Source organism: Giraffa tippelskirchi, chromosome 13, assembly GCF_054371585.1.
Source record: "Giraffa tippelskirchi isolate mGirTip1 chromosome 13, T2T-mGirTip1v1.2.pri, whole genome shotgun sequence".
Taxonomy (NCBI): domain Eukaryota; kingdom Metazoa; phylum Chordata; class Mammalia; order Artiodactyla; family Giraffidae; genus Giraffa; species Giraffa tippelskirchi.
In genome coordinates, this window is record NC_137287.1 from 105,627,923 (window position 1) to 105,875,302 (window position 247,380).

General features: G+C 40.9%; 4 protein-coding genes, 5 long non-coding RNA genes, 1 other non-coding gene and 1 pseudogene across 23 annotated transcripts; 7 read left to right on the forward strand and 4 right to left on the reverse strand.

The window, feature by feature from the left end:
- Positions 1 to 2,177: 2,177 nt before the first annotated feature.
- ITCH (itchy E3 ubiquitin protein ligase) lies at positions 2,178 to 104,478 on the forward strand. Of its 10 annotated transcripts, none has more exons than XM_081559827.1 (26): positions 2,178 to 2,334; positions 6,346 to 6,423; positions 10,950 to 11,093; positions 33,756 to 33,846; positions 45,596 to 45,737; positions 49,298 to 49,422; positions 50,437 to 50,574; positions 53,479 to 53,524; positions 58,918 to 59,075; positions 59,758 to 59,947; positions 61,147 to 61,242; positions 63,851 to 64,025; positions 68,311 to 68,380; positions 75,721 to 75,805; positions 79,402 to 79,530; positions 82,281 to 82,353; positions 83,163 to 83,234; positions 86,154 to 86,242; positions 87,982 to 88,141; positions 88,402 to 88,535; positions 89,215 to 89,355; positions 93,550 to 93,670; positions 94,103 to 94,207; positions 96,142 to 96,238; positions 99,496 to 99,568; positions 101,872 to 104,478. In XM_081559827.1, the coding sequence occupies exons 4-26, from the start codon at positions 33,777 to 33,779 to the stop codon at positions 101,969 to 101,971; spliced, it is 2,589 nt and encodes an 862-aa protein (XP_081415953.1). In that variant the 5' UTR covers positions 2,178 to 2,334; positions 6,346 to 6,423; positions 10,950 to 11,093; positions 33,756 to 33,776; the 3' UTR covers positions 101,972 to 104,478. The 10 variants fall into 10 exon arrangements, with proteins under 10 accessions (XP_081415953.1, XP_081415950.1, XP_081415949.1 ...); XM_081559824.1 differs by having other exon boundaries at positions 2,178 to 2,255; XM_081559826.1 differs by lacking the exon at positions 2,178 to 2,334 and adding an exon at positions 2,543 to 3,078.
- Positions 104,479 to 108,448: 3,970 nt separating this feature from the next.
- On the forward strand, positions 108,449 to 126,139 carry DYNLRB1 (dynein light chain roadblock-type 1). Its single transcript, XM_081559835.1, has 4 exons — positions 108,449 to 108,516; positions 117,050 to 117,125; positions 122,208 to 122,375; positions 125,782 to 126,139. The coding sequence occupies exons 1-4, from the start codon at positions 108,514 to 108,516 to the stop codon at positions 125,823 to 125,825; spliced, it is 291 nt and encodes a 96-aa protein (XP_081415961.1). The 5' UTR covers positions 108,449 to 108,513; the 3' UTR covers positions 125,826 to 126,139.
- Positions 119,718 to 122,567, reverse strand: LOC145533126 (uncharacterized). The gene is made up of 3 exons (XR_014073879.1): positions 122,329 to 122,567; positions 120,926 to 121,086; positions 119,718 to 120,489 (listed from the first exon to the last, which is right to left on the reverse strand). It is a non-coding gene; the product is annotated as an uncharacterized LOC145533126 (long non-coding RNA).
- Positions 126,140 to 127,946: 1,807 nt separating the features above from the next.
- On the forward strand, positions 127,947 to 136,377 carry LOC145533130 (uncharacterized). Its single transcript, XR_014073883.1, has 2 exons — positions 127,947 to 128,105; positions 134,385 to 136,377. It is a non-coding gene; the product is annotated as an uncharacterized LOC145533130 (long non-coding RNA).
- On the reverse strand, positions 136,149 to 138,240 carry LOC145533128 (uncharacterized). The gene is made up of 2 exons (XR_014073881.1): positions 137,434 to 138,240; positions 136,149 to 136,967 (listed from the first exon to the last, which is right to left on the reverse strand). It is a non-coding gene; the product is annotated as an uncharacterized LOC145533128 (long non-coding RNA).
- Positions 138,241 to 138,487: 247 nt separating this feature from the next.
- MAP1LC3A (microtubule associated protein 1 light chain 3 alpha) lies at positions 138,488 to 140,156 on the forward strand. Of its 2 annotated transcripts, none has more exons than XM_081559834.1 (5): positions 138,488 to 138,668; positions 138,980 to 139,035; positions 139,120 to 139,226; positions 139,544 to 139,713; positions 139,990 to 140,156. In XM_081559834.1, the coding sequence occupies exons 1-4, from the start codon at positions 138,629 to 138,631 to the stop codon at positions 139,704 to 139,706; spliced, it is 366 nt and encodes a 121-aa protein (XP_081415960.1). In that variant the 5' UTR covers positions 138,488 to 138,628; the 3' UTR covers positions 139,707 to 139,713; positions 139,990 to 140,156. The 2 variants fall into 2 exon arrangements, with proteins under 2 accessions (XP_081415960.1, XP_081415959.1); XM_081559833.1 differs by having other exon boundaries at positions 139,544 to 139,673.
- A 215-nt stretch (positions 140,157 to 140,371) lies between these two features.
- Positions 140,372 to 232,041, reverse strand: PIGU (phosphatidylinositol glycan anchor biosynthesis class U). 4 transcript variants are annotated; one of them, XM_081559830.1, is made up of 12 exons: positions 231,894 to 232,041; positions 228,903 to 228,967; positions 219,310 to 219,369; positions 218,398 to 218,460; positions 211,879 to 211,988; positions 209,541 to 209,641; positions 189,096 to 189,157; positions 170,949 to 171,103; positions 167,201 to 167,344; positions 163,482 to 163,606; positions 155,712 to 155,854; positions 140,372 to 140,811 (listed from the first exon to the last, which is right to left on the reverse strand). In XM_081559830.1, the coding sequence occupies exons 1-12, from the start codon at positions 232,021 to 232,023 to the stop codon at positions 140,698 to 140,700; spliced, it is 1,272 nt and encodes a 423-aa protein (XP_081415956.1). In that variant the 5' UTR covers positions 232,024 to 232,041; the 3' UTR covers positions 140,372 to 140,697. The 4 variants fall into 4 exon arrangements, with proteins under 4 accessions (XP_081415956.1, XP_081415958.1, XP_081415955.1 ...); XM_081559832.1 differs by having other exon boundaries at positions 163,482 to 163,575; positions 189,096 to 189,193; XM_081559829.1 differs by having other exon boundaries at positions 189,096 to 189,193.
- Positions 142,143 to 145,202, forward strand: LOC145533129 (uncharacterized). Its single transcript, XR_014073882.1, has 2 exons — positions 142,143 to 143,461; positions 144,527 to 145,202. It is a non-coding gene; the product is annotated as an uncharacterized LOC145533129 (long non-coding RNA).
- LOC145533644 (U6 spliceosomal RNA) lies at positions 179,218 to 179,324 on the forward strand. Its single transcript, XR_014074224.1, has one exon. It is a non-coding gene; the product is annotated as a U6 spliceosomal RNA (small nuclear RNA).
- A 188-nt stretch (positions 232,042 to 232,229) lies between the features above and the next one.
- On the forward strand, positions 232,230 to 233,292 carry LOC145533127 (uncharacterized). Its single transcript, XR_014073880.1, has 2 exons — positions 232,230 to 232,306; positions 232,413 to 233,292. It is a non-coding gene; the product is annotated as an uncharacterized LOC145533127 (long non-coding RNA).
- Positions 233,293 to 245,137: 11,845 nt separating this feature from the next.
- LOC145531469 (proteasome subunit beta type-6 pseudogene) lies at positions 245,138 to 245,855 on the reverse strand (annotated as a pseudogene).
- Positions 245,856 to 247,380: the final 1,525 nt, after the last annotated feature.

The window sequence follows — 247,380 nt, forward strand, 5'->3', positions numbered from 1 at the left end:
TCTAAGCTACGGTTCAGTTCAGTTCAGTTCAGTTGCTCAGTCGTGTCTGACTTTTCACGACCCCATGAACCGCAGCACACCAGGCCTCCCTGTCCATCACCAACTCCCAGAGTTTACCCAAACTCATGTCCATCGAGTCGGTGATGCCATCCAGCCATCTCATCCTCTGTCATCCTCTTCTCCTCCTGCCCCCAATCCTTCCCAGCATCAGGGTCTTTTCCAATGAGTCAACTCTTCCCATGAGGTGGCCAAAGTATTGGAGTTTCAGCTTCAACATCAGTCCTTCCAATGAACACCCAGGGTTCATCTCCTTTAGGATGGACTGGTTGGATCTCCTTGCAGTCCAAGGGACTCTTAAGAGTCTTCTCCAACACCACAGTTCAAAAGCATCAATTCTTCGGCACTCAGCTTTCTTCACAGTCCAACTCTCACATCCATACATGACTACTGGAAAAACCACAGCCTTGAGTAGACATGTATACATTGTTATACATGTATATACCTTTGTTGGCAAAGTAATGTCTCTGCTTTTTAATATGCTATCTAGGTTGGTCATAACTTTCCTTCCAAGGAATAAGCGTCTTCTAATTTCATGGCTGCAGTCACTATCTGCAGTGATTTTGGAGCTCCCCAAAATAAAGTCTGACACTGTTTCCACTGTTTCCCCATCTATTTCCCATGAAGTGATGGGACCAGATGCCATGATCTTAGTTTCCTGAATGTTCAGCTTTAAGCCAACTTTTTCACTCTCCTTTCTCACTTTCATCAAGAGGCTCTTTAGTTCTTCACTTTCTGCCAAAAGGGTGGTGTCATCTGCATGTCTGAGGTTATTGATATTTCTCCCGGCAACCTTGATTCCAGCTTGTGCTTCTTCCAGCCCAGCATTTCTCATGATGTACTCTGCATATAAGTTAAATAAGCATGGTGACAATATACAGCCTTGACGTACTCCTTTTCCTATTTGGAACCAGTCTGTTGTTCCATGTCCAGTTCTAACTGTTGCTTCCTGACCTGCATACAGGTTTCTCAAGAGGCCGGTCAGGTGGTCTGGTATTCCCATCTCTTTCAGAATTTTTCCACAGTTTATTGTGATCTACACAGTCAAAGGCTTTGGCATAGTCAATAAACCAGAAATAGATGTTTTTCTGAAACTCTCTTGCTTTTTCAATGATCCAGCGGATGTTGGCAATTTGGTCTCTGGTTCCTCTGCCTTTTCTAAAACCAGCTTGAACATCTGGAAGTTCATGGTTCACGAATTGCTGAAGCCTGGCTTGGAGAATTTTGAGCATTACGTTACTAGCATGTGAGATGAGTGCAATTGTGTGGTAGTTTGAGCATTCTTTGGCATTGCCTTTCTTTGGGACGGGAACGAAAACTGACCTTTTCCAGTCCTGTGGCCACTGCTGAGTGCCAAATTTGCTGGCATATCGAGTGCAGCACTTTCACAGCATCACCTTTGAGGATTTGAAATAGCTCAACTGGAATTCCATCACCTCCACTAGCTTTGTTCGTAGTGATGCTTTCTAAGGCCCACTTGACTTCACATTCCAGGATGTCTGACTCTAGGTGAGTGATCAGACCATCGTGATTATCTGGGTCGTGAAGATCTTTTTTGTACAGTTCTTCTGTGTATTCTTGCCACCTCTTCTTAATATCTTCTGCGTCTGTTAGGCCCATACCATTTCTGTCCTTTATTGAGGCCATCTTTGCATAAAATGTTCCCTTGGTATCTCTAATTTTCTCAATTTTCAGTGGTTCTCAAAGTGTGATCTCCTACTAGTAGCACATCAGAGAGCTTGTTAGAAATGCAAATTATTAAAATGATTAGATCCTATCCCAGATCTGCTGAATTAGAAACTCTGGGGGTGGGGCCCAGTAGTCTATGTTTTAACAAGCCCTTCAGGTGATTCTGATGCACACTAGAGTTTTGGATCCGTAGCTATACTGTTGAGAGGTTCTGGTGTGAGACGAGGAGGGTTTTTTAAAAAGCCTAGAGGTCCTGGGAGTAATCCAAGAGTCCCTCCCACCTAGCTAAATGCAAGCTCGGATTTAGCTGTGCTCACCAGCCTCTGCTAGCTCTTCCTGCCGGCAGCTGGTTAGTGTGCAAGGGCTTCTGGGGCTTATAGTCCTGATAGCTCCGGAGCTGGAGGCGCCTGCGCGTTGGCCGCCAACTCGTTCCAGTAGCTGTGGTCCGGGATCGGGACCGGCTGCCATCTTAGTCGAGGGACTGAAGAGTAGCCGCCGCCCCAGTCCCGGTAAAAACCCGCGGGCGGACTGGAGGCAATTTTGGGGAGAGGGAGGGTCCTGGATGAACATGTCGGAGGAGAGCGAGAGGTAGAGGAGTGCGGCGCGTCAGCCGGGACCTCAGAGCCGCGGCTGCTTCCTCTTCCCTCAGAGCTGGTGCCCGTGGGGGGCGCGGGGAGCTCGGGCTAGTGGCAGGGGCCGGGCGGAGGGGTGGCGGGGGTGGGTCGTGTGGAAGCCCCGAGCGGCCACTGTTGGGCTCAGACGTTCGGAGCCCCTCGCCTCGCGGGCGCCAAGTTCTGAGAGAACTGGGCCGCAGCGGGCGCCCCCGGGGTCCAGCCCAGAGCTCGTCAGCCCCGCCCGGGGGCTACGCTCCTGCGGCCCGGCCTACGCGAGGGGCCCCGCGGCCCCGGCCGGGGCGGGCGACGTGGCCCTGCGAGGGGCGGGGGCCGGGCCCACCTGCCACCCGCTCCCCTTTCCCGAGACTTTTTGGAGCCCGCACTAGCGAGAGGGGCCCAGCACAGCGGCTCCCTCTCTTCTCTTTTCCATTCCCCTCTCTTCGTCTATTGTCCCCCAGCGTGGTGGTCCCGGCCCCGGCGTCCTCCTCCGCGCCCGCCGCCGCCGCAGCGGCCCCGCCGGCGCCTCTCGGCGCCGAGTTTTGCAGACGTGGAGCTGTCATTGCCCTTCCTCCTGAAAGTGCCCTTTTCTTTAGCGGAGAGAAGAAAGAAGTAGACGTGATGAGGACAGGACTTAGTGGGGACTAAGTGGGGAACTCAAGTTCTTAGACTTTGCTCCGGGCCGCGACGTAGAGCGAAACACAGGATCTCTGCGCTCCAGGTAGACGTTGGGCCTCAAGTTAGCGACGTAACCTGGTGGATTTGCAAACTACCCGAAATCCACGATTCTCCAGTAACAACTCACCTTGTTTTCTTGCTTATATTTGTATCTTGTTAGATTTTCCGCTATTATTCTACAGCTTCAGTATATTTTTTGGGAGTGAGGGGTGGGGAAGGAAGAGAAATTTCAGGGAATTTTTCTCTGAAATTAAGGAGGCACTTGAGCCAACCATCTATCACTGTACTTAGTTGGAGTCTTGCGTGTATTCCTAATATAATTAGATCTTACGGAAGTACTAGAGGCAGTGTATTTCCACCCTCAAAATGGGCTAAGGACTTGTTTCTCGGCCGAAATAAAGTTCTCAGGGCAGGTCTGGTGAGAGTCTTCATCGTGTATTCATAGCTTTACTCAGGGTACAGTTACTTCATTTTTAAGATTTAGAAATTAAGGTGGAAATTCACCTGCTGTTTTGAACAGTGGATGTAAGTTTTTGGGTGTGAGTCCAACAGGAATTCCTTCATCTTCAGCATGAGTCAAGTCAACAAGGATATGATATGAAATAAGCAAGTGCAGTATACTTCCTCAGTGTATTCTTGAGTAAATCATTTTTCCATTCCTTAAAGAAACATCTTTACACCAACTGGAAGAGACAAACCAGTAGCCCCCAAATTTGATCATTAGAATAATCAGGGCAGCTCTTTTAAAAGTAGAAACTTCAGAGCCTTATTTGCTGAGATTGATTTAATACGTTTGGGTTGGCCTTGAGGATTAAAACTTGCCTCAGGCAATTCTGATGGTTTTGGAAACCATTGAGACAATACTTTGAATAAGCCAAAAGCTTTGAGATGGAGGAGGAAGTAATCAGTTGTGTCTGGTTGATTTGAGGAGGAAGGCTCTGCTTCGAGCTGAAGTTGGTTCTTAGCTGAAGTGTGATTGTGATGGAGAAAGGGAAGGACAGGGCAGACAGAGGAAACACCTCAATACTGTTACTAAACACTGGATTGTGGAAGATAAAAGGGAGCAGGGAGTGGGATGGGGAAGGAGAGCATTACGGATGTGAGGCAAAAAAAAAACTTGTTTTATGTTGTTAGCAATAGATGCAGATTTTTTTTTTTTTGGATGCAGATTTTTAAACAGGAAAATGATATTGAGTACATGTTTGCTTTAGGAAGATTGCTTTGTGACAGGAGTGAAAGGATGGAAGAGTGTCTGTTGCAGTGGTTTAGGTGAGAAGTGAAAGGCTTGTCCTCATTGAGAGGCTGTGGGCATGATCAAGGGATTAAATTTAGTTCTTTACTAGTGCAATATTGTCCTATTTTTGTATGAGGATTTCTTTAGGGCCAGTCTGGGTAAAAGGTTCCTTTTCTGTCAAAAGAACCCATTAGCAAATCAGAATAATATTGTCAGGTTATATATATTAATGGTATCAGAATTTGTTAGCATCCTTGATCAGGTGCAATTTGTAGAATTTAGAGATTAGACTGAGATTTATGGCTATCAATGCTATTGATTTATGAGCTTGTTGGGAAGTGTTTTTTATCCCACCCTCAGAAACTTGGTTTTAGAATTTGAGTTGGGGGACTCCCCTGGTGGTCCAGTGGCCAAGACTCTATGCTCCTAATGCAAGGATCCTGTGTTCAGTCCCAGGTCTGAGAACTGGATCCCACATACTGCATCTGAGACCCAGCACAGCCAAATAAATAAACAATACATATTAAAAGAAAGAGCTGGAAGAGATTGTAGAGATTATCTAGTCCACAGTAGCAGATATATTTTGTTTTATGGGCCAACTTTCACTTGAAGTAGCTGCCAGAAGCCCTGTGTTGAGAAGGATTTTAATCATAAGGGTTCTCTGAGAGTTATGATTGATTAGTGATGACTCCTGTGGACACTAGTTATCTAGTGGTTAGTATCAATATATGTACCAGGTATATGCTATTCTTAGACTAGTCCAACCTTTTCTGTTTTTTTTTTTTTTTTAAAAAGAATCAGAGCTAAAAGTAGAACCAAATTTTGTAACTCTTAGTCTGTTCTCCAGTGTACCAAGATGAATGTGTGCTACTAAAGAGCTTTTGGTATTAGACCAAAAGAATAAAGTATTTCTAGCCTGTGCCTCTTGACTGTTTAGTTAAGAGTGTAACAAGGAACTTTGGCCTAGAAGTGAGTTGTATTCATTCTGGCTTAGGAAATTTGTGTTCATACTCACAGAAAAATAGCCACCTTCTGCCTTCTTTTCTTGTTCCTCACCCTTCTCTGTTTTGGGTTTAGGGGATTGGTTTCTTCTATATGAGTTAAGGCGAAAGTGTATAAAGGTTCCCCCTCCACCTCCGTATTTATAGCACTTAGCCAAATTTTGGGCTTATAATAAGCACTCAGTAAAGGCATGTTGATTTTTGTGGATGTAAATGATACTGGCTTTGAGTCAATATAAATTAGCAAGTGGGGTTGAAGAATTGAATTGCAGCATTCTCTCATTGAGAGGTCTGCTGCTGCTGCTGCTAAGTCACTTCAGTCGTGTCCAACTCTGTGCGACCCCATAGACGGCAGCCCACCAGGCTCCACCGTCCCTGGGATTCTCCAGGCAAGAATACTGGAGTGGGTTGCCATTTTCTTCTCCAGTGCATGAAAGGGAAAAGTGAAAGTGAAGTCACTCAGTTGTATCCGACTCTTAGCGACCCCATGGACTGTAGCCTACCAGGCTCCTTCGTCCATGGGATTTTCCAGGCAAGAGTACTGGAGTGGGATGCCATTGCCTTCTCCGCATTGAGAGGTCAGCCCTCTGCTAAAAATGTTGGGCTGGAAAGTAGCCTCACAACTAGAAGTAGTTAACCAGAAGCTGTTCCTTTTTTCTGTCCTCTTTCAGTCTAGCAGTATACTGTCCTTGGAGAACTGCTGCCAACTCAGCTCTTTGCTTCTTTGCAGAATTGACTATACTCAGATCCTTGGAGTACTTTTTTCTTTTCTCATCCCTAGGAGCTTCCAAGTTTCAGGGATAGTCCTTACTGTGACCTCAAAAGGTGGAGTATGTATTTATATGGCCATCCTCATTTTGCCATGTCGCTATACACAGGTGGGGAGTTACGCTATAGTATGCATGAGTCATTTTCTTCCCAATTTGACCTTTTTATCCTGCCTGCTCCAGCAAAAATTATCTATCCTATGAAACTTTTTAAAGGACATTGTGCTGTCCTGGTCCAAAGGTCATTGGTGATCTGATGTGTTTAACTATAGGAGTAATGTGTTAATGGACCCTTCTTCCTTTCTCAGGTAACATGCATTTAACTGTGGCCTTCTGGAGACAGCGCCTTAATCCAAAGAAGTGACTTTAAACGGTGAAAACTTCAGGTATGGTGGCATGCCTGTGAGAGAGAGTCGGGTCAGAAATGGTGCTGAGGGTGAGCTCTAGTCTTGTTAACAGCTGTGGGAAGTAGGGGGAGAGACCAGTGTTGATGCTGGCTACATCACTTGGTTGAAGACATAGTTTCCATTTGGATATGAAACCCAAAGCTGCATCTACAAGGATTAGCCTGTGAGCTACATTGTATTCTTAATTTGGGTCCTTTGACTTTTCTGTTTTTCTAGCTTCCCTATACAGTCATAGGCTTTTCTCACTTGTGCTGTTTTAGAAACATTTATCTCTGTATACTTGTCCATACATGTGCACGTATATGGTTAAAATGTGTAGGAATTAAAAAGAAAACAATATAGTTCAATGGAAAAAGAATAGAGGACTTGGAAAGAAAAGGTCTGGGTTCTGATTTGATTTTGCTACTGACAAACTTGATTGTTGGCAAAGTATTTAATCTTGGTAAGACTCAATTCATATATCTGTAAAATAGTTGTATTGATTTCTGCCTGCATCCCTGGCATTGTTGTGAGGATCAAATAAAATAATACATATTAAATCTTTATAAAAAAATGAATTCCCATCTTAAGGCATTATCCAGATCTAGGAGCTGGGAGGAGTTGGTAATAATATTGAAAAGGAAAACAGGACAGGACAGATTCATCTTAAAAGATCAGGAGAGAAAAAAAAGACCAGGAGAAAGAAAAGGAAGTCTGCTGATTAAGAGAAAAAGTAGAGCACGGGAAAAGTCAAGCAGTAAGGAATAGGGAGTGAGTGAAGTAGAGCAGGTGAATTGGTTGGTGAGAAAGCTGTATAGGAAAGAGGATCCCTTTCATTTGCTTAACCCTAACCTTGCGACTGTTATTACCACATCTCTTCATGTAAGTGTCCCATCCATACTTAAGCTTCTTGTCCCCATTGTAAAATCATAGTAAAATTGTGTGACCCTTTGTGTTTAGTTTATATTTTTGTTAACAAATTGCCTTATAAATGCCAAGAGACCAAGGCTGTGGCTTGCTTATTACGGTATCCCAGGTCAGTGCTATAATCAAATGTGTGATTAATCGGTGGGTTTGTTTTTTATTTTTCAATAATTACAAAGAGAAAAGGAGATGGTAGGGTGCTTTGTGAGATACTAGAGAAGGAAGTGGATAAGAGGAAAAAGTAGATAAATAAGAGGTGGTGCGAGGAAGAATTCTCAGAGGATAATGAAAGACATGAAAATGAAAATAGTATGTAGAACAACAGGGGAAAAGATGGCGTTATCTGCAGTGAATGGAACAAGGCAAATTTCATATCTTTAGTGGTGGTGTAATACTTCACAAAAAGTTATGTACTGGGGAAGATCATCCTCCATGCCAAATATCTTTAAAATATTTCTAAAAGTATCCATTTCATCCGGAGCTCACAGAGTAGTTCTTTGTGAGAAAGAAAACTGGGCCAGCATTCATGAAATATGTGTTCTGGCCTTGATATTGCTTGTTACTTAATTTCTGTGTTCTTGAGCAATTTGCTTAAATCTCTGGACTGCATTACTTTCTACTGAAGGTATGAACATGATGCTTTCTCCTTCCATCTCTTTGATTATTCTTTGTGCTGCTTATGCCAGCTCACCAGTTTTTCAGGGCTTTGTTGACACAATGTGGGACTGGTCTCAGAAATATCCTATAATAGGACTTCAAAGCATCCATTGCTTTATAAATGAGAAGCTGTTTTAAATTCTACTTTATTTTTTATTTTTAGCTGCGCCATGCAGGTTGTAGGATCTTCATTCCCCCCTGCAGTGGAAACTCGGAGTCCTAACCACTAGACCACCAATGAATTCTCTTTCTGCTTTAAACATTGGTTGAGAGACGTGCAGGAAATCTTAAGTATAGAAATGTTGAGCTTGTAATATTAAGTAAGCGTTTATTGAGCCCTGTTATGCTAGGTCCCAAGGGGTAATCTACCTCAAAGATTGTGTGTTTTTGTGAGGAAAATAAAACTGTTCACTAGTAATTATTGTAAAAAGCAAGATGATAAATGCTATAATAAGGATTTCATTGCATTTCAATTTAAGATGTTTGGATTTCTTGGTTCTTTTATTATAACTGAATATATGCTAACTGCAGGGACTCATGGAAAAAAGCAGTCCCTGCCCTCAAGAAACTTAATTTTTTTCATGTCTGCACACTGTTTACGCTAATAGATATATCCTTCCCAAGAAAGAGAAGAGTTTTGTGCTGTATCATCACTTTGTAGTTTTGAACTAAGGATTCATCTTATTATTGAGCTTACGTTACTCCAGGAATAGTCTGATAACAAATATATAGTTTGATTGGATTCCCTAATATTTCAATTACAGAGAAAGTTTTCTTTTAAGGCGAGGAAAAACATTGAAAAATGCCGTCTGCATTTAGGTGAACTGTGGTTTGCTTCTTAGTCATTTGTGCAAAGAAAGAATAGGCTCTAAAATTTAGTCTCTTGAGTTCCAGGCAGTTAATTCCGCTGGTCACAGAAGAAAGGATGGTAGTCTAAAGAAATCATATTGTAGGGATTAACAGTGTTTCCTGGAGTTAGACTGTCTGATTTTGAATTCTCGCTGTATCTTGAGTACTGGCAGTGTGACCTTGGCTGAGTTGCTTCACTTCTCTGTGCCTTAGTTTTCTCACTTATAAATCGAGAATAATAATAGTGTATATCCATAGGGTTGTTGTGTGGATTAAATGAGATAATGTATTTTTGCTAGAACAATAGTTGGTTCACAATAAAGCAGGAAATGTTAATTGCCAGTGTTGTTGTTATCATTATCACCAACCTTGTCTGTTTAAAAATTATCATCACCAACCTTGTCTGTCTTAAAATTATCATCTCAATTTATTGGTTCATTCAGTAAATTAATATAAGGGGAGCACTGTAAAGTCAGATGCCTACAAGGGCTAGATTTAAATAGTAATGGTAGAGCAGATTGGGACTTAAGTGATTTAGGGAATTCTTGTTACTCCAGTGGGGCAGCTGTTAGGCAGCTTTGGTTTACTTTTTTTAAAAAATTGAGGTGAGATTTATCATTTTAAAATATATAATTCACTGTTGGCTCACTATTGATCTGGCAGGGGGTAGGGCAGAAGGCTTGTAGATAAAGTGTGACCTGAACATCTTTTTTATGAAGAGAAGCTGGAACTTCAGATTTTGTGAGAAATTTTTATTTTTAAATGTTGGCAATGTAGTGAATTCATAAAAATGCTATGAGCCAGACAAATTCACCACCATGGGCAGACTTTGTCTTGTGGGTTGCTGTTCTGTAACCTCTGATCTGGGGCTTGACTTTTTGCAACATAACCCATGTTCACTGCCCTCTGGGAAGAAAGTCCTTACTCACATAGAGATTTTTAAAGTTCAGGTGATACCTTACAGCTATCTAGGGCTGAATGAGGCGTAAAGAGAAAAATTAAGGCAGAGAGGAGGAGGGAGGTTATTTAAAACTGGAATTCAGAATGGGAAAATGGCAGGAATGAACTTAAGATGGTGAAAGAAAGTGCAGTGAATTTAAATTAATCTGAAGAGGGTTTGTGTGGTCCCAGGAAGAATAGAAAGTTTAGAAAAATAAAGAGACCAGTATAGGGGCAAAACAATTTCTCTTCTTCCCTTTCAGGTTCTTTGACTGGTCTAGTAATTCCTATAAGACAGATTAACAAGATAAAAACAAACTTCCTAAATACTGTATGGGAGCCTCATAAAACTGAGACCTAAAAGGCAGCCATAATAGGGGCTTATATAAACATCCTGAGCCTTATAAGGAAAAGGAGTAGGGGCTGGTGATACAAAGGGAAGAAGAGAGGAGATGTTTGGAAAATAAAGGTTGCCCTGTTACTTAGTTAAGTTTCTTTTCTTTCTTTCTTTCTAAAATCATTTATTTGGCTGTGCTGAGTCTTAGTTGCTGCATTCAGAATCTTTTAGTTGTAGCTTGGGAACTCTTAGTTGCAGCATATGGGATCTAGTTTCCTGACCAGGGATCAAACCCAGGCCCCCTGCATTGGGAGTGTGGAGCGTTAGCCACTGGACCACCAGTGAAGTCCCTGCAGTTAAGTTTCTTAGGTAAAAAGGTATTTTCTGGTAATAATTCTCTTCTTGGTACAGGCCTCCTTTCCAGTGTAAATGTAAGCAGTTGTGGGAGGGAGAGAGGTAAAAAGCTTTTGCAGCTGAGTTTTGATTGTCTTTAGCTCAGAATAATTCTTATGCCAAAGTGGCATATTTTGGGGTAATGTACTCTGCTGCCCTTCAGCAGTCATCTTATTTTAGGATAAAATTAAGTCCTGTTGACTGGTAGAATGAAGTGGTATTTTATGAAATTTATTGTGTTAATATTGAGGTCTACAGTATTTATTAGGGTTGGTAGGGTCTGGAGGCAGGGAGACCAGGCTAGGGAGGTTGTAGTGAGAATGGAAAGCGAGGGACAAAAGCTTGTATTTGGGTCACCCTGTGACAGTGGGACGCTGCAGTAAAGAGGCAGATTTTGAAAGCTCTTCCCATATTTGTTCTTTTGTAGTAATTGGGATATGTGAGGATAATACTGAAGAGGCTACCCCTCCGTTTTCATAAGGATCTTCATTACTCTCAGCCCTGGCACTGTCTTCAATGGTGGATCATGTATATAGTCTCATAATTTCCCAGCTTTAAAAGAATAGGAAAGGTAAAATCAAAGTAGTTCAACTGCTTATTACATTTCTAGTTTAGCATTTTTGGTCGTCTTGATTAACGTCTTATGTAGACTTTAAACATGGAATTTTTTTATTTACCAAGGTTTGGAAACAGTGACAAAAGGTTTTCTTATGCAATTTTGTTGCAGAAACTTGACACAGTAATTAATTTATGATTCAGAATGTTTAAAGAAACTGATAAATATAGAAAGGTGAAATGTGTTTATTTTGTATAGCCTGAGAAAGTGATTTTCAGGATTTCATTTTCAGTAGGCCTTCGGTTCTGTTTATACTTTTCTCATGAAACTTTTCTTGACATATACAGGAAAGTTAAATTATTATTCTTGACTAAAATGCAAAATGTAGTTATTGTAAGTAGTCTTTTTAATAAGTAAATCGAATAGTGTGTTAGAGCCTGAATATTCAGAATATTTGAGAGACAGCAACTTTTCCCTCATTGGTGAATAAGAACACTGAACTGAGCCTATGAAAAGTAGACAGAGTTGCAGCCATCATACAAATGCAGCAAAAGGATCAAATGGAGCTAAATCCAAGTCTCATTTAATGCAAAGAGAATTTGTTTTTGAGCTTTTGAAGCATGGTCTAACCTAGATTTTGAAGTTCATTTGTTCTGAAAATTTAAAGAGATTTTTAGGTGGTTCATTTAATTATGGGTCTGCTTTGGAAGGAAAGGAATATCAGAGGGATTAGCTGCATTTGCTTCTGTGGAAAGCTAGTAAAAGGGAAATCCTAGATTATCTTTTACCCTTGAATTTCTGGAAGGAAAGATAATTACTATAGGTCTTAATTAAAAACTGTTAATGTATGTATTGAAATGTATAGAACCTGGCTACTATTGCTTTGTATTGTCCAGAATGTTGCTGACATTGATGTGCAGTCATCTACTCTCCCTTTCTCTTTGCCCTTCAGGATTTAAACTTTTTTCCTTTATTTTTTCTTGTTGGAGTTTTGGGAGAGTATGGAGATGTAGCACAGATGTTCAGTCTCCTCTGCTGATTTTACTGTTTAAATGGATATTTTCATTTATAAGGGGCAAAGAAAATGATAGACTTATTTGTCTTGATTATTTTTTGTCATTGTGGTAAAATATACATAACATGTTGGTAAAATATGCATAAAATTTACAACTTCAACTATGTTTAAGTGTTTAATTCAGTGACATTAAATATATTCCCATGCTGCATACCTATTATCACTATGTATCTCCAGAATTTATCATTCCAAACTGAAACTCTGTACCTGTTTTTAAAATAATGCCATTTCCCTCCCTGATAATCACTGTGTTAATTTTTGTCTCTCTAGAATTTGAGTATTCTTGCTACTTCATATCAATGGAATCATACAATATTTGTCCTTTGTGTCTAGCTTTTTAACTTAGCACAGTGTCTTCAAAGTTCCTGTTGTAACATGTTTGAAAACTTCATTCCTTTCTAAAAAGCTGAATAACATCCCATTTTATGTGTATAATCACATTTTGTTTATCCGTTCATCTGTTTATGGCCTTTTGGATTACTTTTTGGCTATTGTGAATAATGATGCTGTGAATGTGGCTGTATAAATATCTGTTCAAGTCCCTCCTTTCAGTTCTTTAGGTGTATTCCCAGAAGTGGAACTGGTGGATTAAGTAGTAATTCCATGGTGGGTTTTTTTTTAATTTATTTTTTTATTGAAGTATAATTGATTTACAAATATTAATTTCTGCTGTACAGCAAAATGATTCAGTTATGCACGTGTATACATTCTTTTTTATGTTCTTTTCCATTATGGTTTATCCCAGTGCTTCCCAGGAGGCTCAGTGGTAAAGAATCTGGCTGCCATGCAAGAGACTCAGGTTTGATCCCTGGTTCAAGATGATACTCTAGAGAAGGAAGTGGCATTCCACTCCAGTTTTCTTGCCTGGGAAATCCCACGGACAGAGGAACCTGGCAGGCTACAGTCCACAGGGTCACAGAGAGTCAGACATGACTTAACAACTCAATAACAAGATGGTTTATCCCAGGATATTGAGTATAGTTCCCTGTGCTGTATAGTAGGACCTTATTGTTAGTAATTCCATGTTAATTTTTTTAGTATCCACCATAGTGTTTTCCCCAGCCACTGTGCCTTTGTACATTCTCACCAGCAGTTCTCAAGAGTTCCAATTTTCTACACCCATGCCAACATTTCATTTCTTCTCTTTTTTCTTAAAGAATAGTCATCCTAATGATGAGAGAAGTGGTATCTCGTTGAGGTTTTGATTTGCATTTCTCTAGTAATCCCAGGGACGGGGGAGCCTGGTGGGCTGCTGTCTATGGGGTCGCACAGAGTCAGACACGACTGACGCGACTTAGCAGCAGCAGTAATTAGTGGTACTTTCTTTTCCTGTGCTATTTGTATATCTTCTTTGGAGAAATTCTATTCAGTTTCTTTGTCCTTTTTTAAATTGGGTTGTTTGATTTTTTAGTGTCTTAATTACCTTGTAGGCTACTGGCTACATCTACTGGGTCTTATGCTATTCCTCCTTCTTTCCTGTTATTGACAAAGCAGTTAGAACCATTCTGTAATATATAGTCCCTCAGTAAATGAATCGGAGAAGGCAATGGCAACCCACTCTGGTACTCTTGCCTGGAAAATCCCATGGACGGAGAAGCCTGGTAGGTTGCAGTCCATGGGTTCGCTAGGAGTTGGACAAAACTGAGCAACTTCACTTTTCACTTTCCTGCATTGGAGAAGGAAATAGCAACCCACTCCAGTGTTCTTGCCTGGAGAATCCCAGGGACAGCAGAGCCTGGTGGGCTGCCGTCTATGGGGTCGCACAGTCGAACACGACTGAAGCGACTTAGCAGCAACAGCAAATGAATGTTTGATAAAATATTAAAAATAGTGCTTTCTGGAAAGGTAAAGGTTGATTGGGGTAGGATATTCATTACATTTTCTTTGGTTTTATAATTCTGTATTCTCTTTTAACCATTTACTTGGTGGGGTAAACATTTATAAAGGATTAAGCTTTAGGCAAAGAAGTCCCTGTGTCATCCAGATTTTATTTTGGAATAGGAAAATATCTTTTAATATCTTATTAAAAGAAATTTGACTCTTAAAGGACTTGCTGTTGCTACTGCTTGCCTAAGAAAATATGAATCAGCCTGAGGTATCCAGACAAATATTTTACCTTTTGTAATTCTGAAAAGGAAAAAGTCTGTTTTAATCATTTCAGTGATTACTTGATTTTTGTGTGATGATTTTGAGTTTCTTTTTTGTGCTACTTATTAATGACATAGATTTTTTTTTCGATTTGTTTCCCTGTTTTTCTTTTCTTTTTTGGGGGGAGGCTCATTTATGAAACTATGGTTTTAAATCATGAAATTAACATTGAGCAAGGCTAGAGATCTCAGTTTTTGGCTGCATCTTCTGTTCTGACCTTGGACCATTCATTTTGATTGGGTTGTTTGTCTATTATTGAGTTATAAGAGTTCTCTGTGAATTCTGGACATAAGCCTTTTATCAGAGAAGTGTTACATCTTAGGGAGATATTCTCCCAGCTTTTTGCTTGTTTTTTCATTTTCTTAATGGTGTCTTTTGAAGAGTAGAAGTTCCTAATTTTAGTAAGGCTTAATTTCTCAGTTTTATCTTTTGTGGATGGTACTTTTGGTGTCACAGCTAAGAAATCTTTGCCTAATTGGGCACTCCATTTAACTTGCTGGATTTCCATGAGTTTATCTGTAAGAACAAATAAGATGTGTGTGGTATTTTGCTTTCTTTGAAATCATATTTTATTCAGTTCTTTTGGGACTCAAAGTAGAGGAGGTAGTCTTTTTTAATTGGAGTATAATTGCTTTGCAATGTTGTGTTAGTTTCTGCTATACAACAAAGTGAATTAGCTGAACTGTGGTGTTGGAGAAGACTCTTGAGAGTCCCTTGGACTGCAAGGAGATCCAATCAATCCATCCTAAAAGAGATCAATCCTGGGTGTTCATTGGAAGGTCTGATGTTGAAGCTGAAACTCCAATACTTTGGGCACCTCATGTGAAGGGTTGAATCATTGGAAAAGACCCTAATGCTGGGTAGGATTGGGGGCAGGAGGAGAAGGGGACGACAGAGGATGAGATGGTTGGATGGCATCACCGACTCGATGGACATGGGTTTGGGTAGACTCCGGGAGTTGGTGATGGACAGAGAGGCCTGGCGTGCTGCAATTCATGGGGTTGCAAAGAGTCGGACACAACTGAGCGACTGAACTGAACTGATTCATATATCCCCCTCCCTCCTGAGCCTCCTTCCCATCCCCCCATCTCACCCCTTAGGTCATCACAGAACATGAAACTGAGCTCCCTGTGCTGTACAACTTCCCACTAGCTCTCTGTTTTAGGCATGGTAGTGTGTATACGTCAGTGCTCCTCTTTCAGTTCATCCCACTCTCCCCTTTCCCCCGTGTCCACATGTCTGGTCTCTATTCCTGCCCTGCATAAAGTTCATACCTTCCATTTTCTTAGATTCCACATATATACGTTAATATTCAATATTTATTTTTCTCTTTCTGACTTCACTCTGTATGACAGACTCTAGGTTGATCCACATTACTACAAATGACCCAATTTTGTTCCTCTTTAATGGCTAGTATTCCATATATTTATGTACCACATTTTCTTTATCCGTCTGTTTGTCAATGGAGATTTGCTTAGATTTGCTTAGATTGCTTCCACGTTCTGGCCATTGTAAATAGTGCTGCAATGAGCGTTGGGGCACAGGTGTCTTTTTGAGTTATGGTTTTCTCAGGGTATATGCCCAGTAGTGGGATTGCTAAGTCATATGGTAGCTCTATTTTTAGTTTAAGGAACCTCCATACTGTTCTCCATAGTGGCTGTATCAGTTTACATTCCCACCAACAGTGCAAAGAGTTCCGTTTTCTCCACACCCTCTCCAGAATTTATTGTTTATAGATTTTTTTTTTGAGAGGAGGTAGTCTTGGAATAGAATACTAAGGTGAAAATTTGCAGGCCCAAACTGGAGTGTAGAATTGACTCTGCTTTCATAATCCTATTTGTTTCCTAATGGATAAATGGTTATTTGTTCCCCCCTCCCCCCAATGTTTAGGACTCTTGGAAATAAATGATTCTGAATTTTTTTCCTGGATTTTTAATACAATGTTTAAAACTATGCTTTTTAGTTCTTTTAATATAAATGCATAAATTTGTTTATGTAGTGTACATCGACATTACTCATTAGCTCATTATTGACATCTAGTTTCCTTAATAATTCTCTTTTTAAAAAAATGTTTATTTTGGCTTCCCTGTGTCTTTGTTGCTGCTCTCAGGCTTTCTCTAGTTGCCATGAGCAGGAGCTACTCTCTAGTTGCAATGTGCAGACTTCTCATTGCTGTGGCTTCTCTTGCTGTGAAGCACAGGTTCTCGGCACATGGGCTTCAATAGTTGCTCAGTGGCATGTGGAATCTTTCTGGAACAGGGATCAAATCTGTGTCCCTTGTCTTGGCAGGTGGATTGTTAATCACTGGACTACCAGGGAAGACTGATAATTCTTAAACAATGTGTAAAACTGATCTGAGAAAGGTTTGTTGGAAGGATGCTGCTACTGCTAAGTTGCTCAGTCGTGTCCGACTCTGTGCGACCCCATAGACGGCAGCCCACCGGCTCCCCCGTCTCTGGGATTCTCGAGGCAAGAACACTGGAGTGGGTTGCCATTTCCTTCTCCAGTGCATGAAAGTGAAAAGTGAAAGTGAAGTCGCTCAGTCATGTCTGACTCTTTTCAACCCCATGAACTGCAGCCTACCAGGCTCCTCCATCCATGGGATTTTCCAGGCAAGAGTACCGTAGTGGGTTGCCATTGCCTTCTCCGGTTGGAAGGATGGGATGGTGGCTATCCAGGGTGTTATTTTGAGGAGAATTTATGGATTTTAAGAGATAGAAACAAGAGTTCTTGGACACCAGGAAATTCAGCTTTATATTTAATTAAGTTGTATAGTTTCACACAAGACTTCTTTGCAGAAGAGAGCAATATTTAGAGTAGTACAACTGTAGTTATATTTATTGTGGCATGTCAAATCCTTTAAACTCTAGCAGTAAATAGTCAAAGCCAGGACACAGCTTATAATAATAGTTAATATTAAGATGTTTATCAGAAAGCTGTTTGGGAAAACTGGGAGAAAAATTGCCTTCTGTAATACTAGGTGCAAAGTTCAAACCAGCAAATGAATGTTAAAAGTAACAGTTCTGGTGCCAGTTTCCTTCAACTCTTTTAAACTGTTGAACCTTGAAAATTGTACCTTCTTATGTTTCTCTTTGAGTAAGATAATTGTCTCTTTTATGCCTATGCTTTAGAATTCACACTGGATTCCGATTTGGCTGGAAGATGGGGAAGAACTTTGGATGATCTGAAATCATTACATGATGTTCAGAGCCAAAGTGTCACTGTTGTGGGGGATAGGGGATGGTTTACATCCTGCTTCCCTACTAAGGTAACTTTCTCCAGTAAATAGGAAAGCAGTTTTTCCCCATTGTGAGTGGATCTGAGTTAGTTTGTCTCCTTTTGTTGAGAAATTAAGTTATGGGAATTAGTATTTACTTTCTACCCCAACCCAAAGAACTCTTAATCCCTCTGTTGGTATCTTTGTCAACCCATACGCCAAAGTTAGCTTCTTTGCTATCATTAGTGGAGAATGAGATCTGAACATTGCTCTTAAAGTCTTTGCTGCTGTGACCCCAGTGAACAGGAGTTAGTTTTCAGCTCAGCTGGGTAATGTGGCTACTGGTTGCATACACCAGAGCTACTTCAAACCCCCATGTTCCCACTTCCAACTGGGTTGAGGCTGGAGTCCATTCTGCGTTGTAGTGGCTGGTGAATGAGGACAGATTTTTCAAAACGGGTCTTTTGATACGTAGCTCTTTCACTTGAGGAGGGGTTTGGGAGCATGGCTGAGTGGCCCTATCCATGGGCGACTACTCAGTATTTAGTTACCATGTATGCTTTTGTACTTTAGTAAGACTGAGAGTTTAGCTTCATTTGGTTTTAGTTCTCTGAATACCACTGTGTATTTTAGCTCTTTGAACTCTGTACTTTCTGCTTCAGCAAGCAGTTTTTCTCCTTACTGGTTTTGTGTGTTTTCTGAAATGTCTTTTTGGTGGCTTCTTTTAAGAAATTATAGGCCTATATAAAATTATCAAGTTTTGTAGGATAAATTAGACATGGCCTATAAAAATAACTGATTATGTTGGATGTGTTATTTCTGAAAAGGAACCCAAGCAAATTTCATAATGCCCTGGTTATTTAATGATTTCTTTATAAATAGGATACGTATTTTAAAATAAGGCTAGAAATGTAGTTTCTCTGTTTATTGCTTATCGGAGAAGATATTACTGAAATAATCTTGTGAATTGTGTGTCTTTCAACATTTTTTTCCCCCACTGCCTTTCATGAAGATGTTAAGGTTAGTTTTTATTGCTGGCAGTGTTTTGGCACCTTCTTTTTACATTAGACATTCAGTCACATTTTTCTAATGTGATAGTAAACATTACTCAAAATAAATGATAAAAAAGTGTTAAGAATTGGCCCTGTTTTAAGTTTCTTTGTACCTGACAAGACTAATAAATAATGGATTATTTTAATATTGTCCTAGATTTTAGATTCAAATTGTTATCTTCATTGACTCAAATCACAGTGAGTTTACTAGGTGAAGATACAGGCTCTACAGTGTATTTGATTGTGAAAGTGTTTTAAAAAATCATGTGAAAAGTCAGTTTTCCATAGGAAATTCATAGTCATCTATCTTCATTTCTGTGAATTTTAAAGCTGTAAATGGAGGCACAGTTGAAATTGGCTTTAGAAATAATCTTCGGAGGAGGTGAAAGAAGAATAGATTGTAAAATGAAAGAGACATTAAAACAGATAGATTAATCTAGCAGTGAGATACAGAGGTAGAAGAGAGATCTTAGTAAGGGAGAATGAGTCCTGGAGAGATCTCCCCAAGGTACATAAATCTAATGTCAGGTTTTTTTTTTTTGTTGTTGTTGTTGTAGGAACTAGATTAAGAGCATTTTTCAGTCCCCCAGCCCCATTCCTTAGGAAGCACTCATTTTTCTGTCCCAATAGTTTTGCCTTTTCCAGAATGTCACATAAATAGAAATCATAGGCTATGTTAGTTTTCTAGGATTGCTGTAATAAATTACCACAAACTGGGCAGTTTTAAAACAGCACAGCTTCATTTTTTCCCCATGTTCTAGGAGTCTAAAAGGCCTAAATAAGGTATAACTAAAGTTGGAACTTCTCAGGAATAATCTGTCCTATGCCTCTGATTCCTGGCATTCCTTGTCTTGTGTATATATCTCTCCAGTTTGTGTCTTCATCTTTACCTTGATCCAGTGTAACTTTAACTTGATTATATTTGTGAAGATCCTTTGCTACTGCTGCTGCTGCTAAGTCGCTTCAGTCGTGTCCGACTCTTAGCGACCCTAGGGACTGTAGCCTACCAGGCTCCTCCGTCCATGGGATTTTCCAGGCAAGAGTACTGGAGTGGGGTGCCATTGCCTTCTCCGGAAGATCCTTTAAGAACAAGTAAAGTGAAATTCTGATTTCCAAGTGGACATAAATTTGAGGGGAGACACTGTTCAACCCAGTGGTAGCCTTTAAAATTTTTAATTAACGTTTTAAGTGTTTTAAAAATTCATCATACAGTGATTAGGTTTTTTTGGGGTGTTCAGTTTGGTCGCTCAGTCGTGTCTGACTTTTTGCGGACCCAGGACTGAAGCACGCCAGGCTTCCCTGTCTTCCACTATCTCCCGAAACTTGCTCAAACTCACGTCCATTGAGTTGGTGATGCCATCCAACCATCTCATCCTCTGTCGTCCCCTTCTCCCACCTTCAATCCTTCCCAGCATCAGAGTCTTTTCAGATGAGTCAGTTCTTCACATCAGGTGGCCAAAGTATTGAAGTTTCAGCTTCAACATCATTCCTTCCAATGAATATTTTTGGGTGTACAGTTGTATGAATTTTAACACATTTATTGATTCTTGTAACTAATACCACAATCAGGATACAGAACAATTTCATCACACCAAAAACCTCCCTTGTGCTGTATTTTTCAGTCAAACTCACCCTCAGTTCTTAACTCTGGCAGCCACAAATTTGTTCTCCATTTCTTTAGTTTTGTCTTTTGGAGACTGTCACATAAATAGAATAGTAACATATTAAACTTTTTGAGAAGGGGTTTCACTCAGTATGATGCCTTTGAGATTCCCCTGAGTTGTTGTATTTTTATTTATTTTTTTAATTTTTTTTTAATTTTTTTATTTTAGTTGGCTAATTACTTTACAATATTGTAGTGGTTTTTAAAAAGTTATTTACTTTTGGCTGTGCTGGTATTTGTTGCTAGTATGGGTGTTCTCTAGTTGTGGTAAATGGGGCTACTCTTCATTGTGTGTGAGCTTCTCATTGTGGTGGCTTCTCTTGTTGGGTAGCACAGGCTCTAGATTTGCAGGCTTCAATAGTTGCAGCATGCGGGCTCAGTAGTTGCAGCTATCAGAATTAGTTGCTCTGAAGCATGTGAAATCTTCCCGTACCAGGAATTGAACCCGTGTCCCCTGCTTGACAGGTGGGCTCTTATTCACTGTGCCCCTAGGGAAATCCTGTTGCATTTTGTTAAAAAAAATTTATTGCTGAGTAGTATTCCAGTGTGTAAATGTACTACAGTTTATTGATTTACCTGTGGAAGGAGATTGGCTTCCCTGATGGTTCAGGGGTAAAGCATCTGCCTCCAGTGCCGGAGATGTGGATTCGATCCCTGGGTCCGGAAGGTCCCTTGGAGCAGGATATGGTAACCCACTACAGTGTTCTTGCCAGGAAAATCCAATGGACAGAGGAGCCTGGCAGGCTACGGTCCATGGGGTCATAAAGTCAGAGACTACTGAAGTGACTGAGCACGCACGCACGTGGAGGGAGATCACATCATTTCACATATTTTGCAACTGTGAATAGAGCTACTATAAACATTGTTGTACAGATTTTATATGGACATGAATTAGTGACTGAACAACAGCAGCACTTTACAGGTATTATCTCAACCAAAACTACAATTAAGTTATTCCTGTTTTATGGATAAAGAAAGTAATTCAGTAATTTGCTTAAGTTTAAACAGTAAACAATGCATGTGGGTGTGGAGAGATGTGAATCTAGATCTATTTGACTCCAAAGCCTGTACACTTAATTACCATGTTATAGTATCTTTTGGAATGCATGCTATAGAGTAGACTAGAAGAATTGTTTCTGCTTTGGCGTTTAAGGGAGGCTACCAGATGAGATGCTTGAGCAGAGTATTGAAGGTTAAGAGAAGATCAGATGACCAGAAATGTAGGGAAATAGCAGGGCGAAGTTTTACCGGAACAGGATAAGTAAATCACAGAAGTATTAAACAGATGGCATTTTGGAGAATGATGAATAATTTTGTGTGATTGGAGCATAGGGTATCTATGGGAGAATGGCATGTGAAATAAGATAATAGGCAAAGCAGGATCATGGCAGATCATCAGAGGTGTGTAGAAAGTTCATCTTAGAAATCTTTTGATAACACTATGTGGACAGGTTGGGGTAAGGCAAGGAGAAATACTGAAATGAGTATGATAGTACAGGAAGAGCCAAATGAAGGGAGTAGTAATGAGCATAATGAGGAAGATGTAAAGTTTAATTATAAGATATTCCACCCATGTCCAACTGTTTTATTCTAATGTCTTAAGAAATTTTTTTGCCTCTTCCATACTTCCTAGTTTTATGCCATGAGTGTGATGTATGTAGGATGTTACAGGTTTTTCACTTTAATGTTTGAGAGCATGTGTTAGCAAACTATGACCCGTGGGAGGAATCTGGCCCTCTGCCTTTTTTTTTTTTTTATAAATAGTTTTATTGGGATACAGCCCCATTCATTTTATGTGTTCTCTGTCACACTGTCACAGTACAGTGGGAGTTGAGCAATTGTTAGAGAGATCATATGGCCCACAAGTCTAAAATGTTTACTTTCTGGCCCTTTACAGAAAAACTTTGAAGAGCAGCAGATTGAAAGCTTTCTTCCATCTAATAACTGAAATGCATGTGATAGTGCTTACTTAATATTATATATTGTTCTTTGTTAACTAGGTGACTGACTACATAGTCATTCACAATCTACCCATAGTCGATTTGGAAATTTTTTTGAACCTGGGCCGTGGTTCCCTTTTGTTTAATAATTTTTAAGTTATTTTATTTTTCTGAACACAAGATCAGATCATGTTCAAATAAAGGTAGTTTTACTTCTTTGTCTGCAGTCCATATGCCTTTTGTTTGATTTTCTTGCCAAGTTATACTGGCTAGAACCTTTGAATAAAAATGATGAGGGCTGGCATTCTTTTCTTGTTCTTGATTTTAGGGGGAGAGCATTCAATCTTTTACCATTAAGTAGGATGTAAGCAAAGACATTACTTTGCCAACAAAGGTCTGTCTAGTCAAAGCTATGGTTTTTCCAGTAGTCATGTATGAATGTGAGAGTTGGACTATAAAGAAAGCTGAGCGCCGAAGAATTGATGCTTTTGAACTGTAGTGTTGGAGACGACTCTTAAGAGTCCCTTGGACTGCAAGGAGATCCAACCAGTGCATCCTAAAGGAAATCAGTCCTGAATATTCATTGGAAGGACTGATGCTGAAGCTGAAAATCCAATACTTTGGCCACCTGATGCAAAGAACTGACTCATTGGAAAAGATTCTGATGCTGGAAAAGATTGAAGGCAGGAGGAGATGGGGACAACAGAGGATGGGACGGTTGTTTGGCATCACCGACTCGATGGACATGAGTATGAGTAAGCTCCGGGAGATGGTGATGGACAGGGAAGCCTGGCGTGCTGCAGTCCATGGGGTCGCAAAGAGCTGGACACTACTGAGCTACTGAACTGAACTGAAGCTATAGTTTTTTTTGTTTTTTTTTTTTATTAGATGCCCGTTTTCAGGTTGAGGAAGTTCTGTTTTACTTCTGGTTTCTTGAGTGTTTTTACCATGAAAGGGTGAGTTGTGTCAAGTGCCTTTTCTGTGTTGAGATGATGATGTGGTTTTTTGTACTCTGTTCTAATATGTGTATGTAATATATATTACATTAATTGATTTCTGGATATTTATCCAAGCTTGTATTTTTGGTATAAATTCCACTTGGTCATGGAATATTACTTAATTCAATTTGCTTGTATTTTATTGATGATTTTTGCCTCTGTATTCAATATAAGAGATTCACCAACTGTGTACAAGGGATCCAGTTTCTCCACATCCTTGCCAACACTTTTAATCTCTCTCCCTTTTTCTTTATTATTATTGGCTGCACCATGCAGCATGTGGGATCTTAGTTCCCCAACCAGGGATCAAACCTGTGCCCTCTGCATTGAAAGCATGGGCCACCAGGGAATCTCATGTTTGGAACTGTTATAGAGTGTTTGTTTGTTTTTAATAAAATCATGTCATCTGGGGACAGGTAATTTTCCTTCTTTCTTTCCAATTTTTTTCCTTTTTTTTTAATGCCTTAATTGTTTTGGCTAGAATTTCCAGTACTGTGTTGACTAGAAATAGAGTGGGCATCCTGTCTTGTCCTAGTATTAGAAGAAAAGATTTCAGATTTTCACTGTTGAGTGTGATGTTAGTTGTGGGCTTTTTCATATGTAAAACATATTTTATTTTGTTGAGGTAATTTCCTTCTGTTTCTAATCTGACAGTTTTTTTATGAAACAGTATTGAATTTTGTCAAATGCTCTTCTGCATTAGTTGTAATGTTCATGTGGTTTTTATCCTTTATTGTAATCTGGTGTAACACATGGATTTTCTTTATTTTTTAAAAAATACTTTAATTTTATTGGAGTATAGATGATTTACACTGTTGTGTTAGTTTCAGGTATACAGCAAATGATTCAGTTATATATATTTTCATTCTTTTTTAGATTCTTATCTCATGGATTATAACAGAATATTGAGTAGAGTTTCCTGTACTATAGAGTAGGTCCTTGTTGGTGACACTGATTTATTTATTTTTGTATGTTGACCCCATCTTGCATTCCAGGGATTAATCAATCCTATTGGGTCATGATGTATTAATCCTTTTAATGTGCTGTTGAATTCAGTTTGCTGGTATGAAAATGGAACATTTTGAATGTTACAATGTGGTGGCTCTGGAAATAACAGATTCTTCTCCCATCTCATGGTTTCTTGTTGCTGCCTGCTGTGGTTGTCATTTGATTGTTTGTTTCAGACTAATTTTGTATAGTCCGGTTTTCTTTGTCTTGTATGGTCTCTGAAGTTTGTTCTGTAAGATTAGTAGTTTAACAGACAACCTTCTCACTGATTGATTGATATAAAATCGGGTTATAACGTTTAAGATTCAAGCGTACAAAATTATATTTTGACTTCTGTATACACTGCTGCTGCTAAGTCGCGTCAGTCATGTCCGACTCTGTGCGACCCCACAGACGGCAGCCCACCAGGCTCCGCCATCCCTGGGATTCTCCAGGCAAGAATACTGGAGTGGGTTGCCATTTCCTTCTCCAATGCATGAAAGTGAAAAGTGAAAGTTAAGTTGCTCAGTCGTGTCCGACTCTTAGCGACCCCATGGACTGCAGCCTACCAGGCTCCTCCTGCAACATGCTAACTACCAAGAGTTTAGTTTCCATTCATCACCATGCACTTGACTTCTTGTATCCATTTTGCCCTTCCTGCACTTAATTTCTGCTAACCACTATTCTGTTCTCTCTGTGTGCTTATTTTTGTTTGGTTTGTCTACTCCCACCCTACACACATATGGAAGAAATCATATAGTAATTACCTTTTTCTGTCTCATTTCACTAGCATAATACCCTCCAGGTCTATCCATGTTGTTGCAAATGGCAAAATTCGTCTCTTTAAAAAAAAAAAATTTTTTTTTTTAGCTGAGTACTATTCCATTGTTTTAAATATATACTACATCTTTTTTATCCAGTCATTCACGGATGGCAGCTTAGGTTGTTTACATATCTTGGCTCTTGTATATAGTGCTGGATTGAACATCGGTGTGCATATATCTTTTCAAAATAGATGTTTTTGAATTTTTTGGATAAATACCTAGAAGTGGAATAGCTGGATCATATTCTTAATTTTTGAGAGCTCTCCATACTGTTTTCAGTAGTGGCTACAGTAATTTGCACTCCTACAAACTGTACGAGGATTCCCTTTTCTCAGCATCCTCTCTAACGCTTGTTCTTTCTTGCCTTTTTCATAATACTTACTCTAATGGTGTGAGGCGGTATCTCATTTGTGGTTTTGATTTGCATTTACCTAATAACAAGAGAAGACTCTACACATGAACATCACCAGATGGTCAACACCGAAATCAGATTGATTATATTCTTTGCAGCCAAAGATGGAGAAGCTCTATACAGTCAGCAAAAACAAGACCGGGAACTGACTGTGGCTCAGATCATGAACTCCTTATTGCCAAATTCAGACTGAAATTGAAGAAAGTAGGGAAAATCTAGTCCATTCAGGTATGACCTAAATCAAATCCCTTATGATTATACAGTGGAAGTGAGAAATAGATTTAAGGGACTAGATCTGATAGAGTGCCGGATGAACTATGGATGGAGGTTCGTGACATTGTACAGGAGACAGGGATCAAGACCATCCCCATGGAAAAGAAATGCAAAAAAGCAAAATGGCTGTCTGAAGAGGCCTTACAAATAGCTGTGAAAAAAAGAGAAGCGAAAAACAAAGGAGAAAAGGAAATATATTCCCATCTGAATGCAGAGTTCCAAAGAATAGCAAGGAGAGATAGGAAAGCCTTCCTCAGTGATCAATGCAAAGAAATAGAGGTAAACAGCAGAATGGGAAAGACTAGAGATCTCGCAAAGAAAATCAGAGATACCAAGGAAACATTTCATGCAGAGATGGGCTCAATAAAGGACAGAAATGGTAGGGACCTAAAAGAAGCAGAAGATATTAAGAAGAGGTGGCAAGAATACACAGAAGAACTATACAAAAGAGTTCTTCACGCCCCAGATAATCATGATGGTGTGATCACTCACCTAGAGCCAGACATCCTGGAATGTGAAGTCAAGTGGGCCTTAGAAAGCATCACTACGAACAAAGCTAGTGGAGGTGATGGAATTCCAGTTGAGCTATTTCAAATCCTAAAAGATGATGCTGTGAAAGTGCTGCATCAATATGCCAGCACATGTGGAAAACTCAGCAGTGGCCACAGGACTGGAAAAGGTCAGTTTTCATTCCAGTCCCAAAGAAAGGCAATGCCAAAGAATGCTCAAACTACCGCACAATTGCACTTATCTCACACGCTAGTAAAGTAATGCTCAAAATTCTCCAAGCCAGGCTTCAGCAATACGTGAACCGTCAACTTCCAGATGTTCAAGCTGGTTTTAGAAAAGGCAGAGGAACCAGAGATCAAATTGCCAACATCTGCTGGATCATCGAAAAAGCAAGAGAGTTCCAGAAAAACATCTATTTCTGCTTTATTGACTATGCCAAAGCCTTTGACTGTGTGGATCACAATAAACTGCGGAAAATTCTGAAAGAGATGGGAATACCAGACCACCTGACCTGCCTCTTGAGAAACCTGTATGCAGGTCAGGAAGCAACAGTTAGGAGTGGACATGGAACAACAGACTGGTTCCAGATAGGCAAAGGAGTATGTCAAGGCTGTATATTGTCACCGTGCTTATTTAACTTATATGCAGAGTACACCATGAGAAACGCTGGGCTGGAAGAAACACAAGCTGGAATCAAGATTGCCAGGAGAAATATCAATAACCTGAGATATGCAGATGACACCACCCTTATGGCAGAAAGTGAAGAGGAACTAAAAAGCCTCTTGATGAAAGTGAGAGAGGAGAGTGAAAAAGTTGACTTAAAGCTCAACATTCAGAGAACTTAGATCATGGCATCTGATCCCATCACTTCATGGGAAATAGATGGGTAAACAGTGGAAACAGTGGCTGAGTTTATTTTTCTGGGCTGCAAAATCACTGCAGATGGTGATTGCAGCCATGAAATTAAAAGACGCTTACTCCTTGGAAGGAAAGTTATGACCAACCTAGATAGCATATTAAAAAGCAGAGACATTGCTTTGCCAACAAAGGTCCGTCTAGTCAAGGCTATGGTTTTTCCAGTAGTCATACATGAATGTGAGAGTTGGACTGTGAAGAAAGCTGAGCACCAAAGAATTGATGCTTTTGAACTGTGGTGTTGGAGAAGACTCTTGAGAGTCCCTTGGACTGCAAGGAGATCCAACCAGTCCATCCTAAAGGAGATCAGCCCTGGGTGTTCATTGGAAGGACTGATGTTGAAGCTGAAACTCCAGTACTTTGGCCACCTCATGGGAAGAGTTGACTCATTGGAAAAGACCCTGATGCTGGAAAGGATTGGGGGCAGGAGGAGAAGGGGATGACAGAGGATGAGATGGCTGGATGACATCACTGGCTCGTTGGACATGAGTTTGGGTAAACTCTGGGAGTTGTTGATGGACAGGGAGGCCTGGTGTGCTGTGATTCGTGGAGTCGCAAAGAGTCGGACGCGACTGAACTGACCTGAAATGAATAATTAGTGATGTTGACAGCTAGGAGTTTTATGATTTCAGGTATTACATTCAAGTCCTTGATCCATTTTGAGTTGACTTTGTGCATGGTGTAAGCTGGTGATCTAGTTTCATTCTTTTGCATGACCAGTTTTTCCAACATCATTTATTGAAGAGACTATTCTCCATTGTATGTTCTTTTCTCTTGTGTTGTGTATTAATTGTCTATATAATGTTTGTGTTTATTTCTGAACTCTCAATTCTGTTCCTTTGATTTGTGTGCCACTTTGACAATACCATGCTGTTTTGATTTTGTGACTTTGTAACATAATTTGAAATCAGAGTGAATGATACTTCCAGCTTTGTTTCCCCCTACCCCCTTCAGGATTGCTTTGGCTATTTGGGGCCTTTTGTGGTTCCATACAAATTTTAGGATTCTTTTGTTCTTCTGTGTCTGTGAAAAATGTCATTAGGATTTTGATAGGGATTGCATTGACTCTGTAGATTGCTTTAGGTGCCTTAGGTGATATGGACATTTAAAAATGTTAAATTCTTCTAATCCATGAGCCCAAATACCTTTACATTTCTTTGTGTTGTGTTCAGTTTCTTTCAACAGTGTCTTTAGTTTTCAGTGAAAGATGGTCTTTCACCTACCTGGTTAAATTTATTCCTAGATAGTCTTTTTGTTGCAATTGTACATGGGATTGTTTTTCTTAATTGCTTTCTGATGATTTGTTGTTAGTGTATAGAATAGACTTTTGTATATTGATTTTTTTTTTTTGTACCCTTCAACTTTAGTGTATTTTATTTCCAAGAGATTTTTTGGTGAAAAATTTTTTTAATATGTAAAACTATGTCATATTTATTTCCTGTCTGATTTTTATTAAACTGTAGAACACCCAGTTGGCATTGGAGAATTGCTTGTTGGTGCGGGGAACCCATCCACTGCACTCAACTTGAGACGTGGGAATTAGTGACCAGCACCTTTACACTGTTAACAAAATGAAAAGAGAAGCCATAGGCTGGGAGAAAATGTTTGCAAAACACGTAAAGGACTTATATTTAAAATACACAAATAACTCTTAAAATGCAACATTAAGAAAACAAATAATGAGTAATATATCTGAATGGGTAGCTCACCAAACAGTGTACATAGATGGGAAATAATCAAACATATGAAAAGATGCTCAACATCATGTCACATGGGAATTACAAACTAAGCCACTAGTGAAACATCATTGTACACCTATTAGATTGGCTAAATTCCAGAAATACTAAATTCTGACTATCAAATGCTTGTGAGGATATGGAGCAGTAGAAATTTTCCTTCAGTTCTAATAGGAATGCTAAATGGTACACCACTTTGGAAGACGAATTGGCAGTTGCTTACAGAGCTAAAACATCGCTTTACCCTTGTCATCCTGTTATTGTAGTCCTCTTTACCCAATTGAGTAGAAGACTTACATCCACAAAGAACCTGCACGATAGTATTTATAGCAGTTTTATTCATAATTGCCAGAAGCTGGAAGCATCTAACATCCTTCAACAGGCGCGTTGATACACAGTGGAATAAACACATGTGAAATGTTTATTCAGCAAATTAAAAAAAACTGTCAAGCTTTGAAAAGATACGGAGCAAACTTTAATCATAGTACCAGGAAGCCAGGCTGAGGCTCTTAAATTGTGTGATTCCACTGTCTAACATTCTGGGAGAAGCAAAACTGTAGAGACAGTAAAAAGATAAGTGGTTGCCAGAAGTTCTTATTGAGGGAAGAAGAATGTATAGGGGAAGCACGGGATTTTTAGGGTTGTGAGATTATTCTCTGTGATACTGTAGTATTGACTACATGGCAGTTACGTGTTTGTCAACATCCTTAGGACCGTATAAGGTTCATAAAGAATGAACCTTCATATAAATTGTGGACATTAGTTAATTAAAACTGTAGAATATTTCAGGTACTGATTAGCAAGGCAGACAAGGTTGCCTACCTTTGTAGAAATTAATAAAATTAAAAAGTCACAAAAATTTCAGTGATGTGGTGGAAAGTAATAGTATGGCTACATTATACTGGGTAGTCAGGGAAGACCTGAGTATTAACGTGAGGGCTGAATGCAAGATGTTAGCTATTTAAAGATAAGTGGAAAAAACATTCTCAGCAGAGGGAACAGTTAGTGTAAGCCTGTAAGTCCAGAATGAGTTTAGTGTGTTTGAGAAATAGAATCCAGATTTACAGTGGCTAAAGAGGAGAATGTTATGAGGAGAACTCAAGAAAGTAGGTCATGGATGGAATGAAGTGGAGCTTCTGTAAGCCAGAGTGAGGAATTTGGATTCTATTTTAGGTGAGATAGGCAATTATTGGATATTTACGCAGAGTAGAGCAAGATCTAACTCTAAAAGAGTACCCTAACCCATGGAAAATGGCTGAGAGGGAGAAGGAGCAAATGCAGAGGCAGGGAGCCTTATTTAGTGACTTGTAATAGTTTGTTGACAGGGAAGGGGATGGGTGTGGCTTGGGCTAATGTAGTTAAGAGAAAAGTAAGCATATATTTTAGGGTATATAGTAGGGTATATTTTGCAGGTAGAATCTTTACAACTAGATGAGGGAAAGATTTAATGCTCATAGCTTTGGCTTGAGCAACTGGGTGAATGGTGCTGCTGTTGAGCCAGGCAGCGTTTCACCTTAGTCATTTTAATAACGCACACAGTTGTAAAGGTTAGACCTAGGAGTCTGGAGCTCAGGGGAGAAGATGAGATTTGAAGTGTAGATTCTCTTTCTACTTAGTTTTGAGGTACTTTTCAAATTGTACAAGTATGGTATATATATATTTTTTAAACTCAAATAATACATATAAAACCACAAGTTCCCCATGACTTCCTTCTTTAGTACACAGAAGGGTAGCCACTATTACCAGTTTGGGATGGATACTTTTTCTGCCTTTATTTATATTTACCTGTAGGGATATGCATTTTGTTTTTATTTGCAAAAATATTAAATTATATATATTCTGTAACTTAAATGTTCTTGAAATCTTTCCATTTCAGTTACTAGTAAGTTGTTTTAATTGTTGCATAGTTTTCTGTGGTATGAATTTGTGATTATTTAGCTGGTTGCCAATTAATACCAAGGTTTCTGTAATTTGTCTTTACTGTTATACAAGTGGTGTGTTTTGTTTTATTCTTAAAGATTTAAAATAAATAATTTTGATTATATGAAACTAACATGTACCAGAACATACATTATTAAAATTATCAGCATCTTTTTGCAAAGCATCTCACAGTTCTATCACAGTGATTCTCTGTAATAATCTGGAGAGAATCACTGTTTCTAAAAATGTTTGTAGTCTGTACTTTCATTAGTCTTCTCTACATGAAATTGTGTTTTTAAAATACATTTTATTATGATTTTGAATTTATTTTCTTTGCAACTTTATAATGTTAATTTAGAATAATCTATACTATTTAAAAGGGTATTTTTCCAGCAATAAACTGTTGCTATAGATCAGTAACTAGAATAATACTTTATCACACATAAAATCAGCATCCAGATGTTGGACTTTTCTCACTGCCTCTTAATTTCCTTATCTTGATGTCATAATTCTGTGGCAAACAGTCTTTTGGGTATTGAGGAGACGGTAATAACTGTACGTAATGTGGTAATGATGTCTTTGAGGACTCTTTCTGTAACAAGCAGTTTGAATCAGAAGAATATCCTGTGGAATGCTCTGTTGACTTTTATGGTACACCTCAGCGCCTTTATATTCTGGGTGACTACTAGTGGCTTTATTTATGATGTATGCTGTCTGTATTTAAAATAAAATGGCCCTTTTAGTAAATTGTATAAAGCATCCAAAATGGTGCAATTTTTAGACATAGAAAGTGAAGGGAAAAAAATATACAGACCAAGCCAAGGGAATGAGCTAGTCATTTGAGTTAAAGCCACCAGAATTTTAGCTTTGAACATATTCTTTTTCCTTCCTCCCTACATCTGTCCGTCCCTCCCTCCCTGTCTCCTCAGCATTTGGGATGCTGGTTCCCTGATCAGGGATCGAACTCATGCCCCCTGCATTGCAAGTGTTCCTAACCCCTGGACCACCAGGGAATGGAAGCCTAATTTTGTATGAATACTGTAGACATGTTTACAGTTTCAGGTTACTTTGTTTGCCTTATTGTGTTTATGTATTTCTTACATAGGACCTGGCAGGTAGTGAGTGCTTAAGTAAATTTTACTTTAATCTTTGACCCATTCAAAATATTCCTGATATTTTATCAAGTCCCCAAAAGCCTAAGAACATTTTATTTTAAAAACACATTCAGTTAAATTCTAACAATATGAATAATAAACATTCGTAGCATTTTCCCCCCACGTATATAACCATTCAGTCTTTCAACAACCTTGTGAGGTAGAGATGGTGTTATCCTCGTTTCTCTGACAGGAAACTGAGACCTAGAGAGGTTACATAACTCAAATAGTATCATATAGTAAATGTTGTAGCCAGGAATCAAGCCCAAGTGTCCTGATTTTGTTATAAAATCTCTGTTATGTATATCATGCCCTTACCACATGGGGATTAACTCTTCTGAGACTATGGACTGAGGAAGATATGTTAGGGTTGTTCATTTTAGTACAATTCAGGAGCCATCTTAGTTCATTTCACAGATCAGTGCTTGCAATGTGTCAGGTACTGTTGGGATTCTGGGTTTTATCAGTGAACCAAAAAAAAAAAAGATTCCTGCTCACATGGAGTTTATATTCTAGCCCAGAGAGTCAAAACCAATAAACGTAATAACCAAGTCAATTACTTAGTATGTCAAAAGATCACGTTGTCTGTAGAAGAAAAAAAATGATCAGGATAGGTGGAACAGACTGTTAATATTGTGAAGAAAACAAGTAGAACAAAGGTCTTAAGGCAAGAATGTGCTGGCATGTTTGAAAAATAAAAGGTAGGTGCCTGAATAGGGGTGGAAAATAGAGGGGAAATAAGATCAGGAGGTAGGGAGCAGTGGAAGCGTGTATCATATAGGGTCTTTCACTTTTGAGTAAAATGGGAAAATTTGAAGAACTTTTTAACATCTTAGAATCATCCAGGTTGTGTTAAGAATAGATACTGAGGCTGGACAGGATGGAAAAAGGGAGACCTTTTAGGTTAATCTGGGCTACCCTGTGGCTCCAGCTGGTAAAGAATCCACCTGCAATGCGGGAGACCTAGGTTCGATCCCTGGGTTGGGAAGATCCTCTGGAGAAGGGAAAGGCTACCCACTCCAGTGTTCTGGCCTGGAGAATTCCATGGATTGTAGAGTCCATGGGGTCACTTTAGGTTTAGGAGAGGGGCATAATTTAGGAAAAAGGTAGCTGTCAGGTGGCTATGAACAGATTGATGATAGAGGTGGTGAGAAATGGGTGGTTTCTAGGTGTATTTTGCAAATAGAGACATTAGAATTTGTCAGCAGGTGGGAAGGGACATATGAACAAAGGAGTCAAGAATAACTCCATAGTTGTTAGCTTGAGCATCTGAAAGGATGAAATTGCCTTTGACTGAGATAGTTTACAGAGGACATCAGGGGTTCCGTTTTTGATGTGTTAGTTTAGAGTGTCTTTTAGATACCCAAGTGAAGTTGCTGTTTATAATTCAGGAGTGAAATCGGATAGAAGTATAAAGTTGGGACTTGTTGCTATATAGATGATATTTAAAGCCATAGCACTGGATAATGTTCGTGAGGAAATGAATATGAAGGTATGAGAGAAGAGGGAACCAATAACTGAGCCCTAGGACATTCCAGTATTAAGAGGGTAGAGAGACCAGAAGGAATTATCAAAGAAGACTAAGAAGGAATAATCAGTAAGGTAGGACATAAACCTTGAAAATGTGTCTTGAGAACTAAAAGAAGAAAGTAAACCACGGAAGAAAAAAATTTGACCATTTCAGATTTTGCTGATAGTTCAGTGCAGTATGGATACTAGAATTTTAGCAGTGTAAAGGCCACTGGTTATTTTGTGGTCTTCAGTGGGACATGGAAATGGCCTGGTTAGCACTATTTACATATTTTTCAAGTGGGAATTTTTGATGTTTACAGTGTTTCCTTTGCCCTGTTCAGGTTTGCCTCCCTGTTGGTGATATGTCTGACAGTGGATCACAGCTTGGTTCAATGGGTAGTTTGACCATGAAATCACAACTTCAGATCACTGGTAAGTGTTAAAAAGATCTACTGCATTACTTCCCTCATTCTCTTCGCACCCCCTTTCCCCCTCTAACCGCTGCCGTAGGGCATCCCTAGTAGCTCAGCTGGTAAAGAATCTGCCTGCTGTGTGGGAGACCTGGGTTTGATCCCTGGGTTGGGAAGATCCCCTGGAGAAGGGAACGGCTACCCACTCCAGTATTCTGGCCTGGGTCACAAAGAGTCAGACATGACTGAGCAACTTTCACTTCTCTTTTCACCATCAATAAAAAATCTTCTGAGAAGAAAACCTTTAGTGGCTGTTACATATCCGGTGTTGAATTAGTATTTGCTGAATGAATAAATGAACATAATGTTTAGATATGTAAAAATAACATTTTAATTTCAGGTTGTTATTGGGTATGGTATAGGATTTGGGTTTGTTTATTAAACATGCCTGGGCAGTTGCTATTGTTTTTTGTTTTGATTTGGATTTTTTTAGCTTTGTTGAGAGCTAATTCACATACTATACAGTTTACTCATTTAGAGATCAGTGATTGTTAACACATTCTCAGAGTTGTGCAACCATCACCAGTCAATTTTAGAACATTTCACCACCCCAGAAAGAAACCCCTGCCCCATATTCCCCAGCCACCTTAAGCCCTAGCTTAATTATTTCTCTCTCTATGGCTTTGCCTACTTTTGTCTCATACAAATAGAATCATAAAATGTGTGGCCCTTGTCTCTTGACTTTTTTCACTTATATTGTTTTCAAGATTCATCCCTGTTGTAGCATGCATTAGTATTTAATTTCTTTTTATTGCTGAATGCTATTCCATATGTGGAAATACTTTATCCATTTATCAATTGATGGGTGTTTGGGTTGGTTCCACCTTTTGGCTATTATGAATAATGCCATGAACATTTGTGTATAACTTTTCGTGAAGTTGTATGTTTTCAGTTTTCTTGAGTGTGTACCTGGAAGTAGAGCGGCTGGGTTGTGTAGTAGCCACGTTTAGCACGGTGAGGAGTTCCAAATTAATTTTCAAAGCATCCAGACCAATTTATATTCCCACCAGTCACGTATGAGGGTTACAATTTTGTAAGCATCCTTGCAATGCTTATCTTTTTGGTTAGAGACATTGTAATGGATGTGACATGGTATCTCAAGGGTTTGAGTTCATTTCTCTGACAGTTAATGATGATGAGCATTTTTTTCATGTGCTTATTACTAGCCATTTGTATATATTTTTATGAGAAATGCCTATTTAAATTTTTTGGTTACTCTTATTACTTTCCTAATACCTGTTTTTTTCCTTTAACCATACTAACCAAGTGTATCACTTTCAGATTAATGTTTCTTAAAAAGCCACCTGATTTGTATCTGCTCAAAAACCTTCAGTGCTTCTCCTTGGCTATGTTAGTGAATTTCTTTAAAACTGGGCTAAGACCTTTCACAGTCAGGCTCCATATGATCTCTTTGTAGGGTCTTTTTATAGAAACCATTTGTACTAGCCAAAGTAAGGCACTGGATTTTCTTTAGACAAACATGTGTCTATCACACAATGGAAACTTAGTCTCTCTCCTTTTAATTTAATGGCATTTATTGATTATATTAGTTTCTGTTAATACTGTACCTGGCTTACATCCACCTCTAGATTATGAATGTAAAGTTATAAACTGTATTATTCTTAACCTTCTCAAAACCTAAAAATATTTGAGTTATATAAAAGTAACACCTTCTTAAGTTGAAACCATGCTAGAATTTATTCTTGGGAATTCTTTCACTGACTCCAGTCTCTTTTCTAAGTGATATCTGAGTTTCAGTGAAATATTGTAATATTTCTTTGCTAAAGCCGGATTCTAGTTGTTTCTCCCTTCCCCATCCCTGGTGGCTCAGATGGTAGAGAATATGCCTGCAGTGTAGGGGACCTGGGTTCAATCCCTGGGTCAGGAAAATCCTTTGGAGAAGGGAATGGCTACCCACTCTAGTATTCTGGCCTGGAGAATTTCATGGACAGAAGAGTCTGGAGGGCTGCAGTCCATGGGATTGCAAAGAATCAGCCACAACCGAGCAACTAACACTTACACTTTCTCCCCATCTTCAGTCTAGTCTGAGTAGCTGTTTTACATTGGGCCAGGCTTCTTAAGACATTTTTTAGGGGACAGCTTAAGTTAAAATTTTTGATTTAGAGAATTTAATAGTGTCAGCTTTTCAGGTTATGTAAACAATATACATGCTTTTTATTTTTTAAAAGTCAGCAATTTAAAATAGTAACATGAGGAAAGAAAAAGTGAAAGTGTTAGTCGCTCAGTCGTGTCCGACTCTTTGTGATCCCATGGACTGTAGCCCACCAGGGTCCTCTGTTCATGGAATTTTCCAGGCAAGAATACTGGAGTGGGTAGTCATTCCCTTCTCCGGGGGATCTTCCTGACCCAGGGATCAAACCTGGCTGGGTTTCCTGCATTGCGAGCAGATTCTTTTACCATCTGAGCAACCAGATTTAAGTAATATTCCTTTTGACTTTTCTTTACATAAGCTAGCTATCTTATTTGCTATTGTGACTGTCTCGGGAAGAAAAACACTTAATGCCTAAATGTACCTCAAGAAGACATAATTCTTAGCCATTTATAAGCTTTTAATCTTGAGTCTAAAAATTCTGAGAATGTATAAGTATAGGGCAAAAGCATTTTTAACAGAAACAGGCACCGTGAATTATGGATAAAAGTTACATATTTAGCAAAGACATCAGTAGAAATGGCAGATATGGAGAACATCAGGTAATAAACAGTAGAGTGCCAAGTTGACTACAATCAAGTGTCCTTTGTAATTCACGGTTTACTTTGCTTTTGGTGCTAGAAACCTCAGAACAAAGTTTTTTTCCCACAAATCACTTTAATTGACATTGTATTTTTTATTCTGTGTTAATGGATTAGCTGCAGTATTAGAATTTTTTGTGTTTTATTTTGGTAAGCTGCCTCAACACTTCTAAAATTCAAGGAAGGCATAAATATGAAAGTATAAAATATATGCCATGGTATATGGTAATGGCAAGAGATAATGACTTTGGTCAGGAAAAAGGGGTAGTATTTGACTAAAGTTGCTGTGAAAGAAAATGGTGCTTGAAACATTGCTACTATTAGAAAGCATCACTACGAACAAAGCTAGTGGAGGTGATGGAATTCCAGTTGAGCTATTTCAAATCCTGAAAGATGATGCTATGAAAGTGCTGCACTCAATATGCCAGCAAATTTGGAAAACTCAGCAGTGGCTACAGGACTGGAAAAGGTCAGTTTTCATTCCAGTCCCAAAGAAAGGCAATGCCAAAGAATGCTTAAACTACCACACAATTGCACTCATCTCACATGCTAGTAAAGTAATGCTCAAAATTCTCCAAGCCAGGCTTCAGCAATATGTGAACTGTGAACTTTCAGATGTTCAAGCTGGTTTTAGAAAAGGCAGAGGAACCAGAGATCAAATTGCCACCATCCGCTGGATCATCGAAAAAGCAAGCAAGTTCCAGAAAAACATCTATTTCTGCTTTATTGACTATGCCAGAGCCTTTGATTGTGTGGATCACAATAAACTGTGGAAAATTCTGAAAGAGATGGGAATACCAGACTACCTGACCTGTCTCTTGAGAAACCTGTATGCAGGTCAGGAAGCAACAGTTAGGAGTGGACATGGAACAACAGACTGGTTCCAAATAGGAGAAGGAGTATGTCAAGGCTGTATATTGTTACCGTGCTTATTTAACTTATATGCAGAGTACATCATGAGAAATGCTGGGCTGGAAGAAGCACAAGCTGAAATCAGGATTGCCAGGAGAAATATCAGTAACCTCAGATATGCAGATGACACCACCCTTATGGCAGAAAGTGAAGAGGAACTAAGAAGTCTCGATGAAAGTGAGAGAGGAGAGTGAAAAAGTTGACTTAAAGCTCAACATTCAGAAAACTAAGATCATGGCATCTGATTCCATCACTTCATGGGAAATAGATGGGTAAACAGTGGAAACAGTGGCTGAGTTTATTTTTCTGGGCTGCAAAATCACTGCAGATGATAATTGCAGCCATGAAATTAAAAGACACTTACTCCTTGGAAGGAAAGTTATGACCAACCTAGATAGCATATTAAAAAGCAGAGACATTGCTTTGCCAACAAAGGTCCATCTAGTCAAGGCTATGGTTTTTCCAGTAGTCATGTATGGATGTGAGAGTTGGACGGTGAAGAAAGCTGAGAGCCGAAGAACTGATGCTTTTGAACTGTGGTGTTGGAGAAGACTCTTGAGAGTCCCTTGGACTGCAAGGAGATCCAACCAGTCCATCCTAAAGGAGATCAGCCCTGGGTGTTCATTGGAAGGACTGATGTTGAAGCTGAAACTCCAATACTTTGGCCACCTCATGGGAAGAGTTGACTCATTGGAAAAGACCCTGATGCTGGGAAGGATTGGGGGCAGGAGGAGAAGGGGACGACAGAGGATGAGATGGCTGGATGGCGTCACCGACTTGATGGACATGAGTTTGGGTAAACTCTGGGAGTTGGTGATGGACAGAGAGGCCTGGCGTGCTGCGTTTCATGGGGTTGCAAAGAGTCGGACATGACTGAGCGACTGAACTGAAAAAGGAGAAAGGTATAAAAGGATCTTTCAAGAATGAACATGACAGAGCAAATGGCGTGAAGGAGGGCAATGCCAAGGCTTCCCTTGACATCCCTAAAAGTCACTGCTGCAGAGCAGGGATGTGAGAGAATTCATGGGAATTGGTCATCTGCTTCACATGAGTCAAGGTTGCCAAAAAAAAAACAAAAGTCATTGCTAAGGGAGATGGGAAGTAACCGGAGTTTTTAACAAAGAGCAGTAAACTGGATTGGTGTTTTAGAAAGTTGCTCTAAAAGACTGATAGGGAAATTTAGTGTCAAAAGTTAAAATGTTACTCTGTGGTTCTGCTCAAATTTATTTCTTCAACTCTTTGATTCATGCAAACATTACATGTGTACATACATAATTTGTTTACAGTATATACATTTGCTCAGAGAAGGCAATGGCACCCCACTCCAGTACTCTTGCCTGGAAAATCCCATGGACGGAGGAGCCTGGTAGGCTGCAGCCCATGGGGTCGCTAAGAGTCGGACACGACTGAGCGACTTCACTTTCATTTTTCCCTTTCATGCACTGGAGAAGGAAATGGCAACCCACTCCAGTATTCTTGCCTGGAGAATCCCAGGGACGGCGGAGCCTGGTGGGCTGCCGTCTATGGGGTCGCACAGAGTTGGACACGACTGAAGCGACTTAGCAGCAGCAGCAGCAGCAGCATATACATTTGCTAATTGCTTTTCCTTACCAGATGAGGGCAAGTAGAAAATTTATTTCAGAGAAATGACACCTATAATAAGTTTTAATAAAAACTTGTATAAGTTGTAGCAAGAGTTTAAAAAAATTAATCCATAAATTGATACTATGTTGATAAATTGTTTAAGAGAACTTGATGTGTTTTAATTTCACATAATTCTTTATAGGAACTTCAAGGGAAAGGCAGCCTTGCTTTTCTCCTTCAGAATTTACATAAAATAAAATATACCTCATCACAAGTGATTGAGTTCTCACAAGGAAAATATTTCCTTTTCTATTTCTTTAATTTTGTATCTATATGAGATGATGAATGTTCACTAAACTTAATTGTAATTATTTCCTGATGTCTAATCCTTATGCTTTTACACCTTAAACTTTAAAATAATGCCAGTTCATTAGTCACACTTTCTATGATTTGACTCTTAATTTATAGAAATAACATGAATAGCCATTTTGCTATTCCAGTTTGAACTGGAGTAGAAAGGTGGTCTTTTGTGCTACGCTTTCATTGATCAAGGTACTATATGAGGCATCCCCTTGGGAACTTCTGTTGGCATTGAAGTGATCTCTTTAACACTTTTGTTGGGTGTTGAATGTAACTGTATTGATCCTTGTGTTGGGCAGATCCTTTGTAATTTATCAGATAGTTACAAAAATTATAGCAGGAAATCAGAAATACCTACTTATTCTCAAATGTTTGAGAGTTCATCATATTGCTAATCGGAGAAGGCAATGGCACCCCACTCCAGTACTCTTGCCTGGAAAATCCCATGGACGGAGAAGCCTGGTAGGCTGCAGCCCATGGGGTCGCTAAGAGTCGGACACGACTGAGCGACTTCACTTTCATTTTTCCCTTTCATGCACTGGAGAAGGAAATGGCAACCCACTCCAGTATTCTTGCCTGGAGAATCCCAGGGACGGTGGAGCCTAGTGGGCTGCCGTCTGTGGGGTCGCACAGAGTCGGATACGACTGAAGCGACTTAGCAGCATATTGCTAATCATAACTTGACCTCAGCACCCTTGTTTGTTTTAACCTTGTTCCTTATAGCCTTCCGATTCCCAAAATAAGTTGATTTCCTGGATCATTCTTTATTCTTTATCTCTAATTCTGTGGCCTGGTTCCTTTACCTTGGACATAAGTCTGTTTTCTTACATCCTTCTCTATGTTTAGCCATTTCCTGTTTAATTATGTTCTGCACCTAACTTCAGCTATTATACTGAGCTTATCTGTGTTTTGATGCTTGCTGTATGCTAGTATTATACTTACATGGGCAGAATAAGTACTTTGGTATTTCCTAGAAATTTCTTAGTCTCAGTCCTTACTCAGAGCTAATCATTTGAGGAGGAGAAAGCATCTTATTTCAGTTCTTTCAAATTGAAATTAAACATTACTGTATTTTTCCAGATTTACTAGAACACCATATATTTAGCTTCCAATGCTTAGAGACCAGGAGGATCCTTCATACTTTAAATTTAAAGTCAAGAGTTTATATCCAGTTCTGCCCAGACAAGCCATAGTTCTGTTACAGAGGCCTATTGTGGCCTCTTGTGACTTCTGACCACAGAGGGTAATCCTTGTGTAACTGGTTTTCTCTCTTATCAGTTCATCATATTGCTAATCATAACTTGCTCTCAGCACCCTTATTTGTTTACCTTGTTCCTTACAGCCTTCTGATTCCCAAAATAAGTTGAATAAGCCAAGGATTCACTTTTATTTACTTTACATTTATTTATTTATTTTTACTTTCTTTATATTTAAATTGTCAACACTTTCATTTCATATTGGAGAGGAAGTTATTAAATATACACACTTGCTATAACCTTGCCATGAAGGGGATTGCAGGTTGAGTTAAATAAGTAAAAACTAATAAACCTACTAAGAACTAAGACTGAATGAAAAGCTGTAGGAGTCATATATAAATAAGAAAATGCTGTGCAAGCGTAGAACAATTTGACATGTTAGATTGAAAGAACCCTTCAAAGAGAAGGGATTAAAGACAACTCAGGAAGTAGAATTGTGTCGGATGGAAAGGAGAAAGGATCATTATGAGTGGAGGGGAGTAGCACAGATGAGCCATCAAAGTAGATGGTCCTTGTGAGGGACAGCAAACAGCTAAGAGTGGTTAGAACACCAGGGGCCTTGTGGGATTTTGTATAGGAAGAGGCTGTAAAAGTACATAGTAAGCAGTATAAAATGCCCCAGAAGAATTTAAACTTCATTTTTCAGGTGTTAGGGGGTCATTGAAAAGTATTGATGGGTCACATCTGTTCTAGGAACAATTCTAGTAGCTGTGAGGAATTGGATTGGAGAAGTGAGAGTAAAAATAGACACTTGTTAGAGGCCTTTAGGTGTAGCCCAGGTGACAGATGATACTGACATTTTTCTGATTCATTTTCTTCTAGTTTATAATTCATAGTCTTTTAATTTACTTTGGGAATTTAAATTTTAGGAAGTACATTGATCTGTTTTACAATGTTAGGACTGTAATGAAAGTTTTGTGCAATCTAAACTTTGAGATCTGAACACTTAACATAATTTCTCCTGTCCAAGCTTTGCTGTGACTGTTGGATAAACTTTTAAATTCTATTGATCTTGTTCTTTTTTTATGTGTAAAAATTAAGATGATAATACCTGTCTTGCAGAATAGTTGTGAGAGTCAAAATGATAATATTTAGGTGCCAGACACAGTAAAACACTAACAGTTGGTGTTAGTTTCCCTTACTCTTTTTATTTTCCCATTTAAAGTTTCCTAAAATGGCTCTAGTGGGGTTAAGTGGGATTATGTGGTAAATAGCTTTCAAAAGTTTGAATCCTAAAAAGCCACTCAGGATAGCTGCATTGCTCTTTGTTCTAGGCTTAATCAGTTTTAGAGGATCACAAGAGCCCCTGAAACAAAATGAGCTTATGCATGATTGTATGGGCTGTTTCACCTTTTCTCAGACCACAAATGTATTAAAAACAGGGATTTTTCTGGGGCAATCCTGTGATTAAATTAGGTTTTGTATTAAGTAGTAGGGCTTTATAGTACATATTAGTCAGAGATAGGTCTGATCCCCACTTGAGCATTTTCTGTTCTGAAAAAGACATTTTGCTTAGTGTTTCCACTTTGATGTCTCACGAGCATCTCAAATTTATACATTCATTATAATACACTTGATTTCCTGCCCATGCCACCCTCCTCAAACTTGTTCTTTCCTAGATCTTTTCCATCTTACTCAATGATACCACCTTCTATCCAGTTACTCATGCCAGGAACACAGGAGTTATCCTTGCTGCTTTTCCGTAGCTCACTGATGTAATCTAATCCTGTTGATTCTCATTCAGTTCAGTTCAGTCGCTCAGTCGTGTCCGACTCTTTGCGACCCCATGAACTGCAGCACGCCAGGCCTCCCTGTCCATCACCAACTCCCAGAGTTCACCCAAACTGATGTCCATTGAGTCGGTGATGCCATCTAACCATCTCATCCTCTGTTGTGCCCTTCTCCTCCCGCCTTCAATCTTTCCCAATATCAGGGTCTTTTCAAATGAGTCAGTTCTTTGCATCAGGTGACCAAAATATTGGAGTTTCAGCTTCAACATTGGTCCTACCAATGAACACCCAGGACTGATCTCCTTTACGATGGACTGGTTGGATCTCCTCACAGTCCAAGGGACTCTCAAGAGTCTTCTCCAACACCACAGTTCAAAAGCATCAATTCTTTGGTGCTCAGCTTTCTTCACAGTCCAACTCTCACATCCATACATGACTACTGGAAAAACCATAGCCTTGACTAGACGGACCTTTGTTGGCAAAGTAATGTCTCTGCTTTTTAATATGCTATCTAGGTTGGTCATAACTTTCCTTCCAAGGAGTAAGCATCATTTAATTTCATGGCTGCAATCACCATCTGCAGTGATTTTGGAGCCCCCCTAAAATAAAGTCAGCTAATGTTTTCCATTGTTTCTCCATCTATTTCCCATGAAGTGATGGGACCAGATACCATGATCTTAGTTTTCTGAACGTTGAGCTTTAAGCCAACTTTTTCACTCACCTCTTTCACTTGCATCAAGAGGCTCTTTAGTTCTTCTTCACTTTCTGCCATAAGGATGGTGTCATCTGCATATCTGAGGTTATTGATATTTCTGCTGGCAGTCTTGATTCCAGCTTGTGCTTCATCCAGCCCAGTGTTTCTCATGATGTACTCTGCATAGAAGTTAAATAAGCAGGGTGACAATATACAGCCTTGACGTACTCCTTTTCCTATTTGGAACCAGTCTGTTGTTCCATGTCCAGTTCAAACTGTTGCTTCCTGACCTGCATACAGGTTTCTCAAGAGGCAGGTCAAGTGGTCTGGTATTCCCATCTCTTTCAGAATTTTCCACAGTTTGTTGTCATCCACATAGTCAAAGGCTCTGGCATAGTCAGTAAAGCAGAAATAGATGTTTTTCTGGAACTCTCTTGCTTTTTCGATGATCTAGCAGATGTTGGCATTTGATCTCTGGTTCCTCTGCCTTTTTTAAAACCAGCTTGAACATCTGAAAGTTCACGGTTCATGTATTGCTGAAGCCTGGCTTGGAGAATTTTGAGCATTACTTTACTAGCATGTGAGATAAGTGCAATTGTGTGGTAGTTTGAGCATTCTTTGGCATTGCCTTTCTTTGGGATTGGAATGAAAACTGACCTTTTCCAGTCCTGTGGCCACTGCTGAGTTTTCCCAATTTGCTGACATGTTGATGCAGCACTTTCATAGCATCATCTTTCAGGATTTGAAGTAGCTCAACTGAAATTCCATCACCTCCACTAGCTTTGTTCATAGTGATACTTCCTAAGGCCCACTTGACTTCACATTCCAGGATGTCTGGCTCTAGGTGAGTGATTACACCATCGTAATTATCTGGGTCGTGAAGATCTTTTTTGTACAGTTCTTCTGTGTATTCTTGCCACTTCTTCTTCCGTTAGGTCTCTACCATTTCTGTCCTTTATCAAGCCCATCTTTGCATGAAATGTTCCCTTGGTATCTCTAATTTTCTTGAAGAGATCTCTAGTCTTTCCCATTCTGTTGTTTTCCTCTATTTCTTTGCATTGATCGCTGAGGAAGGCTGTCTTCTCTCCTTGCTATTCTTTGGAACTCGGCATTCAAATGGGTACATCTTCCTTTTTCTCCTTTGCTTTTCCCTTCTCTTCTTTTCACAGCTATTTGTAAGGCCTCCTCAGAGAGCCATTTTGCTTTTTTGCATTTCTTTTTCTTGGGGGTGGTCTTGAAAATATTTATTCCTCCCCATATCCTTGTTCACCACCCTAATCTTACCTACTCTCTCTTAGATGGCTCTAGCAGCCTCTTAAGCGTAAAAGGACAGAAGTGAAATATTAGATCAAAGTGAAGTTGGGGGATTCAGGGCCATCACTTGGGACTGTGCCTGCTAGAGTACCCAGATTGTCTTTGTTGGATTGTATATTACTCTTCTTGGGTAGCTCCTATATAAACTTTCCTAGCAACCCACAAGGGCCTGTTAATGTTGATAGGCACTGGCATCTCTGAACTTTGCTGTTAGAGTAGATATCCAGGTAGTAAAATCGTTCCTTGGCTGTGGTCATCTCACTTAGAGGGAACCAGTGAGTTGTCTCCTGTGGGATCTGTGGGGTGTTCTAGATTCGAATCTACTCTTAGCGCCTTCCACACAAGCCTGGGACAAGGCTGTTTTATGTTTTATGGCAATGGTGACTAACTCAGGCTCAGGATGTAAGAAGCTCTTGCTAAGGTAATGAGAGATATATGAGATGCTAGACATAATCTTAGTTTGTAACTCTTCCTTCAGTGACTTTCTAGCATGCTTAAAATAAAACCAAATTCCTTATCTTGGCTTGCAAAGCCAAATGTGATCTCACCTTATTTACCATGTTTCTCTAGTTTTCCTAGAGCAAATCTTTTGTACCTCTTTCTTAATGTTCCCTTTCTTGCCACCTTTTACCTTGACATGGATAGCTCCTTGTCATTTAGATGGTTGCTTAAAAGTACCGTATCCTTAGAAAACTTCTTTACTACCAAGTCACATTCTGCCACCTTAGGCTATTCTTCATCACAAGGACTTATCTCAAATTATAAACTGTTCTGTCCAGAGTTTAGAGCAATAATATCTGATAGATGATAGTCATTCACATATTTGTTTACCAAGTTTGTCAATGTACTTTTTAATTGACCTCAAGATTTCTGGGACTGGTGATACTACTGATGGGAATTTGGGTGAATGGTGTGAGGAAGTCCTATATTTTTTAATAAGATGGTAAGAAATACGCAGGTCATACGTGAATAAAATTTGTGAATATTTTAGAGCAAACTGCTTTGCTTTTCTTGAGTAAAAATAATGCTCTGTTTAATCTTTATGAAATTAAATTGCTTTGAAGGATGGACTAACATCTCGAATACTGAAATATTTTCTCTTTTATTTAGTCATTTCAGCAAAGCTTAAAGAAAATAAAAAGAATTGGTTTGGGCCAAGTCCTTATGTGGAAGTCACAGTAGATGGACAGTCAAAGAAGACAGAAAAGTGCAACAATACGAACAGTCCCAAATGGAAGCAACCTCTTACAGTGTAGGTTTGAAAGTATTTTCTGTGGTATATTTTGTTTAATAAGTCAGCAGAAATGCAGCTTTTAGAAAGTTTTTCACTTTTTTTGTTGTTCCTCTCCCCTCTTAATTTTACCCCTCTTGTTCTATTAGTCTCGTTTCTCTTTAATTATTTGTTTTCCCAATTTCTCCTTTTCATTGCATCCTCATTTAGATGTTGATGGTATCTCTGTTGCCACTAAATAGTAGCTGAGAGATCCTAGGGTTATGGGCCCAGAAATATTAGCAGCTCTTTCCTTAATTTAGGTTGGAAATAGAGGGATATCAGGAACTCACTTCATGTTTTCCTATTTAATTTTTATTTTAAATTTTAGTTTTAAACAAAATTTAATTTAAATTTTGTGTTTTTTAAAATTACAGTGCCCACACAGAACCTACCCACGTTTTTTTTTTTTCTTTAAAAAAATTATGCATTTTGTTTTATATTAAACATACATAACATCCTTTTTTCCTGAGTACATACAGGTCTAACATCTCTAATATAACTACATAATACTCTTTAATATGGATGGACTGTGATTAATTTTACTAGTTCCCTATTCAGTTGATTTCTAGTGTTGTGCTGTTAGTAATATACATTCCTGTGCATATGTCTGTGCGTTGGTGTTTTTATCTATCATTTAAATTCATAGAAGTGGGATATAGCTCAATTTCAACACTAATTGGCAAAGCCCTAAATGTTGGTAAGAAAAGCATTAAAAGTTGAAGGGAATTATAGGTTAATTTTTAAACTTTTTTTACTAAAATGGAAGAAAATGTATGATTTATCAACAAACAGATTTAAAAATTGGAGAAGGCAATGGCACCCCACTCCAGTACTCTTGCCTGGAAAATCCCACGGACGGAGGAGCCTGGTAGGCTACAGTCCATGGGGTCGCTAAGAGTCGGACACGACTGAGCAACTTCACTTTCACTTTTCCCTTTCATGCACTGGAGGAGGAAATGGCAACCCACTCCAGTATTCTTGCCTGGAGAATCTCAGGGACGGCGGAACCTGTTGGGCTGCCGTCTATGGGGTCCCACAGAGTTGGACACGACTGATGCGACTTAGCAGCAGCAGCTGCAAATTTAAAAATAATACAGTATTTTATATATTAAAGCATAGTTCAAAATATAACCAGTTGTTATTTTATCAAATGTAGACAAACTGCTTTCATTCCCTAACATTTGAAATTCTTCATTTTTTTCTCTTAGAAAAACAAACCTGTGACTAAAAACATTTTATTTTTAAATGGTGAGATGAGACATCTGAAATGATAAGCTCTTCTCTTGACATGATACATGCCTCTGTGAACAATATTTCTAATAAATTACAAAACAAATTGGATATACCTACATTAACCTTTAACATGGATTTTTGAAGTTCTAGGGCATCTTGTTGTACTTAATAATGATTTTGAACAAATAAATGAAACTTAAGAATTTTCCAAATATCATTTTGAGACCTATTTTCAGAAGTATCATTCTAATGTTTCTCATCTGTATTTATTTCAACATTAATGTTTCTTAGACTTCATTTTTAATTAGTGCCCTATTAGAGGTTTGATCTAGATTAAACAGTGTGTGAGTAACATTTTTTTAAAAAACAAATCTTCAAAAGGCCACAGGCTCCAATGACTGGAGATGTTCGGAATAATAGACTGAATACTCATCTATTTTCTACCAACTGCTATCTGTGCTCACTATAAATATACTTTCAGGCTCTTGAGCTGATAGCAACATGAACTTAGTGGTTTAAAAGTTAAGCAAAAAGCTCTCTTACGGTCCTATATGGTCGTGCTCTTCAGCCTGGGTATTTGGAGGGGAGCACTAAGTTCAGGTTCTTCTGAGTTTTTAAGTTATAGGAGATTGGCCTGCAGTTTTAACACAGCTTCCATTGTTAGGTAGCATGCTTTCCATACTTGTCTCAAGAACTGAATTGAAGTAATTTAGAGTAGACCATCTTTGATGGCAGAGTTTATCTTTCAAAGTAAAATTGACTAACTTTTATTCCATCCCCATTGTGATTACCCAGATGACTAACAGGGAAATGTTCTCTTAATATTTAATATATGTTCTCCTGAAAGTAACATCTGAAAGTTTTGAAGGAGAATGAATACATTGTACCAAAAAGGGGCAAAGATTAGGTGAAAGTTTCTTAGTTTGGCTACAGTATCTGCCACTGGGAATTGCTTGGTGGTCCAGTGGTTAGGACTCTGCACTTCCACTGCAGGGGGCATGAGCTCTGTCCCTGGTCAGGAAAGTCACAGCCTTGAACCATAGGACTATCATAGGTTATATAGTGTTCTGTTTTTCTAATTGAAATAGTTTTTATACTGCTGCTGCTGCTGCTAAGTTGCTTCAGTCTCTCCAACTATGTGCGACCCCATAGATGGCAGCCCACCAGGCTCCCCCGTCCCTGGAATTTTCCAGTCAAGAACACTGGAATGGGTTGCCATTTCCTTCTCCAATGCATGAAAGTGAAAAGTGAAAGTGAAGTTGCTCAGTCGTGTCCAACTCTTCTCGACCCCATGGTTTGTAGCCCACCAGGCTCCTCCGTCCATGGGATCTTCCAGGCAAGAGTACTGGAGTGGGGTGCCATCGCCTTCTCCGAGTTTTTATACAGTTTATTGCAAATTCAAATTTCTATTCTGTATTGGCATTTAGTAAGGTATGGCCTTATTTGACAGTTGTCTTAGACACTTGGCCTCTAGCAGTGTGAAACATGGGGTAATATAATCCTGAAATCCTTAAGTAGCTGACTGAGAACATTTTTAATACAAATTTTAATGACAGAGTTTTGTTCAGATTACAGTCTGTCACCAACTGGCTCTGTGATATTCGGCAATTTACTTATTCTCTCTGAATATCAGCTTCTGTATGTAAAGATGAAAGTGGTATTCTCACCTCAGGGTTACTGTGAAGGTTAAATGAAATAATCCTAAGCTCAGGCACACTACCTGACATAAAATAAGGATTTAGTTTTTTGTACAGATCACTTTTTTGTACTCAGTTCTTTTCAGTCTCTCAGTCGTGTCTGACTCTTTGTGACCCTGTGAACTGCAGCACGCCAGGCCTCCCTGTCTATCACCAACTCCCAGAGCTTGCTCAAACTCATGTCCATTGCATTGGTGACGCCATCCAGCCATCTCATCCTCTGTCATCCCCTTCTCCTCCTGCCTTCAGTCTTTCCCAGCATCAGGGTCTAATGAGTCAGTTCTTCGCACCAGGTGGCCAAAGTATTGGAGCCTCAGCTTTTTGTACTACTAAAGTAAAATTATTTTTCAACAGTTTGTAGCATGATGAGCACTTTTACTTTTGTTGATAATACATACATGTAATCGTCCCTATAGGTCAGCAGTGCGTGAAGATGACTGTGCAAACCTGTAGCATTCAGATATGTTTTTCATAAGATTATAGAATACAGGCAATATTGGTTGTAAACTGTAAGTTATGCAGTGAAAAGATTTTAGTTGTAATTTATTTAGAATTCCATTGTGATATTAATGGAAATATTTTTTTCACCTTGGTTTTTTTCATTTGTAGTATTGTCACCCCTGTGAGTAAATTACATTTTCGTGTGTGGAGTCACCAAACACTGAAATCTGATGTTTTGTTGGGAACTGCTGGATTGGATATCTACGAAACATTAAAGTCAAACAATATGAAACGTATGTATGTGAAAATAAGAATAAGCTCAGCTTTTGTTATTCTGCAGGAAATTCATGTGCCAAATGTGGAGAAAATGACTGTTCACTATTTGTTTTTAAGTTTACATGGTTGTAACGTTAATAGAGAGATAAATCTTGAACTATTTAATGCATTCTTAATATCTGTGGTTTGGCCATTCATTTTGGATCCAATATTTTAAATAAATATTTAGTAGATAGATATTTATTGAAGGGTATACTCAATTATGGAAAAGAAATAGAGCAGAGGTGATTTTATTTTGGATGGTTTTATTTATATGTGTTTATCTTTTGATACTATAGATACATAAAAACTTGAAACATGCTTATTTTAATTAATATATCATGATTTTAAAACAGACTTTTAATCCCTTGAGTATCTAAAGCATACTTCTAAGAATTTTAGTTCTCATTTAGGATTTATAAGACAAAAATTCATTCTTAAATTATATTTTCACTCCATATAATTCAGACATACCTTGCTAAGTAGTCTTAGTTGTCCTGCTGGCTCATTTTGAAGAAGAGAATGAATATAATACGTGAGATGATTGAGCTGTTTAGTGTTTTTGTTTGTTGTTGTTTAGTCACTAAGCCGTGTCCAACTCTCTTGTGATCCCATGGACTATAGCCTGCCTGGCTCCTCTCTCCATGGGATTTCCCAGAAAAGAATACCGGAGTGAGTTGCCATTTCCTTTTCCAGGGGCTCTTCCTGATGCAGGGATCAAACTGATGTCTCCTGCATTGGCAGGCAGATTCTTTACCACTCACTGAGCCACCTGGGAAGCCCCATTTAGTATCTTACATTGTGGATATTAAGCATTAGGAGATTTTGTTCTATTTTTTAAATGTTTTTGGCATGAAAAGGCCTGAAACCTTGGGTGATGTGTATTAAAACAATATGTGTACATATAAATATAAATTTTCTGACAGTTATGTTTTTAACAATTATGACTTTAAAAAAAAATGACCATTTTCTGTAATTGTATTCTCTTCCAGTTGAGGAAGTAGTTGTGACTTTACAGCTTGTAGGTGACAAAGAGCCACCAGAGACAATAGGAGATTTGTCAGTCTGTCTTGATGGACTGCAACTAGAGTCTGAAGTTGTTGCCAATGGTGAAACTGTATGTTCAGAAAGTAAGTAATCACTTAAAAAAAAAAATATTCATTTTTATTTATTTGGCTGTGCTGAGTACCAGCTGCAGCACACAGGATCTTCCATCTTCATTGTGGCATGCAGGATCTTTAGTTGTGGCATGTGGGATCTAGTTCCCCTAACCAGTGATTGAACCCAGGCCCCCTGCATTGGGAGCACAGAGTCTTAGCCACTGAATCACGAGGGAAATATATAGGATCTTTTCTTCTTAAACTAGACACTGTAAAGTATGTTGTTAATTATTGCCATTCTTTTTCACATAAAGAAATTTATTTTATTTCCATTTTATAAAGAGACATTTTTCATTTTAAACTTTTAGTACATTGTTTCTGTTAGGAACTAAGAGTTGAAAAGCTAGCCAAATAAAAGCCAAATCACTGTTGTCTCTGAGAGTGATGAATTGATTTATAAAGTAGCCATTCTGTAGGCCAACAGTGGCAGTTAATATGGCACATTTGTTGCTACACCTTCTCCAGTGCCAGTGGCAGACATAGTTTACTGTCTGTAGCAGTGTCTGATTGAGTTTAAATTTGACTCAAAATCCTTAGTACTGTACCAGACAAACCAGTACAAGCTGGCATCCATTTGCCATTCCTCTTCCATTTTTGTAGGCTACATTTACTGAGCTGTCTTTGAATTGTAATAATGACAAAACCAATTTGTTATATGTTGATGTATTTTACAGTTTATGGTTTACTAGTGTTAAAGGAAATAAATATGAGATGTAGTTAAAAGAAGTTTGGCACCTGAGTTAGTCCCTTCACAGCTAGCATGCTTAATAAAACCACTTCTCAGTGAATTTCCTTTAGATATTTCCATCCCTTATTTGCTAGTAAGTGTATTTTCACCTGGAACACAGGTTTTCAAGACAAAGCACAGATTAATGGTTTCCTTGATTAGTCTGACAGAGATCTCTCTGTTTACCTAGAAACTGCATCATGAAGCATTTTGCAGTTATCAGATGCTGTTATACTTCTCTTTCTAGTTTGGAAGACTTCCTACTTCCCTTCTAATTCATGACCTTTTTTAAATAGCAGAACCTTCAAGGTAGTCCTGGTTACATCTTCCAGATTGGTTCTTTGAGGTTAATGAGGGTAGAAAGAAATTTCTAAATTGGTTATACTGGTTCAGAGTTGATACATTCATATAAGTGGAATAATAACAATAGGTAGTCTTTGTGTCAGGCTTCTTTCACTTAGCATAGATAATGTCATTTCAGGTTTATCAGTGATGTAGCATGTTTTAATAGTCTGTTGCTTTTTATTACTGCATAGTTTTAAATTGCATAGATATACCACATTTTATCTATCCACCTGTACCATTTTTTAAAATAAAACCTTGAGACACTTGCCCACCTTGCTGAGTATGATATAGTAATATTATAGTGGTGACTCAGCATCTTTTTAATGAAGTAATCCATTAATTATGCTTTGGAGTAGTATAGTGATGATTTCACTCTTTGAAAGTAGGGACTGTATTCAGGGACTGTTGTTCTTTAACTCAGTGGACCTAGGCTTTTAAACTTGTTCTTTTTGCATTTTATAGTTTTTAAAACTTCTCTGTGTACTACTTTTGCTGCACTCTGTGTGCCTACCTATAGTACTTTCCCTCTCTATCATAGTTCCTTACTGAATCCTAAGGATATTTCATGAATAAAATTTGAAGAAAGAATGAGTGTTGTGGCATTTGTTTTGGCCACTTTGAGACCCATTTGTGCCTTTCCTATTCTTGAAGCTATTTTCAGGGCCTTTGCATAAGAAAGATATTACTGATTTTTCTATTTTCAAAATCTTATCATTATCCTGCTGATAATCAGCACTTTTAGGGGGAGGTAGTTGGAATACAAAAAATGACTAAAATACATTTGAATTAGAATCAAGCAAATGGGGACTTCTCTGGTGGTTCAGTGGCTAATACTCCTCACTCCCAGTAGAGGAGGCCCTGGGTTCGATCCTTGGTCAGGGAACTAGATCCCACATACCACAGAGCAACAGAGCCACATCTAAGAGTTTGTATGCCACAACTAGAGATTCTGTATGCCACAACGAAAATCTTCAAAGTTCCCATGTACTGCAGCTAAGACCTGGTGCAGCTAACTAGCTAGCTAAAAAAGTAAGTAAGTAAATAAGACATTTGAAACAAGCCAGAAGTAGCACGTGAGTAATATACCTTGACTCATTACCATTTCTTACACAAAATAATCATTTGTGCACACACAAAAAATAATAATCATTTGCACAATTTTGATAAAACTTCTCAGTCACATGAACATTTATCTTATTTTCCTTTTAAATAACATGTTGGACTTTAACTCCATTCCAGCATGTTCTTTACTACTTGCATGCTCAGTCTCTTCAGTCATCTCTGATGCTTCACGACATCATGGACCTTAGCCTGCCAGGCTCCTCTGTCCGTGGGATTTTCCTGGCAAGAATACTGGAGTGGGTTGCCATGCCCTCCTCCAGGATTATCTTCCCAACCCAAGGATCAAACCCAATGTTTGTTACTGCTGCTAAGTCGCTTCAGTCGTGTCCAACTCTGTGCGACCCCTAGATGGCAGCCCACCAGGCTCCACCGTCCCTGGGATTCTCCAGGCAAGAATACTGGAGTGGGTTGCCATTTCCTTCTGCAATGCATCAAAGTGAAAAGTGAGAGTGAAGTCGCTCAGTCGTGTCCGACTCTTAGCGACCCCATGGGCTGTAGCCTACCAGGCTCCTCCATCCATGGGATTTTCCAGGCAAGAGTACTGGAGTGGGGTGCCATTGCCTTCTCCGGTTTGTTACTAGAAAGATACAATGAAAGGTTTTGTTTACAAAGCATCTTTAGGTAAAAGGTGCGTATGACTTCTTGAAATTTATTTTCTGTCTAACTTAATGTTGTTAAAGGTGCTTCACAGAATGATGATGGTTCCAGACCCAAGGATGAAACAAGGTAAGAGTTCACGTATTACATATCACAGAATGCAGAAAGAAACAAGGGAGAATGAATAAATTTCATTTTCGTCAAAACTTCAAATTGATATAAAAATGTGTCAAATTTCAGAGCTCTAGGTAAGAAAGGAAATATTTATGGAAAATTCAAGAGCCTTAGCTTATATGACTGCAGTTCTGTAGTGTAGGCCAGGGTACCCAAACACTAATAGTTCTTCAGCTTATAGAAAGTGAATATGTTGGCATTTTCCCAAAGGTAGGGAAGTTTAGAATCCTAAGGTCATTGTTGGACTGTTTTCTTTTCCAGGAAAGCTGGGCTCTAATTTTCTTACTGTGATTAAAAAAAGATAGAAAAGGTTTTAAAAATTAATAACTATCTCTGTAGACTGGAAGACATCCTATGTTTTTGTGTTTCTTTTTCTTTTTCTTTTTTTTAAAGTTTTTTTTGAAGTCATGAAATGTCCCTTATAAAGATGTTTTAATATTTCAGTGTTCTTTGGTCCTCTTTGGCGTAATAAACCCATACTTTTACATTAGAGAGAATGTGATACAATTTTGTAGTGCGTTGAAAGGTTCTGTTATGCCACTCTATTTCATTTTTGTGAATCTTTCTTAAAATACTTCATGAAACCACTCTAGACAGCTGTAAATTTCTTGCAAAGGCATTGCTGGCGCCCTGGCTTCATGCCATTTGTTTAATTAATGCTTTATGTTTTCCCAAGTGAATCATTGTCACAAATAACCTGAGGAACAGTGTCTTCTGGGTTTATGAGATTGCCAGACTGATCTTTGAGCATATCTTTGTGTTAAGCATGAATTCCTTTGCATTAGTGTTTTCCAGAGAGCATACCTCTTAGATGATGGGTTTGAAAAACATTTTGTAAACTGTCGCATGCTGTTTAAATGTTGCTATATGGGAATCATGGCAGTGAACCCTTTGCTTTTGTTTGCAGACTTCATCACTTGGGCATGTGTCCAGTGAAAAAGGCAAAAACCTACCCCTGCCAGACATTTAAGAAGTTTACTAAACAGCTTTAGGTTCTTTTACTTTTTTGTTTAAATCAAGAACTGCATGTATCATCAACATAGTCCTGTTGGTCTCCTTTCCCCATAGCATATCTGGATATTTTGTATTTCTCAGTGTTATCTTCTGTCACTTTTATGAATTACGAAGGTGACTGATGCTTAGTATTCAAGATTTTGTTTTTCAAAGTACCGTCTTGACCGTTAATCTTTGATTTGTATATTATGACCTTATTATATTAGCATCTGGGTTCTCAGGGTTCTTTATCTTGTTCATAGACATCTAAACTTACATATACTAATAGATCAGGTAAATATATATGGTGAGATAAACAGGCTTGTAAGACTGAAGCAGAGAGCAAAGCCATGGTAGCACTTAATTTGTAGCTAATTGCTTTTCAAATATAATGGTGATAAGTTCACACTGACAGCTTTGTGTAGTATATTGTTGTTGTTCAGTCACTCAGTTGTGTTCAACTCTTTGCGACCCTGTGGACTGCAGCATGCCAGGCTTCTCTGTCCTTCACTATCTCTCAGAGTTTGCTCAAGCTCATGTCCATTGAGTTGATGATGCCATTCAACCATCTCATCGTCCTCTTCTCCTGCCCTCAGTCTTTCCAGCATCAGAGTCTTTTTTCCAGTAAGTTAGCTCTTCACGTCAGGTGGCCAAAGTATTGCAGTTTCAGCTTCAGCATCAGTCCTTCCAGTGAATAGCAGGGTTGATTTCCTTTAGGATTGACTGATTGGATCTCCTCTCAGTCCAAGGGACTCTTAAGAGTCTTCTCCAGCACCATAGTTTGAAAGCATCAATTCTTTGATGCTCAGCCTTCTTTATGGTGAAATTCTCACATTCATACATGACTACTGGAAAAACCATAGCTTTGACTATACAGAACTTTGTCACCAAAGTAATGTCTCTGCTTTTTAATATGCTGTCTACATTTGTCATAGCTTTTCTTCCAGGGAGCAAATGTCTTTTAATTTCATGGCTGCAGTCACCATCTGTAGTGATTTTGGAGACCAAGAAAGTAAAGTCTGTCACTGTTTCTGCTCTTTCCCCATCTATTTGCCATGAAGTGATGGGACCTGATGCCATGATCTTAGTTTTTTGAATGTTGAGTTTTAAGCCAGCTTTTTCACTCTCCTCTTTCACCTTCTTCAAGAGGCCCTTTAGTTCCTCTTCACTTTCTGCCATAAGGGTGGTGTCATCTGCATATCTGAGGTTGTTGATGCTTCTCCCAGCAATCTTGATTCCAGCCCGTGCTTTATCAAGCCCAGGATTTCACTTGATGTACTCTGTATATAAGTTAAATATGCACGGTGACAATATACAGCCTTGACATACTCCTTTCCCAATTTTGAACCAGTCTGTTATTCCATGTCCAGATCAAATTGATGCTTCTTGACCTCCATACAGATTTCTCAGGAGGCAGGTCAGGTGGTCTGGTATTCCCATCTCTTTAGGAATTTTCCAGTTTGTTGTGATCCACACAGTCAGAGACTTTAGCATAGTCAGTGAAGCAGAATTAGATGTTTTTCTGGAATTCCCTTGCTTTTTCCATGATCCAGTGGATGTTGGCAGTTTGATCTCTGGTTCCTCTGCCTTTTCTAAATCCAGCCAGTATGTCTGGAAGTTCTTGGTTCATATATTGTTGAAACCTAGCTTGAAGGATTTTGAGCATTACCTTGCTAGTGTGTGAAATGAATGCAGTTGTGCAGTAGTTTGAACATTCTTTGGTGTTGCCCTTCTTTGGGATTGGAAGGAAAACTGACCTTTTCCAGTTCTGTGGCCACTGCTGAGCTTTCCAAATTTGCTGATATAATACGTGCGGCACTTTAACAACATCATCTTTTAGTTTCAAATAGCTCAGCTGGAATTCCATCACGTCTACCAGCTTTGTTCGTAGTGATGCTTCCTAAGGCTCACTTGACTTCGCATTCCAGGATGTCTGTCTCTAGGTGAGCGATCACACCATCTTGGTTTTCCTGGTCATTAAGACTTTTTTGTGTACTTCTGACTTGTGCTTCTGTTAGGTCCATACCATTTCTATCCTTTATTGTGCCCATCTTTGCTTGAAATGTTCCCTTGGTATCTCTAATTTTCTTGAAAAGTTCTCTCGTCTTTCCCATTCTATTATTTTCCTCTATTTCTTTTCATTGATCACTGAGTAAGGCTTTCTTATGTCTCCTTGCTATTCTTTGGAACTCTGCATTCAGATGGGTGTATCTTTCCTTTTCTCCTTTGCCTTTAGCTTCTCTTCTTTTCCCAGCTATTTGTAAGGCCTCCACAGACAAGCATTTTGCCTTTTTGCATTTCTTTTTCTTGGCAAGATGGTCTTGATCACTGCATCCTGTACAATGTCACGAACCTCTGTCCATAGTTATACTTGAATCTATTTGTCATTTCCAGTGTATAATCATAAGGGAGTTGATTTAGGTCATACTTGAATGCTCTAGTGGTTTTCCCTATTTTCTTCAGTTTAAGTCTGAATTTTGCAATAAGGTGTTCATGATCTGAGCCACAGTCAGCTACCAGTCTTGTTTTGCTGACTGTATAGAGCTTCTCCATCTTTGGCTGCAAAGAATACAATCAGTTTGATTTTGGTTTTGACCATCTGGTAATGTCCACGTGTAGAGTCATCTCTTGTGTTGTTGGAATGGTTGTTTGCTCTGACTAGTGCATTCTCTTGGCAGAACGCTGTTAGCCTTTGCCTTGCTTCAATTTGTACTCTAAGGACAAATTTGCTTGTTACTCCAGATATCTCTTAAGTTCCTACTTTTGCATTCCACTACCCTATGATAAAAAGGATGTCTTTTTTTGGTGTTAGTTCTGTAAAGTCTTGTAGGTCTTCATAGAACCGTTCAACTTCTTTGGCATTAGTGGTTGGGGCATAGACTTGGATTATTGTGTTATTGAATGATTTGTCTTGAAAATGAACCAAGATTGTTCTGTCGTTTCAGAGATTGCACTCAAGTACTGCATTTTGAACTCTTTGTTGACTATGAGGGGTACTTCATTTCTTCTAAGGGTTTCTTGCCCATGTTAGTAGATACAATGGTCACATGAATTAAATTCACCCATTCCCATCTTAAAGGAGTATAGAGAGGCAATACTCACAGTCTCAAAAAGGTGTACAACTCAAAAGGATTTAAGACTCATCACCTAGGGGAAGGGAAGCAGTGTCAGAGCTGACTCTTGCTGCATTCTCTTCGTGTTCTGAGGTTGCTTGGTCTTCCTGCAGGCAGTCAGGACCAATCAGGTGCTGACTGCCTGTTACTGAGCTTTTCCGTTTATTCAGAATAAGCATTTGAGGAATGCCCACAGCAGTATTTGTTATGCCCTACTGTTCACACAGATCATCTGGAGATCTTGTTAAAATGCTCTCTCTGATATAGTGCATCAGGAGTGGAGTCCAAGATTGTGTGTTTCTCACAGGCTCCTGTGAATTGTGCTTGCCTCTGGTGCAAATATTATACTTTGATTTCTGGGGACCATAATGTGAAGATGATTTAATACATGGTACTGCCTCTGTTTTAGTTTCTTGAATCTATTAAATTTTATTCAGGATTGCCCCGAGGTCCAGAGTATGAATTAGTGCAGTGTAGTGGTTTCCACTTACCAGGTAGTAGGTTATCAGAGCTTTAGCTGAATCATCTCCAAACTAGCTAATTCATGCTCTGTCTTGTAATCAGTGATTGCCCTGGGAAAAGGAATTGGCTATATTTAACTAACAGTAGTAACTTTGTATCTGACATTCCTGTTAGTGTTCTCCCCTCCTTTCTTTCTCTGCAACTGAAGTCATTGCTCTGAAGAAATGATAGTTCCTTTAAAAAAAAAGTCTGTGGACACCTCTCTTCTAGATCACTTGGAACATTTTGTATACCATTTTCTGGAGTAGGAGGAGAGCACCTAGCTCTCGGAAGTAAGTGTACTTCCTTCTCCTGCTATGGAATGGTCAGCCTTGTTCCAGACCTAAATATTGAAGAGCTAATGAAAACCGAGAAAATGATGACAAAATTATCTGTGGTTGTGATAAACAGTGCCCTTTCTAAGTCATTTGGAATTTTGAGAATTTGACCCTGTTTCTGCTTATGCAGGGCCTCTGAAGAGCTATTTGAAATCTGAACCAGCATACCTTACAGTTCTGAATAGTCCCAACTATTTCTGTACCCTTGAGTAACTCCTTACTCTATTTCTAGATGTGCTCTGAGAAGCTGTATGTACATCTGCCATAAGAGCTGTTTATGTATTTGGTAGGGCTGGCCAGAAATTGGGAAGCTTTTCTCAAGCTCCTAAAAGTTGTGGTCTTCCTGTTGGTTTTCTGTAAATTTAAAGAGCATTGTTATTCCCTTCCCTGCCTTTTTACCCAGAGCGAATGCAAGTGGATCAGATGACCCTGAGGATGCAGGGTCTGGTGAAAATAGGAGGATCAATGGGAATAGTTCTCCATCACTCTCAAATGGCGGTTTTAAGCCTTCTAGGCCTCCAAGACCTTCACGACCACCTCCACCTACCCCACGTAGACCAGGTGTGTATTCCAGCCATACACTAGGGATATAGATCTCAGTACTGTTGATTATAAAATTCTGTTTGGGAATTGATGCTCATGTAAGTGTTAAGAGACACTGATAGGTTGATTTTCAACCTGAATTTTTACATTTAAGTTTTTGGCCAAGAATAATCTTTCTATAGTTAATTAACATGTGGCTTGTTCCGTAAGTTTTTCCGCCAGGGTTGAGGCAGATGCTCTACTGAGAATGAAAATCATGTGTGTGCTATGAGTTCCCTGGTGGCCTAGTGGTTAGGATACGGGGCTTTCACTGTTGTGGCCTGGGTTTAGGAAACTGAGATCCTAAGTGTGCCTAAAAGCAGGAGAGGGCCAGAAATCACACGTGTGCTATAAAAAGTATAGGCAGTACAGATAAGATTGCACCTTTCTCTCCATGTTTGTACCTGTGTTGACATAAGCATTTCATAGAGTCAGGGATCTGGTTGCTTATTCTTATTATATCCTTTTAAAAAAGACAATCAGTAATTGGCAGATAACCTAACAATGGTAAATGATACTTGGATTTTTAAAGCAAAAATCATGCAAGTCAACATTTCATATAGTAAAAATAGAAACATCTGTCGTTTACCTTTTTATTTAAAATTCTATCCTGATTTTAAATTTCTAAAAATTGTTCTTCGGTTTTCCTCAAATCTTAAAGCATCTGTCAATGGCTCACCGTCTACCACTTCTGAAAGTGATGGCTCTAGTACAGGCTCTCTGCCACCAACAAATACAAATTCAAGTACATCTGAAGGAGCAACATCTGGATTAATAATTCCTCTTACTATATCTGGAGGTGCAGGCCCTAGACCATTAAATCCTGTACCTCAAGCTCCCCTCCCACCTGGGTGAGTAATTGTTTTTGGTTAACATTTGTTTTCTTTAGGCTTCTGCATAAACTTACTAATAAGGAAAATAGTACTGAATTCCATTCTTTTAAAAAAATATCACTGTGGTTATGCATGTGTGTTGGGAAGTCTAGAGTCAAACTGAACAAAATAGCTTGCCATATTTGAAATTACTCCCTCATTTTAAAGCCAACTGGAAGAAAAAAATTTTTTTTTTTTTTTTTTTTTTAATTTTTTTAAAGAAGGACTCTGAGCCTTAGGAACTTATCAAAGCCAAGAAATAAAATAGTTGCCTAATTCAGGTTGCCTTTTCTTTAAAGGGAAAATATAACTTAAATTTTATTTCTTTGCCATTGTAAAGTCATGGCAGAGTTGAATTTAGGAAACTGAAAAAAATTGCAACTCAATCTCATGTAAATCTCTACTTATTATTCTTAAAATTAATAATGCTGTAATAGTTACACAGAGATACATTGTGGCAGTCAAATTAATCCAGAGTTCAGAATGCTAATCAAAATTAACTAGATGATAAATTAAGAAACTTATGATGAGGATTTTAATTGCTAAAGAGACTATATTATTTATGTGGGTAGTTAGGCCATTTTCATTTTTGAAAGCCAGATTAGGAAATTCTTTGTGTTGGGGATTAGCAAAGAGAATCTGAATGGGTTCTTAGAAATAACTGGTTCTTCTGAACTCTGTTGGTTTATTCCTGTCTTTTTTACTTTGGGGATAAACCTACCAAGGAAACTAGAATACTCAGGTTCCCTTTGTCCTTAAGACTGCAGGAGCACATCTGATAAAGTCTTACTCTTTGATTTCAACTTGTCTAGAACCCAAACTGTCCTTTGCCCTTCGTTTAACAGCTCTCAGTCTTTCTTCAGACTTTGTAACAATAATTTCAGTTTTCTTTTCTACTCAAGTTCTATGGTATACTCTGATCCGATTGAAACAGATTTTGTCACCTGAGTGCATTGCCTCAACCTCTTTAGAAATAGAAGACATCTCCTCGAGCAGATACTTATGCAGGAGAAATCTCATCCACTTTTACCCTCAGGAAAACATTTCTTGACTTTATTCCTAAATTCCTTTGGTATCTGCTTTATATACTGAAATGCTCATTTGTCTCAACTCTGGGATTAAAAAAACAGGCAACTCATACATGTAGCTTATCAGCCTTTTAAATTTTGTGTTTTAAGATGGGAACAGAGAGTGGACCAGCATGGGCGAGTTTACTATGTAGATCATATTGAAAAAAGAACAACGTGGGATAGACCAGAACCTCTGCCTCCTGGGTAAGTGCCTGAATTGGGAAAAAAAAAAAGTATTCAGAACTATAGATTACATCTGTGGGGCTTCTTCCCAGGTGGCCCTAGTGGTAAAGAACTCCCGCTTGCCAGTGCAGGAGACATAAGAGACATGAGTTCTATCCCCAGGTCAGGGAGATCCCCTGGAGAAGGGCATGGCAACCCACTCCAGTATTCTTGCCTGAAGAATCCCCTGGACAGAGGAACTGGCAGGCTACAGTCTATAGCGTCACAAACAGTTGGACATGACTGAAGCGACTTAGCACTCACACAACATAGATTACTTCTATACAAAGTTTTCCCTGCCTTCCTCCTTTTCCTCTTCTGTCAGTCTTGTCTCTGTCTACTTTGCTTTATGATGGGTGCAGACTGAAAAGAGATTCTGGGAATTGATTTATCATGATGAAATACATATATTTTCACTCATTTCTGACCTAAAGAAAGATTCCCTAAGTTTACTTTGTGAATTTTTACCTGGCTCAAACTGCAGGGTTTTGAGAGTAGGGTTTTTTTTCCCCCTTATTTATTTTTATTGACATATGGTTGATTTACAGTGCTGTTAATTCCTATTGTACAGCATGCTGCTAAGTCACTTCAGTCATGTCTGACCCTTTGTGACCCTATGGACTGTAGCCTGCCAACTCTGCTGTCCACGGGATTTTCCAGGCAAGAATACTAGAGTGGGTTGCCATTTCCTCCTCCAGGGGATCTTCTCCACCCAGGGATCGAACCTGGATCTCCTTCGTTGCAGGCAGATTCTTTACCACTAAGCCACCTGGGAAGCCCCTGTTGTACAGCATAGTGATTCTGTTATACATATATATATTATTTTTAATATTCTTTTCCATTATGGTTCATCATAGAATATTTTTTCATGGGAGGATAATTCCTTTACAATGTTGTTGGTTTCTGCTGTACAACAGGATTAGTTTTTTTTTTAACTGAATAAGAATTATAGACCCTATCGTATTTATGGTAAAGTTCTTATAAAAGCTAATACATAATAGCAAAGTCATTATAAGATAGTTGGAGAAATATTAATATTAAAATGGGATATATTAATACATGGTGTTAATCATTTAACATTTATATGATATAAAATAATTGGAAGAAAATATTTTTATTTGAGGGAAGCCAGGAGTAAATACATGAAAATATTTAATCTTGCTAGTAATCTTAAATACACATCTAAAAGGTACAGTTTTGCTTGTTAAATTAACATATAATATCCAGTTTTGGTGAGATTGTAGGGGAACTTTGCCTCTTAATGTTGCTGGTGGTAGTATAAAATAGTTACAACTCTCACAGAAAGTATATATAACTGTAACAATACCCATACCCTTAGTAACCCTCTCCAGGAAATGTATCCTAAAGAAGTAATGCAAAGGAAGAAAAAATTTTTCAATACATAAAAGGTATTTATTATTTTACCACAGTTGGCCTGCATGCACAGATCAAAATATTGGGAAAATTCCAGGATGCCCCAAAAGACAAACCGTGAATTTGCCAAGCCCTGGCAACTGTTTACGTAACATTAATGTTATATTGACAACTATTTAGCATTTACATTGTATTAAGTATTGATAGTAACCTAGAAATGATTTAAAGTATATGGGAGGATGTGCCTGGTTATATGCAAATAAATGCCTTGCCATTTTATATGAGGGACTTGAGTATCCAAGGAGTGTCCTGGAACCAATTCTGGATAATATTAAACTAATAGACATAACCCCAAACGATCAGCCATGTAGACATCAAGTTACTTTGTCAATGTTTGCTTGAATGTTATCCATCCATTTCAAATGATAAATAAAATAGTTCTATTCTTGTGAAAAAATGCTTTTCCTGACATCTATGAAAAACGCTTGCACTCTCTGGCTCTTACATATGTTTCTGTTCCTATTAGGATTGCAACAGTGAAAAGAACATTTCAAACAAAGGAAATGAGAGCTTTTGTCTTACTGATTTGAGACTTAATCAGTTAAGATACATTATTTTAGAAACCTGACTGATACATCTTAACTTTTAAGAAGGAGATTTTTATATACATTCCTCTTCAGTTTGCTGATAGACCATTTAAAAACATATAAAAGGTCCTCCCTGGTGATGCAGTGGCTAAGAGTCTGCAATGCTGGGTATATGGGTTCGATCCCTGGTCCAGGGAGATTCCACATGCTTTGGAGCAGTTAAGCTCATGTGCTACAACTACTGAGCCCGTTCTCTAGAACTCTACAAGCTGCAGCTACTGAGGCTGCATGTTGCAACTCTGGAGCTCTGCTGAGCTCGCACGCCCTAGAGCCCGTGCTCCACAACAGGAGAAGCCCACACATTGCAACTGGAGAGTAGCCCTTACTCTGCACCTAGAGAAAACCTACACAGCAACAAAGACCTAGTGCAACCAAAAAATAATAAGTAAATAAGTTTTTAAAAACTGTAAAGTACATACATATAAAAGACTTCAGGTAACGGTAACTGAAAAGTAGTTGTGCAAGGTAAAATCTTACCAAATCTGTACCAGGGCTAAAATGAAGTCCCACTTAATTCTTAACTGTTTCACAAATATTTGTTGAATTCAGTTGTTTTTATCCTGATATAGCTGGGAACGGCGGGTTGACAACATGGGACGTATTTATTATGTTGACCATTTCACAAGAACAACAACGTGGCAGAGGCCAACATTGGAATCCGTCCGGAACTATGAACAGTGGCAGCTCCAGCGTAGTCAACTTCAGGGAGCTATGCAGCAATTTAACCAGAGGTTCATTTATGGGGTGAGCATATGTATTTGGCTTTATAACCTTAATGAGTGTTGAGTTTTAACCTTTTCTTACATATAAAATGTAAAGCACTAAAAAGAAAGTACAAATAGGACAGCAACCCAGTTGTTGCTGTTGATGATGATATTATTTTTCAACCTTGTTTCCCGTAGTCTGTGTAGGTGATTTATTCTTTTCTTTTTAAAATTTCCTAAAGTTCAACTTCTTTTGCTTTGTTACTGTCAGAAAAGAAGTTATGACAACTTAAAATTTGTTTACAAAAGAATAATAAAAATAAATCCAAGCAGTGTAAAAAGAATTCAAACAGTTGTGAATTTAAACAGTTCTAGCTTAGCAGAACATTAGACTGTTTGGGTCTAACAGCACCTGACTTAAGTGAAACTCATGATAGAATTGAATCATTTTGTAACATGTAAAGGTGAAATTTACACAATACATTATTTAGTGCTTGAGAAGACTAAAGAAGTTTGATTCCTTATAGAATTATGTTAAATATACTATTATGACTTTGAAACCATATTATCTTTGGTATCAAAATGTCTCCTTTCTGGAAATGGTTTAAATTTACATAAACCAGCTCCCAAGAGTTCAAGAGAAGCTGACCCTCTCCATTGCTGTCTCTTCCCTTCTACTGCCATCAGTATCATCTCTGTTAGAATCTATCAAAATAAATTCCTATTCTCAATAGGCATTACCTTTTTGCCTTTTCTCCGTATTTCTGTTTCTTGTACTTTGTCATCATAATAGTTACCACTCACTGATGTAGATAAATTTGCACCTTGCTCAGCAGCTTTCACTTCACCACCTGGTTATGACTAAGATAACTTTCTTTCATGTAACAGTTTTTCCTGCCAACTTCTGTAGACAGCTGTCAATGTTTTCCCCTTCCCGGTGGTTTTAGAAGTGAAATTAATTTTTGTCTCATCTACCTTACAGTTTTCTTTTTTTTCCAGTGCTGTTTTACATCTTCCTTTCTTTCTAAATTATAATCATCTTTGGTATACCTGGCCAAATTTCTTTTAGGTTTGAATGCCTAGCTGGCTTGTCTTCTTTAAAGCTAGTTTCCACATGGGTGTCCAGTGGAAAGAGCGTGGGCTTTGGAGTCAGACACATCTGGGTTCGAATCCTGGTTCCACAGTTACTTTCTCTGTATGACTTTGAGTAAGTTCCTTAACCTCATCAAGACTCATGTACTTTTATCTATACAGTAGATCCATAGATAAAATTACCTCAGTTTTTTTTTTTTTGGAGGATTCTGTAAGATAACGTTCCATATATTTTTGGCACATATTAAATGCATAGAAATGTCAGTTTTCATCTTTTTTTTAATATCTTTTCTCTCTTTTCTCTCCCTGCATTTCTATCCACAAATGCAGATGTGCATTTTAGAATACATGATCTTTTATTTTTATTGAAGTATAGTTGGTTTACAATATTTTATTAGTTTCAGGTACACAACATAGTTATTCAAATTTTTATAGATTATGTAACATTTAAAGGTACTGTATTGACTCTATTTCCTGTGCTATATAATATATTCTTGAAGCTTATTTATTTTATATGTAGTAGTTTTTTACCTTTTTTTTTTTTTTTACATGCTTCAATGCCATTCAGTTTTTTACCTTTTAATCCGTCTGTGTCTTGCTTCCCTCTTCCCACTGGAAACCATTAGTTTGTTCTCCCTGTGAATCTGTTTCTATTTTGATTATTCATTTGTTTTAGTTTTTATAGTTTTAGATTCCATATATAGGTGATAACATACAGTATTTGTCTTTCTCTGACTTATTTCACTAAATATGAACCCTCCAGGTTCATCCACTTTGTTGCAGATGGCAGAATGCCATTTTTTGGGGGGAGCTGCATAGTATTCCGTTGTGTATATATACTATATATTCTTTAGTTATTCATATGTTGATGGAACACTTAATGTTGCTTCTATATCTTTATTGGCTATTATAAATAATGCTACTGTGAACATTGGGGTGCATATATTTTTTTGAATTCAGATATATATATCCATGAATTGAGTTGTTCTATCATATGATAGGTATCTTTTTAGTCTTTTTGTTGTTTTTAGGTTTTTTTTGGCCATGCCACGCGCTTAGTTCCCCAGTCAGGGATTTAACCCAGGCCCTCTGCAGTGGAAGCATGAAATCTTAACCACTGGACCACCAGACAACTTCCTATTTTTAATCTTCTGAGTAATCTTCATACTGTATTCCAAAGTAGCTGCACCAATTATATTTCTGCCAGTAATATACAGGATTCCCTTTTTCTGTACATCCTTACCACATTTGTTATTTGTGACATTTGTGATGATAAGCATTCTGATGGGTGTGAGGTGATAGCTCATTGTGGTTTTGATTAGTGGTGTTGAGCATTTTTCATGTGCCTGTTGGCCTTCTGTTTCTAGTATATGATCTTTTAAAACCCTCTTTTTAAAGACAGTTGGAAAATTCCTAAAGCACCCACATTGTGTATTGCTTCATTGTAACTTAACCAATTTGATACTCTAACAAACTTTTCTTGAATTGCAGCTTTTGTTCATGAACCATTTTTTTCTTTTCTCCTGTCCACATTCCCACTCTTCACTCTTGTTATAGAGTGGTTCTAAATTATAAAGAACTTAAACAGCCTATTTTAGTTATGAACTGAATTGAACATTCTTAATGCTAGCTACTTAAAAAGTGATGAGGTGTTAAGAAAATCTGTTTATTCGGTAGGTGAAGTGGCCTTTGTACTGACCCTGGTTTTAGGGCAGCAGATGCTCATACACTCAGCATTTTTAACCTCAGAATGGATATGGTTGATGATGGATCATTGTGTAATGGCTCTGGCCCATGGCTTCATTGTGCCTATCCTTAGCTTATCTGTCCAGGGAAAAAGTCAGTGGGATAGGCTTGGGTCTTAGAAAAATTATCAGAGCAGTTTGTCATATGCTAAACTGCTCCTAACTGTTAACAAGGTTCAAACCTTGTATAGTGTTTCTCCTTGGCTTCCCTATTCCCTGTTTTTTCGTTATTGTGTCTATCAGGAGCAGGGCCAATCCTTGACCGGTCTATCTTCTATGAGCTTTTAAATGAGAAATGGAGTATCTCTCATATGCTTTTAAGACTTTTTAGTCAGTTAACTCAGTTTCCATAATAAATCAATAATATGGGGCGAAAACAACCAACAGTGGAGGAAACTGCTATAAATTTAGACTTAAGAGACTAAACCAATATGCAATATGATGATTTTGGATCCTGATTCTATCCAGTAAGTAACCAGAGGCATTTAATTAGAGATTGTGTATTAGATGATAAAATTAACATAGATTATTTGGTAGGTGTAATAATGATACTGTGATTATATAAGAAAATGTTCACAAATTTTAGGTATACTAAAATAGGAGTGAAATGATGACTTTTTTTCCCCCTCTTTTTTTGCTCAGTAAAGAATATGGAAGAAAAATAAATGTTGGCAGTTTTGGTTACTGTTGAATCTTGTTACTGGGTACATGGGGTACACTATCTTATTTTACTTGTGTATTTTTTCCCATAATTTTTAAAGGAGTTAGTCTATTATTTATTTGTCTTATCTTACAGAAGAAAGGGTTTAACCGCATCTTGCTGAGAGACCACAAAGTATCCCCCACTTTATTACATATTTAAACTAAAACACACTCGTTAACCCTTCATCCTACACACTCAGTATGACTTTTGCTTCTCTTTTTCCAGTGGTTGACTCCTATTTTCCTTTTATCTAGCCAGTCCTCTCTCTCCACCAGTGTGATAATTTCAAACAGATTTTTGAAATCTTCTCTACAGTTCTAGGCTTATCAACGCCTTCCAAACTGGAATTCTTTCCTTTTACTCATCTAATAGCCTATTCTTCATGTTCCTCCAGCTCTCTTCTCACGATTTTGGGGTTAGAAATACAAGATTTTTCTCAGCCAGCTGATGACTGAGTACTGTTACTCTTAAGTGACTTTTGTAGGGTTTATATATTTCTCTGATTTACTGATTTAAAGCTAAGTAAGGGGAACAATGGTCAATTTGGGTGTAAAATTACTTGTAATACTTGAATATCAGATAGTTTCAAATATTGACAGATTTTTTTTTTTTTCATGAGAATGCATTGACTTTCGTTCTTGACTTTCATTCATACTTCTCTAAGATGTGGACTGTATAAGAGTATGTTATGTTGCACATGGCCAGGGAAGGCTTATCAGAATTCATAAGCTTGCTTTCCAATTATCTGTTAGTTATTTAACCATTTTGGGGATGGTTCTTTTTAGAATCAAGATTTGTTTGCTACATCACAAAATAAAGAATTTGATCCCCTGGGTCCCCTGCCACCTGGATGGGGTAAGTCACATGGATTTTTTAAATTAAATTCAGTCATTTTAACAATTACGTATTTATGAATGGATGATAAACCTTGCTCTTGCTTGAGTGAATATCTGAGAAGCTTTTTGGGTGTCTTGGTTTAATTTGGAGTGCCAAATAGGCATTAAATTCCCCAAATGTTCTAAGTTACTCTTCTAAAATTTAAAAGTATTTTGCCCACTCAGCATAAGAAGGACTGGGTTATGATCCTCAAGAAAATCTGGATGGACCTCCAGAGCATTATGCTTAGTGAAAAAAATTTATTTCAAAAGATTATGTTCTAATATGATTCAATTTATATAACATTCTTAAAATGACAAAACTATAGATATGAAAAATAGATTAGCAGTTGCCAGGAGATAGCGGCTGACTGGTAGGTGGTTCCGAATACAGGAGTTAACATGAGTGGTTCTTACGTAGTGGTGGAACAGTTCTGTCCCTTGACTGTGGTGGTGATTACACAGATCTGTACATGGAATAAAAGTGTATAGAACTATATATTACAGAAATGAATTCAAACTTTAAAAATTAGTAAAGATTGAGTTAAGTTCATAGTCAACAGTAATGTATCAGTGTCAGTTTCCTGATTTTGATACTCTGCTATAGCTACATAAGATATCATCATTGGGGTAAACTGATTGAAGGGTATATGAGATTCTTTGAACACTTTTTGCTTCATGCTGTAATACTTATTTCAAAATAGAAAGCTTTAAAAATGATTTTGATCATACTGGTGCTTTTAAAACACAGTTCAGAGGTTGACAGAGTCAATGTTATCTGAAAGAACAATGGAAGGGGGAACATGGTGTAGGATACTGACTTTGTGTCCTGCAGTGGAATACTTGAGTAAGCTCTGTTATCAAGTCCCTTAGTTATTGAAACTTTGTTAATAGACTTTAAGATGAGCCTGCCCTACCAGATTATTATATATGTGTTATATAAGTCATAGAGCTGTAGTAAGTTTCTAGAGTAAACATGACAATATAGAAACAGTTCTGCATGGAAGAGAAAGACTATATCAATAGAAAGTGGAAAACAACAGAGTAAAACCATTTATGGAACCAGTTGAAGTTTTAGCTTCAAGATATTTCAGAAAGTAATAATTCTAGGTAGTCTTGTTGGGAAACATCAGTTTGATAGATTGCTCTAGCATTGTTTTAGGAATGGAGGGGAAAAAATTGATGTCAAGGTCACATGAATCTGGGCAATAAATGAAATTGGCTGTTTAAGACTGCCTTTCAGTTACAGCTCAGCTGGTAAAGAATCCACCTGCAAGGCAGGGGATCTGGGTTCGATCCCTGGGTTGCGACGATCCCCTGGAGAAGGGAAAGGCTACCTACTCCAGTACTCTGGCCTAGAGAATTCTATGGAACTGTATAGTCCATGGGGTCACAAAGAGTCGGACATGACTGAGTGACTTTCACTTACCACAGAATACACAGAAGAACTGTGCAAAAAAGGTGTTAATAACCGGATAACCATGATGGTGTGACCATACACCTAAAGCTGGACATCCTAGACTGTGAAGTCAAGTGAGCCTTAGGAGGCATTACTACAAACAAAGCTAGTGGACGTGATGGAATTCTAGCTGAGCTATTTCAAATCCTTAAAGATGATGCTGTTAAAGTGCTGCACTCACTATATCACCAAATTTGGAAAACTCAGCAGTGGCCACTGGACTGAAAAAGGTCAGTTTTTGTTCTAATCCCAAAGAAGGACAATGCCAAAGAATGTTCAAAGTACCACACCATTGCATTCATTTTGGGTGCAAGAAGGTAATGCTCAAAATCCTTCAAGCTAGGCTTCAACAGCATGTGAACCTAGAACTTCCAAATGTACTAGCTGTATTTAGAAAAGGCAGAGGAACCAGAGATAAAATTGCCAACATCCATTGGATCATAGAAAAAGCAAGAAATTCTAGAAAAACATTTACTTCTGCTTCACTGACTATACTAAATAAAGCCTTTGACAGTGTGGATCACAACAAACTGTGGAAAATTCTTCAAGAGCTAGGAATATCAGACCACCTCACCTGCCTCCTAAGAAACTTGTGAGTAGGTCAAGAAGCAACAGTTAGAACTGGACATGAAGCAACAAACTGATTGAAAATTGGGAAAGGAATATGTAAAGACTGTATATTTTCATCCTGCTTATTTAACGTATATACAGAGTACATCATGTGAAATGCCAGGCTGGATGAAGCTCAAGCTGGAATCAAGATTGCCAGGAGAAATACCAATAACCTCAGGTATACAGATGACACTACTGTAATGGCAGAAAGGGAGAGGAACTGAAGAGCCTTTTGATGGAAGTGAAAGAGTGAGTGAAAAAGCTGGTTTTAAACTCAGCATTCAGAAAACTAAGATCATGGCATTTGGTTCCATGACTTCATGGCAAGTAGATGGGAAGAAAATGGAAACAGTGACAGACTTTATTTTTTTGGTCTCCAAAATCACTATGGATGGTGACTGCAGCCATGAAATTAAAAGACATTTGCTCCTTGGAAGAAAAGCTATGACCAACCTAGACAGCCTATTAAAAAGCAGAGACATCATTTTGCTGACAAAGGTCCATGTAGTCAAACCTGTGGTTTTTCCATTAGTCATGTATGGATGTGAGACTTGGACCATAAAGAAGGCTGAGTGCCAAAAAATAGATGCTTTCAAACTTGTGCTGGAGAAGACTCTTTTGAGAGTCCCTTGGACAGCAAGGAGATCAAACCAGTCCTAAAGGATATCAACCCTGAATATTTGTTGGAAGGACTTTACTGAAGCTGAAGCTGCAGTACTTTGGCCACCTGTTGTGAAGAGCTGACTCATTGGAAAGGACCCTGGTGCTGAGAAAGATTGAGGGCAGGAGGAGAAGGGGGGCGATAGAGGATGAGATGACTGGATGTCATCATTGACTCAATGAACAAGTTTGAGCAAACTCTGGGAGATAGTAAAGGACAGGGAAGCCTGGCGTGCTGCAGTCCATGGAGTCACAGAGAGTCAGACACGACTGAGCGACTGAACAACAATTGCCCCTGAAGTTATTTATCCTTAACATTCCTGTGAATCAGAGATAGAAAATGTAATAGTTCATAGTTATAACTATTGTTGTTACTAGCTTATAAAACAAAAGGAAGACATATGAAAGTGGTAAAGGTCTTTATTCACCAGTGTCTGGTAGTTTGGTAAGGGGTCTTTTGGCTCTGTAGGACCTTATAATGGACAATGTATGATTGGTATGAAGTACTTTAGAAAAAATTGTTGTTCTTAGACATACCGAACTAGAGCTGTTTGGTTGCATTCCCTGGCATGAATGGTCTTCTCAGCTTTATTTCAGGAGTTGTTTTACATTCATGTTACAGAAGAGAGGCTTATGGACTGAAACATCTGTAGGTTGTATATTAATCCTCTTGATTTTATTGCAGAAAAACCTTGACCTGATTGGCTTTTGTTAGAAACACAAACTAGTTTGCATCTTCTCTAGGGTAGCTGTTAAGAAAAATTGTTTCTTATTCACAGAAGCATGAATTGCAGTCTGTGTTGCCTTGATTTGAAAAGCCTTTCCTGCAGAGCTAGTCCTTGTTTCTGTGTTTATCATCATATCATCAGGATCTTTCTCATTTTTATTTTAGCCAACAACATCTCCCTAAAATACTGCCTCTAGAGACCCAGTCCCTCCTTATGTATGTTATCAGAATTTTTCCTTGTTTATTTTACGTTCTGCTTATTTTTAGGTTTCACGCTTCTGAAGTTGAGGTGCGACCCCTCCCCCTTCTTAAATGAGTTCATGATCATCCTGTTATTTAGACTGAGCACTGCTTTATGATTCTCTGCCTTTGGGGCATATGCTTTATTTGTGGAAGCAGTGATGTCTCTGGTATTAAATGAGAAGCACCTGATAATCCCAGTTTATAGCCTGTGTTGATGTTCTGAAATTGTCAGCATTATTTTTGTGATGCCATGTATTTTTAAATCTCACTTCCTCACCCTTTCAGACTTTTGTATGCTTGGACTAGACATTACTATCTTAGAAGCTGACAGTGAAGAATTTGTAACACATGCAAACTGTAGAGGCTGGAGAACAAAGAATGCTTTTGGTTCAACAATATAGTCTAATAGGGCTTTTTATAGCTGGTTTACCCATCAAGTACAAAGCTGTCTTCTCATTTTCAGAGTTGCTATGAAAGAATACATAGAACATCAAGAAGCTTCTGTTATTCAGTGCCTTATTCATCAGGTCAGGAAATGGTTTGATGTGTATTCAGGTTTGGTGTTCAGTAATTTCAGAATTGTTTATCATGTGATTTTTCAACAAAGTAAGAAATCAGCTCTGTAATCACAGTACATCTCATTAAGCACATGAGCCTTCAGTTTGCAAGTTTGAGGTTCCATCTTTGAAGTTTTGGTCTTCACAGCTTCTTCCAAGAAACGCTGGTATCAGCACTATATACTTAGAACAAATATAGAAATAAGTTTGCTTTTTTTTTTTCCCCTGGGTAAAACCATTTTGTTAACCTACCAAAGCACTTCATTTTGATTTCTGATTTGGAGTACAACCATTAAACGTGGCTCACAAGAAAATACAATTACTATTCAACTACAATTACAGGAGTTTGAAACCTCACTCATTGTTCGTACAATACTTTTACGACTTCATACAACTGTACAGTCTATTTAAGCTAAGTTTAAGTTTATTGCTAACCAAAAGACCAACATCAAAGACCTATAGTTTTGTAACAACAGAAGAATAACTTACGTTAGAAATACACTTTGCTTTAAAAACCACTTGACTAGTGATGTGTATGGTTTCCTTATTCTTTTAAGTTTTTTATCCACTTTATCTTACCTCATGTTAGCTTTTGATGGAGTTTTGTTTTTGTTTTGAAATGTTTTTAAGCTTTTATTTAGAAAGCCTACCTAGTAAAGTCACAGAACTACAAAATGTGTGAGCTGTAATCTAAGTGCACAAACTAAATATTTAAAATGTCAAAAAGTATTATTCACATTTTTCATTGAACAGAGAAACTGTTTGGATAAGATATTTAAAAATGATAAATACCAAAACATGCCAAAAAAAAGTTTTGGAATAAGGCAAAACTATTCCAAAGCCTTAAATCTGTTTATCTGAAAAGAAAAAAAAGGAAAATCTCCTTGCCATCCCTAGCTTCATGCCACCATTCAATAAACATTGACCATGGGTAAGATGAAGGTGTCCTTAGCTGAGGTCAGTAACTCACCATGCTTCTCAGACCTCAGACCCCTTGGAGAACCCAGGCAGTGACTCTGTTCATGTTGGGTTTTTGAGAGAATCTCTGGCCCTGAAATCTGAACTTATATGGCAGTTAATAGATAAATATATACTCAGCTAGGCGCTTATGATGTTAATTTTAGATTACAAAAGTGACTTAAGATTGTTGGTGTACAAGAAATTTATAAATTCTGTAAGTGTATTTAAAAATTTAAATTAAACTATCTGGAACATTAACTTACTTTTTAATTTATTATGCAGCTAGCTGTAGTACTGTGGATGCTTCTTTTTGCCTCAGAGACAGCTCTTAAAGTTGGTTACATGTTTCCACACTCAAGGTGCCATGACCAGCAAAGCCATTGTTCCTATCTAGGGTGTGTCACAAGATACAGAGTTTATTTTCTGTATTTAAGGTGTGTCACAAGATGCAGAGTCCACATCCTATATTTTGTATATTCCAGAAGTTTTGTTTCCATTTTAAGCTCAGCTAGTAGAGGAAGTAGCAGAGCTGTCAGGAGCAGATTCATGATACTCACCAATATATTCCTTCTTTCCCAGCACCAGCCTCACCCCCACCTTCCACCCCATACCCCAGTATCATCACTGCTACTTGAGATCATGGATTCAGTGCTGGAGAGAAGTTGGAAGTTATAATTTGGCCTGACACTCATTCTGCAATATCTTGCTTAAAGAAAATTCCAAAAGATTTACATAAGTGTTGTTTGAAAAATAGACATGAACTTTCAAACCATAGGAATAAAAACTGGTTTTCTCACCATGGAGTTAAACTTAATTTTTTTTATAATTGCTAATTTTAAGGTAACCATGCGTTTTAAAAAGTAGGAATCCATTTTATAATATTGAATGCTTAATTGTTCATTTTGAGACATCTTGGCCAAATTTAAAAGATTTAGACACTGGAAGAGACCTATCTTGTGAATAATTAATTTCTAATGGAGCAGAGAAAACAGTAATTCAAACAGCAGAACTAATGTTAATATTAAAATTTCAAAGCTACTTGGTTATTAAAGGAAAATTACATCTATACATCTTCTAAACTTAATGAGAAAGCTCAGAGAAGCAGAACAATTGTGTAGAATGAGTATAAGAGAACTAGGAGAATCCTAAAACAAGATGCAGGTGGGGAAACACACAGCTTCAGATACAGATACAGTAAATTAAAGAGTTGAGCCCTGCTGCCCAACTCGGGTGTAAAAAGTTACTATAGATATTTAGGATAGGAAACTGGTTGTATTAAGAAACAAGATGTATTTTGAAACAATGTCTTCTCTAGTTGATTAATATAGCATATAGCAAAGCATAGAGCAAAGAAACAGGCTTCCCTGGTGATTCAGATGGTAAAGAATTCACCTGCAATGCAGAAGACCCAGGTTTGATCCCTGGGTCAGGAAGATCCTCTGGAGAAGGGAATGGCTACCTTCTTAAGTATTTTTGCCTGGAGAATCCTATGGACAGAGGAGCTTGGCAGGCTCCAGTCCATGGGGTCACAAAGAGTCAGACACGACTCAGTGACTCAGCACATAACAAAGAAACAGTTAAGTTACATACCCCCATTATATTTTCAGAAATGAGATGGTGCGATATGAAAAAAAATATCTGAATGGAGATGTCAGTTTCCATCCTGCAGCAGCCAGAGTCTAGCTACTACTTAATTCTGAGATTCGAGGCAGATAACTTAGCCTATCTGAAAATCCTTATCTTTAAGATAAATGAAAACTACCTTCTCTGTGGGACTGTGAAGGTTAATATGAGGTCATGTATGCAAATTTAAAACAGTTAATTATTCTTGCTGTTGTTGGTTAGGTTGAACAGAAAGATTCTGTGGGCAGAATATTGTGAATTATATCTGTTTAGTTTCTAGGATATAATGATATTTTTATAACTTGAGTAAGTATGTAGATTTAGTAGTGAAAGAATAAATTAAAGCTTTTAAAGTTATGATGTAAAAACTACAAAATCAACAGTGCAATGAAAAATGGCAGAGTCAGCCCATCTTAATTTTAGGAAGAAGACTATGCCAACTCTAACGCTTTGCCTTTTTTTTTTTTTCTGTTTTAAAGAGAAGAGAACGGACAGCAATGGTAGAGTATATTTTGTCAACCACAACACTCGTATTACACAATGGGAAGACCCCAGAAATCAAGGGTAAGAACTTGTAGTTATTAGTATACAGATAACCTCTTAAAGATTATACCATATTTCCAACTCATTTATGAAAAAGATCAAACTTACATATTCTTTCCCCAAAGGTCTTAATCACCCACATATTTTAGAAAGAGAAAAAAATATACTATTACATATTTTTTTCCCCCAAAGTTACCTGTTTGTTATAAGACCAGCTCACTAATTCTAAAGCAGGGTTTTGCAAGCTGAGATCCCTCAGTAGAATTCAGGGGGTATGTGACTTAGAGGGGGGAAAAGACATGTTCATGTGTGCAGGACCAAGGTCCAAACCTTTACCTGAAACTGAGTGTTCTTTCCATTATGACTGTAGGTCACAACTATAGTAGCATTAACAATCCTAGGACTTTGCCACCGGTAGAAATCACAGATTTTTTTAAAATACCATTCTGCAGTTGTTGCATATATTTCAAAATACTGTTTACATACATCATTACAAGAACTTGCTGGTTAATATGTCACTAAAGGGATACATTATTACAAGCTTGTCTTTTTAATATTTACTATGTGTATAAAATTGTCTTTGTGGCATTGTGATACTGTATGTATTAGTTTGCTAGAGCTGCTTTAACAGTACCACATATGGAGTGACTTGAACAACAGAAATTTGTCTTATACATAAAAACATAATATTTCATATCATTTTATGTTGCTTTAAAATCTTATGTTTTTAAAAGAAATATTTATATAGGCCACACCAGCTGGTGGGGCTTCCCAGGTGGTGCTAGTGGTAAAGAATCCGCCTAAAATACAGGAGACGAAAGAGATAGTGGTTTTATCCCTGGGTCGGGAATATCCTCTGGAGGAGGGCACGGCAACCCACTCTAGTATTCTTGCCTGGAGAATCCCATGGACAGAGGACCCTGGCGGGCTGCAGTCTGTGGGGTCACAAGCAGTCGGACATGACCAAAGTGACTTAGCATGCAAGACATTAGCAACAAGCTGGGAGGTCTCCAGGAGTACTTTCACTTGAGACTGACTACAAATTTAGGGCATCTCCCCAGTGACTTTCAGGTTTAATACCTCACTAGAGAGACTTGAACTCATCGAAACCTTTTATACTCACAGCCATATTTGTTACTGGTAAAGGATATAAATTAGAACAATAGAAGGAAGAGATGTTTAGGGCAGAGCCTGAGAAGGGTTCCAGATACCCAGAATTGATGTGGAATATAGTATGTGTTGAATATTACCAATCAGGGAATCTCACCTTTCTAGTATCCAGAGTTTTTTATTGGGGCTCCATCATGTACTGCCTGCAAAGCTAACCTTGAGTTTCCAGCTCTTCCTCAAAGATGGGCTAATACCTTTTAGTGTCTAGTTGATTCCAGAGGTCAGAGCTGATAATGGCATATATCCCAAAGCCTCCTTCATAAACCACCTGATTGGCGGTCTGATGTTTGAAGACCCTAAGCTTCAAAGGGGCTTCAAAGTATCTTCAAACAGAGATATTCTTGACAGGCAGGATATTCCAGAGGCGTAGAGATCTTCTCCCAGTAGCTGAGGGCAGAGGTCTGATCTCTATTTGGGTGTGATTAAATCTTCACATCTCACATAGGTCAGAGTTTTAAGAACCTCTATTTTAAAGGTATGCTTTAAATTTAAAATCTATTTTTGGGTACCAGCAGATCACATTTTATAGAGTTATAGTATTTAAATATTTTTGGGACTTCCCTGGTGGTCCAGTGGATAGAATCCATCTGCCAGTGCAGGGGACATGGGTTCAATCCCTGATCTGGGAAGATCCCACATGCTGCAGAGCAGCTAAGTTCATGCACCGCAACTACTGAAACCCATGTGCCTAGAGCCCATGTTCCACAGTAACAGAAGCCACTGGAATGAGAAGTCTTTAGACCGCAACTAGAGAATAGCTCCCGCTCAACACAGTTAGAGAAAGCCCATGTGCAGCAACAGAGAGCAGCCTAAATAAATAGAATACTTAACTTTCAACTTTAAAAATATGTATTTTCAGTTTCTTACAAAGTAATAATTAAGAATTTCATAGGTAACATTTTTAATTTTAAAATTCTATCACTAAGGATAGACTAGACCACATCACCTTTCTCTAATTTGCCATCATTTTTCGTTCTCCCTTGAGCCTTTTAAAGTTTCAGAGTGGAAATAAGAATCATATTTTTACAAATAATACCAATGAGCCAGTTCTATCTAATTTGTTTTCAAGACACTTTATTACTGATACTGTCTTGCAAATATGATTACAACAAATGAGAAGTGTTATCTTCTTAAAAGTTTTAGATAGTCTATTTGTCTGACATTTGCATGTAGTTCTGTGAATATAGTTAAATGTTAACTTTTTGACGTGGTTCACAAAATATTGTTCTAGGCAGTGATTCTAAGCCTTTTGTTCTTCTGAAGTAAACTTGAGGAAAGTGACACTCCTGTCAGCAATAGTGGCTCTCTAAAACAATGAGATTACATGCCACCAACCCCTCCTTTTCCTCCTTTCTGATGTGAACTTGAACATTTCCATTGTTTTGTCATCTCACCAAACCCACCAGATGAGAAAATTGAAACTGGAGAATAGACAAAAATGAATTGGAAAATACGGATAAAACTTGAAACATTGAAGTTTAAAGACTTTAAGCAAGATCTTAAGACAGGTATTAAGTAAGTGGGTAGGCATACTGCCTTAGAAAGATTTGAGTTGCCTTAACAGAAATAATAGAGATTCTGGACAAGGGGAAAGTCTTCACTTGGAAGTTTGGCAGAATGTCTTGGGAAATGGTGAGTAGCCGTCTACTACACAGGGTTCATGGAAGGGACTTGGAGATAGAATGCAGAGGTAAAACTGAAATGGAGCATAGAGGGTGCAGCATAGCGGCAAAGTGAGGGCCAAATGGAGGAGTTTAGAACTTGTATTTGGTTAGTGATGAATAGTGATACCACTTTAGAAGAGAATAGATTTGTTCAGATCTCTGTTTCGGTATTCTGTCAGGAATATGAAATGAGTCAAGTAAGACTCAAAGCAGGAAAACCTTTTAAGAGGCTATTTTGAAAGTTTAAAAGATAAATAGAGCTAGAGTAAGGAAATCAACCCTAAATATTCATTAGAAGGACTGAAGGCGGCAGAGGATGAGATGGTTAGATAGCATCACCGACCCAATGGATGTGAGTTAGCAAACTCTCGGAGATAGTAAAAGACAGGGAAGCCTGGCATGCTACAGTCCATGGGGTTGCAAAGTCAGACACAACTTAGCGACTAAACAACAGAACAACAACAAGGATAGTACTGGGGATTGAAAGCTGTGATGAAAGAACGTGAAGAGTTGTAGGGCAGAATTGGTGGAGCTTGGTTACCATGAGATGTTTAGGCAGGTAGGTAATCCAGGCAGAGTAGATGGGAGAAGACTGGTTGATAGATCTGTTCACGTGTTTAACATGCTTGTAGGATTTTAGTAAACTACTGGAAAATGCTAGACTAACTGGTTTTCTAGAAGATATCTACTGCATTTATGGGTATGTTTAGTTTCTGTACTTGGCAAACAAGGAACTCTTAAACAGTTTTTATTTGTTTATATATTTTTCTATGTTTTATATAGTCAATTAAATGAAAAGCCCTTACCTGAAGGCTGGGAAATGAGATTCACAGTAGATGGAATTCCGTATTTTGTGGACCACAATAGAAGAACGACCACCTATATAGATCCCCGCACCGGAAAATCTGCCTTGTAAGTTTTCTAAATGTTTTGATTAAAAGTAAAACTGATTCCTAAGATTTTTATGTAAAGATATCAATTACTGAAAAGTGCAATTCTTAAATTTTTATCTGTTAACACAGCACTAAATGAGAGTGTTTAGAAATTATCAATACAGTACTGCTCACCAATTAATCCCTGATTTCTGATACCCACTTTCTTTCATTTCTGTCACCTTTTAACTTGAAGGCTCCTTTATTTTTCTTTTTCATTTTTGAAAAGTAACTATGTTTGCTTAATGTGTTGTGTTTGGGTTTTTTGTGCGTGTGGTCAAATAGACATAACAAAGTTGAACATTTTAGGTGTACATGTTTGTGGCATTAGGTACATTTATTGTTGTGCAACCATCACCACCATCCATCTCTAATACTTTTTTTATCATCCTGTACTGAAACTCTGTACTCAGTAAAGTCTTCAGTCTTGTTCTCCCCTAGTCCCTGATAATTACCATTCTACCTTCTGTCCCTGTGATTTGACTAATCATACAATTCGTCCTTTGTGACTGGCTTCTTTCACTTAGCATCATGTTTCCAAGGTTCATCCATTGTATCAGAATTTCATTCCTTTTTAAGACTGAATAATATTCCGTGTATACATGTGGTTCATGGACATTTGAGTTATTTCCACCTTTTGGCTATTGTGAATGATGCTGTGAATATGAGTGTACAAATATCTGTTTAAGTCCTTGCTTTCAGTTCTTTTGTGTATATACTCAGAATTGTTGAATCAAATGATAATTCTGTGTTTTTTTGAGGCATTGCCAGACATTTCTACAGTGGGCATACTGTTCTAATGTTCTCACCGGTAGAGCACATGGGGTTCCAGGTTTTCCACATCAGTGCCAACAGTTGTTACTCTGTGTGTGTGTGTGTGTGTGTGTGTGTGTGTGTGTGTGTGCACATGGGGTTCCAGGTTTTCCACATCAGTGCCAACAGTTGTTAGTGTGTGTGTGTGTGTGTGTGGTGGTGTTCAGTTGCTAAGTCTTGTCCAACTCGATGACCCCATAGACTACAGCATGTAGTCCTGTCCTTCACCATCTCCTGGAGTTTGCTCACATCCATGCCCATTGAGTCTGTGATGCTGTCTAACCATCTCATCCTCTCCCACCTTCTTTGCCTTCAATCTTTCCCAGCATCAGGGTCTTTTCCAGTGAATCGGCTCTTCATATCAGGTGGCCGAAGTATTGGAGCTTCAGCTTCAGCCCTTCCAATGAATATTTAGGGTTGATTTCCTTTATGATTGACTGGTTTGACCTCCTTGCTGTCCAAGGGACTCTCAAGAGTCTTCTCCAGCACGATTTGAAAGCATCAGTTCTTTGCTGCTTAGCCCTCTTTATGGTCCAACTGTCAGATCCGTACACGATGTGTATAATGCCATCCTTGTTAGTATGAAGTGGTATCTCATTGTATGATACCAAAAACAGTATACGAAAATTATTGAGTAATAATGTTATAAACATAGATTTAAGCATCTTTACCAAAATAATGGCAAATTAAGTCCAGCAAGATATAGGAGGGATATTACACCATCATCATGTGGAGTCTCTCCTCCCCATGCAAGATTGATTGAATTTTGTATGTTAAGCCAATTTAATTCAGCACATTACTAGATTAAAGGAGAAAAAGCAATGTACAGAGTATACAAAATACAATGCTAGTTTACTAGAAACTTTCAGCTCCCTTAGAAACTTTCTTATCTGAAAAATAGTATCTGTATAAGATTAATGGCAAAATAACCTCTTATGATCAGGAATAGGACAAGTATTTCTTCTGTCACTACTTCCAAATTCAACATTTTGTTGGTAGTCCTGTGAGATGGGAAAGAAATAAGATTGAAAGGAAAGAAGTAAAACTCTTTTTCATGCAGATCACAGGTAACACAATTGTCTGTATAAAAATCATATGGAATCTAGGGGAAAAAACTACTAGAACTAGCAAGTGAATTTAAGTGTTGCCAGATACAAAGTCAATATATAAAATCAGTTGTATTGAACATTTAGAAAATGAAGTTAACAGTAGCTCAGAGAAAAAGCAAATAATCTTGTGGTGTGAAGTCTAGGCCTAGTTTGAAAGCCCACGGTGTCATCAGTGATCTGAGCTTCTTTTTCTGTCCTACCATGGCAGACCATCATCTCTGTGGGAGTCACGTAATAGTTTGTGATAGCTGCTTGAAGCTTCAGCTGTCATAGTCCCAAGCTGGGATATGGAGGAAGAACAAATTGGAAAGGGGGAAGAAAATCCCTTTCCAGCTATCCCAGCTCTCTTTAAAAGAGGCTTCCTTCCTGGAAGTCCTATTCAATAGCACTTCCACTTAAGATCACTAGCCATAGTTAAGTCACACAGCCACACTGGGAAGTGTTGTTTTTATCCTAGGTAGCAGTCTGCCCAAGTAAATCTCAAGATTCTATTAAAGAGAAAGGAGAGTGAATTTGGGAGTAGATGCCCTTCTCAGACAAAACCTCCTTTAACCTAGCCCTGTTATATTTGGCTGAATATAAGAGAGAATCTCAGAAACAGCGGCTTTAAAAAGATCAAAGTGTATTTCTGTTTTCTTACTTAAAAGTAGTCGTGGGGAATATTGCGTTTTTAAGGTGGTTTTAGGAGTATGTTGTACTGGGACATTTTTGTATTTAACTACTAAGTACTTAGGGAATGTGATATTGTGTTTTCCTTCAGTATTTTATCTTACAAGCAGATTTATGTCATATTAACATTCTTCCTCAGAGACAATGGACCTCAGATAGCCTATGTACGGGACTTCAAGGCAAAGGTTCAATATTTCCGCTTCTGGTGTCAGGTTAGTATTGTATTTCTGTACTCCTTTTATTATGTTGCTTACACAATCAGTGATTGTAGAATTAATTAATGTATAGACAAACAGGTAAAATATGGAAGGGTTGGAATTTTTCTATTTTTAGATTCAAGAAATAGATTCATCACTTAGATAATTTATGACTTCTCTTATCCAGAAGAATAAATTTGAAACCATTTGAATAAGGAAGCATTGCTACTCATTTCAGTACTCATTATTTTCAAGTTGGATTAATCTTCAAATGAGTTAAAACTTTTTCTGATGTATAAATTGTAACCAGCTCCTTTCATATCTAGCATTTCATATGACTTTGATAGATACATTAGTACACATATGTGATTATAGTCAGTATTTTTAACAGACATTATCAATTATTTTTAATATAAATGTTTAGTGAATTAGTGGTTTCTTTATGGGTTCTCAATAAAATTAATGCACTAGTCCAAGTGTGACTGTGATTAATATTTTTAAACTTCAAACTCTTATAATTAATTGGGCCCATGTAAGCCAAAACAATTTGAATTAGCTTTTTGAAAATTTAAGTAAAAATTTGGCTCATTAAGTAATCACTGGTGTGTACAACATCTTGCTTTTTTCTGTTTTTTATTTATCAGATGATCTATAATTAGCATGAATACTCACAAATGTATGGTTAAACATTATTAAATAAAAATTCATATTCATAGTCTACTTGTTACTGTAAATGAAAAAAAGTAAGTAAAACTTGATTCTTTTGGTTTTTTGATAGGCCATTTTAATGGTGAGAGTTGACTTAAGACATTCTTATATTTCAGCAACTGGCTATGCCACAGCACATAAAGATTACAGTGACAAGAAAAACATTGTTCGAGGATTCCTTTCAGCAGGTACTGTTTTATTCACTCAATGGTTTGCCCCCTGGCTTCTAACCCAAAACCTTTTGGTGCTGGCAGTTTAATCTAAACACTTTGCAATTTTTTGAGATGAAGACCTTGAATTTTTTAAGTCTAATTTCATCGTCAGATTCCTTAGTACTTAAAATTTAGGAAAATGCGGATAGCTTTGGGTGTGTATGTTTTGTGTATGTGTATGTTCTGTGCTTTTGAAATGTCATAGTAATTTAATACTAGTTTCATGTTTCTATTTCTAAGCTCAGTATTTGATTTGAAATAGATATTTAAGTAAGAAAATAGGCTTTTGGTAGATAAACGTCTACCAAAGTTCCATATGAACACAGTTCATATGAACATTGTTGGCTCCAGATAGAGAAAGAGAGGGAGAATTTATATTTATACTTCTGTATTACTTGCATTTTTACAATAAGCATGTTTATTCTTATAATTTTAAGAGTTTTTTTATGTAGTAAAAAGTGTAATTGGTCATTGATGACAGTATCTAAAAATAATGTTCTCAAGAGTAGTCTCAGATGTTTTAGTTGTATTTAGAACCTGAGTTAATTTACTACTTAGTTTATTTTACAACTTTGTTTACTTACCAAATGCAGCTAAATATTAAGTGATTGGGCTTTCCTGGTAGCTCAGCCAGTAAAGAATCCACCTGCAGTACAGGAGTATCAGGAGACATGGGTTCGAATCCTGGATTGGAAGGATCTACTGTAGGAGGGCATGGCAACCCACTCGAGTGTTCTTGCCTGGAGAATCCCATGGACAGAGAAGCCTGACAGACTGTGTAGTCCATGGGGTTGCAAAGAGTTGGACATGACTGAAGCAACTGAGTATGCACGCAAACATTAAGTGATTGTTGTATGAAAATAACCAGTGGGAAAAAATATCTTAATATGAAAACTTTCAGTTTGTTCTTGTTTTATGGACAGATGTGGATGTGATTCTTTATTATCAAACCTTTATGATAATTCTGGTAGCTACAGCTTCACGAAGTGCAAAACTGCATGCAAACAGAAAAAAGATTGAGATAGTTGACAATGGCTATCTGCTTACTTTCAGAAACAATTACATTCTTTACTAATGGAACCTCAGTTATTAACATTGAAGGGAAATGCTGGTTGGCATCCTGCTAAGCAGGAGCAGATAGTTTTTCAGGAACAGAGCTTGACTAAGTCCACTTTAGGGAATTATGAGTCATTCTCTTGGTCTGATGTAAGCGAAGCTCGAAGGCCATTCTCTGTCCCATTGTTGCCTGTTTATTCTTTTCATGTTCATAACCAGTGTTTTAGTCACTGAGTGGTCAAATCCCTGGTGAGCCAGTTTCTTGGAACATGACTTGATGATAGCAGTGCTGTAAAGATGCAGACATGAGTAAATGTCCCTTTAGCTTTTGACACCTGGAGACTTTGGTAGAATGACAGACCAGGTGGTGCTAAAACAGTTTCTAAAAATTCTTACCCTAGACTGTACATCCATCCAATAAATGTGAAATAAAAACTTAAAAATGTGATTGCTTTGGAGGAGTGACATATAACAAAATTAGCATCAGATTTTCTTTATAACGTTTGGATAAAGTTGTTTAAGGTAGTGTGTTTTTTGACATAGCAAAACTGTTTATGGGGGAAACGACAGGAGAAACATTTCTTTTTTTCCTTCATATTGTGTGCTTGGTGTGCTAAGTCGTTTCAGTCATGGTCTGACTCTTTGCAACCCTGCCAGGCTTCTCTGTCCATGGGATTCTCCAGGCAAGAATAGTCGAGTGGGTTTCCATGCCCTCCTAGAGGGGATATTCCCTACCCAGGGGTTGAACCCATGTCTCTTACATTTCCTGCGTTGGCAGTCGGGTTCTTTACCACTAGCACCATCTGCAAAGCCCTCCTTCATATTAGACATTTGTTAAAGGGTATTATTTAAAGATATTTTTTCCAGGGAAACAGCAAATGAGATCAGGGACCGTCCTGTGGTTTGGGGAGCAGCCACAGGGACAAAGAATAACCAGAAGGAACAAGAAATGAACAAAAAAGATAATTTTAACTTATAACATATCTCATTTCCATTGGTATATTTCTAGCCTATAGTATTTATAGAACATTTGTCGTAAGCATCGAATTATTTGTTGCACGTGGGATATGAATTCATGAAAGTATAGGAACTGAGAGATCCCTAGAATAAGCAGGTCACTTCCTGGGCCTCTCTAGATATTTATATTTGATTGTTCATTCTTGTCCCTTCATAAAATAGAATCATTGTGTGGACTTTCTTCTATGTCATTTTTTTTTTCTAAGAGTAATGTTTGTAATCTACATGCCCAATTTTGGGCAAGTATTTAAATACTTTTAAAAAGGAAGAGCCTGACTGACCTCTCCACTGTTGCTCAGTAATGGTACTGTCCTAAAAATATGAAGATGATCATATTAACTACTGTAGTAGGATACAAACTTTGAACAGTTTTTCCAGTTTTCCACTGAGAATGAGTTTCCAAGGTAACTGTTCTCTCACAGCCACTGTTTTTCATTTCCAAGTTAGCCAGTTAGCTATTATGTGTACCTTTTGGGTATAAAACAAACTGAAACCTGCCCAAACCAAATAAGGACCTAACCTCTGGTCGTGGTCACAGTTACTCTGCTCTAAGCAAGTGAGAGAAGGAATTTTGTCAGTGGTAGGATCATTTAAAAGAAGATTATATATAAAGTATACAGAAATATAGATATATGTAATTTATAAAATATTATGAAACTTTAATGTATTTTCTGTGTGTGTGGAATTACCAAACTACAAACACCATTCTATGTCCTGAGGAATTTAAGTTACTTATAATGAAGGAGATTTCTAACCCGGAAGTAAGTGATTAAGGTGTTTCTACTTTTACCAATTCTTTTATCTTTTATTTTTTTTTGGTAGATAATGAGCTTCAGTCCTCAAGATCTGCGAAGACGTTTGTGGGTGATTTTTCCAGGAGAAGAAGGTTTAGATTATGGAGGTGTAGCAAGGTAGTGATAATATGAATACTCAGAACTTAGTTCCTTTCCTCCAAAGGTATCATTACACTTTGCTTGCAAGTATTTTCTCAATTTTCTATTTCAGGAAAATGAAATGTAGCAAATTTTTGTACCTTTATTAAATGTTGCAGTTATAAAACTTCAAAAAACATTAATTCAACACTTCTCTCTCTAAGGTACTGCTAGTTGATTTCACCCACATCACTCATTTAATCATCAGGATAATTCTGTGAGAGAATTTTACAGGTAATAATGAGGTATAGAGATTCATCTGAGACACATAACTAAGTTGTAGAGCCTGGATGCAAGTTTCACATCATTGAACTAGAAGCCAGTGTTCAGCTGACTGCATCAGATCTGTTCCATAGAACATACAAGGCCCTAGAGTGTTCAGGCCACTTTCCCCCAACACAGACTGCTGATAGAAATAATTGTCATTCAATTCCCAACTGAATTTAAGATATATATATCTGTTTTGAGAGTATAGAAAGCTATATAAAATAGGACTTGAAATTTTAAATTCTCCTTTCTTAATGTTGGAGCTTCTAATCACACCCTGGAAGACAGACTCAAGCAGGAAGTTGCTTTGTTTATGCCATAACGATATATCATACAGGGTTAAAAATTTGCATATCAGTGGCGTTACAGAAAGCCAAGGATTTCAAAGTCAAGATTGCATTTGAATCCTTTTTCTGTACTTAGTAGTATGACTTGGGGCAACTACCTTCATCTGTATAATGAGAATGATCGTAACTGCTTCTCTAGGATCGCTGTAAAGTATAGAAATACAGTTTATTAATATCCTACTTCAGACCCTGAGTCTTTGTGGAGTCACTGACTGGTCACTGCATTTTAGTGGTTTTTACTTAGGTTTTGTTTCAAAGTTCATATTTCAAAATGTATGAAGTAATCACAGGTAAATAAAAACATGAGTAGAAACATTTAATTTTGTATAAAGTAAAGATAATTCAGGAGGAGGGTATTCATTCATTCCTAGCTAGAAAATTAACTAGTAGTATTAAGTATAAGCAGGATTACCACCAGAGGCCATAAATCAACAGAAAAAGAAATCTCGGGCATGAACTGATAAATTGCCCCAGATTCACTCTGCCTACTGTTCTGCCAGATCCTCACCCCCATTACATAGTTAGTAACTATAATCGTACATTAGTGTTGGTTGATACTTTCACAGCATTTGAATTAGAGCTTCTCAGTGTATTTTTCTAATGAATGAGTAGCTCGAATTAGTGTTTTATTGCCTCTGTGAAATTGGAAGTTTTTTCATATTTAAGAGAGCAGTAGCACTTAATGAGCATCACTGAGGGGCTTGGACATAGATGGAATAATGCTAGACTTGTTTCAGCTAATCTAACCACATGGGTCAACAATGAAGTTTAAACTTGCCTATGTTTAGTATTTCACTGATTCTAAGACTAAAGTTTTTAACATCTCTGAAACTGAGATGTGTATTCCAATTGGAAAATTTTTTTAGTGGTTCATCAAATAATGTTGTCTTTAAAGTCAATGATGTCTTAGATTCTTTGAAATAAGCAGTGTGTAAATATCTTTGTAAAATAGATGGCGGTTTGTATAGAAGCTGTAAAAATCAATGTGAGACTAGAGAAATATCACCATCTGAGGAGTATAGATTCCTGAGAGCTTTATAGCACTGCTCTTTGATTTATTGGTACTTACAAGATTTTTCACCCTAAATTTTCTTTTGGTTTCAGAGAATGGTTCTTTCTTTTGTCACATGAGGTGTTGAACCCAATGTATTGCCTGTTTGAATATGCAGGGAAGGATAACTATTGCTTGCAGATAAACCCTGCTTCTTACATCAATCCAGATCACCTGAAATATTTTCGTTTTATTGGCAGGTTTATTGCTATGGTAAGTGCAAGTGGAGAGCTGTGTTTACTTTGCTAATTCAGCAATACTAAAGTATTGTGTCTTTAACTTTCTCGTTTGAAATTTTCTCATCACTAAGATGTGTCTTAAGATTGGGTTGTTATATCTTCCCTTTTCCCAGAAATATTCCATAATAGATTGTATGATGGGGAGTTTATTTGTCTTTTAATTGAAGAACTCATCTTAACATTCTGAAATATAATGACTATTATAAAATTATGGGTTGTTTTCTTCTTGCATAGGCTCTGTTCCATGGGAAATTCATAGACACAGGTTTTTCTTTGCCATTCTATAAGCGTATCTTGAATAAACCAGTTGGACTGAAAGATTTAGAATCGATTGATCCAGAATTTTACAATTCTCTCATCTGGGTTAAGTAAGTTTGTTTCCTTTTAATTATCAAAATATAATCTATATGTTTTCTTTTTAAAAAAATATTTCTTTGGCTTTGCTGGGTCTCAGTTGTGGCACACGGGATCTTTAATCTCCTTTGGGGCATGTGGGATCTAGTTCCCTGGATCAGGGATTGAACCTGGGCCCCCTGCATTGATGTCTTAGCCACTGGACCACCACGGAAGTCTAGTCTGTATGCTTTCATTATAGTGTTGGTAATGTATTCAGACTGTAAGCATGTAATTGGCTTACTGAATATACATGATTTACGTTAAATCTGTCTCATTATTTAGTATGATTATTTTTATAGAAATATACCCAAAAATCTTAGGCAAAATATGACATGTTCCAGCTTTGTTATTCTAATGTTACAGTTTAACAATAATTATTGAAGAACATATTGCTTCCCAGGTGGCTCAGTGGTAAATAATCCACCTGCCTATGCAGGAAGACAAGGATTTGACCCCTGAATTGGGAAGATCCCCTGGAGAATGAATTGGCACCCCACTCCAGTATTCTTGCCTGGAAAATCCCATGGATAGAGAAGAGTTGGACAAGACTTAGTGACTAAAACATTAATTACTGAAGAACATAGTCCTTTAGTTTTAAAAAGAACCTTAAATGATTGAATTAGTGTAACAGTGTTACTTTCATTTTGGCAGAGAAAACAATATTGAGGAGTGTGGTTTGGAAATGTATTTCTCCGTCGATAAAGAAATTTTAGGTGAAATCAAGAGTCATGATTTGAAACCCAATGGTGGCAATATTCTTGTAACAGAAGAAAATAAAGAGGAATATATCAGGTAAGAGAGAATGCTCTTTTTGGCATAGTTTTAGCCTTTCTGTTGGACTGTATAGCACGTTGATAAATTGCTTAGTAATATACTAGTATGCTGCTGCTAAGTCGCTTCAGTTGTGTCCGACTCTGTGCGACCCCATAGACGGCAGCCCACCAGGCTCCGCCATCCCTGGTATTCTCCAGGCAAGAATACTGGAGTGGGTTGCCATTTCCTTCTCCAAATATATACTAGTAAACAGTATTTCAAAAGACAGTGTTTCAAAAAGTGTTATTTGCCTTTATACTAATTATTATGAGACCTGATTGTATGTTATTAAGGACACAAGTCACCACTTCTATCTTGTAAGTATATTGAGAGGAACAAATACTATAGGAGACATCGCTTTATCTAGTTATAATCATGGAACTGGAATCTGATGATATTTAATTTGAGACTTGATGTTTGGGAAGGATTCAGTTACGTAGAAACAGAGCAAAAGTTATTGGAAGCAATACATAGGATGGAAAGCACAGGTCACAAATTGTGAATAGAGTTGCCATAGTGTGTGGTGCTGTCAGGAAGCTCAGGATTAATAGCCCCTTTGCCATGTCCTGTACTTCAGGAGCCAAGGAAAATGAATCTTTAGACAATGTGGTGGCTAGTAAGTTAACGACAATCCTTATAACAGTTAGAACTATAGCCCAATGGTAGATGTAGAGGCCAGGTGACAAGAAATTAAGGACTAAGTTCAACAGACAGTATAAATTTTTTGTAACAAGTCTGACAGCAAAGCACATGAAAGGTAGGATGGATTCTTGTGGAGGCAGCAGGGTAAAGGGACTACCATGAAAGTTAATTCAAACTGTAAGCCTTACAAAGAATCAGTCTAGTGGATGTTAATGAGTTTCACCTCCCCTTTCTGGTATATTTCAGTTTAACCAGAAATATGAAGATTTATAAAGAAACAGAAAAGAATTTTGAACAGATTTATAAAGTAATAGAATTTTCAGATAGAACTTTCAGTTTTTCTCCAGAAGTGGAAGTTTGAAGGGTAGAAGCAGTGTTGGATCACCCTTTTAAATACCAATTCTGTAACTACTATGCCATCTAACATCATGGCACTGAAAACAACCTCAATTTTATATGCAGATGTTTTTGTGGGGAATATTGAAAGATCAGGTAAAATTTTTAAGTAAAATGATTTTCTTAGTGTATTCTCTTATGCTTTGCTTTCATACTTTTAGTCTCGAGTTATTAGTTCACTCACATATTCTCAGCACCAGTTCTGTCAGATATGGGTGAGATTTCACATAACTGCAGCTGCTTGAATTCCTGCTTCTGGATCTCTTGCCTGTTTTTCTACTTTTCAAATATTAATATATCCTCTCCAGCTTTCTTGTGATTAATATTTGCATGGCATATCTTCCTCTATGCTTTATTTTCAATCCTTTGTCTTTCTGTTTAAAGTATGTTTCTTATAAACAGAATATTCTTAGGTCTTATTATTTTTATCCAGTCTGATAATCTTTATTTTTAATTGCAATTAGTACATTTAAGTTGAACGTTGTTACTGACATGATTGGACTTAAGTCTGCCACCTTGCTATTTGTTTCTTCTTTTTCCCAATTTCTTTTGTTCCTCCTTTCCTGCCCTCCTTTGTATTAATAATTTCTAGTTTTCTTTTTGTATATCTTTGGTGTTTTTCTTTGCTATACCTCTTTAATTTTTTAATGATTGCTCTAATGAAAATATACATCCTTAACTTACCACTTTTAATTAATTTTATACTGCTACATTCATATATGTAACATTGTAATTTATAACTAATATATTATAAGAGGCTCATAATAGTATAATTTTATCTCACTTCAGCCATTTGTGCTATTTTTATCATTGTATTTCTGATGTTTATAACCCCGTAATACTATTTTCTTGCTTTAAGAAATCAGTATATTTTAAAAGAAATTAAGGAATAGTAGTCTTTTATATTTATTCACATTACCATTTCTAGTTTTCTTCATTTCTTTCTGCAGATACATTTTTTGCACCTGGGATCATTTCCCTTCAGCTTTAAAAACTTCCTTCACCATTTCTGTTAATGTGTGCTTGCTGGCAGTGAATTGTCTCAGCTTTTATCCGAAAATACATGTATGTCACCTTCAATATTTGAAGGATATTTTCACTCGATTTAGAATTCTAGGTTTGTAGCTTTTTTTTTTTTTTTTTTTTTAGCACTTTCTTTCAATGCTGTTATTCCATTATTGGCTTCTGTTTTTGATGGTGTGAGCTATTGTTTTTCTTTTCTGGATGAAGTATATGCTTTCTTCTCTGGCTTTTAAAAGATTTTGTTTTTTAAGCATTTTTACTCTGACATATCTAATTGTGATTGCTTTTATATTTATCCTTTCTGGCATTTTGTAAGCTTCTTGTGATTGATGCCATTTTGGCAGTACGGAAAATTTTTGTGCTTTCTCTCTATAGATGTTCCTTTTGCCTTGGTTCCTTCTTTCATACTTCAGAGACTTCAGTTACATGTATATTTAACCTTTGATATTATCCCAGATGGTGTTTGTATTTTTTTCATTTTCTCTGTGATTCAGTTTGGGCCATTTTGATTGATCTGTCTTTGAATACAGTGCTCTTAAACTCATCCAATTGAATTTTCATTTCAGATATTATTAAATTTCCATTTGGTTCTTTCAAGAGTTTCTGTGTTGAGAATCTTCATCTCTTCATACTGATTGTCCATTTTGTCCTCTAAATTATTTAATACATTTTAATAGTTTTTTAAAAGCATTTGCTAACTTCAACATTGGACTATCAGTTTTCCCAGTTATTATTTATGGACTTTTTTCTCTTAAGAGTCACGTTTTTCAGCTTCTTTGCACATGTAGTCATTTTTTCATTGTGGATAATACATGGTAGAGGCTCTGAATTCTTTTTTTTTCTTTGAAGTATATTGAGTTTTGACAAAAAGTTAAGGACAGATCACATTCATTTTGTGGATGGTTGCTGAGCTACTCTATTTCTATTTTGCTTTTAATCCTAAAACATTTTCTTTATTCCTTAGAACATGGTTCCATAGTCCTTACAGTGGAAAGCCCAGGTATTTTCCATGTAGCTTGTGAGAATTAAACTTAAATTCTGTCTCTACAGCACTAGGTGACTGCCACAATTTCTGCTTGGGTCTTTCACTCTCCAGTTGTTCACTGGACAGGGTTCCCTGGCATCTTATCATTTTGCACATGTGTATTTAGGAGTCAGTTAAGGATTTGAAGTGTATTTGAAGTGCAGATTTCAGAACTCCCTCTGTCTTTTTTCTTTCAGGGATTTTTCTGTAGCTGCTTTGGCAGCTTTAAGCTGTCAACCTTACGTCTCCTCAGCCCAGTAATACTGTTGCTTTTAATTTGAGTTTCATTTCCCTGTGCTCTTTGTAAACTGGTCAGTGCCCTCAGAGGAAAAATGTAGTAAATGTGGCTCTGCTCCAGTGTGCCAGCCTCCTTCAAGAATCTTGTCCCCACCAGTTTCTGCCTGCCTTTGGTTTCTCTCTGATGCCTTCAGACATTTGATATCTATAATTTGCCCAGTGTTGGTAATTATGATCACCAGGGAGATTAGTCCAATACAACTAACATTGCTATTTTCCAAAATTTCAGAGTTTAATAAACTTTAGAACTTTTGTTGTCTGAAATTGTCATCAAGTAATCAAATGCCTAAAATATGTGTTTGTTTGCTCATTGAAATCATTCTGTAACAAAGCAGAAAGTTTTTTATTTGATGTGATTTTGACTTCATATTGATATGTCTTTGTAGATGAAAATTAGAAGAAAATTGAATCTGATTCAGTCAGTATGTCCAAAAATTTGAGTCACTCAGTAGAAGTTGAGCATTGAATATTTGATGTAAAGGAATTATTGTTACCTTTTTTGTGTGATGATAGAAATATAGTTATGTTTTTAAAAAAGAGACCTAATAGAAATATATACTGAAATACTTGTTTAAGATGAAATTATACGCTGTCTAGGGTATGGATAGAGGCATAATGAAATAAGATTGGTATTGTCTTGAAGCTGAGATATCTGTACATAGGGTTCATTTATTTTACTTATGTGTATTTGACACTTTTCATAATAAAGTTTTTAAAAATTATTTTTATACTCAGAATTTAAAGGTAAAATCTAAACTTCCTCATAGTCTTTTTTTATAATTATTTACCAGAATGGTAGCTGAATGGAGATTGTCTCGCGGTGTTGAAGAACAGACGCAAGCTTTCTTTGAGGGCTTTAATGAAATTCTTCCCCAGCAGTATTTACAGTACTTTGATGCAAAGGAATTAGAGGTAATGAGTTCTCCTTTCCTCTGAAGCATGCTGGTAAATAATGCTTTCAGGTATCTGTTTTCAACTCACTTCACTATCTTTCCAATGGCAGTAATATTTTTTGTTCTGGCAGTATGTTTCTGAAGAATCCCCAGTGGTTAAAAGTCTATAATTTATCCAAAAATATAAAATTTTGCCAAAGGTATTAGAACCTCTGCCCAGTGAGTAACTTGTTCACCTGAATATGTGTATATATGATACCAAACATGGAAACTCAACTTTTATAAGTAATATAACTAAAATTTTGATGAAATTCTTGACACACACATTTTTAGCTAAAGCTTCCTGATTAATTTTTGAAAATTGTTTAATATTAGTCTTATCTATGTCTAGCGTTTTTATATAGGTTGTACATTTACCTAAAGAAACTATTTGTCTTTTTTATCCCTAAAGGTTCTTTTATGTGGGATGCAAGAGATTGATTTGAATGACTGGCAAAGACATGCCATCTACCGTCATTATACTAGGACAAGTAAACAAATCATGTGGTTTTGGCAGGTTTGTCTCAGTTTCTTTCTTTTGGAAGATAAACCATAACTTTGTTGAAAATGCTTACCACATATGGAAATGAGTCATAGAACAAAATGTACCAGTATTTTCAGGGTCCTCATTCCATTCTATATGCGTTGTAATAAGTGAATGCAAAATACAGCATTCTTTGACTATTGCCAAGTAAGCAACACACGCCTTGCACCTATGCCCAGAGAATAAGATAACACCAGATAATAATATTCCCCTGCATTTGATCTAAATGCTTTGAGGATTGTATAGAATTGTCTGAACTGTGATTTTCATTATTCATATCTCATTAAGAATTATTTAATGTTTAGAACTTAGAGGCCCTTGGCTTGGAATCATAATGGTGTCTCCTCAAAAATTTCTGCTACAAGCACCTGAAAAATTGCTCACTAATCATTAGAAAAGTTAGATGTACACCCATTAAGGTGTTATTTAAAAAAATGAAAAATATTCATCCTTGGTAAGGACGTGGAGAAATTGGAATTCCTCCTACATTGCTGGTGACAATATAAAATGGTATAACACTGGAAAACAGTTTGGTGGGTCCTCAAAATGTTAAACATAGAATTATCTTATGGTTCAACAATACATTCTTTTGGACATACCCAAAAGAATTTAAGGCAGGAACTCAGATACTTATCGTATAACTATGTTCATAATCAGCATTATCCATATTAGCCAAAAAGTGGAAGCAACTTAAAATGTCCATCAGCAGATGATTGGATAAACAAAATGTGGTATATACATATGATGCAATATTGTCCAACCTTAAAAAGAAAGGAAATTCTAACACAGGCTATAGCATGGATGAACCTTAAGGATATTATGCTAAGTGAAATAAGCCAGCCACAAAAGGACAAATATTGTATGATTCCACTTATATGAAGTATCTAGAATAAGCAAATTTATAGAGACAGAAAGTAGAATAGAGGTTACCAAGGACAAGGGAGAAGGAAGGCAGAAGCAAGGAAGTAAGTTTAAAGAAATGAGTTTTTGTTTGGTAAGCTAAAGTTCTGGAAATGGTGGCGATAGTGACACAACAGTGTGAATGTGTTTAATGTCACTGAATTGTATACTTAAAATGGTAAATTTTTATTTTATATATATTCAACCACAGTAAATAAAAATTTTTTTTAATGCCTGCTTTTTATGTAAAGAAACTCGTAAGAACGGAAGGGACATTTGTATACTTCTGGATGATCCATGTTGATGTATAGCAGAAACCAACACAATATTGTAATTATCCTTCAATTAAAAATAAATTAAAAAAACCTCATAAGCTGAAATGATCAAGCTTCTATAAGTTAGTACAGTAAGATAAAAATTCTTTACAAAAAATTTGGCTGAGCCAAAATTCTTGTGCTGCAGGCTAGAAAGCATTCTCTAGAAACTTAATGTTTTGAGTCAGGGTTGTAGGAGTTAAAAGCCACATAATTCTGGCAACACATAGCTACACCAAAACATAAAGAACATTGAGAGAAGAACATTCCTGGGATATATCCAGGTCAGAATTTTGAGCTTAATTTCATTTGTTCATAAAACCAAAAAGTCTGTTCTAACTCAAACTCTGCGTCCTTTGTAACCACATGTATGTCTGTTGGACAGGCAGATCTAGGGGTAAAAGGAGGAGTGCCCTAGAAGAGCTGATGTTGAGGCTACACGAGTAGGGCGCTCTTCTTTTTCTGTTTACCTATAAGGTTGTGGTACTAGGATTGGTATTGGTGGAGGGGGCTGATTAGTGGGGCTTTTGACCAGCATGGAGAAGCTCTACCATCCACCGTGATAGGTGCATTTTCTGGTGCATCTGTCCCTAGGAGTTCAACTAAGATGTGAAATGATCTTTTTTCCTTTCTTGTTTAGTATTCCAAATGTCGCATATGACCTATATGTCTCTTTAAATGTGCTTTTAACAGTTTGTTAAAGAAATTGATAATGAGAAGAGAATGCGACTTTTGCAGTTTGTTACTGGGACCTGCCGACTGCCAGTTGGAGGATTTGCTGACCTTATGGGTATGTCTATAGGATCACACTGCTGTTACTTTAATGTGTATACAGTATAACAGAAATAACAAAGTATAGCTGTTTTCTTAATTAGATATAGTTAACCTGGATTTGTGTCAACTTTTAAATCACTTTGTAATCCGTATCTCAAAAATGTTTAATTCTTAGGCTAGACTCCACATTTTTCAGTCATTTGGCAAACATTTCAGTGTCTCCCGTGAGCCAGGCACTACTATTTGTATTATATTTTAATGACTTGTTTACCACTCTTCCCTGTTATACCTGGAGCTGCTTGAGATATAGATCCATATCTTCATCTTTTTATTTCTAGTGCCTGTCACATAAGTCACTGATTAAATTGTATGTTGTTTAGAAATGAATGACTATAAGAATATTTTGTGATTAAATAATAAGTAAATTCAGGTCTTTATTTAACACTAACAATATGCAAGTAGCATGGGAGGATAGAAGTTGGAATCCTTAAGTCTACTGGAAAAAGAGAGTCAAAATTAAAGAATCAAATAGGTTACTTCCCTGGCAGTCCAGTGCTGAAGTCTCAGCACTGCCAACACAAGGGACACAAGTACAATCCCTGTTCAGGGGACTAGGATCCCACATGCTCTGTGGTACAACCAAAAGGTAAAAAAACAAGTAGATCAAGTAGACGATTTTGGATAGTGTGTTGAACCAGTTCAAGACTTTAAAAACCAGACCAGAAGAATTTGAACATTACTTAGGGTTTTGGAAGCTCTGGGAGCTTTTTGAAGACAGTAGAACTTGCAGCTGAAGCTGCATTTTAGGAAGACTTGATAGTAAGGTATAGCATGCAAATAGAAAAGCGTGGAAATAGGAAGAAACCGTTAGAGCTATGACAAGAAACTGATCTTAAGAGAGAAAATAGTGATGGAAAAGGTAGAAATAAGAGGAGTTCCAAAGGTAGAATTAAGACTTGATTAGAAGATTAAATATAAAGGAAGAATGCTTACATTTTATGCAACATGGAGAAGTTGTGAAGTGTAAGAAATCTGCTAAGTGTAAGGTGACTGTCGGACAACCAAGTAGAAAATTTCAGTGAGGGGACAGTTTTACAGGTGTTGAGTTTAGAGGTAAGAGTTAGAGAAAGTAGACTCATAAGAGCAGTGTGAAGCAGTGACATTTGAAGCTGTGAGAATGGATGGGCTTGTGCAGAAATAGAATACAAAGAATAGAGAGCTGATGCTTAAAAACATCTGTATTTAGGGTTGAGATAGGACTAGCCTAGAGGCAGAGGACAGGCCAGGAAGTAAAAAATAAAAATATTTTAGTCTCTCCGAAGCAATATAGAAGACAAGTTTTTATCTAGTGCTGCAGAGAAAGAAGTCTCAAAAAGGATAATTTCTAAGTACATTTTTGGAGAGGGGCACCTTTGAAAATGCTCTCTAGTTTGAAAAAGAGAGACCATGTTGGGGTTTGGAGAGGTTCAGGAATAGTGACTAAAATGAAGAAAAATTGCTACAAGTTTCTCAATAAAAACTGGGAATTTGATTATTAAAAAAATAAGAACTAGGTCTGCTCTTAGAAATAATACTAGGATTGGGTGGAGTAGTCTGAAGCAATGCAGAAGGATACTTTTGGAAGACAGAGTGAAATTGTGATTCATCAAATTTTAGAGGACAGTTAGTTTAACCTTCCTTCCACCCAGTATAGGAAAAGAAAGTTGTAAGAGTAATGTATATAATAATTAAATCTGGTGGATCTTGACCTTATCAGATCTAATATCCCATTTTTGTAACATATTTATATCTTTAATATTATATAATAAAGTTGGTAGATACGAAATGTATCTACAACCTCCAAAAACTACATAAACATAACACTAACTGTAATATCAAGAAGTTTTTAAGTGATTTATGAAGAAATTACATTTATTTCAATACATGTATATCTGGGAAAAACTATTAGAAGACACAAAAAGTTGTTCCTGTTTAAAAGAGCTGATCTAAAGTATAATGTTTAATCGTGGAATTCCAGTATAAGCCAAGGCTCTGATATTTAAAAGGCCTCAGACCTTTTAAAAGTTGAAATAGGTTGAAAAATAGGAACAAACGTGCAGAAGTCTATATGAACATTGTTTGGTTTAGGGGCAGTGTCAGATTGAAAACAATAGACAGCCTAAAATTTCAGTTTATGTTTACAACATGATGTCTTACAAGTCCATAAAATTTTAGAAAGCATCCAGGGTAACTTATATTATTTGTCAAATAGCCTTTATCAATGAAATTCACTGAGAAGCCTTCATTTCATATTTCTCTATTTTAATATTTGATTCAGTCTATTAAAAGTAATCCAGACTCTACTGTTATATACTAATTAGCACTATTAAACTTGTCATCTGTGTGGCTAGAAATGCTATAATATATTGAGAGAATGTGCAGTACATAAACTAATAATTTCAAGCTTAATTATTATTTTAGCTATCCTGTTTCATAATGACCATATCTTATGTTACTGGGCTTTTCACATAACTACTTAAGAAAACACGAAGTGTTAGTAGATGCAAAAGTACTACCAATTTATATTTGTATTGTGTTTAGTCAAGTGGAACATGAGAAAATTCTTTGGCTTGACTTATCTTACACGTGGCAGAACATTAATTGTGCCTGGTGCTGTCTTATTCAAAAGTCCAATAGTACTTCCAATCCTTGTGACCACCAATAAATGCTGCTTAGGGGGCAGTAGTGATGTTTTTAGAAAACCAGTACTAAAAGATAACCATTAACAGCCGACTCAAGATAAATGAGAGGCAAGAATTGGGTAAAAAGTGTGTAAGGGTACACCCTACAGGACCTATTGAATTCACTGGGTAGTTTACATTTTCTAAAGTTTTCACAGTTTTCTATTTAAATCAAATTTTATAAGACAGTGAGTTTTAGTTTCCCTGTTTAAAATTGAAATTAAACTTTTTATGCATTCTATTCTTATGTGAGATATTATTAGTTACGGCATTCTGTTGTTATAGCTAAGGGATATAGATGAAACTACATTTTCTCCTCCTTAGCATGCATTAACAATATGGTTCTCAAACTTGAGCACTCATCAGAATCATCTGGAAGCTTGTTAAAATATTGTTGCTGAGCCTCACCCCTAGAGTTTTTGATTCAATTCAGTTGGAGCCTGTGTATTTTGTAATTTGTAAGTTCCCTGGTGATGCTGATACAGCTGAATTGGGGATAGCAATTTGAGAACCACTACACTATCAAACTGTTGATGATTTCACTATATTTTAGGGAGCAATGGGCCACAGAAGTTCTGCATTGAAAAAGTCGGGAAAGAAAATTGGTTGCCTAGAAGTCATACCTGGTAAGTAAAATCAGAAAGAGTGTTTATGTATAACTGAAACTCTTTATTATTCACCTGAAACTAACACAATGTTAATCAACTATGCTCCAAAATAAAAATTTTAAAAAGTGTAGAAAATAGCCTTTTCTCATTTATCTTGTATGTACTAAAAGCATGTTAGAAACTAGAAATGAAATATTTTCCCCATGGTATTGAATTATTTTTAACAGCTTTAGTGACATATAATTTATGTAACAAAAAACTTACCCATTTTAATCTAGTAATATTTAGTAGATTTTCAAAGAAGTAACCATCACTACAATCCAGTTTTAGAGTATTTCTGTCACCCCAAAACAATCCCTGTTACCGATTTACAGTAAATCCCTTTTCTCAACACTGCATTTTTTTTTTTTTTGAAATGTGATATTTAGAAAACACTTTAACATTTCTCTGTAGGCAGAAGAAGAAATTAAATCTAGGTAGCTATAGAGAGAGATACTCGTAGCATAGTGACAGAAATAATGTTTTCTTATTATAAATGTAGTTTAACCACATTTCCAACAATGTACAAAACTAAAAACCCTTATCTTAACTCAAATAAAAAATGTCAGAATTCAATGTAATGCCAACAATATTTGCACTTTATTTTGTGAGACATTTCAGTGGTCATATATAGACTTTGCTGGACATTTGTGTATTTTTCCTATCTGCCCTTTTTATGCTCTTGTGTGCGTTTTTGTATTTTCATTAATAGACTTTAAAACAGCTTGGCATGTTTGTTGAAGAATCAGTTGACCATAAATATGTGGGTTTATTTCTGAATTCTCAGTTCTTTTACATTGATCTGTAATATTTGTCCACAATGACAGTAACATTGTCTTGATTACTGTATCTTTTCAGTAAGTTTTGATATTAGATATGCAGTCTCCAACTTTTTCAAGATTATTTCTGCTCTTCTGGGTCCTTTGGATTTCCATATGAATTGTAGGATCAGCTTGTCCAGTTCTGCAAAGAGATCAGCTGGGATTTTGATACAAATTGATTTGATTAGTTTGGAGGAGTATTACCATCCTAACAGTATTATCTTCTGATTCATGAATATCGGGTGTCTTTCCCTTTATTTAGATGTCTGATGTATTTAAACAGTGTTTTGTAGTTTTCATTACGTAAGTCCCTGCATTTCTTCTGAAAAATTTATTCCTAAGTATTTTATTCTTTTAGAAACTATTATAAATGGAATTGTTCTCTTAATTTCACTTAAGATTATTCATTGCTAGTATATCGAGATACAGTTGATTTTCTTACACTCATCTTGTACACATATATTTTGATTTGACCTTTTGTCTCTTTTTTGAAACTTGGAACACACTGTGCCATTACATTATTGTGAACAGCTTATCTCAGTCATACGTGAAAACCAGTCTCATTACTTTTTCAAGTTCCATGTTTCTATTTGTTCATTTCTATAACTGTAAATTTATTTTACCTTTGTGGATACATTATTTCTTCTGTTACCAAATATCTGTTGAGTGAGTGCTCAGTCATGACTGACACTTTGTGATCCTATGAACTGACTGTAGCCTTCCAGACTCTTTTGTCCATAAAATTTTCCCAGCAAGAATACTAGAGTGGGTTGCCATTTCCTCCTCCGGGGTATCTTCCCGACCCACCCAGGGATCGAACCTGTGTCTCCTGCATTGGCAGGCAGCTTCTTTACGACTGAGCCACCTGGGAAGCCCGCCAAGTGTCTACCTGAACCTTATCCTGAAACTACAGCAGAGGCCAAGGCTTCAGGACCGAGTCACTACCTGTTTCCTTGTGAAAGTGTCCTTCATATGCCCCCAAATTAGAAGAGTCCTGTAACAACTCACAGTTAAGAATAAGAGAAAGTCAGTAGGACTAGCATATTAGATATGAGAGCAGAAAATATTTTTATTGTTAATGGGGTATATTTAAAACCTTTTGATAAGAGACCTATGACCCACAAAGCCTAAAGTATTAATATTTACCATCTAGCCCAAACAGCAAACGTTTGCTGGCCACGTTTGATTATAGAGTGAATGGGAAAGTTTAGAGGACTAGCATTTTACTGAGTACCTGTTGAGCATCTGGTACCATGCTATATATGCTTGTTTCTTCATTGTATCTTGAGAGGTAAACACTGTTAACTCTCATTTTACCAAAGAAAAAAACAGAGAAGTTAAAAACAAAAACAGGTGCCCAAGGGCCCAGTAACAGAGCTGAGATTTCAACCTAATTTTGCCTGGCTTTGAAACCATTGTAAGTATATATCCTTTTCTCAAGGTAACAATTCTTACTTTTAGTTTTAACCGCCTGGACCTGCCACCCTACAAGAGCTATGAGCAACTGAAGGAAAAGCTGTTATTTGCTATTGAAGAAACAGAAGGCTTTGGACAAGAGTGAATTCTGAGAGCCTGCACCACCAAAGGACAAGAACTCATTTGCAGCATTTGTCCTTTTCCTTCTTTGCCTATTGCACACTTGTAAAATTGGACTGTGACTGTTTAGAGCGTTACCTTGAGTGAAGTAAATTAATGTTATCATTGAGATGTATCTCCCAGTGATTCTGGGTTTCTTCTCAGTGTTTTCAGAAATCAGATCTGCAAATGACTTAGTCATAAACCTTACTTACCATGAGATTAACACAGCAATGAAATCTGCCTTGTCTTATTCCACTAGATTGTTTTCTTAACAAAAAATTTGTGTATGTGTCTCAGAAGTCTCACTTAGGTTTTTTTTCTTTTAGAGATTCTGAAAATATGGAGGGAAGTCCCTTGGTAACTAAAATATGTAAGCTCTACCTATTAAGCCTCATGGAAAGAGTTATTTGTTGAAAACAGCCCAGCTTCTGGGAATGTGAGCAAACTTCCGGCTTGTGCTCTCCCTCGTCTTTCAGCCTGGCCTGACTGTTGTTTTTCCAGAGCATGAAATCCATGCATCATTTGATGTTATCCCTAGAAAAGACTAGATTAGACTCTTGTATCTCTCCACAGAGTAGTTTTGTTAATTTGAATTCAGAGAGAAGTTGGTCCCAGTCTGCAAATGATGTAACACTCTTCATTTGGAAGTTTGATTGTTTTAATTGCCTCACAAATACTAAACTTCACAAACAATATTGACACTATGCTGCCTTCACTGTACAGAAAAAAAAAAAGTTAGCCAATTTTTGGAATTAATTTGGTGAATTTATTGAAGGCCATCGACAGTTTTTGTATGTTCCTGTATATCAATTCCATCTTTAAATTTTATCATAATCCAACAACTCCATTTAACTACCTCTAAGGAGTTCAAATTAGAGTGCTTTCTAATCCAAGTAGAGGTCAATGAAATATCTATAAAATCACATTTTCATTAGGGAGGAAGAGCTGTAGTACTGGCTAAAAAAGCGAGTAATACATTTACAGCGATACATTTCTAGTAACCACGGAAATGTATTGTCTGTGTAAATTAAAACTTCACAAATTGACAATTTCTCTGACAAATGTTACAGTAGTTACTTCCATTCTTTCTTGTCCTGATTTGGATTTTCTGTTCACCTCTAACAATTTTAACAGGTTTTTCCCGTGACTATTTAATATTAGATTGCTCTGTTAGTTAACTGATTAAGGCACTTTGACCTTCTCTGTGGTAATTTTTTTTAACTTAGCCTGCTTAGACTTAGCAAGATGACTGCTGTCAGAGGACAGCGGGAGGAAGCCTAAGCCAGCTGAGTGCCTATCATAACTGAACTCATAACCTAATATGTCATGAAATAGGGACTTGGGCAGGTTTCAGTAGCATAGCATGAAAAAGTAGCATTGAGCCAAAAATAAGCAAATAGCAAACCCCTGTTCTATTTGGAAAGGAAATAGGGGTTTTTGTCCCTAACTACTCTTCCTTTTACATCTTGAAACAATGACAAAAACACTTTTAAACTTGTGTATCTGTATTCTAAAACACTGCCATCATAAAGCAGACATGTGCGTGAAAGGGTTGCCTCATCCAGAAATTGCTAGTGTAAAGGGAGAGATTGGGCTCCCCCCAGTCCTATCTTTATTTTGATTTTATTCTACATACTCTAGGAAATGTACTATGGTCTCTAAAAGCCCTAGTTTTCAAAGTGACTCTGCCTTTTTGTTGGTAGGGGCAAAAAACACTATTGCTTTGTCTTACAGAGCGAATGTCTGCCAACTACCCATTCGTTATATGTCTGAACTTTGGTAATATATGGCTATGGAGATTAAACCTTCTATAAAGACTTCCTATTGAGGTGAATGCTCATATTGAAATGTAGTTACCTACAATATTTACTAGAGATTTATGAGATTAAATTAAGAGATAATGTAAGAAAGTAGACTTTTTTGTTCTACATAATGCTTGATGATTCATTTAGGGACCTAGAAATATTGTGCAAAAATGTATAAATATCATCCAAAAGGCTTTCTGCCCTATATTTTTAAAATACAGAATAGTTATATATGAAGTAGTCCTGGCCCTAGTTCTATAGGGCTTGGCTCTTTAATATTTTTATGGAAGAAATGTTTAGTTCTGGAAAAGGTAAATGCTTGTATATATTTTTGCAGCCTGGGATCTCCCTTACTCCATTTCTTCTTTAATTTAAATGGCCACATGTATATGTCTTTCCCTGCTGTGTTAGGAAAATGGGGGCTGGATATCCCAAGAATCAGAGGTTATATAAAAATACTGCAGATAGACAGCAGACATAAATATCTACCAAATGCTATGTTAAATTTTGGTCCAAACTGATCATTTGGAAATAGATTTATTGTAAGTGTTTAATTAGAGCAATTTCTTAAATCTGAACTAAATTGCTTTTAGAGTTCTTTTTCTTTGTAAGCATTGTAAATGCTAATAAATCCTGTTAATTTTTTTACTGCATGTTATGTTGAAATAAAAACAAAGTAAAATGAGCAATTGTCTTATTCTTCTGCTCTTTTGGGAGGTTGGGGAAGGCAGTGTTTCACATAGCCTGGGTGAGGAGGGAAGGACCTTACTTGTTTTATCAAATAGATTAAAACTGGTCCAGCAGCTCATAATAATGAGTTCCTGCTCTGGCTTTTATGATCTTAAATCAAAGTGCAGGAGAATTTTAATTTCATAAGACTTACAATAACTCTATTTAAAAGTTCGGGTACTAATTTTTCATCAAGAGATTGACATACCAATGTCATTTCATCAGAAATTTTAGTGAAACATGACTCACCAGCCCATAGAGTTTCATCCTAAATCAACTATGTCAATTAAGCCCATTCTGCCAATTTTTTATTTACCTGGTTAATAACTTGAAATGTTACTAGGGATGACTTGTGGAATTAGACTTCTGTTTTTATATCCTTCCTTGTTTTGGATGTAACTCCATCCTTTTAAATTCCTTTAGGTTAACTACTTCTATTTAATATTGTTGGCATCTCCAGCCCCCCTCATTTTTTTTTTTTTTTTTTTAGTTGCTTTCAGGATTATTTGTATATATGCTATGCTTTTGTTAACCAAAAATGGAATAGCAGCACTGGATTGTATATTATTGTATTGGAGTTCCTTTGTTTTCTTAAATTGTAATTTCAAATATTCAGGTAACTCTACAAATACCATAGGGAGTCAAGTGCTGTTATAAAGGTCCTGCAGGGGGCTCCTTCACTTGCATTTCCTTAAAAGATGTAAGACTGTTTACAATTAAACTTTTTGGTCCTTCATTTGCACACTTTGCTATTAGTCTTGAATAAGGTTTTCCTCACCTGCAGGGAAGCCTTTTATGTAACCAGAACGTATAGATTTCTCCCCCTCTGCTTTTGTAAGTGGGCAAGTTACTGCCTGTCTGTGCTTGGAGTAGATGAGAGAAAAACTAGAAAGACTTGGGTGAGACTGGAGTTGGTGCCTGTGTTGAAGAGAACCAAAATGAAGATGTCTCCTTTTCTGGCGCAACTAAGGGTGCCCTAAGACAGGATCTCAGCCACAGGTGCTCAATAGAAAATCACCAGCTAGTTAACAAGACTTTTTCTTATTAGGAAACCAAGTGATCGTGCTGTTATTTAAAATTGACCCAGTGGAAAGATGCTAAGGGAAGTGGGTTTTGTTTTTTTTTTTTAATTTATTTTAATATGGTGATCTAGCAGTGACTGGAAGACAGGTTCCTTGGAGATCCTTCAAAGTAGACCATATCGTATTTAATCTGTCCTATGTAAGCAGCTAGGAAGCTCTAGTTTCACCGTTGCTAAGGAAAAGAGGGAAGATGTATTTCCCCCAGCATGAGGAAATCTTCCCTGGGAAAATAAGTAGTTATTTTTACTGAACATTTGCTTTCCAGCCCCAAACTCTTAAAGCATCGAACTGGAACTCGACTGTGACTGACTGCCTGCTAGTCTCTGGACTTATAGGAAGAGGATCTCACGTTGTAGAACTCCAGAACAGAAACTGCTGTCCCAGCTCATTTCATTGGTCAATTCCCATGTGTCTGTAAAGCTTCTTTGTGGTCAGGACATTTAGGGGGAGGATCCATGGGAATCTTTCAGGTCTTAAGTGAAGACCTAGAAAGGACAGTATTGGTCCCCCATGAGCAAGTTTCCATTGTGCAAAGATGCTGTGAGCCTCAGGGTTTCCTCAAAGCAACTCACAAGGAAGGGCTTTGAAAAATTTTAGTCACTCTTGCAGATAAGTGAAAACAGCCACGCTGTTACTGTCCTCATTTCTAATTCAGACCTCTTCTGTTTGTCTTCTCTATCCTAGCAACCAATATCACACCTCTATTCACTTATCCGGGACAACTCTCTGCATTTAGTACTATATCCCAAACACTCAGATATGTGACATGCACTGTCATTTAGTGTTCTGGTCACTTTCACAGACAAATGATCATCTCTGTTTTAAAGAACATAGGTTCAACATGATTGAGAAACTACAAGTGTCCCCAGCTGTTAAATGGCAAGAGTACAAATTGGAATCCAGGACTGTCTGACTCCAAAGACTGTGTGCTTAAACATTTTGCTGTACTTCTACTTAACAGCAACTCTGGGAGCCTTTCATAACTAGTTCAGCTGTTTCATCTAATTGGTCTTCAAATCCTGTTAAGTCCATCTCCAAAACTTGAGAATCATTTCTTTCAGAGCTGCCCCCATTGCCACAGCCCGCATCCTTCTTCCCTACCCTCACTGACTTGTCATTACTTTCATTCTCTCCGGTCCGTTTGTGCTGCCTCAGAATGATCTGTGGAAGACTTTGGTCTCAAATAGTTCCCCCCAGTGTTTCCTCCATTCCACAGAATATTAATTCCAAAACTCAAAAGTCTATCACTCAAAGCCCTAACTACTTCCAACTCCTTCCAACGCCTCCTCAATTCTTACTCTGGCTCCAGCCAGTCACATGAACTATAGACCATACCCCCCCCCTTCTTTTTTTGCTTTTATGATTATGATCTTGTTCAATTCATTCACCCTCTCAGTCTGGTTCACCATATGTAAGATGGTGATGATACTCCTGTGCTTATCTTGGGGTCCAGTCATTGTATTCTTCCCCTTGCTAAACGCTTTTCTAATGTTTCCCACATTCAATAATCATTTCTTTATGTCCAATCCTTTTTTAAAAAACTTTACTTTGAAATGATTTTAGATTTACAGAACTGTTGCAAAAACAGTACAGAGAACTCCTGCACAACCCTTCACCCAGGCTTTCCCCAATGTTAACATCCCATATAACTTGGTACAATTATAAAAACTTGACCATCAATAAAATAACTCAACTTTTATACTAAACTTTTTAAACCTTTATACAGCTGTCACCAGTTTTTCCACCAGTGTTTTTCTAGTCTCGTCCAATCTGTGACAGTTCCTCATTCGTTCCTAGTCTTTCATGACCTTGATATTTTCAAGAGTGTTTCCCGGGCACGTTGTAGAATGCCCCTCAAGTTTAATGTTTTCTCATAGTTAAGGCCATGGATTTTTGTGAAAAGAAAAAAAACCGGAGGTGGTGCATGCACCCTTCGTGCATGGACGTATGACTATGTCCCGTTTCCAGCTATGTTAACCTGGACCCTCTGGTTAACATGGTGTCTGCCAGGTGTACTCATTGTAAAGTCACTATTCAGTCCTGTTAACGTGCGGATGCCCATGGAAAGAGAACCAACCAGGTCCTCCCCAACTGAGGCTACGGTGGAAAGAAATTTGGGAGCTAGATCATCTGTGTTGAAACTCAAGTGACTAGAAGAAACTAAACTGAGTCTACTGGAGTTAGGGAGGGTGTCAGCCCAGTAACGTGGCACGAGGTTCACTAATTAGTAAATCATTTCCTGCTAGAGCACACAAAGTTTTGTGGAAGACGGAACAACGCAGGGCTCTAGGAAGAAGGTGAGGGAGCACAGAAATGTGAAGTGGCTTCTCCAAGGGAACACAGGGATTCAAAGTATGCAGACTGCCAGGCTAGCCTTGACCACTTCTCAGAGCCTGCATGGCATATTCCCAAGTGAGTCGCTCTGGAGACCCCCAAGGACGCTTGACTCCAGCCCGAACTACAGGTTTTCTCGCGTTTTTAGAGCATTTGGGCTTCGCGCCTTGTTTTTGCCTCAACCTGAGAGCCAAGGCCTCAGCACCCCCAGTCCTCGCCTTCAGAATCGCACATCACCCTCCACCCAGAGCCAGCTCAAGACTTCGGTTGAGGGTTGAAAGCCTCTTCCAACAACGCGAACCAGCATCTTTTCGGCACAGTGGGAGTTAGGAATTTTCCATAGCTGAAGTGCTCCTTTGCTCTCTTGCCGTTCACTTTCTGACTGCACAAGGCAAATTCCCCTCGAGCCCTGAGGGAGCTGACTAAGATCCGCCTACCCACCCGCCCCGCCGTCCTACGCTGGTTTCTGATAGGCTACCGAGGCCGTCCGCCTTGACAGGAATTGTGCGCAGGCGCGGAGAGGCTGCGGGACTGGGCAGAGGGCCGGCGACGCGGAGCTACCGGATCGGTCCGAGATGGTGAGTGTCCGCCGGGAGCTTGTGGCAGGTGGCCGGGAGGTGGCTGAGCACGACTTTCCACCACCATGAGCCTGGCCTTCCATCCTCCGGGGACGGCTCTGAGCGCCTGGCTGGGCATCCGCGGGGCTGGGCGGGCCGAGCTGTCTGGAGGGCGGAACTGGGGCGGCGCGGGCCTCCAGACTCAGAGGGGACTGAGGCGGGGCCACCGGATCCGGCAGTCCCTTGACCGGAAGCAGTTGTTTAGGCTTAGGCTAGGGGAGGACGGAGGTGGGGAGGCCTGCCCACAAACCCCTGCATCCTAGCATCCTGGACCTTGTTGCGCGACTATAACTATAGTGATTACATTTACAGCAAGCTTAATTCGTGTCTGGCTCTGCTAAACGCCTCCCCATACCTACATACCTACATGTAGGTACAACCCATAACTATGTAGGTGTACCTACATAGATAAGTAGGTACACCCATTATCCCCGTTTTACATACTTGGTATCTAAAACCCAGTGAAGCTAAGTGTCTTGCCCCAGGAAATGGCGGAGGTGGATTTGAACCCTAGAAGCTTGATTGCTCCCTTTGTGTCCCCGTGATTCTTTCGAGCCGCTGGGACATGATGCATGAGTCAGAAACAGGCGGGATCCACCCTTGGGGTTCCTGCCCTGATGGCTGAAACTGTGGGCTCATTATGACTTTACAGGTTTGTTTTCTTGTGTTTTTAATCCTCCCAACTTTAACTTGAGAATACCTTTTAAACGTTAAATCAGGTTTAAAACCGTTCCCACGTTTAAAACCTGTGAATGGTTTTTAAAAATCTTATATAAGTATTTAAAGACTATAAGAAAAATGGAAAAGGAGTAAGAAACAATGCCATGATCTGGAGTTAAGTAACGACTTATGATTAGGTGTATTACGCCTATTAGTCTTTTTCTCTTCAATTTTCCCTCTCTATATATATAGTTTAGCAGTGTACTTTGCTTTGTATAGTTAACTAGTTTATAGTATAGAGGAAGTAACTTCATCTTTCACATCACTTTTTAAACTGTAAAAAAAAATTAACTTTTAACAGATAAATCGTACACACAGTTAAAAAGAAAATCTGAAAAGATCTAAGTGAAAAATAGATCTCCCACCCAACTGTGACCCCCAACCTCGGTCTCCTTCAGAAACAAATACTGTTAGTTACTTTTATTATATCTATATGTATATATCAGTTCAGTTGCTCAGTCGTGTCTGACTGTTTGTGACCCCATGGACGCCCGCCAGGCTTCCCTGTCCATCACCAACTCCTGGAGCTTGCTCAAACTCATGTCCATTGAGTTGGTGATGCTATCCAACCATCTCATCCTCTGTCGTCCCCTTCTCCTCCTGCCTTCAATCTTTCCCAGCATCAGGGTCTTTTCCAAAGAGTCAGTTCTTTGCATCAGGTGGCCAAAGTATTGGAGTTTCAGCTTCAGCATCAGTCCTTCAAATGAATATTCAGGACTGATTTCCTTCAGGATTGACTGGTTTGCTCTCCTTGCAGTCCAAGGGACTCAAGAGTCTTCTCCAATACCACAGTTCAAAAGCATCAATTCTTCGGCACTCAGCTTTCTTTATAGTCCAACTCTCACATCCATACATGACTACTGGAAAAACCATAGCTTTGAGTAGATGGACCTTTGTTGGCAAAGTAATGTCTCTGCTTTTTAATATGCTGTCGAGTTTGTCAGCTTTTCTAGCAACGTCTAGGTTTTCTAGCTATGTCATAGCTTTGTCTAGGTTTGTCATAGCCTTTCATATATTATATATGTATATATATATATATATATATATATGAGACCCCTTTTTCTTACATGAATCAGAGCTTCCTGAAACCTATACCATGCTATTGTATGTTTATATTCATAAAAGCAAAACATACTTTAGATGCATGTTTTAACAAATTCAAGCATTACCAAAATATGTAACTTAGAAAAGTGTATGTAGTTCCCATCTCACTCCCCTCTGCTGATCACTGTTGACAGTTGGATACGTCTTCTTCCAGATTTGTTTAGTGCATAAGCGCATTTGTATATAACATGTTTATTACATGAAATTGGAACTTATGTATTTATGTATATTAAGGTGACACAGTGGTAAAGAATCCGCCTGCCAGTGCAAGAGAAGCAAAGGCTGACTTTCTCTTATTTGGGTTTTGCCTATCGGATTCGATTCCTGGGTTGGGAGGATCCCCTGGAGTAGCAAATGGCAATTCCACGGACAGAGGAGCCTGGCGGGCCACAGTCTCTGGGGTTGCAAAGAGTCAGACATGACTGAGCAAGCACACACACAAGCTTACTTTAGGTTATATGTATAATCTCATTCTTTAACTTTGTTCACTAAAAAATACCAAATATTTTTTCATGTTGATAACATACAAATCTATTTTATTCTTTTATAGGACTGTTTTCCTATTCCGTTGCATTATATCTATTTAGATGGTTTACAGTTTTTCACTCCAGACAATGCTGCAGTACTGTTTTGTTTTTTTTTTTTCCTTTTTCCACTCATGCTCGTGTTTATGTAGCGTTATGTAGTAGTGATACTTCTGGCGTGCACATTTTAACATTTTGGGGGTGTATGTGTGTGTTAGTCACTCAGTCATGTCTGACTCTTTGCGACCCCATGAGCATTTTGGTAGAAAATGATAAATTGCCCTTTACGCTGGTGATATAAAAATCGGCTATAATTAGCATCCAGTTTTACTCCACCACACAGGTATTTTCATCTTTGTACATTCTCCTTCCTCTTTGTTCATGTATTCACATTCAAGATGTACCTGCTAGTTTTTTGTTTCTGTTTGTTTTAATACCCAAAGACATATAACTTTGTTGCTATCTCTCTTTGTAATGAATCATTTTTAGTGACTACATAATAATCAATGAAATATTTTTATCATAATTTGCCAAACCATTCCCCCAGTATACATTTGGGTTGCGTCTAGTTCTTCAGTAGTAGAGATAACGCTGTGATGAATGTCTCTGAATGTGTAGTTTGTTTTTCTTTTTTTTTTTTCACATTTATTAGATTATTTCCTTAGGAGAAATTCTCAAAGAATTTGAAGCAATGAGATCAGCACATATGGTTCTCATAATAATGTTGTCCTGTCGCTTTCCCAAAAGGTCTTATTGCCTTTGTACCAGTTTTGCCATAATAACTGCCAGCATTCAAAAACATAACCTCAGCATTGCTGTAATTTTCATGTCTTTATTTACAGGGAACATTGAACATTTTTCTTGTGTTTGTGGTCTCCTTGAGGTATATTTTCTCCTCTTACCCTTTTTGCCCACTTAATTTTTAGAGACTTGCTGTTTTTCTTAATCATTCTGTGTGATGTTTTGAAATTACTCTTTCGTCTGTTGTATTTGATGCAGATGTTGTCCCCTCGTAATTCATTTTTGTTTAATAGAAATTAAAACTTTTTTATGCTTGGTCGTCACATTGGTCACAGTTTCTTTGTGAATCATTTGCTTCAATGGTTATCCCTCCTGTGCCAAACCAGTGAATAATCCTGGAATTTTACTGCTACTTGTTTTTTCATTTGTTTGGAGTGTTTTTTGGTCTGTCAGCAGCATGCACCTAGGAATTAGAGAACCCAGGAGCCTGGTCCCTTCTCTGGTGCAGTCACGCATGTTAATAGAAATAAAGACTCGGGGTGCTGAGGATCCCAGCCGGGCTCTCTCTAGGAGCAGGGCAGGAATTTGGAGATGTGAGTCGACCCCAAGGGGCTACATATCCACTTAGATGCATTTGATACCAGTCGGCTAGCACTGCAGGGAAAACAGACTTTAGAGACAAAGGTGGCATGACTTGGATGCCTGCTTAGGACTCCTCTTGCGTCTGCTAATGTTGCTGTGGCTGCTCCTGTCTTTTTGGCATCATTTGTTTTCTTTCTTGGCTGCTTCAGGGCTGAGCCTGACATTTTTAAGCAGTTTCTCCTGAAGCAGGTGCCTGCTGCCTCCTGTAGACCTCGTGACCCCCACTCCCCCAGGCCTAACCCCACCCTACTAGCTGTGGTCAGGTTGGAGAAGCTACTCTCTAGTCTTCCAGGAAAAAGTTTTTATTAAATTTGATTACATAAAAATTCAGAACCTCTGATTATTGAAAAACACTGTAAACTTATATTAGAAAAGTGGGAGAAGTGTAATTTTATATGATGGGCAGAAGTCTAAAATTTCTAACTTAAGAGTTTTTGAAAATCAATAAAAATTAGTAGAAAAAGCAAAAGACTTGAAAAAGGAGAGATGCAAACAGTCAAATTCCAGCTTAACCTCACTGATAAGTTTTGCTTTTGTTTTTTCTCCTGACCAGCCTCACTGATAATTCTTTTTTTTTTTTTTTTTTAACATTTATTTATTTATTCGGCTGTGTTGGGTCTTAGTTGTGGCCTGTGGGAACTTTGTTGCAGGGCACAGACTCTCTAATTGAGGCCAGAGGGCACAATGGTCATGGTTCCGTGGCATGTGGGATCTTAGTTCCCTGACTGAGGATCGAACCTGCATCCCCTCCGTTGCAAGGCAGATTCTTAACCACTGGACCGTCAGGAAAATCCCCTCACTGATAATTCTTAAAAATTAATGAAAGGTTGACTTTCTGTTATTTGGGTTTTGCCTGTCGGATTATCAGAGAATCAAAAACCTTGGCAATACTGATTCTATTCCTCGAACATGCCAAACTCATCCCATTTCACTGTGTTAGCTTTCATGCTGCTTCCTGGAGTGCTTTTCTTTTTGATCGTTTAGTTCTTGGCTTAAGGATTACCTCCTCAGGTGTTCCTGACCACACTCATCCAAGAAGCATCCCCTTGCCCACCCCGACCCCTGGTCCCTGTACCCTGCAAGAATATTGCCACTTGTTTTTGAAAGTCTCTTGTACCAAAATATGAACTTGTGAGGACGGGGACATCTTCATTTGTGGTTAGTAGTGTATTCAGCTCTTCTCTTGACCTGCTGTGTGTCCTTGGGCAAAATGCTCTCCTTTCTGAACCTTGGTTTCCTCCTTGTAAAATGGAGCTCATACTAACCATGGAAGGTTCAGGTGAGACATATCTGAAGACATTCATCCTAATATCTGACCTGTAGCAGATACTGAGTAGGTCAGGTACACTTTCTTGGTATACCTCCCTTTCTTGGTAAGCGTGTTTACCTTCTAAGCAGCTAGATCTCAGTGACTGGTTCTCATTAAATTTAGGATCATATAAACCCTCACTCATCATGCTGGGTACTGTAAGCCCAGGGTACTATACTTAAAAAGGTTGATTTTTGTAAAACACAGTTGAGGGAATGGTTTTTATTTGTTCCTTAAGTATCTATTGAGCCTATACTGTACCAGGTACTGGGATTACAAAGTCTGTGTTCCTGCTCCCAGGTGACCTTGGGTCTAGAGGAGGAGATAAGCAGAACAGACAGTTGCACTCATTGCTGATAAGTGCCATGGAGTCAGGGTGCCTTGGGTACCTAAGAAGAGGGGCAGGTGTCCAGAGCAGGCCTCCCACAGGAGGCTCATGAGCAGAGTCCAGAGACTTGGGAGTTAGTTACATCTAGTGGTGAGTGAGGGAGAGAGAGGAGGTTGCCTGCTTTCGGAGGTAACAGCACTCATCAGGCCCGGCCGGGCTCAGGCAGGCTGTGCTTGCCCCCTGCAGTCCATTCTCCACACAGCAGCCAGGGCATCCTTATGAAACATCTTGTCATTGCTCACCTCGAAACCTGCTAGTGGCTCCTCACACCCCGCTGCCTTTAAAAACCAAAGTCATCACTCTGGTCTACGACACCTCTGAAATCTAGTCTGATCCTGCCTCCCTCTTATCTGGCTGCCTGCCACTCACTGCCCTCAGCCACACTGGCCTCTTTGCATTTTTTCTGGAACACTCTCCCTAGAAATCCACCTGGTTAGCTCCTTTGTTTCCTTTCAGCTATCACCTTAGCGAGGCATTCTCTGACCACCTTGTTTAAAATTGCCATCAGCCCCTTGCTTTCCAGATCCCCCATCCCTACTGAATCTGACATTTGTATTTTATTTATGCTTTTGCTTAATGTCTGATTCCCTCCCCCCACCCCACCTCCAAAATCAGCTTCATGAGAGCAGGGTTTTCATTGTATTTTGTCCAGCACAGCACCCCTAGGCCTAAAACAACATTTGACACATAGAAGATTCCCATATAGTTATTGAATGATTAACTTGTATTATAAAATTTCATCTTTTTCATTTCAGCGTCACTTTCCAACCTCCAGGGGTATTTTGGACTTCAATTCTGGCATCTTTAGCTTTCCCCATCCCTAGTTTGATTGCAGGTTGATTGAACTGTCCTAAACCGTCATCCTACTTATTCTTATGTATTCTTTTTTTTTTTTAAATATTTATTTTTATTTACTTATTTGGCCGCTCCGGGTCCTGGTTGTGAAATGCTGAATCTTTAGCTTCAGTGTGCAAACTCTTAGTTGCAGCATGCAGGATCTAGTTCCCTGGCCAGGGTTCGAACCTGGGTCCCCTGCATTGGGAGCTCAGGATCTTACCCACTGCACCATCAGGGAAGACCCCTCTTGTATATTCTTATTCTTACAATGTTGAGAATGTCAGAGCTCCATAGTCCCAAGTCAGAGATCTCTGGCTACACAGAGAGATGGGTTAAAAAATATTTTTAAATAGAAATAATATAATAGAGTAAAAGAGGCTGTTTTAAAAAAAAAAAAAAAAGAAAACCTTATCTATAGTTCCCTACTCTCGGTATGGCTTTTTATTTTGTTCATGGTCCTTCTAGCCCTCTTCTTGTTTTCATGTGGATGCCATCTCCCAAGCACTTTCTTTTTAAGGTGGTATAAATATTCTGGTCACCACTGTTAATGTATTATATTCCTGTGAATGGACATTCGTAATTCCCTTGACATTTTCCCTAGATGTTGGGCAGTTTTGGCTCTTCCTGCTTTTTGTTATTGAAGATGTCACTGCAGCAAACATCTTACCATACTCTTCTTTTAGTACTCTCAGATTGTTTCCTTAGGATGAATTTCCAGGAGGGTTACCAGGTCCGGTTGAGTGCTGTGTAGTATTGACCACTATCATATAATACTCTATCACTCCTCTCCAGAATAGTGTGTGGTCGGAGCTCAGTGAAAGTCTGATGAATGAATTAAGATCTCATCCATGCATAACCCACTGCATTGTACTCTCAGTCCACATAGCTAGCCATGTCCTTTTACCAAGGCTCCAGATTACAGAGGCGTCAGGCTCTTTGCCATTTTGTAGGAGGAACTTGTTTGCCCTTCCCTCCAGCATTTGAGGGTATTCACACGTCAGTGGAGAGTGGGTGGCTGTGACTGGATTGTGAGGCTTGGGCCTACTAGAAAAACAGTCTTTCTTTGTTCTGTCTCCATCCACTGTTGAGAAGCTCCTCCTCTGGGCCAGCTCATCAGCCCGTGAAGGCGGGGTACCACTCTCTTTTGGTGAACAGAGCCTCTGTGTCCAAGAGTCTGACCCTCAGCCTGTGAGGAACTTCTGACTAGATTCTGGATATGTCTAGAAGGGACCTCCTGAGAACAAACGCACTTGACCAGTTTCCGTCCACAGGAGGAGTTAGGCCTAGTTCAGTTTAACAGCTGTTCATTGAGCCCCTGCTCTGCAGACCATTAGAGAGACTAAGTCAAACAGCACTTACTGATTCCCAGAGAGATACAGTCAAGAGTTCAGGGAATCCATTGGAAATGGCCAAAGGCCACTGAGTTGGAATCAGTAAAGGCTTCGTGGAGGACATGATATCTAAGATGATCCTGAAGAATCTGTTGGATTTCAGCGGAGAAGAGGCCTTGTTTGGTAGCAAGCTGTGGAGGCAGGGAGATACGGACATGCAGGTGGAGAGTGGAGGGAAGGGTAGAAGAGATGGGAGTAAAACAGAGAAGGCCTTGCCTGGCGAGGTGAGGACTCACAGTCTGATTGTCCACTCTGTTTACAAATCGCATGTGCCAGAGTAGCCCACCCAGACCAGCTCCTGACGACGCAGGATCATGAGCCCCTTCCCCTGCCTTTCCTCTGGCTGTGTGTCACATTGTCTCAGGTGCCAGCTTATTAGTCACTGAGTCCGTCCTCATGGGATCATTTTGCTTCCTTTGGAATGTGCTCTTTGGGCCACAAATGACAGTGTATCTCCTTCCTGTTAGACACCTCCATTTGGAATTTTTCAAATCATTAGTTTCTTCTGGTTTGTCCCCCAGCTGTACCAAATATCTGAGTCATGGATGTGTCTATACTCCTAGGAATGGTATTTGAGTTCTGCTCCCTACTAAGTGAGGGGCAGAGAGCCCCTGGTGGGCAGAGGGAGCAGCCCCACCCCACACTGGGAAGGCGATGGTTTAGATGCTGGTGGTGGCCTCAGGACTGTTCCAGGTAGTCCTGGGGAGTTTGCAGGAGGTGCCATGTGCCTGGGTGTTGCCTGTCTTTTGTTGGGAAGTGTGATTCATCTGCCAGGGGTACGAGGGAGTTGATCCAGGCTTCCTGACCGCTCTAACCTTGGTCTTATTCTCTCTGGCAGGCAGAGGTGGAGGAGACCCTGAAGCGACTCCAGAGCCAGAAGGGTGTGCAGGGAATCATCGTGGTAAACACAGAAGGTACACCCTCCTTCCAGCCATGAGCTGAATGCAGGCTGGCCCTCAGGAAAGAGCACAGCACACCATAACACTTGCTTTTTTCTAAACCTCTCATGTACCTGATCTAGTTCTCATACTTTTATTTTTTTTTTTAAATCACCTCCAGTTTCCTAGAATTATTACTAGAATTCTGAATTTAAAAAAAGGAAAAATCCTCTCTACCTCACTGCCCTGACATGTCATACTTCTCAGTGTACCATACTTATTCAGTCAGCCCTTGTCCAGTGCCTTTTCTCTTGGTTGTGATTATAGTTGTTACTCTCTTGCATCCGTTTACTCATGAGTTTTTGTTTGGGGTTGTGTTTTTATTTTGGTCCGTGGTTTACATAAGCAAAATTTTTAACTTCCAGTACAGTGTTTATTCTCCATTCTCCCTTTATGTGTTTCTACTTCTCTTTTGCTATCTAATACTGCTGTCAACTGCTTTGGGCCTATAGTTTTTCTTCCTCTTCTGGGACATTATTTCAACAACTGTAAAAGGGTACAGATGCTAATTTTTCTCAAACCACAGTAGACGTGATGAGGGAGGAGACCGATATTATCACACACCTGTTCTCTGCCAGGCCACGGGCTAGTGCTTCACAGAGAGATCGTTTCTGTCATTCCTTGAAGCGGCTCTGTTGCCTCCATTTTGCAGTGGAGAAAAGTGAGTCTAGAAATTCGACTTGCCTGCCATTATAGAGCCAATATTTCATCCCAAGTCTGTCCGAGCGCACTTGTGCTCTTTCTCCCACAGGGTGCCATGAAGGACCAGAGAGTGGCTGCTGGACTCAGTCCCAGACCACGTCCCGGGTCACCCAACTGGGCCCCCCTGCCCCGTTCTCCAGCCCAATGCATTCAGTCAGCTTGGCTTTGTTTGAGGCTCCTTGAGAGCCTCTGTGTGTATGCATTGTCATTCTGGGCCTTATTTTGGAGCAGCAGAATTCTCAACAGTGCCTGCTTAAACAGAGCAGAATGAAAGTCACCAAGGGTGACAAATTGAAGGTGGCATGTCCTCAGTTAGAATGTTGTTTTCCAAGTTGTCAGACCCCGGCCAGCCCATAGCTAGGCAGAGTGTGTGCCCTAGCTTTGTCAGGCTCTGATTAAACCGTGTGGTCACTGCATTCAAAGGAGGCAGCAGGGTAGGGAGCCTGAGGACACTGTGGGAGGCATCTCAGGTCCACCACTAATCAGCTGGGTGGCCAGGGCTTTCCCTTCCCCTCTTCAGAACTTAGCTGCCTCAAGCCGCCTCCTTGGTCCTTGCTCCAAGGAGCTTCTTGCTCCAGGACCCAGAAGACTTGGTATGAGACTCTTCCGTAAGTAGACATTTTTGACCCCAAATGGGGAGAAACCCCCAGGGGCTGACTCCCCAGCTGGGACCCCCTAGACCTCCACCAGTATTCCAGACCACAAGCCTTCATTCTTGTGTTAAAACTGCCGCCAAAGTTGAGCTTTTTCATTAGGAAAATATAGCCCCAACTTCTTACCTTTTTGATACTAATGAGCACTTATTTTTTGTATACTAATGTGGCAGTATGGCACAGTAGCTAAGAATATGGAATGTGGAACCAGACTGCCTGGGTATGAATCCTGACTCTACTTTCTTGTCAACTATGTGATCTTAAGAAGTCACTTAACCACTCAGTTTGTTTCCTCATCTGTAAAATGCGGACAGTCAAACTATCTTTTTCTAAGGGAAGCTTTTAGAACAGTGCCTGATGTATAGTAAATGCCACATGTCAAAATGTCTTGTATTTGTGTTTATTTATTTATCCATCTATTTATTTGCTTGTTTGATTATTTGATGGCCAAGCCACACAGCATGCAGGATCTTAGTTCCCTGACCAGGGATCGAACCTGTGTTCTCTGCAGTGGAATTATAGAGTCCTAACCACTGGACCACCAGGAAATTCTGTGTGTTTTTTAATTTGTGGTCCATTCATAGATCTCCCACTTCAGATTCTCATTTACATTTCACACATTTCTGCAAAGCAGGGACATTTGCCCATTTTTCAGATGACAAACCAGAAGCTGAGAGCAGTCAGGTTGACCTGCCCCAGATCACCCAGCCACAGATGGAGGTGGTCAGAACTCACTGCTCTAGGGGGCCCTTAGCCCCTCTGAGGGCTTGCATTAGAGGTGCTCAGTCAGGGTGATTGTATTAGGGATCTCTGTTACTCCTCTGGGGCTTTCCATCTCCATGATTCAGTTCAGCTTCCTCTTCCAGCAGGATGCCCTCCCTGACCAGCTCAGCCCGGAGGGATTGCTCCCCGCCCCTGAAATCAGGACATGCTCTTGTCCCAATCACTTACCAACCCTCTGCCGCTGCCTGGTGATGTCTCACACTTGGCCAGATTTAAATGATGTTTCATAATAAAAATGTACCTTTAAGCAAACTTAACCAAGAATGGAATGTAAGGAACATCCTATTTGTACCCTCCAGACCCCCTGCCACCTGCTGCTACCCACACAGGGCAAAATAAAAGTCTAAAATGCGTAAATTCCTGAGGGCAGAGCTTTATCTCTTGTGATCATTTTTGTATCCCCAGCACCCACAATAATGCTGACACAAAGTTGGTTGTCAATAAATACCTGTTAAGTTTTATTAATGTGTTTTAATTGTTGATTGTTGGGGAGGCGTGTTGGTGGGCGGACCTGGCTATACAACCTGACAGATCTGAGCCCCAGGTTCGAAATCATGGCTTTGAGGTGATCAGCTACCACTGCAGGTGCTCAGCCCCTCGTTTGTGGAGGCCACTGCCTGCAGTAGGCCGCCTACTCATCGGCTGTCTTTGAGGTGTTCCCCAGCTCTGGCATCCTGTGAATCTGGAATCCTCTCTAGTGCTTGTTTGAAATTATCCCCAGTGTTGGTCCCTGCCCTCCGTCCCCACCCTGCCAGCTCCATGTTTTCTTTCATTTTTACAGTGAGCCAACAAGAGGTTAGTTTCTTTTCTCCCTTACACACCTTCTCTCTTGGTAGACATGTGATCACACTCGTGACAGTATATTTGAACTACTAAAAGCACACCTGTGTCTACTCATTTTTTAACAACAGCCATAAATATTTGATGCAGTCTCCCTAAAGACACTGGTGAGCACATCAGATCTGCCTCTGGCCCTTGAGGAGCGTCCAGTCTGCTGGGGATAGGCGTCACGATCACTCCCGTGCAGGCGTGATCTCAGACTCGAGTAACTACCCTGCAGGACAGCGGCACGGTGCTGGGACCGTAGGAAGGGGGCGCTGGCCATGTCCGGGAGTGGAGGGAGACATGAGGGACAGTGGGAGTCAGGAGAGAGTAGGGAAGGGAAAGACAGTTCCAGGCAGAGGGAGCTGAGAGAAGGTGGCCTGTTGGAATACAAAAAGAAAGTCAAGAGGTTTGACCCCACCCACACACCCACCCCCAGACTTTGCCAGGCCTCAAGGCTGGCCCCTCAGGTTTCCTGGGGGTGGGGTTTATAGCATGGGTAATGTCAATAATAAATCAACACTTCCTCTGTGCTACTCTGCATGCTTTTGCTCAATATTCTCAGATGAATTAAGACACATTTAGTCCTCCCAGCAGCACAGTGAAGCACAGGCATTATTTTACAGATGAGGAAATGGAGGCTTAGGTTAGATCACTTGTGTAAGGCCACGTAGCCAGGAAGGGGCAGAGCCAAGGGAGAAGCCCAGGTCCTTGATTTCAGAGTTCCTACTGGTCATCTCCCCAGCTGCTTATACTGCTGTCCCGAGGAAGGTTCCACCACTGAATGATGATGCCTCGTGGGGCCCTGGTGGATACCTGGTTGCCACCCAGGACACAACATCTGCCCTGGTGACCTGGTCGTCTTCTCCTTTAGAGGGAATTGATCACTGCAACCTGTTCTCATAACTCCACTTGGCTCAGAGCAGCCTCTGACTCACTGCTTCTCTTGCTCCCATGCACTCTTCTGCCCACACTCGCTGTGCCAATAAGAAGACAAGGTTTGGTCAGTTTCTTGCCACCCATGGGTAGGTCTGCGGGTGACTGTCTTTGGCTGATCCTTTGGTTGGTCAGTTATAGGCCAGATGGCAGGGTCCTAGGGCCGAAATCCAGCCACTGATGTGTGGGGAGCAACTTGGGCCACATTTGTCACAAGAGCCTGTGCATTGTGAGCACTGTGGCCTCATCAATGGCACCTCTTGCTGACATGTTACAGTGATGCATAGGCACCTGATGACCTAGTCGTGGCTTAGGTGTCTCAAACTAAGCCCCAATCCTCACCTCCATGACAACAGGCACCGTCCAGTGAGGGCGGGCCATTTAATAGTTCATTGCAAGGAAGCAGTCCTCAAAACAGAAAAGGCTTGGTGCAGGATGTTGTTTACTACGAGGTGATTAAGTAAAAAATGCAGCCTGAGTCCCCAGCAATAAGGGAATGATTAACCCTGTGGAATGGCCACTTGTGGGCTCTTTGAAAGCAGTAGCAACGCTGTTTACAAGGGTGTGTGCAGACAGAGAAACAGGCTTTAACTTGGGGGCACAGTCATGTGTGTAGACAGTGTGTTTATGCCTGAGCCGTAAGCCTTCCTTGTCAGGAACTGGAACAAAACACTAGTGACGGTTCTGCCTTGGCACAGGCTGACCTTCCTTCTTGTACTTTTCAGTATTTACAGATTTGTAGGAACTGTTCTTTTTGTTCATATTCTCAGTGTTATGAGTGATAGTCTGTCCTTCTGTTGCTGGAAACCAGTCAGTATGTGGCCCTGTGAAGGGAGCCCAGCAGTGAAGCCAGCAGGCCTTCATTGGAATCCTGGCCCCACTGCTTGTGTGTATCTGCTGTGAGACCTCAGCAGGCCACCTCATTGCTCAGAGTTTCTGTTTCCTGGTTGACAAGTAAAGATGGTGATGCCATCCTTAGAGCAGTTCTGCGGACTGGAGCTAACACCCCTTCAAGTGCTCAGCACTTGCCTGTCAAGTCCTCAGTGAACAGTGGGCAATGACTGTTAACTGCCAATCTAGGCTCTGGAATTCTGGGTGTGGGGCTGGGAGCAGGGCAGAAAGTCACTCCCAGGGTTCTGCTCAGTCTCTGCTCTCCCCTCAGGCATTCCCATCAAGAGCACCATGGACAATCCCACCACCACACAGTACGCCAACCTCATGCACAACTTCATCTTGAAGGCCCGGAGCACCGTACGCGAAATTGACCCCCAGAATGACCTCACCTTCCTTCGAATTCGCTCCAAGAAAAATGAAATTATGGTTGCACCAGGTAAGGGGTCTTCCCCACCCCAACTTGAGAGCAGACCCTCACTGTGCATGCCCTGTAGCTATCGGGAAGGCTTCAGGCATGGGTGTGTCCATGGGTTCCACAGAAAGGCCTGAAGAGCAGAAGGTACAGATTTGAGTGTCTCATCAGCTGGCCTGTCCCAGCTGGCATCCCCAGCAAGTCCTCATTCACAGTGACTCTAGGCAGACCCTGTCCTGGATTCTGGGCCCTAGTAGGGAATTATGGTGTCATGGGGGAGACAGACATCTATGTGTGTGTGAGTTGCTTAGTCATAATTTGAGGGGATTCAAGGAGCACTTGGGACCATGGAGGAGGGTGTGATTAGGCCTGCTTATGGCAGTCAGCAAAGGCTTCCCAGAGGAGGGAACATTTGAGCTGAGTGTGAGGGCACAGGTAAAGAGGAAGCAAGTGGGGTGGGAGTGGGGGTGGTGGAGTTGGAAAAGCTGTGCCTGAAGAAAAAAGAACTCACTGATTCTAAACCAAAGTGTAAGGCAAAACCACCATGCACTTATTTTGTCCTTAAAAAAAAACAACATTAATTTGCCCACTTCATAAATACAGTCCTGTTTCTCTTGTCCCCATGCAGACAGTCTTTCCTCCAGCACAGGAAGGGGTTGCTTTGTTTTCACATGAAGTACTTGGGGACTGTGTGGTACAAACAGTACCTGTCTTAGCATCATTCTCAGGGTGACAAGATGCTCACCCTGGGAGGCACCCTAGGCACTGGGACCACAGGAGGGGTCAGCAGGGCCACCTGTCCTGCCCCAGTTCACTCACATGCACGGCCTGGTGTGGTAGACAGATCCTCCAGCACTGTTTGCAGCTACTCGTCTCTCACCATCCCCTTTGTGGCTGAGCCCTGAGTGTGGTGAGTGTGCATGAGGTGATGGAGGTGGCTGCAGTGCAGCCTGTCTAGAGCAGCAGGAGGTGTGTGGTCAGATTTAGAAGGGGCCTCAGATGCCAAACTCAGCTGTCTGGACTTGACTTAGTGAGTGGAGGTTTTTTCAAGGCAGCCAGTAATAGGATTGTGATGGGGGCCTGGACGAAGGAGGGCAGGGGGAAGGCTGGGACAGTGACTGCCCCTGGGCTTGCCACACAGGTGGTGAAGAGGCTGGCTGCAGAATTCTGAGATAATTTGAGAGGGGTCAGCCCCTCCTTGCAGCAGAGCAGCACTGCTCCTGTTCCCCGGCCTGTCAGGGCCCAGTGGAGCTGCTTGGAAGGATGTGGAGAGACCCATAGAGCCAGTCACAGGGGCCCTTGGTCTCCTGGGGTCACTCCCTAGAGGGGTGGGGACAGAGCAGGTCAGTCACAAGTGAAAACAGAATAACTTCAGAGTCATTTATTCCAAAGACATACACACATTGTTTATCAACATAATCATTGTCTAATGGGTCTCAGGCCAGCCGATGATGAGGTCTCTGATTCTGTTAGAAAATAGATTGCAGCCGGCACCCCAGCTGTTTTCCCAGCTTCACCTCTTATGAGTCCAACCTTAAGCAAATCACAGAGCACCAGCGAACCTGTTTCCATCTCTGTAAAATGTCTGGCAGGGGATGGTACTGCTCTGGTATTCGGAGATGCCTCATCTGGTTGAATATGTTGGCATGAGGTCGGCAGAAAAGCTTGAGATCAGATTTAAACTCAAATTCCTCTCAAGACTTCACGCTGCGTGGTTACAGACAAACCTTCACTCCCCTAAAAGTTAGGCTGCCAACCCTCCAAATCGGAGCAGGCCTCATGCCCCACCTGGGAGCTCACAGTGTGAAGCAAGGACAAATGATGTCTCCAAATCGCCAGACTCTCCATGGACAGCATTTCTTGGCTTAAAGCTTCTAAGAATGTCTGCTTGGAACACCTGAGTTAACACAGGGCAATCAAGCCTTAACACACTACTTCCCACAAAGCACTGCTGCTGCTGCTGCTAAGTCGCTTCAGTCGTGTCCGACTCGGTGCGACCCCATAGATGGCAGCCCACCAGGCTCCCCCGTCCCTGGGATTCTCCAGGCAAGAACACTGGAGTGGGTTGCCATTTCCTTCTCCACTGGAATGCTATTGAATGTGCAGCCTAGTTATTTAGAAGAAAAGACATGGGTATTGCTAATAGTATCTTTTCATTGGTTTTGTCGGTAGCTTGTTATTTCTATTTTCATTAGTGATTTTTCACTTACACAGATTGCTTAGCCATGAGACTTGGTCATATAATAGCTGCTCCTTCCGAGATGTCCATCATCAAGGGAAGAAGCAAGGTTTAGGTTTGAATCTGAACAGACACAAAGCAGACATGGCCAAGGTTTTCACGTGTTCAGCAAAAGGCAGACCGGAGACGCCCAGCACCTGAGTAAAACTCAGCTCTCCCATCTGGCATATTAGCCTTGGCTTGGCCAAGTCATTTAATTCTCTGAGCCTTAGTGTTCTTATTAGTAAAAATAAGAAAACACTGGTCCCTGCCTCATAGAGTGATTCGAGGATTCACTGAGATCCTGTTTGAGAAGGGATCAACCCAGAGCCAGCACGGGGAAGCCTTGGTAAATGTTTGAGTGTGATTATTAAGTGGGCAAAGTTTAAATGCCCTGCTTCTCCCATTTCCTCTTCTGTAAGATGAGAGGCAGTCAGGCTCACCCAAGAGGACTTGGACTTGCTATGATTTCATAACGGACATTCCTTCTGACTGGCTCGATCCCCAGAGCTGGAACTCAGGTGCTTTGGCCCCCTTTGACCTGGTGCCTTTGAAATTTTCTAGTCCAGAAGGTTCTGGAAGGCCAGCAACTGAACTTGTGACAGAACTGACATTAACCCAAGACTAGCAGGGTTGAGGTTAGAATCCCATCTTGGATACTAACTATCCTGGTAACCTTAAACAAGTAGTTCTCCCAGAACCTGCAGCATCAGCATCACCAGGAGCTTGTTAAAATGCAAATTTTTAGGCTCCACCCCAGACCCAGTGAGTCCGAAGCCCTTGGGGTGGGGCCATCTGTGTTGTTTTAAACAGCCCTCCAGGTTATTCCAGCACTCTAGCTGGAGAACCAGTACTGTAGGCAGTTCATTTAAACTCTGAACCTGAGTTTCCCAACCCCCAAAACTTGATAACCCTACCTCCCTGTTGGTACTGGGAAGATTAGAAATGAGGATGCTCTGCCAAGTACCACTGCTGGGTAGGGTTAGGAGCCCGCTTCCCTCTAGCCGTGTGTGCAGAAGCCCATACAGGAAACGTGCGGGTTCACCTTCTGTTTCCCAGCCACGGGGAGCAGCCTAAGCATTGATGCTTTTTACCCCTCCCCACCCCACCAGCATCTTACAGCTGGTGATTGAATGATTTGTTGGCTTTGTGGTGTGTTTTTCTCCCACTTTACAGTTAGTGATTCGTTTTTTCATGTTTCCTCTCTTGCAGATAAAGACTATTTCCTGATTGTGATTCAGAATCCAACTGAATAAGCCGCTTTCTTGGCTCCGTGCGTCATTCCTTAATTTAATGCCCCTCAAGAATAATAGCGTTAACCATGTCCACTGACTGGCACGTGGAAGGCCCGTTAGAGCCCCCCCCAGACCAGTCCGTGACCTGGGTGGGCTGCAGCCCCTCCCACCCCACCAACGTCATTCCTGGCCAGCTGCCCCTGATTTTCCAGGAGGAAAATCACGTCCAGGTTTTGGAGCAAGAGCTTGTGAGAAGCCCACACCCTGTTTCCTTCTGACTTTGTCGCCCTTGGAAAAGGCTGTTTTTCTTTAACTAAAAATAACCAGAATGCTTACCCGGCTGGCTGTGTGTCTTTAAACACTGGGTTGAAAAGGTCTCGCTTCCTGTGTGATCACATGGTCTGGAGGCTGAGCTCGCGCCGCCCCCAGCCTGGGGGTGCTTTGTGCTCCTTCAGCACCTGTGGCCACACTTGCTGAGCTGGACATGGTTTATAACTGGTGTCCTGGTTTCTGGGCCTCTTGTCCCTTGCCATCCCTTTTATCATTTCTCATCCCCATCAGGGTTTTGAAAGATTTTTTTCCGACTACACTTCACTAGGAAAAGGAGAGTGAGATTTGCCGAGTGCCAGATGTGGCTCATATCACCCTTGTAGTTCGTTGCGGACAGGGTGGTACAGCGTCTTAACGATGAGGAAGTTGAGTTCTCAGGAATGGCTTGCCTGAGATCTCATGGACAGAACACAGGCCTCTGACTCCAGCAGCTCTGCCGTTTCCATACTGCCTTCGCCAGAAATCCTAAGTGGTCTGGTTTACCCATGTGCTCACCCTGAGTAAGCATCCGCCTTCCCTTAAGGCGTGGAATGGGGTGCAATGGGGGCAGGGTCAGGGGGTGCGTTCGCCACTCAGTGAGGCCAAGCCTAGGCCATTGGTCACCCAGCAGCACTCGGGTTTTTCTCTCCAGAGCACTGCGTGCTTGCCCTGTGGCTGTGGACCAGGAGGCGGTGATCACAGACGACACTAGTTAGTAATTATCTCAGAGATTGAGGGCTTAAAAGGAAGTGCGACGTGACCACCATTGTCTTCTCTCTGTTCTCAGAGGCTGTTGAGACTTGGATTCAAATCTAAGGTTCCCCTGTCCTTCTATCTTGAGTTTCTTCAAAAAGAACAGCAGGGGAAGATGGTCTGATTAACAAATTACCCCAGAGGAGAGGTCAGGTTTCTATTACAGGACTATAGGAAGTCTGGCTCCAGGGCAAGTGTTTGGAAATGGTTTGGGGACCTGGCCCTCCTCCCTGCATTTAGTTCCCCGACCACTCCCTCTTGTTTGCCTTAAAATTCTCCATCATAAAACTTCCCTCCAGGCCCTGAGGAAAGTTTGGGCTCCGTCTGGCTTTGTGGAAAACCAGATGGTCTATGAACGTAAAGATGCTCCACCTCCTAATCCCCTGGGCAGTAGAACCTCACACCCAGGAAGCTTGGCTTGGATTCATTCCACTAAATAATGCTATAACACATGCGAATACCCTAGTGTTTTCTGTACTTAAAAGTAGGACGCGTACGGGAATAAAATAACTGCTAAGGTTAGAAACTGACAGTGGAGGAAGGGCATGGCTTCTGGGTTTCAGAAGTATATTTGCCCAAATAACAGGGTGTTTCTATTCCCAGCATTATGGAGGGAAGAAAAAAACCTTTTTTTTTTTTTTTTTTTACTGCACGAAGCAGCATGCAGGATCTTAGTTCCCCAACCAGGGGTCGAACCCACACCACCTGCCGTGGGAGCACAGACTCTTTTAACCACTGGACCAAGAAGGAAGTCTCGAAAATTCTTAAACAGAGAAGTTGAAATAATTTTATATCCTCCATTTAATTCTATAATTGTTACAAGTAACATTTTGCTGTATTTATCACGTAACCAGCCATTCCTCCTTCCATCTAGCCATCTGTTCAGTTTTTGGATGCATTTTGAAGGACAGTTGCAGGCAGTACATGCTCCTAAACACTTCCACATGCGTATCATTAACTAGTGTGTTTGCCCTTTTTGGAGGGTCGGTAAGATTTGCATACAGTGAAATCCAGAGACCTCAAGTTTACCACAGAAGTAACAAATGCTTACATCTGTCAATCCAACCCCCGCCCCCCCAGCCCTCCAAGATCACTTCCACCCAGAAAGCTCTCTCCTGCTGCTGCCCAGGCCGTCTCCACCTCTACTCACCAGAGGCAAGCCCTGTCTGATTGCCTTCAGGTGTGATCTTCACCCTCCATGCTGTCGCTGGGCTCCCTGAGCAGGGGGCCTGCAGTTAGGTAAGTGGTTACCTCCCTTCACCATTTATCTTTCCTCAGCCCCTGCTGCTGTTCTGGAATCTAGATGCTTCTCTGTGAGCTGGTATTGCCTTTTCTCCAGAAATGAGTCCTAATAACACTCCAGGAATTACAGGTTGTCTCCCTTTTCATATATTTGACTCTCAAACCCAACTGTTCTTTTTGTGCATTTTTTCATTGAGAATCCTAAATCATCTTTCTGCACCATATCCAAGTTCTCATGAATTACCCAAAAAAGAACAAAGAAATGGAGATCTCATGAATTTGATCATTGCAGCAAAGATCAAATCATTAAATTTGAAGATTTGATAGAAGTCATTCGATAGGTAGGAATCATTAAATTGGCAGGTACATCAAATTGGTAGACGAAATCCAGGGTCAGTGAACTTGAACTGATGAATCATATTCAATTGAGAAAGAAAATAACACAAACACATTCAAAGTACTGGTTCTACCATTATGTTAAACAAGCTCAGCTGGATCAAAGGGCACTTTTACTTGAGTCTCCCATGTCTTTAACTTGATTCCCTGGGGCTTGCTCTTCCCCTGCCCCTGGATGGAATGTAGGGCAAGTCCCAGGCTTCCCCCATCAGTAGATGATGTGTCCGGTCCAGCTTAACAAAGTGAATAAAAGGTGTTTGAGATAGAAGCTGCCCCTTCTTCAGGCGGGGCACGCTGCCAGCCTTGCCCCTGGCAGTGGAGGGAACAGCAAGTGCTTGACTGTGGTCTATTTCCCCACCTTGTGCTGTCCCATTTGCAAAGAGGGGAGTGAGATGAGGAAAATTCATACTTTATGAGTATTGTTGTGAACTGGCTTCTTCCTCTCAGAGCCTGGTGTGTGTTCAAAGCTGATGCTTGTGCTTCTGCTGCATTTTAGTCAGTTTTCAAAACGCTGGCTCTTGAACCCCCAACCCCGTTACCTTCCAGGCCCTTACCTGGATAATGCATTCTCTCTGGCTGGCCCCCTGTAACTTTCCTTTTGACTCCTGGTTCTCAGGGTCCTCTCTGCACACTCCCCCTCTGTTGATTCAAGGTGAAGCAGAATCACCCTCCCACCTCCCTCCATCCATGGTGAGACTCCAGCAAATTCCACAGCTTCTAAAAATGGTCCTCAGATTTCTAGCTCTTTAGTGGGCTAAAGATCAGGCGAAAGTGTGAATTCACTTTGGGCTGCTTTGTCTTGCAGTCCTGCATTCGTCCTGTTCGCCTCCTGGCATATGGCAAGTATTGCCTTCGGGTCTCAGCAGAAACTGAGATGAAAATAATTACACTTTAACATCCTCTTTCACAAGATAAATGTTGTTGAAGACTTGCCTAAAGGTGAGATGGAATAGGGAATTTCATCATTTTTAATTCTTTGGGCTTAAGCACTGTTTTGACATGCAAGATTGTTTTTTGGCTTTCAGATAATAGGTTTTCATATATATTTAGGAAAAATATCATGAGCAAAAACAGCAGACTACCTAAAACTTGTTTTTATTTTGCAAACTCCCTTTGCAAAAGAGTGCTTTGTTCCTTCAGTTACTAGTGAATGCCTGCTGTGCATTAGGTCCCAGTCTAGACATAAAGGAGACAGTGGCAAGAGCTTATTTCTAGTGAAGATGAGACAGCCAATTGAAAAACAAAAACCAGCTATGCTTGGGCCCCACCCTAGGCCAATTTAATCATAATCCCTGAGAGTAAGCTCAGTTTGTAAAAGCTCCTTGGGTTTTTGTGACATACAGCTAGGGTTGAGAATCTCTGGGATAGTCCTTCATGCCCTGGTTAAGAGTATAGGAGGGTAAAACAAAAACATACGGAGATAAGAGCTTTTGAAAGATAAAAAAATATGAAGGAAAGAAATGCAACAGAAGAGTTGCAAGATTAAGTTGTTAAGATCTCCCAAAAAGAGGGAAAAAAGAAAAGATTTTGTTCCAACTTATGCTCTAAGTGATAAAACTACTTTAGACCCAGATCTGTGTGCTGTTGAGTAAAGGAGCAAACAGAGGCTCAGAGAAGGAACCTGCCGGGTCACAAGGTAATGAATTGGTGGCCAGCCAGACCAGGAGTTGTCCCACCCTCACGTGACAGCCAAGGCCAGCTCTGCCATTCCTCAGGCCCATGAGTCCCAGGCAGAAAGCACAGAAGAGGCACTGCCCGGAGCTGATACCGTTTCCTCACTAGGATTCCTCGAACCCTTAGTGCCCAGCATGAGTGCTCAGCCCAGACTCAGGCTCCGCTCATGGTGTGTGTGGGTGGAGACCGCCCTTCAGATAAGCAGTGTCTCGGAGAGATGACACAGTGGGTGCTCAGAGGAGGTCCTCATCCAACAAGCATTTACTAAGCACATGCCATGTCTATATTCTGTCTAGGGGCCAGGAGAGAGCAGGGGCCAAATATGTAGGAAATGCTGACCTTAAGGGGCTTGCATATTAGTGGGAAAGAGAAATAAAATACATTTGTAAAATTATATAGCATATTAAATTTAAGCCCACAACAAGCTGTCACTACATGACCATCATAATGGCTAAATTTAAAAAGCTGGCAACACCAGGCATCAACAAGGAAGCAGAGCAATTGGAGCTCGCATGTATCATTGATGGGAGTCAGAAATGGGGCACTTAGATCCAGGTGTGCATCATGAGTCAATATTTGTACACTGTGAATGATCAGCACAGTCTTATTAACATCGATCACCACACATAGTTACAGAATTTTTTTTTCTTGCCATGGGAACTTTCAAGTCTATTCTTTTAGGAAATAAGTGTACAGTATTATTATCCATAGTCACCATTGTTGTTCAGTTGCTCAGTCGTGTCTGACTCTGTGCTGGACTGTAGCACTCCAGGCTTCCCTGTCCTTCACTATCTTCAGGAGTTTGCTTGAGTCAGTGCTTGATGTCCATCTAATCAGTGATGCCATCCAATCATCTCATCCTCTGCTGCCCCCTTCTCCTGCCTTCAATAGTCACCATGCTGTACATTATATCCCCATGACTTTTATATGTTTATTTTAACCATCCCTCAACCTCTGGCTACCACCTATCTGCTCTGTTCTCAGTATCTGTGAATCTGTTTTTTTGTTTTATTTATTTGGTGTTTTTTTCCCTCTACACCTCATGGCTTGCAGGATTTTAGTTTCCTGACCAGGGATCAAAGCTGGGCCCCTGGCAGTGAGAGCGCAGAGTCCTTGCCGCTGGACTGCCAGGGAATTCTCTTTATTTCCTTGCTTTTCATTAAAAAAAAAGTTTATTTGGCTGCTTCAGGTCTTAGCTGTGGCATGCAGGATCTTGTGTCACGAGGAATCTTTCATTGTGGTGCACGAGCTCTTTAATTGTGGTGCGTGGGTGCAGTAGTTGTGGCTCATGGGCTCAGCTGCTCCTCGGCAGGTGGGATCTTCGTCCCCTACCAGGGATTGAACGTGCGTTCCCTGCAGTGCTAGGGGGATTCTTAGCCACTGGGCCACCAGGGAAGCCCCTTTCTTGCTTTTAGATTTCACACAAGTGAAGTTATGGTCCATCCACATTGTCAAAAATAACAAGATTTCTTTCCTTTTTTATGACTGAATAATGGAATATTTTCCATTGTGTGTGTGTGTGTATATATATATATGCCATAGTTTCTTTACCTGTCCATCTGCTGACGGACACTTAGGCTGTATCCATATCTCGGCCACTGTGAATAATGCTGCGGTGAGCTTTGTTGTTGTTTAGTCGCTCAGTTGTGTCCAACTCTGGGGTGACCCCGTGGACTGTAGCCCACCAGGATCCTCTCGCCATGGGATTTCCCAGGCAAGAATAATGGAGTGGGTTGCCATTTCCTTCTCCAGGGGATTTTCCCAACCCAGGAACTGAACCTGTGTCTCCTACTTGGCAAGCAGATTCTTTACCACTGAGCCACCTGGGAAGCCTGCAGTGAACATAAGGGGTACTTTTATCTTTTCAAGATAGTGATTCTATTTTCTTTGGATAAATACTCAGAAGTGAAATAGCTGGATCATAATGATAGTTCTACTTTTTGTTTTTTGAGGAGCCTCCATGGTGTTTTCCATAGTTGTTGGGACCAATTTACTTTCCCACCAACAGTGCACAAGGGTTCTCTTTTTTCCACATCCTCACCAACACTTGTTATTTCTTGTCTTGAGAATAGCCATTCTAACAGTTGTGAGCTGCCATCTCCGTGGTTTTGATTTGCATTTCCCTGATAATTAGTGATATAAGCACCTTATCATGTACGTGTTGGCCATCTGTATGTCTTTTTTGGAAAAAAATGTCTACTCAGGTCCTCTGCCCATTTTTTAATTGGATTGCTTGTTACTGTTGAGTCATATAAATTATGTATATATTTTGGATAGAAACCCTTTATATCCAAAACCCCTAAAATTTATTGTATAAGTTTTCTCCTGTTTGGTAGTTTTCTTTTCATTTTGTTGATGTGCAGAGATTTTAAGTTTGATATAGTCCCAGTTGTTTATTTTTGCTTCTGTTGCCTTTGCTTTTGGTGTCAATTCCAAAAAATTGCCACGGTGACTTCTCTGGCTGTCCTGCGGTTAAGACTCCATGTTTCCAATGCAGAGGGCATGGATTCAGTCCCTGGTAGGGGAACTAAGATCCCACATGCCACATCACCAAGACTGATGTCAAGGACCTTACCATCTATGTTGTCTTCTAGAAGTTTTATGGTTTCAGGAATTACAGTCCAGGCTTTATTCTGAGTTGACTTTTGTGATTTGCGTGTGTGGTGTAGGACAGTGGTCTAGTGTCGTTCTTGTGTGCGTGGCAGTCCAGTTCCCCCAGGAAGGCTGTCCTTTCCCCATTGTGTATTCTTGGTTTCTTTGTAGGTAAGTTGACTAGATATGCATTGGTTTATTTCTGGGCTCTATTTTGTTCCATTGATCTATGTGATACTGTTTTATTATAGCTTTGTAATGTAGTTTGAAATCAAGAAGTGTGATGCTTCCAATTTTCTTTTTCTCAAATTGCTTTGGCTATTCATAGTCTTTTGTTCTATTTCTGTGAAAAAGACCACTGTAATTTTAATAGGGCTTGCACTGAATTTGTAGATTGCTTTGGGTAATATAAACATTTTAACAGTATTAATTCTTCCAGTCCTAATGAGCACGAAATATCTTTCCATTTATTTATGTCTTCAATTTCTTTCACCAGTGTCTTCTAATTTTCAGGGCACAGGTCTTTCACCTCCTCAAATTTATGCCAATGTAATTCATTCTTTTTGATGCAAGTTTAAATGGAATTGTTTCCTTACTCTTAATTTCTCTTTCTGATAATTCATTTTAGTATATAGAAATGCAACAGATTTTTGTATATTGATTTTGTATCCTGCAACTTTACTGAATTTGTTTATTCTAACAGTTTTTTGGTGGCGTCTTTAGTCTTTTCTATGTATAATACTATGTCATCTGCAAAGAGTGACAGATTTACTTTTTTCTTTGCAATTTGAATAGCTTTCACTTATTTTTCTTGCATAATTGCTCTGGCTAGGACTTCCAATACTATGTTGAATAAATGCAGTGAGAGTGGGAATGTGCTTGTCTTGTTCCTGATTTTAGAGGAAAAGTTTTCAGCTTTGAGTATGATGTTAGCTAAGGGCTAGTCATATATGACCTTTATTACACTGAGGTATGGTCCCTCTGTACCCACTTGGTTGAGATTTTTATCATCAATGGATGTTGAATTGCAACTTACTGAAATACATCAAAAAGATAAAACTAAAAAAAAAAAAAAGGATGGATTAACAGATAGTAATGAAGTAAGTGTTAGATGTAGAATGTACCTGGTGAGGATATGGGAGGTCATTGAACAATTACTCCCAGTGTTCTATTTGCTTGAAATTTTTCATCATAGAACGGTTAGAAAAACATATATTAGAAGGTGATAACTGCTCTGGGAAAAATTAAGCAAAGTATTGGGAGGGAGGATAGAGAGTGACTTGAGGAGGAGCTGCAATATTCAATAAGATATTCAGAAAGTCCTCCCTTGAGGAGATCTTGGAAATGAGAGTGTGCCACAAAGTTTCAGGGGAAAATGCTCCATGCAAAGAGGCCAGTAAGTACAGAAACGCCCTGGGGCACACGTGTGTCTGGGATTCCCAGAATCGTGACAGCAAGGCCGCCAGTGTAGTTGAAGCCAAGAGGGCAAGAGTGAGGTAGATAAACCTAGAGGAGCAACAGGGAGGAAGATCCTACAGGCCTCATGGGCTGTTCAGCCTTTGACTATAACCTGATCCGACACCTGTGTGCCCACGATGACCCTTGTCGTTGTAGTGAGACCAGTCTCAAGTGGGCAAGGCCAAAGCAAGGAGACCAGGGAAGAGACGATGGAAGAAGACAGGCAAGAGGTGATGGTGGCTCTGACTTGAGTGGCAGGAGTGGAAGTGGAAAGAAGTGGTAAGATTCTGGAGCTACTTTGAATGTAGAACTAAGAGGACGTGGGCATGGATAGGATGGGGGCGTGGGAAAGAAAGGAGTCAAAGATGACAGATGTAGTCAGGGAAGATTACAATGAGAGTACATTTTGCAGAAAGATCATAGATTCATTTTGAGTAGGTCAAGTTTGAGATGTCTGCTAGACTTCCACCTAGAGACATAAAATAGGCCAGGCCTTTGGATTCAGGGAAGATGCAGAGACAAGCAGTTAGGAGAGTAAACCAGAGGACTGGTGGAGGGGGTGTCAGCCCTGCTGCTGATTGGCCAAGTAGGAGGAAGATGGAGCAGAGACCTTAGGATTTGGGGATGGGTTATCCCCAAAGGCTTAGCCTGACAAAAGAAAGGTGTAGCCACTTCCTCAAGGCCATGGCCGACCTAATTCTTTCAGCTGCTCTTAATGGTTCTGATCACAATCTCCTGCAACCTTGTGTATGTGGGATGTGTCCACTTTGACACACAGCTCTAGATCAAGAGTCAGCAAACTAAAGCCTTCATGCCAAATTCGTCTGTTTTAGCAAATAAAGTATTATTGGGACACAGCCATGCCCATTCAGATTGCTTAGGCCTGCTTCCACACTCCAACAGAACCATGTGGTTTCCAGAGACCATACGGCCTGCAAAGTTGAAAATATCTACTGTCTGGTGCTTTTGAAGGGAAACTTGGCTGACCTTGTCTCTCCCTCTTTCACTACAGGAACATTCTGTTGTTCTGTTACACAAGATATTTAATAATTGGACATTTAGGTCCCCCCCCTCCTTTCTTGGCTATTAGGAAAATGTTCCAACAAACATACCTAACTGTATTTCTTTGGGGTCATGTGCACACTTGGATTGCAGGATCTTCAGTGTTGGTAGATTTTGTCAAATTGCTCTCCAGTGAAGCAGAAATGATTTACACTTTCATCAACAGTATAAAGAGTTCTCTTCCTGTACTACCCTAAAACTTAGTATTGCGTGTTGTTGGACTGTATTAGTTAGCAATATTTCATTGTTTGTAGATTCCTTTGGGTTTTCTGGCTGTGGATGATAGTTTTGCTTCTATCTTGTCTTGGTGCTCTGGCTGGGCCCTCCATGCAATATTGTGTTTTGTTCAATGATACAATTCAAAATTTTGTTCCTGGCTCTAAAGAGAATAATGCTTAACATTTACCAGAGAGCATGGTGCTTTACCATGAAGTGTAATATTTGACACAGGTTTGAGTTTTTTTATTTGGGGAGAGAGAATTCAACTAGAAAACCACCTGGATTCATTTTTTGTATATGGATACTTGGTTTGTCTACTTCTTTTTAAATTGCTCTTGACAAATTCTCTTTTTTCTAGAAAACTGTCCATTTCATCTATTTTTTTAATGTGTTGGTATAAAGTTTATCATCTTATTTTTGTCATTTCTGCTATATCTGTAGTTATATCCCTTTTGTACATTGTGTGTTAGTCGCTCAGTCGCTTTGTGACCCCATGGTCTGTCCATGGAATTTTCTAGGCAAGAATACTGAAGTGGGTTGCCATTCCCTTCTCCAAGTGATCATTCCAACCCAGGGATCGAACCCGGATCTCCTGCATTGCAGGCAGATTCTTTACCGTATGAACTACCAGGGAAGCCCTTTTGCACATTAATGTTTATTTTATTGATCTTTTGAAAGATCTAGCTTTGTTTTGTGGCCTATATTAGTGCTTCTATTTTCTATTTCTTCAATTTCCGCTCTTCATTATCTTCCACTTTCTTTGGGTTTACACTTACTGCATTCTAAAATTCTTTGACACTCTGCTCATAAATTTTCTGTATTTCTTCTTGCCTAATATCATTAATAAAGATCTTTTAAATTCTGCTTTAGTTCCCTGTACCCTCAACCTGGAGTTTTTATATGTCTTCTCATTTTTAGTTTGACCCAAGTAGTTTTCATTTCCATATGATTTCATCTTTAAGTAAAGAGTTTTCTATAAGTGTTTTAAATATCTGAAGACCTGAAGTTTGCTCTTGTTTCTGGTCAGACAATATGGTCTGTATGAAATTGATTATTTGATATCTATTGAGATTTGTCTTGGGGCCTGTTAATCAGGTCATTTTTTAAGATAAATGTTTCCTGTGTTCCTGAAAGTAATATACTGGGTTCAAGTTTCTACCAGGGTCCATTGATTAGAATTATTAATAGTATTAAAATCTTCTATATTCCTTTTTCTTTTGACTGGTCTATCAGTTACTGAAGAGGTCTTCAATCTCCCACTGCGATGAAGGATATGGCCATGTCTCCTTGTATCCTGTCACTTTTGCTTCATATCCTTTCAGCCTTTTTTTTTAATCTCTAGCACACAAGTTTGGAATTGTTCTATCTCCTTAGAAGATTATTCCTTCCATCATTTTGTGTTGACCCTCTTCATCACTAATAATGTCTTTAGTCTTAAAGCCTATTTTGTCTGATTTCCTATGAAAATATCTTTTGGTTAGTTTTTCTCTTATATACTTTTTTCTCCCTATCTTTTTGCTTTCGGTGCCCTTAGGTTTTAAATGTCCTCTATAAATATCATAGAGCTACATTTTATTTTTCTTGGCCAATCTGTTCATCTCTATTTTAATCAGTGAATATAAAGCATTTTCCACCTCTGGTTTTGTACCATTGACAGACCATTCTTCTCACTTTGTTTCCTCTCCCTCCTTTTCTACCTTCTGTTATATTTTAATACCTTCTACTAAACTTTTCTCTTGTGTATTGGCAGTTATACTTTCTATTCTTTTAATGTTTGGAAATACATATTTACCTTCTGAAGTGTTTGTAAATACATACTTAACTTTACAAAGCTGGGTAATTACTAATTATCTTTATCCTCCTCTTCTCAAATAAATGAAGCTTCTCAGAACACTTAAATTCTGATTACCCTCTCCAGTCCTACCTGTCATTATGTCCTGCTCCTTGCTCTGCACTCCAGAAATTGTCAGCGTTCAGGTTCTATAGCAGGTGCTTGTTTAGATAGACTTCCATGCTTATCAGTTTAGTTACTTGCCATTTTTCTACTTTCTTCCCTTTAGAGTTCTGCAAATTCACTACAAAGTGTTTAGATGAGATTTATTTTTATTCTGTTCTGGATTTTAGGCGAGGAGCCTCATCTTTAATCAATTTTGGAATTCTTCAGGAATTGCCTCTCCCACATTCTCTTCTCTCTTCTGGAACTCTGATTGGACCCGAGTTCTCCTCACTTTACCATTCCTGTCCCTTCCTCTTTTATATCTTCCATCTGGCTTGTTTTCTGGCCCATTGCTTCTGATCTTTCATCCAGTTCAGTGATTTTTCTCTTCTGCTGTATCTAATAGGCTTTCTTGCCTCATCCTGTGAGAACTTGAATTTCAACAGCTCTGTTTTTCAATTCTAGAAATTCCATGTAAAACTTTCATGCTCCTTTTTAGTGTCTTGCTCCAAGCGTCTTCATGTCTTAGTCCCCCACCCCCTCCCCGAGCACCACTTGCATCTTTCTCTAACCAAGAACTCCACAAAGGCGAGGACGTTTGCTTTAGTGCTGTCATCCGCAGTGCCTGCTACCGTCCCTGGAACGGAACAGGCTGAGTGAGCGCTGTCAGATGACACAGTGACAGCGGGGACAGAAGGATGCTGTGCCGTAGCCCGGCCCCGCCCTTCCCGCCGGCGGAGCTCCGAGTCTGCTCCCCCAACTGCCTTGGCCTCGCAGGATTTGCAGCCTCCCCTCAGACCCGGCCTTAGGGAGACAGCACCCCTCCGCGCCCGCCCCTGCGCAGGCCGTGACGTCACGGGACTGTGACGCGCCCTGGGAACCCCCGCCCCTTCGCGGCGCGGGGCCGGGAATCCAGGCTCTCTGCGCCGTGACGTCACGGGTCCGGGCGGGTGGATTTTGCGTCGGCCCAATAGGAGCGGCGCGCCGGCCTCCCCTTTAAGGAATGTTGTGACCTGACGTCACCCGGGCGAGTTACCTCCCCGAGCCGCCGCCGCCGGGCTCAGCGCGAGCCCCAGAGCCCTTGTGCGCGAGGCGCGGAGCCCCCGGAGCCCCCGGACCGCAGCCACATCCCTGCATCGCGCGCCCCGGAGGTCCGGCCTGCGCGCCCCGCCGGGCCGGCGCGATGCCCTCAGACCGGCCTTTCAAGCAGCGGCGAAGCTTTGGTGAGGCCCAGCGGGCGATCTGCGAGCGCGGGGTAGGGGCGTGGGGGTTGGGGGGTGTTGGCCGACCGACCCGACTGCCGCAGGTGACGTCAGCTCCGTGACGTCAGGCTCGGGCTAGACCCCCGGGCTGGGAACCCGGCTAGGGCCTGGGCCGGGGCCTCTGCCTCCCATCTCTGTGTTGTGCCCGGGCCGTGGGGCCCGACGGCCCCGGGGGCGGGAGCTTCGAGGAGGTGGGGCGGGGTCGGGGCCGCCCCTCGGGTACCCGCGGGGCGGAACCTCGGCCCGGCCTCATCCCCGCCCGCTGTCCGCAGCCGACCGCTGTAAAGAGGTGCAGCAGATCCGCGAGCAGCACCCCAGCAAAATCCCGGTGAGTCCCGCCGCCCGCTCCCATCCCTGCCCGACCCAGGCCCCAACTCGGGCTCACGCGTCCCTCGCCCCACCCCGCTCCCAGGTGATCATCGAGCGCTACAAGGGTGAGAAGCAGCTGCCGGTCCTGGACAAGACCAAGTTCCTGGTCCCGGACCATGTCAACATGAGCGAGTTGGTCAAGATCATCCGGTGCGCGGGCAGCAGCTGTCAGTCAGAGGGGGACTTGGGTTCTGCTGGGATCAGGCAGGGCGCTGGGTCTTTCGGGGAAGGAAGGGTTGGAGCTTGGGTATGGGACCGGGAGCTGGGTCCCTGTTCTGGGGAGGTTGGGAAAGGTCAAGGTCAAGGCTGGGGTCAGTGTCCAGTCAGAGGTAAGCACCTCTAGAAGGGCCTGGGATGGGTGTGAAATGGAGGATCAGGGTCATTTTGGGGAGGGGGTCAGGCTGCGCTTCCCAACAGCCAGGCCCCTCACAGTGTGCTTGCCTCCCGCCACCCCCCCCACCCAACAGGCGCCGCCTGCAGCTCAACCCCACTCAGGCCTTCTTCCTGCTGGTAAACCAGCACAGCATGGTGAGCGTGTCCACACCCATCGCGGACATCTACGAGCAGGAGAAGGACGAGGATGGCTTCCTCTACATGGTCTACGCCTCCCAGGAAACCTTCGGCTTCTGAGCCAGCAGTAGGGGGGGGTTGGCTTGGGCATGGGGGGGGCCCTGTCAGGCTCTGCCCAGGGAGCTCCTCGCACCTGAACTGAGCTGCCTCTGCCTCTGCCCCTGGTGGGTGGGGCAGAGGTGCCACCTCCTAGCCATGGGGTACCAACTGCACCTCCTCTGCCCCTGGGTGGATCCTGGCCCAGTCATTTTAGGGGGTTGCTCTTCTGGGTGCTGGCTGGGATTGGGGAGAGTGGGGAGCAGCCCCCAGCACCCCTGCTCTGTGTGGTTTGTCTTTTTTTTAGGCCCCTGCCTGTCTGCCCATCTGCCCCTCCCTGACCTGAGGCGCTGCCCCTGCCTGGACCTGCCCACCCCTAAAGGACTGGCCCTGGGCTCACCTGGTCTTGATGTGGTGTATGGATCTGTGGTCACTGTCCCTCTGCAGAATAAAGATTGCTCAGGCCTGCCTGGCCCTCTGCCTCCAGCTGCTTGGGGACTGGGAAGGGCTGGGGGTGGGGAGAGCACTGCCCCACACCATTTTTGGCTGGCCAGAGCACAGACCTCTGTTCTGTGGACTCAGAGCTCTCTCGGGAAACCCACACCTGTGTGTAGCGCCCCAGGGCAGTATTATGGGTCACGCCCACCCCTTCCAAGAGTGCAGCGTGGTTCCAGGGTAGAAAAAAAACATTTATTTTCATAACAAAAAACATTTATTATGTAGCCACAACCTAACAAACCCTGCTCACCTGCTTCGTCCCCTTTCCTGCTTGGGAGGGAGGGCTCCTTGGTATGTAGAGCCACAAAGTGGGCGATCCAAGGAGAGATGCTCCTGGTGACTCCCGCCCCAGGCCTTGCTGCTGGCCTTGGCTCCTCACCGGTACCAGCAGTCATCACCCTGGACTCAAACCTCATCTGCCCGTGGAGTTGCCTGCTGGCAACTCTGGTTAGAGGGCTTGGCCCAGCTGCTGGCCCTTTCACCCCGGAAGTCTGTGCAGCCTTGTGCCCAGCCAGGCCTACTTGAGCACAAGCATGGCCTCCGTGCCGTCCTTGGCGGTCAGGTAGAGGCCGTGTGTGAGGTAGTACTCGCGCCGCAGGAAGGCATAGAAATAATCGGAGATGAGCAGGATCTAGGGGGAGAGAGAGGTTGTGAGAAGCTTCATGATACCTGCTCCTGAACCTTGGGTCGCTGAGGGGCCAGGTAGGTGTCGGGGAGACCCTGCCCAAGGAACCTCCCACCTCAGGGCATACATTTGACCCTGCAGGGTCTCACTGGCCCCTCAGAGGCTGCCCTACCTCCTCCACCATGGTCTTTCACCCCAAGCCCTGGCCTCAGCTCTACACTGGTGCCCCTCCATCTTACCTGGGTGCCCACTGGCCCTTTCACCCCAGCCGTGTCCCCTGTCAAACCTGCTTCTCCCACTGGGAACCTATATCCCCCAATCTTCCATCCAGGTATTCAGGCCAGAGAATCAGCAGACTCGTCTCTTCCCACACCAAGTCCCCAAGCCTGTTGGTTCTGGTTCTGTCTGTCCCCACAGGTATCACCCTGGACAAAGCCACTGTCATACGAATAGCAGGAGTCTCCTCTCTGGGCTTCCTGACCTCAAACCTCCCACCTGCCCCACCCTAGCAGCAGAGGTTGCTTTTCAAAACACAAATCTGGTCATGCTACTTCCCAGCTTAAGGCCTTGTAAAGGTGCTCCATGGCTCTTCGGGTGAAGATCAAACTCTGGGCTCCGAGGCCTTGCACCTGGTGTGTCTGCTTCAGCCTCTTCCCATGCTCCACCTCACTCAGCTCCAGCCACATTGGCCTGTTCCCTCCCAGTGCCGGATCTTTGCTGTTTCCTCTGCCTGAAATGTTCTCTTTTCCCTTTCATCTTGTCAACACCTGTTTGCCCTTCAGGCTCAGAAAGGATCACTTCTTTAGGGAAGCCTCCCTCACAGCCCATATTGGGTCTTGATCCCATTAACTTCTATGGTAGCACAGACCCATCCAAATTGTAGTTCTGCCTTCATCTGTGTGACTGCCTGATGACCATGGCTCCTGGCCTGGGCAGGGTCCAGAGTGATTCTGCCATCATCGTGTCTGTGCCTGACTTGGCCTGTCTGTTCTCTCTGGGCCTCAGAACCGAGAGGGCCCTAGCAGCTCAGTGCACCATTCCCCCTCACTGATGCCTTGAAGTGAACAGGGATTTGCCAAGGCCCCCAAACCCTGGACCTGGAAGCTCCCAGGACCTCTGGTGCCTGCAACAGGACAGATGTGGGGAGAGGGGCTCACCTCTGCAGACACCACCAGTTCTCAGGCACTTAAAAGCCTTTCAGACTATCTGCACCAACCACTTCAGCACAGATGGGGAGATGTAAGCCCGGAGCTGGGGGAGCACCTGGCTAGGGCCTAAAGGCAAGTCAGAGGTGGGCAGTAGAGCCTGGGATCTCAGCCTCTGACCCCCCAGGCTCCTGTCCTGGAAAGCCTCCCTCACACGTGGGCAAGAAAGAGAGCACAGAGGGGTCTGGAGGAGGCCCTCGGAACTCACACCATCAATGGCCTCACGACCATGACCTGCCATTCTGTCACTGCAGGAACTCATCTGGAAGGCTGATGGAACCCATCTTACAGATGAGGAAACTGAGGCACCAAGAATTCAGTAGTTGGCCTAAGGCTGTACTGGGAGAGCTAGACTGGTGGTCATCACCCCGCAAGGCGATACACCTGGGGCCCAGCGTGCAAAAGGCCCAGAACCCTGCTGCTGAGGCTGTCAGAGCAGAAGCCCTGAGGCCTTGTCCCATAACTTCCCGTGGGGCACAGTTAACCACAGCAAGGGCTGTCCTCACCCTCGGCAGTCGCTTTCTCACCCAGGCCCAAGTCCCTGGGGAAGGGGAGCCTGGAGCTGGTGGGGATTGATCCCTGAGCCAGGTCAGATGACGGACAGGTGCAGAGTCACAGTTCATAACAAAAGAACTTCAATGTCACACATAGTCAACTGGCCAAATAGGAAGTCAAAATACTAGATTACTAGTTTGAACCATATGAAACTGCCATTTATGCAGATCAAAAATGGTTGAATATTAACAATTTCATATGATTCAACTTAATATAAACTGGAAGGAAATCAAGAAAGAGTAGTAATCTAGAAGTACCAGAGCAAATAACTGTAAGACCTTAAGGATCTATTCTTTTTCCTTATAAGCCTAAACTTTGTAAATTATATATTCAAGTTACGGTGATAAAAATTAAAATCCAATTAAAAACAATCAGTCAATAAATGACTGAATAAATAAATAAACGGAGAATTCTTTTTGGAATCCTTTCAAGAGAATTCCAAATAATATATGTAGAGACTCTCCCCTTAGGAAGAGGAATTTAATTCCTACTCACTCGTCACCCTCTGCGCCCGAGCTTAGGCTAGACTTCGTGACTCACTTCCAAAGAACAGGGAAAAGAGAAAATAGCAACTCTGCACTGGAGAAGCCTGGCAAACACTACCTTAACCAAACGATGAAGGGTAAACAGCACGAAGTGTGGCTAGTGTGTACTGCCTGAGCTTCCCAAAAACCTTAAATGTGGCCTCATGATGAGAAAAGCATCAGACAAACCCAGAGGGGACACTCTTCGGGGATACCTGGCCAGGACACCTCAAGACTGTCCGTGTCATGAGAAATTAGGAAAGAGTGTGTGAGCACAGGACACAGGGGAGATGTGACAACTACATGTAGTGTGGTACTGGGGGCCTGATCCTGGGAGAAAAAGAAGACATTACAGGGAAAGCTGGTGAGAGGGTCAGTTTCTTGGTTTGGACAAACATACTATGGTAATGGGGCTTCCTCAGTGGCTCAGCAGTAAAGAACCTGCCTGCCAATGCAGGAGACATAAGAGTCATGAGTTTGATCCCTGGGTGGGGAAGATCCCCCGGAGGAGGGCATGGCAACCCACTCCAGTATTCTTGCCTGGAGAATCCCCATGGACAGAGGAGCCTGGTGGGCTACAGTCCATAGGGTTGCAAAGAGCTGGACATGACTGAAGCGACTTAGCATGTATGCACTGTGGTAATATAAGATGTTAACATGGGAAACTGGGTAGGGGGGCATATGGAAATTCTCTGTACTATAAAATTATTCCCAAATTTAAACATTTTAAAAAGCAATGTATTATTGTTATATGCAACAACATGAATGAGCCTCAAAAATATCTTGCTGACTGAAAGAAGGCTTCAGGAAATGTATGTGAAGATTTATGTTTTTCCATTAATAAAGGAAATTGAAGATGACAAAATGAAAAAATATCTCATGCTCTTGGATTGGAAGAATTAATATTGTTAAAATGGCATGCTACCCAAAACAATCTACAGATATAATGTGATCCCTATCAAATTACCCATGACACTTTTCACAGAACTAGAACAAATAATCCTAAAATTTATATGGAACCATGAAAGACCCAGAACTGCCAAAGCAATTCTGAGGAAAAAGAACAAAGCAGGAGGCATAACCGTCCTAGACTTCAGATACTACTACAAAAGCTACAGTAATTACAATGTCATGATACTATCACAAAAAAAGATATGGATCAACAGAATAGAAAGCCTAGAAGTAAATCCACACACCTACAGTCAATTAATTTTCAACAAAGGAGGTGAGAATATACAATGCGGAAAAGACAACCTCTTCAGCAAGGGGTGTTGGGAAAGCTGGACAGTTGCATGAAATCAGAAGTAAGAACACATCCTCCCACCATATACAAAAATAAACTCAAAATAGCTTAAAGACTTAAACATAAGACATGATATCATAAAACTGGAACACAGGCAACATTCTCTGACATAAATTGTGCCAATGTTTTCTTAGGTCAGTCTCCCAAGGAAATAGAAATAAAAGCAAAAACAAACAAATGGGACCTAATCAAGCTTATAAACAAAATGAAGAGACAACCTACAGAATGGGAGAAAATATTTGCCAATGATGTGACTGACAAGTGCTTAATTTCCAAAATATAGAGCTTATACAGTTCAACAACAAAAAGCAACCCAATTGAAAAATGAGCAGAATGACTAAATAGACATTTCTCCAAAGACGACATACAGATGGCCAACAGGCACATGAAAAGATGCTCAACGTTGTTAATTATTAGAGAAAAGGAAATCAAAACTACCATGAGGTATCACCTCACACTGGTCAGAATGGCCACCATTAAAAAGTCCACAAATAACAAATGTTCTGGAGAGGGTGTGGAGAAAAGAGAACCCTCCTATACTGTTGGTGGAAATGGAAGTTGGTGCAGCCACTATGGAAAACAATATGGAGGTTCCTCAGAAAATTTAAAAACAGAGCTGCCATATGATCCAGCAATTCTGCTCCTGGGCATATATCCAGAAAAAAACCCTATAATTCAAAAAAGATACATGTCCACAGCAGCACTATTCCCAACAGCTGAGACATGGAAACAACCTAAATCCATCGATAGATGAACAAGTACAGAACACGCACATACAACAGAGTACTGCTTGGCCAAAAAAAATAAAAAGAACCAAATAATTTCCATTTGTTAGCAACATGGATGGAACTAGAGATCATTATACTAAATGAAGTAAGTCAGAAGAGAAAGACAAATATCATATATCATTTACATGTGGAATCTAAAATATGACACATATGGACCTATCTACAAAACAGAAACAGACACACAGACATAGGGAACAGACTTGCAGCTGGCAAGAGGGTAGGGGGGCACTGAGTGGGAGTTTGGGGCTAGTAGAAGCAAACTGTTATATATAGAATGGAATGACAAGGTCCTGCTCCACAGCGCAGGGAACTACATTCAACATCCTGTGATAAGCCACAATGGAAAAGAACATTAAGAAAGACAGGGACTTCTTTGGTGGTCCAGCAGCTGAGACGCCACGCTTCCATTACAGGGGCACCGGTTCAATCCCTGGTCAGGGAACTAAGATTCCACATGCCACATAGCAGCCAAGAAAAAAAAAAAAAAAATGTATATATGTATAACTGAATCACTTTGCTGTACAGCAGAAATTAACACAATATTATAAATCTACTATGTCAATAAAATTTTTTTTAAAGATTTGTGTTTTTCACTGTATGTAAATTTCACATAATATAAATAAGTTTTGAGCTCTGGTTAACGATACACATGCTGAAATATTTGGCAGGAAATGTACTGATGTCTGTATTTCACTTTGAATACATTACAGAAATAAGATGGATTGAGAAATGGATCATTTGTGATCACCCAAGTATAGGAAAATGGTAATGGTGAAGTCCAGGTGGTAGGTATACAGGTGTTCAAGGTTAAATCTTTCAACTTTGCTTGTATGTGTGAAACGTTTCATAATAAAGCATCGGGGGAGGGTGGTGTGAGGGACAGAGTCCTGCCTGTTGGCTTGGTCTGTCTGGAATCGAAGGTCACTAGTCCTGAGTGGGTGCCCTCCCTCAACCCCCAGGGAGAGGGCATGTTGGGGACACACTGGCCTGGAGGCTCTGTGCTCTCCAAGGGAAGCCCCCAGCTGCCATAGGCTGGCTGAGAAAGCCTCCTCTGACCTCAAGGCTTTCCATGTGGGCCGAGGAGAAGGGATTTCCCTGAGGCCCTGGGATTCAGCCAACATAGGATCTGCAGACCCAGCACCCCTTTGCCCCATCTGAGCAGGGCAAGTTGGGAGAGGAGCTTGGCCAAGTCGGTGGTTGTGTGACCCTGTGTGAGTCACTGCCCCCTCCCTACGCGGCACTGTCCTCGTCTGTAAAATGAATGATAAATTCTTGTTTATTCCTTACAATGGTGGCCCCCCGGTCCCTGCTCTGTCCCTCTGTGCTTCCAGAGACCTGAAGAGCAACCCATTCTTTTGTTTTTTAACGGCTTTAATTTGAAAACAAAAGTGAAAAATGTTTTTATGGCATAAGAAAACTTGGTTGTGGGGAGTTCCCTGGTGACCTAGTGGTGGCCTGGGTTCAATCCCTGGTCAGGGGAACTGAGATCCCACAAGCCAAGTGGCACGGCCACAAAAACCCCAAAAACGGAGTTGCAGGATTTCCTCCAGTTTATTACATGAAAGTGAGAATTACATGATGGAGGAACTGAATGCTTTCTAAGGTAGTGGTTAGAACTGCAAAGGTCAGTGTCTGAGAGAAGAGAAAAACACCCAGTGCTGATAAACGCTGTCCATTACAATATTTTATTCTTATTAATAAAAATGCTGATAATACTCAGGCATTAATTCAAGCACTTCACATGTGTTAAAAGTTACTTCTTGCAATAAACCTTCATAGTAGGTACATTATAATTATCCCATCTTAGAACAAAGAAACAAAAGGTTCTTCAAGTAACTTGACCAAAGTTGTACAACCAGCGAGTGTCAGAGGCAGGACCATTCGGCATCAGATACCACCCGCTGACCCACGCTGCTGGAGCCGCTCTGCTCTAGAGCAGCACATTAAAGCCGCCCTCAGCGACTACAGCTGAGCCCCTTGGCCTCGCCTGCCATCAACCACCAGGTGCCACCAATTTCCCTCAGAATTTCAACTCAGCCCCCTTTTCCTCCCTCCCACCGCCCCCTCTTACTTGAAGGCCTCTCTCATCCTCCTGGCCCCTGAGGGGTCACACACACACATACTTACTCGCACACACACACACGAGGGGTCACACACACACTCGCGCACACACCCACACACCCACCCATGAGAGCACACATGCACGCGCACACACGTGCACACACACACACACACCCATGAGAGCACGCACGCATGCACACACACGCGCACGTACACACACACCCATGAGAGCACACACGCACGCACACACACACACCAGTGAGAGCACACACGCGCGCGCACACACACACACACACCCATGAGAGCCCCGTACCTGCCCACTCAGAAGCCTCCGATGCTCCCCTCTCCCTGCGCCGCACCTGCGTGTCCCCGAAGCCCCGAACACAGCCGGCACCTGCGTGTCCCCAAAGCCCCAAACACAGCCGGGGCCACACCTTGGTGCCTCTGCGCAAGCCCCATCCCTGGGCTAGGATGATCTTTCTCCCAAAGGGCTCCTTCTCATCCCTGGAGAGGCAACGTCTCCATCTCCCACCCCCAGTGTCTTCCCCCAACCCCCACGCTCAGTTACTCGACCCCTGAAGTCACTTCCCATTGCCTCCCCCCCAAACAGGGTGGCATCTGCTCCAGCCCTGGGACCCCAGACCCAGCATGTGGCTAGCATCCTGGGAGGGGTTTGTTGATCCCGGTCCCTTGGCACTGCCCCCGTGAGGGCTCAGTCAGACCACATTCCTCTCACTGGCAGCTCTGGGTCATGATGAAGATACAGACAGAGAGACAGACAGCCGTGCTGAGTGGCTTGTAGGATATTAGCTTCCAGACCAGGGATCAAATCCAGGTCCTGGCAGTGAAAGCACCGAGTCCTAACCACTGCACCACCAGGGAATTCCCAGAAGATGAAGATTTAATGGGGCAGCTGATAAAAGGTGGCCGAGGACAGACTGGGTAGATCAGAAGTGGTATGAAATGGTCAGAATATGCTCCACTACCAGGTGGGAGTGAGAAGAGACGAGGAAACCAACACATGAGTATCTGCCCTGGGCCGGGTCCTTTAACAATAAGCACATCAGCGGCTCAACAGATAGAGAAACTGCCTGAACTGCAGGAGACACAGGGGATGCGGGTTTGGCCCCTGGGTCGGGAAGATCCTCTGGAAGAGGAAATGGCAACCCACTCCAGTATTCTTGCTGGGAAACCCCATGGGCAGAGGAGCCTGGCGGGCTACAGTCTATGGGGTCGCAAGAGTCGGACACAGCTGAACGACTAACACACACACACTCAGGAACTGTCACAACACCCTGGGGCAGGGCTTATAAGCCTCAGAGATGAGCAGACTCAGAGGTTACGGGTCTTGCCCGGGATCACTGGCGAGTAAGTGACACGTTGAGGCTGCAGTGTCTATCCTGCCTGTCTGAGGCCCAAACCCTAGTCCATCCTGGCCCCCACAACCCTTCTCAGGGGTCTGCACCCACACATGCTGGGTCCTGCTGTGGCCCCGTGCTCACGCTTCATATCCACTAGGCCCAGAGCTGTGCTCCCAGTTCACAACTGTGTCACTGAGCCAAGGAGACCGAGTTTCTTGAGAAAAGACAAAACGAGCATATGAGACATCAGAGTCAGCAATTAAGGCAGTGCGTCTAGAAGCCATGGGCTCAGGATCTCAGCCATGGCCGACAGCCCTGGGCTGCTGTGTCCTGGAGAGGCAGGTGCAGTCACCCCAAGCATGTCCGGGTTCCCCAGGTCTCGTTTGTGCTGGGGATGCTGACACGTGACAGCCACGACTGGGAGAACTCCCATGGCTGTCATCACTGGCAATCACAGTGCCTCAGCCTCCACCCTTGCTGCCTGCGATCTAGGAAATGGGGATTTAATGGGGAGCAAGAGGGGCCGAGAGCCGACTTGGGGAGCTGGACAGGGCTTAGGTGTGACGGGCCATCTCAGGCCTAAATGGACAGGCGTGGGAGGAGATGGTAGAGAAATGGCCCCACCCTCTAAAGTTCTAAAGATGCAAAACAGTAGGGAAATCACTGGATCTCAGCCTCAGGGTCAGGAAGGTCACAAAGGTAGATCATAGCTGGTTATGAAGGCAGTTATCATCTAGGCGGCACTTTCCAATTCATCCAAGTTTTCCCCACTCACTTCCATATTCTCCACTCACAACCCCCCTTCCAGGCTGGGGACACTGAGGCTACCAGCCACTCTCACCAGGTCTCAACAGCCCCATCCCCATGCTCCAGATCCCGGTTCACACTCCTGATCTCTTCCCTTCCTGGCAGAGGGAGGTTTTCAGAGCACGAGTCTGGTCTCAGTTGTCTTCACTTCAGACTGACAGCTCAGCCTGGTCCTCAGCATGACTTGTGGCTCTGACCACGGCTGTCGTGAAATGGCCTCATTCCCTATCAGGTGGCATGTGCCGGTCCTACAGAACTGCATTCCACACCAGCTCCTTCACGGGCTCTCACCCCTAGGCCTCACCACCCAGAACCTGGTTTGAACTTGGCATGTTCTGCAGGACTCCACTTAGAGGCATCCTCCCTGCAGAAGCGTCCTTAACCAGCAGCTCTGAGCTCCCCAGGCTGCATCTACCCTATTCACAGCACAGTCACCCTGCCCAGGCCCCGCCCATTTCCTTTTCTTTCTCTCCCACAGACAGCAGAGCTTCTGGGAAGCAGGGCTGTGTCTCACATGCCCCTAGCAGAGTGCCTGGCACCTAGTTAATAGTTACAAATCAATCAACTAGGCACGAAGTTATGTGACTTGCCCAGGGCCAGTGAGCTGGGCAGGGAGGGGGCTGGGAGGCACTGTAGAGTTCCTGTTGGCCTTGACCCCCTGTACTCTGTCCGGGCTTTTTCTGTCACTCTGGTTGTGTGGGTAAGAGAATGAGGGGGAAGGGCCTGTGAAAGACAAGTTTGGGATGCTGAGTGTTAAGTCTGAGGATGGGCGGGACAAAAGAATGAGCTAAGACATTGACAAAATGCCACCAGCTGAGGAAAGAGAGCACCCATGCACATACAGCTGGACAAGGCCGAGGGCTCCAGCCTGGGTCACTGGCACCTCACTCTTCCAGCTGGGGCCGTATACATCCACAAGAATGAACCTGACAGTCCCGTCTGTCCACAACACAGGCTCCACACCACTGGACCACTAGCGACCTGCACAACCCGTCCCACTTTTTCTCCCTGGGGAAGGCAGATTCCCTTCCCCAGGACACACAGGACTGAAGGAGCTTCCACATGTGTGAACAAGGAAAGATCATGGAGATGCTTCATTAAAAAGAAAAAAAAAAGTCATACTTTCATCATGCTGCCAACAATAAAACACACACACAAATAAAACTCCTCCACGAGCAGACGAGGTCATGTCAACATACAGGGAAAGGTCCAGGAGGCTGGACAAGCATGTGATCCTTGAAGATTAAAGGGATCACTTGGGCTTGCTACCAAGTAAGAGCTCTTTCAACATGAGCCACTATTAATCATAATTCTAGGGGAATATTTCCTTATGTTACCTATTTTTAAGTTGATTTAGGGCAAGTGGGACACCTTACGTTCCTCTTAAAACAGCTAAATTTAAACATTCCTTTTTGTTTACATGTAATCTGGCTCAGCGGTAAAGAATCTGCCTGCCAATGCAGAAGACTCAGGTTTGATCCCTGGGTCAGGAAGATCCCGTGGAGAAGGAAACAGCAACCTACTCCTATATTCTTGCCTGGAAAATCCCATGGATAGAGGAGCCTGGTGGGCTACAGTCTGTGGGGTCACAAAAGAGTCAAACACAACTGAAGCGACTAAACAAATCCTAGATGACAACATTATCCTTCTGCTGGTCTCTGAATTGCAGAAAAAAAGGTTTTTTTTAAAAAAAAAAAAAAAAGAGAAAGCAGATTGCTTTCTTTCTCTTGGTTTCCAGGTCTGAGTGTTTCCCTAGGAATTTGCTCGGGGTATTTGAAGAGCACCTTGCTCATGCTAGCTCCCATGTCAACATGTGTCAACATACAAATCCTCTCACCCTGCCCCACCAGAGGTGAGGTTATCCCTGAGACCCGGAGGTCACTTGCTAAAGGTCATACAGTAGCAGAGTGGGGGGACCTCAGTCAATCTATCCATCTAATCCCTCCTCCTTCTCTGACACGTGTACATATAAGACACAGACACACCTCTTATGTACCTATGGATGGTTTCCTGTTGTCATTTCCTGGTTACTGACTCTCAGGCACAATTATAATCAGCAAATGATCTGTGCCACAGGCTAAAAAATACTTCATGGCCCCGAGGAAAGGATGGGGCCTAAGTCACTAGTTTACCTGCCAGTATCATTAATAATTACTGATGATTTGTTCTATTATGAAACACGGAACTGACCAACTCAAACAGAGCAGGATTTAAAATCTTCAGGCTGAGATGCGCTCTACATTCAGCTCCAGACTCAGCGATGATGGGCCTGGCTCCGGACACCTGCTGAAAATCCGTACTCATCTGGTTCCCAGGACAGCTTTGCTCTGTCTTGCCCAGCGAGCAGAGAATAAAGACCAGGTGACTATCAGGCACTGCTGCAGGTAGAAGAGCAGGCCGAGGGACTGAAGACACCCTCCGAATGCCACACAGCTCACCAGAAGCACTAACTGTAAGTCAGATGGAGGTTGCACTGGCTAGGGCTGTGGACGACATGAAGGGGCTTCACCGGCCATTGAGACCAGGATCTGGCAGGAGCAGGACAGAGCTGCCACCCATTGACCTTAGCCAGTGGGGGTGACCTGGCCCCCACTCTGCCCACCTCCCCTTCCTTCTGAGTCTGGAAGGCCCAGCCCCTACTCTTGTCCCCTAAGGCTTCCCCTGACCACTCAACAGGAAAGTTGATCTTGCTGTCTTTGGATTCCTACAGTGGTTATACTCTGCACATTTGGTCATTAATCACATGATGTTCTCCCTGGCTCTCTTTGGTTCATTCAATCATTCCACAAATATCTTCTAAACAACTGCCCCGTGCCAAGCACTGACTGGGTGGCTGGGGACCCTGCAGTCGGTAGGAGGTGGATTTCTGCCTTCATGAAGCTCACAGGTTGGCCGGGGAGGCAGAGGGAGAAGCAGGTAAATTATGTAGTTATAAACTGGGTTAAGTGCTATGAAGGAAACACACAGAATGCCAAGACAGAGACTATGGGGCAGGGAAACCTCACAGAAGATCTCTCTGGGGAGGTGACATTTAACTGCTACGAACTTCTAAATGTCCATTTGCACTTTGCAGCTCCCAACAGGCTGGAGGGCAGGGGAAGCAGACCCTCACAATGAGGGGCACTCTTGTAGCTCAGTTTATGCTCTGGGACAAGAATGTGACTCTAGGGACTGCCTTGGTGAGTAAGTGCCCCCTTTGACACACCCCTTGAATGATCTGAAGTCGGCAGCAACAACAAAGCCCGAAGCCAGCAGTCCCAGGAAGCATTTGACCCAACAGACCTGTCTCTGGCTCAGAGCACAAAGCCCAGACCAAGGAGGTCAACAAAACAGGCATGCTGGATGCCTGAACAAACGGCCAGCGTCCAGGCACCTGGCCCACTGCCAGGAGGCCTGCAGGCTGGCATGACCTGTCTGAAGGGCAACTTGGCAAAATCTGCCAAACATACAGTGCTTATGCCCTCTGACCCAGTAAATCCCATCACCTGGAATCTACCTTAGAAAATACTGGCATGTGTGCGCAAGAGAATGTGGGGAGATACACAGGATTGTTCCATTTATAACATCAAATCACCAGAAACAACGTCAACATCCATCAGCAGTGGCCTACCAGTCAGAAATCACAGGACATCCTGCCAGAGAATGGGTATCACGGAGCCGTTAAAAAAGAAAAAGTGATCTCAAGGTAAAATTATTAAGTGGAAAAACAGCCAGTTAAAGAACAGTACTCAGTGTGGGATGTCTTTATGTCTGCATGTGGACTTAGAGCTATATGTTAACAAACAGGAAGCTTGCAAATACACATACCAAACTGATTCTAACAATCACATCTGCCACAGGGCAAGAAGAGATGCAGGCTTTACTTTACATCTCATATGCTTCTATTTTGTCTTTTCCCTGGCAGTAATGAATTCACTCATATTACTCATATGATTAAAAATGCATTTTAAAGAGTTTTTTTCTTTTTAAAGATAAAGTTTAATGCCAAGAGATCAACCTAGTGTTTCTCCATAGCTCAGCCTCGAACACTCTCCATCCAACTGGCCTTGGTTCCTACCTCTAACCACTTCCTCCTTTTTCCAACAATTCTGTTTCTCCTGGTTTTGTGGCACCTGACGACTTGTAGACATTTCCCATAACATTTTCAGACACCATTTTCTCATAAAGACAGCCACAGGACAGAAAGCTGTTATCTGGAAAGTTCCATGGATACTTCATAACCACTGCAACTGTATTCCTGACCCACAGTGACCTGACGACCTGACAACAAGCTGTGGACTATTTCAGTGGGGCTTGCCAAGCCCCCCAGAGGCCCAGGGCAGGCTCTATGCCAGTCATCACTTTCAAAGGAAAAGGAAGGGGATTTTAGCAAGACAGAAGAGCCAGAACAACTTTTTGGATTTCTTCAAGGTACTTCAAGAAATTTGTAGCCTGCAGATTTCTGTTTGTGTGGACAGAGGCAGGAGGTGCTAAGTATCTACCATCAGTAACCTGTGTGTGTGACAGGCAGAACAGATCCCCTGGCTTGCTCCCATCCAGCCTACAGGGCTCTCCATCTCTCTTCCTGCTGTGCACAAACTAAGATAAATAGCCGGGCTGGACATGAGCTGTCCAAAAACGTCCATGCAGGAAATACCAGACCCATCACTCATTGCAAGAGCCCTAACTCCCTTCATCTTTCCAAGCAGCTAACCTTGGAGGCAAAAAGTCTCTGTGGGGATTATTCACTGGCATCACTGGTCTCTAGCGAGCTGTGTTTCCCATTTGTCCATTATGCACAGGAAATGCCAGGCTATGCCAATGGCAATTGAAATGGTGAATGGCACAAGTGATTCTCATAAGACCTCAACAATTAGGGCAGAGCTGACCTGAGGGAGCACAGCATGGTGAACGAGGGGCCCTCAGAGAAGTGTGCTAGACAACCTGCAACAGAATCTCTGGAGAGCTTGTTAAAAATACAAAATCCAAGGACCTTCCTGGTGGTCCGGTGGCTAAGACTCCATGCTCCCAATGCACGGGGCTCTAGGTTTGATCCCTGATCAGGGAACTAGATCCCACGTGCTGCAACTAAAGATCCTGGTGCAGCCAAATAAAGAAATATTTTTAAAAAATACAAAATCCAATCAACACCTCTGGGAGTGGGATCAGGGAATCTGCTTTTAAAAAAATCAAAGGTGTGTAATTGTGATAGCTGTAACATAACCACAGGACTTAAAACACCTTAACAAGGAATCTACATTTTTTAACAAGCTTCTTGCAGTGATTCTGATGCAGAGAACCACTGCTCCATGGCCCCAAGGGAGAGGCTGTCCCCAGGCCGGAGGAAGGCTGGAGTTCCATGCTGGTCTTTCTCATGCTAGGATGCCCCTTGGTCTCTCTGGCTCCTCCCAGCTGTACAGTGTGTGCTCCAGATGTACCCAACAGCAAGACCAAACTACTTCTCTCCTAAGGACTCTGCCTTTGCTCCTGCTGCTCCAAAGTCCGCAAAGTCTCCCTCCCCACCCTCACAAACCCTTCTCACTTTGGGGGCTGCAGCCCAGGAAGTCATGGAAAGCAGAGTGTAGGGGAAGAGCAAACTAGCCAAGATGGTGTGGTCAGGCTCTCTAGCCCCATGGTCTCTTGCTCTTGCCCCACGTTTTGTAAATACCCCACGTTTTATAAATAATGATGATGTAACAGCTGAGATCACTTAGAGCCCTGCTCATGTGCATCACGAGGTACTTCCGTGGCCATGGGCTACTTCTGTTCTGTAAGTACATATAAGCTCCACCTGGAAAGCCAGTGGGTTATATGATGTTATGGCTGCTGCTGCATCTGCTGCGCCAGCCAGAAGAGAATAAGCGTGTCTACAGTTTCTAGGGCTCCTCGCATCTTCTTCCAGCCTCTTAGCTTGCACCATGTCTACCCTGGATTCAACAAATAGTGTGCACAGTGAGATACAGCAAGACAACTGTTGCCGTGAACAGGATCAGCAATACACCAAGCCTTCCTCAAATTTGGTTCTTGGCTCCTCCAATGACCTTGGGCAATTGACAACCTCTGTGAGCCTTGGTTCCCATTTGTAAAATAGGGATAACAGTCTCACAGGCTTGCTGTGAGAATTCAATGCAATAAACGTTAGCAAAGTTCAGTTTCCCCCACTGCTCTTACTGCCCTACCTTCTCTACAGGACCTCGAACTACTTGAGGGGAAAAACTGCCCCTCATTCACGTCCAAACACCTGTTGCTACAACCCAGGGCCCAGGTGGAATGTTTGAGGCTGCAAAATGAATCCCTGTCCCTGGGCTGTCCTTGACTCTTACCTGCCCAACGTTGAAGGTCAATGTGATGGCATAAAAGAAGTTGGAGTTGGCACTTCCTGCGTAAATCCAGAGATGCCACAGGACAGGGAAGAGCAGGGAGCAGATGATGATGATGCAGGCAAGGACAAATATGTTTCGCAGAACTACAAAGAAGATGGTCACCGTTAGCAGGACTGCAAAGACACACGGTCACCATTAGCCTGGTGCTGACTCTCTCTGGGTCCCTTGCACTGATGGCCCCGCAGCACAGAGAGGCCCAGGAAAAACTTGGTGGAGCTCGAAGGCAGAATGCCCCTGCTTCCCCACCCCAACACACACATACACACACACACTCTCACGAGCACACACACGACACAACCTCAGACCCTCGGCAATGGCTCCTCCCACACAAACCTGGTGGGAGGTACTAGACTTGGACTCTACCTCCGACTCTGGGCTCAGCTGGCTACAGTCAGTAATGCTGTGAATGCCTCTGGGCACGGCAAGGGGTGGGGGAACTTCAGCAAGACACTGCCCTTAAACCCCCAATCCTTGGTGTCCATGAGTAACTCCCCTCCTGGCCCCAAGCAGGGTGCTCTCTGACCTCGGTGGATCACAGGTACGAACAGCAGCATGAACCCCTCAGTGTCTCTCGGGTGCCACAGCCCAGGTCTTAGGAAACACATTTTCCATCCTCCTCAGTTCATATCTTAGGTCCCTGCCTTGCTTTTAAAATGTCCCTCACTCTTCCTTAGATGATCTCTTTTTGATACCTTCCCTCTTTACCATCATCCCCCCCACTCCTTGAGGGAACATAGAATCCCACCAGGGAGAAGCTTCCCCCGAAGCCCCTGGGAGGACCAGCTACACAGAGTGGTCTGTGGGCAGGCCGGCAGGCAGAGTTCCATTGGGGGAAAGGCGGCCTGATAGCGGGGCACAGACTTCAGAGAGACCTTGGTTAAAATTCCTAGGGACTTTCCTGGTGGTCCAGTGGTTAAGAATCCGCCCTGCAATACAGGGAATGCGGGTTCACTCCATGGTCGGAGAACTAGGATCCCACATGCCACAGAGCAACCAAGCCCACGCACTGCTTTTAGAAGCCCCCCATGCACCACACGAAGATCCGGCAAGCTGCAGTGAGACCCGACGAAGCCAAATAAATAATTTTTTAAAAATTTCTGCTCTGCCAGCAAGTTTCTCAGAGTCTCAGCTTCCCCATCTCTAAAATAGGGCCAAAATGCCTACTTCATGGAGTGTTTCATGAATTAAACAAGTTGTGGAAAAGCTAGCAAGGATGTATTACTGTGTGTTTTCTATTGCTATGGTAACAAATGATCACAAACTTAGTGGCTTAAACAATATAATGCACTGTCTTACAGTCCAGGAGGACGGAAGTCCACAGGCTCTGGTGGCTCTAGGGGAGAATCCACTTGCTGGCCTTTGTAGCACCCGGAGGTTGCCGGCATTTCTGGCTCAGGACTCCCATCTTCAACCAGCAATGTCGGATTGAATCCTTCTCATGTTGTATCACTATGATCTCCTCTTCTGCCTCCCTCTTCCACTTTTTATTTTTAAGGGACTTTAGTTTTTAGAGTAGTTTTAGGTTCACAGCAAAGCTGAGTGGTACGTAGAGACTGCCCATGTACCCTCCTGCCTCTACTTCTGCTCTTAAGGGCACTTGTGAGTACCCTTACACTGGGCCCACCTGGATAATCTAGGATACTCTCCCCACCTGAAGGCCATCTGTCATGTAAGGTGATCTAGTCACAGGTTCTGGGGATGATGAGGTGACATATTTGTCAGGCGTAAGGAGGGGGCATTATTCTGCCTAACACAGGGGTCTCCAGACTCTGGGATCTAATGCCTGATGAGCTGAGGTGGAGCTGATGTAATAGAAATAAAGTGCACAATAATGTAATGCATTATTATATATTATATATAATTATATATAACATAATTATATAATATGTAATTTATATATACTATATTATATAAAATATATATTTATATATTCTATATTATATATAAAATATATATATATTCTATATTATATAACCCAAACCATCCCTCCCCACTCCATCTATGGAAAAATTGTCTTCCATGAAACCAGTCCCTAGTGCCAAAAAGGTTGGGGGTCACTGACCTACCATTGTGATTTTCCCCCCTTTTAATTCAACAAGTTTTCATTGGAAGGTCTGATGTTGAAGCTGAAACTCCAATACTTTGGCCACCTCATGCGAAGAGTTGACTCATTGGAAAAGACCCTGATGCTGGGTAGGATTGGGGGCAGGAAGAGAAGGGGACGACAGAGGATGAGATGGTTGGATGGCATCACTGACTCGATGGACATGGGTTTGGGTAGACTCTGGGAGTTGGTGATGGACAGGGAGGCCTGGCATGCTGCATTTCATGGGGTCGCCAAGAGTCGGACACGACTGAGTGACTGAACTGAACTGAATTCGACAAGGGATATCTGACAGTAGGATTATATGCTATTTTTATTTCTTTATATTTTATTGTATTTTTAAATAAAAAGTATCATTTAAAATTAACTAGAAGAATACCTTAAAAAAAAAACAGCGATTAATAAAAGCTTAGGTCTGATTCTCAGCAGGCACTCAGTCAATAGAGGTTCCCCTCCCCTCTCTGATCCTGACCTTCAGGAAATCCCTTCTCCAAAGTCAGAGTTCTGAGATATTTAAGAGATGGGGAAACTCCTGAACCTTAAGGCCTCTTATCTTAGCTGTACAACGACTTAGCTGAAATACTATACTAGGGGTTCAGGAGTTGGAAAGGGGACTGGATTCTGGATTAAGCCAAGGTTCTCAATTCCGGTTGTAAAATGAACTCATCTGGGGAGCCCCACCCACACGACGTGAATCAGTCTATAGGGGTGGGGCCCAGGCACCCTTATTGGTTTCTTTCTTTTTTTTTAAAATAAATTTATTTATTTTAGTTGGGGGCTAATTACTTTACAATATTGTAGTGGTTTTTGCCATACATTGGCATGAATCAGCCATGGGTTTACATGTGCTCCCCATCTTGAACCCCCCTCTCACCTCCCTCCCCATTCCATCCCTCTGGGTCATCCCATTGCCCCAGCCCTGAGCATTTGTCTCATGCATCGAACTTGGAATGGTGTTCTGTTTCACATACGATAATATACATGTTAAACGAAACTATAAGCAAGGTGAAAAGACAGCCTTCAGAATGGGAGAATAGCAAACAAAGCAACAAACAATTAATCTCAAAAATATACAAGCAACTCCTGCAGCTGAATTCCAGAAAAATAAACGACTCAATCAAAAAATGGGCCAAAGAACTAAACAGACATTTCTCCAAAGAAGACATACAGATGGCTAACAAACACATGAAAAGATGCTCAACATCACTCATTATTAGAGAAATGCAAATCAAAACCACAATGAAGTACCATTTCACACCAGTCAGAATGGCTGCTATCCAAAAGTCTACAAGCAATAAATGCTGGAGAGGGTGTGGAGAAAAGGGAACCCTTATTGGTTTCTAAATGCTTCCCTGGTGATTCCAACATGCAGCCAAAGCTGTGAACCACTGGGTCACAGTGGCAGACCTTTGCCCAATAAGAGGCCCATGCTGGTCTGCAGCAAAGACTTTGCTGGTCAGTGTCACAGTGAGAATAACCAGGCCAAGGTAGTTTAGAGATCTTGTTAGAGCTGAATGTTTTCAATTTAAGCTTCATTCTTTAGAGTAATTACAGGTGTCTTGCTGCTGGCTACTGTTGTTAAAAAGTCCTTTCTTTTATAAAATTGAGACAAATGGCCAGTAGTTGACTGTTTTAGTGTCTTCAGTAACATAAAGTTGGGAACACTGTCACCAGGATTTTTTTGAAATGCTAGTGGTCCCTGAAATCCCAAGATTCGGAAACACTGGCATGGAAGGCTTGCAAGGTGCTCTCTTCTGATGTGAAATTCCCACACTTCTGGGTTTTCAAAGCTGAGAGGTGAAAGCCCTGACTCAAGCCTCTCTGAGAACTCTCAGAGGCCTCAGTCTTGCTCCCAGAAACAGAAGTCTGGGGAGAAAGATGTCTGCACTGAGAGTTATTATTAAACAAAATTACCACCTCAAGAAAGGAGGTGAAGTGAATGAAGCTCGCTCAGTTGTGTCCGACTCTTTGCGATCCCATGGACTATACAGTCCATGGAATTCTCCAGGCCAGAATACTGGAGTGGGGAGCCTTTCCCTTCTCCAGGGGATCTTCCCAACACAGGGATTGAACCCAGGTGTCCAGCATTGCAGGCAGATTCTTTACCAGCCGAGACTGGTAAAGGGAAGCCCAGGACACGTCTATTTACCATTCCTCCACTTCATCACTATTTACATACTTTTCTAAATGGTTCTTTCTTTAAAAAACAAAACAAAATGCTCCTAATACTTTCAGAGTTTTTTTTTAATTTTTTAAAATTATTTCTTTTTCTGCACTGGGTCTTTACTGCAGCAAATAGGTTTCTCTCTAGTTGAGGTGCTTGGGCTCAGTAGGCCCAAGGTATGTGGATCCTAGTTCCCCTACCAAGGATCAAACCTCTGTCCCTTGCACCGAAAGTGCTTCAGTGGTTCTTTCTGATTTCCGGGCAATTATTTTGCTGAAAAGAATACATAGTATTTCTAAAATAAAACTGTGGTCTGACAGTCCAGGTGGGTCTTGGCTCCATATCTCCAGTCACTCTGTATTTTAGAGCAGGTGACAAGGAGGTGACCAAGAGCAGAGACTGAGAGAGGGTCACATGCACCTCCTGGGGGCAATCACAAAAAGCCATGACGTTTCCCCTGTGCCCCGAGGAACTGTCACCACATCCAACGGGCTTCTGGCCTGTGGTGACCTTTGCAGGACTGCAGAGCTGCTACTCGTGCTGGCTGACTGGCCTGAGGATTCCAGCTATACGCCAGAGCAGATGGAGCCAGGGACCCGGGGCACAGGACGGCCTGTTCCAGCACCACGATGTGTCGGAGATGTCAGAAGTGACCAGGTGACCCTTCATCCGCCATGCTGGGCCAGATGGAATCAGATTTCCCACCAAGTTCCTGGGTGACTTCCTCGGATCTCCGGCTCCATCGCTGACAAATTGAAACTTCAGGCAAGTCACTTTCCCTCTCTGAGTCTCAGGCATTGAGAAATAAAATTCTACTGGAAGAATCCAGTCCCATCAGGAGGGGCACAGAAGGGATTTAGGGACTTCAAAGGTCATGGTGCTGTTTCTTTTCTTAAACTAGGTGCTGGGCACATGGAAATTTATTGTATTTTTTCAATAACGAATGCATATTTTAAAATCAATATTCCTTTACCTGTATATAATAGTTAATACAAAAAAAGAAAAAATGAAGGACACACACACACACACATAAAATCCAGCCCTTTGGTAACTGGCTCTTTGAGCTCGAACACTGCAGGTTGGCACGGGCCCTGCCAGTAGGCTGTTCCCTAACACCGCGCTTATGCATCTGCGTGACTCATCCTGGCCCCAAGCTCCGCAGAGTCCCAGCATCTGGGACCTGCACTCCGGGGAGGGCCCACGTACCTCTCCTCCCCACTGAGCAGGACAGGAAAACAAAACGGTGAATGTGCGAGCAGGCATGCTGACACTGGTAACTCATGTCTAAACTGAATTCTTAAACACATTAGAAGTCTGAGTATATTCAACCTAGGTGTAAAGACCTCACACAGCCTCCACTCGCACGTCCACACGACCAGGCTGAAGATGCCCTGGACAAACAGAATGACTCATAGTTGTCTTGCCCCAAACAGACGCGCCAAGTCTGAGCGTTCTCTGCTGCAGGAGCTGTGCCTGGCAGCCAATGCTGTCTGCAGGCCCTTCAGACAAGCTCAACTTGCCCAATGAGCCAGCAACAGCCTCTATTAGCTCATCCAGGTTTCCGGAAACCCCATCCTTATTTTTTGTGCCTCATCACCCCAGAGGGCATAAAATAGTTCAAGTTTTGAAAAATATGTTTATTTCAATGACTCTGAGTGACTCTAGTTATCAAGCCTGAAGCTTTGATCATGAAACTATGCAGGAGACCTCCCTGTGTAATTAATACTACTAATAATAACAGTGGGGCTGTTTACATTTATTCTTTCTCAGACCTCAAACACCCCTGAAAGATATTCTGACAGATGAAAAAATGGGAGACTCAGAAAGGTTAAACGACTTGCTAGTAATGGGAAAGCCAAAATTCAGACTCAAGACTGTCTGGCTCCAGACTCTGTTTAGCAATATGGGATGAAAGATCTCACCTGAGGGAGACACCCTCTGTGGGAGAGACTGCCAGAGCAACTCCATCTTAGGGGAAAGAGGACCAATGTCCCCCAGACTCACCCCATCACAAACTGGAGCATGTTCACATGTCCTGTGCCTTTGGGACTTGCCAAGGGGCCCCAGGCTGACTCTGAGACCCCTCTACTGGGTGATTCTTGTCTGTTCAATGAGGATGCCACAAGCAGAAGATGCTACTTCCTGATTCTGGTCTGCTCGACTGGTCACTGCCCCACCTGGAGGAGCAGCCCTGCTTGTCCTGCCCACTCACCTGTTTACCTTTGCTCAGAGGCCCACTCCTACAGACAGGTTTCTTTCTAGCAGTTTCACTTCCTGGTTGATACTCAGCAGCCCCAAAACAACAACAAAGACATTTCCTCTGAAGCCTGTCCTCCCCAGGTTCATTGCTGTGCAAGGAAAGTTCTGCAGCTCCCTTCCTGTTTTAGAGAATCAGGTGGTGCTGGGCCACTGGCACTGCCTCTTTATTAGGGAGGTTCAAAAATCCCATCCACAGAGACTGGGATTGACATATACACAACACTACCATATATAAAATAGATAACTAATAAGGACCTACGGTATAGCACAGGGAGCTGTCTAATAGCCTGTATGGGAAAAGAATCTAAAAAAGGAGTGGATGTATGCATATGTATAATTGATCCACTTTGCTATATACCTCATTTGTTATGTTGTCTATGTGTCATCAGGTGTAATCATGGGTGCTGGGGACACAGAGGTGAGTGAGTCATGAGGCTACTCTTAGGGAGCCCACAAACAGTGTAAAGAACCCAGAGGACACAGAGCCTGACTCAAGGCAACAGCAGGAAATACTAGGAAGAACAACTAGATCAGCACTAGGCTGACTTCGGAGGAAGAGCTTGAACGGGTCTTCACAGCAGGCAGGAAGTCTACAGTTGCCCGTTTGTCGTCTATGGTACACCACGGGGAAATGGTTCAAAGCCACACTGTCAAGCATGACAGCCACTAGCCATGTGTGGCTTCTTTAAATTAGATTAAAAATTCAGCTTCCCAGTCACACTCATGGCTACTCTATTGGACTGAGCAGATACAAGGCATGCCTATCATCACAGAAAGCCCTAATGGGCAGTGCTGGCTGGAGGCTCCTGCGTTTGAATGCCAATGCCATCCCTTCTACTTACCAGTCTTGAGCCCTTGAACAAGCGACTCTATCTTTCTGTACCTTAGTTTTCTCATCTGCAAACTTTTCCTCAAAGTCTGGTGTGAAGATAAAACGAGCTGATGCACATAACATTCTTAGAATGTGTACAGCGACCAGGTACACAGTCAGTGCTCAATAAATGCTGGTTATTTTTTATTATTACCTCTTGTGTGTAGCACCGAGGGGCAGATATTGTGCTTCATGTCACTGCTGGCACAGCAGGTGCCCAAAAAATGCCTGTCCATTCCTAACCACCCCTACCCCCAACCAGGGCGAGGTGACACAAACCTGTACCAGAGGGTGCGAGGTGGGGGTACTCACATCTGTAGAGATGGTTCCACACAGGGAAGAAGGCCATGTAGAGGGCCACGTCCCCCACTGTCGGGTAGGACTTGAAGATGGCGATGATGGCGATCTGGATGAACATGAAGAAGATAGGGTGCTCCCTGGGGTAAGGCGGGGCAGAGAAAGAGAAGGGGGGAGGTCGGTCAGGGACCAGGCCCACCCCAGAGTCTCCTCACCCCAGGCCTGAAACCCAAATACACTCTCTAGGGGACTTTACGCAGGGCAGGCTCCACCACCCACAAAACACAGGGCCAGGCCCAGCAAGAGGGCAAAAAACTGCAGGGACCCAAAGATGCCCACAGGTAGTGAGAAGAACCCAGTGTACACTAGAGACACAGCCCACAGAGACACTTCCCATCAACCCCCATCCCCCGCAGCTCCAGGCCTTCCCCCAGGAGCCCAGCGAAGGAAAACAAATGAAGTCAGCGGCCTCTATTACTGGGTTTAAATGACTGCTTGTCAGAGTAATTAGGCAGCACCCTTGCCAGAGGCCCCTGACACTGGACCCGGGCAGGAAGTACCTCCTGGCTGATGCTTGTTTTCTCTGACAACAGGGTCAGTGGGGACTACAGATCTTCAGCTGTGATGAGCTCCTTTCCTGAAATGGCTGCATGCAGCTTTTTGCTCTTAAGGGCTGGAACTGGGGGATTTTCTGGTGGTCCAGTGCTAAGGCTCTGTGCTCCCAATGTGGGGGGCCTGGGTTTGACCTCTGGTCAGGAAACAGATCCCACAAGCCACAACTAAGAGTTTGCATGCTGCAACTAAGTCCTAATGCAGCTAAGTAAATAAAAATGAATTTTAAAGGGGGAGGAGGGGCTGGAACTGGAGTTCTAGTTACCTTAAACTAGTAGGACTGGCTACGGCTACCATTTCCTGAACCTTCACTTGTGCTCAGTTCTGTGCTAGGCATCTTCTCCTGCATCATTACACACGATGCTCACTACCTCACACCTGGAAGGAGGCAATGCTGTCACTGCACTTTGTGGATGAGGAAATCAGGTTCAGAGAACATAAGAGAGCTCGAAAGTGATGGAGTGGCTTGTCTCCAGAGCCTCTAAGCACCGCCAGTGCTATTCTCCCAAGTGCCCAGCAGGACCACAGCTCTGATCAGGAAGGCTGAGACCGAACTCAGCCTCCAGTGCTCCTCCAAGAGCTGACTGAGTACAGAAGAGAATCTGCCAGGAAGAAGCCAGATGTGCACCCTCCTGAGGTCTGAACAACGTGCACATGGCCTACTTCTGTAAAGGACCCAGAAGGGTGTCTTCAGGTTAATGCCCAGCTCAGGAGGGTGTCTTCAGGTTAATGGCATTCTTGCCTTGTAGGTCAAAGGTCAGATCACTCAATGGATGTAAATCTGAGATGTGGAGACAAATTCGTACACACCCAAATATTACTATGTGGCAAATGACTCAGAAACTCAGCTAAAAAGTTTCTGAGTCAAAGTCAAAGTTTCTGACAGCAAAGTCACACAGTCCTGTAATCTCTAGGAAGGGTCTGGCTATCTCAGTGAACATTTTCCTAAGGCTCATCTGAGTCATTGGTTTGGGCTTTTTTAGGTAGCTGGTAACAGCTGCACCATTCCCAGGAAAAGGCTAGTGACAAGGTTGTACCAAAAAACATGGTGAATGTATGGCTGAGTCCCTTTGCTGTTCACCTGAAACTAGTGCAAAATTGTTAATTGGCTCTGCTCCAATACCGAATAAAAAGTTTCTTTTTTTTTTAAAAAAACTCACACAACATTGAGGACCTCTCTGGTGGCTCACTGGTAAAGAATCCACCTGCCAACACAGGGGACAGGGGTTCAATCCGTTGTCTAGGATGATTCCACATGTCCCAGAACAACTAAGCTGTGTGACACAACTACTGAGTCTACACTCTAAAGCCAGAGAGCCGCAACTACTGAGCCCGCTAGCCACAACTATTGAAGCCCGTGTGCCTAGAGCCTGTGCTTCGCAACAAGAGAGGCCACTGAAATGACAAGCCAGCGCATGGCAACTGGAGTGCAGCCCCCGCTCACCACAAACAGAGAAAAGCCTGTACAGCAACAGAGACCCAGCAGAGCCCAAAATAATAAATAAATAAATATATAAAAACAATATGGACATCAGAACCTCCTGCAAGAGGCCCTGGGGAGCGGTGACTGGTGGCCCTGCTCTCACAAAGCTGGCACTGCAGGGGCTGGAGTGGAACTCTGTATCCAGACACAGGAGGGCAGCCAAGAGGGAGGTCAGGTATCGTCATACCTTCTATTCCCACAGCTCTGTGGCCCTTGGTGGGGGTTGGGGGGAGGGTGTTACAAGATGGTGGTGGTCCCCAGGAGCTATCTGTGGCCTTTCACATGCCGACAATAGAAGGTGCTGGAGAACAGGCTACACAGCGTGAGGAAAGGTGTACCGGGTTCCCTGCTTCTTTCAGCCCAGACCCAGCCTGACCAGAACGGGGGTAGGATACATGGGCCACAGACTGCTGAAGAGCCTGGCTAAGTAAAGCTGCCAGAATTTTGGAGCCTGCCAGGCCAAGAAAGAAAGCTTTTTCTGTCAGATGCCAGGCCAAGGCTATGTCATAAGAAGGGAACATCAGCTCTGAGCTTTACAGAAAGGAAATTGTATGCCTTGGTTCACTGGCCGTGGAGAATGAATGGAAAGTCAGAACAAAGAACTCAAGCTCTTGAAATCTAAATTCAGCCCTTCTATCTCCCTGGACCACCCAGCTGTATCTATGCTGATTGGTGCCTGTTTGCCCCTCTCTGAAGCTAGAATAACAGAACCATTTCCGGGAGCTATTTAATACTATATGTGATCTCTCTCAGGAGCTTGGCAAGGTGCAGGGGTCTGAGCATAAATTCTGGAGCCAAACACACCTGGTAACCCCAGCTCCACGTCTGTGTGACTCTGGGAAATTGTTTCACCTCTCTGGACAGAAATTTCCTTGACTAGCAAACAGAAGTGATAGTAACATAACGCCTACTTCCAAGAGTTGCGGGAAGGGTTAAGCACAAATATAACTCAAAAAGGTGGGATGGACAACACATGTTAGCTCTCTTACTCTGCAGAAGAGTATGCCATGGGCAATCCATTTGAGGGAAACTGATTAGAGCTGCAGGTGACCAGCACCCCAACTAACACCTCCTGAGTCCTTTTGGGCAAACTATCACCGGGGCGCAGCTAGAGGACTCCCAGCAAGATCCTCTTTTTCCAAGGATATCGCCCCCACCTCAGTCCTGCTCTTGTCTAAAACAGTGACTGGGGAGGTGGGAGGGAGGGTCAATAGTGAGGGCACATATGTATACCTATGGCTGAGTAATGTTGATGTATGGCAGAAACCAACACAATATCATAAAGCAAATATCTTTCAATTAAAATATATTTTTTAAAAATGAAAAAATAAATAGAATAATATAAATTGTGATATATACACACAAACACACAAATAAAACAGTGACTGGGCTCAGCAGCAATGTGGGTTCAAGTACCCCAAAGTGAGGCCAGGGGGCATATGGGACTCCAAAACACTGCCCCTATAGCTGGCACCTTGTGTGTCACTCTCCTGCAGGGTACAATCACTGAAGCAACTCAGGGTGAGGTTCCCTGGGCATAAATGCCTCAAACCCAATAGCAGATGCTCTGAGTGAGAAGGACATCTGTAAAGCTACAAATGACTCTGGGGACAAAAACTCAGTAGGTCCAACCACTTACTTTAGCTTTATAGCTAAGGGAATGGTGTAGAAGAAGACGTTGATCTGAAACACACACACAAAGAAGAGGCTGAAGTGCTCAAACATCTCTGCAAAAAAGTACCAGAAGAGGCCAATGTTCGGGGTAAGATCTGGAACAGAAAGTCTGGAATGAAGAAAACAAAGGGAGAGAAAAAACAGAGCCAAGTTAGAAACAACCTGCTTTGACCTGCTTTTCTCCCGAAGGTTTTGGTCACTGTTGGGTAGTCAAGGAAGACTCTGTCTCCACGGAGATCAGGATGTGAGGAGCTCTCTGGGCACCCTGGATATAGGTAATTAACAAAAACAAGGGGCAGAGACCCAGAGAAAAATAACCCATAAAAAGGATCACCTGAGCCAAACTCTGGCATGCATCAGAGATCTGAAACAAGACGGGATTCAGGCTAGAAATCAAAAGACCAGCCCCTTCTTTTCCTGCCCCAGATATGTATGCTCAAAACCAGGAGATACCCAGCACTGTCGCAAAAGAGGAATGGGTTTGAAATAGGTTCCTCTAACCTATTTTGAGCATTCTAAGGATTTGTCTAGGGGAAAAGTTCAAAGATCCTGTTACTGCCCATTCTTTCTCCAGATGCATACAGCAGCAGCCAGAAGGCTGAGTGCCTCACACAGAAGTGAGACTTCAGGGGTCCAAGGAACCACTGCCAGGTTCTAGCAATGATCCCAGACCTTGCTGCAGAAATGGGGTTTAACTGGAAAACTTTTTGTCTGGTGATATCAGATAAAGATTGGTTACAATTCTGGCTGTTCTAAAAATCTTACATAACATTAAAAATATACATATAGGGTTGAAACAGACGTCAATTCAGTTTTAAAAGCACAAGGGAAGCATGGAAAGGAAGACAGAGTCGATGGTTCATGGTCAGATTTCACTGAAGAAGGCCTCCACCCAGGCAAGTCTTTGCTTCTTGCTGTAACTATATTTCCTTTTCTGTGAAATGAGGTAAAGAACACAATCTGTGCACCAGCAGAAAACTAGGAAAAGCTTTTCATCAGCCATTACAAACTCTTATAGGAGGCAGAGCATGAGAAGCTGAAGGTTATTAAGTCACTGTTAGGCTCAGCCAGGATTTGACACAAATAAGCGGCCCAGAATTCCAAAGGGAAGCTGGCCACAGACCCCCTTCCCACCCTGGTGGGGTTAAGTGTCCATGACCCTCTGGGCTGTGAGTTCCTTCAGGCCTGAGCAGGTATCCTCCTCAGCAGATCACAGAGAGGATATTTGGAAATATGTGCAGAATTCATCTTGCAAACCCATTTTGATTTTCTCTATAAGTTTGACATATGGAAAGTGTTAAGTCACTCAGTCATGTCCAACTCTCTGTGACCCCATGGACTGCAGCCCACCCCTCCTCTGTCTATGGAATTCTCCAGGCAAGAATATTGGAGTGGTATTCTTCTTCTCCAGGGGATCTTCCTGATCCAGGGATCAAACCTAGGTCTCCTACTTTGCAGGTGGATTCTTTACCAGCTGAGCCACCAGGGAAGTCCCTTGACATATGGAAGGTGGCTTTATTTTAAAACTGTTGGGAGACCCTTTTGCAATAGAGGAATAAATACATCCATTCCTGTTTGGGACTGAGTCAAAACCTTCTAGTTCGAGGCTGATAAGTGCTTTGGATGTTCCCAGAGAGTGTTCTTTAATTGACTTAGATCAAACCAGTGGTTCTTGAAGTGTGTTCCTGGGATTGGCAGCATCGTACCACCTGAAAATTTATATATATAGATAGATATGCAAATTCTGGGGTCCTAATGAGAGGGTAACAGGCAGGAAGGCCAGGGGTCTCCAAACAGAGGAAATAGGCTGCAAGTGTTAGACGTGTTTTTATTTCTCTCTTAAGCGGCAGGAGGAAACAAACTACAAGGATCAGCTTTTTTTCCCTTCTCTATACAAAATTAAAAGGAAGTTTCTCTTAAAATTCTGTGTTGCCATGATGACACCTGGTTCCACCTGAACTTAACTTTTCTCAAACCTTGGGCTAACGAATGAGTTTTTCTTGTGGAAATGTTTTTCTTAAGCTATGTTAATGACATATGTTTTTACCCTAGACTCTGTCTTCAAGTTGGTTCCGCCTAAGACTCAGAACGGACTTGACAAACCAGTATGTTTTACTCATAAAATTGTTCTCCTAATCTATGTTAATGAATCTATATATTTACTTGGAAACCTACCTTTCTTCAAGATTCATGTCAGTCATTCTATGTCCTGGGATGACTCACCTAGCGCCAATGTTATCTCAAAATGGATGTTGTGGGTGAGAGGCCTAGTGCCACTCTGAGTTTTGAGACATCTCCTCTCTCTAATTAACAGCTGCTGATATGTATATCAGTTCAGTTCATTTCAGTCGCTCAGTCGTGTCCGACTCTTTGCGACCCCATGAACCGCAGCACGCCAGATCTCCCTGTCCATCACCAACTCCCTGAGTCCACCCAAACCCATGTCCATCGAGTTGGTGATGCCATCCAGCCATCTCATCTCTGTCGTCTCCTTCTCCTCCTGCCCCCAATCCTTCCCAGAATCAGAGTCTTTTCCAATGAGTCAACTCGAAACATGAGGTGGCCAAAGTATTGGAGTTTGAGCTTCAACATCAGTCCTTCCAATGAACACCTAGGACTGATCTCCCTTAGGATGGACTGGTTGGATCTCCTTGCAGTCCAAGGGACTCTCAAGAGTCTTCTCCAACACCACAGTTCAAAAGCATCAACTCTTCGGCGCTCAGCTTTCTTCACAGTCCCATTCTCACATCCATACATGACTACTGGAAAAACCATAGCCTTGACTAAACGGACCTTTATTGGCAAAATAATGTCTCTGCTTTTTAATATGCTATCTAGGTTGGTCCTAACTTTCCTTCCAAGGAGTAAGCGTCTTTTAATTTCATGGCTGCAATCACCATCAGCAATGATTTTGGAGCCCCAAAAAATAAAGTCTGACACTGTTTCCACTGTTTCCCCATCTATTTCCCATGAAGTGATGGGACCAGATGCCATGATCTTAGTTTTCTGAACGTTGAGCTTTAAGACAACTTTTTCACTCTCCTCTTTCATTTTCATCAACAGGCTTTTTAGTTCCTCTTCACTTTCTGCCATAGGGGTGGTGTCATCTGCATATCTGAGGTTACTGATATTTCTCCCGGCAATCTTGATTCCAGCTTGTGCTTCTTCCAGCCCAGCGTTTCTCATGATGTACTCTGCATATAAGTTAAATAAGCAGGGTGACAATACACAGCCTTGATGTACTCCTTTTCCTATTTGGAACCAGTCTGTTGTTCCATGTTCAGTTCTAACCATTGCTTCTAACATACTGCTAAAGGCTAGCAGGGGGGCACTCTTTCTGCCCCTTTCTGACATCTGTGTCAGAAGCTTTCTCTATCTCTTTTATACTTTAATAAAACTTTATTACACAAAAGCTCTGAGAGATCAAGCCTCATCACTGACCCCGGATTGAATTCCTCTCCTCTGGAGGCCAAGAATCCCGACGTCTTTCACAGCTCAGCAACAACTTTTCACTTACCCCAGACTTACTTAATCAGAACCTATGGAGGTGGGGCCCAGCAACCTGGGTGTTCAAGCCCTGCAGTGACTCTGGTGCACACCAATGTGAGGACCACTGCTCTAGATGTGGCCTCTGCTTGTTCTCCCTCTGATTCCAGATGGAGCTGTGAAAACTAAATCAGCTTCCAGAGTTTTCTAATGGAGGCATTACTTACATGAAGCCATAGACTGCAGGGATGAAATCCCAGGAACTGAGAAGGAAGAAGGAGAGGCAAACGACTACCACTAGACTTCCCACATACATCATGGCATACTCCCAAGAGAAGATCCAAAAGGCTTTGCTCTTCACTTTCACAGGTATGTACTGCCGCTAGGAGAGAAGGCAAAATGGTACACTTAAGGATCTCAAAGACAAAGAGCAGTTATGAGTCAACTTTAAGATCCTTCCAGCAAAAAAAACACAGGATACAGAATAGGTGAAAAATCTAAAGACTGAAAAGATATGCTAGGTAAAGTGAAGACGTTAGTCACTCAGTCATGTCTGACTCTTTGCAACCCCATGGACTGTAGTCTGCCAGGCTCCTCTGTCCATGGAATTCTCCAGGCAAGAATACTGGAGTGGGTAGCCATTCCCTTCCCCAGGGGATCTTCCTCAACCTGGGATCGAACCTAGGCTTCCCAACTTGCAGGCAGATTCTTTACCTTCTGAGCCTAGGTAAACACTAACCAAAAGAAAATTAGTTTGGTTATTGTTACCAGATAAAATAGACTTTAACATAAAAAGTATTGTAGAGATAAAGATGTTCTATCATGATAAAAGTTTCATCAGAAAGATATTATAGTTCTAAACTTGTATGTACCTAATAACACAATCTCAAAATATATAGAACAAACACAGACAGAGTCACAGACGAAAAATACACAAATCCACCATCAGGGATAACTGATAGATCTAATAGACAAAAATCAGTAATGGAATAGAAATATGAATAGCACACTTCATGAACTTGTTCACATATTACAAAACAAACACATTTATAATTCCATACATTGAGTCATATTTACAGTATTCTATTTATCAGAAGCAAGTCACTGGTTTTGATCATATTCAAAGGGATTGTGATTAACATTAGTACATAGAGATCATGGAGGCCACATTAAGATTATGTCCACCACAGTTAATTTAACACCTGAAAAATCAATTAATGTAACATCCTATACTAACAGATTAATATACTCAGATCAATTGCATTTCTATATACTTTAATGAGCAATCCAAAATTGAAATTAAGCAGACAATTCCATTCATTATAGTGTAAAAGAGAAAAAATACTTAAAAATAAAATTAACAAATATAAGTACAAGGTATGCACACTATAAAATATGTAATATATAAACTATAAAATATTGCTGATGGACATTAAAGATCCAAATAAACAAAGAAGTATTAAAAAATACATTTATATAAAACAGCATGCTTGGAGAATTCACATTCATTTAAAACATTTTGGGGATTAGTAAAAACTGACCACAGGGACTTCCCTGGTGGTCCAGTGGTGAAGAATCCACCTTGCAATGCAGGGGATGTGGGTTCAATCCCTGGTCAGGGAGCTAAGATTCCACATGCCACAGAGCATCTAAGCCTAAGCACTGCAACTACTGAGCCTGTTAGTCACAACTAGAGAGTCCATGTGCTGCAATGAAAGATCCTGCACAACACAACGAATGTCCCACACGCCACAACTAAGACCTGACACTGCTTAAAAAAAAAAAGACCACATACCTTAATCAGGCCACAAAGCAATATCAACAAACTTTAAATAAAGAATCTGTACCATACAGACCCCATTCTCTGACCATAATGTTAACTGGTCAAAATCATTAATAAAAAGATAATCTAAAAACACATTAGGAAAATTTTAAACACTTGTGTAAATAACTCAGGAGTCAAAGAAGGAATGATAATAGAAAGCTTTGATATTAGAAATTAATGGTTATGAAAATATCTTATGTAGGTAAAACAGTACTCTGAGGGAGACACAACCATATAAACTTTGTGTGTGTGTGTGTGTGGTTGCACAGCGTGGCTTATGAGATCTCAGTTCCCTGACCAAGGATTGAACCTGTGCCCTCCTGCAGTGGAAGCATGAAGTCCTAGCCACTGGACCACCAGGGAAATCCCCATATAAACTTATATTTGAATACAAGGCTGAAAATAAATAAACATCCATTTTAAGATTTTAGAAAAAGAACAGAATAAACTTCAAAAGAAGGAAGGAAATAATAAAGGTTAAGAGTAGAATCTGTGGAAACAGAAAACAAAGTTACGACACAGGCGTACTTCATTTTTTTTATTGCACTTTGGCTTACTGCACTTCATAGATTTCACAGATACTGTTTATCACAAACTGAAGGTCTGTGGCAACCCTATGGGCACCATTTATCCGAAAGCATTTGTTCACATTGTGTCTCTGTGTCACATTCAGCAATTCTTGCAACATTTCAAACTTTTTCATCATTATTATGTCTGTTACAGAGATCTGTGATCAGGGGTCTTTGATGTTACTATTGTAACTGTCTAAGTGAACAATGAACTATACACCCATACAAGATGTGAACTTAACTGATAAATGTTGTGTGTATTCTGATTGCTTTGCTCACCAACTGTTCCCATTTCTCTCCCTCTTCTCAGGCCTCCCTATTCCCCTGAGACATAACAATATCAAAATTAAGCCACCTAATAACCCTACGATGGCCTCTAAGTGTTCAAGTCAAAGGAAGTATTGCACGTTTCTTACTTAAAATCGAAAGTGAAAGCAGCTCAGTCGTGTCCGATTCTTTGCGAACCATGGACTGTATAGTCCATGGAATTCTCTAGGCCAGGATACTGAATTGGGTAGCCTTTCCCTTCTCCATGGGATCTTCCCAACCCAGGGATCGAACCCAGGTCTCCCGCACTGCAGGCGGATTCTTTACCAGCTGAGCCACAATCAAAAGGTACAAATAATTAAGGAAGGCACATCAAAAGCTGGGATAGGGTGAAAGCTAGGCCTCTTGCACCCAACAGTTAGTCAAGCTGTGTATCCAAAGGTAAAGTTCTTAAAAGGAATGAAAAGCACTATTCCAGTGAATACATGAATGATAAGAATGCAAAACAGTCTTACTGCTGATGTGGAGAAAGTTTTAGCAGTCTGGAGAGAAGATCAAACCAGCCACAACATTGCCTTAAGCCAAAGCATCATCCAGAGCAAGGCCCAACTCTCTTTAATTCTATGAAGGCTGAGAGAGGAGACAAACCTGTAGAAGAAAAGTTTGAAGCTAGCAGAGATTGATTGGTTCATGAAGTTTAAGGAGAGAAGTCCATCTCTGTAACATAAAAGTGCAAGGTGAAGCCACAAGTGTTGATGTAGAAGCTCCAACAAGTCATCCAGAAGATCTACCTAAGAGAATTAATGAAGGTAGCTACACTGAACAACAGATTTTCAGTGTAGACAAAACAGACTTACACTGCAGGAAGATGCCATCTAGGACATTCACAGTTGAGAAGAGAAGTCAATGCCTGGCTCCAAAGCTTCAAAGATCAGGTCAGTTCTCTTATTAGGGGCTAATGCAGCTGTTGACTAAGTTGAAGCCAACATCTACCATTCCTCAAATCCTAGGGTCCTTAAAAATATTTCTAAATTGACTTTGCAAACACTCTTTCTACAAATGGAAACACAAAGACTGGATGACAGCACATCTCTTTACAACATGGTTTACTGAATATTTTAAGCATACTGTTGAGACCTACTGCTCAGAAAAACAAAAGTTTCCTTTCAAAATATTACTGCTCATTGACAATGCACCTGGTCATCCAAGAGCTCAGATGGAGATGAACAAAGAGATTAATGTTCTTTTCATGCCTGCTAACACATATGCATGGGGCTTTCCTGGTAGTTGGTAAAGAATCTGCTTGCAATGCAGAAGATCCCGATTTGATTCCTGGGTCGGGAAGATCCACTGGAGAAGGGATAGGCTACTCACTCCAGTATCCTTGGGCTTCCCTGATGGCTCAGTTGGTAAAGAATCTGCCTGCAATGCAGGAGACCTGGGTTGGGAAGATCTCCTGGAGAAGAGAATGGCTACCTACTCCAGTATTCTGGCCTGGAGAATTCCTTGGACTGTATAGTCCATGGGTCGCAAACAGCTGGACACGACTGAGTGACTTTCACTTTCACCACACATCCATTTTGCATCCCATGGATCAAGGAGTCATTTCGACTTTCACATCTTATTATATAAGAAATACATTTTGCGGGCTTCCCTGGTGACTTAGTGGCAAAGAATCTGCCTGCCAATGCAAGAGACACAAGGGTTCAATCTCTGGTCCAGGAAGATGCCACATGCCATGAAGCAATTAATCCCATGTGCCACAACTACTGAGCCTGTACTCTAGAGCCCAGGAACTACAACTACTGAAGCCCGCACACCTAGAGCCTGTGCAGGCTCTAGGTGAAGAGAAGAGAAGATAAGCCACTGCAATAAGAAGCCTGAGCACCACAGTTAGAGAGAGATCCGCTAGCTGCAACTAGAGAAAAATCCACATAGCAATGAAGACCCAGCATAGCCAAAAATTAAAATAAGTAAATAAAATTACTTTAAAAAAAAGAAAAACATTTTGTAAGTCTATAGCTGCCACAGATAGTGATTTCTCTTTTGGATCTGGGCAAAGTTAATTGAAAACCATCTGGAAAGGATTCTAGATCAGTAAGAATATTCAAGATTCATGGGGAGGTCAAGATATCAAAATTGATAGGAGTCTCGAAGAAGCTGACTCCAGTCCTCATGGAGGACTTAGAGGCCTTCAGGTCTTCAGTAGAGAAAGTAACTGCAGAGGTGGTAGAAATAGAAAGACAACTAGAAGTGGAGCCTGAAGATGGGACTGAACTGCTGCAATCTCATGATAAAACTTGATCAGATAAGGAGTTGTTTCTCATGGATAAGCAAAGAAAGTGGTTTCTCAAGACTGAATCTACTTCTGGTGAAGATGCCGTGAAGCATACTGAAATGACAATAAAGACTTAGACTATTATGTAAACTTAGTTGATAAAGCAGTAGCAAGATTTGAGAGAATTGACTCCAATTTTGAAAGAAGTTCTACTGTGGATAAAATGTTATCAAACAACATTGCATGCTACCGAGTAATTGTTTGTGAAAGTACTAGTCAACTGATATTTGTTGGCAAACTTCATTCATTGTCTCATTTTAAAAAACTGTCAATTCACCCCCAGCTTCAGCAACCATAACCCTGATCAGTCTGCAGCCATCAACACCTTACATAGCAAAAAGACTGATTCACTGCAGGCTCTGATGACGGCTTGCATATTTTAGCAATAAAGATTTCTTTTTTTGGCCCATGCCGCAGCCTGTGGGATCTTAGTTTCCTGACCAGGGATAGAACCTGGGCCCTCTGCAACGGAAGCATGGAATCTTAACCACTGGACTGCCAAGGACATCTCAATGAAATATTTTTAAATTAAGATATGTACATGTTTTTAGACATAATGCTATCGTACTCTTAACAGACTACAGATAATATAAATATAACTTTTATTATATATTAGAAAATAAAAAAATTCATATAACTTGATATATTGTGATATCCATTTTCCTGCATTTGTCTGAAACCAAACCTAAAACATCTAAGGACTCAATAAGCCAAAAGTCAGCTCTTAGAAATGACTAATGAGACTGATTAGTCTCTGATAAGATAGATCAAAGAAAAGAAACAACAAATAAACACTATAGGAATGTAAAAGGAGACATATCTATGGCTGCACCAGGATTAATAAATAAAATACTAAAAAATATGCTAATAATGGGCACTTCCCTGGAGGCACAGTGGATAAGAATCCACTTGCCAATGCAGGGGACATGGGTTTGATCCCTGGTCCAAGAAGATTCCACATTCTGCGGAGCAGCTAAACCTGTGTGCTACAACTACTGAGCCCATGCTCTAGAGCCTGTGCTCCACAACAAAAGAAGCCGCCGCAATGAGAAGCCCGAGCACCACCTCAATAAAGAGTAGCCCCCTCTCCCTGAAACTAGAGGAAGCCTGTGCTCAGCAACGAAGACCCAGCACAGCCAAAAATAGTAAATAAAAATTATTTTTAAAGTATGCAAATGTATTTAAAAACAGGCAAAATAGACACAGTCTATGGAAATATAAATAATTCAAATGGTTCACTTAAAATGCTGGTGTTGTTAAAAAAAAAAGGTAGAGATAAAGGAAATGACAATGACCCTTGACTAGATCTTGAACCCCACGTCTCCCCCAAAATGCTGTAAGTCATGAATAAACTGGGGAATTTGAATGTATACATTAGATAATATTAATCTTTGAAAGCTAATCTTGGGTGTGCTAATAGTACCATGATTACATAGAAGAATGCTCTAGTTCTTAAGAGTTAGTTATTGACTGAGTATTTAGGACTGATATGTCTTGTTTGTAACTTCCCTGCAAACAGGTCAGGGGACAAAAAACAAAAGGAAAAGAAATCTATACATCTACAAAGAGTTATACAAATGGTAACTAGAGAATTCAAAAATAAAGGTTCTTTATTACAATGTCTTACAAATTTCCTGAAAGCATGAAATAAAAAATTGGGGGAAAAAAAACTCAAGAAGAAATATTTGAATGGCCCTGTAACCATTTACGAAAATGAATTAGTAATGAAATTTTTTCCCATTAAAAAAAAAGAGCAGGCCAAGCCAGTTTTACAGGAAAATTCTACCAACATTCAAGAAGCAGGTGATTCTAATCTTACATTAACACTTTCACAGCAAATATAACCTTGCTACTAAAGTCAACTACCAACACCAAAGCAAAAATGCTAAGTGCAATATTGTCTAATTCAGCAACACATGAAAACAATTACCATAATGTTGTATTATGACTAGGTTGGGTTTATTATAAAAATTTAAGGTTAGTTAAGATAAGGAAAGCTATTGATAATGTTTCACAAACAGCTTCAACAACTAGGATCAGTATCTAGATACATGCAACAACTACTCATGATAAAAATAACAAACAATAAGATAATTCAGTGAAGTTAGCAGGGTATACAACTAACATACAAACAGCTATGGTAATCATTTTGTAATGTATAGAAATATCGAATCACTATGCTGTGGGCCAGGGATTAACATAGTGTTGTAGGTCAATTATACTTCAAAAACAAACAAAAAAGCAAACTCATAGCAAAAGAGATCAGATTGTGGTCACCAGAGTGGGGAATAGGGAAGGGAGAATTGGATGAAGGTAGTCAAAAGGTACAAATTTCCAGTTATAAGATAAATAAGTCCTACGGATGTAATGTACAACATGATAAATATAATTAACACTGCTGGATGTTGTATAAGAAAGTTGTTAAGGGAGTAAATCTTAAAAGTTCTCATCACAAGGGAAAAAAATTTTTTTCTTTTGTATCTGTACGAGATGATGATGTTTACTAAACGTATTGTGGTAATCATTTCATGATCTATGCAATTCAATCTCTGTACTGTATACCTTAAACATATGGTGCTACACATTTAACTACTTTAAGCATGCAATTCAGTGGCCATTTTGGTTATTACTCATAGGTTATTGACAGTTGCCTTGAAAAAAGTTTCAGGTGTGTAAGGGTTAGCTCCTCCTCTAGAATCTCACCACAAAGAAAGCAAGTTTCAGCCTAGATTCTGGCACACTTAGCAACATTTATTAAACAAATACCCATTAGCAAGTAAGCACACAACAGTTCACACAAACTACTGTAGAAGGCTGATTAAGTCCCAGCTCTCTCCCCTATCAGTTCTTCCAATCACCACTTGCAAGAAAGGTTCAGTCAAGGCAGAAGTGACAATATCCCAGAGACAAGGTTCGGTTGCCCTTAAGGTCACATTAGGTAACCAGAAGTCTAAGAGAAAGCTAGACACAGGATCAGTTAGGAACTAAGCCTCAGGCACCATCTCCAATGGAAGAAGTTACAGATTTTCCTAGATTCTTATTTCCTCTTCATGCAAATATAGGAAGTATCTATAATGTTTTAGTCCATTCCACTTCTTTTGAATATTTCGATTTCACCAAGGAGTGCCTACTTCTGATATTCAACTAATCTCACCAAGAAAAATCGAATCTGCTTCTGACATTAACTGTGCTGTCATCAGCAAAGGTGCAGCTCAAGCTATGGAAGCACGGATGGCAGCCACCTGTGGAGCATGGCCTTTCTGATGCAAAGCTAGTCAAGTACCACAGCGCATGGATGCTTCTTCAAAGTAACTCACTGCCCCTAAAGTTAAGGCTGAAACTAACTGGCCTATGTATAATGTCAGATGGCCTATGCAGAAGTATTTTAAGACAAGTTATAAAGACATCATACATAACTCCATGGTAATGACTTTAAGGAGAATGGGAAGTCAGTCAAGAGAACAGAGATAACATTAGTGTTAAAAAGAGAGGAAAGGGTGCTCACTTCGGCAGCACATATACTAAAATTGGAATGATACAGAGAAGATTAGCATGGCCCCTGCGCAAGGATGACACGCAAATTCATGAAGCGTTCCATATTTTTTAAGAGACACAGATGCATAGAACAATTTTATGGACTCTGAGGGAGAAGGTGAGGGTGGGACGTTCTGGGAGAATAGCATTGAAACATGTATATTATCATATGTGAAACAGAACACCATTCCATGTTCGATGCATGAGACAAAGACTCAGGGCCGGGGCAATGGGATGACCCAGAGGGATGGGATGGGGAGGGAGGTGGGTGGGGGGTCCAGGAAGGGGAACACATGTAAACCCATGGCTGATTCATGTCAATGTATGGCAAAAACTATTACAATATTGTAAAGTAATTAGCCCCCAACTAAAATAAATAAATTTATAAAAAAAATAATAATAAAATAAAATAAAAATAAAAATTAAAAAAAAGAGAGGAAAGGAAACAGATCAACCCTATGGCTGCTCTCTAAGCTTGCACACACGCAGCTCTACTTTTTTTTTAATGCAGGATATTAGTCCCCCACCCCTGCCAGGTATCAAATCCCTGTGTCCCCTGCAATGGGAACTCAGAGTCCTAACCACTGGGTTACTCTTACCTTAAAACTGCGCTGTCCCCTAGTCACATGTGATTATTTAAATTAATGGAAATTAAAATTAAAAATTCAGTTTCTCAGTCTCACTAGCACACTGCAGGTGTTCAATTGCCACATGAGGCTCCTGACTACTATATTGACAGTATACAGATATACAATATATCCATCAACACAAAAGGTTCTATTGACAATGCTGCACCATAAGAACAAAGTTTTAAGAAACTAGCACATTTATGAGGATGGAAAATAATTCAACAAAGAGGAGGCATACATAGACACATTTTAAAGAGGAAGCCACCTAGGTTCTGAGTTCCCTTCTAGACTTCTATCTGCCTTTGATAATTTTGATCTTTCTCTTCTTCCTGAAAAATACTGCCATCTAGACTAGAAGGAACAAAGGGAGGGAGGAAAGAAACCACAACCCATGGAAGAAAAAAAAACAAAACAAACGAAAACTCTTCCTACCTGCTAAATGACATTTAAAAAGAAATAAGCTGGGAAGTGAGACTGCCATGAAGAACTGAATCACGTAGACTGTTCAAAGTGGCTCTCTTTGTAGACCTCCGAAGCATATACCCAAGATATGAGGCTTTTCTAACTTGGTGAATCCCATGAGAGCCTCCCAGTTTTTGCTTGCTACCATGTTCTAAGTGTGTTATTGGACCTAAAGTGCTATTGTTGTTAAGAGTAGGAAATGATCCCCCCCTCACCCCTGGCAAATCTGTGATTATGTATACTAAATTTTAGGTATAATTTTTAAGACTTGGTCTTAGAATCAGGTTTGCTTTAGGGAACAGAGCTCTGAAAATATAATGTGGAATATTTACTGAGTCTATTTATAAAAACTTGCCTCGATTAAAGATTAAGTAATCTTTTAGAACTACTTCTATTACATTAAAGCAAGGCATACCTGAAATTTTTGAAAAAAGAAACTCAGGCAATCCTTTGATGGCTTATTTATAAAGACTCCAGCCAAACTTAATCCACTACAAATTTCTCAGTGAACAAATGAGCATTCCTTTTACCCACCTATCTTGCTCAGTAGCAAATGCTAACTTAAAGTGAAAAGTACATAAGTAGGAAGGGTTGGAAGGGTGGTCACCTAAACATTCTGATCAACTTTTTAAAATTTTTCATTGTAAAAGTAAAATACAAAATACATAAAACCAATATAGAATTTAGTGAATGATTATCAAGCAAACGTTCATGAGGCCAAGAGAGACAGAGACTTCATGTCACTCCCCAAGTCTCTCTCTGTGCCCTGTCCCAGCCAGAATCCTCTCTTCCCTGAAAAGTAACCATTTTTCCTGGTTTTTATACTACTCACTTCCTTGCATTTCTTAACAGCTTTCCATCTAACTGTGCATTCTTTTATACTTTAATCTTACTCATTAAAAAAACAGTTGTATCAAAATTTTAAATTTAAGTACAGTTGATTTATAATATTGTGCTAGTTTTAGGTGTACATCATAGTGATTCAGTATTTCTGCAGATTATATTCCATTATAGGTTATTACAAGATATTAAGTATAATTCCCTGTGCTATACAGTATATCTTTGTTGCTTATCTATTTTAAATATAGTAGTTCGTATCTGTTAATCTCATGCCCTTAATTTGTCCCTCCCCACTTCCCTCTTCCCCTTTAGTAACCACAAGTTTGTCTTCTATTATCTGTGGGTCTGTTTCTGTTTTGCATATACATTCATTTGTATTATTTTTTTAGATTCCACAGGAGTCTTTGGCAGTTTCCTTGTTTTCTGATAACACAATGTTCCAGGATCATCCCGCACACTTCCTGCCCTCAACCTAGAGTCAGCCATTTCTCTAAGAAACCCTAGTTTCTTTCAGGGGCTAAAAATAGTAAGATTACAATCTGAGCACCAAGGATAATCACTGATACTGGGTTGGTCATTGTTTCTAGATCTTTCAGTGAATATAAACACACACACTCAAATACCTAGAGGAGCCAGGCATGTAACAAATGAGTGAAGTGTAATAGAGATGAAGAATATGGATTGTGGAAAACTAAAGAGGTAAACTAAAAGCCAGATCTTCCAATTTTTCAAAAGGAGCCAGAAATATACATTTTTAACATGAATTTTAAAAATCCTGACAATGAATAATATAATTAAACACTAAGGTTACATAAAACACATCTGAGGGACAGATGTGGTCCATGGGCTATGTGTACCTTCAACCTGAAAAATTAAACCAGTGTGTCATTATATCCCAGAAGTCACATCGTTGCTAACACGTAAAAATATTTAGAGAAGTAAGAGAATTCTCAGATTGCTTCAGGTAAAGCCAAACTATAACAAGGAAGGGGAGAAATGTATAATTATTGCCCTCCCCATCAACTCTCTAAAGTACTAGGGAGAAAGGCATTTTTCTATACAGAAACTATTTTCTTTCTAGGACATGGTGAAAAAAGGAAAAAGTCAGTTATCAGAAAAAACAAAACTCTCAAAGAGAAGTGAAATCTAACAAAAGTCTTCTAAGCTCTTGGAATCTCAGGCTGAGACCCAGGAGATGTATTTTACATGAATAGGTATATTAGAGGCAATAAAACTGGTAAAAAGTTTATTGTAAATGCATGATCAACCCCTTACCCTCATTTTTACCTGTTCCAAAAAGAAAGGAAGCTAAGAGCACTGCCACCTCTGCCTTGGTCACCCTCCTGGAAGCAGGAGAATGAACAGAAACTGGCTGGGAAAGGAGGAGTAAGAGGTGAAAATTCTAAATAAGTCCCTGCAGAAAGCCTGGGGAAGTGCCCTGTTATCAAGAAAGACCTGGTTGGGTTTGGTTTCTTTAGTACAAGCTAGGGCCGTGTGACCTGCTCCAAGCTCCAGAAATATAGAAATCAGAGGGTTAATTTTTCAGTTCAAAGACAAGAGAGGTCAGATTGCATGCATGCATGCTCAGTGGCTCAGTCGTGTCTGACTCTGCGTCTCCATGAACTGTAGCCTGCCACGCTCCTGTCCATGGGATTTTTCAGGCAAGAATACTGGAGTGGGGTTGCTATTTCCGCCTCCAGGGGTCAGATCAGATTAAAGCAAAAACCATAAGAACACTCAGAAGGTTATTTCACCCTGATTTCTGTTATACCCTTTCAAAGAAAATAAGGATCTCAAACGCTCTAAGGAATCCCAAGCAAAAGGAAGGAAGGGAATAGAAACTTCCCTGACTGCACCAGGAACCTCCCTCGGCTTCACAGTTTCAGCCTTGAGGTCCTGTGCACTTGGCCCATCCTTTACTGCAGCCTCTTGGTCCTGGGCACTCCAGGGCTGTTTTCTTCTGCATGCGATCAGAGCATAACATTTTAAGCTTTTCTCTAATTTGGAAACTAGGCCCTAAGCCAAGGTCAGAGGAAGAGCAAAGTTGGAGGAAGGGACCAGATGGGCTCAAACTACCATTCTCAGAAGTGACTCACTAGGGAGCCAGCTGCAGCATCCCCTGCCTTTCATCATGAAGCCTCTCTGCATCTAATGTAGGAAAGAGAAAAACAGCTTTGCCTCTGGCATTGATCAGACATGAGCATGTCTGCCACCTGCCTCTTGTACCCTCTAGAAATACGACCAGCAGGATGGAGGCAGATTTTCAGTGTCAAAGGGGTAATTTCAAACTAATGCTTACATTTCCTTTGACTCTAAAAAATGAATTATTTTCTCTTCCCCCTGTGCTGTGCTTAGTCACTCAGTCGCTCAGTCATGTCTGACTCTTGCGACCCCATAGACTGTAGCCTGCTACCCTCCTCTGTCCATGGGGATTCTCCAGGCAAGAATACTGGAGTGAGTTGCCATGACCCTCCTCCAGGGGATCCTCCTAACCCAGGGATCGAACCCAGGTCTCCCTCATTGTAGGTGGATTCTTTACTGTCTGAGCCACCAGGGAAGCCCAAGAATACTGCAGTGGGTAGCCTATCCCTTCTCCAGGGGATCTTTCGGACCCAGGAATCGAATCGGGGTCTCCTGCATTGCAGGCGGATTCCTGAGCTACCCAGGAAGCCCTCTCTTCCCCCATCACCTCACATATTTCCACACTGGTGGCCATGTCCTTTCTAAGAACATTTAAATACTAATAACCATAACTAATATCTATTGAACTTATGTCATACTCTGTTCTACATACTAGACATGTAGTAACCCTTTGCAGTAGCTACTACTGTATTATCGCCATTTTACAGATGAGGAAACTGAGACATACAGAAGTTAAGCAGTCACTTCCCAGGGTCACACAGCTTATCAGAAGCCAAGCCAAGCCTGTATTCTAATGTCTCTCCCTTGCATTATAAAATTCTCACACAGAAAAGTTGAAAAAATAATACAATACTCAACCATATGGCTGTCATCTAGATTAAATATTAATACCCTGCTATATATAAACTTTTTTGTGTGTATGAATTTTCTATACATGACATTTCTCCCCCAAATATTCCTACATATAGCTTCTAAAAATAACGACATGCTCCTATATACTACAATACTCTTCTCAATCCAAGAAGTCAACAATTTCCTAGAATCATCTAATATCTAATCTATCTTCAAAAATATTCTGAATATCCTCCAAACATCCTTTGTAACTGTTTTTCCCAAACCAGAGTTCAATCAAGACTCACCCATTTCAGTCAATTACTGTCTCTTTCATCTAGAACAGTCCCTTCACTTTTTCTTTTTTATGACATTGACTTTTTGAAGAGATGTAGACCAGCTATCTTATCGATTGTCCTATATATTGGTTGGTTGGTTATTTCCTTCCATTGTTTAAATGATAGTATCATTTAACTTGTGCTTCTGCTCTTGTACTTCCTAAAAATCAGAAGTCATATTTAAAGGCTTAATGAAAGTTAACATTCTGGGTAAAAATACCTTGGAGTTGATGCTGTGTGCTCGGAACTGATCACATCATGAAGCACATCATGTCAAGCTGTTTCACCATAAGTGATGCTGAGCTGGATTACCTGGTTAAGGTGGTGACTGCCAGAGCACTCCTTTGTAAAGATTCAATTTTCCCTTTGCTTTTAGCCAATAATTTAGAGGTAGGAGGAGGTACTATTTTGGCACTACGAAAATGCAAATACTCTGTTCTCCAAAAAATCTTTCATCTAATGATTTTAGCATCCAATGATGATCTTTGCTAGATTTAATCATTTCACTGATGATTACCCATTCTAGCCTTCCTTCTGCAGTTATAAGCTGGCCGTTTTCTGTAAAGAACTTTCCTTCATTAACTAGGGAAGAATGATAGCTCATTTTAAAAAGAAAGGGTAACTGCTTAGCTTTTTCTTCTAAAGTATTGATTTTCAGAGTAAAAAAATTTATAAAAGAGCCATATTTAATGATGGCACATGCATTTTTTTCTCTTCCCCCCTTTTCTGAGCATCACTAGAGACACAACGACTTTTATTTAGTGTTTTACAATTACTTGCAGTAACTATTCTTTTGATGCTCAGAATATAATAAATTTAGTCACTTTTTAAAAATTATTATTAAAACAAACAACTCAATCAAAAACTGGGCAGAAGACCTAAACAGACATTTCCCCAAAGAAGATGTACAGATGGCTAATAAATACATGAAGAGATGCTCAACACTGCTCACTATTCATTCAGTTCAGTCGCTCAGTCGTGTCTGACTCTTTGCGACCCCAAGAATCACAGCACACCAGGCCACCCTGTCCATCACCAACTCCCGAAGTTCACCCAAACTCATGTCCATCGAGTCGGTGATACCATCCGGCCATCTCATCCTCTGTCGTCCCCTTCTCCTCCTGGCCCCAATCCTTCCCAGCATCAGGGTCTCTTCCAATGAGTCAACTCCACATGAGGTGGCCAAAGTATTGGAGTGTCAGCTTCAACATCAGTCCTTCTAATGAACACCCAGGACTGATCTCCTTTAGGATGGACTGGTTGGATCTCCTTGCAGTCCAAGGGACTCTCAAGAGTCTTCTCCAACACCACAGTTCAAAAGCATCAATTCTTCGGCGCTCAGCTTTCTTCACAGTCCAACTCTCACATCCATACATGACTACTGGAAAAACCATAGCCTTGACTAGATGATTACTCAGCCATAAAAATGAATAGATTTGAGTCAGTTCTAGTGAGGTGGATGAACCAAGAGCCTGTATATGGTAACATATACATTACCATATGTAAAATAGATAGCCAGTGGGAATTTGCTGTATGACGCAGGGAGCTCAAACCCTTGCTCTGTGACAACCAAGAGGGGGTGGGATGGGGTGGGAGATGGGAAGGAGGTTCAAGAGGGAGGAGACATGTGTATACCTATGGGTGATTCATGTCGATATATGGCAGAAACCAACACAACATTGCAAAGCAATTATCCTCCAATTAAAAATAAATAAATAATAATTAATATTACTTTTATTTACTTGGCCATGTGGGTCTTAGTTGCAGCATGTGGGATCTAGTTCCCTGACAAGGGACTGAACTGGGGTCCCCTGCATTGGGAGTGTAAAGTCTTAACCACTGGACCACCAAAGGAAGTTCCCCATTAGTCTTCAATACTATTTTGCTCTCCACCCATTAAGATGTACCAATCGAGCCTGTGCTCTTATATTCATGACATAATCTCTCCTAGATGGATGTATGTGTCTATAGAGGGCTTTAAAAACTCTAGAAAAATATAACCTCAAGAGCAGATGTATCACTTTCCTGTGGTTATGAAATCCAATTCAATTTAGGGGGATGAAAGGATTTTTAAGACCATCAGGTCTAGCTACCCATATGATGCTTATAGCTTTGCTACAGCTCCTCACTATATGGCCATTCAGTATGTAGCCTAAACAAACTGATCCACAGGAACTCAACTCACTTGAGGCATCCCAGGCTGTCCTGGATCTGCCTTATCCTGGGCTGCTTATGGTTCCCACTCATTAGTTCTAGGGTCTTGCCTTGGAGCCTACAGATCTCTGTGAAACTCACACCTAAAGATAATTTCTTCTTCTGTTCCCTCCCTCACATTTAAACAAGTGGGTTTATTTCCCGGATGTGACTGGATTGATTTTTCAAATGTACTACTATGCCTCACAAGGCCCTACTGCCTTTCAAGGCCATTTCATATACTTGTATAAAAACACATAAATATAGTAGGTGTAATTTCTACATAAATGGGTCCTGTAGTTTATTTCACTCTTTCCAGTCCTGTTCACCACATATACACAGCTGCCACACAGCCAATTCTACCTCCTAGAATTCTGCATCTAGTCCCTCATCTCTCCATTTCCTGTGACACGGATCTGGACCCCTAGTCAAACCCTCTGACTCGACCTAAACGATGGCCAAACCCTTCCCAACCTCAGCTCATCCTCACTCCAATCCACAACCCAGGCTGCTGCCAGAGCTGTCTCTCTGCAGGACTTCCTGCTCGGCAACCTTTATTAATGGCTTTTTATCTGCAGAGTCTCCCAGAGTGTCTAGCATACTGACTCCGGATGCTCAGTCCGTATTGGTGGAGGGAGGGGCTGAACAAAGTGACTGGTTGAATAGCTGGATTTCATGACTCAGCCGCACTGTCCATTGTTGTCAGGACAGAATTTCCTTGAGTTTTAAATAAGAGCTATTTTATATAACGTAGTATTTAGTATTTGGCTTAACAAGCCACTTAAAATTTTTTGGTCAGTTCATGTGTCTGAGTAAATATATGTTTATAGTATTAATTTGATAAATAGTTGTACAGAAATTCTGGTTGCATGCATTCTTCGTGGTACTCAGACTTTCTAAAGAATAAACTGTAAATATGAAGCAAGAAAGGAAATACCAACAACATACTGTTATGTAGGAAGATGTCTGCTTTCTACAAGAATCTAGAAAGCAAGTCAAAGTAAAATAACTTCACAGTATGACGATATAGCTATTAAACTAGCAATCATAAATCGAATTTGAAAAGCCAGTGCTGGTGGCCTGGGAGGAAGTGGTTCACTGTAGACACTGATGGTGGCCCCACAGATTGGCTCCAGATTTCTGGTGAGCACTGTGGTCTTGCATAAAAAAACTATAAAATTTCCCACACTTTTGGTGCCAAAGATTTAGCTGGAAGAACACACCTTAAGGAAATTAAATGTCTATACTACTTATATTAGTGACAACTAGGGCAGCTCTCAAATTCCCCAAATAGGAGAAAGACTAAGCTAACCATGTGCCACTGTACACATCAGCCAAAAGATACATGATGAAGTCACTTAAAATGACAAGCACACATGGCCTATTTCAATAAATGGAGGTACACATTCAGTTTCAGCAACAGTTGCACAGAAATTTTATAATCAAGAACAAGGGTTCTGAAAGCAGACATTTCTTGGTTTGAATCACAGCATGGCCCTCCATACCCTTTCATGAAACATTTCCTTCTAAGAATGGATTTGGACCTGTAAGCAGCTACTTGCTCTTGAGGAGATGTGTATATTCTTATTTGAGTAGAAAAGACAGATGGTTAGAGAGCAGACTCTGCCCAAGCTCACATCTCAGCAGTCACTTGCTGGCCATGAGACCTCAGGCAAGTGATTAAACTGCCATACATTCTAGCTGCAATGTTTGTGTCTAATATCATTACTAGTAGATGAATATACAGCTTATAATATGACCTACCTGTTAAAGCTCTTCTGTGGTTGAAATGAGATGATGCCTGGAGAGTGCTCAGCATAGTAACTAACATGTAGTAAGTTCTCAGTAAATATTAGCAGTTTGCATTCTTTAACTACTGATCTTCCACTATGGTCCAGGCATTGCATCAGGTACACCCACAACATTAAATTCATGCAAGAAACTTACAAAGGCAGTGTTGTTATACAAAAAAAAGTTAAAGAAATGGGCTCAGAGAAGGATCTGTGAGTATTAGGCAAAAAAAAAAAAAAAAGAATGAAAGAATCCCAATTACAAACATAAAAATGAAATGCACTGATACATTTGCAATGATCTGTATAATTAGAACATAATGATCATTGGGGGTTCCCTGGTGGCTCAGATAAAGAATCTGCCTGCAATGCAGGAGACCTGGGTTCGATCCCTGGGTCAGGAAGATCCCCTGGAGAAGGGAATGGCTACCCAGGGGGTTCACTTTGTTTAAAGTTAGTCAGGTTTCTTTGTGTTTTCAAGGAGAAGCAAGCAAATGTGAACTGGGGACCCAGTCCCACAGCCTTTATTGTGCCATGCCCTTCTTTCCCCTAAGCAAGGACCATGCTGTGTATTAAATGTCACCTGAGTGTCGGCTTCTGACCAGCAAGTGCTTACCTGGAGGAGATAGAGGAGTCCTGGGACAAACAAGGTGAGTGGGTACAGAGACTGGTACGTTGCTAAGGCAAGAAAGATAGCACTGAGGAAGGCACTACCTGTAAAAAGAAATAAATACATGGACTAATCCAGGCACATCGATTAAGATTCAATTCAGCCAGTCCCCCCAAATAAGAAACTTCCCATAACTGCTGTCAAATAATCTGTCAAATGTCTCCTGGTGCCTAAGATGCATGCAAACTCACAAGACTGAGAGCTTCTCGGCTTAATTTCTAATGAAAGGAAACCAAGAAAGTCAAACCCACTTACCTTTAGCAACATCACAGGTATATTTCTTATAAAATCTGCAGACCCAGAAAGATTTTACAAAACTTCAGCTCAAAGATGAATAAAAAGATCTAGTCTGTTAACACCCATGTCCTATTTAACTAAACAGTTTATTAAGCTTACAATTATTGCTTATGAGATTCAGAGCTGTGAAACCTATACTTTTTTGGGGGGAGTCACACTGGGCAGCATGCAGGACCTTTGTTCCCCAATCAGGGATCAAACCCAGACCCCCTCAGTGGAAGCACAGAGCCCTAACCACTGAATCACCAGGGAAGTCCCTGAAACCTATACTTTTGATTGTTGTAACACTTCATCACTATTTTTATAATATCCTTTCCTTTTGTACTCTCTTTTGGTCATACGCTTTTTATTTTTTCAAATTAAAATATATTTATCTTTATTAATAATGTACCTATTCTCTACATAAAATAGGCCACTATGGAATTACTAAATATGATGTTATAAAGAATTTTCAATGACATGGAGAGATACTTTATAACATTCTGTTAATGGAAGATCATAAAAGAGATATATGCTATAACCTCTTTAAAAAAAAAAAACAAAACATAAATATATTTTTAAAAAACCTAAATGGCTAGGCCACAAATTTCACAGTGTTCTCCTCTGGGTGGTTGGATTATGGTGATTTTTCATTTTTGCTTCTCTAAACTCCCTATAAGGATCCTTTGTTTTTGTCTTAAGAAAAAAACTGATATCTTATCTCCCAAGGCAACAGAAATGAAAGCAAAAATAAACAAATAGGACCTAATCAAATTTATAAGCTTTTGTACAGCAAAGGAAATCATAAACAAAACAAAAAGACAACCTACAGACTGGGAGAAAATATTTCTAAATGATACAACTGACAAGGGATTAATTTCTAAAATATATAAACAGCTCACACAATTCAATAAGAAAAAAACAAAACCCAATCAAAAAATGAGCAGAAGACTTAAACAGACATTTCTCCAAAGACATACAAATGACCAACAAACACAAGATGTTCAACATCACTAATTATTAGAGAAATGCAAATCAAAACTACAATGAGGTACCACCTCACACTGGTCAGAGGACCATCATTAAAAAGTCTACAAATAACAATTGCTGGAGAGGGTGTGGAAAAAAGGGAACCCTCCTACACTGTTGGTGGAAATGTTAAGTTGGTGCCGCCACTATGGAAAACAGTATGGAGGTTCCTTAAAAAACTAAAAAATAGAGTTGCCATATAATCCAAAAATCCCACTTCTGGGTGTATATCTGGAGGAAATTCTAATTCAAAAAGATATATGCACTCCAATATTCATAGCAGCACTATTTACAGGACATAGAAACAACCTAAATGTCCACCAACAGGTAAATAAATAAAGAAGATGTGGTATATATACTCAACAGAATACTACTTAGCCATAAAAAAGAATGAAATAATGCCATTTGCAGCAACATGGATGGACCAAGAGATTATCATACTAAGTGAAGTTAAAAAGACAAACACCATATGATATCATTTATATGTGGAATCTAAAATATGACACAAATGAACTTATTTATGAAACAGAAACAGACTCACAGACATAGAAAACAAACTTACTGTTACCAAAGAGGGAAAGGGGATGACAGAGGGTTAAGTTAGGAGTTTGAGATTAGCAGATACAAACTACAACATTGTAAATCAATTATACTTCAGTTTAAAAAAAACTAGATGGACGTAAGAAAAAAACTGATAGATATTTTTAAAAACCAAATAGTTATTCCCTTCCAGATGGTTTAAGATAAAGGAGTACCCTAAAATCAAGGCTAGAGATACCTAGTTTACCACAGAGATTCTAGAGTGGCCCAGAAATCAGTAGAGATCAATTGATAGTCCAAGGCTGGTATCTATAATGATAATATTTCATCAAATAATGGTGCTCATGGTCACTCTTATTAGTGTGGGGTCAACTTTTACTGAAAAAAACAGACATCCTCTCAAAAGTGTTTCATAAAAGAAGGAACTATTCACTCTACTCAGTCCAGGGAATTTTACCCTCTCCCAACTCAGCTCCAGATATAAACAGAAGGAGCTGTTCCATAGGACTTTTCTGCCCACTAATGTGGTCTATGCATAGTGGTTTGACTTGCGTTTTTCTTTTTTTTATGATGGTACACAAGTGAAAAGCATTCAGCTGAAACCATACTTCTAATTTTTAATTTTCTTTTCCCCCAGATTAGTGATGGTGGGCAGCAGCAGCTGCAGCTCCCAGTCAATCACTCAATCTCAAGGTTAAACAATCAACACACTTGCATCCATTCAACTATTCTGCTTTTCACTTTCAGCACAGATTCAATAAATTGCATGAATATTCAACATTTTATTATAAAATAGGCTTTGTGTTGGATGATTTTGCTTGCCCAACTGTAGGCTCATGTAGGTGTTCTGAGCACATTTAAGGTAGGCTAGGTTAAACTAAGCTATAATGTTCAGTAGGGGAGGTGTACTCAATGTAGCTTTGACTTAGGATATGTTCAACCTGTGATGGGTTTACTGGGACATAACTTCATTATAAATCAAGGAAGATCTATACTTGGAACATCTAAGAGCCACCTTGGAAGAGGGAGGGTTATGAAAGCGACTACTTCACCAGAGAGTGATAGAGAAAATAACTTTGGGTGCTCCACACTTCAAGCCAACAAAACTCACCAGCTGAAAACAATTCCTGGTTGAAAGAAAGTGGAAAGAAGGCAAAGAAAGGAGGAAACTGGAAATAAAACACCAAGGACAGAACTCTATGGAATGGGCTATCTCACCATGTTGACTAATGCCAGCGTGATGGCCTGTATCCACGGTACTTGTAAACATGACTGAGTAGGGACAGATCGTGCCCAGTCAAGCTATGTTACCAGCAGAGGCCCCCACACACCTACAACCAGAACCGGGTCAGTTCTAAGATAGGGAGATGGTGGTGGTGGGCAAGGTGCTATTTTGGAGTCCAACAGCTAGGGGGGACTCAGAATTCCTTGACCAGGGCAAAAAAGGTGAAAGATATTTTGTGGGAAACCAGCAAAGAGAGGGGGAAAGCTGGAATGAACTTTTTGAAAAAAAAAAAAATTAGCTGTGTCAGGTCTTAGCTGCAGCATGCAGGATCTTGCGTTGCGGCAAACGGCTTCTCTCTCGCTGCAGAGCATTATCGGCTCAGTAGTTGCGGTGCGCGGGCTTAGCTGCCCCTCGGCATGTGGGATCTTAGTTCTCTGACCAGGGATAGAACCTGTGTCCCCTGCACTGGAAGGTGTATTCTTAACCACTGGACCGCCAAGGAAGTCCCAAGAACTTTAAAATTTAACACTGTTTTCTACAGAGATTAATGGCCATGGGAGTGAGAAGAGCCCCAGGTGTCTGTTAACAGAGGAGGGGTAATGGTTCAACTCCATTCTTACAAATGTGGAGAAAACAAACACATGGCTTTCACCCCTCTCTCCGGCAAGAGACTCCAGGGAGTGAAAGAAACAAAGCCACCTTCTGCCCTAAGCACCTGAGATCAGTCATTATTTGTCTGGAGCAGCTAACTATTTATAAGGCCCAAGAGAGAAGAAACTGCTCCGAGCTAAAGAATGGATTTGTGAGTTTTAGAATACTTGCTTCCAAGATCAGGAAGAAGCAGTCTTTCTCCTTGGATGAAATCATTAGGAAGGAAAAATCTGTTCCTTCTGCTAGTCCCTCTACCAGTATGTGGCATCAGCAGCTCTCTGGACATGGCAGCTCTTCTTCAACCCTCCTGCTCTCACAATCTTTCCACCAGTCACCACGCCCTGCTGACCCACCTCTGGAATTTCCATCGCTGCAATCCGCAATCTCATCTTCTCTCACCAGTTTTTAGCAGGTTCTTCTTCTCAGTGGTCTCCCCACCTCCCTCTCATCCAATCCATCCTCCACAGAAGTACCAGAAGGAAACTTCTAAAAGTTTAGATTGTGACAAGCCCCTCTTGAAAGACTTCTCAGGGTTCTATTTCATATATCAGATTATGTCCAAATTCTAGCAGCAAACAAGACCCTTCACTGAGAACTTTCCTGGTGGTCCAGTGGCTAAGACTCCGCACTCCCAATGCAGGGGGCTCAGGTTCGATCCCTGGTCAGAGAACTAGATCCCACATGCCCCAACTAAGAGTTTCCATGCTGCAAGTAAAGATCCCACATGTAGCCACGAAGATCGAAGATCCTGTGCACCGCGACTAAGTCCTGGCACAGCCAAATAATTAATTAACTGATTTTTAAAAAGACCCTTCAACTATCTGGGTCTTATTTCCCGAGCTTCACTCTCACCATCTCCTACACATCCTCTGTTCTTCAGCTACACTGGATCATTCCCCAGTGTCTAAAAACATCATGCCCTTTCATTCTTCTGTGTCTATTCTCAGGCTATTTCTTAGCTGTCCTTCCCTGTCCTCCTCCTAGTAGAGACCCATCCTTTAGTGACCAGTTGAAATGTTACTTCCTCTATGAGGCCTAAGCAGAGATGCTAATGATAGTCAAGTATAGCTACCATTTACTGATCACTTACTAGGGGCTAGGCACCTATCCTCTGTATGTCAAAGCTCTTTAGGTGAAGAAACCAAGGTACAGAAACAAAGGTAATGTATCACGTTAAGTAATGGGATCACTCAGCAGATTCCAGTGCCCATTTTCTTACTCATTCAACACTCTCATTCAGTACTGACACTCTTCTAATAACTTGCTAATATTTCTCTCTCATTTGTCTGTGAGTTAATCAAAGGCAATAAACCTCTCTTAACTTAGAATCCCTAGCATCTTAGCACAATACCTCGCCCACGTGGTGAATGAATGAATATCATTCAGTGATACATGTGAAATCCTTTTTATTTTTGTAATTATCTTGTTTTTATTTGGCTGCACTGTGCAGCTTGTGGGATTTTAGCTCCTGGACCAGGGATCAAATCCACGCCCTCCGCAGTGAAAGTGCCAAGGCCTAACCACTGGACCACCAGGGAGTTCCTCTGAAAACTTTAAAAATCTTAGGAGAAAATCAATTTTCTTTTTTTTAAAATTGAGATATAATTGACATGTAACACTACATAAGTTTTAGATGTACAACATAATGATTTGATATTTCTACATATTGTGAAATGATCACCTTAAGTCTGATTGAGACCTATGTTCTTAAGAAAGGAAAACTTATGAAGTATAAAATACAGAGTAATGAAACATGTAGTGTTAGTCATTCGGTCATGTCCGACTCTTTGCGATCCCATGGACTGTAGCTCTCCAGGCTCCTCTGTCCACAGAATTCTCCAGGCAAGAATAGTGGAGTGGGTTGCCATTCCCTTCTCCAGGGGATCTTCCCTGGTACCCAGGGATCAAACCCAGGTCTCCTGCATTGCAGGCAGATTCTTTACCATCTAAGCCATAAGCCGCTTACCATAGATTCTGACATTTAAATAAAACAGACCCTGCAGAATAGCAGTTGAGGACCTGTGGCAGGCAGCCAGCACAGAGGATGTGGAGCAAACTATTAGTAGACTGAGGCCTCTGGTCTGGGGGCAGAAACGTGGTCCTGCAATAGTCAGGAGCCTGGTGTGTGGGAGGCTAGGGCATGTGTGGATGGGGCATATGCACAGTCTGAGCAACTGTGAGGGGGGAGTGTGGAGGCACATGAGAGACTCAGATAGGGCTGACATGGTTTTTATAAAAAAAACTAGAAGAGGCGAGAAGAGTGAATTAGAAAGGCAGGAGGATGGTATGTGCTTGGGACAGGGTCAGGAAAGATAAAAATAAAAGGTGTCTTCAAATATTTTAGACACTCTTAAGAGTCCCTTGGATTGCAAGGAGATCAAACCAGTCAATCCTAAAAGAAATCAACCCTGAATATTCATTGGAAGGACTGATGCTGAAGCTCCAATCCTTTGGCCACCTGATGCAAAGAGCCAACTCACTGGAAAAGACCCTGATGCTGGGAAAGATTGAAGGCAGGAGAAGAGGGCTGCAGAGGGTGAGATGGTTGGATGGCATCACTGACTCAACAGACGTGAGTTTGAGCAAACTCTGGGAGACAGTGAAGGACAGGGAAGGCTGGTGTGCTGCAGTCCATGGGGTCACAAAGAATCAGACACAACTCAGAGACAGAACAATAACAACAATACAATATGCAAACATTTCTGGAGCCCAGTTCTATGCCAAGCCTGTGCTGAGTGCAGAAGGCTGATGACTCAGATAGTTTCTGTCCACAGGGAGCTCCCAGGAAACAATGACAAAATATGGGAGGAAAGTACGATGGAAGTATTCAGAACCCATCAGGAGAAGGTGACACCTGAGTTTTGCACAATGAGTAGGTGAGGCCTGGCAGTCCAAGGGAACAGCAATTGCACAGGCAGGAGGGTAGGGAAAGAATGGTGTGCTGGGTGTGGAGGGATGAGGACTGTAATTAGCTCAACATGGCAAAAACAGAGTTGGAAGGAGTGGCTGGAAGAGGGTGCAAAAGGGACTTTTGTGAATGTTGGTAACATCCTGTTTCTTAATGTGCTGGTTACTCATCATCTTGTGAAAATTCACTCAACTGTACACTAATGATTTGTGCTCTTTTCTGTATATATGTTGTACTTCAACAAAAAGTTATAATCTAAGAAGTCTCAGCAAGGGACTTCCTTGGTGGTCCAGTGCTTAAGACCCTGCTTCCAATGCAAGGGGCGGGGGGGGGGGTTCAATCCCTAGTCGGAGAACTAAGACCCCATGTGCCACGCAGTGTGGCCAAAAAAGTCTCAGCAAGCAAGCAGGTAGGGGTCAGATCAAGGAAGGCTTAGCTTGCACAATCATTCAAGAACATATCCACAAGCCTGGGCATGGTATCTCAAATAATAACGAAGTGGCAGCCTCATTTGGGCAAGAGCTAGGGCATCCTGCTCGTCTAACCAGGAGAAACTATACCAAGAAGACTGAATTTTACCAAAAAAAGATATAATTGCTACCATTTATCTGCTAGAATGGCCCAGATACTCAGGCACTAGGTTTTCTGTCCAGCTCTAGTCTTTGGCCTTATCATAAAAATATTAAAGTAAATTAGTCAACTGTATATGTGCACTGGCTACAGGAAATTTCATTACCTAGCCAATCGAGCTTTGACTGTGTTTTCCAAGCCTCTATTTGTTTCAGCGTGGAGGCCAAAAACAAGCCTTGGCAAGACCTGGGCTAACACTCTGCCTCCAGGGATTGTACTTTGAAGGGATCTAGGCCTGGGTCGGGGGCAGAGCTATAGGACAGTGCAGGAATGTCGATGAGGTGGGGCTGTGGGGGCTGGTTCAAGATGTGGAATTCAAGTAGAATGAGCAGAGACTGGGACACAGACAGTGACCTGTACTAGAATAGGCAGTGGGACAGACTGGAATGTGGTCAAAAGGACTGAGGTCCCACAGGACACTCAGAAGAGGAAGTTGCACTAGAAGTTGCACTAGAGCCTGAACAGCAAGCAAGACAACTGGGCAGGAGGAGGGGCTGGGGCTTGGCTCAGGGTTCCAGCCTCCTCACCCAGTATTCTTTCTACAGTGCAGGCTTTCTCAGAGTGGTCCATCCATATTAGTGATGATGATAACGATAATTCACTGAGCATATATTCTGTTCCAACCTCGACTATAAGCACTTTAAACCTATTAAGTCATTTAGTCCTTCCAATAATTCCATGAAGTGGGTACTATTTCTATCCCCCTTTTACAGATAAGTCAACTGAAGGACAGAGATGTTATTTGCCAAGGGTTACCAAACTGGTGAACAGTAACAGAATATGAACCAAGACAGTCACATTCCAGCACCCCTAGTCTTTAACTGCGTCACTATGCTACCTTCTTGACCTCAGCCCATGACTGTATCATCACCATCACAACAAACAGAGCAACTATTTGTCCATTGGGTTTTTGTTTCTTGTTTATTCCTCCACTAATCCATGAGGCTGATCTAATCTGTGTGATCAAACTCAAGCTCTAGAGGCTGTGTGATTTGCCTGAGGCCTCAGCACTGGTAACTAAAACAAGCAGGTTTCAAAGTTGGGTTGATCTGACAAAATCCCAGGCTGGTTCATCCTAGGGTGAAAAGGTTACCCAGAGGAACCACATATGGAAGTGATGGGACTTCCATATGGACTCAGGATCACCACTCTGCCATGTTCTTCCAGGGCTCCAGGAAGAGAACCTCTCATTTTAACCTTCTCCCAGTCCTTTTCAGAAGACTCAGGGAGACCCTGTCTATCCTGAGGGGTCTTTTAAATAGGAAGATAATATTAAGAGTAACAATCAGCACCACCATTACTGAGCATCCAGTACCTGCCCCTACACTACACTGTTTCACATTACCATCTCATTCATTTTTTATGTTCCCTTTATGCAGTAGAGATTGTTTCAGTCCCCATGTTATAGACAAGGAAACTGAGGCCCCAAACAGTTAAGTCATTTGCTTAAGGTGATATTGTCAGGAAGGGCTGGAGCTACAATTTACCACCAGGTCTGTCTCCACTGAAAAAAAATGCACAACCTAAAAAGTTGAGATTTATGTTTTATTTGGGGACAAGACTGAGGATTTAAGCTTGAGGCAAACCATCTCAGATAGCTCTCAGAGACTGCTTCCGAAGAAGTAAGGGAAGAGCCAGATTGTATAGCAGTTTTTTTGTTTTTTGTTTCAAACTTTATTTTGTATCAGGGTATAGCTGATTAACAATATTGTGATAATTTCAGGTGAACAGTGAAGGGACTCAGCCATGCATATACATGTACCCTATAGTAGTTTTTGAAACAAAGACCAGGTAATTTGAACATCAAAAGTCTCCTGTTAATGAAAGGAAACTAGATATCTCAAGTTAAGGAATTTAGCACTTTTCTTAAAAAAAGCAGATGCAAGAGTCTCAAAGAAAGGCAATGCCAAAGAATGCTCAAACTACTGCACAATTGCACTCATCTCACCTGCTAGTAAAGTAATGCTCAAAATTCTCCAAGCCAGGCTTCAGCAATATGTGAACCATGAACTTCCAGATGTTCAAGCTGGTTTTAGAAAAGGCAGAGGAACCAGAGATCAAATTGCCAACATCCGATGGATCATCGAAAAAGCAAGAGAGTTTCAGAAAAACATCTATTTCAACTTTACTGACTATGCCAAAGACTTTGGCTGTGTGGATCACAACAAACTGTGGAAAATTCTTAAAGAGATGGAAATACCAGACCACCTGACCTGTCTCTTGAGAAACCTGTATGCAGAGCAGGAAGCAACAGTTAGAACTGGACATGGAACAACAGATTGGTTCCAAATAGGAAAAGGAGTGCGTCAAGGCTGTATACTGTCACCCTGCTTATTTAACTTCTATGCAGAGTATATCATGAGAAACGCTGGGCTGGAAGAAGCACAAGCTGGAATCAAGATTGCCGGGAGAAATATCAATAACCTCAGATATGCAGATGATACCACCCTTATGGCAGAAAGTAAAGAGAAACTAAAAAGCCTCTTGATGAAAGTGAAAGAGGAGAGTGAAAAAGTTGGCTTAAAGCTCAACATTAAGAAAACTAAGATCATGGCATCTGGTCCCATCACTTCATGGGAAATAGATGGGGAAAAGTAGAAACAATGTCAGACGTTATTTTTTGGGGCTCCAAAATCACTGCAGATGGTGATTGCAGCCATGAAATTAAAAGACGCTTACTCCTTGGAAGGAAAGTTATGACCAACCTAGACAGCATGTTAAAAAGCAGAAGACATTGCTTTGCCAACAAAGGTCCATCTAGTCAAGGCTATGGTTTTTTCAGTAGTCACGTATGGATGTGAGAGTTGGACTATAAAGAAAGCCGAGCACCGAAGAATTGATGCTTTTGAACTGTGGTGTTGGAGAAGACTCTTGAGAGTCCCTTGGACTGCAAGGAGATCCAATCAGTCCATCCTAAAGGAGATCAGTCCTGAGTGTTCACTGGAAGGACTGATGTTGAAGCTGACACTCCAATACTTTGGCCACCTCATGCAAAGAGTTGACTCACTGGAAGAGACCCTGATGCTGGGAAGAATTGGGGTCAGGAGGAGAAGGGGACGACAGAGGATGAGATGGTTGGATGGCATCACCGACTCGATGGACATGAGTTTGGGTAAACCCCGGGAGTTGGTGATGGACAGGGAGGCCTGGCGTGCTGCAGTTCATGGTGTCGCAAAGAGTCGGACACGACTGAGTGACTGAACTGAACACTGAAATCATTCCTTTGATATGCACCTCAGCTCCCTGGGTGGGTATATTCTCATCCTGAGTCTCCTCAGGGTGCACTGTCTGGGGGTGAGGGGGGAAAGGGGAGAGGGTGGCTGCAGCACTGACAACTAGATGGGGTCATCCTGTTTCTATCCTGCGTCCCTTCCGGGTTCACTTTCGGGGCAGCTGTAATGTGATGGCTTGAGGGCTGAAACACCCTTTATTTACTGAGTTTGAAGGCAACATTTTTTCATTGACATCTATCTGACAACAGAGGAGCTGGAGCTCTTCCTCTGGACTACCTCTGGTAGTACTGATCTTTCTTTTCCCTTGGGAAGCAAGTGCTGTCATCCAGGCCTCTTTTGGTGGAATAAGGACAGTTGGAAGGGTCCTTAGGCAGCAAACCTCAATAATTTCCAGTCTGGGGCATCTCACTGTTGACAAACACCCACAGTGAACAGGCAGGATACCTATTAACATCTGTTTGTTTTCCTTGTGAAAACCTAATGAAGACAACTTCAGAGGGATGGAGTATTTAACTAGCTCATTGATAGGCAGAGTACTCCTTCACCAAAGCTCCAACCTCTGAACTGAAACCAAAGCCACTTCACTAAACTAACATCAACCCTGCCTACAGACCAGAGTTTCCAGGCCAACACCCCAACAGGGACATCACAATACACTGGCCTGGACCTTGTCCTGGCCTATGGCTCTTGGTGTGTCCCAGACAACCCTGCCCTGACACACAGGAAGTCAAGGGAAGGCAAGGAGTCAAGGGCACAAAGCAAATGAGGCCACTCCCTTCTGGGGGGACACCTGCTCCATCGAAGTCTGGGAAGAGAGGTACTAAGTTTACATCCATGGTCCCTCATCAATTAAATTAATTTATTTTTAATTATGTGCTCATTGAAGAAACTTTGGAAAAAAAGATATGAGGAAGAAACAATTACTCATGAACTTACTCTACTAGAAACAAGTATTACTCTTTTGGAATCTATTTTCTATTTGTGTTGTTGTTTTCACATAGTTGAGATTATATTTTATTAAAATATATAATTTTGTACTCAGTTTGAAAAAATAAATGTACTCTCACATAATTTAGAATTATTATTAAATATCATGTGCATGGGTAAATTGTATTTTCTTTAATTACATGGGCAAACTTATGTTTTACTCAGTGATTCCTCTATTTTGAAGTAGTTTCCAATTTTTCTATTATAAATAATCCTTAATTAATGACTTTGTATCATAAAGCCTGGTCTGTAATTCTGCATTATTTTGGAATTAGGTTATCAAAACTAAAATTCATAAAAGTACAAACATTTTACTGCCAAATTGCTTCCGAAAATGGTTGTACTAATTTATAAGTCAACTTGCCATGTGGGAAAATGCCAATTTGACAGCACTTTGCCAGCACTGAGAATTATCTTCTAAAATCTTTGCCAGTTTGAAAAGGAATAAAAACGTCACTTCACTCTCTGTGTTTTCAATTTGCTTTGCCTTATTAGTTATCTAATAACCAATATCCAAGGTTATTGATATTTCTCCCAGCAATCTTGATTCCAGCTTGTGCTTCATCCAGCCCAGCATTTCGCATGATGTACTCTGCATAGAAGTTAAATAAGCAGGATGACAGTATACAGCCTTGACGTACTCCTTTCCCGATTTAGAACCAGTCTGTTGTTCCATGTCCAGTCCTAACTGTTGCTTCTTGACCTGCATACAGACTTCTCAGGAGGCAGGTCAGGTGGGCTGGTATTCCCATCTCTTGAAAAATTTTCCAGTTTGTTGTGATCCACACAGTAAAGGCTTTGGCGTAGTCAGTAAAACAGAAGTAGATGTTTTTCTGGAACTCTCTTGCTTTTTCAATGATCCAACGGATGTTGGCAATTTGATCTCTGGTTCCTTTGCCTTTTCTAAAACCAGCTTGAACATCTGGAAGTTCATGGTTCATGTATTGTCGAAGCCTGGCTTGGAGGATTTTGAGCATTACTTGACTAGCGTGTGAGATGAGTGCAATTGTGCGATAGTTTGAACATTCTTTGGCATTGCCTTTCTTTGGGATTGGAATGAAAACTGAACTCTTCCAGTCCTGTGGCTACTGCTGAGTTTTCCAAATTTGCTGGCATATTGAGTGCAGCACTATCACAGCATCATCTTTTAGGATTTGAAATAGCTCAACTGGAATTCCATCACCTCCACTAGGTTTGTTCATAGTGATGCTTCCTAAGGCCCACTTGACTTCGCACTCCAGGATGTCTGGCTCTAGATGAGTGATCACACCATCATGGTTATCTGGATCATGAAGATCTTTTTTGTATAGTTCTTCTGTGTATTCTTACCACCTCTTCTTAATATCTTCTGCTTCTGTTACATCCTTACCATTTCTGTCCTTTATTGTGCCCATCTTTGTATGAAATGTTCTGGTGGTATCTCTAATTTTTTGAAGAGAGCTCTGGTCTTTCCCATTCTATTGTTTTCCTCTATTTCTTTGCATTGATCACTGAGGAAGGCTTTCTTATCTCTCCTTGTTATTCTTTGGAACTCTGCATTCAAATGGGTATATCTTTCCTTTTCTCCTTTGCCTTTAGCTTCTCTGTTCTCAGCTATTTGTAAGGCCTCCTCAGACAACCATTTTGCCTTTTTGCATTTCTTTTTCTTGGGGATGGTCTTGATCCCTGCCTGCTGTACAAGGTCACAAACCTCTGTTCATAGTTCTTCAGGCACTCTATCAAATCTAATCCCTTGAATCTATCTGTCACTTCCACTGTATAATTGTAAGGGATTTGATTTAGGTCATACCTGAATGGTCCAGTGGTTTTCCCTATTTTCTTCAATTTAAGTCTGAATTTGGCAATAAGGAGTTCATGATCTGAGCCACAGTCAGCTCCCAGTCTTGTTTTGCTGACTGTATAGAGCTTCTCCATCTTTGGCTGCAAAGAGTATAATCAATCTGATTTTGGTATTGACCATCTGGTGATGTCCATGTGTAGAGTCTTCTCTTATGTTTGTGGAAGAGGGTGTTTGCTATGACCAGTGCGTTCTCTTGGCAAAACTCTATTAGCCTTTTCCCTGGTTCATTCTGTACTCCAAGGCCAAATTTGCCTGTTACTCCAGGTATCTCTTGACTTTCTACCTTTGCATTCCAGTCCCCTATAATGAAAAGGACATCTTTTTTGGGTGTTAGTTCTAGAAGGTCTTGTAAGTCTTCATAGAAACATTCAACTTCAGCTTCTTCAGCATTACTGGTTGGGGTACAGACTTGAAGTACTGTGATATTGAACGGTATCACAAAATCAGTGCAGATGGTGACTGCAGCCATGAAATTAAAAGATGACTGCTCCTTGGAAGAAAAACTATGACCAACCTAGACAGCATATTAAAAAGCAGAGACATTACTTTGCCAACAAAGGTCTGTCTAGTCAAAGCTATGGTTTTTCCAGTAGTCATGTATGGATATGAGAGTTGCACTATAAAAAAAGCTGAGTGCCGAAGAATTGATGCTTTTGAATTGTGGTGTTGGAGAAGACTCTTGAGAGTCCCTTGGACTGCAAGGAGATTAAACTAGTCAATCCTAAAGTTATTCAACCCTGAATAGTCATTGGAAGGACTGATGCTGAAGCTGAAGCTCCAATACTTTGGCCACCTGATGTGAAGGACTGACTCACTGGAAAAAGACCCTGATGTTGGGAAGGATTGAAGGCAGGAGGAGAAGGGGATGACAGAGGATGAGATGGTTGCATGGCATCACTGACTCAATGGACATGACTTTGAGTAAGCTTCGGGAGTTGGTGATGGACAGGGAAGCCTGGTGTGCTGCAGTCCATGGGATCACAAAGAGTCGGACATTACTGAGTGGCTGAACTGAACTGAACTGATTAGTTATCTATGGAGTTGAGTATTTCTTCATCTTTTTTAGTCATTTATATCCCTTCTTTTGTGAATTCTCCCAACTGCTTTCATCTTTAATGAGTTATTCCGTCATTAATTTCATTAAATATCTAATTATGTGGTACAAATGTGAAATGCAGAAATAAGTGTTGCAAATTTTATAACTGAACTAACTTTGTATATACTGTTAATAGAGATTACTAATATACTCAGAGTTAGAGTAGTTCAGAGACCTAACTAAAACAGAATTCTTGAAATATTTTAACAGATTAGAAATGTTACTTGTGACAGTCTCTATTTATAGCCACCAACAATGGAAAATAACTTAGCTGTCCAGCAAAAGGGAAGGCCTGGGACCCCATGACAAGTATACCTGAGGAATGGAAGAGGAGGTGGGGTAGGGTGGGATGATAAAAGACTTTTACTTCTCATTTCATATGTTTGAACTTCTTTTATTTTTACCAAGTACTTAAACTACTCCTAAAACTTAAAAAAATTAAATTTAGATTTAAAGAAACTAACAAAGGTGTGACCAATGTCATACATGATTCATATGAGACAAATAATAAAACAAAATTGTGCATACAACATCACAAAAAAGTTTCTAAAATTCACTTGATAGAAATCTAGAGTAACATAATAAAAAATTTTTTCTGTGGAATCAAAAACAGCGTGGCTGCCAAAGAGTTATATATAACTTTTTAATATGATTTTTCCCCCTCAAACAAAACCTTTTCATTGACCTAAGAAGTCTTATGAAAGATGTTCTTCAAATTATATACTTTACATTTTTGTGTGAGACTCATATTGTACACACCTCAGAGGCCATGTCTTCAGTCTTTCTACCTTTGTGCTTGGCTATTTTTTTTTTTTAATGCTTTGGGCATACCGTGTGGCATGTGAAATCTTATTTCCCTGACCAGGTATAGAACTTTCACCCCCTGCATTAGAAGCGAGGAGTCTTAAGCACTGGAGTGCCAGGGAAATTCCTCAGCTATTTTAAAGGTGACATTTCCAAAGGCCAGTGCTCAATCCCTTCTGCCAGGTGGCAACAAATAGTTCTTACTTTAATGGACACCAGGCACCTTGATAAATGAATGTACCTGAGATAGACACTCTGGAAACAGGAACTAAGGTAGGGGGTGTTCACAGACAGCTAAGAGTCACTTCAAGTAATCTGACAGTAAGTTAAACTGAACGACCTAGAGAAAGACCACCACAACCACTCCAAGAGAAGCAATGTCTTAAAAAGACCCAAGTCCTTTCCGTGTGCTACCCTAGACAAGGTAAGTAAACTCTAAGTAAAAGGCTCTATGCGTAACTTTTGAGTCTTTGTCCCCTAAGTGTGTAAACTATTCAGTAATAATGTAGGGAAACAAGGGCTCTCATACACTTCTTATGGCAGTATAAGTTGGTAAAACTCTTGAAGGTGATTTAGTGATAAATTTCAGAAATTCTAAAGAAGGTATACAGCCTGTGACACAAAAATTCTATTTCTAGGACTCTATTTCTGTGGTAAGAAAATAATTGAACATGGGTATGAAAATTTTGGAGAAGGAAATGGCAACCCACTCCAGTGTTCTTGCCTAGAGAATCCCAAGGACGGGGGAGCCTGGTGGGCTGCCGTCTATGGGGTCACATAGGGTCGGACACGACTGAAGCAACTTAGCAGCAGCAGCAGCAGCAGGGTGTGAAAATTACTGTTAGAAATTACTTTAAAGAATTAACTGTATGGGAATTCCCTGGCGGTCCAGTGGTTAAGACTCAGCACTTTCACCGCTGGGGGCAGGGTTTGATCCCTGGTTGGGGAACTATGCCCAGCAATGAAGCCAAAACAAGTTTTAAAATAAAAAAAAAAAGAAGGAAAATTAACTGTAATACTATTTAAACAGCTGAAAACTGAAAACCATTAACTAGATATTTAATAGCAGAAGTTGGTTAAAGAATTTCTATTTATTGGTCAACACAATGGAACAGTAAGCAGCCATGAAAAATGACAGACTAAATGTTTATTGACATTTGCGACAGGCTGTATTTTTGGTGCCAATTCTTTACCCCTCCCTATGTCCAGGCTCTTTGCCATATAACTTTGCAGTGCACTCCCACTGTGGATGGGGAAGTATCTACCCCTCACCTCAGATGTATGTTATGTTTGCATCATGTGATACAACCAGAAACTTCAAAACCTTAAGCCTCACAGTTGTGTCTCTGCCATCAGTATGAGAAGAATATGCTTAAATTAGTTCCCTGGTCCATGAGGATGACAGACATGTGGAGAAGAGCCCAGCCTAGATTAGCCAACTACAGCCAGCTGTTGATGCATGAATGAGCCCCGATGAAACCAACAGACTGTCTAGCCACATTCAACCTAGATCAGCTGACACCTAGCTGACTTACAGACATATGAGCGAAGTAAATGTGTACTGTTGTTTTAAGCCACTGAATTTTGGAGTGCTTTGTCATATAACATTTTTGTGGGGACAGTTAATTGATATATTTAAAAGTCTAAAAGGAAAATGGGGGGGAAATCTGGAAACATATACCTCTAATGCTAATCAACAGAGGATGAGATGGCTGGATGGCATCACCGACTCAATGGACACGAGTCTGAGCAAACTGCGAGACAGTGAAGGACAGGGAAGCCTGGCGTGCTGCAGTCCACAGGGTTGCAAAGAGTCGGACACGACTTAGGGACTGAACAACAACAACAAATCACATGTATATCATTTTTCCCTCCAAAAACCTCACTGAAATGACAGTAAAGCACTAAAAATTGTCTTAAATCACAAAAAACAGGAGAAGAGGTTATAGTAAAATAAATTTTAATACAATAGTGGAAACATTAAAAGCAGGAAGAAGAGGGGACTTCCCTGGTGGTCCAGTGGTTAGGAATCTGCCTGGCAATGCAGGAGATTTGGGTTCCATCCTGGTCAGGGAACTAAGATCCCACATGTGGCAGAGCAATTAAGCCTGTGGGCCACAACTACTGAGCCTGAGTGCTCCTGAGCCTTCACACAACAACTAGAGAACCTGGGTGCGGCAACAAAAGATCGCACGTGAAGCAAAAAATAGCCCACATGCTGCAACTAAAACCCGATGCAGTCAAACAAATATTTTAAAAAATAAATAAAACAATATTAAGATGCATTAACAAAAACTATTTTTTTAAAAAGGAGGAGGAAGAGGGATAAAGGAGCAATATGGAAGAGATTACAACTTAATGGCCTGCAGAGATAAATACCAATAAAAATCAGGCCAACTCACCCCATACCACTTCTGAGAAATCCAGCACCTTGAAGGTATCAGATACTATGGCAGGTGGGGTAAGTTACAGAGATGAAAATCAAACTGAAAGGTTTTGTACAGACCAGCCAGAACCCCAGGTCTCATTCAACTATGTGCAATCAGTCAGTTGACTACCTCTACACACCCTCATCCTTCATTCTACTCCACCCCCAGAGACTATAGTTCTGGAGAAAATTAACTAAAGAGGCCCAGGTTAAGGGATATTAAGCACAGTAACAGGCTAAAGAGAAGTGTGGACTGAAGAATAGTAATGAGATTACATAAAAATATAAGTCAAAGAGAAAAACAAATACTGTATATTAACACATGCATATGGAATTCAGAAAAATGGTACTGATGAACCTATTTCACAAGGCAGGAATAACATGGAGAATAGACTTGTACACACAGCAGGGGAAGGAGAGGGTGGGACAAACTGAGAGAGCAGCACTGATAGATATACAATATCACGTTTAAAATAGCTAGTGGGAAGCTTCTGTATAACACAGGGAGCTCAGCTTAGCGCTCTGTGATGACCTAGAGGGGTGGGTAGGAGGAAGGCTCAAGAGGGAGGGGATATATGCATACTTATAGCTGATTCATCCCTGGAGTAGGAAATGGCAACCCACTCTAGTATTCTTGCCTGGAGTATCCCATGGACAGAGGAGCCTGCCTGGCTACAGTCCATGGGGTTGCAAAGAGTTGGACATGACTGAGTGACTGAGCATACACATAGCTGATTCATGTTACTGTACAGTAGAAACAACACTGTAAAGCAATTATCCTTCAATTAAAAAAAAAAAAATCTATGTATTCCAACCAGCCACCTCCCCTGCTACTGCTCTCACAACTCCAGCAGTTGATCACACGAGCCTCCTACCCCACTGCAACTCTAACCCTGTTACCCTTATGTAGGGAACTGGAAGATTCCTCTGTGGAAAAACTAAATACATTCAGAGGAAAAGAAAACCTATAAATGATGACATTTAGGGATCCCTCCAACAAAAAACGTCAGCCAGCTATCTGATCTTGCTACAATGAGAATGATCCATCAATAAGTCTTGCCCACAGTCTCAAATCAACAAGTTAGTATAATATCCTTAAATAATAAGCAGACAGCTAAGGATCACTATAAATAAGAGAAAATCTCCCCATATGAAAGATAGAGCTCAAGAGAAACAGGAAAAAAAATAGGCAGCCATGGGTGGGGGGAAAGGGGGGGAATCCAGGAAGACAAAGGGATCATGCTTAGAGCAAACGAAAACTAAAAACAAAAACAAAACCAAGAAAACTCAGCTTAGAGAGGACACTGTGTGACAAAATAAGAATGATGCCTCAGAGAAACAACTGGAAACCAACAAAGAACTTAAAAGGATAAAATAAAAATTAAAAATTCCATATAAGAGTCAAAAGATAAAAACAAGGAAGTATTCCAGAAAAAGAGGAAGTAAGTAAAAATGATGGGAAAAATCAACAGAAAACATGCAAATTAGATCAAAGCAGGGGGCCTGGGTTCGATTCCTGGTCAGGAACTAAGATCCCACATGCTGCAAGACCTCACATGCCACAATTGAACAGTTCACATGCTGTAACGAAGATGGATGATCCTGCATGCTACAACTAAATAAATAAATAAAAATAATTTTTAAAAAACAAACAAACAATAGATTCTCAATGTAGAGGAAACAGTCTTCTTTCAGAAGAAGATGCCATCTAGACTTTCACAGCTAGAGAGGAGAAGTCAATGCCTGGCTTCAAAGGACAAGCTGATTCTCTTGTGTGGGGCTAATTTTTTTTTTTTTAAATCAATAAAGTATGTTTAAATTAAGCTATGTACATTGTTTTAGGTATAACATTATTGCATACTTAACAGAATATAGTATAATATAGACATAACTTTTACAGCTACTGAGAAACCAAAAACTTCCTGACTCACTTGATTGCAATTTTGCTTTATTGCTGTGATCTAGAACCAAACTCACAATATCTCTGAGGCAGGCCTGTATTATCAGGCCCTTGAAAAATCTAGCAGCGCAACTAGGGGAAAAAACAGTGATTGGTACAAAAAGATAAAGCAAAACAAAAACAAGCAAAAACTCCACAATTAACCCCAGAAAAAATAAAAGGTTGTACAAGACAAAAAAATAACCATAGTTACTACTTTTCCCAGTAGTGAATAATACCTATACTGTCATAAAATATAGGTACTAACTACTGATTTAATCAAAGCTGTGAGGGACTTCCATGGTGGTCCAATGGTTACGATTCCACTTTTCCACTGCAGGGAGCACCATAAAAGAAACAGGTATCAAAGAGCTAAATTGTTATCTCCCATAATGAGAATCAACCACAGATAATGTCTAAAATTCATAATTCATCAAACAGCAACACTAGGTCTTATTTACAAACATAGAAATAGATACTAGCAAAAAAAAGTAGCTCCTTCAAAGAACTTGAACTAGGGATAGGAAGAAGGAGGCAGAGCACCGCTGTTCTCATTGTAAGCCTTTTAGAATTTTTTTGTTTTTGTTCAAACTATGTTAACAGTGACTCTCTGAGTGGTAGAATCAGGATGTTTTAATTTTTTCTCTTGGCTTATCTGAAATTTCTATAATAATATTATACTACTTGTGTATTTTTTAAAAATCTTTTTGAATGCTGTTTTTTGTTTTTAATCCACAGCATAAGTGTTACAAAAAACCCTGCACAAATCAGGAACTGAGGTTTGTACTTTCCTTTGGGGCCTTACCTTTCATTGTGGCCAAAATGAAGAAAGCAATGAGGGTGTTGTTGATGGCGCAGGTAGACTTGGCAACACAAGACAAGATCGTGTAGGGATTTAAAAGATAGCTGGAAAAAAACACACATATCTGACATTAGTAATCCTGGTCAAAGGACCAGGGAGTCCTGGCCACCATAGACAGAAAGTTCTTGAGGTTTACTAAAAGCATACTTAAGGGAAGGCAACATCTTAGAAATGAGTTATCCTAAGTAAAAGAGGATGAAGTGGGGTTGTGGCCACTGAATAAAAGGCACTGAACATTCACTGCTTATTCTCTGCTATGTGTTATATGGGAAAACCATCATATTTCATCATCACAGAGATTCTATAAACCAGCAATAACATTATTCCCATTTTGCAGATGAGAAAACCAAAACTCAGTGGTTAAGTAACAAGCTTAAGGTTTTACAAGCTAACAAATACATTCAAAATCAGATCTTTCTGGCTCTAAAGCCTACATTTTCTATTACTTCAGGTGTCAAAAATTATAAAAATTCTACTAATTCCCACAGAGCCATATATTTTAGGAATGGCTACAGTTGTCTCTGAAAAACAGGAAACTACTTTTTCCTCAATCAGGTTCCTAAACTCTGACACAGGTTACCCCCGTTCAAGAGGTGAGAGCGGCTTAACTTTAGTCCTCTTGGCAGTCAAGCTACATCCACCAAGCCAGACCCAAAGGACAGAATAAGCGTCTGCTGAATTCAACAATAGGAGAATAGGAGAGTCACACACGAGCTAGTGGCCACTGAACTTCACAGGACAGCTTGAACTTCCACTGGCAAGGAATTAAACTGAAACAGTCTTTTCCTGAGGTGGGAAGGAATGAACTGAAAAAAACGAATTTGTAACAATGAACAGGGAAATCTTAACACAGTCATAACTGTATCTTTATTTATTTTCATCCTGCTTCCACAAAAGATCTGAAGTAGCTCAAATGAGAACAGATGATAAAAAGTGAGAGCAAAATTAAAATAAAAATAAAGACCAGGGAAAACATAAATAAAAGCAAACAGTCAAGATCAGGGAAAGAAGAACAAATAGGTCTTCTACAGCATTGTAATAATCAGCTTTAAATCTGGCTCTGAGGAGTTTCCTGGCAGACACAGTGAAAAGGGAGAGCAGTTACATAATTCTGATCATCAGATAGGAAGAAACGTGCCAGTGTCTCAGAAAGAGATTATAATTAGCATTCACAAATAAAGACCTTAAATCCAATACCTCTCAGAGCTGTAAGATTATCAGTTCTAAACCCAACAGCCCAGAAGTTGTTCATTTTTTCTAGCAATTATAGATAGACTTGTTACACAATCTCTAAAGAAATGACTGCTGCTATTACAAAACTACCCCCTGAGTCCATAAGCCATTCATAATGCTGCCAAACCTCTGGTTCTATTAGGTAGTTCCCACCAATATTTCTGAAATACATAGATATGAACTGACACCTCAAATGTGCTTGGTGGGAGGGGGGAAATTGCCATTTCTAAATAGCAGGTGATGTTCAAGAAGCAGCTACACAGCCACCTATCTGGCATACTGAATAGGAGAGTCACACACAAGGCAGAGGGTTGAATAAACTGTCCTCATAAGACCCCTTCTAAATCTGACGTTCTAAGGTCATGTCTTTCCATGAGGAAACTGGTCTGCCTTGTTTACTGTGTATCCTTAGAAACAAGTATATTGTTAACATTTACTATCAGTTGACAGAATAATTATTCCCATTTGCCTATCTCAGCAACATAAACAGGAATAACCTGAAAGAATTAAAAGTTACAGGCAGCACTGGCACCCCTAGAGAATTCTTTCACAGAACCCCAGTTCACCAGTTCTACTCTCCCATGCTCGTCACCCAGCTGGGATGGGTCTATCTGGCACTTCAGTTCCGTTTTCTGAACTACAAATGCGGGAGTAAATTCTACATGAGACATAGGAGTTGCTTGGAATAACAGCTGTATGAAGACCAGAATTTTCTCCAATCCATATATTACAACTGAAAAATTTTTTGTTGTTATTGTTTTTAGAAATACTGGTTACATGGAGGCTGGAACCCAGATCAGCACCGAGTGAAAAAGCATCTGTGAAGAGTTGATTGTGCGTGTGCCTGTATGAGGCTTTGTCCCAACAGAGACAGAATGGCTCTGTCTCTTTTCCTGGCCAGAACCCCAGCTGTGCAACAGAACTATAGCAAACACTTGATGACTAAGACTCCAAATCTCCAAAAATACAACAAACAACATGAGAAAGTCTCATCAGATTTTCCTTGCGTTTGTTGGCACTGAGCCCTGTTTGGTCAGAGGATACTTACAACATGGCCACTTTCAGAGGGATGTAACGCATTTCCATAGGGGTTCGGATGAGTTCGGCCACATCGGGGGCATACTGGTCTAGTTCTAGGAGGAGTTTCTGCTTTTTAAACTGGAAAAAAAAAAAAAAAAGACAAAACATGAAACAAGTAGTAACTTCCCACTGATTTTAGATTGAAGACAAAAGTCCTTCCATGGCCCACGTGGCCTGCCTGGGCTGGCCCTACTTTCTCCAGGCTCAGCTCACACCCACTCCCCACACCTCTCACTTTCTGGGTTCAAGCACCATGAACATGCCACCCTTCTGTTCCCAGGCCTCTGTATTTAACCTGGAACGACCTCTTCTTCTCTCTTCCCAGTTAGCTCCCACACAAGTCTTTGAGCTCCCAGTTAAATCATCACTTCCTCAGGAAGGCACACTCTCCACCGCCCTAACTGTAAAAATCTCCTAACAGTGTTTATGGTTAGAACTTTGAACCATGTTTATTTGCTAATGCCTGGCACAGTGAGCAAACAATAAATATCTATTGCATGGCTGACTGAATGACTGAATGGCAAGTCAATTTTTAGTCATTTTTAAAAGATATCATCAGTCGCCCAAGGATTTCAAAGTTTCATCAAAGTGAAATATTTTCATGCGAAGTGGAATGACCCCCCCGAATGTCATAGTGTCCTGGGTTTTCTTCTGTGCTCTCTTATTTGAAGTTGTTTATATAAAAATATATATAATATTAAATATATGTACATTTATTTTTTGGCTGCACTGGGTCTTAGTTCTGGCATACGAGCTCTTTAATTTTCACTGCACCATGCGAACTCTTAGTTGTGGTATGTGGGAACTAGTTCCCCAACCAGGGACTGAACTCACGTCCCCTGCATTGTGAGCTCAGAGTCTTAGCCACTGGACCACCAGCAAAGTCCCATGAAGTTTTTAACTTCCACAGAGGAAGTGGGAAATGACCATCATGAAGAGAAGGAGGGGGGCTGGGTGTGGCTGGGCAGCTGGATAGCTAACAGGCAGTGAGATGGAGGCGGAAAGCTCTCGCCTTCCCTTGTGTGTGTCCCAACAAGTTTATGGGTGTGTTCTAGCATGAAAAAAAGTTAGGCAACCCTGTAAGCAAACATGGGTCAAACTGCAGATAGAAAAAGCCTCTAAGGGACTTCCCTAGTGGTCCAGTGGCTAAGATTCCAAACTCCCAATGCAGAGGGCCCGAGTTCGATCCCCAGTCAGGGAACTAGATCCCACATGCCACAACTAAGACCTGGTGCAGGCAAATAAGTAAATAAATATTAAAAAGAAAAAGAAAAAAGCCCCTGAACCCCAAATGGGTACCCCTGCTGATTTAATGATCTTAGTATAAAATTAATGCTGTAACCTATTATAAAACAGCAATTCAGAGAAGCCAAAGTAGTGTGTGATTAAAGATTTAAGGATGAAAACACAGATGGCAACAGAATATATACTGTGTTATACTAGTTACATAAAGTTAAAAGCATGCAAAATAATACTATATACTATTTAGGGATATTTACAAATGCAGAAAAAGTTAGGGCCATGTGTGGAAATGATAAATACCAAAATCAGAACAGTAGTAACTGGTGAGAAGGGGAGTAAAGAGATGAAAGTATCAGAGAGTCAACTACATGTGAAATATTTTACATTTTAAGCTGAAATAGGTTCATAGTATGTACTACTTTTTACATGTTTTTTCATGTATTGGATATTTAAATTTTAAAATTAAAAAAAAAAATTTAAAGAGCCATCTTTCAGTTCAAAAGAAAATCTCAGGATCATCACAGAAACACAGGTAACCCCAGATTTCCTGCACAGGTTTAGGCTGAGGCTTAATCAGAAAACCTGAACAAACTTCAAAAGCCTCCCTTTGATCATCTCTGGGAGTGCAAGTGAAGTGGTGGGAATTATCATCAGTAGGATTTATGCTGCCATTCACAGCTGAGGTTATTTAATTAAAAGGGCAAAATATAAACTAAGGTGTTTTTATCAGAGAAGGGGGCTGGCTCAGCAAACAAAGCATTTCATGAAGACAGCTGCAGCAGGGGTGGAAGGACAGAGGCCCCACTAGCTGGGGTTCTGGAGTTCAACTGCAAAAAGAAGGCCACCTGGAGGGCAAGAGAGCCACAAAGACGGGCTATTAAAAGGAAACAGGGAGTTCACCCAGGAGCAGCCGGAGAGACAGGTGGGAATGCAGTCCCACTCCCCAGGCTGGAAGCCAGCCAGCAGGACAGTTAAAAAGAGGAAGCAGTTTAACAGGGAGGTGGAGGCCCCGGGCAAAGGTGACAAGTGCCAAAAAGGCAAGAATACTTCCGTGTAACCCCAACCTTCCAAAATACTTTAAAACAGAAAGATTTTACGCAAGGAGAATCTCCACTAGAGAAGGGTAGTCAGGTCACCAGTTCCCAGACACTCTGCTGGCTCTCTTTTCGTCTCCGCTAATCTCACCAGCACAGCTGCCATTATGCCTGGCCTCAGAGGCTCAATATTGACTCAGAGCCCTGATGCATAGACAAAATTCCTTTAAGCACAGACAAAATTCCTTTAAAACATCCCCATGCATCCCAGGTGGAGACAGAAAAGTGGCTAAGAATATGAGGAAAACTAAACACACACCAAGAAAATATTAGAAGTATAAAAATAAATGGGGTTAAGGAGTACAATTTAAAATCCAAAGATAAGTATCAATCTATTTCTAGATAAATTCAACAGTCACAACAATGAGATATACAGCTATCACAGGAAAGATTAAAAGTGACCTAAAAATTAATTACCTGGATGTGTTACCTTTGTAATCATGAATCAGCTTTTCTATATATTTCAGCAGAATTAAATATTCTGCTGAATTTTAATATAATTAAAAATTATATTTTTCTGAATTAAAAAATCTCCAGGGTGGAGTTTCCCTTCCCTTTTACCCACTACTCCATGCAGCCATTTCTTCGTCCCTTGGAAAATTGGTTTTTTCAAGGACATAATTCCCCTACTCCAAATAAAGAGCTTTTTCTAATCACTGAATCTGTGTCTACACACTTTTGCATCCCCAAAACCTAGGGTGGAGGGTAGGGAATGAATCGTCCACCCCCACTACATCTTCAACTGTTAGCCTCAACACCTTTCAAATTCAGGAACCTACCCTCCAAATTCACAACCCCCTAAGCATATCAGAGGATGGAGGTTTTTATCACTCCCTATCAAACCACCTGCAGCTTTCTAACATGAATTCTGAATTCCAAATGAGCACAATCTCAGCAGAGGACAGACTAGACCAACTTCGTTTTTGTCAAGCAAGGCAGATGTAAAATGTCATATGAACCAACTGGTCACAATCAATCAGCACCCATATTCCACATGCTGAAGCTGGAGATGGGGGCGGGGATACAGTCTTCCCTCTCTGCATCCTAGTTTTCCAGGATGCATTTGGGTGCAGATGGGCTTCCCTGGTGGCTCAGACGTTAAAGAATCTGCCTGCAATGCAGGAGATCTGGGTTCGAGCCCTGGGTCAGGAAGATCCACTGGAGAAGGGAATGGCTACCACTCTAGAGGAGCCTGGTGGGTTATAGTCCACAGGGTGGCAAAGAGTTTGACCCAACTGAGCGACTAACACTACTACTACTACAGCTTCATTACCAGGGATAAAAAGTCTCAAATTCCAGCAAGACTAGAATACTTTCAGCCTATATGCTACGGGCCCATTCTGACAAAGTGGGAAAGACTTGGAATCAACAGTAGTATGTTAGTATCATCAAAATCTGTCATTTATTCAATAGGATGAGTTAAATTTTGACACAGTACAAATGAAGACTTATTCTGACCAAGAAACCTAATGTTCTAGTAGGCTGAAATCTGAGGATGTAGAAACAAAACTATTCCAAATTTTTAAATCAGTCTTGGCGATAACAGCACACTCTGTCTTGGTGTGCTAAAAACCATGGCATTGACAATAACTCAGTTCATTTTCTCTCTCCCTCTTTAAATCACACAAAGAAAAAAATATCTATATGTTTCCATATAAAGTCAGAAATAACTAAGAACTGAATTAAAATTATTGGCCTTCTAAATTAAAAGTATCTCTTTTACTGACACTAAAGCCTGACTTTGTTAGGAAACTCACTGAAATCTAATTTCATTATTTCCCTATAAGTTTCTCCTCCCATTAAAAGTTGTTTTAATTGGAGTATATGACAGTTGATCAGGAAAAAATAGGAATACATATGATGTTAGTATCTCTAATCAGAGATTTATTAAAGATTTATTAAAGAACACAGATGAACATCTGTTTCATCTAAGAACACAGATATGGTTGATTGTGTTCTTAGATGAAAGCTACCAACTCTCCCTTAGATATTCACATATATCCCATATACATACAAACACACACACACACTGGTGAGTATAGATATGGATCTATTTTCTATTTTTTCCTCTGGTGTTTTATATTAAAAACTTTCAAACTATATAAAAGTTGAAAGAACAATTCAATAAAACACCTAGATCCACCACCTGTTAACACTTTCACATTTTATCTCTATACACACAGACAAAAACACACACCAGATGCATTTTTTTCCAAAACCATTTTAAATTAAGTCACAGATATCATGGCCCTTCACCCCTAAATATTTTAGCATGTAACTTCAAAGAACAAAGATTGGAGTTTACATACACAATCTATCTTGGGAGAAGAAAATAACTACTACTATTTTATCTCTGAATTCCTCTGCTTAGAAATCTCATGCCCAGTTATTTCACCACTGGCCTTCCAGGGAATCCTGTTAAAGCACTCTGTGTGTGTGCTGTCGTGTCTGACTCTTCGAGACCTCACGGAGTGTCGTCCTCCAGGCTCCTCTGTCCCCTCAATTTTCCAGGTAAGAATACTGGAGTGGGTTGCTATTTCCTCCTCCAAAGGATCTTCCCAAGTCTTTGGGAATGAGAGAACCCGAGTCTCCTGCATTGGCAGGTGAATTCTTTACCACTGAGCCACCTGGGAGGCCCTAAAGCACTCTACATTAGCCCTAAAATTTTTTCTGTTCTCTTCCAGCTTTCTTGAAATATAATTGACACATAACATTATATAAACTTAAGGTATACATGATGGTATAAGCTTAAGGCTATACATACATATTGCAAAATGATTATTACAATAAGGTTAGTTAACACGTCCATCACTTTACATAATTATGTATGTGGGTGGGGGGAATGAGAGTACATTTAAGGTCTATTCTCTTAGCAACTTTCAAGTAACGATATGATATTGTTAACTAGAGTTACTATGCTGCATAGTAGATCTCTGGAACATAATTATCTTGTATTTGGAAATTTTTACTCTTTGACCAACATCTCTCCATTTCCCCCACCCTCAGCCCCTGGCAACCACCAATATACTCTATCCTACAAATTCAACTTTTTTAGATTCCACATATAAGTGAGATCGCATAGTATTTGTCTTTCTCTGATTTATTTTACTTAGCAAAATGTCCTCAAGGTTCATCCATGTTGTCACATATGCTCCACTAGTTTAAGATGTATACTCCCTGGTCTTAGTGATATTTAGTTTCTAGAATGTATTTCTTAATTCTTTAAGGGGGGAAATCAAGGACTCCTTGAGCGCTGGTAACAAATATGGACTTTCTTCTTGGAAAAAAAGGCGTAGCACACACACACACACAATTTTTCACACCATTTCAAGGATGTCTGTAGACCCATTAAACCTGAAAATGGACTCCAAGTAAGAACCCTCAGTTTAGATATTTTAAAAATCTCTTTAAGGTCTTAAATTGCAGAATTCAACAAGTTTATGTTATTGATGACCAGTGCACAGAAGTGCAAGCAGCTAATTCTGATTCTATTGCTTGATAACAGAGGTGAAAATGAACCATAAACAGACAATACCAATGAGATGCAGCCTTCTCTCACTAGTCTAAATCCTCTCAGTGGCTCCCAGCCAATCAATAGGACTGCAGCCAATTTTTTAAATAACTACATTAACAGTGCACATGGTTAATCTGTTAACTCTCTCAGAACCTAGGAAAATGAGAATGAACCCAATACACAATTCCCCTGGGCTATTACATATGGCTTTTAACAGGCATTTAATACATGTCAAATTTTCCACTTAAGATTGTTCTCTGCAGGGTAACAGAAACTATATTGAGAATCCAGTTTTACCTTGGACAGGCATAAGACAGTGAGTTAAAAGCTATATTCATTTCCCTTTAGAAAGAAAAACTGGTGAAAGCAATGGAGGATTTTTAAGGGTCTTAATTAATGTAACAGCAATTCAACTCTATTTGCTCCAGAAAGTCTGAACTTGAATAGGTAAGTAAATATTAAGGCACAAAGATTAAGCTGACCTTTCTGTAAGTAATTAGTAAAGCCGTCTTGTTGGTTTGGGTTTGGCCATTCCAGGGATGGTTGAACAAGCCAGAAGCTTCACTCCCACTTCTTAGGATTTTAAGGCAGTTGATCTTTCAGTACACGACCTTTATCCCACCCACTGACTACTCACCACAACTTTATTGAAGTCCTGGATTGCAAAATACAGGGCAATGGCAGTGAGTGCATCAGTTATCTGTCAACAGAAAGAGAAATAAGAGGAAATGAACCTACTAAGTGCAGGAGTAATGGAATGCCACCAGAGTCTGGAGTTTTTGGATGGTGGTAGACTATCTAGTACTGAATTCTTATAATCAGGAAGAAAGTCAACCCTCACTTTGACCACAAAGATAAAGCCTTTTCAGGGAGATCTGACCAGAAAACTCTGAGGATTAGGACCCACTGAGGTTTGTATCAGTTTGGCATCCCATATCTGTTCTGTAATTGCAAGGTATTTCAGTTTTCTATAAAAGGAGAATAATACCCATTGCTTTGCAGGGCTGACCCAGGTCAAGTGCTTAGCACACAGTATGTCCTCAATAAGCCACAGCCATTATAATTATAAAGTGGACCTCTTACTTGACCCAGATTTTTAACTCTAGATCAGGCAAGTGTTTCAAACCACTGCACTCAAAACACAGCCCCATTGTCTTAATTTTAAGGTTCTCGCCCTGAAAGTCTCATCTGGCCTATGTCCTCTTCACAGAATCCCTTGGCAGAATGCTTAGGAAATTCAGGATGCCCTCTCCACTGGCACCACGATTAAAGATAATCATAGAATCTTGAAGCTAGAAATTCAAGACTACCAAGTCCAGAAATGAAATTTTTAAAGTAGAATGAATTAGAACTGGTCAGATGTCAAAGACAACTCCTCACACATCCATTATACTATCACAGTCTCCTGAACTCACATTTAAAATAGCTTTTTGCTTTTATGTTCTGAGAAATTCCTGAGCTCCTAAAATAGATTTTTTTTTCTTAAAAACAAGAGGATAAAGGATTTTAAAAATACATACATATTGATTTTATGTAGAAGGTTACTTACCATAAATACTAATTCAGCATAGTCAATCAGAAAATGAAAGAGGTATATTATTAATGGAGTCTGCAGGAGAAAAACAAACAAATTAAATCTTACTATTGTCAGTTTCCAGAGTAGGAAATAGGAAAGAGGCTATTCTGTCAAGAAAAATCTCTTCTTTGAATACTGTTCTACGCTAGTTTGCCAACATACATATAAGGGAGAATTATTTAGTATCACTTGAATCATTTTGTGCCACTGGTACTGGCTATCTGCTGAATTGACTAAAGAGAATAAACAAATCTAGTACGTTTTAAATAGGCTTCCCTAGTGGCTCTGACGGTAAAGAATCTCCCTGCAATGTACAAGACCCAGTCCGATCTCTAGGTGGGGAAGATCCCCTGGAGAAGGGAAGGCTACCCACTCCAGTATTCTTGCCTGAGGAATTCCACAAACAGAGGAGCCTGGTGGGCTACAGTCCAAGGTTGCAAAGAGTCGGACATGATTGAGCAACTAATAATATGTGTTAAATACCTGTTGAGAAACTGTTTACACAGTAAAGGTATGAGGTGAATTTTAGTTTTAAGGCATATAACAGCCAAGGGAAACTATAATGGGGCAGGATTACTGAACTCATACAATAAAATGGAAAATGCTTTCCCTTCTTCTGTTTTCTGAGATGTTCTATGTGATTAGTGTTATTCCCTCTTCAAACAGTTGGAAAAATTAACTCACCCCAAAGCCATTTCAATCTGGGTTTTCTTTGAGAGACTTTAAAGTACAGATTCAATTTCTTTCACAGATAAAATGCTATTCAGATTTTGGAGGTTTTTTTCTTTGCTGATTTAAGTAAGTTGTGGTTTTCTAAGAATTTGTCCACTTCATATAAATTTTCAATTTTTCTGGCATAAAGTTATTCATAGTATTTTGTTAGTGCCTATAGTGCTCTTCCCTTTTTCATTCCCAATATTGGTAATTTGCACCTTTTTTTATCTTAACAAATTTTGCCAGAGATTTCTTAATTTTATTAGTCTTTGAAAGCACCAACTTTGGGCTTTAATGATTATTATACTTTTCTACTTCACTAATCTGTGGAAAATTCTGAAAGAGATGGGAATACCTGACCACCTGACCTGCCTCTTGAGAAACCTGTATGCAGGTCAGGAAGCAACAGTTAGAACTGGACATGGAACAACAGACTGGTTCCAAATAGGAAAAGGAGTACAGCAAGGCTGTATATTGTCACCCTGCTTATTTAACTTATATGCAGAGTACATCATGAGAAATGCTGGGCTGGATGAAGCACAAGCTAGAATCAAGATTGCTGGGAGAAATATCAATAACCTCAGATAGGCAGATAACACCACCCTTATGGCAGAAAGCAAAGAAGAACTAAAGAGCCTCTTGATGAAAGTGAAAGAGGAGTGAAAAAGTTGGCTTAAAGCTGAACATTCAGAAAACTAAGATCATGGCATCAGGTCCCATCACTTTATAGCAAACAGATGGGGAAACAGAGGCTGACTTTATTTTGGGGGCTCCAAAATCACTGCAGATGGTGACTGCAGCCATGAAATTAAAAGACGCTTGCTCCTTGGAAGAAATGCTATGACCAACCTAAACAGCATATTCAAAAGCAGAGACACTACCTTGTCAACAAAGGTCCGTCTAGTCAAGGCGGAGCCTGGTGGGCTGCCGTCTATGGGGTCGCACGGAGTCGGACACCACTGAGGCGACTTAGCAGCAGCAGGAGCAGTCAAGGCTATGGTTTTTCCAGTAGTCATGTATGGATGTGAGAGTTGGACTATAAAGAAAGCTGAGCACCGAAGAATTGATGCTTTTGAACTATGGTGTTGGAGAAGACTCTTGAGAGTCCCTTGGACTACAAGGAGATCCAACCAGTCCATCCTAAAGGAGATCAGTCCTGGGTGTTCATTGGAAGGACTGATGTTGAAGCTAAAACTCCAATACTTTGGCCACCTCATGCAAAGAGTTGACTCATTGGAAAAGACCCTGATGCTGAGAAGGATAGGGGGCAGGAGAAGAAGGAGACGACAGAGGATGAGATGGCTGGGTGGCATCACCGACTCGATGGACATGAGTTTGGGTGGACTCCGGGGGTTGGTGATGGACAGGGAGGCCTGGCATGCTGCGGTTCATGGGGTTGCAAAGAGTCGGACACAACTGAGCGACTGAGCTGAACTGAACTTCACTAATCTCTAAACTTTACAATACACAATTCTTTCTTCAAACTTTTGTGGGGATAAACGCTTTATCTTTTTCTAATGATACCCAGATCACTGATTTTAGATTTTCTTCCTTCCTAACGTGGTCAACCCTCCAACAATATGGGGATTAGTGGTACTGTCTCCCATGCAGTAAAATATCTGAGTATAACTTTATAGTTGGCCTTCCATACCCATGGTTCTCCAGCCTCAAATTTAACCAACCTCAGATTGTGCACTACTGCAATACACATTTATTAGAAAAAAAATCTGCATATAAGTGAACCTACCTATGCAGTTCAAACCTATGTTGTTCAAGGATCAATGCATATTCATTTAAAGCAATAAGTTTTCCTCTGAGTATGGCTCTACCTGTATCATACAAATTTTGATATGTTGTTTTATCACCTTCAGTTTAAAATACTCGAATTTCCACTGAGATTTTTTCTTTGAGACTAAAGTGTATAGTGTTTAATTTCCAATTATTTTAGTTTTCTTTTTATATTTTTGTAATGTATTTACTATTATAGTCATAGAAAATACTATGTATTTTCAATGATTTCAGTCATTTAAAATGTGTTGTGACTTTCTTTGTGCTCCATCATATGGTGAATTTTGTTAAGTGTTCCACACACAATTGAAAAGAATGGGCATATTAACATTTTTTGGTGTGTTATTTTATGGATTACATCTAGGTTGTTTGTTAAGCATTTGTTCAAATCTGCTATGTCCTTATTGATTTTCTGGTCTGTTTGTTATACCAGTGACTGAGACATATATGTTAAAATCTCCCTCTATGACTGTGGATTTGTCTATTTCTTCTTTTAGTCATGTCACTTTTATAGATTTTGAAGCTATGTAGTTAGATGAATTTAAGTGTAGAATTACTGTATCATCTGGGTGTTGATCTATTATTAAAAATAATTCTCTTTGCCTCTAACAATGTTTTTTGTCTTAAAATGTTCTACCAGGGTCCACTCTAGGCAGGTTGTTTTGCCCTCTGAGCGTTAGTTTCCTCAGCCATAAAACACATATAGTGATGTATTTCACATGGTTCTTGGAAGAATTAACTGGTAATATTCACAAAGTACTCAGCATAGTGCCTAGCACACAGTAAACCTCAATGTTAGCTACCTGAGATCAACTTTTTACCTCCTTTTGAAAATAGGGGCCTCAGCTTTGCCTTTCAAAGTTCTAAAAGAATTAAACTTTTACAACTATCTATTAATGGATTCTTTTATGCATTTGTCTGTAAGAGGTAGCAACTTGATATTTATATTACCAATAACTTACTTTTGAAATGTTTTGATGCTTCAGATAGTTTAGAATGGCACTAAATAGAACAGAACAAACTGTTCTCAAAAAGTCTATCAGCAGGGAGGCTTGTTTCCTTAATGAACTAACAAGTACATAGTAGTTAGTTTAACTGCATATTCCAACTCCCCTCCCCAGTTCTCACTTATAGCCAACAAGGTCATTTCTTATTTCACTGAGAAAAGAGAGGCAATTATATGAGAACCACCTTATCTTCCCACCACCCAGTTGATCAACTTCCTCTATCTATACTTAAACTCTCTACTTTTCTTGTATTATCAGTAGATGAAGTTCCATTCTTCCTATCTAAAACCAAAGCCTCCACCTGTCAACTGGATCCCATTCCTTCTGACCTCCTCAAAGACACTGCTCATTTGATCTTCTTTCTTACATTCTCAACTTCTTATCCACAGAATTCTTCCTATCAGCATTCAAATATGCAGATCTTCATATTTTAAAAATCTTCACTAGACATCTCTATCCAGCTACCATACCATTTCTCTGCCCTCCTTTAGAGCGAAACTCCTCAAAAAGGTTGTCTCTACTCTGTCTTTCCATATCTTTCCCTCAATGTATGTCAGTAAGTCGCTTGTCCCTATACTCCACTGAAATTACTGCTGTCAAAGATCTCAATTTTGGCAAATTAATCGTCAATTTTTAGTCTAAACTTTCTCAACCTTGCAATAGCATTTGATATCGTTTTTGTTGTTGTTTAGTAGCTAAGTCATGTCCAACTCTTTGCAACTCCATGGACTGTAGCCCAGTAGGCTCCTCTGTCCATGGGATTTTGCAGGAAAGAATACTGGAGTGGTTTGCCATTTCCTTCTCCAGGGGATCATTCCCAACCCACTTCTCCTGCTTGGCAGACAGATTCTATACCACTGAGCCACCTAGTAAGTTCTGACATAGTTTTTACTCCCTCCTTAAAGCATTTAGCGTCCATGAACTACATTCTCTTGATTTTCCACCCTTTCGGCTCTATTTGCTAGTACCTCTTTCTCTTCCCAACCTTGATGTATTGGATAGCTCCAGGTCCTCGAATTCTTCTTTATGTAAATTCACTCTCTAGGCAGCTCAGTTATCTATTTCTGTGTGACAAATTATCCAAAAACTTAATAGCTTAAAACAGTACACATTTATTATCTCATACAGTGCCTGAGAGTCAGGAATCCAGGAGTGGCTTAACTGGGTGGTTCTGGCACAGAGTCTCTCGTGAGATTGCAGCCAAGCTGTCAGCTAGGGCTGCAGTATCTAAAAGAGCTTAAATATCTGCTCCCAAGCTTACTCATTTGGGTGTTGGCAACAAGATTCAGTTCCTCAACACAAAAGCTTCCTTAAGGTTGGTCATGACATGGCTTCCCCCAGAGGAAGTCTACAATGGAAGCTGTTAACTGGGTAGCTCTTGGGGAGATCATGCCCCAAGACCAAAAGGCCACTGCTACCTCCCTGAAATCCTGGACTGAGACCCTCACCTCCAGGTTGGCTACTCTACCTGAGAATCCATCTGCTCTGACTGGGCTTACTACCAAGGCCAATGAGAAGGCTGGCTTGGCAGATGACTTTGGAAAGAAGTTTAATTCCTTGCAGGTTCCCGTGTCACAGCATAAATATACTATCCAGTTGGAGGCTAAAGAAAAAGATGCAAATACTGTGCTGAGTTCTGTCTCTCTCAAAGGCCAGGATTAAGGAATAGGAGACAGCTGGAGAAGATGAAGAACACGGTTCCATTTGATCAATAACCATTAAGATCTTGAATGAAGTCTTTCCAGAAACCAAATTAGACAAGAAGTATCCCAATTTGTCTTGTACAGGAGGAAGCTCAGGCCCTCATTTTACAAACTCTGGACATTAAAAACAAACAAACAAAAAATTAAATAAAAAAATTATATTAAAAGATAGATAAAGAGGAGGGGTAAAGGAGTAGAGAAATAGGTGAGGGAGATTAAGAAGCACAAACTTTCAGTTGAAAAATAAATGAGTCACAGGTCTGAAGTGTACAGCATGGGGAACATGATTAGTAATCATGTAATGTGGTGTTGGAGAAGAATCCCAAGAGTACCTTGGACTACAAGGAGATCAAACCAGTCAATCCTAAAGGAAATTAGTCCTGAATATTCATTAGAAGGACTGATGCTGAAGCTGAAGCTTCAATACTTTGACCGCCTGATGCGAAGAACTGACTCATCGGAAAAGACCCTGATGCTGGGAAAGATCGAAGGCAGGAGGAGAAGGGGACGACAGAGGATGAGATGGTTGGATGGCATCACCGACTCAATGGGACATAAGCTTGAGCAAGCTCTGGGAGTTGGTGATGGACAGGGAAGCTTGGCGTGCTGCAGTCCATGGGGTCACAAGGAGTCGGACACGACTAAGTGACTGAACTGAACTGAATATCCTTGCATGCTGACAAATGACAACTAGACTTATGGTGAGAACTTAAAAATGTATATAAATACCGAGTCACTATGTTATATACTGGGAACTAACACAGTGTTGCAGGTAAAATATACTTCAAAAAGAAACAAAAAAAAGATGAGAGTAGGAGGGAAAACTGGATAAAGATAGTCAAAAGGTACAAATTTTCAGTTATAAGATAAATAAGTTCTATCTAAGGATGTAATGTACAATAAATGATAAATATAAGTAGCACTTCTGTAGTTATAAATGAAAGTTTTTAAGAGAGTAAATCCTAAGAGTTTGCATCACAAGGGAAAAAAACATTTCTATTTCATTAATGTTGTATCTACTGTGGTCATCATTTCATGATGTATAAAAGTTAAATCATTATGCTGTATAGAAACTTACACAGTGTTGTATGTCAACTACATCTCAATAAAAGTGGAAAAGAAAAGATACAGAGATAGATAGGGAGATACAGAGAGAGAAAATACAAACTCCTAACCATGTCTACAAAGAGTCCTGTATCATCAGGCCCCTAATTTCTTATAACTTATCTCTATTATTCTCCTTTGCTCATTCTGCCTTAGCAACACCAACCATCTTTCTGCAACTCACAAATGCCAAACTCATTCCCAAATCAAGGCCATCATATGGCTTGCTTGATTCATTTAGATCTCTTATTCAAATTTCACTTCCTCAAGTGCCTTCCCTGAACACACTAAAATAGTCATATATATGACCACTACTCTTTATCCTTTTACTCAGCTTTATTTTTCTATACATACTTACCATTTAAGTGAAATCACATTTCAAAAAATTTAGCTTTATGGAGGTATAGTTGGTATAAAAAAGATACACAACTTGACATATTCTGACCTATGTATACACCCATGAAAGCATTACCACGATCAAGATGGTGAACATATCTACCACTCCCAAATGTTCACCTATTTTACTGTTCACCCCAAAGAACCAATTATATTTCTGTGCCTTTCCATACTTTCTGTTTTCTGTTTCATTTGTTTCCACTCAGATCATTATTATTCCTTTTATTCTGCTTACTTTTGAGTTATCTTCTTTTTCTAGTTTCTAAAGGTAGAAACTGAGGTCAATGATTTGAGACCTTTCTTCTTTTTCAATATAGGCATTTTACATCATAAACTTCCCACATATTTTGATAGGCTGCGTTCTCATTTTCATTCATTCAAAATACTAATTTCCCTTCTGATTTCTTCTTTGATCATGGTTTATTGAGGAATACGTTACTTAGCTTGCAAATACTTGGGGATTTTCCAGGTATCTTACTGGTATTAATTTTTCACTTGATTCCATTGTGGTCAGAGAATATACTTTGTATGACATCAATCCTTTTAAATTTATTGAACCTGTTTTATTACTCAGAATATGATCTATCTTGCAAATACACACTTGAAGGGATTATGTGTTTTGCTGTTACTGGATGGAATGCTCTGTAAATGTCAATGGGGTCAAAATGGTTGGTGTATTGTTCAAGTTTTCTATATCCTTGTTGACTTTGTCTGCTTGTTCTATCAATCATTTACAGAGCGATACTGAAATCTCAGACTATAAGTGGAGATCTGTCTATTTCTCCTTGCAGTTCTATCCATCTTCATGTACTATGAAACTCTATTAGGTGCATAAGCATCAGGACTGTTATGTCTTCTTGATAAACTGACCCCTTCATCATGATGAAATTATTTTCTTTATCCTTAGCAATATTCTTTGCTCTTTTTATTAACTTATTGTCTGTTTCTCTCAGAAATATGAGTATAATAATGCCAAGGACTGTGTCTTGTTTTATACCCCTAGCATCTAGCAGGGTAGCTGGCATTTGGTGTGTACTTAATAACTCTTTGTTAAAGGAAACAGAGAAGGGAAGAAGGGGTTGGAATACATATGCAGATACAGAGCGAGGCACTAGGAATAAGTGATCAAAACGTGCCAGAACACGTTCTAAGCAGCATATATCATAATGGGTAAAACAAGTAGAGGCAGTTTCAAGAGTATGATATGAGTCATGAAAAGGATAAGCACAAGAGGCTTTGAAAGATACAAGAGAAACATCTAACTTAGTCTAAGGTGATGAGGGATGGCTTCCTGAGGAGGCAAAACCTAAGCTAGTATCTGAACAGCAAGGTCAACCACAGAAAGAGAGAAGAATGGCCCTCTATCAAAAGACAACAGCATGAGAAAAGAGAAGACATAGGTAAGAGAGAATATGGTACTGGAAGCATAATAAAACCATGTCAGAACTCTGTCAGGGGTTCCTATTCTGTCTAGAAAACATACTGCCCAAGGCACACAGCATACTGAGCTCTCCTGGCTACTAGGCTATGCTTGTATATGCCCATACACTTCTGTTCCCAATCTCTGAATTGCGTGCTCATAAAGAGTCTCAAATTTTTCCTAACCTGTTTCTGCTAGCAGTTCTTGTTATTGTGGTTCAATTAGATAGTAATACAAAGATAATGAAGTATGAATACAAAAGAGCTGTTATCTCCATGAGAACCAAGTTGAATGCTTTAAAAAGACTAGACAGAAGAACCAAAAAAACTGTTCTCAAAGTAGGTATGAAGGACACAGTTGTAAAAATTAAGACTAAATTGCCAAATTAGAAGACGTCTAAATGATAAAGCCAATAAAAAAGGGCGGGGCTCTCCTGGTGGCTCACTGGTAAAGAAATTTGCCTGCCAATGCAGGGGACATGGGTTCAATTCCTGGTCCTGGAAGATCCACATGCCACAGGGCAACTAAGCCTGTGCACCACAACTACTGGGCCTGTGCTCTAGAGCCCAGGAGCCGCAACTACTGAGCCCACGTGCTATAACTACTGAAGCCCTCGGGCCTACAGCCCATGCTCCACAGCAAAAGAAGCCATCACAATGAGAAGCCCGAGTACTGCAACCAAGAGTAGCCCCTGCTCACCACAAGAGAAAGCCCATGCAGCAATGAAGACCCAGCAGAGCCAAAAATAAAATTAAAAGAAAAAAAGGGGAGGAAGAAGTGGAAAGACATGTGGTTGAGGGAGTGAGTAGGGCCCACAGGGCTTTATATGCACCCTAAGGTGCTTTGGATTTTATCCTGAAATCAATGCCAAGCAGGACAGTGACAAAATCAGATTCACACTTCAGGAAGATGGCTCTGACTACAGAATAAAACAAAAAGGAGCAAGACTGAATGCAGAAGGACTTGTCAGGAAGCTGCTGTAGTAACCCAAATAAGAGATGATGGAGACCTAAGAGTGATTTTACTATTCTTAAGAACTAACTTTATGGTTAAATGGCTTTGGTGGGCTTTCTAAGAAACCAACACTGCTGACACAGTTTTCATGGGAAAGCATGTTCCAAAGAACAAATTACATGCCAATTAGCATATAACCTATTCATGAACTACGAACTGTTTACAACTTATCTGCTAACAAAAATGGAAACTTCTACAGAAGTCTCATCTGCTTCCCCAAATTAAAATCTAAATCTGGATCATTTTCACTGCAATTGTGAAACCCTCTTCTTAAGCAGAAGACATCTAAAAAAGGGCTGTTTCTAAATATGATTTTCAAAAATAGTTCTTTTTAAATGTTTGTACAAAACAGAGGTTAGGTTTGGCATCTGTGACTATAAACTACTCTTAGTACCCAGAAAAGAAAGCAAAAACACTTACTTCATGAAATACTGCTCCAGAATAAGGAGACACTCCCAAGTCCAACAGTGAGAGGCCTTCAACCACTGAAAAGTAAGACATCCAAGTTCACTCTTACTTTAGAGACATCTGCAGATTGGCCATAAATCAAAGTGCTATAGATACTCCCAAGAACAAAAAGGGCTTCCCAATTTGTCTAACGCCCTTTTACCTCATTCCCAGCAAGTGATTTTAAGTCTTGATTTCAAACGATGGTGAACTTTCTTCCCTACAGAGCAACTCTTTTCATTGTGGGGCAACACTCATTATGAAAAATATTAAACCTTAACATTCCTTCAATCTTCTTCTAACTTCCACCCACACTAAAAAGTGTTTTGTTTGCAAATTTCCTGGTGGTCTGGTGGTATGGACTTGGCACTTTCCTGCCAGAGGCCCAGGTTCAATCCCTGGGCAGAAAACTAAGATTCTGCAAGCCCCTGCCAAATAAATAAATAATAAGAAGTGTTTCACTTCTACATATTCTGCTCCATTGCAAAAAACAGCAAAATAACAAATTAGAAGCTGTGAGAAATATTGTCCACAGACTAGGAAAATGGGCGGTCACTCTCATATGCTGACTGTTTGAGTGACATTTGTTATTAACTTTTCTACAGGCAACATGTATTTTTAAGTGTGCGCCTCTTGATCCAGAAACGATTGTTCTTAGGGCAGTTTATCCAGGGAAATAATTGGACAAGTGCCCAAAGAAATATGTTCCTTATCATGCTCAGAGTACTAAAATACTAAAAATAACCCTGAGTTTCATTAATGGATATTTATGTAAATGAATTAAGAAGTGCATACATATATGTATGGGTGGATAGAAAGAAGCACTTTATAGTTAGAAATCATACTTTGCTATTAATAATTGAATAAATAAATAGGTAAAAGAGAAAAGAAAACTCTTCCTTATAGAGAATGGTAAGTATCAAATGTAGAGGAAAGATGAAAATAGATAATCACCATTTGGCAGATCCCACAGCAATAATCATGAAAGGCAAGTATCAATAATGGATACTAAAAATTAGTGGGTAAAAATATGATTGGAAACAGTATTTACAAGGGGAAAAATAAAAACTTCATGTGGATAAACCTGGCATTACTATCTTTCTCAAGTGACCTACCTTAATATCACCAGTAATATGCTGACCAGTTAACATTATCAAATTCCTCCTGAAATGATTCATCGTGATGGAGATAAAAAAACTTCTGTGGTGTTTATGCCAAAAATGCAGTCCTTACCAAAAAACCATAACTTCAATCTCATCAAGAGGAAACATCAAAAAAACCTAAACTGAGAGACAAAATAACCAGCCGACTCACTGGAAAAGACTCTGATCCTGGGAAAGATTGAAGGCAGGAGAAGGGGACGACAGAGGACAAGATGACTGGATGGCATCACTGACTCAATGGACATGAGTTTGAGCAAGCTCTGGGTGATGGTGAAGGACAGGGAAGTCTGGCCTCCTACAGTCCTTGGGGTCGCAAAGAGTCAGACACAACTGAGTGACTGAACAACATGAAGGAGGAAGCGTCCCAGATAGGAAGAGACTAAGGATAGATAACAATTAAATGCAATATGGGATCATGATGGGATCTTGGACCAGAGAAAGGACATTTGTGGAACAACTGGTAAAAATCCTATAGGTTAGTTCATGGTATTGTATCAATGTTAATTTTCTGGTTTAGGTCATTATACTATAATTATGTAGGATATTAGCAGGAGAAGAAGCTGGGTAAAGGGTGGTAGTGGTGATTGAGTAACTAAGTCATGTCTGACTGTTGTGACCCCATAGACTGTAGCTTGCCAGGCTCCTCAGTCCATGGGATTTTCCAGGCAAGAATAATGGAGTGCATTGCCATTCCCTTCTCCAGGGGATCTTCCTGACCCAGGGATCGAATCTGGGTCTCCTGCATTGCAGGTGGATTCCTTACCATCTGAGTCACAAGGGAAGCTATGGGATAATATTAAAACTCGAGCATTTAAAGTTTGAGAACATGAAAGGGGACTTCTGTGGTGCTGTTCTATTTGTTGATCTGAGTGCTGGCTACATGGATGTAGACAGTTTGTAAAAAATTCCTTGAGCTCTAAGTTTATTGTACTTTAGTAAGAAAGTTTTTTAGAAAATCTTCCAACTCTGGCCCTAACCTAACCCCCATCCCATTACTCCCCTACTTCCGATACGTTCATTTCCTTCAACATTTCTTGATCCTGTTTATCTTCTACCTGGAACTTCCCTTTCTCTAATCTCTCTTTCAAAACTCTGCATCCTTCAAGAGTTAGCTCAAATTCCATAGCCTTAAGAAATTGGAAAAGGAGGGGACACTTTCTTCAAGATCAGAACTCCAAGGAAGGAACTGGATGTACACAGGAAGTACACTTTCCACAAATGATTATAATTATCTATTTCTCCCACTAGCCTGTGGATCCTTTGGCCCAAATTCTGTCTCTTTAGTATAAAACAATGTTCGATGAAGAACTGCAAGACCTAAGAAGATACAGTAGGAAAAACTGCACTGCAAGTCCCAGACGGAGAACAGGCTTCTAAGAACACTTACTCACACCCTTTCCTCGCTTAGGCAGGATTGGTCCCCGCATTGGGGCTCCCCTCACACACCACCCCACACCCCAGGGAACATAACGTGCGAATCTCCCGCCAAATCCCACTCCAGAAAGCATGCACTTCCCTCATCCTGACCCTTCCTCAGATCACGCCTCTCAGCTCAGAACCCGTGTGGGACACACCCCCTCAGATTCCCACCCCGCAGGTGACCAGCCCGTAGGGCCCCAACCTCACCAATGCCCCACGCTCCCTCCTCCCAGCAGCCGCGCTCTCCCGCCTTCTCTAAGTACGCTTGAGTGGGTCAGTTCCCTCAGAATCTTGAGCTTGCGGCCAATGCCCCCGCCTTCCATTCACAGAGGCCAGGGCGCACATGCGGGACCTGACAGCCTACTCGAGCCGGTGGTCTCACCTCTTTTCCAAGAGCTCAGTGGGGACACCACCTCCACCCGCTCCGAGATGAACTCGGCCAGACTGGAGCGGAACAAGGCCGCCCGCACGGTCACGGCCACCAACAGCACCAGGGCCAAGGGAGCCGCCATGATAGCCGGGGCGGGCGCGCAGGCGGGGAGGGAAAGGCGAGTCGGAAGAGCCTGGAGACCTGCGCACCGCCCCCTGTAGTTCCGCGGACCGGCGCACCTCTCTACTATCACCGGAGCGGCCAGACTAGGGACTACCAATCCCAGGAGGCTGTGCGGCGAAATGGGGCGGGACAACGGCAAGCAGGGCGTCTCAAGCTCACCTCAGAGGGTTGGGCGACGTCTCAGACGGTAGAAGGTGAACTGTAAAGCGCCCAGAAAACGAAATGCTCTTGAAAGAAGACAGGTGAAGGCAATTGTCATCCTAGGACTGTGAACGAGATTTAAAAGACGTTTGCTTCACTCATGTCTATGTTTCTAATGCTTAAATTTTTCTTTTTTGTGTTTTTCAGTCAGTTCAGTCGCTCAGTCGTGTCGGACTATTTGCGACTCCATGGACTGCAGCAAGCCCGGCCTCCCTGACCATCACCAACTACTGGAGTTTACTCAAACTCATGTCCATTGAGTCGGTGATGCCATCCAACCATCTCATCCTCTGTCGTCCCCTGCTCCTCCCGCCCGGATTGTTTCCCAGCATCAGGGTCTTTTCCAATGAGTCACTTCTTTACATCAGGTGGCCAAAGTATTGGAGTTTAAGCTTCAACATCAGTCCTTCCAATGACTATTCAGGACTGATTTCGTTTAGGATGGACTGGTTGGATCTCCTTGCAGTCCAAGGGACTCTCAAGAGCTTCTCCAACACCACAGTTCAAAAGCATCAATTCTTTGGCGCTCAGCTTTCATTATAGTCCAACTCTCACATCCATACGTCACTACTGGAAAAACCATAACTTTGACTAGATGGACCTTGGTTAGCAACGTAATGTCTCTGCTGTTTAATCTGCTATCTAGGTTGGTCATAGCATTTCTTCCAAGGAGCAAGCGTCTTATTTCACGGCTGCAGTCACCATCTGCAGTGATTCTAGAGCCCCCCAAAATAAAGTCAGTCACTGTTTCCATAGTTTCCCCATCTATTTGCCATGAAGTGATGGGACTGGATGCCATGATCTTAGTTTTCTGAATGTTAAGTTTTAAGCCAACTTTTTCACTCGCTTTCACTTTCATCAAGAGGCTCTTTAGTTCTTTGCTTTCTGCCATAAGGGTGGTTATCATCTGCATATCTGAGGTTATTGGTATTTCTCCCAGCAATCTTGATTCCAGCTTGTGCTTCATCCAGCCTGGCATTTTGCATGATGTACTCTGCATAGAAGTTAAATAAACAGGGTGACAATATACAGCCTTGATGTACTCCTTTCCCGATTTGGAACCAGTCTGTTGTTCCATGTCCAATTCTAACTGTTGCTTCTTGTCCTGCATACAGATTTCTCAGGAGACAGGTAAGGTGGTCTGGTATTCCCTTCTCTTGAAGAATTTTCCACAGTTTTATGTTTTTAAAGAGTATTAAATATGTGTTCATTGATTTATTCTACAGTTTGTTGTTGTTCAGTCCCTAAAGTGAAAGTGAAGTCGCTCAGTCATGTCCGACTCTTTGCAACCCCATGGACTGTAGCCTACCAGGCTCCTCCGTCCGTAGGATTCTCCAGGCAAGAATACTGGAGTGGGTTGCCATTTCCTTCTCCAGGAGATCTTCCCAACCCAGGGATCAAACCCGGGTCTCCCGCATTGCAGGCAGATGCTTTACCATCTGAGCCACCAGGGAAGTCATCTGTTCAGTCCCTAAATCCCCTCCAACTCTGTGACCCCATGGACTGAAACATGCCTGTCCTTCGCTATCTCTGGGAGTTTGCTCCAACGCATGTCCATTGGGTCCATGATGCCATCCTGCCATCTCCTCCTGCCCTCAGTCTTTCCCAGCATCAGGGTCTTTTCCAATGAGTCCACTGTTAACATCAGGTGGCCAAAGTATTGGAGCTTAAGCTTCATCATCAGTCCTTCCAATAAATATTCAGGGTTGATTTTCTTTAGGATGGACTAGTTTGATCTCCTTGCAGTCCAAGGTACTCTCAAGAGTCTTCTCCAGCACCACAGTTGGAAGGCATTAATTCTTCAGTACTCAGCCTTTTTTTATTGTCTAGATCTCTCACCCCTACACGACTACTGGAAAAACCATAGCTTTCACTACGTGAATCTTAGATGTCAAAGTGAGAGCTCTGCTTTTTAATACACTATCTAGGTTTGTCATAGCTTTTCTTTCAAGGAGCAAGCGTCTTTTAATTTGATGGCTGCATTAATCATCTGCAGTGATTTTGGAGCCCAAGAAAACAAAATCTATTGTTATTTCCCCTTTTCCCACATCTATTTGCCATGAAGTGATGGGTCCAGATGCCATGATCTTAGTTTTCTGAATGCTGAGTTTAAGCCAGCTTTTTCACTCTCCTCTTTCACCCGCATCAAGAGGCTCTTTAGTTCTTCACTTTCTGCCATTAGAGTGGTGTCATTCTGCACACCACAGGTTGTTGATATCTCTCCCAGCAATTTTGATTCCAGCTTGTGATTCATCCAGCTCAGCATTTCTTATGATGTGTTCTGCATATAAGTTAGAGAAGCAGGGTGGAGATATACAGCCTTAACATATTGCTTTCTCAATTTTGAACCAGTCTGTTGTTCCATGTCCAGTTCTGATTGTTGCTTCTTTACCTGCATACAGGTTTATCAGGAGACAAGTAAGGTGATCTGGTATTCCCATCTCTTTAAGAATTTTCCACATGCATACTAATTCGCTTCAGTCATGTCCAACTCTTCGCAGACATGTCCATTGGACATATGGACTGTCCATTCCCCAGTGGACATATGGACTGTCCATTCTCCAGGCAGGAATATTGCCAGAATTCTCCAGGCCGGAATACTAGAGTGGATTGCGATTTCCTCTTCCAGCGGATCTTCCTGACCCAAGGATCAAACTCAGATCTGTTATGTCTCCTGCATTAGCAGGCAGGTTTTTTACCACTAACACCACCTGGGAAGCTTGTAATCCACAGTCAAAAGCTTTTGTGTAGTCTAAGAAGCAGATGTTTTTCTGGAATTCTCTTGCTTTCTCTATGATCTAACGGGTGTTGGCAATTTGATCTCTCATTCCTTTGCCTTTTCTAAATCCACCTTGTACATCTGGAAGTTCTCAATTCACATACTGCTGAAGCCTAGCTTGAAGTGTTTTGATCACTACCTTGCTAGTATGTGAAATGAGCATTATTGTATAATAGTTTGAATGTCCTTTGGCATTGCCTTTCTTTGGGATTGGAATGAAAACACCTTTTCCAGTCCTGTGGCCACTGCTGAGTTTTCCAAATTTGTGGAAATACTGAGTGCAGCACTTTAACAGCATCATCTTTTAGGATTTTTAAATAGCTTAGCTGTATGACTCATCAATTCAACCCCTAGCTATTTGTCCAAGAGAAATGAAACATATGTTCACAAAGAAACTTATGCACAAATGTTCATAGTTTATTCATAGCTATTACATATAATAGGCCAAAAGTGGAAACAACCCAAATATCAACCCTGAATATTTTGTTTTCCCATGGATAGAAAAACAAGATGTGCTATATCTATACAATGGACTATAACTGAACAAAAAAATAATAATAATGAAGTACTGATACATGCTACAATATGAATGGAATTTAAAAACATTATGCTAGGGACTTGCCTGATGGTCCAGTGGCTAAGACTTGGTGCTCCCAAAACGGGGCCCAGTCAGGGAACTAGAACCGACGAGTGGAAACTAAAGATCCCCCATGCTGCAATGAACCCGAGTGCCCCAACTAAGTGCAGCCAAATACATAAACTAATATAAAAAACAAGCAAACAAAAACCAAAATATTATGCTAAATGAAATAAACCAGTCACAAAAGATCACATATTTATGTGAATCTCTCTGTAGAGGCAGTGACTGCAGCCGTGAAACTAAAAGATGCTTGCTCCTTGGAAGGAAAGCTATGACAAACCTAGACACCCCTATTAAAAAGCAGAGACATCACTTTGCCAACAAACGTCCGTATAGTCAAAGTTATGGTCTTTCTAGTAGTCATGTAAGGATGTGAGAGCTGGATCATAAAGAAAGCTGAGCACAGAAGAATTGATGCTTTTGAGCTGAAGTGCTGGAGAAGACTTGAGAGTCCCTTGGACTGCGAGGAGATCAAACTAGTCAATCCTAGAGAAAATCACCATGAATATTTATCAGAACAACTGACGCTGAAGCTCCAAAACTTTGGCCACCTGATGAGAAGAGCCAACTCTGGACATATGGACTGTCCATTCCCCAGTGGACATATGGACTGTCCATTCTCCAGGCAGGAATATTGCCAGAATTCCTGGATAAGACCCTGACACTGGGAAAAACTGAAGGCAATAGGAGAAGGAGGCAGCAGAGAATGAGATGATTAGATAGCATCACTGACTCAGTGGACATGAACCTGAGCAAACTCTGGGAGATGGTGAAGGACAGGGAAGCCTGGCGTGCTACAGTCCGTAGGGTTGCAAAGAGTCAGACACGACTTAGGGACTGAACAACAACTCTGTAGAGGCAAATCTATAGAGAAGAAAAGTAGATTGATAGTTGCCTAGGGCAGGGGTGGTTGGAAGGGTAAGGAATGGGAAATGACTGCTTGTGGTACAGGATTTCTTTCTTTTTATTGTTTATTTATTTAGATGTGCCTGGTCTTAGTTGTGGCATGCAAGATCCTTAGTTGCAGCATGCAAACTCTTAGTTGCAGCATGTGGGATCTAGTTCCCCAACTAGTAAATCAGACCCAGGACGCCTGTGTTGGGAGCACAGAGTCTTAGCCACTGAACCACCAGGGAAGTCCCAGGATTTCTTTTTAGAGTGATGAAATGTTCTAAAATTAGTCTGTGGGAATGGTGGTACAACTCTGAATGTACCAAAAACCACTGAACTAGGTACATTAATTGGGTGAATTTTATACCATGTGTATTATGTCTCAATATCTTAAACTGACTAAGCATCAAAATCACTTGGGAGATGTATTTTTTTAACGTAAATTTCTTATTTCTTCCCTAGAAACTGTGATTCACTAGGTCTGGGGTGGAACCCAGGGACCTGCATTATTAATCTCTCCAGATTCTCCTGATCCTGGTGGTTCAGAAGCCATACATTAGAAAACATTACCCTGAAGGCATAGGTTTCCAGTAATTTATGCAGAATAGATGAAAATAGTAACAACAGCAAGCAAGTATTTAGTGCTTAGGCTTCCCAGGTGGTGCTAGTGGTGAAGAACTTGCCTGTCAATGCAGGAGACATAAGAGTCATGGGTTCAATCCCTGAGTCAGGAAGATCCCCTGGAGGAGGGCATGGCAACCTGCTCCAGTATTCTTGCCTGGAAAATCCCATGGACAGAGGAGCCCAGCGGGCTACAGTCCATAGGGTCGAAAAGAGTCGGGCATGACTGAAATGACTTAGCACAGCACATTTAGTGCTTATTGTGTGCTAAGTATTATTTTAAGTGATTTGCATGTCATTTACAATATGTGCATGTGTGCTCAGTCATGTTTGACTCTTTGCAACCCCTATGGACTGTAGCCAGCCAAGTTCCTCTGTCTAAGGGGTTTTTCAGGCAAGAATACTGGAGTAGGTTGCCATTCCCTTCTCCAGGGGATCTTCCCGACTCAGGGATCAAATTCGTGTCTCCTGCTTGGCAGGTAGATTCTTTCTTCCACAGAGCCACATGGTATTTAACACGTGGTATTTAAACAAATACATACACACACACATACACTACAGGTCCTGTAAGTTCCCAATCACCACATGTGGATGAGGAAACTAAGACAAAAAGAGATTTAGTAGTTTGTTTGGGGTCACGCAGCTAATAAGTGGCAGAACCATGATTCAGATGTTTGGTTAAGCTGCTATGCCTGAGAAAATGAGAGGAATTTGGATTGAATTAGGTTGGGTTGTATTGTTGCTGTAGCTGAGAAGGAAGGGTAGAGAATTGAAAGGGGGGAAATAATAAAGGAACAAACAAGGTGATTTCTTTCCTGAGATCCTAGATAATGTGTGGGTTGCCTAGAGAAGAAGGAACTGAGGCTCTGAGTCATCAGCCTTAAGCCATATACCTAGGTAGCTTTTTCTTTAGCACTTATTAAATACTCACCATTGCCAGATCCTGCACTAGGCTATGGAATTACAACCTATCAGGTCCATATTTTTTTTGTACTCCCAATAGCAAACTGACTCTGGCCATCTTTAACCTAAAGGAAATTAACTAGGAGACTGTGAGAGAGCTCAACAGGATCAAAGAGAAGCCTAGGGAACCAGACTTGGAATATCAGGACTCAAGTAGGCAGCAACACAGAGCCTGGGTAGCTGTCAAGACTACCAGGTACCACCACGAAAATGAGTGAACTTCAACCAGTTTTTAATGACCTTGCATTGTGCCATTCAAGAGTCACAATTCTGGGACCTCCCCAGTAAGAATCTGCCTTCTAATGAAAGTGACTCGGGTTCGATCCCTGGCTCGGGAACTAAGATCCCACATGCCACAGCTACTGAGCCTGAGAGCCTCAATGAAGAGCCAATGCAACAAAGACCCAGTGCAGCCAAAAAAAAAAAAAAAGAAGGCCAAAGTTCTTGGACAGAGCGTGGGATTGACTGAGATTAGGTCCTATACCTACCTCTTGGCTGTGTGTAGGGCAGCAAGAGAAAAGAATCTGTGGGAATCAGATCATGAATTGATTGTATTTGCCTTAGGACAGTACATCCTGAAGGCAATTCAGTAAAATCTTTTGGGCAAAGGTAAAAGGTGATTGCTGACAAAGGTACGTATAGTCAAAGCTGTGGTTTTTCCTGTAGTCATGTGCAGATGTGAGAGTTGGACCATAAAGAAGGCTGACCACTGAAGAATTGATGCTTTTGAACTGTGGTGCTGGAGAAGACTCGTGAGAGTCCCTTGGACAGCAACGAGATCAAACCAGTCTATCCCAATGGAAAACAACCCTAAATATTCATTGGAAGGACTGATGCAGAAACTAAAGCTCCAATACTTTGGCTGCCTGATGCAAAGAGCTGATTCGTTGGAAAAGACCCTGATGCTGGGAAAGATTGAGGGCACGAGGAGAAGGGGGCAACAAAGCATGAGATAGTTGGATGGCATCACTGATTCAATGGACATGAGTTTGAGCAAACTCTGGGAAATAGTGAAGGACAGGACGTGCTGCAGTCCATGGGGTCCCAAAGAGTTGGACACGACTCTTCCCTGTCCACTGCCACCTCCCAGAGTTTAATCAAACTCACGTCCATTGGGTTGGTGATGCCATCCAACCATCTCATCCTGTGTCGTCCTCTTCTCCTGCCTTCAATCTTTCCCAGCATCGGGGTCTTTTCCAGTGAGTCAGTTCTTCGAATCAGGTGGCCTAAGTATTGGAGTTTCAGCTTCAGCATCAGTCCTTTCAATGAATATTCAGGACTAATTTCCTTTAGGATGGACTGGTTGGATCTCCTTGCTGTCCAAGGGACTCTCAAGAGTCTTCTCCAACACCAAAGTTCAAAAGCATCAATTCTTTGGCACTCAGCTTTCTTTATAGTCCAACTCTCACATCCATACGTGACTACTTGAAAAACCATAACTTTGACTAGATGGACCTTTGTTGGCAAAGTAATGTCTCTGCTTTTTAATATGCTGTCCAGGTTGGTCATAGCTTTTCTTCAGCAACAACACAAAAGGTGATTGGATGCTGGATAGGGGGGAAAAGGAGCAAATATCCACCTATAAGGGCTTTCCCAGTGGCTCAGCAATAAAGAATCCGCCTGCAATGCAGGAGACCGACAGGAGATTTGGTTTGATCCCTGGGTCAGGAAGATCCCCTGGAGCAGGAAATGGCAACCCACTCCAGTATCCTTGCCTGGGAAGTCCCATGGGACAGAGAAGCCTGGCAGGCTTCAGTCCAGGGGGTCACAAAGAGTCAGACATGACTGAGCGATTAAACAACAACAACAAACCCACTAATAATGCTGCTGAGAAACATAGGCACTGTCCCTCCCATGCTGGAGTTTTTAGTCTAGCAGGAAGCCATACAGAATAGGAGCATTAAGACAAAATAATTAGAGGTTATGATTAGACTAATGAGGGCAACAGATCTGGATCAATGATGGTGAATAGCAGAGGACATACTATAGACTGAACTGGATTGTTAAGGAAAGCCTGTCTGAGGAGGTGATGTTTAAGCTGAGACCTAAAGGATGAGAAGGAGCTCTTGCTGTAAAGAACTGGCAAGATGGTGAGTTGTGTGTATGGAGAAGAGGGGACTAAGGTTACAATGTGCTTGCAATGAGGAAGGCCAGTGTAGGAGTGAAGTGACTGGAGGAATAGGTAAGAGTCAAATGGCCTTTGTAGGGACTTCCCTGGTGGTCCAGTAGCTGACTACTAGCTCCCAATGCAGGGGGCCCAGGTTTGATCCCTGATCAGGGACCTAGATCCCATATGCCACAACTAAGAGTTCATATGCTGCTACTAAAGATCCTTCATGCTGCAACTAAAAGATTCTGTCCCTCATGCACAGTGAAGATCCGAGGTCCTGCATGCCTCAACTAAGACCCAGCACAGCCAAATTTAAATATAAATAAAGATAAATATTTTAAAAATGGCCTTTGTAGAGCATAATGCTAAATTGGGCTTTTCGTCTAAGAGCAATGGGAAGTTCACTAAAGAGTTTCAAGGAAAGTTGGAACATGATCACAGTTTAGATTTTAAAAATAATAGCCATCTGGCTACTGAGTGAAGAATGGATGGAGGGAGTGAGGAGTGGCAGTAGGAGACCAGTGAGGAGGCTGCCGCAGTTAACCAGGTGAATGCAGACAATAGCTCGGCTCAGGATGGTGGAAAGAAGTGGGTGGATTCAAGAGATATTTTGGAGGTAGCATTGATCAGTTGTTTCCCAAATTCCCCTATTTCTTATGCCTGGCACTCAGACCCTGGCTCTTATAAAAGTCTGAGACTTCCATTAATAAAAAATTGAGACAGAAACTGAGAGCAAAATCATCTCAGATTGAGGAGTAGATAAAATCTCTAGATCTTTAAACACAACTGAAACTGCAGGAGGACTTCCCTAGTGGTCCAGTGGTTAAGAATCCACCTTCTAATGCAGGGGATGTGGGTTTGATCCCTGGTCGGGGAACTAAGATCCCACATGCCAAGGGGCAGCTATGCCTGTATGCAGCAACTACTGAGCCCTCTAGTTCTAGAGCGTGGGCATTGCAACAGAGAAGTCCACAAGCCACAACAAATAGCCCATATATATATATGGGCTATATATATATATATATATATATGGAAGCAAACACAACTGAAAGCTTTTCCCCTCCCTGGCTGCCTGATGAGTAGCTGCCATTATGTGACATGGTAACCAGCCAGGCAAGGAAATTCATGACTCACCAACTGTCGCGCCCCAAGTCAGTGGTGATACTGGGCCCAGAAATCAGGGTTCTCAACCTCTGTCTCCTATACCAGCTGCCTCTTGTTCCTGGGCTGGGTCTCTGGTGAAGCCCCTTGGGAACTCCACACCTGTTCCCTCCTCAACCCTTGGACCAAAGTATTATAAAGGCCCAAAAGGAACCAGAGATCTGGTCTTACATAGTGCCCTGAGGACAAATTTCTGGTACCTGGTACCTCAAGACCTCTCAATTTCCTTCCTGTCCCTTACCACAAATGCCCACTATTGCAAAAGCCATCCTGTTAGGAAGACCAAGTTATAAACTAGGCCTCCAAAGGCTAAAAGTGACTCTGCTTCCCCTAGCCTCTTGTCTCTGAACCTTTCTCCCTCCTTAAAGGAGCCATCCCTCCCCTAGTTATACATCCAGACCCTTTGTGCCCTCCCCCCAAGCTCACACTGCTGCTCTGGGAAAGAAGATGGTTATAGTGGGCTTTGTGAACTCCTTCCTAGAATCCATTCTTTCTTTCCCTTTTCCAAACAGGACCCTGAATTTTCAGCCATGTGATCTGAGTAAGATTGACCTCACCCCCATTTTCAGGAATGGGCCCTAAATGGCTTTAACTAACCAATACACCCCACATCCCTAGCCACAGTAACTGGTGCAGGCATGAGCACATGACCCAAGTCAGGTCAATCAGAGTCAACAAGACTCAGTTCTGGAATCTTGAATTGAGTCATTTGGGCAATGGCCTTTTCTTTTCTGCTGAGTTTGAACTGGAAGCACCCAGACCCAGGAGCAGCTGGTAGTTTAAGACAAAATAAGGTAAGGTCACGACTAAGGCCTGGCTGATTCTACTAGTCAAGATACAATGAACCAGTTTTCAGTTGAATCAGTTTATTACTTAACATAGACAGCAAGAAGAATAAGCCAGGTTTCAGTGACCCTTATCCACACACCAAAAAGGATGATACTGAAACAAAAGAGGCTGAACAATTGCAACATGAGTTGTAGGGTACCCTATTGCTGAGGAGCCAATTCTGGAGCGCAGTTAGCAGGTTTTATATCCTGCAACTCCATTCTGAGTAGAGTAGGGAAGAAAGTCCCACAGCTCCTCAGAACCTGGGAAGCAATAGAAAACTGTCTCAGGGCAGCCTCCCATGGGAGATAGGGAGGCAGGTGGAAGATGCTCTCATTACCATACAAGCCTTCCACTCTCTCATGTTCTGGAAGGATCACTAGGCATTCTGCCAAGACTTAGATAAGCTGTTCAAACTTTTGCCAGTGTGCCCTATATGAATGAATGTACACAAGGTAACTGTGGTGTCCTGGCAGAGACCTTCCCCAACAGTATCACATGGGGAAGGAGAGGGCCTGTCAAGAATTAAGCTAATTCCCAGGAAGTGTTTTGGAAAAATTAGAAAAGACTGGATCTCAGTTCCATTATTTGAGCCACTGAATCAAGCCTTGCCTGCAGCAGTTATTTTTTTTTTAATATGTATTTACTTTTGGCTGCTCTGGGTCTTCATTGCTGTGTGGGCTTTCTCCAAGTGCAGTGAACAGAGGCTACTCTTCCTTGTGGCCTGTGGGTTTCTCATTGTGGTGGCTTCTCTTGTTGGGGAGCACAGGCTCCAGGGACATGGGCTTCAGTAGTTGGAGCTCGAAGGCTCTAGAAAGGGCAGGCTCAGTAGTTGTGGTGCATGGGCTTAGTAGCCCCATGGTATGTGGGATCTTCCTGGATCAGGGATTGAACCCGTGTCCCTTGCACTGGCAGGCAGATTCTTAACCACTGAGCCATGAGGGAAGTCCCTGCAGCAATTATTGATGGACATTTCACCAATTTCTTTTTCTAATTTAATCTAGCTCGAGTTCAGTCGTTAGTCACTTGCAATCAAAAGAACAGATAAGTTCTAGATTGGTTCTAGATTTAAGTGTTGAACAGATTTAAGTGTAAAATAGATGTAGGTAGGTATAGATATAGATATAGATAGGTGTAGATATAGATAAGTAAGTAAGTGTTAGTCGCTCAGTCATGCCTGACTCTTTGCAACCCCATTGACTGCAGCCCACCAGGCTCCTCTGTCCATGAGATTTTCCAGGCAAGGATACTGGAGTGGGTTGCCATTTTCTTCTCCAGGGGATCTTCCCAACCCAGGGATCGAACCCAGGTCTCCTGCACTGCAGGCAGATTCTTTACCAACTGAGCTACAAGGGGAGCCTAGATATAGATAGGTATCAACCAAATAAGATACCAATTTTATCTTAACCAATACAACAGAAGATGGAACTCAGCCTCCCAAAGAACTCTCCTATACTTCCCTAACTTCAATTACCAATTGCATGTTGATAACTCTCAGATCTTTATTTCCAGCCCAGATTTCTCCTGTTGATATTCAGACATTTTGTATCAAACTACCTCCTAAACATTGCCAGCTGGATATCCCAAAGTCACTTTAAACTCCAAGTATCTAAAACTGAGCTCATGGTCTTCTTTCCAACAACTCACTCTTCTCCTTAATTCCTTATCTCTGTGAATGGCAGCATTAATCTTTCAGTATCTCAGCCAGAAACCTAGGAATCAGCCTTGATACCTCTCACTTTCCCATCCCTTATATATTTTGAAGCTTTGACCTAAATATTAGTCAAATCTACCTACTCCTCTCCATCTTCACTGCCACCACCCTAATCTAAGCCACCAGCATTGCTCACCTACACATGTAGCTGCTGTTCTCTCTTGACTGGTTTCCTGCTGCCACCCTGCATCCTCCAGCCATTCTTCATGCCTGACATTTATTAACTGAATGAATGAAGGGACAAGTGAATATCACTAACCTCTCACTTAAAATCCTTCACTGGTTTTCTTTTACACTTAAATCTATCCTACATTTAAATCTAGAACCAAAGCCATGGGACTTCCCTGATGGTCTAGTGGCTAAGACTCTGTTCTCCCAATTTGGGGGGCCTGGGTTTGATCCCTGGTCAAGGAACTAGGGTTTCCCTGGTGATTTGAATGGTTAAGAATCTGCCTGCAACTCAGGAGAACTGGATTCAGTTTCTGGGTCAGGAAGATCACTGGAGAAGGAAATGGCAACCCACTCCAGTATTCTTGCCTGGAAAATTCCATGCACAGAGGAGCCTGGTGGGTTATAGTCCATGGGGTCGCGAAGAGTCAGACACGACTGAGCGACTAACTTTCTTTCAAGGAACTAGATCCCACATGCCACAACTAAGACCCAGCACAGCCAAATAAAAATAAATAAATATTAAAAAGAAACCAAAGTCCCCTTGTAAGACTGCTTACAAGGGCTCACATGATCTATCCCCCTACCTACCTCCCTTGCCCCATCCTTCACTTTTCTGCCCTATTTGCACCAGAAAAAATAGACTATCAATGATCATGCCCTTGGTACATTATACTTTGTACATCCCAACAGCATCTGTCCTCGCTTGGCAAAGTCCTACTTATCCTTCAAGGCTTATTCTTAGTCTCCTTCTCTGTGAAGACTTTGATTTCATCAAGGAATCTGTTCTTTCAATATGCTTCCAAAGCACTTAGCAGCTGCCTCTAACCTGCACTCAATGATCACTATCTGATAATTCTGTTATCTGAAGTATGTAGGAGTCTTATTCTTCTATGCATTTTGTCTACTGACTCTTTTTTTTTCCTCAGTGGCAAGCTGTTTATTGAATTTTGCAGCAGTATGGGGTACCTCCTATTGTATCTTAGAACCCCAGGATTCAGAGAGGTGATAAAGTGGCAATGGTGAATTGAACAATCTCGTCTCCCAGGAGATCCTGCCATTCTACCCCTGATTCTGCAATAGCTGCCAGGCAGATCATGCTGCTGCTGGAACTGTCCTGTTTCATGGCCAAAGATAGAGTATTGGCAGTGGATTGCAGGCATTCTTTCTTGGTCATGCCTTCCCAGTGGGTAGCCTCAACATAGCCATAGATATAAGAGCTCCCGGAGTCCCTGATGGTGAAGGCCTACCTTACCATCATACCCTCCATGGGTACCAAGGACATTTGTCCCCCTTCTTGGGAGTCCTAGCCCTCAATGGTGATTCCTGCCATCAGGTCTTCTCGGTATCAATAACACGTCTCCTTAAGGAGGCTGGCTGCAGTGTATACCAGTGGAGGCTCAGTCAGCTCAACACAGTGCAAACCAAGCTGATAAGTGACAGCATCAGCTTCTGCTTGAGTATCAGCTGCAGAGCCTGAGTGGCAACAGAAAATACCACCGTGGATAGGGGTCAGCTTGTCAGTCACTCGATGGTGATGTATGACTCTGTGGTTGTTCTGGAGTTGGCTTCTAGAATCATGTCCCCATCAAACTGCATGGCCATGACAGGGATCCCTGTGGAGACTTCCTGGTTTTCCCAGTCAGAGACAATGGCCTCAGGCCCCCAGACTGGTGCTGCCTCCCTCCCTGAGCAGCTGCTAAGGTGGCCGCCATCTTCCTGCACTGGTATTGTTATGCCTACTGAACCTTAGTCATGATGGATTGTTTCCTTGTATACTTAAGCAGTGGTTTCCTAGTGGATTATTAGCTGTTTGGAAAGGCTCTATATATAGGAATTCTGTGTAACCTGCAATGGTTGGGGGAGGAAGGGGCTCCATGGAGGAGATCTGGAGAAGATTTGCATTAGTTTCTGCTAGGAATCTGAGACATACTTTTGGAGTAGATCGCCTTAAATGTTAATTTCTCAGCCTTGGAATTTCCTAGATATGCAGGTAATGTAAATATAAACCCCACACTCATCACCTCATGTTCATCAAAGGCAAGCAAGCAATTTCAAATTCTTAAAGATAGCTTCTTTGCCCCATCCAAAGACCAGTTTGTTGGGACCTATATCCCTTTTGTCTTCTTTGCTAAGGACATATATCCTTTTTGTCTTCTTTTGTCTTCTGTACTCAGACATTTGCTTGTTTTCCCCTAGTCTGCACTTTCACTGTTGGTACAGCCCTTTAAGTGTCCTAGGTTTATCAAGGATCTCAGTTACAACCCTTAACTTCGTGTAAGTCAAAGCCTTCATCTCCCCCAAATGTCTGTTAAAACCCAAATGGTTGCAGGTCCATTTGTGCATTTAAAAGGATGTTTATTGTTTTTATCTCCAGCAGTTCCATGTGCTGTGTAGCAGGAAGTTCCAGATATTATCAGAAAAGGAAGTCCAACTCAATAGTTAGTAGACAGAATTGTCACTGTCTGTTTACTTGTCTTTTTCTCCATGAGTATCAAGCCCTGAGAGGGCAGAGACAGGGTCTGACTCATCTCCGGGTCAAGATACCCAGCTAAGAGACTTCACACAGAGTAGAAGCTCAGGGCATTTGTTGATACCAAACTTCTGTTCAAACACCCCTATTTATGGGGAGCTCAGTTTCTCCCACTCCCAACGTAATCTTTCCTTTGGAGAGAGTTGTGTTACCTGGGTGACTATCCGGCTAGTGGGGGACAGCCCTGCCCCTTTTCTGTGTTTATTCTTCCCAGCACTTGGCTTACCCATTCAGATTCTGCAGAGTAGGGCTCAGGGTCTGGATGATCCCACTGATAACCCATACTTTGAGCTTTGTTCCAGGAAAAAGCACATGGGCAGGTTCAAGAGCAGGTGGCGCAGTGGTAAAGAATCTGCCTACCAATTCAGGAGACGCCAGAGATGTGGGTTTGATCCCTGGGTCAGGAAGATCCCCTGGAGTAGGAAATGGCAACCCACTCCAGCATTTTTGCTTGGAAAATTCCACGGTCAGAGGAGCCTGGTGGGCTACAGTCCATGCGGTCACAAAGAGTTGGACACAACTGAGTGAGCACACACAAAGTTCTCATGCACTGTTAGTGGAAGTCTAAATTGCCACAACATTTTGGAATAGCAACTTGACAGCGTCTATTGAAATTTTAAGTATGTATAACTATCAATCTTGCAATTTACTTCTCTGAATCTATTCTATTCATATTAATACAAGAAGAGTTACTGCAGCATTGTTCT

Bases quoted from the DNA above. Each gene is read 5' to 3' on its own strand.
- ITCH (XM_081559823.1), top strand. From the start codon at position 33,777: ATGTCTGACAGTGGATCACAGCTTGGTTCAATGGGTAGTTTGACCATG. The intron at 53,525-58,917 runs GTAAGAGTTCAC...CTTTTTACCCAG, and splicing joins AGACCCAAGGATGAAACAAG to AGCGAATGCAAGTGGATCAG. The intron at 75,806-79,401 runs GTAAGAACTTGT...TGTTTTATATAG, and splicing joins GAAGACCCCAGAAATCAAGG to TCAATTAAATGAAAAGCCCT.
- DYNLRB1 (XM_081559835.1), top strand. The intron at 117,126-122,207 runs GTACACCCTCCT...CTCTCCCCTCAG, and splicing joins CATCGTGGTAAACACAGAAG to GCATTCCCATCAAGAGCACC. The intron at 122,376-125,781 runs GTAAGGGGTCTT...CCTCTCTTGCAG, and splicing joins TGAAATTATGGTTGCACCAG to ATAAAGACTATTTCCTGATT.
- MAP1LC3A (XM_081559833.1), top strand. From the start codon at position 138,629: ATGCCCTCAGACCGGCCTTTCAAGCAGCGGCGAAGCTTTG. The intron at 138,669-138,979 runs GTGAGGCCCAGC...CGCTGTCCGCAG, and splicing joins CAAGCAGCGGCGAAGCTTTG to CCGACCGCTGTAAAGAGGTG. The intron at 139,227-139,543 runs GTGCGCGGGCAG...CCCACCCAACAG, and splicing joins GAGTTGGTCAAGATCATCCG to GCGCCGCCTGCAGCTCAACC.
- PIGU (XM_081559829.1), bottom strand. From the start codon at position 232,023: ATGGCGGCTCCCTTGGCCCTGGTGCTGTTGGTGGCCGTGACCGTGCGG. The intron at 228,968-231,893 runs GTGAGACCACCG...CTTACTTTTCAG, and splicing joins ACTGAGCTCTTGGAAAAGAG to TGGTTGAAGGCCTCTCACTG. The intron at 155,855-163,481 runs GTGAGTACCCCC...TCTTCTTTGTAG, and splicing joins GTGGAACCATCTCTACAGAT to TTCTGCGAAACATATTTGTC.